Source organism: Armigeres subalbatus, chromosome 1, assembly GCF_024139115.2.
Source record: "Armigeres subalbatus isolate Guangzhou_Male chromosome 1, GZ_Asu_2, whole genome shotgun sequence".
Taxonomy (NCBI): Eukaryota; Metazoa; Arthropoda; class Insecta; order Diptera; family Culicidae; genus Armigeres; species Armigeres subalbatus.
The window spans coordinates 152,773,739-153,062,096 of record NC_085139.1 but is presented as its reverse complement, the minus strand read 5'-3'; the positions used below and the strand labels follow the sequence as shown (position 1 = coordinate 153,062,096).

At 40.8% G+C, this 288,358-nt stretch overlaps 2 protein-coding genes and 1 pseudogene across 2 annotated transcripts in view; 2 read left to right on the top strand and 1 right to left on the bottom strand.

The window, feature by feature from the left end:
- The first annotated feature begins 54,134 nt into the window (after positions 1 to 54,134).
- Positions 54,135 to 182,713, top strand: LOC134205300 (homeobox protein homothorax-like). Its single transcript, XM_062680438.1, has 7 exons — positions 54,135 to 55,839; positions 74,327 to 74,577; positions 95,203 to 95,344; positions 110,332 to 110,382; positions 110,626 to 110,676; positions 117,525 to 117,710; positions 182,528 to 182,713. Exons 1-7 carry the CDS (start codon positions 55,825 to 55,827, stop codon positions 182,696 to 182,698), a joined length of 867 nt encoding a protein of 288 aa, XP_062536422.1. The 5' UTR covers positions 54,135 to 55,824; the 3' UTR covers positions 182,699 to 182,713.
- A 65,006-nt stretch (positions 182,714 to 247,719) lies between these two features.
- LOC134206638 (homeobox protein homothorax-like) overlaps positions 247,720 to 288,358 on the top strand; it is a 240,411-nt gene continuing 199,772 nt past the window's right edge. Inside the window, exons 1-2 of the mRNA XM_062682368.1 lie at positions 247,720 to 247,780; positions 248,622 to 248,690. Coding sequence (XP_062538352.1) covers positions 247,720 to 247,780; positions 248,622 to 248,690 — 130 coding nt within the window. The remainder of the gene's footprint in view (positions 247,781 to 248,621; positions 248,691 to 288,358) is intronic.
- Positions 280,354 to 280,460, bottom strand: LOC134208440 (U4 spliceosomal RNA; annotated as a pseudogene).

Genomic DNA, 288,358 nt, shown 5'->3' with positions numbered 1-288,358 from the left:
TGGGGAGCAAAAAAGTCAAAATTTGAATCACTCTACTGGGCACCCTCCACAGTAATTGTCCCTTACCGCGTCATGCTGGGCTTTGGCGTGGTGGACCTCTTTTCCCGAGCAACTCGTGGGACCAAAATGGAAAAACAAGTCAATTCTTCAATTAGTGGTAGTAGTGTAGGCGACAACCCCTTCGCAAGAGATGGGTTGTTTAGGTCTCCGGCTAGGAGGCCAGAGGCAATAGTTGGCAGCTCAGTGCGCAGCGCGAGCGTGGGTCACTTAACCTTCTCCTCGGCTACGCCGGTAGAGGTTACAAACGGCCCATGGCTTGGGGAGGCGATGAACCGCAAACGCGATGGGCTTTCGAGGGCTTCGAGGGGGCGACGGAACAGCTGGACGTCATCATCGACTTTGCGTCATCGAAGCATAATATCAGTAAGGACTTCAAGAGGAGCTTGCTGAAACTTCGAAAGTCGATGTTGGACGCCAAGCTGGAGAAGGGCGGTCAGGACGGCCAAGTGTAAACCCGTGAAATCGGTGGAGTCGAGGTCTACCCAGACTGAGGCCCAAGGATTCGCGGACTCGGGCAAGGTCGAATCGACCGAGGGCGTGCCAGCGAAGACGGTGGTGCCAAAGTCTACCCAGACTGAGGCTCAAGTATTCGCGGGTACGTTGGGGGTGACTGCTCCAACGGAGCAGACACAAAAACGGGGGAGACAGTCTCCAGGGGATGAGCTCCCTGGGGCCGCTCCAAAACGCGGAGGGTTACTACCCCGAACAAGGGTATTGGGGCTGGGAAGCTGAACCCCGGCCAGGTACCTCTCAAACCGGGAGAGGGAGGACCTGGAAAGGTCCGTCCACCCAGGAAAGACGGTGGAAAGGAGTTACGGCAGGCTGAGAGCTATCAGCCGCCCCAGACCAAGGGAATAGAAGGGGATGACGCCTCCTGGACCCTGGTCAAGAACAAGAGGAAACTGAAGACATCAAGGGCCGAAAAGAAGGCCCAGGCGAATGAGGGTAGCAAGAAGTCTAGAGTAGGCGCCTATCGCTCCAGGGCGATGCCCTAGTCATCAAGACGTACGAGGCTAAGTACTCGGACGTCTTGAAGGCGATGAGGAGTGACGTCAAGCTCGGTGAACTCGGCGCCGACGTACGTCGAATAAGACGTACCCGGATGGGCGAGATGATCCTCGAGCTGAAGCGGGGCGTCTCGCAAAAGGGCGCCGCCTACAAGAAGTTGGCGGAGGAAGTCCTAGGCGAGACGGTCAAGGTGAGAGCACTCACGACGGAGGTGAATCTAAGGGTTAAAGACCTGGACGAGATCACCGAAGTCGAAGAGCTCGTCTCGGCATTACGGCGACAGTGTGAAGTGGTAGGACGCAGTAGTAGTGGACGCAGGTAGCATTGGTTCGGCTATCTGCAGCGGACGCCTCCAAGGTAGTCAAGTTGGGAGGGTCAGTGTGCCCTGTGGGCATATACGAGCAACCTGAAGTTTGCTTTAAGTGCATGGAGGATTGGAGGGACATAAGGCACAATGCTGCATGAACCCTCCCAATTGTTTGATGTGTTCCAGCAAAGCTGTGAACAGCAAGCACCCCATGGGGGGTTCGAAGTGCCCGGCGTTTAAGCGTGCTGCAAAATCACAGTACAGGTAACGCAGCTGGCTTGCTTGGCCTCGCCCGAGTGTTTGGTGTGCGCAGGTTAAGAGGAAACGGCGGAACTCGTGTTGTTCGTGTGCACACATTTTCGCGCAATGCGTGACCACATGCTTGCCACATGTGGTCTGGACACTACCCCGGACAACCTAGTTCGGAGGATGTGTCGTTTTATCGGCTATCGCCCAAATCCTCTCTGAGCTACACAGAAGGTGGCGCGTGGACTCAAGGATGGCTAGTTCAGGCGCAAATAAGAGGTGGTTAAAAAAACACCTGAATAAAGAAATAAAAAAAAATAAAATAATAGATGGTCCAAGGGTTCGGAGTCGGCTTCATGGGTCATACCGGTGGTCATGCCCTGTGGTCGAACTCGATCCTTTTATCGAACAAGTGGCCGCGCGAAGAACAACATGGTATCGTCGCTTTCGCGGCGTCGGTCAACCGGGCGGGTTCTGAACCCGAGGACTGAAAGGGGTCCTCGTCAAAGCTGGGGCAGGCGTAGGCACCGTGTCGGCAAGTCCCTTTGTGTGTTGGCGAATAGACCCTATTGCAGAGTGGTAAATTTGGGGTGCACGCGGCATCATCATTCTTGATACCAGTCGTGCAGAGGGAAGCAGGCGCGATGTCGACCCTTCCCACCTTCCGAGGACATAGGGCATGGTAAGGCCACCTGGAAAACCGGCAATGCGCTGGCACGATACCAAGGTGTTCTTCTAAAAAAGCGACTCACGATGTTCGATGCTGCAAGGACATGCAGCTAACCTCGAGGGTGCGTTGTGCACTGGCCCCCCTTTGAAGCATTACTTTCTGATTGTACCGAAGGGACGATGGGCTTGGCGACAATGGAAACGGTTTAGCGGCTCGGGGATGTAGTCCTGCCTCCCTCGGTTGCTGTTGGAGGTGGTCCCTAGCCCCGCACTTCCTGGACAACCCAGGATGTCTGTTGAGCAGATTCCCCCTCCATTGCTTAGGAAGAAAAAAAAGACATTACCTCAATTCGTCGAACTGAGTCGATCGGTATACAGTACAACGGGTCTTCAAGCCTTCTATAATATGTTTGTTTTTTAGCGAACATATAGCCTTTATGTCGGGCCGGGCCCTCCTTAGCTGTGCGGTAAGACGCGCGGCTACAAAGCAAGACCATGCTGAGGGTGGCTGGGTTCGATTCCCGGTGCCGGTCTAGGCAATTTTCGGATTGGAAATTGTCTCGACTTCCCTGGGCATAAAAGTATCATCGTGCTAGCCTCATGATCTACCGCGCAATCACATTGCTGAACGCCGCCTACAAGGTACTCTCCCAAATTTTATGCCGTCGACTAGCACCAATTGCACGAGAGTTCGTGGGGCAGTACCAGGCGGGTTTTATGGGCGAACGCTCCACCACGGACCAGGTGTTCGCCATTCGCCAAGTACTGCAGAAATGCCGCGAATACAACGTGCCCACACATCATCTATTTATCGACTTCAAAGCCGCATATGATACAATCGATCGGGACCAGCTATGGCAGCTAATGCACGAAAACGGATTTCCGGATAAACTGATACGGTTGATCAAGGCGACGATGGATCGGGTGATGTGCGTAGTTCGAGTTTCAGGGCATTCTCGAGTCCCTTCGAAACCCGTAGAGGGTTACGGCAAGGTGATGGTCTTTCGTGTCTGCTATTCAACATCGCTTTGGAGGGAGTAATACGAAGGGCAGGGATTGACACGAGTGGTACGATTTTCACGAAGTCCGTCCAGTTATTTGGTTTCGCCGACGACATTGATATCATGGCACGTAACTTTGAGAGGATGGAGGAAGCCTACATCAGACTGAAAAGCGAAGCTAAACGGATTGGACTAGTCATCAACACGTCGAAGACGAAGTACATGATAGGAAGAGGCTCAAGAGAGGTCAATGTGAGCCACCCACCACGAGTTTCTATCGGTGGTGACGAAATCGAGGTGGTTGAAGAATTCGTGTACTTGGGCTCACTGGTGACCGCTGATAACGATACCAGCAGAGAAATTCGGAGACGCATAGTGGCTGGAAATCGTACGTACTTTGGACTCCGCAAGACGCTTCGATCGAAGGTGGGCCGGGCACGTAGCCAGAATGTCGGACAGTAACCCGGTGAAAATGGTTCTCGACAACGATCCGACGGGAACAAGAAGGCGAGGTGCACAGTGGGCAAGGTGGGTCGATCAGGCGGTTGGCGTAACCCGGTGAAAATGGTTCTCGACAACGATCCGACGGGAACAAGAAGGCGAGGTGCACAGTGGGCAAGGTGGGTCGATCAGGTGGTTGGCGAAGTGCAGCCATGAACCGAGCTGAATGGAGAAGTCTTTTATGTGCAGCACAGGCCACTCCGGCCTTAGTCTGATGATAAATAAAATAGCCTCATGATATACGAATGCAATAATGGTAACCTGGCTTAGAAACCTCGCAGTTAATAACTGTGGAAGTGCTTAATGAACACTAAGCTGCGAGGCGGCTCTGTCCCAGTGTGGGGATGTAATGCCAATAAGAAGAAGAAGATAGCCTTTATGTATACTTAGTATACGAGGAAGGCAAAAATACAATAAGCCTACTAATATAATTTTGGGCTAATATTCGGCAGATTTCGAGAAGCATTAAGGTTATTTTTCAGACCAGTTCACATCTCCAGTGTTTGGTACTTGACTCGACTCGCACTACAGACTAACTTACTCTTGAGGTCGAAATACGTATCTGTCAAGGTACATTCAAGTGGTGGAATTAAATGGGATGGTACAAACTCGTCTTATGACAAGTGAAGACATTCCACTAAAAAGCTCAAAATAATTTTCTGAGCAAATACATTTTTGCCTTTCTCGTATACTAAGTATACGGAAAGGCTATAGAACTGCTCCAAAACCGAACTTTTTATAGAAGGCTCGGAGACCCATAGTGTTATATACCAATCGACTCAGCTCGACGAATTGAGGTGATGTCTGTATGTGTGTATGTATGTGTGTGTGTGTGTGTGTATGTGTACAAAAATGTGAGACACGTTTTGGGCATTTATCATTATCCGATTTGTTTCGCAACAAGTTGCATTCGACGCGGAATGCAGTCCCATTGGTTCCTATTTAAAATTAGATCGATTGAACTTTGCGTTTCGGAGTTATGGCCAAAAAACTGTTTTTACGTGCAAAAAAAAAGCAAAATGCTCCACTCTGGACTCGAACTCGTGATCTCTTGATCGGGAAGCGGCTACTACACCACAGTACCATCAATACACATAGTATGTGACAAAATACATACAAATATAAATCATCGAATTGGGCATATATTCATTACCTCTATAAGCATGAGAGTTTATCCTGCTAGGGTACCGATTCCTATACTGGAAGTATTAATGGATCGAGAAAAGAAAATATTAGCTTTTACCGTTGGTTTTTAAAATATACAGTTTCAATACATTAACTTAGAGCAAGATTGCCGGTGGTGAGTATAAGCCGTTTGGCAGCGCAGTATCATTACTTGACACTTTTCCGATCGCTACTAAACGCGCTGCTAAAACAGTAGCGCAGCGGACAGGTGATCAAATTTGGTAGCCCGATAGCAGCGCTGCTATTTGATGAACTATTAAACGTCACCTGTACGGAATGCAGCCACCAAAATGATAACCGAAAAAGAGTGACTAAACTAAAATGACAGCGCTGCGAGGATAATCAAAACACTCGCGCCCAGTAATGATGCTGTAATAGATAAACTATTGAAATCGCTTGGATACGCTGTTACTTTAATTGAGATAAAAGTAGATTCACTATTGATTCGAGGATGTTAATGCAAAATTATATTGGTATAATTGCATAATTACATCCAAACTAGTAGACACATATGTGTATAATAATGGGAAGTATCAATAAGAACCCCTCAGGTTACGGGTGCCCTATGTAAATTACTAAATAGTAATTTTGGGTGACCTTTTTTCGATAGGATATCCGTTCAATAAATAAAAATCCTCTTCTCTGCTAAACGTTAGACATAACTTTTCTCATGTCTTATTGCTATCAAGCGCTAAGAAAAGCACAAATACCCTATACAACAGCCTGTAAATACTCCTTAGTCCTCATATAGCAATTTCAAAAAGCATCGTGCTTTGTTTAACACGTTCAACGCTCTCCCGTTCGAATGCGCCTAAAAGAAGGAATGGCAATGTGCCGTCGCGCAGTGGTGGTCCCCCATACAAATGCTCGACTAAACCTACGATTGCGCTTGAAATTTAGCAACAGAAATTTTGTAACGCTGAATTCATTTTGAAATTTAAATAGTTATCCGACATATGCTATGCTATCCAAAGACTTCCGGAAGCCCATGACTTAGGATCACAGCAGCGTCTTAATTCTAACCTTGAAACAGTAAATTTCCCGCTTTGGTGCAACAAGGCGCAATTCGCCAAACTAATCACTGTTAAGTGACAAAATATATATTTCAATGCATCATATCAGTTCTTTCCGAATCTTTCCCGATACAAAATTTAGTCAAATTTAATTTTCCCATACATATATGTTTAGGAGATACTTTACACCATCAACTTGAACCAAGTCACCAAAAATTAAATTTACCAACTACAATTAACAAATTGAGGAATTATCATTGACTAAATGTGCAAAATTAAAATAATATCAGCTTCACGAAAGAACGATTTGTTTTGGGTTTTGTCTGGGTTTCCGCCACTGTGGATCGGTCGGCTTAACCATCGTAGCATCAGCGGCAAGCCGTGTTTCTGTTCTATTTTTACGCATATGCATGCATCATTCTTTGTGGCGCTCAATCAGCATATGGGAGCGCAGCTGGTGTGCGGGAAGACGCGGGACGCATGCGCATTCGGTTCAGTCTCTTGCCGTCGGATGAATATTGCCGAAGAAAGCATCACCAACACACATCGCATTGCGTGCGGCAATGTTCTATTTTTAGCTCAGCTGGGTTGAATGTTGATCCGAGCAAATGAGATTTGGGGAGACTGGTTCATGAGTATGCATTACGGAAAAAAAAAATTTGGATTGCTCCGCGGAAATAACGCGCAGAGGGAAATCCCCGGTCTCAATTCCTTGGATATAGCGCTGGCTGCACCATAAACTCGAAAGTTCTTAATTTTATTAAATAATTATGTCTTTTCTATTCAGTAAAGCATATTTTCTTTTGTGCATTGAAGCAATATAATATAATTTCCTACTTATGTTTACTGTCTACTGAAACTCGGTGGGCAAGTTTGATTACTACCAAGATAAATCAAAAGCTATTTTGTTTCTGCTAACAATCATTAAAGAAAACTGTTGAGTACATATCGATTCTCAACTTATGTATTTATGTTTCATTTCCTACCTCCTTCATCTAAAGTTCAGACCTGAATTCTCGCTTAACTTTTCAAAAGGACCTAAGTAACATTTTTTTCATGAATTAATTTGAATACTGCAATCAATAGCTTTCATGTTGTTCTGTTGATTGCGCTATTCAAATTAATTCATGAAAAAAATGTTACTTAGGTCCTTTTGAAAAGTTAAGCGAGAATTCTTTCAAATATTCCAAATAATCAGATGGATTCAATTATAGAAATGTCATGAATATAAATATAAACAATACACAGCATTACGTTCCATTGATTATTTGCATGGAAAATATTAAATACAATTTTTTTAAAGGGGCTTGAATTTTCTAGTATTCAAAATTTTTCTTGCAATGCGTATTATACCACACACACCTAGAAAATATGAGTTTTGAAAAAAAAAGATAGCTTACACGAGGATCGAACATAAACCCTCTGAATGAGAGCCTATCACGTTACCACTGAGCTATCTTTGCTTCTTGAGATGCTGGTGTTCGAAGAACAAGAGGCTACGCGATTTGCAATAAATAACTATTTCACTACATCAAGACATAGGCTGCCTAGGCTGCTTGTGCATACGTGCGGTAACGCACCGAGGGCTGTGCTTTGGTTCGGTGGCATATAATCTGAACCGATAAAAAGTTTAGTTTAGGGAATATAAGTCATGTTCGGGATTTGAGTCAAAACGGTACGATTGAGTTTACGTCAGGTGCTTTTGTGTCATTTCATTCAAATAAGTCACATGTAATATTCTTATTGTTTTGGTGCGCAGGGAAGCAACTTCATAATCAATTTCAACATTTCATTTTGAATCCTCTGTAAATGCATTCTTCCTGGCGTTGCAGCAAAAAACCCATATTGGCACAGTATATGTAAAACATGGCTGGCCTAACAATTAGTTTGTAAATCAAAAAAATATTTTAAGATTTTGATTTTCTATGAATATTCACTTACTATATTTGTACCTTTTTGCTCGCATACCTTCTGTGTGGTTTTTGATAGTTAATTCATTCATGCTATACATAAGTCCTAAATCTTGGACTTCGCTAGACCAAATAATTGGAACCCCGTTCCTAGTGACAGCATGTCTGTTAGAAGAATTCAAATAAAAAGCACTCAGATTATGTAGGAGAAAATGAGTTTTGGTAGGCTTCGGAGAAAATTTTCTATTTTTGGAAGTCAGTAGAAAAAGTATTCAAACTTTTCTATAATCCAAGTATGTTTTAGATAATTTAATAGTCTTAGTTCGATCATTGACAAACTACAATGACTCATTCCAGAGGTTAAATGTCAAAACGTGTTACAGCAGAGTTCTAGTGCGATTATTTTTCTACAGCTCTGCCTAATAGTTTGTTGTTTTAATTCAACTAATAACAGAGTTAAAGCACTAGTTACTAATATTAAATGATAACAAAATTTCAATCAGTCTGTATAATAAGTTACTGCAACTAGCGCTATAATTCTGTTATTAGTGCAATAGAAACAACAATTAGGCAGAGTTGTAAAAACCTTCACTCTAGAAGTCCCCAACATATCACTTTTGAAATTTAACCTCTGGAATAAGTTATAGACAAACTACTAAATTATCGAAACTATATTACTAAATGATCGAAAACAGCCTTGCTATAATCCATAACAAATTACATGAAGGTAAGCAACGATTTTCGATTTTGCGATATATGTTATCATTACGATATAAAGTATTGCACAATATGAGCAATCAGCTCAAGAATGCTGATTTTGGTAACACTAGCTCTGTCACGCGTTATCCATAAGATTTTGTGCTTGAAGCGTTTACCTGTAAAGAGTGAACTGATAAATAATTTTGGATCAGTTTAGAAATTAAAATATTCAATTTTAACCATACGTTCATACCAATTACTGCGAAATGCTTTCCATATAAAAAAAAGCAACCCCAGTAGAATTCTTTTCAGATTTTTTTAAGTCGGATCAAATTTATAAATCTTGTTGAAAAGTGTTTGAATGATAATGACAAAAATGGAACTGCTCATCAGCAAAAATTTATATTTTTCGTCAAAAATGTTCATTCCCTTAATCGATTCTTTGGCTTACTTAAGGTCAACATTCCCAATTAACCTATATTTTTTTACGCCACTAAATATTTTTTAAATTCAAAACAAAAATCGAAAATGTGCTGTTTTTTAAGATTGACCCGATTTTGAACGAACATCGAGTGAATTTTTGCAGACCGGTTCACACATGCACACATTTTCGGTTTTTGTTTTCGATTTAATAAAAGATATTTTAGTTACTAGATAAAGATTGTCGCTTCGGTTCCCTTTGTTCTGCTGTCCGGAACATGTTGGGTATCAAGCTGTCAAATCGTATGGATTTTCCTTCTTTGACATTTAGCTCCCCTATCACACACTTTTGTTTTCGATATTTTATCAAAATTAAACACTCAATCATGCAGCAATATAACGATGTGGGATGCTTGAGATACCTGCTTGATTATAGGGACTCGAAAAAGAATTTATTTGCGGTAACCGAATATAAAAATGTTCACATTAACGATTGCGCCCTAACACCGGTTCTAAGCTTCGATGCAGAGTACACGAGCTTTGTTCGCCAGTGACAGGCATATGAGGCCCTTGGATTTAATAGTTAGAGGCTTAAAAAAATATGGGTTCTTTGGGAAAGTTGACCTTAAATAAGCCAAAGAATCGACTGAAATAATGAAACGAAATACAATTTTTGACGGGAAGGGTCAACTGAATTTTTATTTATATGAAGAATCATATTATTCAAAACAACAATTTCAAAAAAGCTAACTTATTGATTAGATGATAGAAGTCTAAGCTGGATTCTGGCTTCAAAACGGAAAGCACTCGAAAGTTTGACAAATGGAAACATTTGTTTTTTCTCACCACCGTTTTTTTGCTTTTCTCGTATTCAAAGCAAACGATACGAACTTTTTCAGAAGAAGTATGTGTGTGTGCATGTGTGCAGAAAAATCTAACTCATTTTTCGAAATCTTATCCTGAATCGATTATTTAAACGGCGAATCCTGTCCCATTGTTTCACATTAAAAATCAGCCCAAACTCACTATGGGCTCAAAAGTTATGGCCAAAATATAATTTTTTATACTATGCTTGAAACTCGATGTGTGCAATTGCACAACCTCATCACATTTTCCGGGCACTTAACCTCATCCGATTTGCTTGCAACAAATTGCATCCGGCAGCAATTATAACAAATGTGAATTTTCAATTCAATCTATCTTTATTTACGAGATCTTCGACCCTAGGCCGGTTCATCTGGTATAAATAAATGTGAAAAATAAGTCTTATTCACCAATTGTTATTATAGACTTTTCATATATGTTTATCAACTATTTTGAACGAGCGAGAAAGGCATCATCACCGCTAGGTGGATTAATCAGGGTTTTCGTTTATATAATAGCGTTATATCGTAATATATGTATCTCATCACAGAGGTTTTTTTTATTTCTTTAATAGTTTCCCGATAGAAATTTGGTTGTTTTGTTATAGAATTCAAGTACAAATTTTGAAACTAGTTAAATCACGAAGAAGGGGATTATAATGCAATTTTTAAACTTTAGTCGTTTAGTATTCATATATTGAATGGAAAGCTTTTCAACAATTCAATAAATAAAAATTGGATCGATAATCGTTATTGATTTATTTACAGTCATTATTTACCATTGTCGGTATTGATTTACTGTCTCATTTTAACGAACATTCCGTGTATAAAAGTAAATTATATCGAAACAAAACTACAAACCCCAGTGCACCTATTTCAATGGACGAACGACGAAAGCAAATAGCTATATATTTGCATTTAATAGAAACTGTTCTAATTTTAAAACTTTATTTATCATAACAGAAGGTGAGATCGGATAGTAAGTTCAACTCAATGTTATGCATCCGTTTTGATGAACAGTAATTGTTCTCCGATGGTGCCATACTGAATAAGCGTTCCTTTTATCTTTCAAATTATATTTTTAAGCCATTGGAGTTTAATTTTGATAAGACAAAACAATAATCGTGACTGTATTGCACCAGCCACAGTGCCTCGCGACAGTAAACGTTGCCGGTAAAGATAGTCTGGGAAAAGTTTCCTGTCTGATGATGGCTGTGATGTGGAAAAGCTATTCCGCTGAACCATCCATTGTGGCTTCAGCTAATATTTGATCAAAATAGAAAACGCTGCAGATAAAAAAATCCCTCCAAAGTCAACACACTTTCTGAGTACGAAGCGTGAAATTTTAATTGCTTTTTTGCAAATATATTTACTTGGCGTTTATCTCACGAAGTAATTAGAACAATTATTCTCCTGTGCTCTTCTTTAATCACGAATTAAAAAATTGTAGAAACGCGATAAACGCTGGTAGGTGTGTGTGGTTTTTGTTTGGGAAAAAGGTATCATCCAACGTTGTATCCTCCTCCTCGATCATAATGGAAGAAACCAACCTACCGAACCATCGCACCGAGAGCGAAGTGAGTGAATACTGCGGCCATAAGTGATGGTGGGTAGGTTCGTATGTATACATATAATTATTTCACCACCTCCAACCACTAAACCGCCCACTTTGGCCGGCGCAAACAAGTCTAATTATAATCACATGCTATTAATCAGTTATAAGGCTTAAGGTGTGTTGAACAAAAATTAAACAGAAAACAAACTATCATTAATGGGTATCTCAGTGATACGCTTGACAAATTTTGATCTTTTCTTTATTTCTCTCTTATTGCATGTTGTTGTACGTGAATTGATTTTTCAGAGAGACCTACTGTAGGCTGTAGGCTAAATATTTGCAGGCGATTAGAAATTGAATTCAATCCTTATTTTAACTACATTGAAAACATTTTTTTTACAAAGTGCGCAAATTAGTCTGAATAGTGAACATTTCATTACGGCATTGTTTCTGCCAGTTTTGTCATTGTTTTCATATAAATCAATCGACACAACAGGAAAGCTCTTGGGAAAGATCATCCTGATCAGGTTGTCTCAGTATACAAAACAGATGAAAGCCTTTCAAACTAACGTGCTGGGTTTCGGAAGTGGAAGGTCCTCCAAGTTGATGGTTGGCACTGCGGAGGTAGCTAGTCTAAGTAATTGATAGGGTATCCGCCAGTGCACTGTAGAAATGCTGGATGTGTGTAACTGGATGTTACTGCAGGTCTACCTGGGGCCATGGCCGTGGAATGTTATGTATGATAGCGTACTGAGGCTGTAGTTCCCGCTAAGAGTTAATATAGACGGCTGCGCTGACGACATAACGCTGAGGTTCACAGGGAGGTCATAGAAGAGTTAGTTCGCGCTAAATTAGAACTGAGCGCGAAACACGAATCAGCTGTTGCAGCACAAGACAAACATAATTGTCATCTACAAGCATGAATCTGCGCATGAGGCGACGATCAACGTTGAAAACTGCGAGATCGCTTAGCCAATACGAAATGATCGACGACAAACTCCAGCTTCAGTAGCCACGTGGACTATGCCTGCATGTGAATCTTGACAGCGATTGCATCTGTACCGTAGATTATCTATAGTAGTCCGTGATTACAGGAGATTCGGTTCGGGGAATTCATGGAAACATTTCTTCATAGTAGGGTTGACTGAGGACTAGATCGAGTAGATCGCGACATTCTAAGTACCGGGCTTTGTTCGTCATTTGGTTTTTGAGTGTCATTGAGCCGGACGCTTAGCTAGGAAAAAGTGTTAATTAGCTACCAGAGGAGTGGAAGAAAGGGGTCATATGCCCCAGCTACAAGAAAGGCAACAAGCTGGAGTGTGAGATCTTTCGAGTGATCACCATCCTTAATGCCGCCTACAAAGCGATATCCCAGATCGGGTTAGGGACAAAAGGTCGAAAGGACAAAAAGTCGAAAGACAAAAGGTCGATGGGACAAATGGTCGGAAAGATAAAAGGTCGAAAGGAACAAAAGGTCGAACGGGACAAAAGGTCGAAAGGACAAAAATTCGAAAGGGACAAAAGGTCGAAAGAAACAAAAGATCAATAAGATCAAAATTACACAATTTTCAACAAATAATCTAATAGATAGATGTTTGGGATTTATAAATGTCACATCGATCTGTCCCTTTCGAATTTCGAAAATTTGTCCCTTTCGAATTTTTATCCTTTTCGACCTTTTGTCCCTTTCGACCTTCTTTACCTTTCGACGTTTTATCCCATTCGACCTTTTTATCTTCCCTCCTTTTGTCTTTTCGACCTTTTGTCTTTCGACCTTTTGACCTTTCGACCTTTTGTCATAGAATCACGGCCGCTCGACAACGGACCAGATCTTTACTGTAATGCAAAACCTTCAAAGCTGCCAAGGTCCCAACGCACCATCTATTCATTGATTTCAAGGCGGCATACGACAGTATGGACCGCGTAGAGCTATGGAAAATTATGGACGAGAACAGTTTTCCTGGGAAGCTTACCAGATTGATCAAAGCAACGATGGATGGTGTGCAAACTGTGTGAAAATTTTGGGCAAACAATCCAGTTCGTTCAAATCGCGCCGGGGACTAAGACAAGGTGATGGACTTTCGTGCCTGTTGTTCAACATTACGCTAGAAGGTGTCATGCGGAGAGCCGGGCTCAACAGCCGGGGTACGATTTTTAACAGATCCAGTCAATTTATTTGTTTCGCGGGTGACATGGACATTGTCGGACGAACATTTGCAAAGGTGGCAGAACTGTACACCCGCCTGAAACATGAAGCAACAAAAGTTGGACTGGTGGTGAGCCGGAGACAAAGTACATGCTAGTGGACGGAACCGAGCGCGACATAGCCCGCATGGGAAACAGTGTTAGGATAGACAGGGATACCTTCGAGGTGGTCAATGAATTCGTCTACCTTGGATCCTTGCTAACGGCTGATAATGATTTTAGTCGTGAAATACGAAGGCGCATCATTTGTGAAAGTCGGGCTTACTACTTGGCGAGCGTGGGGCGCATTCGAGGTTGGAGAGATGCACCCTCAAACCGTGTGTTGTGGCGTCAAATTGTCGATTCAGTGTTATCTTTTTAGATGTAAGCTAAATAAATCAAATGAAACGCCCAGGGAACCGATATTGTTTCCCATCCGAAAATATGCTGTGTCGGACCGAAAATGGAACTCGCCGTTTTCGGATTGGCAATCCTACGCCTTTGCTCGCAGGGTTAACTGGTTAAAGTTAACTGTACGAACGATATAATGTTACAATCTGCCGTATGCAGCCGATTCGACAGTAAATTCGGTTTGAGCAGTATGTGGAATTTGAGATCGACAGCGTAATCCGTCCATTTGTGCTTTCTGAGACTTGTGAGCTATATCCTAGTGTCGTCGTAGCTTGGAATCGAGACGTGTGAACAGAATGTGGGCCAGTAGATCTTTATCTTTATCTTTATCTTTATTGGGAGTAGGGAAAAGCCCGTTCGAGTAGTGCTCGTATAGGCTTTTTCTCGAATGGGCGCAAAACCTTCTCATCTTTTCGTATCAACAGAATTTACATTGACTGCAAATGATACATTACAGTTATAAATATACATTTATACACTACTTATAACTAACATATGTACAGAAACAATTTCAAGAAAAACAATATAGAATTAAAACAAACAAAAAACTTACTAACGTGTGGATTTGGTAGTGGTAATAATAAGATGGGTGATTTTTTTTGAGAGTCAATCGTGAAAGATGAAAATCGAATTCCGATGAACAACGGTTGAACGTCCTATACATACCAGTGAGAGGCTCATTATGTCCGTAATTTGTGCGAGCACCATGAAGAAACAGAACATTGTTTGACCGAAGCTGTCTTTCCCTAAATTCAGACTAGATAAAAGACCAGGGCAATCAACTTTGGAGTTCAGAAGATCAGAAACATAGGCCGCATTGGAGACGCCGCGGCGCACACTTAAAGGTTCTAATTCTATAAGCTTACAACGATCATCGTAACTGGGAAGATTGAATCGTTCCATGGTAGGTGGTGCAGAGCAAAATGCAAGAATTTGCGTTGAATGGTTTCAATCAATGAATACTGTTGAGATAGTATGGTGCCCAAACAATGCACGAGTATTCTAAAATCGATCTCACTAGTGAACAATACAGGGATTTGAGACATTGAATGTTTTTGAAATTTATAGCTATCAGGAAGATGAAACCGAGTGTTTTAGAGGCTTTTGAGGTGATGTATCCGATGTGGTCCTTAAAAGTCAGCTTCGAATCTAACAGAACACCTAGATTTTTGATCACTGATTCTCTTTTTAGACTGACAGCGCCAACTTTGTAGTCAAAATCGAGCAAAGAGCGTCAGCAGGAGAATGAAATTATCGAGCATTCACTAGCGTTCAAATCCATGTGGTTAACTGTACACCAATCGGTGAACCGCTCTAGTTGAGATTGTAGGAATAGGGCATCTTGTACAGTATTAGGCCCGATGCCCACGTAGCGTTTTTTCAAGCTGCGTGCACGCCGCGTTCACGCTAGATACCCAGCATCAAATGTAGTCGTGCAGACGTCTACTTGTGCATTACTCCATTTGATGCTGGGTACCTTGCGTGAACGCGGCGTGCACGCAGCGTAAAAAACCCCTACGTGGACATCGGCCCTTAACTAGATGATGATGAGACCATCCGACGATGTGGATGAGCAGATGTGGCTTTACCACCATAAAGGAAGATCCATAAAGTACGTCTCTCAAAAATAGGCGATTTTCAACTACCCCTCCCCCCTTCGTCATACTTTTTGAATAAACACTCAAAAGTTTTTGTTTGACTCGTCACGCTGCTCTGGAACTCCTCCTCCCCCTAGAAGTATAACGTGAATGGCCCCTTACACGGTGCACGTCATTAACGGAATGGAGGTACCAGGTAAGTTACTCAAAAGAAAGATAATGTAGGGGAAGAGGTCCCAAAACACCCCCTCGAGGCAAAAAGACTTTCTGGTATTCACATATAGGTTTACCGTGTTTGAGATTAAGCCTTAACAAAACTAGACGTAGGGGAAGAGGCCCCAAAACACCCCTCCCCCCAGGGCAAAAAGCCTTTTGTGGTTTCCCTTATATTTACCGTCATTAAGATGATTGTAACAAAACTAGATCTAAAATTATGTAGGTTCAGCGAAAAAAGTTTCAAAATAGTGTATGGGAGGGAAGGTCGGAAAAACCGAAAATTTCAACATTTTGAAGAAACATCTAACATTTTGGCGAGGCAAAACGCCCTAGTGACACTAACCTACAATGTACTTGCGTCTCCACGCACTATTCATACCAGAATGCTGATTCGCCGACGCGTGGTGCTGTGTTCTCTAGAAGCTGCCAGCTAATGAAATGTGAATATCATCAATATGATTAACATTTTTGAATGGCATCAACTAGCTATCTTGTTTAACTGTTGCATAATGTAAAAAACCCATGAGTAGCGTTACAAATAAGACAATAAAGCAGTGTTTGCTTAGCTAGGGCATATTGCCCCTTCTTCCCCTAGGTTGAGCGAACAAAGTGTCAAAATACTAGATAGGAATGTAGGCAAAACCGAAATTTTCCACAAATTGGTGAAACATCTAATATTTCGGCGAGGCAAAACGCCCTATTGGAACTAACTTACAATGTACTACGCGTCTCCACGCACTGTCCATGCCAGTATGCTAATTTGCCGACGCGTGGTGTATTGTTCCCTAAGACCTGCCGGCTAAAAGGCGTTTTGACTCATGAGTTTTCACGCAACGAAATATCACCAGTTTTCGAAATGTGAATATTATCAATATGATCAAGATTTTTTTTTCTAATTTTAATAGGGAGAATTACGGGTTTTTTTTATGACTGATTATGCTCAAATTTGGCCTAAACATCCTTTGCATATCAAAGAATTTTTCGGCCGAATTTCATAAAATTCGGTTGACAAAAACCCCTCTGCCAATAACAGAACAAAACCTGCCAAAGCCGTCTTTTCCCCTATGTCATAAACTAGCTATATTGTTTAACTGTCGCATGAGGTAATAACACTCATGAAAATCGTTATAGCTAAGGGATAAAAGCAGTCTATGCTTTGCTAGGGCATATTGCCCCTCCTTCCCTTGTACACGGTTCGGAATTCTTTATTCAACTGACTTAGTAGAAAAGAACAATTAAATTGAGTGAACTTGGCCTTATTTTCAACTTAGTAATCTATTAGCATTTTCTCAGTTATTAATTGAAAGCTTTGCTATGCCCGCCATTGCATGAGTATGTATCTTGTGTGGCTACACTATGCCCAGGGTGTCGAGAAAGATTCCAACCCGAAAACATCCTAGACCAGACCGAGAATCGAACTCGCCATCTCCGGATTGGCAATCCAATTAAATATTTGTAACGGCCTTACTAACTGAGTACAATCAAAGTTAATTGCCTATATTTCGAGTATATTCCACCTGAAGTAGGGAAAGCACCTGTCTAGCGTACTGGTTTCGTGGTTTCAAACCCCACCGAAGGAAGTGGTTACCTTCCAATACATTTATCGAACTTAATATTTCACATGTTGTGCAATAGCATAAATCGAGTTTCAGACATAGTAATTACTAACTGTCAACTGCAATATATAAAATGAAATGGTCTGTGTTCGTATCTGCATAACTAGTAAACGGCTGGATAGTTTTTCTTCATTTCTTCAGCAGATATGTTCGTTAAAGTTCCGACTAGTTTACATCATATTTACTAATATGAAAATCATGAATAAGGTTGAATAAACCGTGAAAAACTCAAATTAATATTCGTATGGAAATTCCGCCCTCCTTAGCCATGCGGTAAGATGCGCGGCTACAAAGCAAGACCATGCTGAGGGTGGCTGGGTTCGATTCCTGGTGCCGGTCTAGACAATTTTCGGATTGAAAATTGTCTCGACTTCCCTGGGCTTTAAAGTATCATCATATTAGCCTCATGATATACGAATGTAAAAATGGTAATTTGGCTTAGAAACCTCGCAGTTAATAACTGTGGAAGTGCTTAATGAACACTGCGAGGCGGCAATGTCCCAGTGGGGTATGTAATGCCAATGAAGAAGAAGAAGATGGAAATTCCGCAAAGGCAGTTCACAACGCGCATATTTGCCTACTGTGCAGGACATCGTCAGCTGGGTTAACTACCCAAGTAACAATTTCCATGCTTCTTGGATTTATCTAATTCTTATTGCGGACTTATGACAGCAATCACGAAACTGATTGCTCAGTTTTATTGGCGCTCTTATTGCTATCAATAAACTTCCCATAAATCTGCTGAAAATGATTCAAACGTCAAATGCCTATTGACCATATGAACAGATCTAATGGTAGTGATGAAGAGCGTAATAAATCCAATTTTCAACGCTCGAATAAAGCTACAATTTTTGGTCATAATATGGTCAAATGAATTACCCCCATAAGAATATTTGTATTGCGAAGAGTTTATGACGGTGTTCTATAAAAGCAAAATTTTTCTGATCGAATTCCATGATGGCCATATTGAAAACGGAAAAGCATTTCGCAGTCAGTGAAATATATCACTGAAATGCATGATTTAACGAAATTTTCACCGCTTATCATACTTTTTCCGATAAATAATTTTATTAATCAATAGTTTGGGCAATAATACTAATCGATTCAGTAGACATTCTAGATGTTGTGGTTATCAATATTTTCGATTTATTTCCCTGAACTACGTTATATGGCCGGCGCGTGGTGTTCAACCTTATTTTTTTCACAACATTTGACCATAAAATCGGAAGCGCACTTCTTTTCAATGGTACTGAATCGAAAAAACAACCTGAAATAAAATAGTATTTTGTTGTCATCATCATAATTTTCATCAACAATCCATTTTGTTATTATTTTTCTGCAAAGATTTGTTTCTCTTTTTTTAATGCAACATTTTGACAGCTACCGCAGCCAAATTCCCTTTTTTGCGGGTGGTTTAACAAGGGTTTCAAAATGCTCTTATAATAGGTTTATAGTGGTTATCTGGAGAGGGCCACTTGGCAATATCTTACTCTTATAGTGGCCATCAGAAGGTTGCCGTGTATTACTCGGTTTTATTGTTAGATCTTATAAATTGATCTTGAAAACCATTCTTAGAGCGGAATAAAACTTGAAATGTTACTTGGGTATAGTGGTATAAATATCATACTAATTACGGTTTGCATCAGTTTGCATCTCCAGTAGAATTCAGACTTGATTCAGTCGTACATAAGTCACGTGTTATCGATCTTCCTAAGTTTTAGCCGTGGTTACAAAGTAAAATTTGTTGTTCTTCTGGGCATAAAATTACTTATAATCATATTAGCTTCATGCTATTTCACAATAAAATGTTCTGTAATATCATAATAAACACTAAGCTGTGAGTCGACTATGTCTTAGAGGGGGATGTAATGTCATCGAAAAAGAAAAACTTAAGTGTATTCGTTAATGTCGGAATGTATGACTTTTTAGCAATGCAAATAGTACAGCCATATAAAGGTCTCACCAAAAGCCTCTATATTTCCATATTACCCCACCATACCTTATTCGAAAATATGCCGTCAGCTGCTGCAGCCTTCATGCAGAGGAGAAAATATCCTACAACTGTTAGATACAATGTCTTTACCCATAGGACCGCCAATGAGCTGAAAAAGTGAAACTGGAAAGCATTTCTTAGAAATAAGGACGAATAGGAAAAGCAAAACAGAAAAAATCAATGTATCAAAATTGTTGGGAAGAAAAGGTCTACACAAAAAAGAAGGATCATCTGAATACTGACTTTTACCCAGCCAGCCAGCAGCGCGCTGGGTGTCGGTGCGCGTTCGACTTCACAGGCTCATTCTATCGTCTAGATCAGAACGCTCAATTTCTCCCATTACACATGGATGGGCTCCCTTCATCTTCTTGCTTCGGAGTCGTGCTTTTTTTTCGGAATCCCCTGGTAAAGTCATCTTTTGTTGGAGGGTCAAATTGACAATCTATTTTTACTTTCTTCTTAAATTTTCGATGCATTTCGTTTCCCTTCGGCATGTTGTGCGCCGAAGACGACGACGGGACATTGATCGTATGATCTATGCCTTTCCACTGATTTATCTAAGGGTGTGACGTTCCGTCAGGTACTCCTTTGTTGCTTTAGAGTTTCGTTCGATAATTTCGATACCCTCATGTTATAAGGATTTTTTCCCACACATTTATCATAAGGATGTGTATCTTTACCGACAGTCAGGACATTATAAGTGCTGGACAGTATTGTGTCATATTTTGCGAGTATGAAATAGATGTTTATTTTTGTTTTATTTTTGTTCTACTGAAGCAGCTTGTTCGAGATAAAAATTTTATTGGATATCTATGCTTCTACTATTGAGTTACATATAATATAAAATAAATAAGATATTGCATGTGAAAAACGTTGTATCTAATATGAAAACGAAAAATCAACTTGTAATTTACAGAGCTCTTGAAATGATAAAATCTGTATTTTTGAAACTAGAATGCTTCTCTAATCTGGGAAAGTGATATTTTCGCAAAATGCAACATACAACATTTTTCCTGATGATGATAAAAACTATTTGGTAACACTAAAATTGGCTTAAATTTCAGCACTATGAGAGAATTATTACTTCTGATTTGGGTTTTTGGATAAAAAAGTAGAAATACATGTGGTGAATTTGAAATTTACGGCGGAATTTATTGTATAATCACTTGAAAGTAAACTTACTGCTGAAAAAAGAAAGGAGTTTGGCTACTCGGTCTGTATTCGTTACAAAATGTCTACATTATCTCTGAATTTCACAATTAACGTAGTGATACCATTAACCATGTGACTATATAACAATAAGCTGAGAGCAGACAATGTTTCTTTTGAGATGTAACAACTCGAATTTAATAAAATTATTTCCTCTAATTAAATAAACTAGACGGTATCTGAATGACCGACAAACTTCAGAGTTTGTCATTCCATAGTTGGGTAGGTAGGGGAGAACGGTCCAAAATACACCCCTGGGGCAAAATGGCCTCATACATAAAATCACTCATATAATCTGTTGTAGTACATTTATGAACGAATATTATCATTACAATTCATAATTAGTTATCCATCATTGAGCTCCATTGGAAAAAAATAGCAAAATCCCTTCATATTCACTCAAATTTATCGATTTGCTATTCTTCCACCACATCCGTAAGATTGTAGATCAATCCATAAAGAAAAAACAAACAACCATGCGTTCACCATCATTTTATATGCAATTGAGTCATTTTAGACCACCATTCGGTCGTTTTACCCCAGGCCTGTTTTAAAACGTTTTTTAAATGCGTTAGAAAGTCATAAAAACCTTATTATTTTGAATAGGAGATCATTGTGAAATGTAGCTGGGTTTGTAAATTTTTGCACCTATACGTTGAAATGGTTGGGTATTTTTGTTTATATGGGCGAAAACATCGAAAAAGCTTAAGGGGTGCATTTTGTACCGTTCTTTCCTATTTACTCCAAAGTTGGCTTCTTTTTTATCAAAATGCCTAGGTCCGAAAGCAATTTTCTCTATCGACTTTCATCAGAGCTGGATTGTATTGGTCAAACTAGATCTAGCAGTGCATTTACGAAAACATCCTTTTTTAGATTTTCTTATGTTTGACAAAACATTAAAAAATCGATAAAATTTCAAAATGATTCTTTTGGCATTTAGCTATCATTACTGCTTGAATCATATGCAAATATAGGTTACATGGGCTTTCTGAAATTACAAAAGAAACATAAATGCTGGTATTTCAGAGCTTTCTCCCCTCGTCACGCTTTTTGTTTTTATTATTGGAATATTTTATTTGATAACGGGCTTGGTGGTCATATGGCTACCGCTTCTGCCTCATACGCAGGAGGTCGTGGGTTTAATTCCAGGTCAGTTCCATTTCTCCTACTTTGTATCTTTCATATATTTCTCATGTTCTAGCAATCGCTAGAAATGGAAATGGGCTCCACCTTCTATCCCTAAATCTAGAACCTGATTAGTTCTAGCAGGCAACTGTTAGAATTCGAAATGATCGAATAGAAAAGCTCGTTTCGACATTCAATTAGAATATACCATCCTTTCATTAATATCACTTTGGCAATCCGTTAGCCAAGACGAACCTCTGCCATAGAACCTAACCCCCAGATTCCAATAAAATTCCGCATGAGCTCGTGGCGAGTGCAGAGGTGTTCTCGGCTTGGAATGGGGGAGTGATTGCATCATCAATTCCTTTCCATCCCCGATAGAGCCAAATTTACTTTAAAATTTTAGATGTACGCATAACGCTTGAGTAGTGCTATATTTTTGTCCAAAGGCTCATTGCTCTAAATATAACATCTGAGACTAGAAAGTGAAATCTCTCCAAAATGTCACGTGTCATTTGACATAATGTCATTTGAATGACATGTTGCCTCCCACGCCCCAGATTACATATTTACAGCAATGTCTTGTTAGACAAAGTTGTAGCCACATTTAAGCGCTATAAGTTCATCATACTTGATAGTTGATAGCTAACTAGGGGCCATCCACAAAGTACGTCACGCTGCTAGGGGGAGGTGGGGTTCCGAGCTAATTAATCCACTTAGCGGTGATGGTGCCTTTCTCGTGCATTATAATTTCTTTTGAGCCTATTGTCCGATTTGGTCAATTTTCAATAGGAAACAATAGGATAGAAGACTGCGTCGAATGCAATTTATTGCGAGCAAATCGGTTGAGGATAAGTGCCCGAAAAATGAGTGACACTTTTTTACGCGATTATTCCGTGAGAAAAAGTATTTTGGCCATTACTTCCGATCCCATTGTACGATCATGCCAATTTTCAATAGGAAACAATGGGACACTTTTCTGAGTCGAATGCAACTTGTTGTGAGTGAATCGGTTGTAGATAAGAGCCCGAAAAATGAGTGACACTTTTTTACCCGATTATTCCGTAAGTGCTCGAAAAATGAATGACGTACGTATGAATTTTGATACGTGGGTGCGCACAGACACACACATACTTAAACACACACATACACACAGACATCACCTCAATTCGTCGAACTGAGTCGATCGGTGTATAACACTATGGGTCTCCGGGTCATCTATAAAAAGTTAGTTTTTGGAGCGATCATATAGCCTTTACGTATACTTAGTATACGAGAAAGGCAAAACTCAAAGGTGCAGCCCATTCAGGTTGTACGTAAAGGTGACGTTGAACTACGTAGCTGTATGTAATGTACAGGTTTTCGACTTTTCTGTGCGATGAGACCAAAGCAAGCCTTTGTCAAACCCATGATGAATCGCTGCTTTCGTTGTTTATTCTGTGCTCCTGAGGTTGAGTGAGCATTACGAACCCTGGTTATGTATATAATTTTTAGACCATCATTTGAAAAGGAAGACTAAAACAAACAAAAAATTGAATTTTCAAATAATCGAGGATGAACAACACTCTCAAGCGTTCACATATCCAAATTATCAATTGATAAAAACTCGCTAGAGAGTAGGAATTTATCGATAATTGTATCTTGATTCAAAATATTGGTAAATGCTACTTTTAAACTTATTTTCCTATAACAATTATATTACCTAAACACAATGCCAAACATCCGATTGAACTTCATTGTTGACATTAAATTGGTATTAGATAGGTTTAGGTTTACATTAAAATGATAATTTCGTGTTTATTACCAATCGATTCCAAAATTTGAAAAATTATCGCCGATGACAACTCGCCTACTTTTCACACCTGAGAAGTTATCAAATAAAAATTCCAATAATTATCGATTGAGAGTGATTCAGCACAACCCTGACTGATAAAGTGTCTCCACTAGACTGGCCAGCTTAGTATGGGGAAAAAAAAATTGTCGAATTCCACGGGGCACCCCCCAGGGTTGTGTCTTAGGTGAGAAAATCAATCTCTCAAAATTTCAGCTCAATCGCTTGTTGCATAAGCTGGCGCAATTGATTTGAAGTTTGTATGGGGATTTCAGTCAAAATGTATAAGGAAATACACCTCCGTCACTTATTCGATCTGGAAATTGGTTCTGATTGCTCGATTGAGCTCAGATTTGCAAAAAGGGCAGTTGGAATGCTACAGAACAATTTAACAGAGCGTTGTACGATGACTAAATGAACTTTTACTTAGCTTTCGGCTAATTTATTAGGAACTGAATTGTGTATTTTTGGATTTATTGATAGAGTCGTATCAGCCGAAAACTATATAAAAGTTAATTTTATCATCATACAATGTTCTGTGAAATCGTTCTGTAGCATACCAACAGCCGTTTTGCAATTCTGAGCTCAATCGAGCAATTAGAACCAATTTCCAGATCGAATGATTGACGGAGGTGTATTTGTCTATACATTTTGACTGAAATCCCCATACAAACTTCAAATCAATTGCGCCAGCTTATGCAGCAAGCGATTGAGCTGAAATTTTGAGAGATTGATTTCCTCACCCCCTGGGGGGCGCCCCGTGGAATTGAACAACTTTTTGTTAATAAATTAACGTCCAAGTCGGGAGGTTTAATCCCCGGAAATAGGCAATAAACTTTGATTGAACTGAACTTTTTGTTTCCTGGGCCAGTCTACTCTCCACGTTAAATCTCGAAAATCCATCTTCCAGTACGAATTTTTCAAAATTTCAAAAACCACTGACACGATTCAATTTAATAACAGTTGATTCTCTACACTTCATTGGATGCTTTGAGCATGTTTTAGCTCTCGTCCAAATTGTTAAAATGGCGACAAATCACATGGACATTAACAACGTTAACTGGAACAGAGACTAAGCGCCTGCCACTAAGTCAGTCTAAAGCCCCGGTGGCTCATTACAGAAAAGTTCATCTTGGAAGCTGGGCTGTCAACGGCGTTTGGTGCTCATCCTATGGAGTAAGTCAGAGCAGACGCAGTAAAGAAGTTATAATTGCTTCACGTGAGTTGCGTCGGACTATGCGTTTACTCCGGTAGACACTTAGGAATCAGCAAAAACGAGCCGAAGTTTCACAGAACGCATCCACTGCAGCAGCGAAGAAGATTCCGAGCCCCTCTACTGGCATCAATAGACGTAAGCGAGAAGTTTCCGTCAAACGCCCCCAAGCTTTCGAGAGAAAACGCGTGTGTAAGTTAGCAGAAACGAACTGCACCAGCTAAAAGCCTTGGAAGTTGCATTAATTTGACGTCTATGCTGGATTGAAGTTTCCTGTTAGCCTTGCGAACAAAGGCGCAGAATCCAGAGATTGCGAGATAGACCCTTGATTTGATCTAGGATGTTTTCGAGTGGGAAACATTCTCAACACTCTGGGGGTAGTGTTTACATTGACTTTGTCACATACTCATGCAAAGCTTTCAATTTATAACTAAAGAAATGCTAATAGATAACTAAGTTGAAAAGCAGGCCAAGTTTCAACTGGAATTTAGTGCTATGGGAGAAAAGCCTGCGAATTGCGATGCACGTACGCCATTCACTGATTCAACGAAACCGAATGCTAAGCTGTTAGCAAGTTTTCAATAGTAAATATTATCATGCATAAATATTGTAACACACTGAAGTCGGTTTTTACGCGGAGGATATGAATCGCGTAAATTAAAACAACGTGAAAAACCGCGAAAATCCCAAAATATGTCTGAATGAACCACGGAAATCCCAAGATTCGAGTGAAAAAAATCGTATAAAAAGCGATTCCAGTAAAAATAACCGCGTAAAAAGCGACTTCAGTGTACACTGGGTATGAAGCGTTGACTCTTCCTCAATCGAATGGTCCAAGAAAATTGAAAATCCACCGAGAAACGGCTGAGATATTAACAGTCAAAGTCTATCATATTTTCGTGACGTTTTTCGATTTTTTGCAATCGTAAAGTGTACCCCAATATAGAAAAGACAGACGTAGTTCTACGTCAAAAAATATTGTGTAGGAAGCATCATTCGCCAGCAGGAAGATCGAGACCGTGAAGAGACGGAGGAACTGTACCGCGCTAATAACGCACGAAAGTTCTATGAGAAGTTGAACCGTTCACGTAAGGGCCACGTGCCACAGCCCGATATGTGTAAGGATATAAACGGGAACCTTCTTACAAACGAGCGTGAGGTGATCCAAAGGTGGCGGCAGCACTACGAAGAGCACCTGAATGGCGATGTTGCAGACAACGGTGGCGGTATGGTAACGGTAACCTAGGAGCACGCGCGCAGGACATGCGACTTCCGGCTCCGAATCTCCAGGAAATCCAGGAGGAGATCGGCCGGCTGAAAAACAACAAAGCCCCTGGAGTTGACCAACTACCAGGAGAGCTGTTTAAACACGGTGGTGAAGCACTGGCTAGAGCGCTGCATTGCGTGATTACCAAGGTTTGGGAGGATGAGGTTCTGCCGCAGGAGTGGATGGAAGGTGTCGTGTGTCCCATCTACAAAAAGGGCGATAAGCTGGATTGTAGCAACTACCGCGCAATCACATTGCTGAACGCCGCCTACAAGGTACTCTCCCAAATTTTATGCCGTCGACTAACACCAATTGCAAGAGAGTTCGTGGGGCAGTACCAGGCGGGATTTATGGGTGAACGCTCTACCACAGACCAGGTGTTCGCCATACGTCAGGTATTCCAGAAATGCCGCGAATACAACGTGCCCACACATCATCTATTTATCGACTTCAAAGCCGCATATGATACAATCGATCGGGACCAGCTATGGCAGCTAATGCACGAAAACGAATTTCCGGATAAACTGATACGGTTGATCAAGGCGACGATGGATCGGGTGATGTGCGTAGTTCGAGTTTCAGGGGCATTCTCGAGTCCTTTCGAAACCCGTAGAGGGTTACGGCAAGGTGATGGTCTTTCGTGTCTGCTATTCAACATCGCTTTGGAGGGAGTAATACGAAGGGCAGGGATTGACACGAGTGGTACGATTTTCACGAAGCCCGTCCAGTTATTTGGTTTCGCCGACGACATTGATATCATGGCACGTAACTTTGAGAGGATGGAGGAAGCCTACATCAGACTGAAAAGCGAAGCTAAACGGATTGGGCTAGTCATCAACACGTCGAAGACGAAGTACATGATAGGAAGGGGCTCAAGAGAGGTCAATGTGAGCCACCCACCACGAGTTTCTATCGGTGGTGACGAAATCGAGGTGGTTGAAGAATTCGTGTACTTGGGCTCACTGGTGACCGCCGATAACGATACCAACAGAGAAATTCGGAGACGCATAGTGGCTGGAAATCGTACGTACTTTGGACTCCGCAAGACGCCCCGATCGAATAGAGTTCGCCGCCGTACCAAACTGACTATCTACAAAACTCTTATAAGAGCGGTAGTTCTCTACGGACACGAGACCTGGACGATGCTCGTGGAGGACCAACGCGCACTGGGAGTTTTCGAAAGGAAAGTGTTGCGTACCATCTATGGTGGGGTGCAGATGGCGGACGGTACGTGGAGGAGGCGAATGAACCACGAGTTGCATCAGCTGTTGGGAGAACCATCCATCGCCCACACCGCGAAAATCGGAAGACTGCGGTGGGCCGGACACGTAGCCAGAATGTCGGACAGTAATCCGGTGAAAATGGATCTCGACAACGATCCGATGGGAGCAAGAAGGCGAGGTGCTCAGCAGGCGAGGTGGATCGATCAGGTGGAGGACGATTTGCGGACCCTCCGCAGACTGCGTGGTTGGCGAAGTGCAGCCATGGACCGAGCTGAATAGAGAAGACTTTTATGTGCAGCACAGGCCACTCCGGCCTTAGTATGTTAATAAATAAATAAGGAAGCATCATTAGATGATTTTTTAAGGTGAAACTGTATCTTTCGCCACGTTGGGGCGGTCCTGAATAGCTGTGGATGAAATGCAACCAAGAGAAAAAGCCACATCTTTTTAATACAAACACCTTTGAGTAGTACAATTGGACCTTTACCTTTTTCTACTGCGCACTTATTACTCCTACGGTGACTTCGGATGTCTTTTAGTGTGTCAACTCACAATTAACTGTACATAATCTTGGATTAGTTAGAGTATTTAATACAGGGCATCATTTTTATTACCTATAGGAGATAATCACTCTCCGACACGTGATATCGTCTCCCACTTTTTGATCGACACTATAGCTATAACTAAATCCTGATGGAGTTTTGATTATCTATTTAAGGACTAAAGTCCTCACTTCGTGATTACAACTTCACTTTTAAAGAACTTTTGGTCGCTTTTTCCAGAAACATCCCCATAGCTTCATGCGAAAACCAGGAGTGGAGGAGCTGTTCAAACGAGGAGATTTTATTTGGTCCATTTGACCATAGTTCAACTACTACCGACGCGATCTTTGGCGGAAGCTAATCGTTTTTCGATTCGTTATCAGAAATTGGACAAGTTTCATCCAATAACTCTTTGAGCCTACCGTTGATAGTCTGTCTCGTTTTCTTCATATTCAACTTTCTGCAATCATTCGTCGCGATCTCACATACATCAGCGCTGAATCTAGTTTTTGACCATAGGTATATTTTTTTACGTTCTCACGTCCACTAGTTCCCGGACAATATTTCTGATATTTATAATTCCCTCGAGTTCACTAGGGTTGTCCGAGTGATACCGAGTTAGTTTGATATAAAACGTTTGATATGATCGTTGGCTTATCATGTATACAGCCATCATTGGATTTTCTGAACTGTTATAGGGCTTTGCCACCGAGCTTATCTGCGTAAGGCCATGAAAGCAAAACCCATGCCGCCTGCTTTTAACAATCGTGATTGGTTGGCATTTAATATTAGACCCCCATTTCCAGAAGGAGTCCAAAACAATTCAGGATGATTAAAATCGCCGAACTGGAAGACAATGTCTTGCGGTTTTAAACCAGACAAAACAGAATTCAAAGACTCGATGTCCTGCCGAATCAGAATCGTTCCTACGGGTGGTGGTCAGGTGGTAGGTACAGCACACCGATGCTGATAGAGTGATGTTGCAATTGGATCTTCAACCATAGCTGTTCTAAATTATTGCTCACTGGAACCGAATCAATATTGCAACTTATAAAAGACGCAACAGTTGAAACAAATATATAGGGTAATTCGCCAAATGTTGAACGGCTTATTTTGTCGCCTATTGTTGAACGCACGTGCATTTCTTATGGGAGTTCAACAATAGGCGACCAAATTAGCCGTTCAACATTTGGCGGTTTCCCCTACTATAGATGAATCAACTGGGTCCGCGACGTTGGGCATAAGTACGTTAAGCATAAGTACGTTAGGCATAACGGACGGTAGGCATAATGTACGTTAGGCACATCTGCCGATCTACATACGTAGATAACACAGATTTATTCCTTTTACGCTGTTAAATTACCGATCCCCTGGTCAAAATTATGGCAATATGCCCCAGCCAAGCAAATACTATTTTAATCTCTTAGGTGGACCGATTTTCATGGGTATATTAACCTCACAGTTTGCCATGCTGATGCCATCTGATATTTAGAAAATCTCGACGATATTGATAATATTCTGTTACCGGAAAACTCATAGAGGCACTACGCCTTTCAGCCGCTAGCTCGTAGGGAACAGCGCACCATGTGTCGGTTAATCAACATTCTGATATAGGCAGAGCGTGGAGGCGCTTGGTACATCGTAGCGTATTGCCACTAGGACGTTTTGCCGGTTTTTCATCCAAATGTGAAAATTCTCTGTTTTTCCTACCTTCTAATTTACTATTTCCACACTTTTCTCATCTAACCTACATAATTTTAGGCTTGCACACAACCGGAGGATGTCTTACAATCTTGTATAAGAACCTGTAAAAATGAGCATATTTTTATAGGTTCTTATACTCAACCGCGGTAAGTATGGGAGAATATTCAAAAAGGGGTTCTGGTCAAGAGAGTTATGGGCCTTATCCCCAAAAATTCTATTCTGGAATACCACCTTATTTTGTTGGGGCGAACTGAAAAATGTAAACATTCTCACGAATATAGATAAACAAGTAGCGGATCTCGAGCGAGCTAAGGACGTTATTGCGTGTATTATCAATCAGATGGCTTCAACTTTCAAATGGTACATTAGTAAGAATAATTTTTAAATCTGCAGCTCTGTCCCGGTCTTATTGTAAAAGTTGTGTCGACCAGATCGAGATCGTTCAATGTATATCTGTTAGCATAGCTGTTCGGAATCTGCGTGGTGTTTTCCGAGTGTTCCGCCAGATGAATATCATTCTTCTTGAATTTGATGCACCGATAAATTGAATATTAGCGTCTCATGTGGCTGGGCTAAATGGGTCGCAGCGCCATAATACAAACTAGAAAAATAAATAGATGGCTTTAAAAATAAATAATAAAATCCAATTAGAGTGGTTTTATAAGCTATGTATAAAAATATTAAATTGAATTTTAAATATTGTCCTGATGCAATCATGCTTGGCAAGCATGCTAAGCACCTTATTGTTTAATTCTGTAATATGTCATTCGACCATGCATACCTGTGCATGATTATAGTTTCAAGTGATATACCAACCCACTTCAAACCTGACCTACACCATGTGATGGTTTCTAATACAAGATGAATCATATCTATATTATGATAGTAATCTTCTGCTATGTGCACAAATAAACGCCAAACTCATTCCAGGGTGGCTGTGATGAGGCGCTTGTTTGGTCACCGATGAATAATGAAGTGAATTCGAGAAAATAGATTTTAGAATCATCTGTTTCGTTTGGCCCAAAGGCGAGACGAACCATAATCAATCATCTTTACTCGCTTGTTCTGCTTCTACCCATGGCAAACAATACGCGAGTACGATTTTATGCAGACGATAGTGCGCAAAAATGCAAAGTTGAGATCCTTTGAGGGGAAGGAATTTATTGATTTTTTTTTTCTGTCGTTGTTGGAATGAAAATTCTCATTATTGGAATGCTTGGATTTTTTGCTGCTCTTTGGCATGAAGTAGAAAAAAAGTCTGAAAACATTCCATATCGTATCTCCGGGATAGCATGCGTTAAATCACAGCCCGATCATCATCCACGACGACCCTCAACTTCTCAACATGACAACCCCCATCGTCTGTGTGGGGAGCAAAAAAATCCCGAGCCGGATGGGAACTGGATGAGATTTCTTAATGCGCACCAGAAAGGTATCAGGGATGTTTAGATATTCAAATGTTAACATCGGTCAATACTTGATTTCATGGCTTCGGGGCATGCATCCACCGGTTGATTAAAAGTGCCTTAATTCAAGGAGTATTTAAGCATGTGCTAATTTGGTGGGAAGGAGGCTTCTCTGCTCAAAGTTAAATTCAACTTATTATGTATGATTAAGGAGCAATTTGCAATAAAGGTGTTTGTTATTTTGTAATCAATAATTTTAATTTGTATTATCCGATGACTTCCCTATATTTACCAGTATTATCTCAAGTACGAAAGATTTCTCGTATATTTAAACAAAAAATACACAAGAGAGAACGATTCTTACAGTTCTGTATAAAGTCTAAAGCTAATTCTAATATCTTCTAATCCCGATAAAAATTAAAAATTTGAGAATCTACAACTCTAACAAGAATCTGCAATTCTAACAAGAATCGACAATTCCAACAGGAATTACAATTCTAATAAGAATCTGCGATTATTATAATAATCTACACTTCTGAAAATAATCTATAATTCTAGTAAGAATATATTATTCTATATTATTCTAAGAAGACTCTGTAATTCTAATAATAATCTATAATTCTAATAAGAATATAATTATAGTAAGAATTTAAAAAATATAATAAGAATTTACTATTCTATTAATAATATGCCATTCTAATAAAAATTTATTATTCCAAGAATGATTCGAACATCCAAGTTTGAGTTTGTAAATCCAATAAGAAATTACAACTCTATTCATGTTTTGTGATTCCAACAAGAATTCACACTTCTAATAAGATCTAAACAGTTTTTTTTAATTCATATTAAAGAATTAATAATTCTTATATGTTTTTAACTATAAAGTGAGGTCTTCTTATTGGAAACTTAGTGATGAGTTCTTAAGTTTTGATAATTTACTTCGGTGATTATGCCTTTGTCGTGCATTAGATTATTTAGAACTTATTTATATGTAAATCGTATTTCGGCCATAGCCTTTGATAGTCCGATCTGGTCAATTTGCAATAGGAAATATTGGGACTCCCCGTCGAGTGCAACTTGATGCAAGCAAATCGGTTCAAGATAAGCTCCTAAAACATGAGTGAGTTTTATTTTGCGCACATACACACTAGGGTGGCTCAAACTAGTATAGGTAAAACTTTTTTCAATTTTTTTTTGATGGGCCGCCCATTTATTCGGTTCTATCTGATGACCTGATGGTCTGGACAAAATTTCAGCCAAATCGGTCAACGTTTGGGCGGTGCTATCTTCTTATCTTCACGTGTTGATGACTAGACCGATCCGCTTGGCTTCCCTCTTCAGTCTGATGTAGGCTTCCTCCATCTTCTTAAAGTTACGTGCCATATCTATGTCGTCGGCGAAGCCAAATAGCTGGACGGACTTATTGAAAATTGTACAACTCGTGTTAATCCCTGCTCTTCGTATTACCCCTTCCAAAGCGATGTTGAATAGCAGACACGAAAGACTATCACCTTGCCGTAACCCTCTGCGGGTTTCGAAGGGACACGAAAATGCTCCTGAAACTCGAACTACGCACATCACCCGATCCATCGTCGCTTTGATCAACCGTGTCAGTTTATCCGGAAATCCGAGTTCATGCATTATCTGCCATAGCTGGTCCCGATCGATTGTATCATATGCGGCTTTGAAGTCAATAAATAGATGATGTGTGGGCACGTTGTATTCGCGGCATTTCTGCAGTACTTGGCGAATGAACGATGTTCATGTTTTTATTTTGAGAAGTTTCATTTTTAATCAACAAGTGTCGTCGTCGGGGTGACAATGGGTCAAATGGGGGTGAGAATGGGTAACTGTTTCAACAACCTAGAATGCTTGTAGATTGGATTGAATGCATCTGAGGGCAAGAATACTAAGATACCTTTTTGAACCATTTTGGTCTACGACCTCCAGACTGCCGGTGAAAGCGATGATCCATTCTCACCCCCAGACCCATTTTCACCCCCGATGGCGGTAGCTTCATGTGACTGTTCATTTCTATAGTTTTTAATTAAGATACCCGAGATACCGATTGATCGAAAGAAAAACTTTTCAAAAATCCACCACTTCTTAACTACTGAGCCTATAACCTACCTGGAAACCTGGTTGGCTACAGCGTCGATAAACCTATGCCTGACGTATTGTAGAGCTCCATATTCGTCGGTCTTGGACGATGTTCCTTCAGTTTCCACAAAGGTTTAAGATCCCCAAAACCGCTTCCACCGCGTGAACCGACCTTTTTTTAACAATAGAGGATGCATTTGCGCACTGGCCCAGCACAATTGCTAGTAATTTCCCATCGGGACTGCTCTTTCAGCTTGGAAACTTTCTTGACTTCCCTGGGTATAAATGTATCATCGTCTTAGCCTCATGATAAACGAATGCAAAAATGGTAGCTCGGGCTAGAAACCTTGCAGTTAACAACTGTTTTTTTTCTTCCTGAACAATGGAGGGGGAATCTGCTCAACAGACATCCTGGGTTGACCAGGAAGTGCTGGGTTAGGGGCCACCTCCAATGAGGGAGGCAGGACTGCATCCCCGAACAGCTAAACCGTCGTCATTGTCGCCAAGCTCATCGTCCCTTCGGTACAACCAGAAAGTAATGCTTCAAAGGGGGGCCAGTGCATGACGCACCCTCGAGGTTAGCTGCGTGTCCTTGCAGCATCGAACATCGTGACTCGCTTTTTTAGAAGAACACCATGGTATCGTGCCAGCGCATTGCCGGCTTTCCAGGTGGCCTTACCACGCCCTATGTCCTCGGAAGGTGGGCAGGGTCGACTTCGCGCCTGCTTCCCTCTGCACGACTGGTATCAAGAATGATGATGCCGCGTGCACCCCAAATTGACCTTTCTGCGATAGGGCCTATTCGCCAGCACACAGAGGGACTTGTCGACGCGGTGCCTACGCCTGCCCCAGCCTTGACGAGGACCCCTTTCCGTCCTCGGGCTCGGAACCCGCCCGGTTGACCGACGCCGCGAAAGCGACGTTTTTTTTTTTTTTGCTCACTTTGACACTCTGCTGCCATGCCTCGAGATGTCAATAGCGGTAAGTACCATCAATAGTACCATCAATACTACCATCAACGATACGACCTTCCTGCCTCGGCATGAACAGTCCATACTGAATCTTACTCACTCTTCTGCCTTGCCTCCAGGAGTCGCCGATCTCTATCCGGTACACCAACACCACCGCCTTCTTAATCGGAATCATTGATCTGAATGCCTTGAGCAGAGGTTGCAAGGCGGAAAAACTAGTATAGTTTACCATTTCCATCCTTTCCTTTTCTTCAGCATGACTCAAATTCTGTTGCTCACAACTTATTTCATCTCGCCTACGAAATTCACTGACCAACTCGTAGAGGCTTTGAGCAAAATGAAGCTCTTTTTCGGTCATCTGAGCACTGACTTCCAGCTCAGCGGCGCAGTGAATCATTGCCTTCAGCAACGGGGAATTTTTCGCGACAATTTTATCGAGGGAAACACCTTTGTTCTCCATTTCGCACAAGATTTTTGTTTTGTTTCGAACACGAAAAATGCGTCCAACACAAGGGGTGGGACGCTGAGCACAATGTGCCAAGCACACATTTTACAGTGTATTGGAACAACGTGGAGCAACCAATTCACAAACTGTGGCACACTGTTGCACACTTTTGACATGCAAACTTCTAGACGTCAAAATTTGGCAACCCGGCCGAATATTGTCATTCAATCCTTATTTCAAACATAATCAACCATTGTTAACCTTTTGTTTTGCACATATGAATTAGCAGATTTATCCGGAAGAAGCATCGGTTATTGCGAAAGGAAATGCAAGTGGTTATTTGTCGAGTCAGAAAACTTCATCCAATTCAAAACTTCAGATATCTATCATAATCATCTCAGATATAAACTATCGACTAGCAACCAGTGGCATTACTTAACATTGGCATGTGGATTCGACGGGTTGAAGAGTGATTTTTTTCTTGCAAAAATGGATGGATCGGCTTCGGGTTGATTAATTGCAAGTAGAAAACGATTTCCACACGGCTGTTTCATGTGGGCGAAAGACGCAAACTTTGACTTTTCTCGCAAATATATCGTTAATAAGGATCGCTCTGAGCTAACTACTACTGGGAACCGGTAGAGCTCCGCGCATTCTAATCGATGGAAGTGAAAAAGAACATGAGCAAGCCAAGGAGCAAGCTCTATTTTTCCGGAATCAGCGGATAAAGTCAATGATTTTGTATGCAACTTTTGCCCTTATGAAACAACAATGTCGACTTACTTATTCTCCTTCTGCCTCTGGAATCTTATCTATTTTCTTCTGTACAGGATTCCTCGCAGAAATCCGAATAACCTGTACCCTCCCCCCGTCGATACCTTTTGAAAATTCAACTCAATAATAAAGAAACTCGATGCTCTTTTAGAGGTCAATTCCTCAAACACTAGATCAGCGTCATTTTGAATCGATGTTTATTTGCCATCGGTTTAGATCATCGGAAATAGTAACCAGCTGAGAGTATCCATAATGTGTGAGGATAAACCCGGTTATTATTTGTGAATTTATATGAATTTGTTCTGCCCAGTTAGGATGATGCGATGTGGCGCGACGCTAGCTCAATCTTCTGTGTTACGGTTCTTCCACCTCCAGTGTTGTAGAAGCTCATCTTTTCAGGAGCATTCAACTTAATGCTGCTTACAAAGATCCTTAGGAAGCGGGCGAAATGAAAATTTGTTCCAGCAAATTTTTCAAGTTTTGACAGGTCACCTGACTGCTCGAACAGAGTTGCCAAATTGTGTCATTTTGTCAAATATAAAATACGGCACATCGTGGCACACTGAAGCACAAATATTAAATTGGGCACGAATTGTATTGTGCTCAGCGACTCTCCCCTTGGTCCAACACCATTTGCAATCGAGAAAACAACAAAGCTGTCACTGATCATTTTACGTCTTCTTTCTCTTCTTCATGCTTTCGCATGCTTTGCTTGTCATTTATTTCGCCGCAGATAGCCACAGTAGATTTGCGCTACTTTTCAACACTGTCGATTGCGCTACTTTGCACCGAGAGAACAGGTATTTTTTTTTTCACTTTTTGAGATGGCGGATTCAACTTCGATTCACAATTTCACTTGGTACAATTTGATACGCACATTCGAATAGCACACATTATTGACGACACAGCAAATGTTCGACCATGGTTGAACATATTAGTAAGCAAAATATCAGGCTTTAGTTCAGAGGACTGACTCTTTCAGATTTGTCTGGATCGCGTTTATATTCCAGAACCAATTTTTCATAGTGTTTCATTTTTCGTCATGGTAAACACTGATGATAGTTTCACAAATTCTTCTTTTTTCTTCGGGACAATCTGGCATGGTTCTTCTTTTCACAGTTCTGGTCGAGGTTCTGGTGATCTTAACACTGCTTTAGGGTTTAGCTGCTTTAGCACAAAACGGATACACGAAAATGACGGAAATTCTACCGACGGCGACGAACAACACACCGACACGACCCGATCCGGTTCGAAGGACCATTTTATGTTTACACACATAAGAGCGTCTCTGGTGGATTGTCGGTGTTTGATTACCACTGGAGTTCCACAAATGATAATTGAATAATGATCGCGATGCTAGTCTGTTTGAACGATTGGTTATTGGGTTATTGGTTAGCGGGTCAGTACTACACGGTTTTACACATAACAGATTGCTTCTATTTCGATTTATGACTAAACACAGCTACTTATCTTAGCACAAGAACATTGACTTGTATTTCATAAATTTGGAAGGTGGACTGTAACACTTGACGGAATTACTGAGACCGGACACTACAGTAACTAACAATGATGACTATCTATTTCGTGCTCTTTCACTATGACTCGTTTATTAAGACGGACTATTTCGACGGACTATTACGACGGACTATTACGACAGACTATTACGACAGACTATTTATTACGGACTATTAACTTTCTTAGTTGCGGACTAGGGTTAAATACCCTTCGAAATGTATGGAATCTAATAGCTTATTGTTTATCTTACAATGTGCTTATTTACATCGGTCATTGATCTTCATTGTCTTAAATATCATTTATCTATATTGGCGGGAAAATACTGGAAGTATTTCTGAGTAATTGCGGTTGCATACTAGTCAGGCAATTGAAATCAAATCTTATCGTTATCAACTGATGCTTTCAATTTTCAATGAGATCAGTAATCTACTTTAGACTGGTGTATTTTCTATAAGGCCTGAACATTGCCCTTCGCTCACTTTTAAATCCACTTGGATATAAAATCTTCATGCCTGCCGTATCCTAATAGGCCCCTTATTCTATCATGGACATGTACGTCTAAGTTTGGAAGATGATATTAGCATTTCCATACGATTGTAAAAAGCGTTTAACGCAGTAGTTATACACTCATCTAATTAATTATAAAATTATCAAAACTTGGCATACGACGAGTTCGAACAATTCCGTTTGTACAGCACTTGATTGTACCTTTCTTATTCTTCTTCTATGGATCTACAATCCAACTGAAATTTGGCCTGCTTTTCAACTTAGTATTATATTAGCATTTCCTCAGTTATTAATTGAAAGCTTTTCTATGCCCGCCATCGCATGAGTATGTATCTTGTGTGGCAAGTACAGTGGATACACTATGCCCAGGGTGTCGAGAATGTTTCCAACCCGAAAACATCCTAGACCGGAACCGAGAATTGGACTCGCCATCTCCGGATTGCCAATCCTACGCCTTTGCTCGCAAGGCTACTGGAGACCCCATTGTACCTTTAACAGATAAGTATTTCGATCTCAACAGTAAGGCCGTCTTCAGTGTCTCGTACTTGACTGGACTTTTCTTATCAATTATCAATATTTTTCACGAAATTAAAGGTGAACAATGCTACTTCAGCGTGGCTATAAAGTTGAACCACGTTGAAAGTAACTGTGTCCGATTCCCGGTCTGGTCTAGACAATTTTTGTTTTGAAAGTTTTTTTTTTCAACTTCACTATGCATACAAGAATCATCGTAACAGCCACATAATGTACGAATGGAAAAATGGTAAATTGACATATAATCCTAGCAGTTGATTGCTGTGGAAGTGCTGAATAAACACTGAGCTGTGAGGCGACATCCCACACTGCAAATAGTTTTGAAAATTCAACGACGTGTAAAATTGTAGCTAATCCCATCAAACGAATCAACATTCGTTAATCGATATTCAATTAAATTTGACTGAATTTTACAAGCAAGCACAGTTGAAATTTATTTTCATTTAAAAGATCCCTAAGATCCATTGAGTAATACGTTTATTTGCGTGCTTCAAATATGTGCAGTGCATGATTTTGACGTAGGACTTACGTCTCTCTTCACTATACCGGGTGTCATTTCAATATTTCTAAATCGACCGCGTTACGCTGTGTTGAAAGATTTTGAATGATAATAGCGTTTGTCCCAGTGAACGGATCTCTTCGGAAAACCCCTTAATCGACAGATCTCAGGTATGCCTTTCATATTCATACTTGATATGACCCGAAAAACTTGTTTCAATAGGCCTAAAACTGTTTTCGGAGCAAAACATTGACTGCACTGAAACCTATAAATATGGGTACCGCTTGTTCCTCGCGTCATTTGTTCGCTTGATTCTGATGGGTGCAGACGCTAGCGGATAAGCTGCAACTGCGCACCAAAATAAGCCATAAAATAGGGTGGCGCGATTCTTCCTTCTCATTCTGTTCAGAACTTTCAACGGGATATTATCATCATCAACGATGAATAAAACCGGGGTGCTACCCAGCACCATGAATCAGTTTTTTGACGAACATCAAGTGGAACACAGCAGCAGAAGAAGCAGCCCAGCGTAGACCACACACCGCAACAGTGCCGAGCAGAGACCCGCAGCAGAAACGAGCCGAGACCAGCCGGCCTCAGTATTGAGCCGAGACCGGCCGGCATCAGTGTTGAGCAGAGAAAGGTGAAGAGAGAAAAAGAGAAAAAGTTACAACGTTCTAGAATGGTTTCCTGCCAGAATCTCCCTTGGTCAACAAGTTTCCTTTGAAAGAGTTAATTTCCGGCCCTTATCAGGGCGAAGAGAGTTAGTGATAATTTTCGCAATAGGTTGGAATTCGTCGCTTTTACGGCGGTGTTCTAGATGAAATCGTTTGTGTGTGTTTTGGTTTCGAGCAAGAAACTCCCACGGTCAACCAGTTGCTTTTGAAAGAGTTAATTTCCGGCCCTTATCAGGGCCAAGAGAGTTGTTTATAATTTTCACTGGTTCGTCGGTCGCTGCATTCAGGCAGTTTGCATCCCGCTGGTTCCATTGGGGAACCAGCACACGTCGCACACCCCAGAGCACCCAGTTTCAGTTTCACAGTCCATTGCAACATGACGCAACAGATGGAGATAGAAAATGTATGCCATCAAAGCAAACGGTTCTTCTGAGAGCCACTGATACTTACTAAAGAGTTTAATATTAAAGCTTTCAATACCTTTCGCTTTAAAAATAGTACTTTTGTGCCAAATTCAATCTTCTAGAGATAAAATGTTATACGCAAGTAGCAGATTTTCAAGATTTTCGTGGCCAATTAACAATATCCCAAAACGGAATGCTATGAATCGATTTTTTATCTATTGGATTTATTTGAATTTTGGATTTATTTGACATTTGATAAAAAAATATGTAGAAAAATGACTCTTTGATACTTTCTAAAAGATTGCTGGAACATTTTTGATTATTATTGTTCGACGTAGTTTTCAGTGTTGGTTGAAGAATAGATGGTGCTACAAATGGTGAAGGAGGAGCCAACAAGCGGTTTACAATAGTCTTATTCATCAAAGGGGTGGACCTTCGGCTAGAGTTGTTCTGATATAATGACAAAATCATGGCTCATGCGAGTGCAGTTCCGGCTTAAATTTTATCTTGACCAGCCGGCAGGGAACCAACATCCAACGACAGCGAGAATAATGGTGGCATCTCTAGAAGTCAAAGACTTATCTTTTTTCATATGTTCATCAATGATAAAAATATTAACATTTAATAAAAAATCGATTGATAACTTTTTGTTTTGAGATATTTTTTCTAAATTGGTCACGAAAATGGTAATAATAATGATATCGCCGTTTTCTTATTCCAATATGTGAGAGATTTTAGCATACTTTTATAAAAATAGCCCTAAAAATATCTCTATGAAATTGATTCCTAAAATTTATATATTGAGTGTAAGTTGTTCGTGAACAATTTGGGAAAATGTTCTCGAAATAGAGAGTTATCATGGGCATTTGGTAATGTTGGTTTCATTATTTACATAACTAAACAGCTAATGTATTTTGCGCTACTTCTAAAAGATTGGTAGAAAGTTGTTGATTATTCTTGTTCTAAGTGATTTACGATATCGGTCGATAAAAAGGTGGTGCCAAAGAACGGCATACAACGCTAACAATACCAAAAAGGCGGAGTTTGAAACTCAAAACATTGATTACATGGGACAAATTATTTCCTCTTGATTGGTCAATTTAAAGGAGGAGCCAATAAGTGGTTTAAAACTGTATTATCCATCGAAAAGGCGGAGCTTCGGCTCCGGCTTCTGAGTTCCTGTGCTATGCTGAAGAAATCATGACAAAATATTTTCATTTCGAATCATTTCGTCTTGTCACTTGAGGAAACGATGGTCCCAATCTTGTAAAGAAAATCTCCGACGGCAAAATTACCAATCCAAACGAGACTTGCATGGTCTCTGCTGCTCTCGACGACACAAGATGATCGCTACCGACACTGCCGCTGCGATTGATGTTCGTCCGCTCAATCGATTTACATTTGATTTACAATGGTACAGATGAATCCAAGTAAAGAAATAAGAACTAGACAACCGACGCTGTTAACTTTGACAGATCCTACAGCACAGCATAGGATAATTTGAACTTTTGAAGTACATATTTGAAGGTTTTTTTTGACGTAGGACTTATGTCTTTCTTTACTATACAGGGTGTCATTTCAATATTTTGGCATCGAGAGCGTTATGCTGGAATAGAAGATTTTGAAGGTGAATAGCGTCCATCTGACTGAACAGATTTATACAACAAACCCCTTAATCAAAAGATTATAAGTACACGTTTCATATTCATCATTGATTAGACACGAAGAGCTTGTTTCAATAGGCCTAAAACTGTTTTCAATGCAAAGTAACCATTACCGCGTTCTGATTGGTGCAGACACCAGCGAATGAGCTGCCGCTGGGTCTGCTGAGAAGGCATAAGTGTTGAGCCGAGACTGGCCGGCATTGGTATCGAGCCGAAACAAGTTGAAGAAAATCAAGAGAAAGAACTGCAATGTTCTTGAAGAAATCGCGCGTGTGTGTGTGTGTTTTGGTTTCGAGTAAAGAAACCCCCTCGGTCAACCAGTTCCCCGAAAGGAGTTAATTTTCGGCCCTTATCAGGGCCAAGAGAGTTAATAATAATTTTCGCAATTGGGTGGCATTCGTCACTAGTTCGTCGCATGCTGCATTAAGGCAATTCGCATCCCGCTGGTTCCATTGAAGAAACAGCACACGTCAAGCATATACGCTGCATGAAGATAGCTTTGGTTTTGCGCTCCACCCAGGAGCACACAGCATCAGCCTTACAGTCCTTACAGTACGCTGCAACATGACGCAACAGATGGACATAGAAAATGTTTATTTTCAAAGCATACGGTTCTTCTGAGAGCCATTGATAGACTTATTAAAGAGTTCTTAAAAATTCTAAAATACTCTAGAGATAAAATGTTATACGCGAATAGCAGATTTGCAAGATTTTTTCATAACCGTTACATAACAAGAACTGTGACATATAATGAAATAAATCATAAAAAAATTCCACTATTAGATGAAAAATCGATTGAGAGCTTTTCTTTTTGAGATATTTTTTCCTATATTGCTCATGAAAATTGTTATAATAATGTTTGGGCTGTTATCGCCGATTTTTTATACAAATTAGATGACGTGAGAGATTTGGATATATTATACATCTTCAAAGGCATGGTCAAGTCAAGTCCTACGTCCACTTCGCGGTTATGTCACAGACATTACCCACTGTTCGTTTTTTTTCTGTGAAGTTGGGGATGTAATGTCAGAAAAGATACAAGAAGCAGTATACGAAAGCTTGCGAAAAAAATATTTTGAATGAATTCATCTCGAAACAATTTCCTTTCTAGATTTTCACTGTGAGGGTCGACTTTTATTCTAATATTTTTATTGGAAAACAAATTTTAAGTTCAAATAACACATCAGAAAATCATAGATGTTGGGCGAGCCGTTCTTCATGATCATAGTTTTTCTATTCGGCATACAAAATACCATGGTGAGCTTAAATGCGTTTCCATGCAATGAAACGTTGAACACCATTGCAGTGAAAATCTAAAAGTACAAACTGTTTGCTGATTAACCCATACGAATCAAATTAATCGTAATGTTTTGTATTTTTCCTATCATTTGCAAAATTGATCTACAAATTAGCGTAAAAAACTGGTGAAATAATAACAAAGAAAATCATCGGTCAAGAAGGCACGTAGACATAATGTTATAAGGCATATCCAATTACAAAACGTCGACTAGGGTAGACTTCTCTTTCTTTCGTATGTACGCCTGTACTGGAGCTACTACCCCCAGAACTAAAATTATTTGTTCCAAAATGTTGATTTCATCTGCTCGGTTTCAATTGTACAAACCGTTGTTAGCGTGTACATGTTTCAAGCTACTTAATCGAAAGTAAATACTTCTTCTTGCAAGTTGATCAAAATGTAATTTTCATTTTTTTGCATGATTATCCGCGCATTGGGCAGGAATGTTTTTGATGCAGTTGTTGAAAAATAACATAAATTAAACTGCGTTTAATATTGAATGCATAAATTTCGAAGCTTTTTTTTGACGATGTGTATGGAAGTATGTGTGAAGATTATGTTACGCGTTGTGTGTGCTGCGCAGTAGGCTGAAAGAAAATGTTCATTTGCAAGATGATCTCCGCGGTAATGGTTAAAATCGTAATTCCGTGCTCCCATGGCCTTCATGGTGCTCATAAGCAAACACATTTATCTTTTTCGACTCATACTTCTTATTTTTAATTTCGGAGCTGACCGCGTACCATGGTGTGCCTCACTTGCACCTTTGATGTCCATCTTGCACCACTGACACTGACTGCGCGCCGTGGACAAAAGAATTCCATGTATAGAAAAGAGGGGAATCCGCTGCGTTTGCTCGCCGGCCACAGCCGTGGACGGTCTTGTCTGTGATGGCGATTCTTCATTGCGTTTAAAGAAACGCTGCGGGTTCGATGAGATGAGTATATAATTTTTCGATTTGCAGACAATAATGAACTTATTATTGACTATAAAAATCTCCTTTTATAAACCATTCCATTTTCATTTGAATATAATTTATTGATCAATGCGATTATCATAAATCCATATATGTAATGCTGTCCGCTTTTTTCCACTTCTCTGCCCATGCGTTTGATCACCTCACGTGTGTGACAGAACCATTTCCAATTTGCAGATATGTAGTTATCAATAAGCAGCATTACCTGATGCTTGGGTGATCTGGCATGTTGCAAAAGCTTCTACCATGACTTTTAAGGTTACTGAGAGTTTGAGGACAAAAATCCGAAATTTATGGCTCCATGGTAAAAATATGCGGCGATGAATCGATGTAGCTCTAATTACAGTAACCCCATAATCAAGTTCAAATTGTACTGGTTAATAATTGTAACCGTTACAATTATCAACCAGTACAATTTGAACTTAAAGTGACTCATAATTTGTGGAGCTAGTAAATTCGATATTTCTTTTTTCTTTGTGGATATATTTGTTAGATGGTCAGTTGATTGCTTATAATTTAATGGTCATTCTCCATATCAACAGCAACGACGGCAGCAACACCAAAATACAGATCAATTTGAGGAATGGGAGAAAAATAACACAATATGATAAAGTTAACACGTTGTAATCGATCGTAGATTCTGATCGAAATGTATATTTAAACCCGTGACTTCAGCATCACTTCCGGTACACGAAAGGCTCGAGTTCTATTCTACTACAGACCCCATTCGATTTTGGAAACATTCGGTTTTGGCAACATTCGATTTTAGCAACAACAATTCTATTTTGGTAACACAAACTTTGTTGTATTTTTTTTATTTTTGGTATTGCTTATAAACCACTTAAATATCGTAATCCTCATAAAAATTTTTGCTAGATCCCTAAACCGAGGTAAAAAAAAATTGTAAAAAAATCGCGTAATTTTTTTTTTAAGATAAACGCATAAATATCGAAATTTCCGTAACAGAAATTGGTTAGACCCCGAAACCGGCGAAAATAAAATAAAAAAAACCGCTTAAATTTTGTTTCAGTGTAAACGTTTAGATTTCAAAATTCGCGTAAAAAAGGGTCACAGTGTGTCTAGCGTTACTAAAAGTGAAGAAATGTTGAAGTATCATGAGAAAACAAAACCATTTGACAACATAAATGTTTCGAACGTGTTGCCAAAATCGAATGGGGTATGTACTACTTAATTTTGACATTCTCCTCAGGGTACATTTGAACGGTTGATGGCTGAAATTCGACTCGACCAATACTCTTTCCTAGTGAACAATCTTGGTCACTTCCAAATTCACTTGATTTGCCCATTTGATCCACGTTCCATCTGCTGATATCGCCCGAAAAAAGTGAATTGCACAACTGAAGTAGACAAACTGTATGAACTATAATAGCGAATGGAAAGACCTTTCAGTGATCGCCGAATGAATGAACTAAACCGTAGCTACTCGATCTTCATATATATTTTTCTTGGGTTTTATTAGTTTCGTGTTGGACAACTATGATTTGGGATTTTTTTATTTGGAAATGGGAATCACTAGAGAGTATGAAAAAAAAAAACCACCAGGCATGCGTTGTGTGGTTTTTTCCCTCGTCGCGAAATGTAAAAGGTACACTGATGGACAGAAGTATTCGTCATGACTTCATACACCCAAAACAAAAAGTTGTGACATTCTTTGCATTAAGCGTTTTGTATCAAATCTCGCATGCAAACCGCTCGGAGAATGTTGTATTTGTTATGCCTGCTCATTGCATTAAGTCGGTTTATTTGGTTTCGATCAACACATCTAAACGACTCGCGTTGGTTCCTCCAGCAACAAGAATATGCATCGTGTACAGGAGTATAACTTCGATTCACACAATCTTCCCGACTCCGTTCAACTTGATGGCGGAGAAGGACACAGATAAGGATTGTGCTAATTCCTCCAACATCATCCCTTGCTATCTTTATTACTATTTTACTTTTTTTTCATTCCTTTCTTTATTTGGTAGGCTCTGTGTTTCTTAACCGCTACTGTGCCGAGATCTACTGTGGTATTCCGCTGTACAGAATCCACACAGAATCTATTTTTAGATTTCCATTACTCATTATTGTTGTCGTTAGACTCTTTTACTTGTGATTATATGATAATTATCACATTCATATAATACAGAATGAGGATTATGATAGTCTCCAATCACTGCTTATTGCGAGCAAAACCTTATTCTCTCAAACCTTGGTAGTTACCCAGTTCAGCGTTTTAGTCAGTGCCTCACCAACGTGTTTGATTAGCTCTCCTGGTAGTTAACCCGATCAAGAATGCATAACAAAATTATAACAAGGGGAGTTATTTATTTCAGAAAAATAATGTAACAAAATGTGTTATAAAATTGGCTGGTTAGTTGTTAAAATAACAAAAAATATATCAAAATTCGCTTTAGCCGTAACATAATTATATCAGAGATTGTTACCTTCATTTCAACATTATAACAACCGTTGATATGATTATGAGGTACAAAAATCTACTTTCATGGTAATTGCCTACATCACGTATAAAAATGTAGGCAATTATTTTGTGTAAATATACATAACTAATGTTGTTATAATTTTGATATGAAATAAACCTGGCCGAAGACACATTTTTATCGAATTATCTAATTATAACACACGTTGTTTTAAATAACAACCATTGATAGAATTGAGTTATAATTTTGTTATGTAGTCCTGATCGGGAACTCCAGGGGCTTCATTGTTTTTCAGCCGGCCAATATCCTCCTGGATTTCCCGGAGATCTGTTGTTGGAACGCGTATGTCCTATGCGTATTCTCTCAGTCAGGTGGCTGAAAAACACCTTTTCATCTTGTTCGACAAGCATGACTACTTTGTGATTCGTTAGTCAGAGCGGAAAGGCTTGCGCGGGGACGTGAATGAGTGGTCTGTCCATGCCGAGGTAAGAGTGTCGCAGCGGATGGCAACTGCAGTCGTCACCTTGAGGCATGGCAGAAGAGTGAGCGCATATGTTTGCTCATGCCGAGGTAGAAGGGTCGTTGGTACCTATCGCTGTTATTGACAACTCCAGGCATGGCAGAGTAAGTAAGCGTCCTAGGAAACCTCACACGGTGTGTCAGAGGTGAGCACTCAAGTAAGCCTCACATGGGTTGTTAGAGTGTGTGAGTCCCACATGGTGTGTCGGACCGAGTGTCAACAGGAGTGACAGGGTGTGTCAAAGCGATCACCAAAATAAGCCTCAAATGGAGAGCGTGAATAGTGGTAGGGCAAGCACCCAAGTAAGCCTCACATGGTGTGTCAGGGAGGAGCACCCGAGTAAGCCTCATATGGTTTGACAGAGCGAGCATTATGGGCGTTGGCAGAGGAGGGCAGGGGCGGGGGTGTCAAAGCGACCGTGTGCCGCTCAAAGCGCACAAGCCCAAGTCCTGGTGTTAGGTGGGAAGCTAAATAGACCTGAAACGACGGCCCTCTGACGAGACAGAGACGCCTTTAAAAGCAAACAATACGAACGACATAGAAGATAATACTATTCGATACAATCGGCAACGATCTAGGCGACAAATAAAGGATCACGATGGAAAGCTTCGAACATGGAAATACACGATTTCAGGTTTTGCAGGTTTCGCACGTTTCGACAGGATAATCTACGATGAATTACATCCCCGCAACTTCGTCGTCGAGGCTCTTCTTCTTCTTCTTCTTATTGGCATTACATCCCCACACTGGGACAGAGCCGTCTCGCAGCTTAGTGTTCATTTAGCACTTACACAGTTATTAACTGCAAGATTTCTAAGCCAAGTTACCATTTTTGCATTCGTATATCATAAGGCTAACACGATGATACTTTTATGCCCAGGGAAGTCGAGACAATTTCTAATCCGAAAATTGCCTAGACCGGCACCGGGAATCAAACCCAGCCACCCTCAGCATGGTCTTGCTTTGTAGCCGCGCGTCTTACCACACGGCTAAGGAGGGCCCCTAATTTGAAGGAGGGGCGCTGCAGGAAATTTGTTAGACAGGACAGAAAGTATGGAAAAGCGGGCATCGAGCCGCTACCTTCTACCAAACCCAACAAACAATTTAAGCTGAATTAGCTAATTTTATAGCAGAAGAAGACTGTTTTTGGATGAATAAGCGCTTTATTAGCTTCCAATGTTTGTTGGGAAGCTCTGGCACAATCAGCAAGCCGAAGCACTTTCATCCCCCGCAAGAATATCCACAATGGAAATCACCTTATCAAGAACCGGAAAACCACATCAATGACATTCTAATCGACGGTAAAATCTTATCCGACATCACGAACGTCCGCACTTACCGCAGTGAGAATATTGAATCCGACCACTACCTCGTTGCAGTATGTCTACGCTCAAAACTCACGACGGTGTACAACACGCGTCGAAGTCGTTCGCCGCGGCTAAACATAGGGCGGCTACAAGACAGTAGCCTCAAGACTACGCGCAGCCGCTGGAAGTAGCACTCCCAATGGAAGGGCAGCTTAGTGGAAGAGAAGAATACAGCATGGGCGTGATTGCTGCAACACTGTTCGAGGGCGAACGAGGCACGATACAAAAGGGCGCGGAACAGACAAAACTCGCTTTTTCGGAGGAAACAGCGCCAGAAGGAAGATCGAGACCGTGAAGAGACGGAGCAATTGTATCACGCAAATAACGCACGAAAGTTCTATGAGAAGTTAAACCATTCACGTGCTACGGACCACGTGCCACAGCCCGATATGTGTAAGGACATAAACGGGAACCTTCTTACAAACGAGCGTGAGGTGATCCAAAGGTGGCGGCAGCATTACGAAGAGCACCTAAATGGCGATGTGGCAGACAACGGGGGCGGTATGGTAATAAACCTGGTAGCACGCTCGCAGGACATACGTCTTCCGGTTCCGGATCACCAGGAAATTCAGGAGGAGGTCGACCGGCGGAGAAACAACTACCAGGAGAGCTGTTTAAACACGGTAGTGAGACACTGGCTAGAGCGATGCACTGGGTAATTACCAAGATTTGGGAGGATGAGGTTCTGCCAAAGGAGTAGATGGAAGGTGTCGTGTGTTCCATCTACAAAAAGGGCGATAAGCTGGTTTGTTGCATCTAACGCACAATCACCATTCTGAACGCCGCCTACATGGTACTCTTCCAAATTTTATGCCGCCGGCTAATACCGATTGCAAGAGAGTTCGTAGGGCAGTACCAGGCGGGATTTATGGGTGAACGCTCTACCATGGACCAGAAATGCCGCTATTTATCGACTTCGAAGCCGCATATGATACAATCGATCGGGACCAGCTATGGCAGCTAATTGATCAAGGCAAGGATCGGGTGATGTGTGTAGTTCGAGTTTCAGGGGGATTCTCGAGTCCCTTCGAAACACGCAGAGGGTTACAGCAAGGTGATGATCTTTTGTGTCTGCTATTCAACATACGACGCAATACGAAGGGCAGTGATAGACACGAGTATTGTAAGGTCAATAAAATCCAAACGGAGTGCTGAATGGCCGATATCACCGCCATCGGTCGCAGGACGGGCAAGAAAATAATCCAACACTAATCCGCAATCAACAGTGATAGTCACTATGGGCATTGACCAGCAAATTATATCAATTCTAAACAACACTCATACCATACCAATCTTTTCATTCAACTGGCCCGATTTCGAAAGTTTCTTCGATTTCAAATTAAGTCTAATCTTATTAAGACATATTAATGTGGAAATAAAGCAATATTCTTTGTTTTTCTCAGATTGCTCAAAATATCTTTGCAACAGACCTTTGGACAGTATTCCCTAACCTCGACTAAACCGCGAGTCTTTCGGTTCCCCAAAACTAACACTATGTATAAGAATCAAGAAATGTATTGTTAAACTTGATTTCGGCTCCGTAACGCTTCACGGCAAATGAGCCTTCCAAATAAACGAAAGATTAAAAAAAAAAGACCTTTGGACTTTATTGTTTTGGAAGGTATTGCGAATACCGTTTGATCGGTCGATTTACATAAACTTGTCAATGTGAATAAATCTAAATAGTCCTGAGAGAAAATTTTCAAGACCACTGACTGTTTTGAATAATTAAGAAGCTGCACAAAAAGCAGCTAATCCACGATAGGGTAGTTGGAGGTAGTGTTAGCCTAGGATGTGACGTTGGCTCATTACGCAATAATATATTGTTTTTAAGTAAGTGAATACATTGTTTTGTAGAGAGATATTTATCACTTCTTAAAAAAAGTATCTCAAGCATATTTTATTTACGTTACACTAGATTATCCTTGCGTGAAAAATTACTTTGACTTGTATTTTTAGCAATCACTTAAGCGCAGGCAGGCTGTTCATGAGTTTTTTTCTTTTGCTCAATAAAGTAGTTTTCTTAATGGGCTATGGCCGTTACAAATATTTAATTTACTTTTTGTCCTACTGGTCTCCGAAAGGTCAAGGGGGGGGATAATAAAAAATAAATAAATTATCCGAATTTTATTTTGTTGCCCCCTCAAAATATCATTTTTTTTGGCAAAAAAAATCCGAGGGGGGGGGACAAAATAGATTTTAAATATTTGTATCGGCCTAATCTATTTTAGCACATTAGATAAACGGATAATATTCAAACTATTTTAGCATTCGTACTAAATTTACAATTTTAATTAGTATAGTCACACAATCAACCAAAACTAATATTGGAGCACAATATTGTCAAAACACGGCTTATGATTTTTATTTGAAACATTATAATTCCCCACCTTACGGCTATTACAAACGACTCATAGTGAATAATGCACCAACCTTTCATTGACTGAAAAACATAACTTCATTTCACTCGAAGCTTTTGACGGGCTAAATAAAAAATTGTGCACAATTATTTTTGTTTTTGACTACCTGAATAACCAAAAGTAAGCAATCCGACTGTTGGCATAATTTTGGTTCGAGTTTCATGACACATGATTTTATTTTTACACTAGTTTTTTCGCTCGTAATTTGGATCGTGTGTCTTCAATTTGCCATCAAAGCCTCCAAAGTCTTTGCAATATATTTAAAAAAATCCTAAATAATTCAAAGAAAAATCAAACATTTAGGATGAGTGCAAAATTGAGAAAATGTAAATTGTGTAAAAACAGAATCCAGTGTATATGAAAATTGACAATGGTAAATGTGCTCAACCATTATAGAATAGGCTAAGGTTTAACCATTTTAGTTTCAAACTTAATTTTTCACCTTTTCACCTCATAAAACAAAGTTGTTTTGCAAGGCTGTAATTTGACTTTAGAAACGAACTTTTAATAGAAGGTTCGGGTACACCAATCGACAAACAGAGCGAATGTTGTGTAGCGATCATCGTGATCGGAATTTTCCTTCTATTTTAAAGAAGAACGTTGTTAAGATCAATTAACTTTAATGAAATGATGTTGGGTTTATTTTCATCTCAAAGCTTCCAAATGTATAAACCTGTCAAAAATAAGGAATAAAAGTCCTACGAGCTTCGGGAGGTCCTTCGTAGCTTAGTAGGGAAAGCACCTGTCTAGCGTACTGGTTTCGTGGGATCAAACCCCACCGAAGGAAGTGGTAAACCTCCAATACATTTTTCAAACTAAATCTTTCACATGTTGTGCAATTGTTTAAATAGAGTTTAAGACATAGTAATGTATAAAAGTAGTCTAGTTCGTTAATTATGTTGTGATTTGTTATCACGCATGTTAGGAAAGAATGATTTCAATTATATCAAAATGAGATGAAAAATTCTCGGCTATGATGCTTTAAAACTCAGAATATTGGCATTGAATTTTAATTTGCGTCACTAAAGCAGTCGCAGCAATTTACTATTACGTCCTTGCAACACAAATAAAATTTATATTTGCGAAAGACTGTCAAATTTTCGAGCTAATATGAATCAGCGCAGCTATAGCTTGGTAAAACTTACCGCATAGGGTAAAATTGAAAAAAAAAAACTATAAACAGAACCGGTATTCGGTCAATGTATATTACATCGCAATGATGTGTTATAAAGTCATGGAGAAATTGGATTTTAATCAGAGCCAGTTCATGGCAGTTATCATGTTCTTGAACAAAGCAGGTGTTTTGCATTTTTTGAAGCGATTAAAATCATATAAAGCTTGAGTCCTTTAATATTTGGACGAACTTTTTTTTCTTATAGCGCGTCTAGTGACCCATTTATGATTGTTTTCACAGCAAATTGTTTGGGAAGTTTTTCTTTTTCAGTAGGGGAAGTGTACCGGTTTTGGCCACCTTAGTGCCTTATTTGGCCAACCCTGAAAAAAGCACATTTTCCAAAAAAATTCCGAAAAATACGAATTTTCACAAAAAAATACTAATGGAGCGGCGATCTTCCCAAATGTTTGCAGTAAAAAAAATCAAAACGAATAACCACAAACTATTTTGTATATCAGCCATCTTGAGTTATACAAAAGAAATACGACTGGAAGATTTGGTGTTTTATTGTGTGGCTTTCTCAGTCTAATTTAGTCAAAACGATTCGTTTTGTTTTGCCCGACGTTTCGGCCTGTATTTTTGCCCTTTTTCAAGGGTGAAACAGTCTACCGTTTTTCGTTATTAAGTTTGCCGTTTTTCACATAGGGAGGGCTTCTCGTAATCAGTTTAAACATTTAGTGTGAGCGTAGGGACTTTGGTAGACACTGCTATTGCACACGACTTGCACTACAATAATGATTGTAGTGCAAGTCGTGTCTGTGCAAAAAAACACCAAAAAATAACTCTAAACACTATGAAAATAAACAGTGAGTTCATCTAATTTAATCTCATCTAATAATATAGTTAACTAATAATAGTTAACTCCTATACTTATGTTGTATAGTTGATTCGCGAATGATAATTTTTAAAACTTTTTGCATTTCTCGTATACTAAGTATACGGAATGGCTATAGAACTGCTCCAAAACCGAACTTTTTATAGAAGGCTCTTTTAAATATGTGTTTTGCACAAACACATTTCATAACATTTGCGCGCCTATTTGAATGCGATGATGATTTGATTTCACACGATGTTTGTATTTTAATCTTGGTGTATAATAATTGCTTCGTAATTGAATCATTCAATCAAAATAATATCAACTTCCATTTGCCGTAGGTACTGTGAAAATTGAAGCAACGCAACGACGGACAAATGAATATACAAAATACTGATTAGAATTATCTTACAATGTTGCATAGTGTACAACTATTTGCAATAAATGATGATTCCGAGTTCCGTGTGGGCGTACTCCTTTCATGATCTTTCAATACAATTTGCCGCTGATCCAACAGTTTTGCAACAGCCAGGTGTCTAATGTTTTGTTGACTGCTTTGGAATTCAATTTTGACGACCGTTTCCTAGCATATTCATGTAAAGTGCTTTCGACAAAAAAGCTTATGACAGCCATACAAAATGTAATTGCATATGAGAACCACACATTCTATTCGATGCAAGATTGCCAATGAAACGATTTCAACAAGCTTTGCCAAATCTCTCACCGCTTCAACTATTAATCTGTTGGAATGCCCTCGTAATGTTTTTGTTCCACCACACGAAACGCTTATCGCATTGTCCCATTATTGAATCTCTCCATTTCAATCAACAGCGGCGGGCTTTCTTTCCATCCTTGACGGGATCCAAGTGCATGTCACTGTTGCAGGTGAAGCTCTTCAGTCATTCACACGAAAAGCCGAACGTATTCTGCCAGTCTTCTTTTCTCAGAATGCGAAGGATGCATCACTATCCTGACAAAGGTGCTATACATATTCACTCTCTCACTCCCATTGGTATCCAAAATAAAATACAAAAATTCTAACAGCTCATAGTGCACTTTTTGCCATATCCAAGTATAAGCGAAGTGACTTGCATTCGCATTGTTGCAACGAACTGGATGGATCTGTTTCGCTTGTCATATATTGATAAGACAGCCTGGAAACAAGTCCTTATTGGTGACGTCGTAGCCGCCCTGAAGCTCATCGGGACTGTTCGACTCGAGAAATTCTTGCAACTCGATTCATGCTCTGTTTGCTGCTGGCTGAGTCTAGCTAAACACGCCGTCGACAGGAAGAAACGAATCTTCTCAAGAGCTGTTAGCCGCAAGCGCGCATCTTTGTGTTCGTACGGTGTTCTCAGTCCGAGCATACCGTAGCATCAGATCCCGGAGAGAACCCGGAGCAGCTCAGAGAGACGTAGATTGCACTCGATGCTCAATGGATGGCAAAATGCATTCAGATGGTACTAATACAGATGGTGACGAGAGTTGTTGATAATCTGTAGTTGTGCAAGAAATCATCGTTCTGGCTTTAATGGATTATGACCGAGACTCGGCGAAAAGAGACGAGTGACGGCAGCAGCAGAACAACGTTCCAAGCGCATTATGTTGAATATATGGTCACATTGGCGTTCAAAATTCAAGTATGCGTTGAGGCCAAGGTGCACCGTGCACGTTGGACACAAAAACTACTGCTGTAAGCGAACGGCAGCAAACGAATACTACAGCAGGGACTGCGGTAGTGTTCGTGACGAGAGAGCGGGAAAGAGCGATAATGAAGTGTTGTGTGTGTATTAAATTTAAAATTTTTATCCTATAAGACATTCTTCATTTCAATCGGCCATATAAATAATTGTATATAGCTATCACATTTTGTACGGGAATAGGCGGAGTTATTGCGTGCGCAAATTTGAGCCCGTATGCTGCCGCGCGCGAGAGAGCAGGCTGGCAGGAGAGAGTTTTACCTCAACGGGAAGGCAAAGCAACCATAAAAAGAGGCGGGCTCATAAATTTTGTCGCTACCTCTTGTGCATCCCCGCCACTGTAGATGAATGTTGATTGACAAGACAGTGTATATTTGCCTTCGAAACGCGTACGACGTGTTTACGAACGTCGCTCTCACTCTTTATATATTCAGCCATAAGAGAAATTATTATAACAATAACAGTATACCAATAATCATTTAAATTCGTCTTCGTTAGTCATTAATTACTGCACTTCGGTAAATTTAGACAAATATATATCGGTTTAAAAAAACAATATCTTTCCGCCGTCGTTCAAAACAACAACAACGTGAGGATTCAACTACCGCGGTTGAAAACAGGCAGTTCGTCACTCCAAGGCGTTCCAATGGATTCGCAAGTGATAAGTAGTGTGTAGCGGCAAAAGTTATTGCCGCAAGGTCTCCGTATAATATATGGATCATACCTTAATTCGATCATAATCGGCAAGAGGAGCACCCAGATGTGTGCAAAATCCCGCCGTCACCACTTGTGCGATAGTGTGCTTGGTTTCGTCTGTCATCCGAATGCAACAAACGGTCACCGGCGTGCTGCACAACATTCATCGACATCGGCGGTCCATCGCCTGCTGTGATTATTACAACCTCGTGTTGTGTTGTTATCCTTTCGGTCAATTCGAGGTACAATCTGATCTATCATTCGCCGCACGAAAACAGAACTAGCCGAGAGATAGAGAGCGAACGAGAGCGAGTGACAAGGAGAGCCTACTATGTTGTAGAATTCGTCCTCGTCGCACCGCGCACACCACCTACCGCACACACACTCTCGCGGTCCAGGGTGAAAAAGCGCGCATCGAAAGTGAAGACTCCAGTGTGAAACCTAGACAGTGTTTCGCGTAAGTGTGATAAATCATTTCTCGCTCATCACACGCGCAGCCGACGACATTGTGCAAAGAGCTCTCCTCGCTCGTTGAACCGAAATGCAAGTAATTAATATTCTTTTTTTCGGCTGCTGAAAATTCATCGTCGCGGTAGACGTCGTGGGATGTTTGTGTACTATTTCTACTATTGATCGAACATTTTTCGCGTGTTTTGTCATAAAAAAGGACAATTATTTCGTTCGTTCGCTCGTGAAAGGAAGATCGTCGCGTGTTTGCGGAAAGAAACAAATCAAGCGTGGGAAAAAAGTTTAACAAAAATCACACAACGCACTGTAAACGAGTTATGATAAAACTGTGATTCTAGTTTATAACTAAGTGAAATTTTATTTAAGATTGCAACAATCACGCAAGAATCAAAGATATACGTAATACGGGAAGATCGTCTGGAACTGTCGGTTCGGTTCGAGTGCGCGCGTGCCAGTGTGAAAGAGAAATTTATCATTAATCAAATCCGCGGTAAAACGGTAAACACATCAAGCATGGAAATAAACCAAGTGTGATTTTGCTTAGGCAAAAGTAAACATATATTAATTTTATGTTACTTCTGATTTCAATTATCGGAATGTTCTTAAACCGTTGCGTTCAACCATGAGATACATCGGCGATCTCTTATGATTTACTGGGAGTGTTATCGGTACTACACGAAGCATAAAAGTAAATAACTTGCAACGCTCCCGGGAACTAGAACAAGTTTCACAGAGACTGTGAAAAAAATCGTGAATTCGGAGAAGAAGTGGCAATAGTGTTGTGTATGTGTTGTTTAAGTGATAAGTGAAATTTTTGGTTATTAAGTTTTTGTTGGTTGGATTCTAAGCGGTGGAACAAGTGAAGCCGCCGCTTACATTGCAGCATTTGATGGCACAGCCTAGGGTAGGTATCGATGATTGTGAAAATATGAATAAAATAGGATAAATTGAAGTTCTAAATTTCGATTCAGTTATAATCTGTTCTTTGCAATTCCGACGGTCTATACTCGAGATGATCAAGTGAGCAAAATCTTGTTATTTATCAGACGACGGCCAAAATTTATGACAGAAGCAAAAAATCTCATCGCTATGTCTCATGAAATGACTTTTTGTTTAAAAAATAATATTGGCGATAGTTGCAACCAAGTTTTTGCACCGAAATCATTCAGTTGCTATCAATAATTTAGAGAATGAAAATTCAGATGAAATATTCTTTTCAATTTGAATATTTTTAAGGTTGCCCGGAATTTGTATTTTAAATGCTAAACTGATTATTGCAAAAATCATTTTCATTTACGGGGATAATAAATTGTTGTGTTATGACCCTGGTATCAGTGTTGTTCATTTGCTAAACAGTAACGATATGTGATTATCACGACGTGAATTCTGTTTTTTCGCATGATAGACTTGATATTTCCCAGCACTGATTGCTACGACTGTCACGATAGTATATTCGTTTTAATATGAAATAATTTTAAATTAGACCATTTAATCAAGTCCTACTTTTGATTAATATGCATAGTCATATATTAAGATATAATACAAAAATTTAAAAAAATACCATTACAAGAAACGTTCTGCTATTTTTTTGGATAAAAAAAAAACAATCTGCCTTGTCCAAAAGATGTTGCAGAAATGAGCAGCCAGCCCAAAGCGGTCAAATGCAAAATGCAATCCTCTTAATTATCATTTTCAATCAGAAAGTCCCAAGCTGTGCGTCGGTCGGACAATGTTGAGGTTCCCGCTTAAACTCCATTATTTAAAAATGCAAATCCAATTTCGGTTTTCGCAAAAAAGAATCAACCGAGGCACACAACAACTGCCCGTGCGTATCAAGAAGACAGGAAAGGCAAGCAGAGGAAAAAAAGCAGATTGAGAAATTCCTGATGCTGTTGGATTTCGCAAAGCATTAAATCCCTTTTCTGCTTTGCTCCTTTTTGGCACCGTTTGCCTTTTGTTTGCAGCAATGGCAGCAGCGGCGGCGGCCAGCAAATGTATGTGTGCACATCGTATGTGTGTACCTAACAAATGAGCAAAAATATAAAAAGATATCTACCTTTTGTTTGGACCTCAACAAAAAGGACTCTGAAATGTTGGAAGAATTAAAAGAAAAAAAAACTTTTTGGTGACTGAGGTACGCACCCACCAAGGTGTTTCGCTCGTATCCGTTTTTTTTCTGCTAAAATGTATGAATCCTGAAACGACTAGGATTTTATCCCATCTTATTTTTTCGGTTGAGACCTCTTGTTCGTCAATGATTGCCTCATCCGTCGTCAATACAGTTCCCATGGCGGCACCCGTACGAACTGTTACATTGTCGACAATCTTCAACAAGATTCAACAGAAAAAAAATATTTTGAGTTGTAGACCTGTATATCGGCGGCACAAAGAGTGCTCGTACAGTATTCATGTTCGATTGCTCTTTATATTTATAGGACAGTTGAGATAACTTTTTTTTTTGTTTCTAAGCTGTATTTTGTGGTTCAAATGTCAAATGTAGTGGATCGCAGCGGTACTTTAGATATGTTTCGATCTCGAAAAGTGTCATCAGCCATGTGTCTTACACTATTTGAGTAGAACTGCTCTTGTAGTCTTTCTTAAATTGGCGCAAAACCTCCTTATATGTTTTAGTAACATCAAAAATACATAGTTTTTAAATGCTTTGTTTCTTACGTATGTCTTATTAATACCCTAAAAATCAGGTTCGTATACACAGAATTCTGTTTTTATACGATTTTTTCTGTTGTATTATTGATCGTATGACTTCAGTTTACTATCAAAATCTGTGGAACGTGTTTTCAATAATCCTGAACAGTTCGAAGGAAGATCAAACAGTAAACGGTAAACATTTTAGAGAAGCGCAAAACTGAGAAAATAAAAATCCTGTAAAAAGATAACTCTGTGTATTTTTGTAATAATCTTTATGTCAGAAACAACTGAATTCAAAAATATAAAATAATCAAACTTTATTATTGATGAGTTTTAATTCGTGGATATTCACTACTTTTTCATACGTATGAGATAATAAAATCGTATGAAATATCAATTTGATTATTTAATACTAGTTTGCCGTAATAGATTTAGCATAGCATATTTTTCATTTGTTTTTGATAACGTTCTCCTTGGTGATAGCTTAAGTGTTACATAATTTAGGACTCGGAACAGCAAAACATATTTTATAATGTCAAATACATTACTCATACTAGAAGCATGAATGGGTGCAAAGGAGATCTTAAAGTTTTTATTCGATTTTGGTGTACACAGTTGGTTGTTTTTCATCCGATCACCCATTCTGATGACAGCACCTTTCAATTTCAGCTTCAGCTTCATAATGGCCCAGCAGTTTTTGGGACAAACTAAATTCCATTTGTTGTCCTTGCGGTTGTAGTGACTACTCGCAAGGTCCAAACATAATGTCAGCGGATCCGTATGTGACTTGAAAAAGGAAAGAATGTTCTCCCGGAGATATTGGGTTTTGAAAACCTCCAAGTTCATCGTTTTCTCTGCAATTTTTCTTTTTTCATTTTGACCACAGCTGCAAGTTACATGTCAGATTATATATTTGCGTGCGAATTTGTCCACAAAAACTCATTTGAATCTGGAAGGGACACGTCTTCCCTTGGCAAAGTTTTGGTCTTGAAAGCTGTCTAAAGTCAACTTCTACGTAGGATTTGATCAGCAGGTTTTCAAGTATGAGCTCCAGCTACAGCATTTTGTTTGAGTGATCGATTTGGATGCCCACTTGCGCGATGCGCCTGTAAGCCTTAGCGGTAGCGAATTCGTTGCAAAGTGATTCGCGGGTCACCAAACGACCTTTCTACAGAGTTGACGGTTGGCATTTCTTCTCCAGCGTTTACTTTGAGGCTTCCAAGTCATCGACAAAGTTTCCCTGTACGTTTTGAGCAAGCGCCATACGCGCCTCCAGTCAGCTGGGATATGGATCACAGAGCATTTTTAAGGCGGCTGTGCACGATTTTCATTCTGCGCTCCTCTTGCATGGCGAAAGCCCTCAAAATAAGAGGATTTTATTATCTAAAAAATACACTGATATCACTTTTGTTATTGTCAACCAATAAACGTCAAAAGTTTCAGAAACCGTCGACTAGGAGCACTGTAATAAGTAGAAAAGTTTGTCCTATTACTAAATAGTTCATGCTTCATGTTCATTTTGGTGTATAGGGCACTGCACGTATAAGCTTTATCAGTTTTATGATTGTTAAGCACTTCTAAGTAATTGAAAAGTTACAATTTGTACATTCATTTATAATATGATTAGCATGGGCGGGAGGTCCGACAACTCACCTCCCGATAATTCTTTCAATCGTAAAGGTTTTAAATTTAACACTTATATAAAAAATAATAATGTTCAAAAGGTTTAAGTACTCAGCTTAAGATGTGGCTAGATGCGCGGATACAAAGCAACAATATGCTGAAGGTGGGTGGGTTCATTTTCCGGTCCATATAATATGTTATGGTTAGAGAAGTGCTTAATCTTCGTATGGTTCTATTGTAAACGTCAAGTATACTTTTTTAATATGTTGTACTTTTGACAACGGTGTGAGTTTCCGAAGTCGGCATTGTTGCAGTGAGTGATGTAATGATAATAAAGAAGAAAAGACTATTAAAGTAAATATGGCTTTGACTGCATCACAGCATAAAGCAGATACTTCTTCGAAAACATCACATTCATACTTTTAAGAATAATCTAAAATATTGTGCAAATTTTTGTGTGAGTTCGGGGTCACATACTGAACTACACCCAGGTTTTTTTTTACACGGTTTGGTTTTGGTCGTTTAAGACCTTCAGCGTCAATGCAGCAATGAGTTAACTCCACGAAAAAATTCACAAAAAATCAAAGAAAATTCAGGGGGTATTTAAAAAACTGTGAAAGTAAAGGTTTACCGAGAAATTAATGAAATCCAACCGTGTAAAAAAAACCTGGGTGTATATGCAGGACCGCGCTCAAGATCAATTTCCATGCAATAGTTTTTTTTTGCTCAACAGCTGACCTCAAGTCCTATTTTAACGTCAAATTCACCAACTTTTTGTGTAATAGATATTGTGAATCCCGAGACGGAACGAATAACGAACAATTTTTACAAATCTGTCTATCCGTTTGCGAATTAAATCGTGACGAGGAAAGATCAACTCATTTCTATTCATATAGATGTATTATCAATAATGTCTTTGTTAACAAAACTTGCAGCCCAATTTGTATAGATTTGTTGTACAATTCAATTCGCTCAGTTCTTCTTATGATTCTGTATAAAAGTTTAAATTATTTCACCTAGTGAAGAATAACCGAAACACATTTTTTTATCATATCCGTCATAACTTACATTTGTGTTCGAATACAATAGCGATCAACTGGTACTTGTTTCCCGTCGATTGCAGCTTGTTACGCGGCTATTGGCCGAGGATTACTATAAAAACAGCTAGTTAATGTTAAAGTGCATACACATACACACATACAGACATTCGCTTAATTCACCGAGTTGAGTCTGAGTTCTCCGAGCCGCCAATATACAAATATTGCTTACTAAGTTTGCAGAATTGTAATATTTTTGACAATTGATTAGATTGAGCATAGATTATACAGCTTTCGTAAAGATTTACAGAAAAACCACTGCTTAGATATATTTTTCCAATCGATGTTCGCTTAAAATTTCAAATTCATTGTGTGTAAGCACTATATGTGGTTCATTATTCAACTCTGAATCACTCTTCCTAACGAGATTGTTTCAACATTCTTTGTTGGTTCGCTTCTCTATGAGTTCCAATTTGCATCATTTACTTCCCCGAGGTTCCGCCGATATTAAAGATTAGTGTAGCATTGATAAACGATATAATTGAAAAATCTGCCATGGTTTATCGATAGCAACAGAAGGCAATTTTCTCCGGTCGCTGCTGGCCGTTCGTTATATGAACCTGAATCTTTAAAATTCATCTGCCCGCCCGTGGATGATGGCAGTAAGAACGTATTTTCGATCCGGTAATAGCCATTATTATTCGTTTTAACTATTACACATGCATTAGACGTCTGTTAGATCGATACAGTTTTTCAATTTCCAAATTCAAACAGTTTATTGATTTTTTTCTTTCATTATTGCCTTAACACGTTCGCTTTTTTTTCTTTCAATAACCCAAAAGTATCTGCTTTTGATGAATCATGCAGAACGAAACTCGCATCTCGGCCGGCCGAATCCAGTCGGCGTACGCTGCTTTGCTGGAGGAATGGATTTTACTGCTCGAGTAACCCCGTCGGGATTGGATCGGGCAGGGCACCTCGGGTGTGAGCAAGCGGAGCGACGCGGACCAAGAAATGAGAAAAATCACTTACACGCGCATGCTACGGCTCTCGGCGGCACTAACGATCGCGTTATTATGGTGCGGCGGGTCCGGCCAATCGCCGGGCGAAATGGGCGGTGGGTGGCGGTGGCGACGGCAGTGGCCGCGTTGGGGCCGTTTTGTTGAAACGCGGCCAGATTATCGACCCGCGGAGTGCTCATCTTTGTCTAGCTGCCACCCTTGTTCTCAGGCATTGAACATGTTAAAAAGCATTCCTAATGTGATATTGAAAACAATGGGTCCAAGATTCGGGGAATTTCGGGTTCCGTGGAGGGCGTGAATTGAATAGTTGGAATTTTTACCACATCAACTGGAGCACTAGGTGCTATTAATTCGTTAATGATTGGTTCATCTGTTTTCGTGGATCAAAATTGCTTGCTATTATGTTTGACATGGAGCAAAGCAGGCTGGGATAGTGAGTCATAATGAATCTTTGGCACAATCTTTTTATTTTTCTGGAAAAATAGCGGTATCTTGCAAAAAAGAATATTTGTATTCTTCAGAAACTACATTGGATCGACCTGAAAGTAAACTGCACGCAATACTAAGAGTCGCCTCTCTTAAATTGGGAATTCGCCATAACTTAAGTTTACTTTTCTTGCACCGGTAGTTAATTTTTTAGTATCACCTTAACTGAGTTGAATCAATTGATAAAACATGAAAAATGTTATATAAATTACTTTTACTGTTACTAGTTTACATGTCATTAAATATTCATTACTTTTTTCCCTGTGTAACGGAAACTATTTAATATTACATTAAGAACATTGTAAAATTCTGGCTTATACAATTTTGTTAAATTCAAATGGAGCCATGGTATAAAAAGCTTTAATTCTGTATTCATTTCATGCACCTAACAAATATAGCTGACTTACACACTCAAAATAAATCGGAGACTTGAAATTTCTGAAACATTAAATAAATAAAAAAACCGAATTGTTGGCGAGGAATTTTACAGATTTTCACTTGAACAATTGAATTGAACTTGAAGAATTGAATATGTCATAATCTGTGAAATAAATTACGAACAATTCCTAACGAATAATTCAACTTGTTAACATGTGTTCTATTGAGAGGAGTTCGTATCAGTCGAACCTTTCATTTGTTAAGGTCAAAAATACTAATTCATAATACGTTAGTACGGACCAGATTTTTGGCCCTAATTGGATAGATAAACTTGTCCTTTTATTCTTTTGAAAACAGGACGAACTGTTACAGTATTCGGTACAGCTAAAAAAATTGGTATGGCTTCAAAGGGTAGTTCCATACCCATTTTGGAAAATCGCGTACTGTCTCGAACAGGCTGATAAGAAATAAAGTTTTTTTCTGGTTTGTGGCATATGAATTGAATCATAACAGAGAAACGTTGCCGTTAATCAATGTAGAAATGATATCAAGATGTAAGGTGTGCTTAGCAATACATTGAATATAAACGAAAAAATCAATTAACACAATGCAGAAGTCAGAGTGAGTTGTAACAATTTTCACAGGATGTTAGAACTCAGAGCACTAGAAAATGTAGCTACAACTTAACAAAATGTTTTATCGCGAATTGTTCCTTGTGTGAGAAATTTGCAAGCCTCGTTGATCAGGGGTCAACTTTTAAATTTTAACATTTTATGTTTGTAACAAGATTATTGAAAATGTTGGTCAGATTTCCAAAAAAAATTGTTTTCGTAATTCTCTTCTTTTTTTCAAGTGAGAGTAATTAATGTTAAACTTAAATATTTAAACGGCTATTGTACTCTTTTTACGTATTAGTTTAACCGTCTAAGACGAGTTAAGTAACCTCCATTTAATTCCACCAATTATTTCGATATCTTTGCAGATACGTATTTTGACCAAAACTGTGTGGTCGTCTTCAGTGTCTCGTACTTGACTCGACGTCGTACTTGACGAAGTCGAGTCAAGTACGAGACACTGAAGACGACCACACAGTTTTGGTCAAAATACGTATCTGCAAAGATATCGAAATAATTGGTGGAATTAAATGGAGGATTACGGTTTAATACATTCCACTAAAAAGAGCTTAAAATATTTTTTCTGACATTAGTTTAGTCAACTAATGTAATTAACAGAAATAAAAATTCTATTCTGGCTGCTAATTTCAAAATGAAAAGCCATTGCAATTAGTGTTGAGAAATGTGACCGAAAAAGCATGGGACTGCTTCTGCCAATTTCCCAATTACTTTCTCAAAAGTTATTTACTATTTCGGATTTTTCTTATACACATAACGGTTAAAGAATCCAATTACTTTGTCTAACAGATAATAGTTTGCAATGCAAAGTTTGGGACATGATAAAATTACAAAAATGCCCCAAAGTGTCATGACACTAAAGTCATTTGACACAAATTTGTCTCTAACACCGCCAATTTTAAATTTAGAATAATGACCTGATAGAAAAAGTTGCAGAATCATTTAAGCGCTATGTTCTGAAAAAATCAAAAATTGTTTAAAAAATATAAAAAAGTTATTAGTCCCATTAGTCCCATGACACCGAAATAACATTTCCCTACACTGCGCCCGTTTGAAAAAAAAAATGGATTTTTATCACACTGTATTGCATCATTACAGTATACAGATAATACAAGAGTTTTAATCAAAACTGGAGTCTACTAAAACAAAACTGTTAAAACACTGTAACTAACTGTGATAATCAATTGTAACGGCCTGTCACAATGCTTTTGGCACTATTTATAACTTTTCAAGTGAACTTTTTTTTTGGTTGAGATATTTGTGATAATGCTGTCTTGGTACAAAGCCAGCCGAAAAAAATATAAACGCCCGACAACAAGTGGAGCTTCAAAAACTTTAAAGCGAAACCCGTCTTCGAAAATCGGCCCATGTAAATATCGATCAGTCAATTGGTGAGCCAGTGAGAAGTCTTCCCCGTTTTCGTGCGTTTCATTCTGCGGAACGGTCTTCGTCGAAAGCGTTCGGTTCCCAAAAATTATGAACCTTGCTCAAACTTCTGGGTGATGAATTTCAAAATGGCCGTATAGTAAAATTGATTAATGATCTTTTCTTGTCTGCTCTCGGCATTCACGTCCTCACGAGGGGTACTAGTCTACTATTTATATGGGTTGCTTTTTTTCCCTACGTTGTGTCTCGTCTGCGCTTCAGCGTTGTTGATGACGATGGGTAGACACACAATTTTTGACAGTATGAAAACACACGCATGCGTTTTATTTTTGCTTCGCTCTAGACTTTTGCTGCACAGAACCCGTCTAGTAGTGGAATTCTCGTGGACTGTCCTGCCCTGTGTAACGACGAAGCGGAATAGGCAGCATGACTCGCGATTGTCGTCATTACTTTGGCTCCACCGCCTACTGCTGCCGCGATATTTGCATCCTTTTTCTGAAGTTAGGATTCGAGTTCCCGCTACGGACATAGCAGCGCGGCTAATTCCGACGGCAATGTCGATGGGTTTTGGTCCCATTGAAATTCAATACACTGAAATGGTTTGCAGAACGGATTCACTGGCGCACCGAAAACGGGTGGTTTCCGATTAGGAACAAAAAGTCGAGCCGTCGTTTTTTTCTCAGTTATAAGCAATAACAGTTCAGGCAAAAACAAAAAATTCAAAAATTTGACCATTGTCAAATTCAGCTTGCTACGTTCAACACGGGCCTACTGCGCTTCCATTGGATATAGCGATTTCTGTACAGACCCTGGCCCTATCAAGCATAGGCTAGCTAAATGGGCATCTCCATCAATAGACAACACTGCGTAAAATAAGCGAGTTTGATCTTGGCGTACAGCAACTAACGTGCGTAAAATGAAGTTTAAGTAAAATCAATAATCTAAATTTTAACCTGTTCGTTCGACTCGCTACACAGAACTGAAGACTCATCGTCGGCAGCTGGCTGGTTGCCTTGGCTTGCACATCCCTTCGCCATTCGATGAAAACGATGATGTAGTGTGAAATGATTTGACAGATTTCGAACATTGTTAAAATCAATTGAAATTTTTCATCTATTTGATCAAACGAAATATACACAGCAGGCTCCCCGCTGGAGTGTGAGTGTGAATTGTGTCGCGCGTACATATATCGACCGCATTGAGGCAAACAAGTAAAGATAGAATGAAAAACTCGTCCAGTCCGGAGTGAGGTTAGATTGGAGAATTGAGTATATGCACAGTTTTGAACAATTGATATGGACGATTGTCTCTCTAAGCATAGTGTGAAACGGATGAATGAGGGAAGGAATCATCATCCGCCGCACCATCATGATCGCGGCTGTTGATTGCCATCGTTAGTGTGCCTGCACGAGATACGTAGCTCCGGGCCAGAGTGTTTGACAGACCGATATGAGACACAACTGTTGATGCAATTTTCAAGGCACACACAGCGGCGGCCACACAGTGTCATTTGAGCAGTATCGTTCACGCCGAAGCGGAGATGTGAACATAATTCAATAAAGCACTCCAAATGGTGGTACATGGGTGGCAGGACAGGGCGGCGACGGCTGCTTGTTGGGTTTAAGTGATTTTTACCAGACTTATCCCGCATAACAGGACCTTCACAAAAACATCCGTGTTAGTGTTAAGTAGAAAATAGCAATACAGTTGAGTATGTTCTTCCTGATATCGCAGAATTAATCGTTCGTTTGAGGCAATCGAAGTAGGCAGAATTCCATCTAGATAAAAATCTACCGAGAAAAGTATCAATGAATAAGGAAAAGTAAACTGTAGAATATTTATTCAATACTCCTCAAATAGTTTAAAATTTAGTTGGCTTTTGATGTGGAACCCGATGTAGATTTGCCGATGAACTGCTGCGCACCCTAAATTAATTCCCTCTATCCAGCCGTTGGTTGGCTGGTGGATCCGTACGCATAGGAGTACACGATGCAAGCGTGGCTAAAAAAAACACACACAAAATGGAAAACTCATGCCATTGTCAGCTCAACAATCTCGTTTTACCTGTGTTTCTCGCATTGTTTGTTGGGTTTTCGTACATAAGAGCGAAGGGTTCTTCAGTTCGTTCTTCCTCATAGAATATATTTTTCTCACTCATTTCACTTGAATCGCTATCTTGCATTTTCCCCACTAATTATACACGAATTCAAGTTTTATTTTATAGTTCCGCTTCGGTTGCGAAGGTTTTTTTTGTGTTGTTGTTGTAGCTCTTGCTTTCCCTCTGAATATAGAGGAAAAGACCTGCGAGACGGTTAGTCGCCATTTTATCCTGAGAATTGGATGAGTGTAGCAGCGTCTAAACATAAAAGCAAAGGAAATGTCTTTGTACTTTATTTGGGGAGCCTAGCAACGTGGTGCCATTCATCGGTCTGCTATAATTATTCATTGCTTTCGAGCGTTCTGATTGAGCATAGCCACCGCCACTGACTGGCAGGCAAAGCGCTTAGACTAGATCAGTCAAGTGTTTTCGAAGCTATCTCGCTGGCTGATCATCATAAATGCATAAATCAGATGTACGACTGTAGCAGGAGAGCGCCAAAACCGGCAGACCGATTACCACGAGACTTCCACCGAAAGAAGCTACCAGGAAGAGGAAAACCCATTGGAAAATCGTTGACTAGAACGAGGCACTGCTGCCGGAGATTTGAATTATATATTACAATTTCTTTCAAATTACTTTTATCTGTTCCATTAGAATTCTGATCTCTATTCATATGGAAAGTGTGACGTGAACTACCACGAAAAACTATTATTCTCTCTCGCTTTCATAACTATTTTGTCTATGGGTTTGAGCCAGGGCACGCGCCTTTTCTTTTGGTGTTATTTACGCTAGTAGGCGCACGGGATATTCAGAAATTTACATTTAGATGTAATTTGTGGAATGCGTGAGCTCATGCTGAAAGGCAGCTCACAATTGTTCGCGCTGAAAAAACTTGAATTTGGCTTAATCAAGTTTAACCCATCTGTAGAATCAAACATGTCAAAACGCTAAAAGTTTTTGTTATCGGCATGACCCTATTAAAAGCGTTTTGGTTATAGCCGCTACACATTACTGTGTTTTCCTGTGACCGATATCTGATTCACGTTGATCTAAATGTTTACGCAAAGGAACTTCAAATGCCAGATTCATATTAGTCAAAATAGAGCATTGTGGCGCAAAATAAAAAGAAATATTTACTTTGTCTATGAGCCATAAATACTAGTTCTATTCGCTAAAATGTGACTATCTTGTCACTTACGCCCCTATGCCGTTAGGCGCCTCAACCATCAATTTGTGGATAGCAGGCTACTTTGTTTCCGCAATATGCACCGCATTTTCCGCCACTAACTATGTAGTTCAATCGCTGCGCATCAACATCACACCATCGTAGAAATGGTCTGTTTATCATGTATCTGGAGTGCTTGCTGCAACTTATTTCAAGCCACATTTTTTCCCTTCATCTCCAGTGCTTCCAAGATGGATAAATTGCTAAATTAATTAAATTAACACACATCAGACACTCCAATGAGCCGGCATCGTGAGCTGATTTGTTTACGCATTACAACGAACCGTTACGCTCTATCTAATTTCACGCTATCGCGCTGCGATCGCCGTTGATGACGCCGCGTACCGCCGCGCCGTTGAAAAGTGCGGTGCGATGCGGTGCATCCGACGTCGACGTTGCGCTGCGCTACGCGCTGTGATCTGGGGTTGGTTCGGATCACGGTTTGCCAAGAAACGATGCATTTCGCTCAACGTTCGTCCCTATTTGAGTGATTAATCATATAGTTTTTTTTTGAACATTGATTTTCGTCAGAAAGTTTGATTATTTGATTCGATATTGTCACTCACTACCTTAGTGAAATCTTGCGGCCTTTTGAATGTGCTTGTTTTATATAGTTTCTTCTTGAATTAGTTTTTTTCAGGATTTCAGGATTTTCAATATAATGTGCTGCTTGTTTAGATAAAGCTTAATTCATTCAATATCTGGACACAAGGAATCAGCTCTACTCGGCATTATTCCGATAAACTACGACGATTCAGTAGTCAAAACGAAGACTTTATTACACTTTCGGGAAAATATATAAACGGTTTTATTTTGTTCTGATGAAATAACGATTTTTTCTAGAAACGCCTCGAGTGATTTTTAGACACCTTATGTGATTTTTTAAACATCTTGCGTGGATTTGTTTTCAACTGGCGACGAGTTTTTTCGACCATTTATTCAATTTACTAACATCTCCAGTAACTGTTCCAGTCTTTTACAGCTTCCGCTCAAGAATTGCCCAATATTTTCCAATTGGGCGTATTCTATGGCAACTAGATGGATTAGGTTCTTTTTTGGTGTAATCCAATCATAATCGTTGCCACTGAGATGACTCTCGACTGAAGTTACTGTTAGCCAAATCAGGTCAAAGCATTACATGCTAATTGCAAGATTTGAGGAATGGGCGATTGGGTTTTTTCAGCTACTTTTCCATGCAGAGCTAGTTCATAGGCTTATTTGTATGTAAAACTTGACATTTTTTGTCTGCAGTTGTATGCTGCATATTTTGTGAAGCAAACTTATCAGCAAAAACAAATTTAAACCTCTCAGGATCATCTCTTTGAGCCATGATTACAACAAACTTTCACAAATTGCTGTTATAAGATCACTATAAGTGCGTTCAGTGAATAAGTAAATCAAAAGCATTTGACTTTAATTTTGTAAATAATATTTTTTTTCATTCGTTTACTTGCATCTGGTTCCGTCAAAAACGTTATTTATACACACTAATTTTCCGAATAATCTGGAATCTTTTGGAAAAGGCTAGATAGATTTTCTCCAGTCCTTCATTTTTTTATTTTAAACTCCGACAGTTTTATAGATCTCATATGATAAACATGAGTAAAATAGTGAAATTCATGTACCTAGTACTTGAATTACAATTTGTATGATGTTTTGAATGGTCAGAGTTTACAAAACTTAATATTCTTGTGACTTATTATGTAGGCGAAAATCAGCCGAGTCAGCTACACTGATAAAACTAGTATACATATAGTAGATATAATATTTGTGTTGCACACTTAAAAAATGAATTCAATTACTGTACTTCGCGGGAGAGTGGTTATGTGTGTAATTAAAGATATCATCAATTAAATTTATAGATTTGTGCCAATGAAAATGTGTAGATTTGGAGAGTGGTGTTTTTATACACAAATATTGTGTATGACCAATAGTGCCACTCATCTCAGCAACTCGGGACTCAACAATGTAGTGGTGTGACTTAGAATGTGTTAACAGATTGATTATATATCAAAAAGTGCTTAAGCGTCCGAGGTGTGATTTGAGTTTCCTTATTAGTAATGAGATTATTACATATCTTTAATGTATCGCAAAAACTGAGTAAAAATCCAAAATTTCATGAATTTTGGTGCATGGCAGCTTTTTTGAATCAATTCCCAAAAACGTTTTAAATTGATTTTAGTATGGACCAAGCTGTCAACCTTTGATATAACTGTCAAACAGTTAAACTCCCAAAAACTTTTAAAATTATTTTTAAACATCAAATTTAGGGTCTACCAGTGTGAAAAATATCTTGAAGCTCATAAAAAGGTGGCTTCCGAATGAATAAAATAAAACCAACATGTTTTCCAAAATAAAAAAAAACATTTTACATGGTATGTAACGATGAAAACATGTTGTAAATATTGCCCAATGATTTATAAATACGGATTGAAAACAGATTACTTTGTGTTTTATATTAGGCAGGGTTATTTTTTGATATTGTTCCAAGGTAGTGTGGTAGTAGCAGACTGTGTTAAAATAATAATTCAATATTAGGAATAGAATGATGAATTATTTGAAAGCGCGGCTACGACATGTGGTAGTTTTACGTACTATGTAGGTTTGTTACTACATCACAGAGTTTATTGATTTTCGTGAAAATGGCAATTTTTGCTTATATGTTGCGATTTTGGTCAGTATCTTGCGGATTTTGCGGAAACATGACTAGTCATGATTTCCTCACGTTTAAAAACCACCGACGTTAGGAATACGATTTCCACGTCTGAATCTTACATATCGTACCCATCAACACTATAGGCCGGAATCTACAGATTTACTTCCTATCTCAGGTGTGATTAGACATATTCTTCTTAGAAAATGCAAACGGCATGGACTGTAACCAAACCCATGCCCTATGGTATGGGGTGAGAGGCACTTACGCTTACCACTCAAATACCGCCACCGTATTTTTTTTGGCTTTTGACATGTTTCAGCCTTCCGAGACTATTGATAGTTCTGAGATTGCTGAGAACATTGAAATTTTTCAAACTTCTGAGAATTCTAGAACTTTTAGAAGAGTTTAAGAAGTATCAATATTCTTAGACTCCTGAGACTTTCAAGGTGTTTGAAGCTTCTGAGACATCTGAGACTTCTGTCTAAAATTTGAGAGAATCTCAAAAAATTTGAGACTTCTGACTCCTGAAGCTAATGGGACATCTGAGACACCTAAGGTTCTTAAATGTCTAATACTTTTGAGACTTCTTAGAATTCTAAAACTTTTAAAACGTTTGGAAGATCTCTGAAGTTTTTTGAGACTTTGAGATTTCTGATACTTCTGAGGCTTATGAATCTTTGGAGCCTCCTTAGATATTGGATATTTTTTTGATTTTTGTCTTTTCTAAGAAGTCTAAGACGTCTAAGATTTTTAAAAGTTTCAAGACTTTTGAGACTTTTTAGCCCTTTGAGGTTTTTTTAGCATTTCGAGGTTTCTGAACCTTCTGGGACGACCAAGACCCACTGTTGGTAGAACCACACACAAATCTGATTAATTGATGTCTCATTGACAAGCTAATGCACCTGCGTTTCTACAGGGAGATTATAGCGTTTAAATATTTCGGGCACAATCACATCCCGAGTAACATTTTTAGTTTTATAACGGTCTTGAAGACCATTATTAACTCTGCAAGAGTGCTTGGAAGCCATTAAAAAAGCAAAATATTACTGGGGATCATTTTGCTTACTCGCCGAAAAATGATTTTGCTTAAAAAGACGTCAAAACCCAATCGAGTTGTATTTGTTTGGTCATGTATGGATTTATTGTCCATTGTTTTAAGAAAATAAACTTATTCTAACGCATTAAAAAATGAAGTACACGTAAAATTCATGCAATGATGCAAATCGCTGATGAACGTTTCTCTTGGCCAAGAGTCTGGTTCTACTTGACTCATGCTTGAGATTTGAGAATTTGAGGTTTTCCCAACAGTGCCTCTAAGGTTCTTAGAATTCATATACTTCTGAATGTTCTGACACCATATTGCGAATAAAATGTATTTAAATAAATTCCTAAGAGATTTCTTAGGCTCCTACATCGTTAGAGAGTTTTGAGACTTCTGAGAATAACGAGATAAATATGATAAATACGAAATATATAAATATAAATATATAAATATGATAAATCTGAGATTTTTAAGACCTTTACGACTTCTGAAATATTTGAGAATTCTGAAACTTCGAAAAAAAATTTAAGACATCTGAGACTTCTCGAAAATTCTATGTTTTCTGAGGCTTGTTTTTTTGTCGTCTTGTCTTCTCAAAATACAAACCTGATTCTCGTGAATTTCAAACAAATAAATCTTTACAATAATGTATGTTCGAGCTATCCTTGATGTTTTAAGGTTGCGTAAAGTATATTTGATCTTAATCGATTATCATACAGAAGATGGCCAGCAAAATGCGTTTTTTAAACAAAACTTTGTTTTTATCGATGGCATAATTGAACCGTTTGTTTGAGAAACTGCATATGTAACATTTTTGGCCAAAATGAGATTTTTATGTATTCTGAATCCTCTTCCAAAAATACGTATTCTGGCAAAAAATACGAAAAAAAAATTTTTGTTCAGGAATGTATGAATTTTTTTTCGTTTGTTTGAGAAACTACATAAGTCCACGCACTTTGAAGAGCAATTATGGAGTACTGTTTACAGTTTTTGCACTGGAAGTGCCTCAGGGTGTTGAGTTTTGCCAAAAACTATTGATCTGTATCGAAGGAATCGAAAGGTTCGGTGCCAATTTGTCCAAAAACAGTTTTTTGTTGTTTTCTCGAAATTGTGTAAAATGGACTTATGCAGTTTCTCAAACAAATGGTTCAATTAAGAACGTAGATTAATCCTCCTATTGAAAAAGCAGTTTTTTTGTGCTTAGCTGAGCTGAGTCGATTGGCTTAGAAAATTAATGGTTTCGTATCAAAGATTCGTTTGGCATTTAATGAACATTCTCGAGGAATTTATTAACCATTTATCATCTTTGAGTTGATGAATTCAATAATGCGCATGAAAGCATTGCGAGAAAACTTTTTAAATTCCAAAACATGTATTTTCATATGAAGTGAATGATGCTGAGTAATACGTATCACCTGTTTCAATCCATCCATTTCAATTATCTTTCCTTGACCTGATCAAAAGTCTTGTACTACCGGGCTATCGTTTTTAATAAAGCACCAATTACCAATTATCAAAGGGGCAGAGGCCAAATCAGTAAAAGTCCTTTTCTATGTTAGTCAATTTCCCAGAATGATGATAATTTGAGTAGTATAAAAACATCCATGAAAAAAGACATAATTTACATAATAAAAAAATATAATACATAAAAAGTGGCTTTTTTGGAGTCAGCCTTTAACGATTTTGCAACAATATTTGGGAAGTTAACAAAGAAAATGATTTTGCACGTTTTACCCAACCGGTGAATTTCAAACCGATTTATTACGATAAAAGAGGACTCTTATGGACCGAATCAGAGCACTATGAGAAACTGTGCCTACCGACAAGCTATGACGAAATAGATCGTTTTCGTTGGGTCTTCTTTTTCTTATATGGCTCTACATTCCAACTGGAACTTGGCCTGCTTATTAACTTAGTATTACCTCAGTTAATAATTGAAAGCTTTCTATGCCCGCCATTGCATGAGTATGTATCTTGTGTGGCAAGTATCATGGGTACACTATGCCCAGGGAGACGAGAATGTTTCCCACCCGGAAACATCCTAGACCGGACCGAGAATTGAACTCACCATCTCCGGATTGGCAATTCTACGCCTTTGCACGCAAGACTTATTGGAGACCCGTTTTCATTGGGTACAAACCTATTTTCACACAGCCATGAAAAACAATGAAATCATATAGACATCCATACTATTCTGGAGAAATTTGATGGAATTAATTTGTGATTTTCTCTTATTTAGCAGTTCATGACATTTTTCATATTTGTCGCACTTAGTTTCAGGGTATTTCCAACTGACTCAGTGTGAGAAAAAAGTTTTTTCTAAGAAACTAATAAAAAATATTGTTTGTGCCCGTACAACAGTTACAACTGCAAAATGCGTATGAAGAGTTAATTGCACACAGTTTAATAAAATTATTGTGTAGTTGAATATGAATTGACGTAATTGCTACGCAATTGTTTGGGTGATTGCAATTATCTCTGCATCTCGGTTTACAAGTTTTATGAAATTCTTCTGATTTTCTTACTACAATTTACAATTTCAAGGCTAGAAGCCAAATTACAATTACAAGCTTTCATTTCGATAATTGTTACTTTTTTGTGCATGTGCACCAACTTTTGTTCAAAAGCGCATTTGAACGTAATCGTTAACAACAACATTTGCGACTTGATGGATTCAATATTAACATAAATCATCGGCAGGGACTATTTCATCTGCTTTCACCACTTAAATTCCGTATCAAATCAATGACCGCAACTCACAAAGTCTTCAAAATTCACGTGGTCCTTGTTAAAAAAACACACCTTGGTATGAAAATTATCTCGCCAACTGTACCGAAAACGGTTAACATTTATTGTCTAGCACCGCACGGAGCATTTGCCATTTGCTATTCTTTACCTAACACCCCGAGACTCAAACTCTATACCTCCAGCACTCTGCGCTCATACATGAAAGTGGCCATAAAGTTTTATGGCAAAAATAATTTAGGTGGGGGCTACCAGATAAGCAGCCCAGGACACGTACACTGTGAAGTTATCATCATTAGCCACATTCGTCGGTTAAGAATGCACTTCTTGGAGGCGCATACCTAGATCTATTGTTTTGTTCGCATGGTGTTTGACCGAGTTTTCTCTCTCTACTTTTCTTTTTTTGCAGTACGACGATGGCCTGCACGGCTACGGAATGGACGGTGGAGCAGCGGCAATGTACGACCCCCACGCAGGCCATAGGCCGCCTGGGTTATCCGGTTTACCTCCCCATCACTCACCTCACATGAACCATGCTGCGGCTGCATCAGTCGGCATGCACGGTTACCATGGAACCTCTAGTCATGTATCACCAGCCACGAGTCACATGGGTGCAGTGCAACCAGATGTGCATAAACGTGATAAAGAAGCTATTTATGGGTAAGTTATCAGTGGATCCTAATCACTCCTCGGTAGTAATTGGAGACGGCCCACCACAAAAAGTGGCACCCGCCCTCTTGCAAAGGGCTTGCGCTGGATCAATTTTGTATTCCGTATGGTGTGCGAGTCGTCTTTCTCGTCTAAGCACTGCTGTCCTCCTCTCTCTGTGCATCGAACGTTGTCAGAACTTGGCTTACTGGCATATTAAAAGGCCATAAATCATTCGTTTATGCATTGGCTCGGAAGAAACAAACATCAGCATTCATAATTATAAGTTCAAAAATTGTGAGAATTTATAAAATTACAACCTTTTTAAGTGTCGAGGATACGCTTAAATTGAATGCTTCCTTTTATGCGAGACAGACCCGAGCACAAACCACGACCGTATACACCCAAAAGATAAAACAGATAATAGCGATTATCCAAAAATACCATAATAACAGATATTAAATTAAGGACATCAGGCAACTGTCGGAGTGAGATGCAGTCAACCCGTCAGTCAGTCAATTGGTCCGCTGTGCCGCAATGACGGGCGGACCCAGGCTCGTAGGTTGTGATCAATCTATTAATCATAATTATAGTTCCTCGCGTTGGAGATTTTGTGTGCAATTTTGAAAGTTGCGTTTGGTTTCGTGATGAACTGTTGTAGCAGGCGGGATGCATAGCAAGATACAGTTTAGAAACTTTACGATCTTCACACACTTTTTTCACATTCGCTTTTTAGGGTTCGTTTCTGTCTATGAAGATCCCTAAAACATCTGTCGTATCCCAGATCCTTTCTGGAATCGTTGATATCGCTTTCGTGTTCACTGCGCGTTCCCGAAACTTGACTGTCGGAGTCATTTCAATATGTTTGGGATGATCGTAATTTTATTTCCCATTAATATCATACAATCATCCTCCCTTTTCAACAGTTTTACAACTGTTAGCTCAATACATGTTACTTGGGGAGGGAGCTGCAGTCATTAGAGCTATTATCGTATTTTATCTTCCTTGTACGTCGTCGTTGTCGTCGCCGTACCTGTGGTTGGGCAGGAACAGATGAAAAAAAAAAAGTTGCGGGAGAATGAGGGCTTTGTGTGACACCTTTCGGAATGAAATTAATAAGAACAAACAAACCTTTATTGCTCGTTGTCGGTTCGATGATTTTCTCCGGCAGTTCTTGCCTCCTAAAACAGAAGCATATTTGAAAGGAGCGAACTGTAAAAGCAAAAACAAATATTAATGAATTTTTCAAGAGGTCGGTATTTGCTTTATAACGCATGTTTTTCTTCTAGCGACTAGAAGGGCACCTCGCTGGCGAGCAAGCACTTTTTCTTTTGCCGTACTGACGACGGCGACGGGGCTTCGTATCTGACTCTCAATGCTCACAAGCAAGGTGACCAATTTATGTCATCAAATATTTGAATTTCAAATTTACACTTTAGACCGATCTTTTTTTGCTGCTTTGTCCATCGATTATGTTGGTCAGATGAAGACGGTTCGACTATGTTTACATTTTGCTCGAGATTGAACAACGATGGCTAACGAGTGGGTCAAGTTTAGTCCAAATAACTAATTAGGTGTAGTGCCATTGTGGACTCTTCGACGACAAAGATGTCTATTAACGGGAAGTGTCTGCAAGAAATTGATGCTGGTGGTTTTCGTTTGAGTGGTTTTTATTTTGAAAATTAGGATTGGGTGATTATATTCTTTTTGTTTCACGTAGCACGTACGAAGGTGGCTGGGCGTAAACTGAAATGGGTAACGCATATCCCAACAAATCGTTTTTTAAAACTATTATCTGGATTATTAGAGCAATGTGTAGTTGTAATGAATAACATCTCGTTTATGTAATCATTCGATTTTGCACTCACAGTATTAACGATAGAAAGCATGATAAACTTCGGATGCAGGGGGATATACTTCTTGATTTCTAATGATACATTTTTACTGATACATTTTTACTGATTTTACCCAGAAAAGCGTGTTCTCAACAGTAAGCTAGTGAACACAAGATGTTTTATGATGGCTTGTTGATGTTATTTCATCGTCTACTATTACTTATTAAGAACCATTTCTGTTCATGGATTTCAAACCGACAAGTGTGAGTAACACACCTTGCCTATCTTCACCGATTGTGGATATTTTTTAACTACCTTAGGTTTTTTTGGAAGCAGTTTTGTTTTTAGAGGATTAAAAAGGAGCAAATTTTGCAATATTACGTAAACAAGTGAAGAAGTATTGGTATATGATTTCATAAACAGTATTTGCTTTAAGCATGATGCCCACATTGCGTCTTTACAACGATGCGGTAAAGCGGTATCCCAGGGTCGCTGTGTCAATGCACACCTGCGTTATTTTAACGCTGCGTGCACGAAGCGTTGGAAATACCCCACGAGGGTTTCGTGCCTTATACTTCTGCTTGAACCATTTTTCTGCTCCTTTCTTATCGCAAAGATATGATACGGACAAACAGACATAGCCCATGGAACCTTTAGCGATCTTATTCATCGTCACAAGAACACTATCGACATCTGTTGTTTACTCTAACGTTAAACAAAATCATTACGATCCCAGGCATGGGAAAATTACTTTAAAAAAACTGTAATTTACTACACATTTACATTTTATCCGGCCGAATTTCATGCCAGAACAATTCAAAATCCTTACAGCTATTCAATGACTAAAACAATTGAGCTATAAATAGTTTAAAACGCTCAGAAGCTTCTTTAGTTCCATGTGATTTATATTCCGTTGATCAATCCACAACAATTAGAATATGTAATAATGCCAATTTTGGCACGATGTTCGAACAAATGACACCCAATTATTTGCGGTTGCTGGGTGTCGATTTTATTGGGGCTTATGTTATTTTATTTTCAAATCCTACTTTTCCTGCCAAAAATGGTCAAAAAGAATTTCATCAAGGATATTTATATGATAGGATTGTTAAGGGGCCTTCCTTAGTCGTGTGGCTAGATGCACAGCTACAAAGCAAGACCTTGCTAAAGATGCCTGGGTTCGATCTCGTTCAGGTCTAGGAAATTTTCGGGTTGGATATTTTCTCGACTGCCCTGGGCATAAAAGTATCATCGTGTTAGCCTCATGATATACGATTGAAAAAATGGTAACTTGGCTTAGAAACATTGCAGTTAAGAAATGTGGAAGTACTTAATGAATACCAAGCTGCGAGGTGGCAATGTTCTAGTAGGGATGTAATACCAATAAGAAAAAGAAGAAGGATTGTTATTTTTTGATTGATTAAGTCTAAAGCCTTGTAAAATACGTATATCGCCTCTACTTTAGCATTTTATGTGTCTTCTTTTAAATCTTCTACGATCTTGTGTTGGCTGAGACGTGAGCATCGGATCAGATCTGTTGAACATGTTATCTTATCAATTCTAAATGTACGCGTTTGCCTCAGTTAACAGTCATCAAAATATTATTCGATCCAGATCGAAAGCCTTAACTTGTTGATCTGTCAGCATAATTTGGTTTAAATTGGAATTTATTATTTGATCACATAAGTCAAACTATGTTGAAACTGTTCTTTAGAAACCCTACGTCTATTGTAAATGATATCCTACGTCAACGTGGACGTATTGACATGCATTTCTACATTTTTCTTACGACTGGTCACACACTGCGTGTAACGCCGCACCATATGCAGACAAGATTTATAGCTCTTCAACCGCATCATTATCGTGAACCTCTCGATCTGTTTGGCTGGCCCGTTTGCAGTCCTTTTAGCGGCATACCGATTGCCAACGAATATTTGCCTTGCCCTTAATCTTCTGTACGCAAGGCCGCCTTCTAGCAGTTATCGTTTAGAACTAACGTGCCTAATAGCAAAAGTGTCAAGTAGCTATCCGAGATTCCTCTAAATGACGGATCTTCAGGCTCGATAAATGAAATATCAAACAGTGCAGTGTTTCAGTACAGCACCAAGCTCGCCGCCCTATTATGGAGCATCTTCGCCCTAGAAAACCAACGCTTTGTTTGGTAGGCGTAATTAACTAACCACAAAATGATTATATGTATTTTATTACACATATTTAGCTCCATCAGGCATTCTTTTGTCACTTGTCGGCACCGGCTAGTCCGGCATGTCGCCGGAACGAGCGCACGAGAAGAGAGGGTGGTTGGTAAGATCCATAATATTCACCGCGCCGCTTCGCCGTGGAGTGTTACTCTTTAAGGCATATAAACTCCTAAAGATGAGACCTCGTAAAAGATGAGAGAAGAAGCACATCACCAACCACTAAGCTGAGAGAAAAAAAAAATAGTAATAAATTTTTTATGACCATTGTTTTAACGCGTGTTTTGCTTCGCTTCTCTATCTCTTTATTTTAATTCATACAAACGAACACAAGATACCTAATACAGTGGGACTTTATCGAGTCGATGTTTCCTAAGTCGGACAACCGTTTTATGAGGTGCTACAGAAGGTCCTCGTGCTCGTAACGTGCGTGGTCACTTATGGAACTCATGTATTAGTGCATTGTCGACACGCGGAGGATGGACTGTATCAATGTACCTTCGAGGTTCGGTTTTGTGCAATGCCCATCTGCATTCGGTTCTACCTAGGCAGAGCGAGGGAACGCAGCCCGGTCAGAACAATGTCGAGTTGAACTGTATCGAATATTTTGGTTGTTAGAGAAACTTTTGCTGGGGACTATCGTCTACCCTTGTCGTGACCTCAGGGTCGTTTTACTGGTAGCTCTCAGGGGAAATTGGAGGGGTACTGGCGGAAAGACTTCCCTAATATAATGCACGAGGTGGAGCAAACTAGTAGAAAAATATAAGGGAAATCATCGATAGTAAATGATGGGCAACTAATAATCATGTAGGTTGGATTTACATATTATATTCTTATTAATAACATTATTTGGTCATGTTCTCATTCTGAGGAGTAAGGTAGGAATTTAATGACATACCATTTCACTTCCCGACGACGGTGATCGACCAGCGGCACTGGCTTTGGCGACTGTTAGGCTTCGACACTCCATTCTCCCGGGCCTTTTCTCGTTGGTCAGAGGGTTGTCAGAATACCGCTGCGGAACGCGTCGATTCCAGAATCCGGGAGATTTGAGGGGCAGTTCTTGACGATGGTAAACGGTCAAAGGTAACCTCCACGATGACACCACACCCGGGGGTGCGAAAACTTCTCGACGGTGAAAAAATGGCACACCGCTCATTTATCCTCCGTAGGTTCACTCAATGACGGACAATACACTTTCCGTGCGCCGGGGTAAAGGCTACTTTTTCCCGAGCCAAGCGATGGCGTTGCTCTTCGGTGACTCCGCGTGTACGCGAATGGCTTCTTCACGCACTGGCTTCCTTTTGGCTGCAGCAACTGGGCCAAAATGGTGGGAAAGGGCTCACCGGGGATTAGTTTTTCGGCCGTCCGCTAAGGAACACTCGACGTCACTTTTCTACTCAAAATTTGAGAAAGTACGAAATTGCACACGCGACTCTTACTTCGGCCACTTAAATGGTCCCTGGGGGACAAAAGGAAAAATATAACTTTTTAATAAAAAGACGCACACGAGGTGGTTGGTTTCGTGGTTCACCTCCAAGAGAGCTGTCGACTCGCTGTCCGGTAGTTTTTACCGTTCGTCCGTGATGGTGGTGGTGGTCGACGATCAGTGATGCATTGGTAGTGAACTGTCGTGTTGACAGTCGATGTCAACGGTGCGTTACGGGAGTGTTTCAGGATGGGTGTAGGGATGTGCAGGATGATTTCCGTATTTCAATATTCGATGTTTTAGTGTTCAGTTTTATTTTAATTCAATTCCGTTACTTTTAAGTTCATTCCTAGTAATATAATTTTAGAGCAATAATAACTAGTAGTTAATGTAAAAAGTAAGTAAGGTTTTATGAATAATTATTTATGTACAGTAAATTTAGGTAAATTTATAATGTAAGCAATTTGGCAGGTTACATTCATCCCCCACCTCGAGTAAAAAAAAATTTTTTTTTTTTTTTTTTTTTTTTTTTAGGGAAGTCAAGGTCAAGGAATCTGTCCTAGTAGCTCTCTTTTCAATTAGAGTTAGATTGATTTGGCGAATTGATTTTTCCGTTCCAATGAGAGGAGCTCTATTTCGCAAAATCACTTAACTCTCATTGATAGAGTCTGGCTATTAGAATAGAATTTACCACGGTAGCTCTCTTTTCACTGAATGGTGAATAGATTTGGCGGAATGATTTGTCCGTTCTTATGAGAGGAACTCTTTTCCGCTAAATCACAAACCATTCAGCAATAGAGTCTGGCCACCTGAATGGAATACGTCGGGATGCGGTAACTCTCTTTTTACCGAAGGGTGAACAGATTTGGCGGAATGATTTGTCCGTTCTTATGAGAGGAACTCTTTTCCGCGAAATTACACACACCATTCCGTAATAGAGTCTGGTTACCTCACTGGAAAAGGATACTGGGTTCTACACAAAGTAGCTCTCTTTTAATTCAGCGGTGGACTGATTTGGCGGAATGATTTGTCCGATCTAACGAGAGGAACTCTTTTCCACCAGATCACACACCGTCCAATTATAGAGTCTAGCTACGGGAATAGGTCTTGGTCAGGAGTTCTCGCTGTTGCAGCTCTCTTTTGGTTACAAGTTGACTAGATCTGATGAAATGATTTGTCCGTTCTTATGAGAGGAACTCTTTTCCACCAGATCACTGAACTCTCAACCATAGAGTCTGGCTGCTCAGCTAGTGAATGAAATGAATCAAAATAATATGCATCACCGGGAATCATGGCCTTCCGGCATAAGGGTTCGTCAGAAAAAAGCAGGTCCAACCTCTCGAAATCAAATCTTTAGAAATATTAAGCTTTTATTTATTTAATTGATACTTTTATTGTAAATTCAACTTAAGCTAAGAAGAGAAAAATAAGTATTCTAGAAACCTCTTCATTTTATTTAATCATCACCGAAGTGAAATTCGGGATTAAAAAAAAACTCATTCACTCTTTCGTTCATTCCCCCCACCTTTCATTCAATTTTCATTCACTCCTTCCATTCACACGGTTGTCTGGTCAAAAAAACATCGTACCAAGAACAACCCACTCACACGCACACACACCAGTTATCGACTATTTTGTTAATTCCAGGGCCCTTATTATAAATTTGAGAAGGTCTAGCGTTCTTGCTAGACCCACTCGATCGTAGGTATCATTCGATCAACGAAATTTACCACCTGGGAGGCGTTACTATTTTAGTAAACAATAGCCTTAAATGTGACACTGGCAACGCCAGCGATTGTCACTAAAAAGAAAACGAGATGAATGAGAGGAAGAGACAACATATGATGTGTATCAGGAGGAAACAACCATTGAAACTCTGACGACGACGAGAACCGAGAAGCATGAATGACGTAAGTTTTTATTTATTTTTTTTTTCTCCGGTGAGAGGCAATTTACCGAATTTTCAATAATCATTCTAGGGGAATTGAGTAAGGAAGAGAAAGCAAAACAGATGTTCAAATCGGCACTACCCTGGCTTCAGGTGAACGGCTGGCCAGATTCCTAGGTTTTTTCCACTTAGGTCCTCCAGCTCATAGGAGGACGAGCCGATTTTAGCCTTCACCCGGCAGGGTAGATATTGCCGGCCTAGTTTGGCATTGTAATTTTCGACGGCCGAAGACTGCTTCATGTTCTTCCGGTAGACTAACTGTCCTACCGCAAAGGACTTGGCGAACGTACGGTTACGCAGATTGTAACGGCTTCGGGACACGTCGTGGGATTTTTCTAGATTTTTACGAACAATTTCATGAATGTTCGTGAACATCTGTTTGCGTCTTTCCGCTTTCTCTTCCGCGGATAATTCGTCTCCGTGACGAGATAGACGGTGGTCGGACCCTGCTCCGATAGCTCTTGTCCGTGGGTAATGAAATACGGAGTGAACCCGGTCGAGGCGTGGATACTGGTGTTGAGCATAAGCTCAATTTCGGGCACTTTCGTATCCCATACACGCTGGTCTTCCTGGACATAAGTGCGTATGGCCGCGTTTATTGTCCGGTTGACGCGCTCGACCGGATTCGATTGTGAATGGTAGCGGGAGTTCAGCCAGTGTGTGATTTTGAAGTGGTCTAATAATTCTTTGAAGTCCTTTGAAGTGAAAGTACTGCCATTGTCGGTGATAATGGTTTCAGGGACAGAATTCCGGTAGAACCACTGATTCTTCAAAATCACACACATGGCTGAACTATCCAGCTTTTTCATCGGGTGAATCATTACCCACTTCGAGAAATAGTCACAAATCACTAAAATGTGCTGATTTCCCTTCCGGCTCCGTGGCAACGGACCAACAAAATCCATCGAAATGATTTGCCACGGCCGGGACGCACAGCGCATTTTTCCCATTTCCGGGGTTGTTTGGACGTAAGACGGCTTGACCTCCTTGCAGGTGGAACAAGCGTGAATATATGCCCTGACGTCCTTGGCCATCTTGGGCCAATAATAGCGCTGTTGGACACGAGCTATCGTTTTGTCAAACCCAGGATGGAAGTGCTCATCGTGAGCTTGTCTCAAAATCTCCGCAACATCATCGGCTGGAACTACTTGCTTCCATTCGAATCGCGAGTCGAAAGGTACATTCCGGGCAGTGACGAACTTGTACAGCCTGCCGTCTTCGACCTTGAAGTCGACGAAGTCGTCAGGGCGGCTGCTGACCTTATCCATCAAGGAGGCGTACCACGGGGAAGTCGGTGAATCTTGGACTAACGCTATGCTTCTCGACAATGCATCCGGGACGACATTTTCCTTGCCTTTCCGGTGCACTACGGTCATGTCGAACTGCTGAAAGTCCAAGCTCCACCGACTACACCGGGACCCAACCTTCCACTTCGTCTTTAGGATGTGGGTCAACGCCGACGAATCCGTCACTAAGGTGAAGTGGTAACCTTCAATGTACCCCCGAAACGCTTCGATGGAGAGCAAGGCGGCTAGAGCTTCCTTCTCGGCAGCGTGGTAGTTCTTTTGAGGAGTGGTGAGCTTCCTAGAAAAATAGGAAATTACCCGCTCACCCTCCTCCTGCTGCTGGGTAAGCACTCCCGCAACAGCGACATCGCTGGCATCCGTCTGGATGACGAACTCCCGAGAGAAGTCGGGACTTCCCAGAATCGGAGCGGCGATCAGCTGCTCTTTCATCTGGCAGAAAGCTCTCTCCGCGGCTGGATTCCAGCCGATGACCTTGGATTTGGACTTGAGGAGGTCCGACAGGGGCCCGCAAGTCTCACTGAAGTTCGGGATGAACCGGCGGTAGTAATTTGCCATTCCTAGGAATCTCCTGAGCTTGGTGATCGTGGTCGGTCTCTCGTACTCGACGATTGGACGGATCTTGTCCGGATTTCCACGCAGACCTTCCGAGCTCAAGAGATATCCTAGGAAGGAAATCTCCGGCACCCCGAACTGAGACTTCTCAAGTTAATCATAAGGTTGGCTCTGTTCAGTCGACGCGCAATTTCACGAAGCAACTGAACGTGATGCTCAAATGTCTCCGTTACCACGACGATATCGTCGAGGTAGACGAAGACATAGGGTTCCAATACACCGTGGCCCAAAACTCGGTCCATCAGTCTTGCCAGCGTAGCAGGACTGTTGACAAGACCAAAGGGCATCCGGGTGTACTGGAACAACCTACCTTGCACACTGAAGGCCGTATACTTCCTCGAGGACTTCTCCAGCGGAACTTGCAGGAAGGCCTCCGACAAGTCTATGGTGGATAGGTATTTCGCCCTCGGAAGTTGGCCTAGGATTCGACAGGGGTGCGGCAAGGGGTAAGCATCACGAACAGTACGTTCGTTAATCTTACGCGCGTCCAAACAGAGCCGAACCTTATGAGGCTTGACGACTGGTACGCAGTTCAGCGACCAATCAGAGTTGCTGGGTTCAATTATGCCAGCGTCCAACAATCTCTGTAGTTCTACAGCCACCAGACCTTGTGTCTTGGGGGACATGACGTATGGGAACTGTCGAACGGGCGGTTTTCTCCGCCACTCTTCACTGAGTTCGATTTTGTGTTCCGCCAACGGAGTGGTTGACAATCGTCCGGGGCGGGCTGCTATAAACAGCGTTTTGATCTGCTCTATGGTCTGCTGCTCGATAGCAGACAGAACAGTCGGAGACGGTGGTGACTCGCGGCTCCTTTCTTCCTCTGAGTTCTCCAGCATGGCGCAATCAGTGATTGTGGGCTGGATACTGAAGGTCTTCCAGAAATCCATGCCACAGATGCAGCTGATGGCCAGGTTAGGAACTACCAGAGTCGGAACAACCTTGACCGTACCGTTCCATGAAAAGGTAAATAAATTCGTCCGCGGACATTGAGCGCTTCTCCGCTTGCTGTGCGTAGGCGGACGGGATCCCGAAGTGGAAATAACCGCTTCGGTTTGAGTGAATTGAAGACGCTATCATTGATCAGGGTAAGATTACTACCGCTGTCAAGAAGAGCGCGAAAGTTTACACCGTAAACTTGTACAGAAGTGTATGGACGATTATCGTTGGGGAATGGATATGAAATGGTGAACGAAGCCGGAGATACCTGGTATAGGTCATCCGAAGCCGGCTCGAAACAAGCGGGAGGTTTTACGCCTAGAAGTTTTGGTTCAGCGGCCGGCGGTTTTGGCTCGCTGCGATGGCGTTTTTTACGCAATACGGACAATTGTTGGACGGATAGCCTCGGAACCCACAGTTCTCGCACAGTACTCCTTTCGGAAGTCGGCATTGATCCATCCGATGCCCAAACTTGCCGCAATTGAAGCAGTGGCGACTGGAGAGAGGCTGATGGGACTCGATCATGTCTTCGAGTGTCGCGTGCGACCGAGTTGCCCCACGGGGACCAGCGGTTCCGCCTTGGGAACCCTTTTGTTGCTGGTTCGATTTCGAAAAGGAGTGGCCGGATTGGGACGCCGGCTGAGACGAGCGTTGCTTGCTCGCTTGCTTCTCCTTTTTCGGTTTAGGGGTCTCAGAATATTCTACCGCATTCACCGACTTCTCCGGTCCAAAGACCTTACTGTACACGGAGAAGTTGACAGCGTCTATCTTCTGACCGGCAGACACCAATGTCTGAAGGTCGGCGATAGGAAGGAAATTCAGCTGTTTTTTATAATCGATCCGGACATTCTGCATCAGAATTTGGACCTTTTCATGTTCCGGAATGGGAACACTCATTGTTCCGAACAGTTCCTCCATACTGTGATAGTACTGGAGAAACGTTTCGTTCCGCAACTGGTGACGCTGATAAACCTTCATTTTTATCATGGTATCTAGATCGGGGTGCATGAATGTCCTCCTGAGCTCTAGAACCAGGTGCTGCCAATTCAACAAGCGACCGGCAGCCCGCATGGTCATATACCACTGCAAGGCCGGTCCCTTGAAAAGGTGAATCGCTGAATCGAATAACTCGACTTCTGAGGCATGCTCAGATACGGCCATGGCATGGACCATTCCAAGGAACTGGTTCAACTTCAACCCTTGATCCTCGCCATCGTATTTGGAAATTGTCCACTTGGACACAGGTAAGCTGTGACGCCCCTGATTACCCGACAGCGTTGCGCTGTAGGGAGTGAGAGAAGGGTTGGCGGAAGGGAATGAAGTTGAGGAAGCAGTTCCCGTCCAAGGATTGGTCGATTGAGTATTTCTCAAAGTCGGATTCTGAGACCACGAAGGGTTCGTACAGGCACTGCTCAGTGTCGGATTTCCGAGCCAGGGATTGAAACTCGGCGTGCTATTCACAGCCGAATGGACGGACCACGGCGTTGAAACCGACGCCGCACCTATGGCTGGATTTCCGAGCCACGAACTAGTAGCGGAGGAGCTACTGAAAGGCTGAATACTCGAAGCCTTCTGAAGGTGGTCCTGCCACGAGGTAGAACACTGAGGCAGTGCTGACGAATAGCTCTGAGGAAGCGAGAATGTGACACTAGTACCCGGTCTTGAGTGAGAAGCCACCGTATGGGCTTGTGAATTCGTGGAATAGGCGGAACTGTAAGCATAATGCTCGGTAGATGGCACCAATTTACCGGAGCGCGAAACGCCGGTATTGTTCAAGTCCTCAGAGACTTGAAGATGAGCTGAATAGGGAGTGAACGGAGGTTTAATCATCGGAATACTAGGTACTCCGGGCTGTACATTCGATATATTCGGCTGGGTTCCTCTCGGAACGCCGGATATATACAATACAGAACTCTCATCCCGTTGCTTATCTCGTCTATCCAGCTCTGCTTCAAGCTCTTTAATCCTCGCCATCAACGAATTCACACATACGGCACCTTCGAGTTGGGAACTCGCAGAATTACTTTCTGCCGGCACGGATCCCTTAGGAATAGCCCCGGTACCAGTCACTGGAGTGGGCAAAACAGGAGGTGCAGCAAAACCCTCTGCCCTAAACAGATCCACCAACGAATGGTCCTCCGGATCCTCTCTGTTTTCCCCTCTTGGTTCCTCAGAACCCCCATAAAAGTTATTCAATAAAAGTTTCACCACGTCTATCAACATTGCTTTTAAAAAGTTTTCCGCTTCTCCCAATTCCCTTGCATTGTTAACTAGAAGGACAATTCGGTGGCCAAAATGCAGCAACCTTGCTTGCCCTCTCACCTTGAGAATCTTATCATTCTCCTTCAGACCTTCTACGATCTCGTCAAAATTCCGTCGGCAAAACTGAATTGTTTCCTCCCAATCCACATCAAGTGCTACCTCGATGGTTTTCTGGGTTTCTTTCTCGTTTTTTAAATGATCTCGAAGGCTTCTCCGCCTTCGAGAATAGGTGGGATCGTCGCGGATCACTATCGATCGGATATTGAGCTCAAATTCGAGCTCATAGGGCATTAAATGGTCCACCCTTAAGGAGTGGTACCATTCTAGAATTTTGTCGACTGCCTGGGAATAATCCATCAGTGCTTCGGCCATTTTCGAAACCGAAAATGCTTTAAAAATATATTAAATGCGTAAAATATATACAATAAATTCTACCAAATAATCTAAACCTACAAAATTTACCCCTAATTAGCGATTATTCTCAAAAAATGTGAGAAAAAGAAGCTAAAATAAAAAAGAAGGCTAAATTCAAGCCTATGCTGTCGCATAAATTATGCGACCAAGGAGAAATTAGCATAAACCTATGCTATTTCCCTAAGCTAAACCCTATACGAAATTATAGAAATAGAAATTTACCAATTTTGAAGCACTGTGTAATGAAAATTAGTAGCTAAGAATCACTTATTATAAGCTTAATTATTTACAATGTATCAATGTATAATAGATTAAATTTCTAAAGTCGATTGAAAGGCGACAATTATAAAGATTTCTCATCATCCGAACCCATACCAGAAAATGAAAAATTGATGAATGCAATTATTATAATGAATACAAACCTTTTCACTTTATAAGAACAATTGGAATAAAGGATTCCAATTCCTCCCGGAGCTTAATTGAAAAGGGTTCCACTTTAGGATTAAAGTGGAAACCTTTTCTTATTATTTTATTTTGCGTTGAGCGCCAATTGTTAGAGAAACTTTTGCTGGGGACTATCGTCTACCCTTGTCGTGACCTCAGGGTCGTTTTACTGGTAGCTCTCAGGGGAAATTGGAGGGGTACTGGCGGAAAGACTTCCCTAATATAATGCACGAGGTGGAGCAAACTAGTAGAAAAATATAAGGGAAATCATCGATAGTAAATGATGGGCAACTAATAATCATGTAGGTTGGATTTACATATTATATTCTTATTAATAACATTATTTGGTCATGTTCTCATTCTGAGGAGTAAGGTAGGAATTTAATGACATACCATTTCACTTCCCGACGACGGTGATCGACCAGCGGCACTGGCTTTGGCGACTGTTAGGCTTCGACACTCCATTCTCTCGGGCCTTTTCTCGTTGGTCAGAGGGTTGTCAGAATACCGCTGCGGAACGCGTCGATTCCAGAATCCGGGAGACTTGATTGGCAGTTCTTGACGATGGTAAACGGTCAAAGGTAACCTCCACGATGACACCACACCCGGGGGTGCGAAAACTTCTCGACGGTGAAAAAAATGGCACACCGCTCATTTATCCTCCGTAGGTTCACTCAATGACGGACAATACACTTTCCGTGCGCCGGGGTAAAGGCTACTTTTTCCCGAGCCAAGCGATGGCGTTGCTCTTCGGTGACTCCGCGTGTACGCGAATGGCTTCTTCACGCACTGGCTTCCTTTTGGCTGCAGCAACTGGGCCAAAATGGTGGGAAAGGGCTCACCGGGGATTAGTTTTTCGGCCGTCCGCTAAGGAACACTCGACGTCACTTTTCTACTCAAAATTTGAGAAAGTACGAAATTGCACACGCGACTCTTACTTCGGCCACTTAAATGGTCCCTGGGGGACAAAAGGAAAAATATAACTTTTTAATAAAAAGACGCACACGAGGTGGTTGGTTTCGTGGTTCACCTCCAAGAGAGCTGTCGACTCGCTGTCCGGTAGTTTTTACCGTTCGTCCGTGATGGTGGTGGTGGTCGACGATCAGTGATGCATTGGTAGTGAACTGTCGTGTTGACAGTCGATGTCAACGGTGCGTTACGGGAGTGTTTCAGGATGGGTGTAGGGATGTGCAGGATGATTTCCGTATTTCAATATTCGATGTTTTAGTGTTCAGTTTTATTTTAATTCAATTCCGTTACTTTTAAGTTCATTCCTAGTAATATAATTTTAGAGCAATAATAACTAGTAGTTAATGTAAAAAGTAAGTAAGGTTTTATGAATAATTATTTATGTACAGTAAATTTAGGTAAATTTATAATGTAAGCAATTTGGCAGGTTACATGGTTACATGGGAATGTATTTTCCTCCGTCTGAGGATTGCTGTGGCCACACGGCTGTTGCTGCTGCTGCGCGCGATGGCATGGCTGCTGCTGCAGCTGCTCTTCGTAGCGGATGTTTTCACCTCTCTAAAATTTACACACTCATCTGGTGGTGCAGACTGTCTGACTCGTGTTAAAATGCTGTAAAAGTAAGAATGAGCAACGAGCGGGACAGATGAGAATGAGAAGGACGGTGCTGATCGTATATTTTTATGGTTTGTTTTAATCACAACAGTAAATGAGATGAGATGATATTTAAATTTTTATGGTATTAATTATACCAAGTTGTTGGTCATGTGTATCGATGGCCTTAGGTAATTGGAAATGTTTCTGGCTAGAACGATCAAGAACAAATAAAGCACCAATCAGTTGTACAGCAGTCCATGAATGGACGATTCCGCTGTTTTCGTTTACAAAATTTGTCCACAGAGTTATTGAACACATAAGTATTTTATAACTTCATATAATGTTGGATTGGTCAGCAATGAAATAAGTTGTGATTGCATTTTTAACCCACAACTGTCGAGTCGAAGATTGATTAATCTCGATTTCGAATGAATTCTAATGCGTTTTTTTAATCAATACAACTTACAATACTTACAATCACATCACAACTATTGGGTAGTTTATCAGAATACATATATCTATTAGGTAATTGGAAATTACATCAGTTAAATCCATACCTCTCATTTACATCCGCTTTCCATCTCAATTACAGTTGTCATTCCATGTTTATTTAGCACTCGGGTCAGGCGGTTGAAAATTTTAATATTCAATCGTCTTGTGACTGCACTTTTCGCTGGTTTCCATTAGCCTTGCTATTGTTGGCAAGTGCCAGCAAGGGCATCCAAGGGAAAAGATGCCTCGTCTCGCTATTTCCCGCGAGCTGCTCTTACTTAAACAACCATCAAAATCATCCAGAAAACTACATAAACAACCCGTAAAAGTATAATATTTAGTGACATTATCAAAATATTTACGTATACCGGCGTCGTCGGCAGTGTCTCACATGGCGTGCACCGCGTTCTTGCATGCAGAACAACACACACTGCTGTCTGGTTGCTGCTCTGGTACAGCGTTATTCATTCAACAAAGAAACCTTCGGAAATCTTTGCTGAAAGGTGAACGCAACCACGATACGATGCGGTTGGTTGTTTATTTCAATTTATATTTCAGCTGGCTTGATAGTAGTGGATTGGATGTCTGCGCGCTACACACGAGTCTACTGTAGCGAAGTAGGCGAACGTCGCTATGGCAACCGAGTCTCCGGGCATGCTTGTAGTAGCTTAATAATTACAAACGGCGCGGCGGCGGCGACGGCGGTTGCTGCGACTCGACCGACTGTAAAGAGGATGATGTACTTTTCGGTTGGGACCGTTTCGGTACAGCGGTTCACAACTGGATCGATATCGACTTTCAAATAATCGATTAGTAAATGGTGAAGTTCCAACTGAATGTATAACGTGACGCTTTTTTAAATGGGTTCTCCTTAAAATGAAAAACCGAGCATATTTATGAAATTCTATATCTACTCGAAAGCACCGTGTATCACGTTCCTCAATCTCTTTTACGTGATTTTACACACTTTTTTAGACTTTTGCCTTTCTTGTAGACCAAAGTGTAACGAAAAGGCAATATGTTACTTCCAACTTTTGATAGAAGGCACGCCGGGCCGAGCTTCACATACCAATGGACTCAACTCTACAAATTGAGATGATATCTGTCTGTGTGCGTGTATATATGTATTATGTATGTATGTATGCTCATAGAAAACTCACTTATTTCCAGGCACTTATCCTTATCCAATTTACTAACAACAGGTTGAATTCAACGATGTTCTGTCCAATTGTTTTCTATTGAACACTAGAAGCTAGATCGGACTATGTGCTCAAAAGTTAAATACTAATTTTGAAAAAATATCATTTTTGAAAAAATATCATTTTTGGCTACTCATCCGATTCGATCGTAACAGGTTGCGTGCGACTGAACATTTTGGATGTGGACGAATGTGGAAAATGGGACATACCGTTTTTAATAAGTGAAGGCATCCCCAAAGACCAGGGTTTGCAGAAATCGCTCTCAATAGATAACGAACAACGACCAGGCCATGAAAACAAAACTATCGCACTTGTATACAAGTTGGATAAAACTGATTCGGATAGGCGGTCCCCACCGAGGGAGTTTGTTCTCGCTCATTTTTTGTTGGGGACCATATTTTTTTCGCACAGGTGTATAAAATAATTTGAAATGCATCACCAGAACCGGTGCCCCCCACAATTGGGGCTTATTAAAAGAAATTTATCATGGGTTGTAGCCCCCCGAATCAGTTCATTATCGTAACAGCTACCGAAAAAAGTCTCTCACGGTGTGTGACCTATCGAGAGTGTGAGATTTTCTCATTCTCCTTTGGATTCAAACCCTGCCAAAGACACATGGTTGGATCTGAAACTTTTCAGGATCTGTGACCTGAAACATTTGTCCACGAGAAAATGGTTCGCTTATAACTTTGTTTTCCCGTGTGCAGGGATTAAATCCATAAGAGAAAGAAAAAGTCTCTCACTTATCTTTTCTATATACATATACGATATGTTGCATAACGTGAGAGACTTTTTTCGCAAGCTGTCATTATAAAGAACTGATTCGTGAGGTTATACCTCATGATAAATTTCTTTTAAGAAGCTCCAAACGCGGGGAGCATTGGTTCTGATGGTGTATTTCAACTTGTTCTACACAGCTGTGCGGTCCCTAACACTAAATGAGCGAGAACAAAACGAGAATCATCACTTCTCTGTGGGGGCTGCCTATCCGATTTGTTTTTTTTTTCGCACTTGTATACAAGTTTGATATATAAGCCATGATTTGTTGTGATTCGGAACAATTTTTCCCTTTCTTTTATCGTTGTTCGTTATCTATTAAGAGCGATTTCTGCAAATCCTGCTTGTATATGAACTTCTTAGTATTTGAAGTCATGTGTGTAATTATTTCCATTTTTACGAGGTGGTATGCCGTTGGCAAACTTCGTTCCGTTTAGGCTAGCGTCTTACAGTTAAAGCTCTTCGACTTTCTTACGTATACAACTTCTGGAGGCCGTTGGTTATTTTCCTACCGCAATTGGTTATCTTCAAGCCGTTGAGTCCTTCAGAACTCGCATCGATCGCAACTACTAGGATAGTTCTCGGCGGTGGATCAAGCCTACTCCGACGTCCGATGCTTGCCCACAACCGATGACCCGGTTCAACGAGTGACTGAAGAGCGCCTGTGGTGGACCTAGACTACACCGATTAATGGATTTCCTATGCCCTAGAGCCTTAGGCTCCCAGCTTGATGGTTGAGCCATTCAGCTCCCGCCTTAATCGGGTACTATTCTCATTATCACCGTCGGCAGTTCTATTCTACCCCGACGAGAAGTACTCGGCGTCAGGGGCTCCCGCGCAACCAGCGACCCTGGTAAAGATAGCTGCCGGTTCAGCGGTGCCTCGACAACCTGTGATCGGTACTTCCACGTGCGTTGAACTGCTCGGACTAGTCCCCGGAGGATGTAGCATACCCATATAACCGATAGCCGACCACGATCGCGATCGCAAACGATTCGGATAGTCCCCGGCGGCGGATTCATCTTACTTCGATGAGAAGTTTCCCAACAGCGAGGCAATGACCCAAGCAGCAAATGTCAGGAGAAAAAGGTTGCAGCAACTTTATAGTGACTAAATCAAGTTACATATGTGTTGTCGTAACCAATGTGGAACACACGTGCTGCTAGGGGATGGTAGTGGTTTTACAAATTAGTGTTATTGATTGATATGAGCTTCTGATCAGAAATCAGTCGTCGACATTTTTTCCTTTGGCTAGTAAACAAGAGACTGTAATAGTGTTTTGCCAGAGGATTTACTAAGTTGACGTGTTGATGTTGAAAACGATGATTTCCGTCACATCACGGTTCGTATTTCGAATAATCTGTAAAAAAATATATCATGAAGCTGTTTAGCACTTAAAAATTTAAAAAATTTCATAATATTCATGCATTTGTACATTAACTTGACTGGCAGGTAGAGTTTCGCCCTTCGATGGAGGTTGTTTTGATGTGGAACGCCATATGCTCCATCCTCAGTGGAAATCAGCCATATAAACGTTGTCATACACCCAAACAGCGGATGGAAGATTTTAATAGTTCAGTTCTGCACTTTACAAAAACTGTATGAAACTTTGGCATACATAATTTTGAAAGTTTCCAATACAACCATTGTATTGACATCTCACAATGTTGTATTATTTTAATATAGTATCAAAAAAAAGCGTATACTTCTTGTTCTAAACCTGCAGAATTGTATATGCCAAGATTTTATACAGATTTTTAGTCAAATTTGTTATCTATGCCTTGATGTTATCAAATTATTTTCCAATCCATTGTATTCAATTTAATAATTTATTTAGACTGTGGTAGTCAGTATTCAGTATTCTGGTAAACCTTGAATCTGCAATGAAGAATAATCAGAGTTAAACATATTATGAACATGCAGAGTACACATTTGTTATAACGTTTGATACTGTCTTTCTTCTTTTTATTTCAATTTTTTCATTATTCAAGAATTCTATTTCTCAACATTCAATCCAAAGGCAACATTCTCCCCAGGGCACTCGATTGATTCCTATTGTTAATTTTTTGTTGATAAAGGGCAGGTTTTCTCCCTATCTATTGGGTCAATCTTTCTTCTAGGAGGAGATACTCTACTCAACCCGAGGATTTCGCTTATGTGTGTGTCTCTGCTTATAGAACTTTGATGAAGAACAAACAAAAATATAAACTAGATCAAATTCTTTGACAGATATGACCAGTGCTATAGGCAGGTACCTTGCTACACCATCATATCTCTTTAATCTCTTTAATAAAGACACAAAAAAAAAAAAAAAAAAAAAAAGACACACCATCATATCTGGGTTTGGAAAAAATAATCTTTCATGTTCTGATTATTTCAAACGACTTTATGCCAAATTTTAATTTCAAATTCAGTTCTATTTGATTATGTGGTTTATAAGGCCAACTGGACTTTCCGGGCGTTTGCCATTAAGACGCTCTTCAGCGATCACTAATCATTAACTCACTCGTACGAAAGCTGACCCGCAGGCATTGCCTCAGTAAAATTAAAGTTGGAAACCACTGGGCGTAGCTAAATCAGAAATTAAACGTGAACCCCAATGTTATGCTTACATCATGCATTCCTTTTATGCTAATTGTGGCGCTTTTGGTGATACCAGCTGAGAAAATGTCACTTAACTTTCCAGCAACAGAACGCACAGCCAACGGCAAATATCATAAAAAATGACGAAGATCGTTGTACAATCGCTTCGAGATTGAACAATAAACATTATTTGTTGATACACTGAGCTTGCTACCGCAGCAGCAACATCAGGGACGGTAGACATTCCACCGTAATAAAAAAGAGCAAGCAAATAGTCACCTTACGCGACACAGAGTGATCTTATCGTCAAAAAAGTGAGCCAACTAGCTGTTATCAACGTTCGTTGACTATGCGTCTACATTGCTCAGTTATAGGAAATAGACACATCACGGATAAATTGACATGACGCATGGCACATAACTTGAGGGCACCATCTTGAGTAAACTAACACCTAGATGGCAGTGCGGTGGTCATCTAATGTCAAATTGAAAGCTACGGCAGTAGTCTATGATCCAGAGAGTGAGGTGCTTGGGTGGGCCGTTTAAACCAGCCACTTACTTAATTTGAGTTTTCGTAGAATTACTATTTTTTTCAATCTGTAATAACAATTTCCCTACATCTTTCTTCCGCAGACACCCGCTATTCCCGCTATTGGCACTGATATTTGAAAAGTGTGAACTAGCGACGTGTACGCCCCGAGAACCAGGTGTGGCGGGTGGTGATGTCTGTTCGTCAGATTCCTTCAGTGAAGATGTGGCAGTATTTAGTAAACAGGTAAGTCATGATCACACTCTCTCGATATTATTGGGAACCGTTCACTTATCTAGCATTTGTTTAGCGTTTGCTTACGGCAAATAACTTATTTTGATTACATATTTTGGTTCGATTCGTGGCACGACAATGTCCCGCTCATAGATAAGGAAACGTTTCGATTGTTTGTCCACAAACTGAGATATGATATGAAACAACCAGAGTGAACTCTTGTACGATTGACTTTTAACTATCCTCGTGATTTCATCTGAAAATCCTATTTTTCCACGCATGTTTTTCAAATTAAATTAGATTTACAAATTTTGTATCATTCGTTAATTCGATCTAAGTCGAATTGACTGTATCAAGTGGAACCGATAAGCTCACAAAATTCGGTAGGGTGAGCGTCACATAGCATTCGAGAGAATTATCATTTGTTCGGTTGGCATTCGACTGTAGGTTTTTCCAGCTGGTAAAATCTATCAGTGCAGACATTCTGTCTAAGGCTAGTCACATATAATCAATTCAGTGGTGCTGGGAATAATTGTTATCGGCTGGCTAAATGGTGATCATCTGCTTCAATTATACTTTTCACTTATAGCACTATATTTAGCTATTTTCTATTTAACTTGGAAGTACACTGAATAAGTGTACGCACCTTCCCATAGCTCGTTTGGCAACACTAGTTTCAACAATAATCTACTTATCTCAGTGTGCTGTTTGAGTTAGATGCTGCCCCATTATTATCTACACAGCCTTATCACCCTATTTTGTTCTGGCTTTCCGGTAGCGCTCGGCCTATATCGATATTACCGTCTGATAAGAAGCAGGAGAGAACGCACCTTTTGCCATTAATCTGCGACTTTGTACTTTACGTCAAATCCCACCGATTAGTATCAATAGATGGTGCTGTTGAGCAGGCTGCTGGACTTTCGGAGGGATTTCGCGTAAGGCCTTGTCTGGTTCCCAAACATATCGAAACGGCTCCGAAGCGTACGATCAATCAAACTCAATAGGACAGATATTGTTTGCCTCGACAGCCCTCGGTTCGAACAATTGTGATTTTGGGGCTGATTGTAGCCTATCGTCGCGGTAGAGAGGTTTATAAGAATAGTCCCGAGCCGTTATCGAAAATATGGTAGCAGAGGCGTGTATAAAAATTACCGATAGCGAAAACATTTCTACGAGCTCGTGCGATAACGGCTCAAATTCTACGTACTCTTGCCGTGCATTCTTATCTGCTTCAGCCGTGAATCAGAAGATATTTGGGAAAATTAAATTCATGTAAGTTTTGGTTAGTTGATTCGTATCATCATTTTTCGACATTTTTGTAAGGTGAGGTGTAGCAATGTTTGTTGGCTGCTACTTTTTCTTGACTCTATGGGAGAACATATGCATGGACGAATGGAATATTGATGAAAGGAAACATTGATGATCTAATTTGGAAATTTGTTGGAACTTTGGGATGACAAATGACAGAGTATATTTTCAAATTGAATTGAAGTAGCTATCTTTCAGAAAAAAGGGATCGTTGAATTTGTGATTCGACTTCTTAGTTAATTGTAAGATTGAATTTGTTCTCCGCCAAGAAAAAAAAATGTTCGTTTAATTTGAAATAAATATTCAAATATATAAACTGTTTTAATCAGGCACGATTATAAAACCAACCCATCTGCCAATTAGTTTTGTTAATCTGGGTTACTCTAATTTAAATAAAACAACAAGCCATTTCAAAGTTGATTTTGAAAACCAATAAACGTTAACCGCACTCATAGTGCATTCTAAAATAGGCTGACGTCATTGAATATTATTCGATGTGGTGGCATTCTCGTTTTCGTCTCCTCTTGATTTTGTCTTTTTTTTCGCTTCATTTTCTTTCTCGAAGCGGCGACATGCTCTTCAAGTAGAAGCAAGCAGTTGAATATTTTCCACTAAAATAGAATCGTGTGGTGAAGATCATTCCGTGTCAGCAACGCAGAAGTTATGCTGCGCACATCATAAACGTAAAACCATTTAAATTGCTGAACACTTTCATGCGAGATCCGATATTGACATCTGGGAGAAATATTCCTAAATTCAGAACAATGCGAATTTTGCCACTTTAGGCTTCTACGACAGCGGCGAGTTGCAAATAGTTGAGTAATTTCAAAATAGTTTCAACAAATATCTGATAGGGGGATCAATCACACTCATCGCCTGGCTTCGGTCGTTGGCTGGTGTGTTGATGTTGCGTATATATTTGGGTTCGCTTTCTCGCGTACGGTAAATGATGTACAGATGAGGCATCATCGCGCTGCGGTGTAAAAAAGGCAAAAGTGAGGGATTCATTATCATCAGGCCAGCATCTTCATCGGGCGGGCGAGATCACCGCAGAACGACTTGGTGCGCGGTTGGAGGATACTAGGGTGGCTCATGGCAGGGAAGAAAGTGTCATTTAAATTCGAGCTTAACTCATGTGTAAGACAATTTCTTCAGTCAAAATGCCTTTTAATCTCCATTATATTAAATTTTGGAGACTGTACCCAGGTGATCATATTGCGATTTCACTTTGTTCTACTTTTCAGCGGCCGGTATTGTAAATGTTCAAAAGTTAGCAGTTTTTCTCAATCGGGGTTGGCACCTTTTACTGAATTTAATCCGATCATCGTGACCACTTTGCTTCTTGTCACATGATAAACCCAATTAGAAGTAAGCACACCAATCGTGCGTTACAGTCCAGTGTCGATTCGACCATATCCCTCCCGTTCTGTGTACTGTGGTGTTACACCGTCCATACTAACGAATGTAAATAATGTCTTCCACTTCTAAATTTAGAATTCTTTTGTCATCATTGTTGTTAATTTAGCAACAAAGATCGCAATGTGTTCCTCGCAATAAAAAAACAATGGTCTTAAATAGTTAATTTTATTACATTTGAAATTGTTGATACTTTTGGACCAATTTTCAATCATATTCGATCCACCCTAATGGAGACACAACGAACGATGAGTGAGTGAAAATAACATTTTCAAGCATGCAAACCAGCAGCAGCAGCAGCCAGCAGACCATCAGCAGCAGCCCAAGCAGACAGGCGACGGCGATCGGCGCGTAAAGTATGTGTTGGAAATTCTAAACCAAACGAACTATAATTTGAAATTGTGACACACCGAGGGGCTACGTCGCTGCGTCACGGTACCGGCAGCAGCTACTCCTTTATTGTATCGCGAAATCGAATGTAACGAGAGTTTTGGCCACCTACTACAGCCCAGTGTGTCGGGATGCGCCAAGCGGTGATCATTGTGATGCTTCGGGTAATCTCTCTTGTGCGAAATGGAAACTCATCCGTGGTGTTTTATTTTATGGTCTGTAACAGTTCATCATTTCATGTACTCGTTATCGTGTTTTCATATTTTGCCTTCTATTTTTGCGTGAGTTTGGATGCTAATTTTAGCACTCAACTTCACGTGTCATTTTTCACCGTAATGGAATACTGAGGTTTCCGAATTCAAATAGATTCTACTATTATTCGTGAACGTGAGCACCTCTGGTGGATTGATTTTATGCACAGCCATTGTCCACGATTGTCTTGAAATACGGCCAAGTATTTTTTTTTTCAATTCTTTGTCCTAAATTTCGATTGTGTCTGATGCACCTCAACTTTCCTCCGGTCTCTATTGCAAATAGAAATGACTCTATTAATTAGGGACGACCGTCTTGATTAAGATCAATTACAGACCTTCTTTAGCCGGCTACAATTCAAGGCCATGCTGATAAACCTCCCTTGTGCATATCGCGTTTGTTCTGAATCTGCTGGGTGCTATTCAAGATATTTCGTAAACTTTAAGAACCCAGTCCATCTTGATCCATGCTGCTATGTCGATTACTAAATACTGAATTTCATATTATTTCATGAACAATGTCTCAATTTGAATCGATTGTCGTAATAACAGCACTTGCACACGCTGTAAATGTCGTATTGATTATTATTGGCAATCATCAGCAGCGATGCAAATATGCCGATTTCCCAAACCATTAAAATAACACAGGATTGATATCCCCCACTCTTTGCGTCCAATATCGCATCCGTCGTCGGCTCATTTTCCCTTCAATCGCTACAACGAGGCACACAATTATCAGCTGGGCGAAAGCGTGCTCGTCAGTGATTCAAAGCTCTTGATTTACGACCGCTCTGCGCCGTGCTCGCCGTATATAGATGTATAACACTTGAAAAAGAGTCACTCCACAAGGTTCCAAATCCCGGGGCTACCTTCCCGACTACTACTTGGCATTTTGTTGCGGGAATGACACTGGCAGCGCTGTTTGTACGATATGTGATTAGAGCTGTAAACTAATAAAAAGAAAACATCAACATCCATATACACATTTTACGAACCCATGATCGATAGAAAATGGTTATAAAAATATACGATACTTTTTCAATATGCGTGATATCTGGTGCACATATTTGGTCTTTCCCATGCAGATACCCGTTTCCGCACCGTATTAATCGCCGTGCGCCTGATTGTCGATTAGCGTTCCGCGTTCCATTCGCTTTTTATTGTGAGAATTCTTTATTGCCGCCACAATATGCACAGCTCGGACTTGTATTTAAAAGGGCAATTAAAAAACACCGGATTTACAACTTACCTCTGCTGATGATCAATACCTCAAGTTTATTCTGTAAAGTTCTTCATGAATGACGAAATGTTTTCTTCAAATACAGCAATTCTCACCAGGAGGCTTTGGATTTGCGTGGACCAATTCGATGGATGACCACAGCATAGCAGGCCGAGACGCCTTCGTATTTTTTTTTTCATTTCGAATTGCCGTTTTTGTTTCGTTTGGAGGTCCATCCATGGCTTGCTACGATCACCATGCTATGGCTACACACGCGCATGCAGAGACAAACTAATTTGTGGGCCCACATGGAACCAAAACGTGGAACGATATTCTTCAACGAAGCCAAATTTAATAATTATACGTTCGATACTGAAATATGACAATGATTACTGTAATTTTAGAATTAAGCTCTGGATTAATTTTCATTTGTAGGAATCTATCAAAACAATGATTTGATGATGTGGTAGACATGCGATGTTTTTTTCACGCAAGTTCAGATCACTACACGTAATTTATGGACGATCTTTTCACGCTCTTTATTTGATCGTAACGCAGCTAATTCGCGCCGCCGCTGGTGAGTGAGGGCAGTGCACCGTCGATAATCTCGGAATTTTCTATCCACACAGAAGTATATTCTGGTGTGCTTGGATTCATATCTTCGGTGATTACTTTAAGCATGCAATTAAATTTTATTTGTTTATTTGCCCCTCCTGAAAAGATGTCTTAAGGAATGGGAGAAAGAGAAACACGCCCGGATGAAAATATATACAAAACATTGCGGTGGCGGAATTTGCCGATGAAGGAATTAGGAAAAAGCACGGTTCGAGAAACGCGTCTCCGAAAATTAGTCTTTTGTTTTGATTAATATTATTGGCCATAACTGACACATCGCTAAGATGTTTATTTCATATCTGGGCGCCAGGGCTAACATTAGTTGACCGGAATGTCACAGCTAGACCGGGTTCGTAAAAATGGGTGATATGTTCTAATTATGACAGGACCTTTGCTTAAATATGCTTTAATTTAAGCAGTAGAATCTCGTTTCATTCTGCCATTGTCCTACTACACTACAGGTCACGAGGTGCTTAATAACTGATTTTTTCGACAACCATTAGTTCTTATATGAGAATTACAGCGTCGTCTTTACGTAGCTGCGCACATGAAATGCCCTGAAGACACCAAACTAATTTTGTATCACTTTGGGTCTGTGGTCATGCACTTCTTCAGAAATTCCGGCCCCTGGCTTACGCTAGTTTACCGACTGTCTCGCTGGTTAACCACTACAACGTTGCCTTGATCCCTCCTTGGCGGTCGTTCAACAATTTTCCTGCCTCGCATCCTTATGTTTCCTCCCGGTGTCGGAGGTGGTCAACCAGTTGAGGTTGACGACCGGTGCCCTACTTTGCCGAAGTGTGTCCTTCTTCCAGTTTGGTTGTTCAAGCGCCGAGATCGGTCCAGCGAAATTGGCGGAATACTTCCGGTTCACCGTCGACTGCTCACTGGGCTAGAAATTCCATTTAATCGGTGCTTATTCGCGGATCATTTCTTCATCTACGCTGCAACTCCGACAGTATTTCTGCTACAGCGCACGGCACAGTGCCTATTTGCTGTGTTCAACCTGCTTAGTATTTAGTAGTCAACATGGGTCATATTTGCCATACATTATCTGCGACCATGTGAATAGCCACGCGTCTCCATAAGTTTGCCTGCGTTATCGCTTCAAGCAGTTTGCCATTAAAGTCCATTCTCTCAAGTGCATAAAAGCAACTAAAGTTTAAACACACCACAGTTTTGTGCAGTAGCATTAGCAATCTATGGATTTCATTTATTTCTTTGCTGAAGGTATCGTCCCCACGAGCTTCTGTACTGCTGCGATGTTTTGTTGGATTCCAGTCCAGCACTTGCTTGCAAATTTCATCTCCACCCTTTAGTAAAGTGTGGTCGACCCACCTTCATTTACGATCTCTGATGGTACCTCCAACTACCTCTGATCATTTCCGTTGAAATCGGTTTTTGATGACACCGTCAATGGGGCTCAGATGAATCCTGTCGTGTGGCCAACAGGTCCGAATTATAAAACGTAGGCCTCGGATGATTCGTGAAATCTGCGAATATACACAAAGTCTCACTGGCGTATAGGAATAAAGATTTCACGTTGGAGTTGTTGGACCACTCCGCTATTATTCAAGAAAATTAGTGCGTAGACTAATCTGATTGAAGCTCCGTATGTTTTGTTTACTCGCCAAAACATTGCTATGCTTTCTCATTTGTGCTGCTATGTCGATTATGATTCCGCGGTTCACCGCTAAGTGATCGCCAATATATTAAATGTTTTCTCTCCACTGCCTCCCGGCTACAGTCAAGTTGAAGGGGTTGTTCCTGTTAACATTCTACGATGTGGTCTTGTTGACATTGGTTGTAAAACACCGTTGAAGGGCATTCGGCCAGGTCGTTCAGCCCACTCTGCATGTCAGAGCACCGTTGCGGTAGTAGAGAAACATTATCAGTTAAATCGAAGTCGTTGAGGTGCTTCATAGTAATAGGCTGCTATTTAATACATGGTCAACCACACCCATCACGATCTGGTCGATTACGAAGAGGAATAAAAGCGGAGATAAACTACATTCTTGCTTCACTCTGGCAACTACCGGGTAAGGTCAGATAAAGTTCCGCTATTCAGGTCTCTGGACGTAAAAGCTTCATACTGCGCTTCGTTGCGGTCGACGATTTTATCCGGAAAACCCTAGCGTCTGAGGGCGCCCCACAGATTTTCGTAGCTCAGACAATCGGAAGTTTTTCGTGGATACCAAATAGGGGGACTCTTGGAATTCATGACATATGAACTTCTGGGGCAGAATCCTGCTTACTTCCATCGGATAGTGGTGTCTATCTTCTTCTGTATTCGATATATGTAAGATAACTTTGCACAGAACTTTGAAAATAATTCAGAGTAGTACGATGGCCCGTCAGTTGTCACATAGTCAGATCTCCTTTTTTCGGAAACTTCGGGATCAGATAATAGAGATTTGACCATGCTCAATTCAGGTGTCGTGAGATATTTTAGAAAAGATGAATACTGCTAGTTGTTGTGGCTTACTCCTTACTTCGTCGCACAGACAGTCCACTCACACTTGCTTGTCCTATCTGTAGCAGCATTTAACTTCATTCTATATTTTTATAGACGGGACTCATCTTTGGCTGGTCTGGTTTTTCCCGCTCTATCTCTAAGCTCCTCAGTCTCACCACTCCAGACTGCATCAATAATCCATTCTTTATGCTGAGTGCGCAAGGATGTTCATAGTATGTTCGATAGACCATTCTTGATGGCCATTTTTCTGCGCTGCCACCCTTCGGAATATCCGCTGCACGATTTAAAAGTTCTTCAACGAACCATCTCTTCTCAGCCGAGTCTTCTAGTCGGCGTGTGTTGAGTCGCTGTTCGCAAGTCTATCCTCCCGCTGCCAAATCCAAGCGAAGTTTACTCGGATCTCGTCAATTAAATGGTGATGATCAGCGATACGTTTATTCCCGACATTAAGCAGGTTTCGTCTCCATTTTCGGCTGATGCAGTTGTGATCGATTAAATTTTCAGTATGTTCGTCATGAAAGACTGACGTGACTTTGTGTAATTGTAGGTCACGCATAAGATTTGCTTATTTAAGTTTTCTCTCAATAATTTTCACCCGTTTAAAAACGTCAGCTGTGATCATTCCTTTTCACAATGATAAGGGATGCCTCATTTCTGGATTCTCTAGCACTGTTTCGACATTGATTTATTGATTGGTTTGTACAAATCTTAAAGCATTAAGCAAAAAGCTAGCATCTAGCAAAAAGAATATTGTTGTTGGTCAAAATTCTCCTGTGAAACAAATTTACCGAAATAAAGGACAAACAAAACAAAAGAGTAAAGATCCAATTTCTAATATACAGATAATGATCTAGAATTAATCACTTACGTTGTAGATGAAAGCAATCCATTCATAGTAAATGATGTTTTATTGCATGAAGAACACTAAACGATCGTTCAGTAGTGTCACGGGTGATCAAGAATTGATTGTAAGAGAATTATAAATATTGGCAACTTTTGGTTAAACGTTGCTCGAAATTAGATCATTCATTATGGTATAAAGTTGCAAACGGATGGACCTCAGAATGAACTTGATTATAAGACAGAAGAAGTAACAGTCAGGACACGAGATCGTCATAGTTTGACAGGATAAACATGAAAGCAAGACGCCAGCAAGCTCACTGAATGAATATTTAGTATAACATCTTATTCTCTAGTACCATCGTTGGGGTGACAATGGATTAAAAGGGTGTGAGAATGGGTCACTGTTTCAAGAATACTTGTAGAATAGATTGATTGTATCTGAGGGCAAGAAAACTAAATTATAAGAGACCTTTTTGAACGATTTTGTTATCCAACCATACTGTCGGTGAAGGCGGTATATTACATTTTAGTGGATAAATGAACTGTGTACGAATTTCAGTACTAAATGTACATTGGAAGCATGTTAATCAATATTTCAAATACATTTCGAAAGGAACATTAATTTGTTATTATTGCAATATTCAGTAACGCTTGCGTATCATTTCAAACATAACACTCCTATTACACACAAAGCTTATTTTGTACATACACCTTTTACAAATCCGACCTGTGTGTGCGCTGCTAACAGCTGACGCATAACGGAGCTGTTTTAGGGTTGATAATAAAATCGGACAGATGCTGGCGAAATGAATTCCACAGTTCTGTCCCCGAGTGTTGCTGTTTGCCGAGGCTAATCCACTATAGCCTCTACCCTCCTAATCCACATCGGAACGATTAACCAAAACTGTGTGACTTCCCCGAAGCCTACCTCGTCGACAGCATTTTCATTCTGCATCGTCGATTTAGTTAGGCCTAACCTGGCACATTGCTGCAGGCTTCAGGCAGGACCCCTAGTTTTTACAATTGGAAAAAAGGGCAGCAAAAGGAAGAGACGTAGACGGAGAGCACGAACACAAAAGTAAAAGGAAATTTTATACTGAGAATTGGTGCAAGGATGCGCAGTTTTTGTTTCGAAGGTCCCAAACTGTGTCCCGGGATGAATTGTAAGAAAAACGAGCTTTTCAATTACAAGAATTGAAATTCTAGACGATTTTGTTTTGCTGCCATTGAAATACGGTTTCTCTTTCAATCGATGTATTTGAAGTTGTGAAACGAATGGCAGTGTCAAAGGTAGCAGGGAACAAATCCAATTTACGGAGAGAATACGAGCGGAACCCGGTATTGTAGTACCTCTGCAGCGTGAAGACTCTGCCACAGAGAACCCTTAAATAGAGACGCATCTTAAAATCCGAAAATTCTTCTATCTGTTGTGTTTTTCGTTTCGCTTATAATTCCTTTAGTTTTTTTTACAACTACGCCTCAGTGCGTACTGCAAGAACGATTTGGATTGCATCTCGAACGTAAATCCCTACGTGTTTGCTGAAAGGCGAAAGGCGCGGTAATGAAATGAGCAACAACCTGCAGGAACCGTTAATCAATTGCAGTATTTGGGAAGATTGATGAAGAAATGTTTTGGTGCGTTTTTGATGGATGAAAAGGTTTAAATGTTTCATGTTTTTACGGCTTCCTATAAATTGTATGTAGATAACGATAGATAACGATAACGATGATTATCACATAGTCCAATTCATAAAACTGACCGCAACCTGAAGGTGTGATTTTGCACAGTTAAGAAAGATACATCTGCTTGTCGCACGTTTTTGGGTTGTCCATTTTTAATGCATGGAAAAACGAAAGTGAACCATAAATTATAACGATTTTTAGCAGATTTTACAATATTTATCAACAACAACCATAAATTATCTCAAGAGAGTTGTTTTCGTTGGCCTTTATGTGATCCCTTCAACGCGTGGCATTCTCTCTTTCTCCTCCCGTCATCAGTCAGTCAGTCAGTTAGCCATTCAGCCCGTCAAAATGAAGCAGCTTTGATTTGGGTGTCTTCCACACATTGAAGAAAAAAAAATTAAGAGAACCGATGGAAGATGAAAACTTTTTTCATAATATGGCTGGGCGCGCATTAGTTTGAGCTTCGAAAATTCCTCAGCTATAATAGGACCCTACGAGTGGCCATAATGACTGATCATCATTCAATCATAACTTCAACGGAGCAACCTTCGGCCCAATCGCGCACATCGCCTGCTTTTATATTTTTATAATGATCGGGAGAATAAAACAAAAGCGAAGCAAGCGATGGCCGCGCAGCAGCGTATGCCATGGAAATATGTTTATTTTGTGTAGATTTGGTAATAACATGGCTATAAACCTCTGGAACGGTTTAATGGTAGGTTATAGCGCTCCGGTATAATTATTCTGCACATGATGATACGGGAAAAAGGGAGATTTTTTGTTTTCTCCCGGCTTTTCGTCAACCCCTGCCCAAGATTTACGATTCTCACAGCTAGCACTCACGGCTCCGTTTGACGAATGTGTTTTAGACAGTTGTCACGTGTTTCCAAAAGCACGCGCGCACAAACACCTCTTTCTTCGTGGCTGTTCCTCTCTGCCTGAATCTTGTCTCCTAGGTAGACGGTTTATGAGCTTTAGGATAATCGAATCACCTCAGCATGTAGCAAGGAGGTTTGGATAATTGTTGCTCGAACAAGGTTAAGATAATAAAACAATTTGCATTTGCCGAAGACTGACTTCGGGGAAGCGTATTGGGAATCTTTCCTTTTTTATGACCCATGCTTAGAGTGTATTGTGAGCTATTAAACTCCTTTATTGGAGTCATAAATTTTGGTTCGGTTCTGGGATGTCCTTTCAAGTCATTTGACATATTGACTCGGCAAATTTGTTTGGTAAACTATTCAAGCATGATGTTCATGAAGTTAACCGACAGAAATTTGTAATGTTTGTGTGTACATCTAACGCATATTTTCTCAAAGACCATCGCTACTACGACTATTGAATTATTTTCCACGAAGGAGTTTTGTTTAATATAAATAAATGATCATAAATATCTTTCACCATACGGATTCCAAAAAGTTCACTTCTAGTGTGCCGCTGTAAGCACGCTCAAAAAATTTTGAAAATATTTTCTATACCAGTCATGTAGAAAGGTGGTTGCTACTACGCTCAAACTAGGTTATGAAATACCTGTTGTGAGCGTAGTTACAGCGGCACACTATTCTCTTACTGCTACGAACAACAAATATTTTTCGATGAAAGTGAATCTGGTCACCATTCAATGTGGAAACAACGCACAACTCAAGAAAAAAAATCCAAAACGATTTATCTGCTTTTGTGAACAAAGATTCAAACGTCGAGTTTACGAATCTGATAGCACTCCGACGCAAACCAACGACATCAACAGGTAGCAGAAACCTTCACCTGTAGTGTTGGTTTGCTATCAGATTCGTCAAATCGACGTTAGAATCTTTGTTAGAAAAGAACAGAAAAGTCGTTTTGAAAATAATAAAAATGATAACCGTGCTTTGCTTCCGTATTGATTGGTGTACCCTTCAAAACGCGGTTTTCGGGAGGCTTGTTCTTTAGTAATTTATTATCCTTGGTTTGTACAGATTGCTTAGATTAAGAAAGTATAGCTTAATGGGCTTGAATTTGCCAGTCACTCTGACTCGAATTGTCAAATCACATTCTGATTATCTGCTAATGCTGGATGTAGCTTTGTTGATTCAACGTGAATCTTCCATCAATCCAGTGCTCCAGCAGCATCAATTTAAAGTCCTTACTCATTGCTTGCAGTATAGCTTCATACTCTGCTCCAGATTCGCTGAGGATGAGCACTAGAGTGATTCAAATTTTGACTTTTTCGCTCCTCTATGCTTAAACGATGACATTTGATGTTTTATTAACCCTTCTAAATTTTTAGCTAATTTGGATGTAACTAGACTGAACACGCGCAGTTTCAAGTTTGTATGAAAATTACTATGAAATCAGTCACTTTTGTCGAAAATCGTTCCGCAACGTTGCTTATTCGGCTCTAGAAATATATAAATACGTTGCCAATATAGAAAATTTTCGATCGTCTTTGTTGCGAAACGATTCTATGTTTGCAAGATAAGTTATTAGAGAAATACTTCAATTACTTCAATACTTCAATTTAACACTTAAAAGAATAACATCAATATCAATAATGAGCATTTTTGTTTCATTGATAACTTTGCTTACAAAAGTCAGATCGCTTTGCAACAACAACTGGCCTCTCGCTTGGGAAGTATTCTATGAAAACATCGTGTCGATTACATTTGAATAGTTAATGGGTCGCAACAAGGAACAGTTTTTCACTTATGTGGCAATTCCTATAGTAATTTCCATACAAACTTCAAACTGCGCGTGCTCAGTCTAGTTACATCCAAATTAGCTAAAAATTTAGGAGGGTTAATAAAACATCAAATGTCGTCGTTTAAGCATAGAGGAGCGAAAAAGTCAAAATTTTAATCACTCTATTGAGCACGTTGTCTACGTACAAAAGAATTAATACTTGCGTGTTACCTCAAGTACGTACGTACAGACCCGCATCGGCACATGATTGGAGAAATGCTTGTTTTTGAAAACTGCTATTGACTGCTGGTTCCACATTCGTCCGTTCAAACCGTGAAAGTTCTTATTTAGATAGCATACTTCACCGGGTTCATCAGTCTCGTATTCCTTTGGCTGGTGTATATACGCAGTTTGAGCTAAACTTCCATATAAATAGGCTGTTTTAATGTCTACAATAGTTTCTTCCAGTTGTTCATGAATATATTCTTGCAGGAACAGGTGCATGAGTTTTCATCGTCTTCAGTCTTTTCGGCACAGTTTATTGATTCAACAGTTTGATTGACTTCTGGCATTATGATCAACGGTTGCAGAATAGTTTCGAATGTCTCTTCCTATAGAATAGGAACGTTATCAAATTAATTGAAAACGCGTTTTAAAATTTAAATTTAAAAAATTTAAATTTTAAAGATTGGGTATGTCGGTGGCGGGTTGGACCAACTCCTCCTCAACGAAGCGAATATCTCGGCAGATTACCAACTTATTTGGGGTCATGTTGATGAACCTGTATGCTTCTCCTGATGCCGGACCCACTCATCTAAGAAACGTTTGTCGGATGGCATATGCGAACTCGCACTGGAATCGATGATCCTTCTTTTGATTATCTGAGCTACTTACAGTATCGTTGTTTGTGACCAAGTTGCTTGCCAAAGTGGTACACAATGCGTTTTCTAAATGACACTTCCAGTCCTGATCCCCGATTGGAATTACGATTCACCACGTTCCTCTCTTGAATCAGGTTCAACGTGGGGTTGTCGTCCGTAAGTGTCTCCAGAGCCGTTTGTCAATGCGTAGATTGATTAATATTTGGTCAGTCCCCGAAGGCTAAAGGGAACCATGGTATCCTCTCCCAAGTCCTTTCCTGCCTTGAACCTTGGTTCGTTTCCTCGATTGTGCAGTTTCGGTATCTCAACAACTGGAGCAGTTTTCAGCCACTGATTTTGATTCACTTGCATTATTATTACTGGTCAATATTCAGGTTTGATATCACTAAAATTTGTACACCTCTCATGATGGTTATGCCATTAAATACTTGAAAAACTATTTTGAACAATTCTCAGCTTGGATTTAATATGAAGAACTTTAGTCATTGGCACAGTTTTTTAATAAAAATTTGTGATACGAAGTAATATTTTGAGAGAAAGAACAGGCCTTCAAAATGATTTTAAGAAAAAAATTAATTCTGATGAAAATATCATGCAAATAAATTACATCGACAGGTGTCCGAGGCTTCCCCTACCTGTCGGTGATGTGGGTTTTCGTAGGCGTGCTATCGGATTTAAACCAACATTTGATCATATACTTACAAAATCAGAATTGTTATTGAATAAATTTTTGTCTTCATTCTCTATACACGGAATGTTTGCTATGAAATATAATTCAAAAGTAGATTTTCGCTCTCGGATTTCAAATCCAACAGCACACAGTTTTATCAATTAGAGAACGCCTCTCTGCTGGTTACCCGCCAATTGTACCCAGCAGCAGAACAAAGGAGATCAACTAGGGACATCCAAATTGAGAGGAATTAACTCCATGCTGTTTGATACGGAATCAAAACGATGTGACGAACGCATGCGCATATTAATCTTTTTCAATCGGACCAACTACGACGCGTCACGTTGTTAAGAATCTTCCCTCAATCGGATGCTTCACTCACCCGGTCAGAGTCAGTCAGTGCCTCTACCGTATCGATTGTGTCGCAGCGGGGTTGGCTTCAACTGAGCTGAGCAGTCAGCGTCAGAAAACGAAAAAAAAAATCCCGAGACTGCACGCCCGTCGTGCAAGAGGATTTGATTACACCTCATAATTATGATTGATTAATGACCATTTTCTTGTTTTTCTCTTTGTTTCGCACCTGCAGATACGGCAAGAAAAACCCTACTATGTGGCGGACCCCGAAGTAGACTCACTTGTAAGTATTGGTCGTATCTTTATTTACACTGTTCAATCTTCTAGTAGCATCGTGGCTCAATAACGTGTCAATTCTTAGTATTAAATTTTGCATTAGAAACTGCTTTAATTTTGTAAATCAATTAACGTAATCAAGAATTGAAATGAAAGTCGCGTGAGTTGTTGGCCCGGCGATATTAGAAGGAACACTATTAGTAAAAAAATATCATCCACTAATATGCAATTTTTGTTCGTATTCTTCCAGATGGTGCAAGCTATTCAAGTGCTACGGTTTCACCTCCTAGAGCTTGAAAAAGTAAGTAGTTAAAGTTTTCACATACCCTCTCGTACGATCGACCACCGACCGACCGACTCCCCAACGACATGGTTCCGATCTTGACCGATCTATGACTGAACGTCCATACCTCAACTGACGCAGTGCAGCCAATAATCGAATTAATTGCCCTTGACAGAGAGAATTTAAATTGCGCTTTTTATGGATTTTTTCTTGGACAACAACAGCACTGTTAGTCCTACACACTGATCTGAAGGATTCCGCTCGTAGCAGCAGTAGCAACGCGATGGCTCGCTACAGAACGCGCGTGGATCGCCAAGTATCATAAAGTTTTACAACTCTTCCCGGCTCTTGCGCCTTTGTTTACAAGCAGCGTTACGTAAAAGTGGGTAACCTGCAGTAGGCAAATATATTCATTTCTCTAATTGAATTAAATATGAAAACTTGTGCCACTTGTTTCGACCTGCTGCGACCGAAGATGAAGATGGGAAATGGCGCAGGAATTTCGTGTAGTTTATATTGATGTCTTCCGGTCAATGGCGATGGGACCTCTCTGGTCGCTGCTACATCTGCTTTATCAATAAAACATTTTTCTTCTGCGAGGTCAACAACAGGTGCCCGGCGTTGCTTGTCTCCCCCTCAACGCAATATAAAAAAAAACATTCCCAACTAAATTGAGCGGAGCGGAAAAGCGAACCTTGGGTTCAATTTCCACCGAAAATTAAAATGTAAATTAATTTTACTATTACAAATTACTCCGCTAATCACTCGCTCGTCTGTGTTTAGGCAGATTGAATGCTCTGCTGCGTAGTGCTTTCTTCCCTGGGATTAAGGTGTCTACAAACGACTGAAGTTTATTCCGATCGTAAATATGCTGCTATTTTATTTGATAATTGCTGTTATGCCAACTATTTTGTTCAATCAGAAAAAAACGTGGTTCAAACCTAATCTACATGATTTTAGCTCTTCACTATGAAATTAAACCAAGAAATTATATACAATTGAAATTGTTTGCTGGAACGCCGAGCTCATTACTTTTATTGAACTGGGTGAAAATAGTCTCAGTTGTTTTGATTGTTGTTGCTGTTACGTCGATAATGGTCGACCAAATTGTTAAACATCCACCATGTTCTCCATTGCAGAGCCCAAAATGCTAGAGTTAGACAACGGTGTAATATTCGAAAAAAGGTGAATCAAACTGGAAAGATCTACAAGATGGCAGGAGGAGGCTCTACTCTGGAAAAGTAGAAATAATATGTGCCCTTTGCATATATTAATTCATCAACGCTGCTGATTTGCATAATTTGTCATGAGTTTCGCCAATAGCGATACGAATGAGTAAAGAATATCATGCCCGAGACGTAAGGCTTCTTCAATAAGCTAGAGAGCCGAAAGCAAGAAAGTATGCAACGTAGAAGAGAGAAAAAGAACACTAAGCAGTTTTTATGTATGAATATATTAAAGAAATGATACGTAAAATGCTTTATCGGTTCGGTGTACCTTCCCGAAAAATTGTTTGGCTGGTAGAAGGAGTGCACGATTTCCGCAACCTGTTTTTGGTGGTTGGTTTTCGTTTTTAGCATTTTTTGATATTCACATTTTTTGTTTCGTTCCTCGGACCGGTTCCCACTAGCACGGATGGCGATGTCGAGTATACAAAAAAAATGACGAGGGATAGAACTTGTGCACTCCACCAATTGACTAAAATGTAGCATTTAACGTTCGCCGAAACCTTGGTCAAATAGGAGATGTGGCACATTTTCTTTTGTGAGGAAGACGGAATAGGCTCTCGGAGGAGAAAAAAGGTGTGTCTTGCCTATTATCGAGGGACGTTCGCTGTGCTCATCGCCAGCTGTTTTATTGGGGGAAACCACCTTTTTCTTTTTAGGCGTCGTCCATTTTCAACGCTAATTCGTCTATTGATTGCTTAAGCCTAATTTACCTCCGGTGAAATAATTATTCCTTTTATCGTATTAATAAAATTTAAATTATCGCCGAATCTCCATCAAACGTGTATTATTCCTTCTACAGTCGTGTTGCGTGCTTTCGGTGCACCACCCTGCAGTTGGTGGTTAGCAGGCAGTGTAGCTATTGTGTAGATGGTCTAGAGATAATTGTTTCACACTATGGTGAGCACTGCAGTGCTAGACTGCAGAGGGGTGTATGCGTCGGGAAATTAGAGCTTTTTAACTATTAAACTGATCGATCAGTTAACGGAGCACTGGGCGCATGCTTTAGAATACGTTTTTGAACAGCTGTAAACAGGGCTTATTATTTTCAAAATAATAAAAACTGTATTCGACGAAACTGTTCCAGTTAATGTCATTGTTACACAACAAAATTGTATTCAAAGGCTACAGTCATCCAAAAAACAATCGAATTGTTAAAGGAACAAATTTCCAATAAAAATATTCATGTATGTTTACATGTTAAACATGTGTACTTTGATAAAGTTCTACTTGTTTCATGGAGCAAGCATTGACGATATTACTAAACACTACACATATTACTAAATCTTTGCATATCAATATAATCAAGCATGTACCATCAAAGGGGCCTACTTTAGTTGTGCGGTAAAAAGCGCGGCTACAAAGCAAAACCATGCTGAAGCTGGCTGGGTTCGATTCCAGGTCCGGTCTAGAAAATTTTCGGGTTGGAAATTATCTCGACTTCCCTGGGCATAAAAGTATCATCATGTGAGCCCCATGATATACGAATGCAAAAATGGTAACTTGGCTTAGAAACTCGCAGTTAACAAATGGAAGTGCTTAATGAATACCAAGATGCGAGGCGGAAATGTCACAGTGGGTGATCAAATGCCAATAAGAAGAAGAAGCGTAGCATCCCTTGAAGATATGCTGGGGTCGTTCTCAAAATTGCTGTAAGCAAGAATGGAACTTAGAAAACGAAAATTAGACTTCCGGTAAAAAATCCCGATTTAGGGCTCGTATGTCGAATGACTGCGCTTTCTCTGCGTGTAATAAGGAAAACAAACGCCCATCCAAAATGCGTTCAATGTTCCAAGCCAACGATGAACGGATTCCTTTTTCACACGATTAACCATAAAACAGCTCAAAACAGATCCGACGAAAACATGAGGCATCACTCATGTTTATCAGATCCTTTGATGCTTCCCTAAACTCGGCATTATTAAAATTAATTGTGAATGTTCGTATAGTTCCCTTGTGTAGTCCAACATTAATTTAAACTAAACGATATAATTCACGTTGGTGGTGGCATATTCGTTTGAATCCCTGCACCTCCGCCTCCGTTGCCTTAGCCGTGATAGATAACTCTTTCGGAAGAAGAAAAGAAGAAGCGAAAGCAGTAAGGGTGGGAAATATCGTAAAGTAGACATTTTTATTGCGTTATAGTTCTTCTTCGACCGCTTCCACCGAGCTCTGAGTCCATCGATATAGGACACATTTACGAGATTTTAATTTTCCGGAGACTTTTTTATAACATAAATTTCCGCGGCTTAATTTCCGTCGCTTTTATTATTTTTTTCTCTCTCTGATTCGCCTACTGCGATCAGTATTCTGCTGCGTTTGTAGTCGTCATTTAGACCGTCGCCGAGGTGATTCATTTGACCAAAGCCTCCTTATCACCTGGCATGGTGCAGTGAGCGTTTCTGACTGCGGTTATGAATAAATCTGAGGCACAGTGGGATAGCTATTGATTTCGTCTCAGATCACTGATTCGTCGTGTTCCTTTTTTGGTTGCGGTGTATAGACCGGGGGAAACTGAGCGATGGTTTTCGAATATTGTGAAAGATCAACTCGTAAATTCCGTCCACATCCAGCCGTGAAACTATTTACTTTTTCTTCCACTTCTTGCTCCCTTCCTATCGCTAGACTTTTCATTATAGAGATCAAAAAACTCTTATGGGAGAGGTAATGACGGGCCTGTGTCTGGTGGATATTGATATTTATGGGAAATTCAAATGATATCTTATATCTGAATGTGTCTCTCTCGCAGCATCTCACCCCGCCGTGTTTGTGCTTCTTAAACTGACGAAGAAAAAAACCTTGGGCCTTTGGGCATGGCGAGATCAAGACCAAAATCGTTTGTAACGAATGAACCGAGAATATGGAGAAACGAAACAAAAATACGATTAAAGTTTTGTTAATTTTATTCCCTTCTCTCGTGGCGCGCACCGTCGTCTGCGAGTGTTGAATAAATTCAAATCAAAAAAGATATTTTCTCTTTCATAAATTCGGTTCTCATCTCCTTAAAAATCCAACATATCCCAGCACGAGTGGAGTCAAGAAACCATAGAAGGGAAAGCAGGAGATCAACGAAGGTAGAAGAAGTAGGGTGAACAAGAAATTCATTTTTAAAAATGTTAGAATCTGTGAAAGATAAAATTAAAACGTCGTATAAGGCGAAACGAAACCTAAGCAAGGTTAATCTTTGACTTATTCTTTCGACAGCACATTCAGACGAGTCCCAAAAATAACAAGAAATCCAAACCGAAAAAAAACCTACACTTGAGCTTTTTCAGACGCTTCATAGTTGTCTCCCACAGCCCAGACAGTCCCAGCTTGCTGCCGGCCGTACAGAGCAGTTTGGGTGTATGACAGAAGCAATCGCGGTCGTCGCGAGGGAGACAAAAATGCCAATGAAGATTCTCGGCTTTCCGCTTGCACTGGCTGCTGGCTGCTCGCTTCTTGCCAGCAGCCCCGTTTTTGGACCAGTTTACTAACTTCCAAAACCGGTTTACCTTTGGGTTCGCGCGCAGGTCCAACCGAGAGGCTATCCGATCCTTTTTTTTTAATGTAACGCAATTTTCTATTAATCGGTAGGTTTTGACCGAAACCGTAAACGCCGATTGCTCAAGCGGTGTAGTACCCCTTCTGGAGAGTTGCCGATGCTACGATTGAGTACAAAAATGTGACCAGTTTAGCCTACAGCAACGTGAATATGCAAATTTCATGTTCAATGCCGGAGCATTAAAAATTCATGGTTGAAAAAAATGAAGCTCACAAGACGAAAACGAAGATGGTATGCATAAATTTCAATGATGGAAGACGCCAAGCGTCAGGCACTTCGATGTGTCAGCTTTTTCATGGCCAACTCTGCTTATTTGGCAGTCACGTGTGATTTGCAAACTGAGCGCTCATTAAGAATTGTAGGTGGATTGCCTTATTCTCAAATAAAAATTTCAAAATTTTCAAAGCCATCTTGGATATTTAATCATTGCTTGATCTAGTAACTGCTTGGGATTGTGCACCATTCAATATGGCTTGACCTTCTTGGAATCAAAATTTGGATCGAATGTAACCCAGACACGGTTAGTGTACCGAAATCCCCTGAATTGTACGAAAGGTAAACAAAAACATTAGGAGAGCATTCATGGAGTACACTGACCAGAAAAAAAGAATTCCTACAAATGAATGCGTTTAATCAAAAGCATCTTGAAGGTGTTAACGAAACACACGGCCGAATGTGTCCAGTCAGACCTAACGTCAGACGGCCGCTGATCTTGACGACGACGGCAGAATCAGCGTGTCGCGTCGCATTCAGCCGAACCGTCCCGTGTGGAATAGTTTTGATTCTTCTTTTGCTTAATCACGATGACGTGTGATGATACATTAGCAGTTTGAGCGCGCGGTGAGCACCAAAACTTTACGCCGAGCACGACTCGCACAAAAAAAAAGAACGAAACTGTGTCGAGGAGATGCCGCGGTCGCGGTGAAATAATTACGGGTCTAAGAGGGCTGGTGCGCAGCAAAGTGCAAATGACAGTTGCAACTCTACAAACTGTCTGTGGTGAAAGAGCGATTTTCTACCAAAGGCAGCCGAACCAGCAAACGGTGAGGTTTGGGTATTTTTGCGTGGTAATCGTTAAAAATGTAGCATGACTTGGAAGTTTTGTTATTATTCCTCCACACGACTTTGTACCGGTGTGGTATGTTGTCATGTTAGTTGCAGTTTGCCGGGCACTTTTGAACCAGTGTGGAAGCATCGAAGTAGGCTTGAAAACTAAACACCGTCGGCAAATAATTTTCTGCCGCCTGCTGGAGCTCTGTGATAACGAGATGCAGCTTGGTATTAGCGCAGTATAGATCTAGTACGGGGCTTACGCTAGTTGGTCTCATTATGGGTTATTAAAAGTTACGCTCAGAGCGTTTCAAGTTAGGATAATAGCAACATGCAAAGCAGTCTTTTCTCTTTCGTTGACCTCCATTGCAACGGATTCTCTTCTGTCAAGGCGCATAGGTTACGTCACGTTTCTGTCAAAACTCGTCGTTCTTACCTCGCATCTCAGGCTGTAAGCATGGTGCAGAGCTGGTTCTGGTTCTCGTATTGTATTGGATATACAATGAGTCTGATTGAATCAAATGTACGAGGGAAGTGAAATTGCATCTTTCCCGGCTTGCGTGGGTCGCTCAAGCATACGAATGAGTTACCTTATTTTCTGTTGGTAATCACAATAAATATGTACTATGTGTGTTTTGATACGAATCCGGACGAGGGACGGAGGCGGTTTGTAAACAAGCACGCCTTCGTGTGGCATAAAACAAAGTATTTGTGCTTGTCGATTTCTTGTGGTAGCGTGGCGAAGTGTTCGGATCTGTAAGTACTGGCCGACGTTTGAACATCCTCACTTTAGAAATGAGATGTTTCCTCTCGGTTTGCTGCATGCCGGACCCGCGCATTGAATTGGTTGTTGATTTTTATTGTTCAGGTTTGCTGCATAGTTGATGACCTATCTTTGTTACTGGACCTATTACGAGACCCTGTTGTTGTATCAATTAGCTTCAATCTGAATGCAAAACCGGACGCATAGAGACACGTCGTGTTGTGAAGAAAAGAAAACGACCCCCGACTGACATCCTATTTCCCATCTCTGTCTTCTCTTTCAGGTGCACGAACTATGCGATAATTTCTGCCATCGATATATTTCATGTTTAAAGGGTAAAATGCCAATAGATTTAGTGATTGACGAACGGGACACCACCAAACCACCAGAGCTAGGCGGTGCCAATGGCGAGGGTAGAAGTAATGCAGATTCGACATCACATACAGATGGAGCTAGCACACCAGACGTTGTGAGTACCCCCTTCGCGGGAGCACATGGTCCTATATTGGCGAGCTACAATGCGGTGGTGCACCCATGTTCGTAGTACGACTATGACCTTCTTGCAAAAACGAAGCGGGTGCTCACAATGCCCTGGGATAACGGCCAGAACTTCGCTTGAGATCGCGCTGAATATGCTTAATTGTACTACTTTAGATACAACAAATTAAAAAAACTAAAATACCAAAAAAAGCATTGATTCAAAATTGTCATCTTTAGAAGAAAGTAATGAAAAAAAAAACGAACAAGCCAAAAGCCATAACAGAAAATACTGTAAACGCCAATGAAAATCTGCATTAACATCTTATGAGCCACCAGCGTAGCTGTGAGATGATTAATGGAGTATGCAGCACGTACAGAAGCTTCAAACCATAAGTCCAGGATGTAACTCCTCGCTCTAAGAAACGAAACGAAATCCATGTGTGAGCAATTTCTAAAACGTCTGGATAGTAAACAGAAATGCAAACTGTGGTAATGAAAACAGAGAGACACATAATGGCAAGTGTGCATGTGCAACATAGAGAAAAACGGCGAGAACACAATACAAGCAATGGAGACAGTGAACAAGCAAGAGCGGTAAACAAGCCAGTGAGTGCAAACAATCACACTCTGACCACCGGCTCAGGTGCAATGCTTCCCTTGTCTGTATGTATAATCTCGTTTTTCATCTAGCATATTACAATGCCTTGAACCATGAATCCTGTTCATAACAGAAAACCCGAATGGAAAACACAGAGTGAGAAGGGACACAAAATGAATAAATCAGACAATTTGAATGAATTGTAGTTTCTGTACGTGCGGCAAACAGTGGACTTTCAAACAGCGTTGCAAGTAGAAGAAGAAAAACAGAAGAGCATTGTTTTGCTACATCTTAATTGAATTGCGAATACTAAACAAGAAAAAGTAAAACGACAAAACGTACGAATCTGATGTATAGATTGTAAAAGCAACTTTATATACGTAATTAAAGTATAAGGATAAAAACAAGAGTAAATCAAAGTAATTTAAAACTTTATTGATCAAAAATCAAGCAGAAAGCCGTCAAGGCAAGCCAGGAAAAGATAAAGAAGAAAAAAGTAGCAAGTATACTTCGTTTTTGCAAGAGGCCCATATAGCTCGCCAATTTACAATACACGGAACAATTTGGCAACAATGTGTGCTTTTGCACGTGCGTGTGTGTGCTCGTGACACAGTAGTCGTCGCCGTGAAATAGATCCAACCAACGCACGTTTTAGCGCCTACTATGGATACATTTCACGGGTTTCGCGCAGATGGTTCGGCCTTGCTTTCCAGTGCGAACGGTGCTCACAAACAGTAAGCCACTGGAAGAAAAACAATGCAAGAAGCCATCCGTTTCACACGACGATTAAAAATTGCTCAATCTAACTTCTTACTGACAACGCACCGGTGCACTGATGGTAGTGAGCTCATTGTTGTCAAATGGTTCCGTGTTTGCATGTATAGATGTATTATTATTTTGATAAAGTATTTTCTTTGCGTATTATTTTCCTCTTAGTTTCTACTACATAGCCAATCTTAAACATATGGCCACACGTTAAATTATTCTTCCGGGGTTTTAGGATTGTGGCAAACATATATCCGTACAACAGTTCGAAGCCATCGAAGTAGGCTTTGTTGACTTTTTTCTTTTGGGCTTACTTTTCCTCGTTACAAATCTGCACTTAGAATCTCCTCAATCGATTTACATGAAAACAAAAACTAAGCGAAAAAACCTACATATTACCCATTCGAATTCTATACCTACAATCAACTGTATAGCTATGTGATGGCTCTGGTTCGATCGAATTTCTTCTGTTTCAATTTCCAAGTAGCATACGTAACGAATTAGTAGTTAAGGCTTAACCGATTGAAACATGAAGCAAATTCTGAACCAACGTTTTATGTTTGCATTGTTTTACCACGTTTTAACCCTTCACTTATCTATTCATTCCTCTTAAATTTGTGTTTGGGGAAAGTGGAGTATAGTGAATTTGAGTGAACGTAATGATACATTCAAGGATAAAACAAACGATATACGTAATTTACATATGACTGAAATTCCTTTTTCTCATATACTAATCCCGCCTTAGCAGTGCGCAAATGGTCGTTGCACGGCTGGAACTATTAACCAATTGAAAACAAAAGAAAAAAAAACAAACAAACGAATAAGTGATGTGAACGACAACAAACAAACTGTATACGATTTTAATTCCTCGTTTCTGTGCGTAAGTGAATATTAACATACAAAATTGCACGACAAACTGCAATTGGTTTAAATGTTTTCAAACAGTACCCACCCGTACGAGTCACCGTTAGAAAGAGAGGTTGCGGTTTTCAGTATTATCCTTTCGCAACTGTTTTAAAAGTATACTTCTCGAGTGGTGGACTCGGTTTTTGTTATTGTGACAACAAACTCAATTTGATATACACGGTATACTACGCAATTGCAATCCGATCGTGATGATTTATGTATACTATATGCGTTTTCCGCATATTTTAACCTACCATTTTCCGCAACAAAAGCGCATTTCCGATCACTTGATTTTCGAAACATGTGCTTGGATGGAGTTTTAATTTGCTCGATTGTAAGGATTTCTAGCTGAATTTTTCACTTCGCAATGCCTAGCTTTCATCCCCATCTCTTTAGAATGCCGACTTTTAGGGAAAGAAAAAATCAAAGCCAAACCAAGAATGGAAGTTTGATGATCGAGTGTAAAAAGAATCAAATTCAATTTAAATTCATACCAATGTCTCTCAAATAAAGTAAATACTTCAATGATTAGTAAGCAAACCACAACCAGCATCCAACCCTATACACAATTTACCTAGATAGATTATAAGTTAAGATTTAAATTTAACACGATGAAATGCGTATACGAACTATATTTAATGAAGCAACAAAACTACAAAACCATGGAAGGAGCAAAAATATTTTATTAATGAAATATTTTTTTTGTAAGTATGTAATAAAAGAAAAAAACCTATATTTAAATTAACTCAATCTATGAAAAAGGCTTGCGAGGAAGGTGGGTAAATTAAATGAAGTAAAAGGAAAACAAAAAGGTACACTTAGCTAAAAACTCGCTTCTAGCGGCGGTCACACAAATTGAACAATGAAACTCTTCTCGAATTAGAATAAAACAGTAAAACACAAAACGATCAAGCTATATGGGCATTTTAGTTAAAAAGTAATACAAAAATATCAGAATTGAGGAAAGGAGTAACCTCCCAAATTGAATACAATAATTAATGAAAAAAGATAAAAAACTGCGAAACAAAGAAAATCATACTCAGTATACAAAAAGTAAAATTTGTGATTTTTATTTATATAATTAAAACTTAGAGAAAGGTCGAATGAAAACGTATAAGCAGCGAATGTTTTTTAGACAATTTCCATTATGTTTGGCATGGCACATGTTCTTTTCTATGCTATGATTTATCGGATTGTAACTCAGCAGGAAGGAACACCAGTAGATCCCCAATGTACATTTTTGGAGTCAGTAGAATGGAGAAAGGAGGCAGGAGCGACTTGGTAGAATGCGACTCTGTTGCGGGTGTGTAGACGGTTTGCGTTAAAAACTTCTTTCTCATTAACTTCGACTATTATCGTTATTGAAATAGTTTGAAATCGTTCGTTTAGACATGGTGTACTTATGATTAATCTAATAGACTTCCACCACTTCAATTGTTTCCGATTTCTCCATGCAATGTTGCATAACTTGTGAACTGTAGAGATGTTTTCATCAGAATTTGATTTACTTCGCGAAATACGGCAGCTTTTAATAACGTTCCAATGAGGATAAACCAGCAAACGGAATCGCATTACACAAATTCGCTCGGCAGGATATGTAACCGATACACTCAGAAAAAAAAGTTATTAGGGCAAAAAACGAAATCGAATTGATGCAAAAAAGAATATAACAAACTAGGTTTTAGTTAGCGCTCGTCTGTTTTTATTATTCATTATTATTATTATTATTGAAGGATTATTGTCTATTGATTATGATAATTTTTATTTTATGTATACAACGCAAAAACTAACTTATCAAAATTGAAGAAAAACACGTGAAAGCAGAAAAAATAGCTGAGGCCGATTTTCACCGAATCAGGTCTAGGTGGTAACATATAAATATTGAACATATATGAATTATTTTTTAACAAAATAAATGTTTTGTTGTTAAAATATATACGCATTGTGTACTTAATTTGTTATACATGAGTCAGGCCTTCAACCACAATAACGTGCGGGGATTCTCGGGAAGAACACTGGAAATCGTAGGTACGTCAAATTGGTGCCACTTTGCAGCTACAAAAGATAATGTTATCGTCCGGAAGTCCATCTACAATCAGCAGGATATGAATGTATACAAAATTATGCTCCATACCATAATCAGCAAATCAGCGATGAGCAACGCAAAGGGCGGCGGTCAAGTCAACACAGATTTCACAACCTGGATGTTTGCTAGAAAGGGCATTGCTGTAAAAAATAGATTGTTTGGGCGATTCAGCGTTAGACCATTTAAATCAGTGGATCAGCGCAGCCAAGTCTTATCCCTAAATAATTCAACTATACCTAACCCCCAATGTAAATCCAGAAATGTCGACTAGCAAGGTTGGTGTGGTACAACGCTAAACCAGTTTTGAAGAGAAATTTATCTTACAGGGAGAGAAATCCAACCCCGCCAGTCGATCTTTTCAGCATTTGAGTTTTAAATTTCGTATTAGTGATTTTCTTAAAAACTGATTTTTGGAGAATTTGTTACATGAGTTTATCCACCTAGATGCAATTTATTGTCATGTTTGGGGCGAAATTCGCCAGTAAAACAAATAATTAGACCAGAACCGTAATATTTAATAACAGTGACGACAATTTACTCTCAAAATAACTGGTTCGAAATGATTCAGATTTAAATTAATTCCTTCGAGGATTGAACATCCATTATGAAGCGATTGGTTAAACTCACAATAACTCTTTTGATCTAATGACTGATACCAAGAAGTGTTGATATGGGTTTGCGTAGATTAGAGATGAATTTGCTCGTTCCACACAGAAAATGTTTTTGGAGCGAATATCTAGCCTTCACGTATACTTTGTATATGAGAAAGGCAAAAACTCCATGTGGTCCGAAAAAGACCATTTATGCCACGTTTGATCAAACGACATTTCCTATTCCAGCCAGGGTTGGGAAAAATCAAATTTTCGAAAAATCGAGAATGATCAAACTCACCGGCGATTTTACTTTTAAATTATCAAGTGATTAAAACTCGCCAGCGATTAAGAATCGTTTGAAAATCGGATCTTGATTTGAAGCATTTACCGTTACATTTTGAACTCTTTTTCCTTACTAGCATGAAGCTATGACGCCAAATAGAAGATAAAACGGGACTGTTGACAATTAGCTATTATTAGTGAAGATTAATGATTGAATGAAAATTCTGTGTTTATTATCGTTTGAGTACAAAATTTGAGAAGTTGTCGCCGGCGACAACTCGCCTACTGTTTTCACGTGAGAAGTTTTCACATGAAAATTGCAATCATGATCGTCTGATAATGATTAAGCACAACACTGATTCCAGCAAACCAGAAACTTGTATGAGTGAACTGGTGAAAAAGAAAACTAAGCTGTTGATTCATTTGATCAGCAGTGATAATTTGAATTTGACTTTTCACTGGGATAAATAGGTAACTAAGTAGGGCATTAATTGATTGGAAAAGATTGTGCTTGTTGATTTTTTTTCTTCTAACCCAACCTTGCTTGGTCCTGAGTTGGATTTTTTTTCTTGCCACTAATTAATTCCCAGTAACATGTGAATTTTATGCTGGTGTTATGGAAGTCATGAAGAGTAAATTATGGTTTTGAAAACCAAAATGAAACCAAAAATGTCAATTGGGCTGTTTTAGATGACGATTCTGACCTTCGACAACATAGTTCGATTTTGTTGACCTAACTATGTACAGAAATGCTTCAAAACCATCGACAAGCCCACTCCGGAGCAGGATTTTCCTTGCCTTGAATAGATCTGTTTAAAATTTTGCTCACCAACAACCGACTTGATCGAACAAAAAGGTTTGTTGGCCCAAATAAATCCTTCAGTTCCTTCAAGTCACAAAGTCACACAAGATCATACCAAATCAGTAAAGATTTGGAATTTTCCTTGTGCGACAAGGTCTAATAGCGATTCTCAACATCTGTCAATCCACTTCCGAACTGGATTTCGTTGACCCAACTTGGTCCAGTGGTGTCTACAAACTATCGAAAGATAATATTTCTTGATTCATATAGGTCCGATGGCGATTCCGGTTATCAACCAACCAACTCCAAGATATGGTATTTCTTGATTCGACTTTGTTCGAAAGCGATTCTGATCATCGGTTCTGACCGTTTTCTTAACCCAACCAGGTCCAGTAGTGGTTCCAAATCATACAAACTTGAGAGTTTGATTTTATTGATCTTAAAAGATCTAGCACATGAGTTCCCAAACTGTGGGACGTGACCACCGAAAGGCAAATCTTGATTCATACTTTGTCACTATTTTGTCCCTCAAATTTATACCAGCTTTTAGATTAGGATCTAAGTAATGATTGAATGATTAAAGGATAACAAACTGTAAGAGGCCAATGGCCTTCTTTTGTTCTACGATATTTGTGCAAATACAAATCTAACCCAAATCCAATCCTAAACTAATCAAAATAAAATCCAAATTCAATTCAAATTCAATCCAAATCTAATCCAAATCCAATTCAAACTCGATAATTCAAATCCAAATCCAATCTAAATCTAATGCAAATTCAATTCAAATCAAAATCTTTTTCAAATCCAATCCAAATCCAATTCAAATCCGAGATAAATCAAATCCTAATCCAATCTAAATCTAATGCAAATTCAATTCAAATCAAAATCTTATTCAAATCCAATCTAAATCAAATTCAAAACCAATACAAATTCAAACCAAATCCAATCTTAATCCAACTCAAATCCAAATTTATTTTTATTATCATATTTAAATCCAATCCTTATCAAATCCAAATCCAATTCAAATTCAATCTTAATCAAATCCAAATCTAATTCAAATCCTATCCAAATCCAGTGCAAATCCAATCTATATCTAATTCATATCTAAATCCAATCCAAATCAAATTGAAATCCAATCTAAATAAAATCCAAATCTAATTCAAATCGAATCCAAATTGAATTCAAATCCAATCTAAATCCAATTCAAATTGCAAATCCAATGCAAATCCAATCTCAATCAAATTCTTATCAAATTCCAATTTAAATCTAATTCATTAGGATCCAATCTGAATCCATTTTAAATCCAATCTAAATAAAATCCAAATCTTATTCATGTCCAAATCCAATCCAAATCTAACTCAAATCCAATCCGAATCCAGTAAAATTTCAGTGCAAATCCAAATCCAATCCTAATCCAATCTAAATTAAATCCATCTCCAATCTAAATCCAGTTCAAATCCAATCCAAACCTAATTCACATCCAAATCCAATCCTAATCAAATCCAATTCATATCCGATCCGAATCAATTTCAAATCTTTTACAAATCAAATCCAAATCTAGTGTAAATCTAATCTGAATCCAATCCAAATCCAACCCAAATCCAATATAAATCCCATGCAAATCCAATTAATATGACCATATCCATTTCAAAGAGAAAAAAATAAGACGAGATTTTGGCAAACACAATGATGGAATATGAAACAATTTATTATGATTTCATCAATTAAACGCGAACTCATTTTAATCCAATTTTTAAAAATCAATGCATTTGGTGAGTGGTGGATCGCAAGCAATGTGGGACTCTGCTAGGTGGGTCGCATTTCCAAAAAAATGGGAACCTCTGATCTAGCACATTCTGAAAAACAAAATCATTTTTTTGCGTAAGTTTTTTCGTTAAAATTTCAAGAGTTTTCTATGAGTTTTAAAAATATTTGACAATTAGGCTTTCTGCTTTAATCATATTTGAAAAGCACTAAGAATTATAATTCATTAGGCAACCATTTAGTGCACCAAGCAAAAAAAAAATGATTTTGAACTTCCCTCCACTCGTCTTCTTTTGTTACACACTTCTTGTCTTTTACCGTCGTATGGGACTTCTTTTGACAAATCAGGGGCTACTTTGGACATTTTAGAACAAGAATTATAACGCAAATTACTATAAAATTGTCATTATCATCAATCGGGTGTCTTGTTGATAGTTGGATGGCAACTTTCTGTTTTAAATTTGGTATTTTTTCCGTTTATTTTTCTCAAAAAATCAAAAATCCAAAGTAGCCCCCGGAGTCAAAAGAAGCCCCGCACGACGGTTTATAATTTTTAATAATTCTCAAACTCCTTTTTCCGTGATGTACTTTAGAGACGACCGTGAAGAATCTCCATCATTTTTTAATGAACCTTCAGCTTGGCTCTGCCAGTTTGCAAATACTCCCAGGTTTTTTTTTACACGGTCCGGTTTTAGTCGTTAAAGACCTTCAGTGTCAATAAAACAATGAGTTAACCCCACGAAAAAAAAAACACAAAAAAAAAACCAAAGAAAATTCAGGGGGTATTTAAAAAGGTGTGAAAGTCCAGGTTAACCGAGAAATTAATGAATTCCAACCGCATAAAAAAACGTGGGTGTAGTCAAAAATAATCTCAAAAGTTCTTATGGGGGTCGTCTCCAATCTACTCCGAGCTACACTCATGTGATACAGAGCATTTAAATTGTTCTGTAAATATAAAATTTCTCAAGTAAGAGAGGGGCGTATGATGAAGGTTCACCAAGGGCGTTGGGTGTCCACCCACGCAATGGTTCAGTATACGGAGTTTGACTAATTGGGGCACAGTCAAATTGGCAACGCATTCCCACATCGACATGGCAACTTATAGTTAAGCAACATAAGCACTCATAGTTTGGGAAAATGCTCCAGGAAGTCACCAGTCTATAGATCTTAAATTATGTCGGTTGATTAAGGTTAGAAAACCTGACAGTATGGTAATGGAATCTAGGATTTGCCACATTTGTATGAAGATTTCAATAACTTTTATAAACTAAACGCCCTCGGGATTCTTTTTAACAACGTACCACGCGTCTCCATGATGCCTTAGAAGCAAGTAATCACACCCAATCTCACGAACAGAGGATATTCACTCACGCAGATTTTTAAAATCAATGACTAATAACAATTTTTCGCACGTTTCTAGTGTCGCGAATAGTTGATTTGCTGGTTTTCTCACTTCTTTAATCTATTTCGTGCCTTTACCAATGTCAACGAGAGTAGCTTTTACGAAAGTTTCATTGCGGGCATACAATTTTTATAATTGCTCGCCGCAAATATTCGCAAAAATGAGTGATACGAATTTCGTTTATCTTACAGCTTCATTCTAAAGAAAAAAGTGGTGTGAATAGTAGTTTTTGCAACTAATTGCGAGAGATGTTTTTTTCAGCAAGAATTGTACGTTTATCCAACGAGGCCCACCGATTTGGACAAATACTATGAGTGCAGAAAAAATCGAGCTTTGCTACGAGTTGCACACGCTTTTTTTTGTATTGACGAAAAAAGGTTTAAATATAATAAATCTGTTCCAAAATAAAACAGTCTAACTTACTTCACATATTTTTTTTATGTCTTTATTAGGGAGACTTTCAGCCCGAGTTACATAATTATTTTTGCTAATTAATCATGTTGCAGCAAAAAACAACCAGATTCCATATGATCGTGCCATATTGCATCGCTCGATAAACCTGCCATTTGAAAATGTTTATATCATGTCCATCAAACTATTTCATTTAATAGGTGCGCAAAGAATACACTGTTTGAACGCTCACCCAAGCTAGCTCCGAAAAATATAGTCATGTTACTACTGTTCTAGCACCCAAATGAGTGTTAGAATGGATTTTATGCAACTCATTTGGTCATTAAAGCACCCATATCATTGGTATGGAAAAGTAGACCGTTTTATCACGCAAACACGAACTGTACAACTAGTATTATGATCCTTGGGATTCTATTTAACAATGTACCACGCGTCTCCATGATGCCTTTGAAACAAGGATCCTTATATGTACTCAAATACAAGGATGCTCACGATGATTTTTGTTGGAAAATCGATGTTCGGGAATAGAAAGAGGTCTGAATGCCAGTGTCGCGAAAAGTTGAATCACTCGTTTTCTCACTTCTGTCATCTATTTCGTGCCTTTATCAATGTCATTGAGAGTAGCCTCTAACAACTAACAACCTGGCCCCCATAAGCAGTCGATGTTGAGATGTGGCTGGAGTGATCTCATTCCAAAGCCATTTTTATTGATATCCTAGGTTCGAATCTCACTGCGGTCATACATTTTTCATTAGTGCCCGCCGAAGATTCTCGCGAAAATGAGTGAGAATGGACACGAATTTCGTAAATCTTCCAGCTTCGATCTAGAGTGGTGGTGGGTGTGGTGAGTGGAAGATGTTTTTCACCACAAATGAAAGATGAAATAGTCTAGACAAGCAATTGAAAAAATACGTAACAGCCAATATTTATTCTTTCCAGTTCTTTGTATATGTATATTGCTATGTATGTAGAAGAGGAAGCAGACAGGATAAATTTTGACTGTTACGCCCTTTTCGAATGTTGGTCTAGAAATATTCTTGTCCGTCCCGAAAATAGCTTGATTTCGTCTCATCGAAACGAAAATACGAACCCTGCTAAGAAGTTTTAGCCAACCGATTTTTTTTCTACTTTTTTTAAGTTTTTGCCAACAGACGAACAGTTTTTTTAAACTTAATTGCTATACTACGTGCAAAATCATGCATCCCGTGATGATTAGGTTCTCTGAATCCAAAATTGTTCCAACGAACTTTTAATCTCAGGAGGTAGCGATCACATCGAGTACATAAAATAATTTCCCTTTAGAATATCGAATGCCGTTTTCATATCAAGCTGAAGAGATAAGTCAAGGGCTGCCCCAAACGGTATTGCTCCAATCGAAGTGTCTCCAACAAACATAGCCGTGGCAGTTTATCGATCACACATTGAACTCATAATCATTTAGTAGTTTGTCAATCATTTATTAAAGAGGGTGAATAATGAATATGAAAACGTGTTGCATGGGGAAATTTTAGTGCGGGTGGGTTTTCTACAACTCTATCTAGCAGTTTGTTGTTTAAATTCCTCTAGTTTTGGGATTAAAATACTAGTTGCAGCAACTAAATAATTGAAATTTTGTTATCATTTGGTATAAGTTTGGAATTTAAATAACGAACTGTTAGGCAGAGTTTAATCAAAAAAATGCACCAAAAGTAGACCACTCAACAAATTTTGAAGTTCAGCCTCTGAAATGAGTTATTGATAAACTACCGAATGATCGAAACCATATTAGTAAATGATCGGGGCCATCCTTGAACCCACCCCCACCTGTAAGTGATGGTATTTTCGCCCGAATAATGCATTTCAACAAACCAATCGATCGTTATATCTTAAAACATTTAAACAAGCAAACATTCGCCAACCCGTCAGTCAGGGAGTCTCGGCCCTCAGAGTTTCCTTCGGATTTGCGTTGTTCTCATGTGCGCCAGCACACGGCGGATGGCTCGATGGGAATTATTTATCCGAACTATGCAGAAAATCAGGCCGCGTGCCGAATGTGTATTTTCATTGTAACCTACACTGACTGTTTGCAACGCCTAGAATATCCCGTTCACCATGGCCGTCGGGCCGGTGGTTCGACGTGCGGGGTGATTATTTTGAAAGTTATTTGCGCTCATGCTCTTAATTCTGGTTCCATCAACAAACAGAGTTCCCATTATAAATTCATCGTTTGCGTTGCACCCTTCGATTGCGGGTGATTTTTTTTCTTCTTCTTTCATCAAATTCTTAACAGCATCAACCCACAATAGTCCGTGTCACGAGCGTGATGTGAGTGTTTGTGATGGCTTTTCGGCTATTGTGTGTACATCACGGCCCAAGTGTGCACGGTCGGGGCGAGCCTTCTTTGTCTACCAGCTACGTCTGCCGCGATTTGTCCTTCCACTTCATCCTGCGGAGACGCACCACACGGAACAACACCAGACCGCAAAACAGTGGCCACAGATTGGAGGGCGATTTCCTTTTATGCGTGAGAATAAAATCATTCCTCCATTGATGGTGATTTTTATTCAAATGTAATGCCCGCTCGGAGTGCTTTTTATGGTGTGTGATTTCCCCGAGAGAGAAATTTCGAGCACCGCCGCCGCCGCGCTCCTTTACACATTGTCTATTCAGTCCTGGTTCTAGGCAATTTGACGGTGTGGTGAGATTGTTCCTTCCGTTACGGCCCCAACGATGATGCCGCGATGCGGCGGGATGAAGATGCTACGAGGGAATCAATGGTTGCAGCAGTACGAAAAGTTTGCTGAGCTCGAGATCTGGCTTCCTATCCCGTCGACTGCGTGGTTGCAGTACGTGACGGGATTTTTTCTCCCAGTAGCCGGCTGTAGGGAACGAATTATTGAAAATTTGCATAATTTTCAATGTGAATCAATTTGTTGGATCAAACTTGAACATAAAGGTCAAAAGTTTGAGAAAAGATGAAGTGCATTAGAATTCGGCTGGGATTATTCATTTTTGTTTTCAATGGTGGTATGCATCTTTACCATTATTGTTTTTATATGCGCTTTTTGTATTACAGCTCAAGGCTTGTATATTCGTTTCTTTGTTTTGTTGCTTAAGCTTTTTCTAGTAACAAAAAGCGATACTTTTCCCGTTTCAATCCCACTGAACATATTTATCTCATCGCGTAAAAATACAGTACAAATCTCGTAGCTTTTTTAGCGTGCTGACTGCAAAAAAATCATTTAAATAAAAGACTCAAATTGATGAGATAACCAAAGGAGCTATCAGATGAAGTCCAGGATACTTCAACTAAAATCGAGTCTGTTGAGGTCGAAATACTTTATTTATTTATTTTTATTTATTAACAATTACCATATAACAACATAAATAATCACATAGTTATTTTCAATGCTTATGCTACTATGCAACGTCTAATACCAATAACTACATACTGAATAAGATATTTAGATTCTGCTTAGAAAAAGAAAATACGTATCCGTCAAAGGTACAATAAAGTGGTGGAATTAAATGGGATAGTACTTACTCGTCTTATGACAAGTGAAGACGCTCCAACAAAAGCTCATAATAATTCTCTTATCAGAAAAATTTTAGTTTTTCTATCACTTGATTGAAACTAGTATACGTCATTCATGAATCTAAAATGAATTTATATTTCAAATTTATTCATTAGTGCTTAGCTTAGCAATTAAAACTACAGCGCAAAATGTCAGTCTTTTTTATTTAAACTTATTAAGATGTATTAAGTTTACAACTGCTGCAAGCTAAAAGTTTCTTTATTCCTTTTGGTAGTTATAAAATGTGTTATATCAAACAGGAACTGCATCAATAGAGAAATACGAGGGATATTCGATTAAAAACATTTTTTCTGATGAGAAAAGGCTTGTTCTAACACAATTTATGAATTAAAAAAAATCATTTTGTCATGCTCTTGTATTCCACGGAATGAATAAAAAATCTCCTTCCAGAAGACATTAAAGATCCCTCTGTTCTTAGTTTCATCTAATAGAAAAGGGAAGAGCATGCCTTGCGCCTACGAATGGTTAACAATTGGGAGCTGACAGTCCTACTCTTCATTCAAAAATCCCTTCAATCCGATATCATGGTGGTTCAAATAGCATCCTGGTACCATGGATCGAGCTCACCAGATTCCCGTTAAGGAAATATTCTCACATGAATAGTAAAATATGCTCCGATTTGAGATTGTTATATTTAAAATAAGCCTGTCCACAGAAATAGACATTGCCGAGTTCAGGCAAACGCTGAAAAATCGATTAAATCGGCATTCCAAAAATGGAGCACTCATGAGTTTGAGCTTCAGGGTATGTTGAATGTGATGGCTTTCAAGGCCACCAATTAGTTGGTTGAGATTTCCAACTCCGTAGCTGCTTCATGTGGGCAATATTCTATCCAGGATTGACGAAGCCATTTGTTTCCGAGGCCTCATTCGCAGGAGTTCTCAAGCGGAGCCATTATTATCTAATGAGACAAAAGCTAGAACGGCTCGGCATAGTCTGAGAGTGCACCGATCTCATAGGAGAACTAGCTATTTTTGCGGAGTGGCATTCTGTTTTGATAGCTTTGGTCATGCGACTGACGCGTCGGACGACGGACGGGTGACATTTCGCAGACGAATCAAATCTTCGGTAATCAATGGCTTAAACCGTTTGTGCATGCTTCTCCCGGGCCACCAACATAATCTGTTCGATGAAGCACAGCCACAAACCGATGTCCACCAGTTTCAAGATGCGCATCGTAATTGATGTTGCAATCGACAACCTCCTGGAACCGTTTCTAGTTTGCACGGTGGTAGTTGCGCCGGAAGATTGATTTGTTGATGGTTGACCGAAGAGCCAATTTCAGTTACCATCGATGATGTGACTAGGTCTTTTTTTCTTCCTAAACAATGGAGGGGGAATCTGCTCAACAGACATCCTGGGGTTGACCAGGAAGTGCTGGGTTTGGGGACACCTCCAATGAGGGAGGCAGGGCTGCATCCCCGACCAGCTAAACCGTTTCCATTGCCGCTAAGCCCATCGTCCCTTCGGTACAACCAGAAAGTAATGCTTCAAAGGGGGCCCAGTGCACGCACCCTCGAGGTTAGCTCCGTGTCCTTGGACCATTGAACATCGTGACTCGCTTTTTAAGAAGAACACCATGGTATCGTGCCAGCGCATTGTCAGCTTTCCAGGTGGCCTTACCACGCCCTATGTCCTCGGAAGGTGGGGCAGGGTCGACTTCGCGCCTGCTTCCTCTGCACGACTGGTATCAAGAATGATGATGCCGCGTGCACCCCAAATTGACCTTTTCTGCGATAGGGCCTATTCGCCAGCACACAGAGGACTTGCCGACGCGAGGCCTACGCCTGCCCCAGCCTTGACGAGGACCCCTTCCGTCCTCGGGCTCGGAACCCGCCTGGTTGACCGACGCCGCGAAAGCGACGATACCATGTTGTTCTTCGCGCGGTCACTTGTTCGATAAAGGATCGAGTTCGACCACAGAGCATGACCACCGGTATGACCCATGAAGCCGACTCCGATCCCTTGACCACCTCTTATTTGCGCCTGAACTAGCCATCCTTGAGTCCACGCGCCACCTTCTGTGTAGCTCCGAGACGATTTGGGCGATAGCCGATAAAACGACGTTCCAGCCAACTTCGTCTTTACACATCCTCCGAACTAGGTTGTCCGGTAGTGTCCAGACCACATGTGGCAAGCATGTGGTCACGCATTGCGCGAAAACGTGAGCACACGAACAACACGTGTTCCGCCGTTTCCTCTAAACCTGCGCACACCAAACACTCGGGCGAAGCCGAGCAAGCCAGCTGCTTTACCTGTACTTTGATTTTGCAGCACGCTTAAACGCCGGGCACATCGAGCCCCCCATGGGGTGCTTGCTGTTCACAGCTTTGCTGGAACAAATCAAACAATTGGGAGGGTTCGTGCAGCATTGTGCCTTATGTCCCTCCAATCCGCAGCGTCGGCAGAGATTGCTTCTGTCAGGGCCATTGCAGTCCCATTGCTTGTGCCCCGGTTCCAGGCACCCCGCTTCAGCTCGAGTATCATCTCGCTCATCCGGGTACGTCTTATTCGACGTACGTCGGCGCCGAGTTCACCGAGCTTGACGTCACTCCTCATCGCCTTCAAAACATCCGAGTACTTAGCCTCGTCCGCCGTGTTGACTAGGGCATCGCCCCTGGAGCGATTTGGAGCCTACTCTAGACTTCTTGCTACCCTCATTCGCCTGGGCCTTCTTTTCGGCCCTTGACGTCTTCGGTTTTCTCTTGTTCTTGACCAGGGTCCAGGAGGCGTCATTCCCCTCTATTTCCCTAGTCTGGTGCGGCTGAGAACTTTCAGCCTGCCGTAACCCCTTACCACCGTCTTGCCTGAGTGGACGGACCTTTCCAGGTCCTTCCTCCCCGGTTTTGGAGGTACCTGACCGGGGTTCAGCTTCCCAGCCCCACTACCCTTGTTCGGGGTAGTAACCCTCCGCGTTTTGGAGCGGCCCCAGGGAGCTCATTCCCTGGAGACTGTCTCCCCGTTTTGTGTCTGCTCCGTTGAGTAGTCACCCCCGACGTACCCGCAAATACTTGAGCCTCAGTCTGGGTAGACTTTGGCACCACCGTCTTAGCTGGCACGCCTTCGGTCGACTCGACCTTGCCCGAGTCCGCGAATCCTTGGGCCTCAGTCTGGGTAGACCTCGACTCCACCGATTTCACGGGTTTACACTTGGCCGTCCCGACCGCCCTCTCCAGCTTGGCGTCCAGAATCGACTTTCGAAGTTTCTGCAAGCTCCTCTTGAGGTCCTTGCTGATATTATGCTTCGATGACGCAAAGTCGATGATGGCGTCCAGCTGTTCCGTCGCCACCTCGAAGGCCGAAAGCCCATCGCGTTTGCGGTTCATCGCCTTCACAAGCCATGGGCCGTCAATAACCCCTTCCGGCGTTTTTATAGCCGAGAGGAAGGTTGAGTGACCCACGCTGGCGCTGCGCACTGAGCTGCCGACTATTGCCTCTGGCCTCCTAGGCGGAGACCTGAACAACCCACCTCTTGCGAAGGGGTTGTCGCCTACACTACCACTACCACTAATTGAAGAATTGACTTGGTTTTCCATTTTGGTCCCACGAGTTGCTCGGGAAAAGAGGTCCACCACGCCAGAGCCCAGCATGACGCGGTAAGGGACAATTACTGTGGAGGGTGCCCAGGTACCCTTACAGGCTCCGTTAAAGGCCTAGCTTATTATTTCACCCCCCTGGCCATGCATCCCTCGGCACGGGTCGCTTGACGCCTTGGGATTAGGGGTTAGGGACGATGGTCTCCCGGTCTAACTCGCAGTGGCCATGGGGAGGGTCGTCAAGCCCTTGGAAAAAGTCCCTGCTGCCCCCTGACTAGGTCTGCAGCCAAGTCAGCTTGACGATGTCCCTTCGAAGAGCTGTTGATGCACCGTCATTGATTTTTGCTTGCAAGAGATAATATGCTACTCCCATGGCGTCCATAATTCCAGCTACAAACTTGGTAGCAGATGACAGTTAACGCTTTTTCGAAAAGCACTAGCCACTCCTCCTTTCCTGGAAGTTGGCCGATCAAGTCTAACCCCTCTTAAGTCCTGATTGTGTACACTTAACTTTGACTAGCAATATGTTTGCGCGATGAACGTTACGTCAACTTTCTTGAAATCCACCTGCTCTTTGTATTTGAGAGAGTATGAGTTTTATCCGGCCAGGCCATCTATAGGCAGCCAAGTATTGTGCATATTAATTTTTGGAATTATTTTTTGGTATTTTACCTTTTATGCAAGGCTAGTTCATAACAATGAATGGTATCAATAACATAATAAGGTATTATTGAGTTAATCTTTCCTGCTCGGGTTTGTACTACTGTTTCGCTATTCGAGATAGATCCGTGTCAAGGTGGACCAGATATAACTGGTCACGGTATTTCCTGGCTTTGTCATGCTGGGCTATCTTGAGTATGTTCACGGATTTAAGTCCGCAGTCCGACAGTATTTCCTTTAGTTCACCAACTTCGAACCCGTGGAGAACCGCTTACAGTGGCTTTGTACCTGGAATGTCATGAGTGCAATACTCATACTTTTGGACGTACAAAAGATTCATTCACATACTTGAAGTGTCATTTTTCTTGAGGGCATCAGCTTCACACCCTCAGTGCCGCGAATATATGGGCAAAAATCTGGCGATTCGACGGTCTCCCATGCTAGAACAGTGAGGAAAAATTGCGATAGCGAGATGGACCATACCGCAACGAAATCGAATAAGCTCGAAAATTTGCGTCAGGCGAATGAAACTATTTGTAACACTATTGGTCTTCCGGCCTCCCGTAAATAATTCGTTTTTAGAGTGATTTCATAGTCTTTACGTTCACGAGTATGCGAGAAAGCCAACAAATACTGAGAATTAGGCCGTCCATTCTTGTTCAGTGTTGTAAAATGTCGTCTGCATGTCATCTGACTAATTTTGCAAAGCTTTTTTAGAAGCTTCATAAGTTTTGATAACCTCATAGCTTAGGTAGTCCTATACTTTATCCATTGCAGTACATCTTTGTTAGCATAAAATCTAAGGCTAGAGAGTGATTTTCTTTTCAAAATGTCATGTCTTAACACAATGTCATTTGAATGAAATTGTATCTCTCACGCCTCAGATTACATATTTACAACAATTTTCTATTAGAAAAAGTTGCATTTAGCTTCTGAGAAAGTTCTTGGAAAATTATACACATTAATGACATTGACATTTAACATCACTGCTCTTGTTCAAGCCAAAAATGTTACAAACGAAAAATATAACGTTTTAGGAACTTAAGGACTATCCGCGTCAATGTTTTTGATGCGATCCTAAACTTCTATTAGCATTCAGCACATGGTTTTAGCAATTTCTTTTAATACAATTCTGACAATATCTTACCTGTGTTTATAAACAAGTGGATGTTATCTGGTGCTATAAAGTATCATCTATGATTTTTGTTAAAACAACAACGTGATTTATAAGCGGAATAACGGAATCAAATACAAGAGGAACGATTCAGCTATTTCTGAGAACACCCTTTGCGCCCCATTCTGCCCTAAATGTACAAACCAGAGCCATTAAAGCAAATATGGCGGGAAAACAATCGAGACGAAATGATCGACAAGTATGGACGGCTGCACTGCCGTCGGTCGCCGTCGTCGTCATAATCGTCACCGTACGCCGTAAACTGAGCAGGCTGTGATGCGTTTCCCATGCACCTATCCCATGCTTTCAACATTTGTGCAGCTTTGTTGCGCCTTGGTAAGGCACAGTTGAAACGTCATCGGCAGTAGCTTTGGACATTTACTACAACTAGAAATACTAGCAGAATTGATTGTAAATAAAGCATTCGAGAAATCAGCGAAAATCTCATAATGATTTTAGTCCTCTGTCTGCTCGTCGAAAAAAAAATTAGGATAGACAGCGACAGTGCACTATGGACTTATGTCACTTATAAAATGCTCGAAGTCACCCCGTTGAAGTATATTCAAGAAACTGACGTAACTAATAGATGTAAATTGTGTATGTAGTACTTATCTACCGAAGGTTCATTTCGAACTGTTGCACATTCTTTTACATTTTAGCCCCGCCCGGGGAGGCGTTGGGCGCTATAGCTAGTGAATTGTGTGAGGCGCCTTTCTGCATTCCCTGCTGAGTGCTGATCAGCTGCCTACCAATATGCAACGATGTTTCGATTTCGCGTCTGCTCGAAGATGGGGCGAATACGATAAATACGAGAAAAATAATAGCTCCATTACTGTAATTACACGGGATAAATTATTTCTTGCTCGTTGTTTCTGATATGTCCAAATGCTTACACATGCCTTTTTGTTTACATTGAAATGCCTAATAACTACCAGGTCCAATATATTTCAAATGTCACGGGAGATATGTCACCATTTCCGGTGCGTGTGTGTATGCCAAAATGCGGAGATCAAATGACGATTATGCATTCATCTTTCGCCATCCTATTGAATTACGCCTAAAAATTCAATCTACCCAAAAAGTGCAGGTCATGCACCGCGTGCCATTAACACACAAAGGCGCAGCCGTTCGTCTTTCCAAAAAAAAGTGGACGTACTTATTACGATGTGCAATATTCCCGAAGGAACTAGCGCAGGGCGAGCCTACCGTTCACGTAACTGCAGAGCTGGACTCACTTTCCGGATCGGGTTACGAAATTCGTACAATGCGTGCCACAAGTCATTGCAAACGTAGCAATCGATGGTGGCAACAATGTTGCCATCCGAACGCAAGCCCCACCAAGCAACAGAGCTGCTGCGCGTTCTTCTGGGGACACACGACGGCGGGCGTCCGGCATGGATCAGCATTGGTTAATGCGAACGCAGAGCTCTCTGCTGAGATCACATCCCAGACACGTGACCGAATCTAACCGTCGAATCCGTCTTAGTTCAAGCCGAGGCAAGGTTCGCAAAGTCAGAGGACCAAGTTTGCACAAACGCACGAGTGCATGAACAAGAACCCTAATATGACACTAGCTGGTAATGAGGGAGATTAAACAGAAAAATGCATTATGTGAAATATGAAACCGTAAACTGAAGTGACAAAAACAGTCAGTGCGTGGCGTGGCCTCAGGGGCTTTATGCGTCGTCGTCATACATCAAGGGGCCGGGTGTAGGTGCGTTACTCCTCTCGTCGGACTTGGTCGCCTGCATTTTGATTGTTAATCTGGATAAAGTCGATTGTGCTTGACATTGGAGTTGATTGTTGCAGCACGTCACACAAAACGCGGGCGGTTGTGGGCAATCCAGAAATGTACTGCGAGCGATGCTCAACGCTAATTATGTAAAATCATGGTCGCCGCCGATGTCAGGTTTGACGACTGATATTTGCTAGATTTTGTTTCTTGCGGTTTTGGAACGATCTCCCCGTTTGGGATGCACTCAGGCATATGATATGGAGTGGTCAACATACGTAAGGTTTCACCGGTGAAATAAACCCCAAGACTTCAAGGTCATTGAAAATTCAGTTGTCGTAACGAAGACATTGAATCACAACGAATTTAATATTCGCTGCTTGAAACGGCAATATTTCAGTTAATGGCAATTATCGCGGAAAGTATGTTTAAATTACCTTAATGTGAAATTAGCTCAAAATCTTATTTCAAATTCATTCTTCCCGTAAGTAGACTCATTCACCCTCCCGGCAAGACCGTTAATGTACACAAGAGGAGTGAAATTACTTGCATGCATCAGCAATTGAACGGAGGGCGGCAGCAGTGGTGACGGAAGCCACGATTGCTTCGATGGTAGAAAGTGGTCGTTTTGCGCCTACTATTCTCGGCTGGCGGTTAAGTCCCTCTGCGGTGCCCGAAATTATGAAATATGATTCCTTTTTCTCACTTTCACATGCAGCCCAGAGCGTCTAGCTCTAGCAGAAGCATTACCAACGTCAACATCAACGGTTGCTGCTCTTAGTTTTATCCAGGGCTGGACGGAGTGCGATTGGCTAGTTAAAAATGCTTTTGATGCTATAAATGATTAAAGGATCAATAATATGTCCCTTAATTCCACTCAGGTAGTCGAATGTCGTATTTGGTTGAATAATGGAAATTTCCGAAAAAAATATTGGAGATGTCACCTGACGTTAATTACATTAATAAGATTTCATTACGTTTATTTCGCACTTGCTGTTTGTCTGTGATGGGCAATATACATTCTGATGTAAACTTCGGTATGGAGAAGCAAAGCTGTTTGGAGCAACTCTAACTGATGTGAAATTTGTTACTGTACCGCTCATAAAAAAATCTACTTCTCCGCTTATTTTTAATCGCAACAAAAAATGAGCGCCAGATAGTCGCCTAAGAAAAACATACTGCCAGAAAAAAAGCTAGATATTTTTGAAAATTTGGTCGCCACGTGATGGATTGTGGCGATGAATGCTTTGATAGCACGTGCTTTTTGTACTGCGGAGAAATTTTTCACATCTATGAGAGCCTTGGAAAATGATAACAAAAGTTGTCATTTTGTTGCAAGGCACAATATTAAATCAGGTCGGGGTTCTGCCAAATCGCACCAAGCGGCTTTTTGATTAACTTGAGATATTTCGTTCGTAAAAGGAAAACGAAAAATATTTCATACTATTTTATACGTACATTTGTTGTAGGATATCCTCAGTTACGGGATTGAGAGATATTTATTTATTTATTGATTACCAGACTAAGGCCGGAGTGACCTGTGCTGCACATAAAAGTCTTCTCTATTCAGCTCGGTCCATGGCTGCACTTCGCCAACCACGCAGTCTGCGGATGGTCCGCAAATCGTCCTCCACCTGATCGATCCACCTTGCCCGATGTGCACCTCGCCTTCTTGTTCCCGTCAGATCGTTGTCGATAACCATTTTTACCGGATTACTGTCCGACATTCTGGCTAGGTGCCCGGCCCACCGCAGTCTTCCGATTTTCGCGTTGTGAACGATGGATGGTTCTCCGAACAGCTGATGCAACTCGTGGTTCATTCGCCTCCTCCCCGTACTGTCCGCCGTCTGCACCCCACCATAGATGGTACGCACCACTTTCCTTTCGAACACTCCCAGTACGCGTTGGCCCCCACGAGAATCGTCCAGGTCTCGTGTCCGTAGAGAACTACCGGTCTAATAAGCGTTTTGTAGATAGTCAGTTTGGTACGGCGGCGAACTCTATTCGATCTTGCGGAATCCAAAGTACGTACGATTTCCAGCCATTATGCGTCTCCAAATTCCTCTGCTGATATCGTTATCGGCGGTCACCAGTGAGCCCAGGTACACGAATTCTTCAACCACCTCGATTTGGTCACCAGAATTTACCGTCGATTAGAACGTGGTCGATTTGGTTTTCCGTTACTTGATTAGGCGATTGCCATGAGGCCTTGTGGATATTCTTGCGGGGGAAGAAAGTGCTTCGGACCACCATTCCGCGGGAGGCTGCAAAGTTTATGCATCGTTGGCCGTTGTCGTTCGATACGGTATGCAGACTATCCGGTCCGATGACTGGTCTATACATTTCCTGCCTTCCTACCTGAGCGTTCATGTCACCGATGACGATTTACACGTCTCGCAGTGGGCATCCATCGTATGACTGCTCCAGCTGTGCGTAGAACGTTTCTTTCTCGTCGTCGGGTCTCCCTTCGTGTGGGCAGTGCATATTGATGATGCTATAGTTGAAGAAACGGCCTTTTATCCTCAGCTTGCACATCCTTGCGTTGATTGGCTGCCACCCAATCACGCGTTGGCGCATCTTTCCCAGCACTATGAAGCCGATTCCCAGCTCGTTGGTGGTGCCACAGGTTTGGTAGAAGGTAGCCGCTCGATGCCCGCTTTTCCACACTTTCTGTCCTGTCCAGCAGATTTCCTTCAGCGCTACAACGTCGAAGTTGCGGGGATGTAATTGGATTGGATTGAGAGATATCCGATACGATTTGCGATCAATTAAATCTGTTAAACCGTTTGAGTTTGGGCAGAAAAACTGGAATTTTTTGTTGGCGCTTGGTGCGATTTGGCACTACCCCGTCCAAATCATTCAAACCCAGCGAAATCTTGCATTAAACATTTATGAAATTAAATTGTGTCATTGCAGTTTACAGAATAATTTGTACTATTTTGAAACGATTGTTGATAATACAAGGAAATATTAAAAATTAATAAATTAATAAATTATGTTTCCAAATCCGGATTGTCGATTAGAAAAGTTGAATTGTACCTTCTGATGATGTATTTATTTATTTATTTATTTATACTGAGTTAAGAATATTATCGGTGAACTATCTCCATACAATCTGAAAAAGTGACATATACGCCCTTTTCCAAAAATGGTGTTATCGGGTAGTACTCAGGGAGCTCAGGGAGAAAAATGGAAATCATGCATGTTGTAATTTGGCGCTTATCTCACTTTCTCAGATTACGACAGCATCAACAAGGCTTAAAATTTAATAATTGGTGTTAAGCTGTTGTCATTTTTTCAAATCGAATCCAGTCACTTTCAGCGTGGACTTGGTTTGTGGCCGCAAATCTCACCGTACGGCTAAAGGAAGTCCTGATTATGAATAAGTTTTACCAGATTTTAATGATGGACAAATGCAGAGCTTGTTTTTAAATTTCGCGCAAAGTGAATGTGAATGTTTTCCATGGAAAAACTGCCAAAACGTATGCAAACGCATCCCTTGTGCGGGGCTCTTTAGAACAGTGACACTGCGTCATTGGACACATAAACAAAGGCCGGCCCTGCACTTGCAGCGCCGGAGCACTCCGGAGGGGTGTTCTCGTGCGACGAGGCGGAGGAAAAACCAGGAGAAAATTCCCATTATCGTCGTCATCGTCATCCCTCATACTAAGCATTTTTCGATGTCAGGCCTTGTACCGGATGGATTGCTGTTGTAAGGATGAATGGTTGGATGGATATGACGCGCTTTTCTAGGAGGGAAAATTCCCTAGATGCTGTTATTATTTTTTCCTGCTTTCCCGCTTCCCAGCGACGACGACGATCCCGGTCTGGTGATCCCGGGCTCTCCGGGTTCAGTTGCTTCTGCTGCTGCCGCCTTGCGCCCGGCTGCTGCCTGCTATCTTTATTATTATTTTTATTTTTGTTTGGTGGAATACGGTGCGAAGAGTAAATTGACGCCAATTACCAGTCAGCCACCCTCTCTAAGCTTCGTTCTCTAGGGGAAAGGAATTTTCGTGTACTTTTCTGCTACGGTGTTCTTCCCCTTCTGTTGGCTGTGCTCTGAGCTCCCAAGTGTTGTGGCAGATTTTCCTACTTATTCGTGAACCGCTTTTCCGTGAAGGGAAAAGGAAGCGACCCATGCCAAGGGGTTCCTGTCACAGCGAGAGAGAAAGAGCGTGCGAGGGGGCTTTCCATTAGAACACCGCATTCCTTCTGTGCTCAGATGGAATTCTTCGAAATTGTAATAGTATACGAATAAATCCAAGATAATAATAACGGCTCCGGTGTGAGCCATTCCGGAGCGGTATGGCTAATACATAAAGGTATGTAAGCCTCATTGCAATCTTGCCGCAGAATGAATTGAAAAGTCTGCTATTGACAACTCGGTATAATTTTAGTCATATTATTTTCAGATCTTCATGGTAGCCTTTGATATGTATAAATCTAAAAACTTGCTAATAATAATGTTCTAAATTAAAGATCTGATTGAACTTTTGCTACTTATTGAAAAAGTAAACGAATTTCGTATCAACCTTACCCTATTGCTCATAGGGTAATCTAACATTCAGTATCAAACATGTAGGACCCACTATAGTCGTCTGATATCTGAGGCTCTTCTAAGCGTTGACGGCATTTATGATTTAATCACCATCTTTTGTGTATTGTGCACCTTACCCTAGATGAAGTAGTGTCTTTAGTAAATGCACCCTATATGCCAATGCAATGTTGAATGATTGAAGTGCGGGGACTAGCATGTGAGCAGAAAATTTCACCACGAGTTTACAGAAGAAATTATTTGTACTGTACAGCAATACAAACAGATCGCTCCAAAAATTAAGTTCCATTTCTACATAATCCAAACAAACTCAAATGTTTCGAATAATCTCAAAGCAATTTCATCTGCCGGAAGTCTTACTATGTAGAATCAGTGTCAAGGACGCCAAAAAATGGTTTTGTTCTGGTAGCAGTTACCAAGAGCACAGGCAAGAATCAACTCGAATGCAGGAAGTCAAAGTTGGCAAGATCGTGAGAAAGGTCCATCGGGAAATGAGTTGGATGAACCGTGAAAAGAAGCTGAATTGGAATAGCGAATTTTGAAGAAAAAGAAGATGGAGATGCATCTATAGTGTAACTGCCGGTGACGTCCACACGTCCCAAACTAGCTCACCTTACCTCAGGGCCGGCTTACCTCCTGCTCAAAGGACACACGACACAAGACGTAGCTGAAGTGGACGGAACAAGGAAGGATCAATTCAATTGCATGCACCAATAGCCTCTCAATCTCATAAAAAAGAATTTAATTTACATTTTAACTATTATTTATTTTTTTATCTTATTATGTTAGGGTTAGTATTTTAGTTAGTAGATTCGTTGCGGCCGATAGATGTCCAGGAAAAACATGAGGAGACCAGGCTTCTAACATACCTTAGGTGATGCGGGGTGGTTGACAAATGTGGGTTCGCCCGCGAGCTCTGAGTGCAATGCACCTACGGTAGCCTACTGCGGTATGGTTCGAGAAGCGGAGCTTTCTCCCGGCTTCAGGTCGGCAACTATTTTCATTGTCTCCAAGAGTTTCGGAATTTGGCATGCTGTGATCGGAAGCCGGTTGGCAGGGAACTTGTCCGCCACTTCCTGATGATGTTTTTCAGACGATGAGTAGCGTTGGCTAGTAGTTCGTTCTTCGCTATGCTGGCGACGCGTCGTTATTGATCAGTTGATGGCCGGAGCAAAGCGCAATAAATGCGCATGGGAAACCGAACACCAAAAATACACGCACTGTACTCGCTTGATTGATGGCTACTCATTAGGATTGAAAACTAACTCAGAGTGAGCAAACCATTGATGCACTTACGGCGATCAAGTCCAATTTATAAACTCACGCCGTTCCTAGATGAGAAGTTTCCAATAATTTTACCGAAGACATACTATGAAAGATTTGGAAACCGTATTCCAAGTTCCACATTCCAAAGCTGAGGAAGACCATTTTGCGGGCGATTAAGAACTGTACCTGGGGCAATGTACTTCTTTGCTGGTCGGAGGTGCCACTTATGGCTCCACTTACTTGCACCGCATCATACCGGGGTTGAGACCATTCAGCGCAATTGGTCTTGGCTACCTACGACGACCGGTAGAAGTGTCTACTGGTAGACGATGCGATAAAGTGGAACTGTTTGTTTACCTCTCGGGCGGTTTGCGCGGACTTCCACAATTGGAAGTCGTTGGTAGCCTCACTACGCAATCGTGCCTGATGATAATTCGTCGATTGGTCTGCGTACGGGGTGGTCCCGAAGAATTGTTTTCCGATAATGGAATAAATTTTGGAGGCGCTTAGAATAAGCTAAAGGAAACAGTGGAGCAAATCAATCACAAGTGTGAAAGAAAGAATTACAACCCCGTTACAATCAACTCAACCATTTACAGAAAAAAATAAAACATACTGGACAAGATAGTTTAGTGGTAAATAGACGCAAAATAGTTATTCGGTTTTAAGAATTTTGAAATAAAATTGTACACCGTGATTAATAAGTACGGATAAACTTTCAGAATACATATAATTCCGCAAAAATACCTCAATACAGTTTATACGTCGCTGTCTTGTGAATATTATTTTAAAACACTGTTTGTGAAAAAAAACTCCCCCTTTTCTCTTTACCAGCTTCAATTGTTTTTTAATCGTAACAACTGGCACTTGCAAATTCTAAGTGCAAGTTATTCCAAGTTAGCTGGATATGGAAATATTACTTTCTTACGACAACTTTCCCAAGTAGATCCTTATATATGCAAGCAAAATAGATCCCAAGCTCACATAGCAAATATTGCTCAGATCTGGTATAGGGACCGCTTGACGAGTTTTCTAAAGGGGGCAGAACGGCCTCCAAACTCTCCTGACCTGGATCTGGTGGATTTTTTTGTTCAATCCAACTTGCTATCAAAAAAAGGACTTAACGATCTAGATTGCGTTACATCTTAAGGCTAATAGCCAGAAATCACGTTATGGAATTAAAAAACATTTGAAGCTGGTAAAATAACTGGACGGGCAGTTATTTTGAATCATTCGCTGTAGTCAATCTACAGAGATGTTGCTACGTTACTATCTGCGTTATTATATTGCATTTTGCAATTGTATCCACACTTATTGATCACGGTGTATAATGCAAAATACGATTCAATAAAAAAAATACGGACGGAAGCAGAGGTCTTCAAGCATAGAAGTAGGAACCAGAGATATATGTGGTCAGTCTGATGAAAAACTGTTAAAACAATCAGTATTATAAAGATTTAAAATACAGAAGACGTTCGATAACTACAATACATCTAATTGCTATCATAGTTATCTTAATGTAAAGCCAATACTAAACTCGATCAACTGGAATATTGTAAAAAATGACTGTGTTTGTGACACTCTTGATTCGAAAGCAATCTTTTGGTATCAGTCAACATGTTAGCTGTTCAGTCCAATTTCAGTAATTAAACTAAACTCATTTCAACCCGAAAACAGAGGGATATGTTTTTTTTCTCGAATAGGCCTGATCGTGGGTGTTCTTACCCGTTTTCGGGCACCTATAGCTCTCAGTTTGTATATCGTCTCTCCATGCGGCGGTGATGGCGCGTTCGATTATCCCGCTAGCGAATGGGACATGAACTTTTTCCTACGACCCACTTGGCCGCAGTTGGAAAAAATCCGTAACGAATCGGTTTGGCTCTGTCGTCTGTTCGTAATCTCCTCCAGTCAAATTCGAAGGTCAGCTAAAATGGACACGAGAAACAGTGCACGAAGATCAAACGTTCCGGAAAAAAGAACATATTTGTACCGGTCTTCGCTTGCTCTGGTAAGCCTACACAAATTTCTTATGGCTGTATGCGAGGAGCGAGTCAAAGAAAGTGACAAATTTGATATCATGCTGTGTTTCTGAGGAGGCCCATCTCGCAGCGACGACTCGCATCAGGGTCAGCCAGTCGATGCTTTATTTTAAACATATTCGGATCCCCCGCTGCGCAAAGTGATGCTTTCTTTGCAGGGTTTTATTTTCACCGTTTGATTTGAATCCATTCGGGTAATGCCACAGAATTCAAATCAAACGTGATTGTGTGGCCGAGTGATGCTTCTCACATCGGTTGAGTGAGTGCACCCAGGTGAGATTTGGGTCCGTAGGAAATCGGACACAAGAACCGTACAGCAAACAAAGCAAGCGGGTGCTTACGTTTTGACCGGAGCAGTATCACACACAACGTTATTATAATCGCGTGATATGAAACTCTGTTGATGTTGTATCCAGTGAAAACTAGATGTACTATCCTTCAATATCTCTAAATGTGTGTTCGCATTTTGAGCTTCCAAAATTATGGAGATTTTTATTTCAGCAGGAGGCCCGCATAATTCAAGCAGATTGGCACCCGAGACTATTCGTGGCTTTAAGATTTGATCAACAAGTAAACAAAAGAAGTCAGAATCGGAATCTAAGAGTGCACAACTTTTCCTCACAAATTTTATTGTCATAATTTCAACCCAAAAGTGAGAATAGTAATTAAAAGGCCGTATTGCACATTCCAGCTTAAGACGCCTGGATTCAGGGTGGGTGCCGGGTATCGCATGTTTGAATGTTCCTGACGTGCCCAAAGTAGAGTGATGTGAAGTTTTATGGCGTTTTTATCGGTTTCCTTCATTGTCTATTTTTATCTGGTATCTCTGACATTCATATATGTCTCACGTCGACAACGACGCACCGGAACGGGATTCAAGTGGCTAGAGACAACACTTCGGCGATGGTGTTTTGTGCAAATGGCGTTACCATAAAGAGGTCGTAAAATTTACACTAATTTCAACTGAACAAAAAAAACCGTCAGATCGTATTGACGGCTGTGTGGGTTTCATATGCCCGGTGATGGCCAGTAACTAAAAAACCATCATCATACAGCATCTTTCATCATGAGCTTTTTCGAGACATTATTTGAGGCGACATTCCTGGGCTTTATAGACTCCCATTTCCTCGATTTTCATTCCTCCCTTACTCTATGGGCGGCGAGAGCTATATGCGCCTTTCGTCCGTAATAGCACCGTAAGTGTGGCCGCGGCGTGAGATAAAAACAGGTGTGTTTAATTTAAACGTTCCATGAAGAAATTAAAACTAATTGTTCTTTATGCTTTCGGATGATGTACGGTTTCATCGTTGAGGGTCCCCTAAGATGAAGAAGGGGGCACCCCACACATACTACCGACGTGGAGAACATGAAATTTGATCACGATGTTACTTCTTACCCATCTGGAAATTAGAGGGAATTTTGAGCATTGTTGAAAATTTGAGTCTGTAACCAAGGTCCGAAGTTTTAAGGAATGGTGTGTTGAATAGGGTGGTACGAAAGTACCAACAGGAATAAAATATCACTTATAGTTGATTAAGGCAGAGAATTGCTGAACCAGGAGGCGTATTCTCTGTATACTTTGTTGAAGAAACATTCAACCAATCTGACAATGCTATCAGAAGTATGAAAGCTTATACTCCAGAAATTGAGGTTAAAATATGTCATGTAATGTAATTGACAGACAAAAAAACACAATTTTAGGCCGAGTTTTAGCATCCATTCCGAATAAAATGTGTTATGTCGAACATCTAGAGTTCAATATTTACTCAATATCTTTCGGATGAGTTATGAAGGTCGAATTATCGGACAAAGAAATGACGATATATGTGCTAAAAATAGTAGTTATATTTTTTATGGGACGACTATAAAATTATGACTGCACTTCTCGTATCAGAGTTTTCAAGTGCGTACTAGCTTAAATATTGATACCAGGATTTCAAAAAGGTGATTCAAATTATCTTACTTACTTAACATACTGTTTGAAATTCGAAAGAAATCAACGCCGATCAAATTTTGGTTTCTGTCAGTATACGACAAACTTTGACGAAGAACACCCGTTCCTATCATCGGTTTAAATCAAATTTTCCTCGAAGTTCGTTAATTCCGTTCGCTTTCCACTTCCGATATGCTATGTGTCTTCCGCGGATCAGTGCGCCGAGGCTCGGAAAAATAAAGAATAATGCCCTTTCCCCTTTCGTACGGTATGTATGCGGTCGGTAAGGGTTTTCATGATGGGTGGTGTACAGGTAATGAATTTCTTCATCTTCTTAGACTTATCAAAGCTGCAGAGATTTTCCCTTACGTAAGAAAACACGGGAAAATTGCGGAAACGGAGGTTTTCTTTCCTCGTTTTTCCTGGCAACGACGGGAAGAAACAGCAGGTCGGGGGTTCCAGAGGTTGCTTCGACCCGTAAGATTGAAGCAGCCTCGACGTCAGCGTCATCGCAGCATACCATGAACCAATTTCGGAAACTTTTCCGCTTCGAAGAACTGCGTGAACGTATTTCCAGTGGATCCCTTTCTCGTATGTGCATTCAATCGTTTATATATAGGTACGTATCTGGTCGCATAGAGAAACCCGGAGGCCGGATTGCTGTGGGAGTGCCAAAGCTAAGGGGGGAAATGAGAGGTTTTTTTTCCTGATATTCCGTTTCCTCCAAGCGTATAAAATAAGTGGGAAAAAATAAAACCAACAAAAATAGGAACCGAAGCAAATAGAATCTTAACATGGTAAACAAAACAAACATATTTAAGTGATTTATTATTTATTTTTGTTTCCAATTTAGGGCCACGTCACTGCCAAAAACATGCACGAGTGAGTGTGCGAGACAACGAGGTTGAGTGTATGTAACGTGGCTCGGCTCCCTGGATGTTTTTGACTATAAGAAACATGCTTTGAGTGGGTGAGACATGGAGAATGAGAAGATGGTAGATTGTGTTATAATTAGCTTTCTGGAGAGATTCGCATGTCCACGCGAGGAAATTTATAAGCCGTAGGTACATGGTGTAACAATACGGAGTCAGCAATTACAGCCGCTGATGATGGTGAGGGAGTAACAACAAAGCTTGATCCAATATTCTGGCATATTAGATCGGTATTTTGATTTCAATCGAAGTGTCAAAAGCGGCTCTATGTGGCCTATAACATATTTCCCGAAAGTTTTTCTCATTTACAAAATGGATCGCAGAAGCATTTTTTAAATATAATGAGCAGTCTCTACAAACTATCTTTGAAGAATGGACTTAAATCCAATAGTGGTTTTCACAGAACTGAGTTGTGATTAATCACGTGGCACTTAATTCCACGGTTCACAGCTTTCGGCAGCTCAACGGCAAACTGTGTGATAAAGCAGATTCATCAAGTTTGTTTTGTAGAACTTGATGCTCTCGTTCGAAATACCTCATATTTGAAGCATGCAGAGACCATTTGTTCCTAGGCTAATTACCAGCGCTGAATTAATTAAAAACGTCTAGTACACGATTTGAAAGTGTCGAACCGTGTTCACGGCGGCGTGCATTGCGACGGCCAATTGATTCTGCCGAACTTTACCCGCCGAGATGAGAAATTCACCGAGCGAAGAAAAGCGCAGTGAAGGGAAGTCAAGCCGCGGATCGTAGGCTGCGCTGCGCGTGGAATGCTTCGCGAAGTGTTTTGTGTTGGCCTTTTCTTGAATTAAATTTAGAACCAACGTGGTTTAAACCTCAATTTGTATGTTGGATAATTTATCTACATACCGAAATGCTCTATTGTGACACTTTTACTTCTTGTCGCACACAATGCCGAATCGCCGTGAACTCTAGGTGCGGTTCACGCTGCATATATGTGAGCATGTGTTTATGCATCTTTGTTCGTATGCCAAGAGCCGAGTTTCACACGTGCATGTGCATTGGCTGCATTGGACGATCAGCTGCTGCTGCTGCAGTTAGTTGTTGTTGTTTTTCCTCATTACTTTTCTTTGACTTTCAATTTGTGTGAATGGAAGTAGAAAACGGAGAGCAAAGAGAGCACATCTTGCTGGTTGCGCAAATATTTTTAGATCGGTATGCAATGATAGCGCCATAGGGAAAAAGACTTGTCGAATACCATTGGCACTCTGACCTACTCCGCGCAGCCGATAATTCGTGAGTGCATGCGAGAGTGATCGTCCGCGGCGCAGTCGGGCACGCTGCAAATTTGATTGTTTATTGGCCTTTGTCAATCAACACCCGAGCAGGAAGCGCACGATCAAGCGAGCCAGGGCAATTTGAATCGATCGCAACGGCTACGGTGGTGCCGAATGCAACGCAGAACGCTCGCACTGCGTGTAGTTGTGCTCGGTTCGTTCAAGTACCGATCTGCTGGCGATCTGTGCCATTGAACCAGGCCACTGGGCTGTCATACGGAGATCTTTGCACGTCAAATAATTTACTCTCGGCCCGGCACCTCGGGCGCCAAACATTGACAGACTACTAATGCGAGTGACGCGCTCGCCGGCAGCACTGACATTTGTTTGTGATTTTTTTTCGGCGCTTCAGGAAGTGCTTGTTGCTACAGTTTGGGACCGAAAACTGTCCACATGAGAGATTTGATAGAGTGTAATATTTTGAGGCAATGCAAATCAGCATTAAGTTTTAGTATTTTTAGTTTTAGTACCAGTACCAGTGATCAACAGTCAGTAATTTAAAGGGTAATGATTTCATTTCAGTCATCTAATATTTTTTGCATTCATATTTGATGTTTAATTGGATAAATATTATCTTTCAAATTGTTCATAAATATTCATTCTTTCGTTGAATACAGTTCTCGGTTATCATAACTTTCTTCTTCTTTTCATTCTCATTTTCTCCGATTCCTTCTTCACACATCTTTTCGCTTTTTTATTTCCCTTTATTTTAAATATCGTTTTGATTCATTCTGGTTGTTCGTTTTATTTTTCATTTCTCGTCATCACTTATTCTTTCCGCTTTCTTTATCATAAGCTTCCTACTTCCAACTCCACACTTTTTATAACTTTTGTTATTGCCCATCAAGACGAGTACGGTCTTTGCGACGTATAGAATATCCATATGCCCCTATGCCAAGCACATAATTCGGAGAGTTCGCCAATTATCTTTCACCTGATCGATTCATCTTGCCGATCTTCAACTGAACGATTACTCTTGCTCGTTGTACATCCACGGACCGTTTGGCCAAAAGCCATTTGGCTGAATGTGCCATTTGGCCGAAAATAACTATTTGAGGTTATGGCTTTCAGTCTTCCTTTACTCAAAAACGGGTTTTACGTTTTTATCCGACGTTTCGGTTACATATATTGTACCTTTATCAAGGAGTAAACTAAGTCCCGTTTTTGTCACAACTTTATGTACAAAAGCACCCTCTATTGCTCAGTAGTGGCTGCGGGATTCGAATCTATCCGGATACCAGGAATTATAGTGCAGTACTTTTTTGGTGCCACTTCTACTCTGTTTGTATGGAACTGTCAGTTCTAGACCAACATTTGAAAAGGGCGTAACAGCCAAAATTTATTCCTTCTAATTCTTCGTCCACATATAGAAATAATGTAAATGAAGAATCAGAATGAATAAATTTTAGCTGTTACGCCCTTTTCAAATGTTGGTCTAGAGTTGATGACAAATGACAGTTCGATAGAAACAAAGTAGAAGTCGCGCCAAAAAAAGTCCTGCACTATAATTCCTGGTATCCGGATAGATTAAAATCTCACAGCCCCTACCGAACAATAGAGGGGGCGTTTGTACATAATGTTGTGACAAAAACGTTCTATGCTAAGAACAAATGTAAACAACGGGACTTAGTTAACTCCTTGATTAAACTCCTACAATAAACCGAAACGACGGATAAAAACGTAAAACCCGTTTTTGAGCATAAAAAGACTGAAAGCCATAACCTCAAATACCATCAACATAGTCGATCTCTCCTAGAAAGCCGAAAATAACATTTGGTCTGAACGAATGTACGGTCGACCGAACTGGAAATCTGGACAAAAAAAATGCCCAGCTGAATGATCGTTTGGCAGTAAGGGCCATTTGTCGAACGGGTCATACGTCCAAAAATGTCGTTAGGTCGAAAATAATAGCTTTGCCAAATAGGCCTTTTGGCCGCAAATGCCGTTTGTCCGAAATGGTCGTTTGGCATAAAGCGCCAATAGGCCGAAAATGCCATTTGGTTGAAATGGACGGTTGGCATAAATAGCCAGTTGGCATAAATAGCACATTGATTCCACGTTGAATGAGTTTGCAACACGGTTTTCGTCTCCGAGTCTATGAAATATCTTCGATCAAATTGAAAATAAGAGCTGCTTTCCCAGCTGACCAATTAATCCTTTCCCGTGATGCTCTCGGAGATGCAGAGGATTCATCGGTCTCATGTAGCAATGAGTGTCGATCTTATTTTCTTCTGCCAAACTTAAATTGACTGTGACGACGTGGCTGGCATCGTTATTGTTCCTGATTTAATGAAACTACAAATCATGCACAGTCATTCTCAAGGTATGCTAAGCAAATGATCTGTTCGACCAAACGGCCGTATGTACCGGTTCGGCCGTGTCGCCTTCGGCCAAATGACTAAATGTTTCGGTCAAACGCTCAATTCAGTCAAATGGAATTCGGCAAGATGACTTTCGGCCTAAGTGGCATTCTGCCAAATGGCTTTCGGTCGACTTACTTTCTGCCGGACGACCGTTCCCCGTTTCTAACTACATGGACGATGGATGGATCTTAACCTTCATGTAACGTTTTTCTACAGCACTCTAGATGCAAACCGATGCAAAATCGTGGTGGGTAGCTAACATTGTCTTCTCTTGAGCCTTTTTTTTTTCCATGTACATCATCTTGGTCAGACCCGGAATTTCGGCAAGAGTAATAAAGTTTGACCACTTTACGAAATATTTGAAACATTCCATTTATCGATAATTCTTCTGATTATTTTAATGATCTCAAGATGCATTCGATTACGAAGGCTCGTTTTCATCTTCCTAACATCTTATTTGAATCAAATATCCATATTGCAGTGATTATAAAACTCGATCCAACAAAAGATCGGGTCAATTGAACTAAAGACAAATCGAATAAGGATGTGGCTACTGCAATAAACTAAATTAATTATAAATGTGAGAGTCAGAATAGTACACAATGGCCCAATAATTACACCCAAAAAATGAATCTTACAATTACTGTACACAACCTTGACATATACAATTCCGCAAGGTTTGAATATAAGAAATGTAAGTTTTTTATACAGATACTGTATACAAATAATACAAAATTGTGAGATTTCAATACAATGGTTGTAAATCTTTTGAAATAGTATATGCCAAAATTTGTTTTTTATGTAGAACTGTATTATAATATGCCATCCGCTGGTTATAGATGAAGTTGAGTGTAAAAGACTATGTGACTTAACAATAACAAGTATTTTGTGTTTTTTCAAAACATTTTTAAACTTCTGCTTCAGATGTGCGAATAGCGGTCTCCGACGGTACCAGCAGTTGCAGTTGAGTGTTAAAAATAACAATTTTCTCCTTAGTGGATGTCCTCTAAATCACAGCAGCGACGGCGTTATTTGGAAGCTTGCCGCCCCCAATGCGTAACATTTCAAAAGATAAAGATTGGCAGTTACAAACAGTTAGTGCCTGTCTGTTGAAGTCTGTTGAATATATGCGACTATTGCCAACCATAAGACATGACGATTCAATAATGCAATTTTTAACTGGATTCTTTCGTTAATTTGTGCATAAGAAACAAATAGTGGACCATACTTGGAGAAAAGTGTAACACGCTGCGAACAAAACTCAAATCAAAAACATGCGTAAGTTGAAAACTCCATTTTAACTTTTTCAACATTGTCTGCATTTTTTCTACAGCGAGCTGACTAACATTATTGAAAATTCAATTTTCAATTTGAAATTTTCCAGCAGCTCGAGTGGGCAAGTCATACTATATCGAACCGCTTCAACCTCTTCGAAGCCTGAATCTGCATAGCTTCAGCCGAGCAAATGACGAAACTTTTCATCTAGTGCGACAATTTTTGCGTTGGTATCTTTTCCAGATCTGCACCATTCGTCTTTTTGCCCCTTAGCTTTCCCGTCCCAACTCGTGCTTGTCAGGGTGAACAGTTTGGAATTTAATTTAACAGTTAATATGAATTATTTATTTTATCTTCGAAGCACAAAATTTTAATCATCTTAAATTTACCACGAGTTGGAAAAGTTTTGGCTCCTCCATGACACCTTCTCTCCGATCCATCTAAAACATCCCGATTCGATGCAGTTTGGTTTGAAAATCATGCCATCGATTTCACATTGAATTAAGCTGAAATCAGTATTGTTTTTTCTACAACAATACTTCGAAGCCCTTATAAGCCGAAATAGTTGCGTAAAGGAATTTCCATTTGCTGGCAGTTTTATTCACCGACCGGATCAGAATCGGGGGATAGGCCTGCGTGCAATCAAATCAGTCCCTCGACATTGCCGCCGTGGAAACAGCATGTTTCATCGCCTGCTGTTCTCCACCCACCGGCCGCTCGCTTGCCGGGATTCAGGAGCCATGCGCGCCTTGTATTATTTTATAATAAATCACAAGGACAAATTTAATTACCAGAACGTCGTCGTAAGACTCGCGATAAGGGAGTGCCAAGATGAACGGCAGCAGGCTCCTGCTGGTGTGGGAGTAGGATAATCGAACGCGCAGGAAAACCCAAATCAACGGCAAAGGAAGCTGTTGGGCTTTGGGTGTCGAGTACAAAAGTGAAGCGAAAACGCGGGGCTGTGCGAAATAATTTTCTCGTTTAAATTTTCAACATGCTCGTTCCGTACGCCACCCAAGACGCTTTCCTCTGGGAAATATAAATGGCGAATATGTATGCGTTGCATAGATTGAATAAGAAGATTTAGATATTTCGAAAGATAAGCTGAAAATGGGAAATTTTGCATGTCTCGGTTTCGCTCAGGGTGTTTTGTATGCTGAAGCGAGGCGCCACATTGTTGTACGCTCCCTGCAAATGGTACCTCCCGAAATCGCCAAAGTGTGAGAAGTTTTTCCAAACTCGAGGGGGGCTTGATACGGGACGTAGAAGACGACGATGGTGAGATGTGATGCTCCATGCTCAGCGGTGCCTCGTCGTGCGAAATTTGGCGAACGAAAGCGAGGAAAATTTGGCATGCCTTTCAAGGGTTACGGAGAAATGGCGGAATTCCGTTATGAATACTTATTATAATATGGGTATTCCGATATCAATTTGTATGTAACTTTTTTATGTGGCGATTGGGTTATGTTGGTTTAAAGTGCTGCTACAAGATTGTATTCCGGAGGAAAATTTGTAATCCGGTTGAACGATGTACTGATGCGTCTTTAATGATCAGTAATGTTGAAGTAAATCTATTTCATCGTTAATACATAGTTTACATATCTCTGTTTGCTACTTAAAACCTTGAAACTACAAATTATTATTTATTATTACATCAACAGACTTGATACAGCCCCAATGATGGTTTAAAATATATATATAAATACAATATCACATCACTACATTAAAAACATTGTCAAGGATTAAAATACAATACAATTACAAATACATTAACTATAGTCTATGTGCGTCAATTGTTCTGGTCGGTAAAAAATGATGTGAAGAACCGGCGGAGGACATCTCGTGTCAAGTGGAAATCAAACACCGACGCCACTCTATTGAAGACACGCTGCAAACCATGGAGAGCACTACGCAGTCCATAGTTTGTGCGACGAAAAGGAAATCTTAGCATTGGGTTACTCCGCAGTTGTCGGGGTTGCGTTGATGTTTATTTGCCGCAGAAGAGTGTCACAATCTATTCTTCCTTGCAAAATATCGGCGACGGTTAATGCTCTGCATACATCCCTTCGGATACACAGAGGTTCTAAGCTGATCAGCTGACAACGGCTCTCGTAGCGAGGAAGTCGTAGCGGATCTCTCCAGGGAAGGTTGCGGAGTGCGTACCGTATAAATCGACGTTGAACGGATTCGATGCGTTCGACACCATTATTATAGTTTGGACTCCAGACCGCAGAGCAGTATTCTAACGTAGATCGCACGAGAGAGCAATACAGTGTTTTCAAACAGTAGATGTCTGTGAAAGTCTTTGTCACTTTGATCACAAATCCAAGAGACCTGGATGCTCTATCAACAACATATGAAATGTGATCCGAGTATGTCAGTTTGGAGTCCAATAGAACACCGAGATCTTTCACACAGTGCACTCTTTCAATAGTCGTTCCGAACAGGCAGTAGTTGAAGGTAATCGGTTGTTTCTTCCGAGAGAAAGTTATGATCGAGCGCGTTTTCGGGTTAACTACAAGTCGATTTAGATCGCACCAATGAGCGACGGCATCGGTCTGGTCTTGGAGGAAGTGACAATCGGCTATTGAGCATATGCGCAAAACATTTTAAGATCATCTGCAAATGATAATCGCGGTCCTTTTAGAACTAGATGCACGTCGTTGAAGTAGAGAAGGAATATCAACGGTCCCAGATGACTACCCTGCGGTATGCCAGACATCGCAAAGAAGCTTTCCGAGCGACAATCGCCTAGAGCAACTGTCAGCTGGCGCTCAGTAAGGTACGAACCAAACCATGCAAGTAGGCTGCCTCCAATTCCCAATCTGTCAAGCTTGGCGATCGCAATGCTGTGGTTCAACTTATCAAATGCTGCAGTTAGATCCGTATAAATTACATCTGTTTGATTACAAGCAAGCATACTGTATGTAACGTATGATGTAAAGACACAGTAGATTCGTACATGTAGAACGTTTTTCCATAAAGCCATGTTGATCGGTACTGATATAATGTTTACAGTGACCATTTAGAGAATCCATGACGACCAGCTCAAACAACTTCGATACAGCGCATAGCGAAGTTATTCCTCGATAATTGTTTATATCGCGCTTGCTTCCCTTTTGTACACAGGAAACATTTCAGCTGTCTTCCAGTAGGACGGAAATACACCATTAGAGAGGGAGAGCTGGAAGATTCGATGAAGTGGGTCCAGAAGGCAGGAAATGTTCGTTTTTAGGAAAACCGACGGAACACCGTCAGGTCCCGATTTGTACGACGTTTTTAGCCGCGTGGCTGCTCTCGCTATGGCATCTGTACTTGCATCGACAGCGTTTAGCGTATGATTCGTTAAGGGTACATTACCCGCTGCGCTGGTTATGGAGTCATTGGAGGCGCTCATTGACAAACACGCTAGCAAACTTGGCCGAGAATAGGTTACAAATCTCTTGTTGAGTTGAAGCCATGTCTCCATTGTAGACCATGGACGATGGGAGACCTACTTCCTTACGCTGCTCGTTTACGTAGTTCCAAAAGGATTTCGGATGGGTTTTAAGCCGTTGCTGTATCCTCCGCTGGTAACGTTTAAAATAGAAACGATTTAACCGTTTGTATTCGTTGTTCAGCCTAGCATAATGGTGCTTCAAGGGAAGGGTGCGGAACCTTGTGAACCTTGTCAGGACGGCCTTTTGTCCTTTTCAACGAGCGAAGGTTGTTTGTCATCCGCGGAGCCTTAGAGTCGGTATGGGCAATCTTCTTTGGAACATGTCTATCAATGACATATGCCAAGACATGAGAAAAAGTTTGTGCAGCGATATTTGCATCGGCCGGGTCGAGGATGCTCCACCAATCCAAGTTAGACAGCACTTCGGCAATACTGCAATAATTCGCCTTACGAAAAACATATGACACAGCCGTTGAAGTACCAACATAGTCACGGACGTAGTTATTCTCAACTCCAATTACTAGAGATGGATGGTGAGGGAAGCCTTGACCAAAGGAACAGGTGCAGTGGAAATAAATGGAGCGGTGTAACGACCGCCGACGAAGCACAGATCCAGCAAGCGATTATTCTCATTCACGATGCAATTAACTTGAGATAACGTTGCAGTACTGTAATTATCCAGCAACCTGAGAGCTCCCGGATGAAACGAGGAATGCTCCTGATCAGGGCGTAGGAAACCGTTGTGAGTTGGAACCCACGCGACTCCTGCAAGGTTGAAGTCGCCCAGAACGATGATTTCATCGTTGGGAGACGCTATTTCCGACGCAAAGAAGACTGATCGGCAGTGCGTGTCAATGAGTTCCAAGTCTCGAGTTCGGTCTGGAGGAATGTACACCGCACAAACAAATAGTTTACGGCCTCCGAGCTGAATAGATACCCAAACCTGCTCCACGGTGTTGAACGAATCGTCTTCGATTACTGATGCCTTCAGCCTAGAACTTACAGCGATTATGATGCCACCTCCTGTCGATTTCCTGCTGTTATTCGAGTTTCGATCACATCGAAAAACCTCGTACCCAGTTCCAAAAATATAGCTTGAAATTGTGCGAGAGTCTAGCCAAGTCTCGGTCAGAACTATGATATTGTAACAATGATCCATGACCGCTAGTCGATAATCTTCCACTAGACCATTCATTCCGCCAACGTTCTGGTAGTACATAGTAACGTGCGATTTCGGACGGGGGGCTGTTGCTCTGGAAATCGGGATAATATCAGGAAGAGAGGCGGTGGTTGATTGATCGTACTTGCCGGTAATAGGAATTCGGAAGACCCCGTCTCCCTTCCCATGCGCAGGACCGGGACGGCTGCTGGACGCTGGCAGGAGGGGCTCGACTGCGATGGGAGGAATAGGGGCTTCCTTAGGACTTGTGACACTGAAGCGTCCCGGTGTTCCGTTGGCAGCAGACTTGGTTCGGCTTGACGAAGTTCCACTGGAAACGATAATCGATTCAGGCAAGGAATTGTTCGTAATAACGACGTACTTGCCTGCAGGAGGAGCTCGGAAGACCCCGTCTCTCAACTCAAACGCAGGACCGGGATGGCTGATGGTCGCTGGCGGGTGGGGCTCGACTGCGATGAGAGAGATAGGGGCTTCCTCGTAGCTAGGGGCAAGAGTGCATCCCGATGTACAGCAGAATAACGGTTGTTGGTTGCTCAGTTGTCCAAGACAACTTCTTTTGTCAGATGACTCCATAGGTTCGCACACAGCAGTGGGTTCGGTCGTAGAGATTTCGCGGTTTACATGATTGCATACGGTGTCCAAAGGATACAGTTGATCCATAGAACTTGTAGTACGCTTGCGTGCAGTTGTCGAAACCGTTAGAATTGAAGGCGGTTGTTCAGTTGATAGTCGACTGGAAACAGGGATTTTTTCAGGAAGCAAAATGTTTTGAATAGGAGCGTACTTGCCTGAAGGACGATTTTGGAGGACCCCCTCTCCGGTCTCAAACACAGGACCGGGACGGCTGCAGGTCGCTGGCAGGAAGGACTTGACTGTGTTGAGGGGATTGGGGTCTTCCATGCAACTAGCAGCAAAAATGCGTCGATTACCACCATTTCTGTTTCCGCCGGAATGTCTAGCGGATCGTTGGTCGCAGGTGGAGGTTTTGGTCGCCAAAAATTTTCTCTGTAGTGGTCATCGCAAAATTCTCGGTAAAGAATTCCTTTAGGCCATGTCGAACTCGAAAGCGCTCTTGATTTCAATTCGGCATTTTTTTTCAATTTTGAATGAGACACAAAAGATAGTGAACTTATGTCTCTCCCCTTAGGCACCAAACGAGCTACTTGAATGTCATTGGTTTCAAGACGCTTTTTTGACAATTCGTCAATTTGATCAGCTGAAACGTCTGGTGCAATCCGCGACAAATAAAGCCAGAATTTAGGCTGGGACTTAGGGACTGTCTTGATTTCTGATGAGGGCGAAAGAGTGCTGCCGGTTCCGAGCAGGAGATTAGGTTTCGTAACTGGGACAGAATCGTTAGTCATACTGAAAAGGCGCCGTTTTTTCGTAAACCGGGGTTCCAGTATAACTCTGTTCGTTGCCTTCGGGTATCTTAATTATACTTAATTATATGGAGAGCAGTTGGCATTATTCCATTTCCAACGTTTTTTTTGCTTTGCTTTTCTTGTCGTATCAGTGATTTAATTGTTGTCGATTTTATTAGATCCGCATCTGGCCCTACCTGTCACCATGCATTTACTATTTTGTCAATTTGTCAAACAAACTAGTTTCGCCAGGTGAAACATAACGCTTATGGTAAACATACTACTGTGTCTTAGAATCTATGGCAATATTTAAAAAGAAAATCCACTTTCATGTGGATGGTTTTACATTCAACAACATACTGTATACGACAATAAATAGTTTGCGCAGTCATTCCACATGGACAATCCGTTTAGGAGCCGTGAAGGAGAACGCGAGTGAGAAACGAAATTAAGGGTTATAAAATCCCACCGTTGCGAATCGTTTGAATTAGCAACGCCTACTGCTTCTTGCAGTTTCGCATAATAACACAGGCGATAACAGCATCGCTGGAAGCAGAAGCATCATTATCATCACTCTGATCATCATAATCATTTTCATAGAAGGCAAAGAGGCGGAGGAGGAAGAACTGAACCAATCGGGTATTTTTATAACCCAAAATAGGCATCTTCCCGATTGGGAAAACTGTGTGCGAACGAGCGAACGGAAGCAATATCCGTCGGAAGCGTATTCATGTTGAGTCAAATTGTCTGCTTTTCCCGGTTTCGCTGCGTGGAGATTTCGAGTGCCCCAACGAATGCGGTGAAGCACCATCATCTCGAGCACAGCATCATTGAACCTCAAGTAGTCACTCGGTAAAACTACTCGCCCTTAAGAGGAGGTAGTTTTGTATGATGTTCTAGTCTAGTAGCCTCTGAAGATATAGATCTTCAATTGCACCTCAAACTAGGTAATTAACCAACTCATGAGTTATTGTGATGAAATGCAGTACGAGACTGTGGCAAACAATGTTTTATCAAATTAATTGCAGTGATTTCGAATGAACGACACCTTATAGTTGAGAATTAAAATAGTCAAACTGAACGCGGTACCAATAAAGTTATCCCGTTTGACTGTGAACAGGCAGCAGCTCTTGATCATCTACCCACAGAGCACGGTCTCCACCATAACGCTCCGCGGGGGAATACCGCCATCCTCCTGAACGCAAATAAAATGCAACATAGCGTGAAGAAATACTTGCGTGCTTAGGCGCACTGACTGTCGATGATGGCTTTCTCCCCGGCAAACGTACCAAACGGTGAACCCGCGAAACGTACCACCAGAATGCTCCCAATTCACCGAGGCTTGAATAATCAAACAAGCGTAATGTGAACAATGACGTAAATAATCCGGAAAATTGAAGATTTATGTCTCGAGTGCGGAAGGTGGATGTGGCCACATTGACGTTGCGATGAAAATTCTAATTATCAATAGACTTGTTGAAGAGTGTTCTTGATTGTTTTCGGTCGCAGTAGGCAACGTGTCGCTTCGTTAAGTAATGCTGTGGTCCCTTGGTAGCGCTTATGCATTAGCAAATTTTGAATGTATTCGCTATTCAAAATTGGTACAACCGATTTTCTTGAATTCGAACCTCTATCCATCCGGAAAGAAGAATGAAATTTCTCCGAACTGACATGCCAAATGGAAATATTTATAAATATATCGATTGTGTGTACCATAATCAACCATAACTCTTACACATCAACGATTGGACCTGCTTACTCCAGTTCTTCTTATTCCAATTTATGTTTGAATTGAATTGGTGAATTAATTCTTCAGTTGCCACCGAGCCATGAAGGATAAAATCTTGTATTGTGCGGTTGGTTTCTTTTTAAAACCGTTCCCCATTATTCGTTTTCTAAACTGTTTGTTTGGCTCATTTTCCTACCGCACACCACAAACGTACAGATTGCTTTTTACTTGCGCGTTGCTGCCTCGTGTGGCTGCAATATGCTTCCGAAAACAAACAAATTAATCCGCATTGTTGACGAATTTCAGTGATTATACGTTCTTCCTCGCTGCTGCTGCTGCTCCTTCCTGCCGATGAAATCCCTCAAATTTGACACGAAACTTTGTTTATCTGGCGGGCGCAGTGGAGAGAGGTGAGCCCGTAGGACCAGTTGAGGAGGGCCGCGGCAGTGTGCATCATCTGCCAGCAGCCAGCCGAAAAGGAAGCATATGTGTCCTGCCACCAATACCGGAGCACAGGAGGCTAAGCCGGGAGGTTGGAAACGACTCTGTGGGAGAAAGTTTTCCGCTGCAGGCCGCAGGAGGCTTTGTCCTTCTGGCGATATTTGGAAAAGGATTATGAATATTTAGTCGTTTTATGTTTTTATACGGGGTTCATGAATTTATTAAGGGGATGAGCGTGATTTGCAGGCACAGTTGAAAATGTGATTTGAGCGAAAAATTAAGGTTTGAACACAACGCATTTTGACAATGAGTTATTATTCATATGATGAAAAAATTAGATATTCATATTTTTGCAATGAGCAACCTTATTATAATATATTTCTAAGAAAACAGTTCTCATGAATGCTATTCCACTGCTGTCTACTTCTATATTTCCGTGGTTCTGTTGATTTCAAAACAATCTTGCGATATTCCCCATTGATTTTGATGATTCTTCTCATTTTTGTTATCTCTTCGGCTTGAATAAATCTTCGGGTTATAAATGTCAGAGACTGTCCATGGGTACACGTCGCCAACCACGCAGACTGAGGAGGGTCTGCAAATCGTCCTCAACTTGATCGATCCACCTTGCTCGCTGTGCAACTCGCCTTCTTTTTCCCGTCGGACCACCGCAGTATTCCGATTTTCGCGGTGTAAACGATGTATGGTTCTCCCAATAGCTGATGCAGCTCGTGGTTCATTCGCCTCCTCCTTCCTTTCGAAAACTCCCAGTGCGCGTTGGTCCTCCACGAGCATCGTCCAGGTCTCGTGTCCCTAGAGAACTACCAGTCTAATAATCGTTTTGCAGATAGTCAGTTTGGTACGGCGGCGAACTCTATTCGATTGGAACCTTTTTTCAGAGTCCAAAGTACGTTCGATCTCCTGCCATTATGCGTTTCCGAATTTCTCTACTGGTATCGTTATCGGACGTCACCAGTGAGCCCAAGTACACGAATTCTTCAACCACCTGGATTTCGTCACTACCGATACAAACTCGTGGTGGGTGACTTACGTTGTTCTCTCTTGAGCCTCTTCCTATCATGTACTTCGTCTTCGACGTGTTGATGACTAGTCCAATCCGTTTAGCTTCGCTTTTCAGTCTGATGTAGGCTTCTTCTAGCCTTTCAAATTTACGTGCCATAATATCAATGTCGGTGGCGAAACCAAGTAACTGGACGGACGTCGTGAAAATCGAACCACTCGTGTCAATCTCTGCCCTTCGTATTACTTCCTCCAAAGCGATGTTGAATAGCAGACACGAAAGACCATCACTTTGACGTAACACTTTGCGCGTTTCGAAGGGACTCGAGAATGCCCATGAAACTCGAACTACGCGCATCATCCGATCCATCTTCGCCTTGATCAACCGTATCAGTGTATCCGGAGATCCGTTTTCGTGCATTATCTGCCATTGCTGGTCCCGATCGATTGTATCATATGCCGCTTTGAAGTCGATAAATAGATAATGTGTGGGCACGTTGTATTCGCGACATTTCTGCAATACCTGCCGTACGCCGAACACCTAGTCAGTGGTAGAGCGTTCACCCATAAATCCCGCCTGATGCCCCTCGAACGAACGCGGCATGAAATTTGGGAGAGTACCTTGTAGGTGCAGTAGTTGCTACTATCCAGCTTAACGCCCTTTTTGTAGATGGGACACACGACACCTTCCATTCACCACTGCGGCAGAGCCTCATCCTCCCAAACCTTGGTAATTACCCAGTGCAGCGCTCTAGCCAGTGCCTCACCATCGTGTTTAAACAGCTTTCCTGGTAGTTGGTCAGCTTCAGGGGCTTTGTTGTTTTTCAGTCGGCCGATCTTCTCCTGGATTTCCTGGAGATTCGGAGCCGGAAGTCGCATGTCCTGCGCGCGTGCTCCTAGGTTCATTTCCATACCGCCACCGTTGTCTGACACATCGCTATTCAGGTGCTCTTTCTTAGTGCTGCCGCTACCTTTGGATCACCTCACGCTCGTTTGTAAAAAGGTTCGCGTTTATGTCCTTATACATATCGGGCTGTGGCACGTGGCTTTTACGTGAACGGTTTCACTTCTCATAGAACTTTCGTGCGTTATTAGCGCGGTACAGTTGCTCCGTCTCTTCACGATCTCGATCTTCCTGCTGGCGCTTTTTCCTCCGAAAAATCGAGTTTTGTCTGTTCCGCGCCCGTTTGTATCGTACCCCGTTCACCCTCGTGCGGTGTTGCAGCAATCTCACCCATGCTGCATTCTTCTCTTCCGCTAACTGCTCACATTCGCCGTCATACCAGTCGTTTCTTTGATCCGGGGGCACCGTGTCTAATGCAGTGGTTGCGGTGCTTCCAATGGCGGATCGAATATCTGTACAATTATCTTCAAGAGACGCTGCGTCTAGCTGCTCTTCCGTTGGGAGTGCCACTTCCAGCTGCTTCGCTTAGTCTTGGGCTAGTCCGTCTTGTAGCCGCCCAATGTTTAGTGGTGTACACCGTCGAGAGTTTTGAGCGCAGACATACTACAACGAGGTAGTGGTCAGATTAAATTTTCGCACTGCGAGAAGTGAGGTCGATGTCGGAGAAGAATTTGCCGTCGATTAGAACGTGGTTGATTTGGTTTTCCGTTTCTTGATTAGTTGATTTCCATGTGGCCATGTGGATATTCTTGCGGGGGAAGATAGTGCTTCGGACCACCATTCCGCCGGAGGCTGCAAAGTTTATGCATCGTTCGCCGTTCGATACGGTATGCAGACTATCCGGTCCGATGACCGGTCTATACATTTCCTCCCATCCTAGCTGAGCGTACATGTCGTCGATGCCGATTTGGACGTCCCGCAGTGAGCATCCATCGTATGTCTGCTCCAGCTGTGCATAGAACGCTTCTTTCTCGTCGTCGCATATTACCCCTACTTCGTTTCACGATAAAACGAAGTAGTAGTCTGTTGTCGTTGAGGGCCGTAATCGAATCCGGCTTTATAACTTTCCACGAACTCATTCACGAATGTTGAGAGATGACGGAAGATTACCTGGGATATCAATGTGTAGGTGGCATTCAGGATGGTGATCGCTCGAAAATTTTAACACTTTAGTATTGGTGCAGAAGAATTCCCGGTCAAGGCCGAAACTAAACGATAGGTTAATAATTTTGTCAAGACAAACCAATATGGAAGCCGTAAGCGCGAACTCTTTATGTTGCGACCGAACCTCATAAAACAACACACCAGAATGGAGTGATGTGGAACTGCAATTATGCTGGCCTGTCCCCGGCTGACGGGATTTTACCAACTGATCAAAAGGTAAACATGTCGGTTACAAGGGAATTAAAGTATGGGTGTCCCTTTGATTGAGAATCTCTATTATTTAATCTAACCTTTTTGTAGCCTGGCTACCTCGATGTTCGGTTCCAGTAGTGGTTGATGGTGGATAGGTGGCCTAGATTGTCGATCCTGCTCGTTGTTGGTCCGACCAAGACTGGTGATTGACCATAAGCTGGATGACGACGATAGGCGTCAGGTGACCAATCGATGCCGTTTGCTAACGCGATCGATGGCTTGAGGGTTGATAATGTTTTGGACAGTGTTCTTTCCTTGCGAGGAAGGGTACACACTTAATTTTTTTACCGGGATCTCAGCAATTTGTTGAATTTTTACCAAGATTCGCACAGCCGAGCAAACATATTTTTTGCCGAGATTTCTCTCAAAGTTGCTGAAATCAGCTAACAAACGACGGCTGTGCGGATTTTTGCCAAGCTGCAGGAATAAAACTGAGTGTGTATGGATAACGACTTACGATACGTGGCCAGCGTCTCCGGTACTAATTTGGCACTTGAAAAGAATTTGCAAACCTTTTTGTGGCCTCTAGATCCCTAGCAATGCAGTCTAAGTCAGACAAATATGGGTGCAGCAACTTTATTGTGACTAAATCTGATCACAAATGAGTTGCCGTAACCTATGTGAAACTTGCGTGCTGCTAGGGTACGTTTTGCGTATTATTTCGCCACCGCACCATTTTGGTGTTCTTCGAAGTGCTGCTTCCACTCTTCGATCTCATCACGTCTCATTTGCTGTTACCTTCCTTATCCTTGCACATCTCGGCTCGCAGCATGAAGGCTTTGCGAAATGTGTTGAGTTACTGATAGAACTTCTAGAAACACATCTGCTGTATCTCCTTGCACTCCGCTTCTTTTTAGCGGCATTTCTCTCCTGAAAGAGGTTGGTCTTCTATCTCAGTTGCCGTTCGCGATCGTTCACGCTGCGTTCCTCTGCTGCAGAATCTGTTGCTCTCCATTTGGGAAATTCTACCATCACACGATAACGGTCAAAGTCGATGTTAGCGCTACGATAGGTCCTGATGTCGATAATGTCGATTTCAAAACGTGATGAATTTGTAATTCCGTCTGCAGCAGTGATCTGATATGGAAGACAATGCTGCGCAGGGCCATATTCTTGTCGTACTCACAATTGAAGAACTGGTTGTTCTGTACCCGATCACGAGCCTTTGTATTTCGCCCATCACTATGAAGACTGTTCCCATCTTCTGTGTGTTGCCGTAGATCTGTAAGATGGTATGGTCACTTCTAAACAGTTGCATCATTGATCCCTTCGAACAAACGTCCTGCAGCACTACAATGCTGAATCTTCGGTCGTTCAGCCCTTCGGCGAGTATGCGTGTGGTCCTGATAAAGCAGAGGTATTTGTGAGTCTTTGCCGATTGTTCCAGTCTATATTCTGTTAATGTTAATGTTAATAGTTTGCTGCTTAGTTTTTTCAAGGATGGCTTGCGGGGTTGAACATCAAATCCCTAAATTTCTGGAGGCCGTATTGCAGTGCACTGAAATAATACTATCGTGAAAACTCCACTCTTAGCTAGTTTCAGTAAGAGTATCATCAGTTATATCAGATAAAAAACTAATCGCTTTTTTCCAGTTTTGGTGCTGGGGTCGAGAATGTACACGATATGCCAAAGTAATATGAGATTCATTTCTATCCACAATAGTAACTGAAAACCTCTTTGAGATAATGGGTGAAAATTTCCAATTCAAAAATTCCTAGACCAGATTGTTTTGTAGTTGTGTATTTTACTTCTAGGCTAAGCAAATTCCAGTGGCAATATTTAGAATTGTGATATGGAACACCTCCAATAATCGGCGAATTTCAAGGAAAACTTTGCAACAATCTGGACAGGCGCTTTTTTAAATACTTGCTAGCGATACATCCGCTTTACTGGTGTCCCTAACGTTTTTAAGGAATGCCAACGAATGAGAACCAGAATTGATGTGTGGGAGTTAGGTTACCGCACTCGGAGGGCCACCGAAAAATACCCCTCTCTGGCTCATCCATTTATAAACGGATAGTGTGGTACACACAAAGAGCACTTGCCGTTTGCCACCCTCATTTACCGCAACATCGTCACTCAGCTTCTTGACTCGGATTCCCAATTCTGCTGCCGCGCGCTCCGGCTGCCATCCTATACGTTCTACTATCGCAGTGGTTCAGCTTCAGCAGCCATCAACAGTATCCTTACGAATCCAACTGCTTCAGGAATACGGTGCGGTACGGGTTCGAACCGAGCGATCCGGATAGGGGTGCAGCCGCCGCAGTCCATAGTGAAGCACAACTCTCAGCTGGTAAAGGCTGACGTGATGATGTTGTATTTGCATTTTAAATATTTGATATAGGTTTTGGCTCCGTGCCGTTGGTTTGTTGTAATACCATGGCCAGGCGGATGGTGGGCGCGCGTAGGGTCAGGCTGGTGGGACGGAAATAATCCTGACTTTTTCGGGTAAAGTAATTTAAAATGTGAAAAGTGAAATCAACCCCTAAACGTGAAATGGAAGGAATGCTGCGCAGTTTGTCTCAGTGTTTCCATGCAACCAACCGTTGTGAAAGTTTTCCTTTAGTTGTTTTGATAATTATATGTAGAAATTGTTTTCAAATGGATTTTATTGTTTTATTTGAGTCATTGATGTCAGTTTCTGTGTAAAATTATTCATTATTCAATCATTTAACAAGTCAACTGATCCATTCCACGCATAACCATGTTTAAAATTTTCAATTAGGCAGATGATTGAATAAATTATTCATTCGCGTATTAGCTAGGGAAAAGGGGGCTGGGGATTCACATACAAAGCATAATTGTAAAAGTGTTTTAACTCCTGATGACGTTAAAAGTAATGCTTTTAATTTTAGAGTAGCAGCTCTATATGGTACTCGGTCCGTTTAGTGTATGAGAAAAGTCAAAAATCATTTACAGACAGTTCATTTCTTTGAATCTTGGCAAGGGTCCGAAATGGTGGTCACACTTATTTTCAGCCGCATACCTTCGTCACCTGATTGTAGACATTTGTGAGCCCATCACATATAAACCTTTGATACTCGAATTCATATGCGTATTACCCAAACGATACTTAGCTACTACAATAAGTGTCAGCAATAAATTTATCGTAGGAACTTAAAGTGTCATTTATACATTTGCCATCTCACCTTATCTTATTATGCATGACCACACAAATTAACATATTTTTTCTCATTTTGACTGATTCGTCAGTGTATTGTAATTGAACAATTTTATTGCATTCTACCACAGCAACGTCATAAAAGTTGCTCGTTTTTGTTTGAGGTCTCGCGTGTTCCCACCACAGAGTTAAAGAGCGATCCCGAGAAGGAGCATGAATCGCGTGGCCGTTTACACCGCAGCAGTGACGCTTTCTTGGCCGCTTTTGGTTGGCCATAGGAAAAGACCAATAAAAATGAATTGCGCGACCACCATCGGGAACAAACCTGGTTACAAGCGAGAAAAATCGCGCGCGATCTACCATCAAACGCAAAAATTTCCTCCGTGGATGGATTAATTCACCTAGCATTTGTTAATTTTGGTTTAGGCGATGTGTCATACTACGATCATAGGAGGCCAGCAAAATTAAATTATATGGACAAGGTTCTTAATGCTGGGTGACATTTTTCTGTGCCCAGTTAAAACATGGAGGTCGGAATTCGTTTTTAACATTTAGAACGCTACGGATTGATGAGAAGCTAGCACTTTTCCCATCCCACCGAATCTGGGAAAATGGCTTAAGATATGCACAAAATAAGAACTGTTCGGGCGTTTGCAACCGCGATGAGCAACGATTGCTTACCCAAGATACATAAATTATGAGTGACGTTTTTACAGCCGAAACTTGACAGGCATTTTAGCTACCGCGTAAGTCGAATTGTGTGACCGCGAGAGAATAACGTCACTCCGCACAGCTATGGTCCCGATTGCGGGAGCGGAGGTACTACCGCCGCCCGCACCACCACCTCGGCAATAACGTGATGTGCTTTTACCTTTTGCCATCGGAGGTACAAAAGCAATCGGCGTCGTCGTGCAGGCAGGCAGAACGCCATCGCCAGTACGGCCACCGTGAAATTTTCCGAAAGTGGCTTACCGAATGGCTACCGGGCAAATTTTCATTTGCATTTACATCGCTGGTAGTAAACTTTGTTCGCACAGTGTCGATGAGATTCCTTGGCAAGATCATTACTGATTATCTTTGAAAAAGTGTGGTTGTTTAGGATTCTCGAATTGTGTTTGGAGTCTAAAAATATTCAAACCTCTCTCACCAAGTCAACGCAGTTTAACTGCGAAATAAGCGATTGTGAATTACTGCTTAAATCAAGCAATAAGATTTTCATAATCAAAAATGGATAGTGAGTTCTCATCTTTGAATTCTTACATCAGCATCAGGGCCTGCTTTTGCTTCGATGTTACCAATCCAACCCAATTTTCGTTACCAAATTGCGTTACCAAGTTGCCATAGACCTCGTCATGATACTTTGGTCAATTTGATATAGCGAGATTTTAGCGTTTTTGGATTTTCATTCCAGAATTGTTTTCAATTCAGGGCAACATGATATAAACAAATTGATCTAATTACATTTAATTTAATCCGAGTCGATCACATGGAAACTATTAGAGCAGATGGCTAACCGCGAAATATCATTCAATTAAAAATGATTCAGCTTTAAAGAGATTGATGATCTACAATTTGCGCAAGTTTTGCTTATTTTAGTTTATTGATATTTAACACCGCACCCGTGTGGTCAAACTGAGGTACCAGAATTGCGCGCCTCCCTCGATTAACCCGGCGATGCGGGAAAGTGTAGGTACCCCACGTAAATGGTGCGGTGTCCTTTCGCGGAGGGCGTCAAAATGACACTTTCAACGTCGACACTTTCACCTGAATCACCTCAACAACGTGCTGTTTTTGGTCGATTTATTTTATAAAAGCCATAAGCCACCATCGCGTCACATCGGGCAGCATCGGCAGTGCGGAGGGCGCATGCATAGGTGTAGCACAGATTAGCAGATGCAACATTTAGAATGATTCACGATCAGAACCATCGTTTTTGTAATTTGTATTGTCAAGTACCTCGACGAATTATTTCCATTGGCCGTTACAAAGGGTACCATTTGAAAATTATTTCCTCCTAACTCCGTTTGTCTGTGGCAGTTATAGGGATGTGCTGGTAGTATTAAAGGGATATAATCCAACCGGGAGTATTTCATTGCAGGTGGGCCACACCCCACAGTTATCCGATCTAAGCCCAAAAGGTCCAAAGCGATGCAAATTTGCAGTGAAACATCAAATCAAACGCTCCGGTAGCCATCGATGACTATTGCTGTTTATTATGAAATTAGACAGGGGCCACGAGACAGATGTGCGTTCCCGTGGAAACATGCGCCCAATCATCATAGGAAGCAGGTACACGAATGTGTACTGTGATTGTTTAACTTTGCTCTACATCACCCACGCGTTGCACACACACACCCCGGTCCGGGACCTGGATGCTTCGAAAATGCATTAACATTCCACCGGGCTGGATGGAGTTCGGCTCGGTGCGTATCGGTAACGTAGCATTCATCCAGCCAAAAGGATAATGCCATTAAATCACACGCCCCATGAGCACGTTCAATTTCCAAACACATGCGCTTACGTTGGGAGGGGTTTTGGGGTGGTACTCGCAGATCGACATAATAGCGACGATGCAGTTTCACCTTCAAATGAGTGATATTCCGGAATCTAATTTGTGTTATGCTGTGTTAATGTTTTGATATTATTGATTAAAACAATTTCCCTTATGCATTGGAATTGCTGGAAAGATTATGATATATTTATTATATTTTATTTTATTTTATTTATTGAACACCGGCTCCTATTTATAAATTGCACAGACTTATTGTTTGACTTAATACTATTTTTTTATACTAATTTGCTAACATTGGAGTCAAGGAAAAAAATGAAATATTTTGGCCGTAATGGGTGCGATGGCAACGGATCCATAACAGTTGTCAATTTCGAAAGGGTGTATGAAATCGAAGATTCTCCGGATGTAACTACAGTCGATGTTGCATGTTATGACGTCGAAAGTAAACATCCTTTGAAGCATCGCTCGACGGTCTATTAACGGTTGCAAGACAAACAATGCACAACGATTTTGGTATGGGCATAGGTTGGCTGGATCATTCCATGTTAGACGGCGCAAAGCGTAGTTGATGAAGCGTTTCTGTATTCTCTCGATGCGGTCAATGTGAGCGGAATGATACGTAGTCCAGATTCGTGTTCCATACTCGAGAATGCTACGAATTAATGCACAATTGATTGAGTATAGGGAAATAAAGGGGAGGAAAACAAAACGGGGAGTTGGATGGAAGACTTGCTAGAGTGTGCAGCAGATCGCGAAGGAAGAAAATTTGAGGGAGAAAGTGAATCCTGTGTACAATCATCAAACCGGAATCCGGTTCAGTGCAACCAAGTAACCAACCCCCTCCCCCTTGGTTGGGGAAATCGATAAGCCTCCGACCTAACCTGGAAGACTACCTTCCAGCCGTCCACAACCACCAAAGGGGGATATTGTGCAAGCCTGGGACCACGTGCCACCTCTGGGTCCTTTTTGAGAACTGTGTCCGTGTGGCTTGCTGTCCAATGAAGCCACATCTAGCTGATTTCCCGACGTGCCATCTTGTCCAAGAGACGGCCAGTTAATAAACGTAAAAGTAAATAAAAGGTGAAACGAGTAAAGGACGATGTCGAACTCCACCGAGACCCTTTTGATATCGGAAGGAGATTCTATCACCATCCAGCGAATTGTAACGACAGCCGTGAACCACGTCTAACTCCATGCCCACCTAAAGATTTGTTCCTGCTGCAGCAGCCAGTACGTCGTTTCTGCGAAAGATAAATCCCCAGGTACTGCCAGTACCTCGGTCCCAGTGTAGGGTCAAGCCCCGGTATATTGTTTCCGGCATGGACACCATCTGCCGATATCTCGTTCCTGGTAGGAGGCCAAGTCAACCTTGGCTCCGACCGCCCCGTTTTAAATTCAAACTCCACACGAAACGGACACCGAAACGGCTATCACCAGACTCCTCGTTCGGCGGATGACTGCTTAGCCGCAAGGTAGGAAAAAGCAACAATCGGCTGCAACGGTACTAACATAAAACTAACCACTAAAATAATTTAAAAAAATGGAACGAACCCATTAAAATAAATTAGTAAAATGTATCTTGTTCTTAAATTAGTTATCCGCTTCCTTGTCATGCCATTGCGTCGATAACTTTGTTGTACTGCCCCTCGCTTCTCCGCGTTTCGTGTCGTTGTGTCCCTAAAGCAGGCCTATATCCGACCCTGAGAAGTAAACCCCGTGGTGTGATAGTTTGGGACGTGCGGATGTCCACTCCACAGACGTATTTTTTTACATTTTTTTACAAGGAGTAATGCTCTATGCACTGACCCAGTACACGAGTTAAGCAGTTGCCAAGCTACCACATGGCATTGTACCAGAGTGTGGGAATTCTCTAGCCGTGACTAGCTCTATTCACTGAACCCTCCTTGAGGTGCAACCCCATAATTCCCCCCGGGACTACCTATCAGTATTACCTCTGGGCGATCGGCAGTACTTAACGTACTTCTCTAAAAATGACATGTTTTTCGGGGCCTCTTTTCGATGTTCAGAGCTCTTTGGCTCCATAGTCCACAAACGTTTGATCATTTGAGGCTAAGGTAGAATATTTGACACTCTTAAAATACTACCTGTGACTCTCCAAAGACAACCCCCTGTCTCGTCACTTATCCGTCGGTGTAGCAATGAACCATTGCATCATGACGTCATTGACAATTTTTTTACCTGTTTTCAAATGGCAAGTGAAGTTTCATGAGGGCAATGTTTACATTTTATTTATATGGAGTTTTTGGCTTGTGCAATCGTCTATGCTTGTTGGTCCTGTACTTCGTGGCCCAAAACTCTGAGCTTTAAAAGACTTCCGTGTTGTCTCTTCTCTCTATATGTCTCCTCACGATGGCGGGATTTATGTTGGCTATGGAAGAGTGCCAGCTCATCACTCCATGCCAGTTGACTTGAGCTACTGGTTGTGGGAGACCGTGCGCAGGACTCGGACACCTTAAGGAGAAGGATCCTATGCGGCAAAAGTAGGCGCCTTGCGGCAAATGGCCGCCTGTACACGGTGGCGAAATAGTCAGATGCTTGCCCCGGCACAGGCGGTAGGACCGGACCTAAAGATATTCTAACGGAACTTTTTTTTATGAATATGCATGTTATGGGTATTTTCTTGGGTAGCAAACCAAGGAGCTATACAAAAATGTTAAAATAATTTTCCAGAGTTGAATGATCGGTCCTGCCCTTTCCTGGAAAACAGTTCAAACATTTTGTTTATGTAGAGCTTAGAACTATCTAAACTCCTTCACCAGACTCTTTACGTAAACCATTACGTAATTAGTACATGACAAATAAGTCGATAATTTTCTTCATTCGGAATTCGCTGTGTCCGACTTGGCAATTATTTCATTATATGAAATTTTGTTTAAAAAACAATCCAAAAACCTCATGATTGAAGCCGAATTATTAATAATGTTATCATGTTCATTATTGCGAAACTTCGATGAAAACGATTCAGTTCAGTAACAGTTTGTTGTTAAATTTTATTTGTGATTTTTTTTAATAATTGAGTCAACTTCAGTGTTCCACGATTGCACCATCGTATAATTGTTCCATTCGCCAGTCGATCAATTGGGGCAGAAATGTGTTTGTTAAACCCCAGATGTAACATAGAACATTGAACGATTTCAATTTCTAAATAGCTTAGCTAAACCCTCGTGTGACTGCGTACTCACATTAAAAATACATTATTCATACATATATAAGTTAATAATCAAATATCTACCCTTTTCGTTGATTAACATATGAATTATGCATAGCCACCATCGATGCAAGTGGCCGAGACTTAGTCGATAAGACAGTTTTGAACCTGCTGGGAAAATGCGTACGTTCCGAATCCTCTTCCTTGTCGTCTTGCCACCATTCCGCCACCAGTTGATAAAAGTTGATGGCCGTCACAGATTGGAACTCCTCTGACGCTGACTGACTGACAAGCGTTCAGAAATCAAATTATCCCAGACTTCGTCTGTTGAGTCTCCTCTCGACTGCCTAATGTTGCAAATGTAGCCGGAAAAAATCTATGTTAATTTTCCCACTTACCGAAATAGAATTTATAACTTCACAATTGTCAGTAATTTCATCTTCAACACCCTTGAAAAAGAGCATCGTTTGACACTTTTCCAGGGCCCGGTCCGGTCCCAAACAGTGCTGCATCACCCGTCCAGTGCCATTCCTTCGCCTCTAATCGATCAAATTCAGTTAGGATAAAATTTCATTAATAATGCATTGTTGTTAATATTCCGTACATGTACGGAATAATAAAATCAATTGGTAGACTACTTTTTATGGGTTACCCTTATTCTTCGCTCCCTGCAGTTCTACCGCGGTGCGATTGCTCATAATGGATCGGTATTGTGTATATTGAGAAATCAAGGGCTGCCAAATGGTCCCTCACATCCAGCCTACTGGGAGACGAATTTGTTCATTTCGTATACGACAAAACAGTAAGCCATGGATGGAGGGGTGCGATCTTGGTGCACGGCAGAATGTTTTGTTTTTCCCACTTTTTATTGAGTTGTGTGAAAACTTTAACTTTCGCATCGCCATTGCCGCACAGTAAGAAAATTGTTTCCCTGCGGAGAGCAGCGGGGCGAGCGGCCCGTGCAACCCATCAGTATAGACGCACTAGGGCGCACACGGGTGAAACGGTGGAGGAAGACGAACACGCACACTCTCGGAGCAATCCACAGGGGAATTCGGGGATCACTTGCTGCTTACTTGCTGCAGTCGATGGGTAGTTCCGGAGGGCGAAAATTGATATTTTCACTTGCAACATTTTCCGAGGCGAGTGTGGTTGGCCGAGTCCACAGCTGCCACCCCGGAATGTATTATTTTGGCGAGCACTTTGCTTGATTAGTCCTCGATAATTGAAGCGTTCCGGCAATGATGACGCGATGATGGGGCAATGGTATGCGGCTGATCGTCACTCATCGCAGCGACTTCTAACAGCTCCTTCATGCATTTGGTTCGTGTCGTTGATTTTTCCCATTTTGGGGAAATCCAACTCGTTAGCACTACGTTGCAACTGGAATCTTGACCTGCTTGAAACTATGCGTTTTTTATTCTAATAAATTCCAATCAATTGGAACGGTGTCATTGGTGTGCTCTCCTCTACTACTACTACTGGTGCATATTGATAAAAAACAGACTCTGCAAACATTCGTATGGGTTGAAGTGAGCTCAAATGCAAAGCTTCTTTGTCGAAAAATGAAATATCAAAGCACGAAATAGGAATCGTTCATAAAAAATGCTACCTGAGATTTCATACAGGCCTACTGTGATAAGAGGAAGATACGCTCGGCACTTAATTGCTGCGCGATGTAGTAAAGTGGATCCACAGACTTGTAGAAGACACCCAAACATAAACCATGACGATTCGAATGCGTGAGATCTAAGATTGGCCCGATCTTTATCAAACCTCACTACAATTGGCGGAATCATACTTTATAATTAGGCGCATTATAAATTATGGGACACCTCAGTCTTTCAACAAAAGAAAGTCACGACAGCACCTATTGTCTATTCATTATACATTCATATGCGTTTTAATTTGCGTTAACGTTTACCGCCAATAAATATAACAGCAACACGCCAGTCTATGTTTCATTTCATTTATTGTAATAAACGATCGCGAAATGCATTTAATTGCTAGCAACACGACGCTTTTTCTAATTAACGCGAATGATAAGTTGATCGTGCGATCGGTATCATTTATCAACAACGCAAACACACACATGGCTGTGCTATTGTTGTTATATTTGCGGGAACAGCCTCTGCAGAAAGCACAAAAGTTTATAATTGAAAAATCTGAATTTTCCCTTAGTCGAGTCGTATTATTTTATCATATCATTTCCAACATCATTTCCATCGTGTGGTACACTCGTCATCACTTCATATGCGAGTTGAAGCGAAACTGGGGTAGGAGGAGGAGCAGGGAGAAAACTATTCGCACGAATAGACGACAGGCGTTCTCTCCATTTCCACCTGTATCTAACCCACAACGACTTCTTAGCCACGGTCTGAAGATTCCAGTAGCGATAAATTAAGTACACCTAAAACTACTCAGTCAGCTTTTTTTTTGATAACTGAATGCATTTGAAAAACATGATCCCTAGCAGTTGAGTGCTGACTGCGGAACGCTGCATAATAGGAAAGATTAGGCAGCTCTAATCTGCTGGAGACGCGGAACAAATTTAATACAAGACAATTAGCTGGCGAGGAATTTTAATAATTCATGTGCAATTTGTACGCACCTGATTCCATGGATTTTGGTCGATAATTTTGAATTCCGGTGGAAGAATGATGGATGATTGTGTTTTATTGTGATAGCTGTCTTGATCGCCTCCCAATTAGAATTAGTTCAAAAATGTAAATCCTGATAATTTTATTAATAACTGGTTTTCCCAAAAAAGATTTATTTGGTAGTATAATCCTGACGATGATAAAATTCAATAAAAAATCGTAGTTATTTTTGAAATGTTTAAATGAGTAATGACTATTAATGCAAGCGTTACTAACACAAAAAATAAATACATTTTTTTAAACAAACAATTTATTGATAGAGCTTTGCGATCGTTGGGTGTTTCCAGCCAAGCGATTATTTATGCACTAGAACCTAAGAAATATTTCTCGTCAGTCTATTGTCAACGTATAAAATAATTAATTATCTAGATGCTTGCAGTGTTATCCAAATACGGAATGTAAATCAATTAAAACAGTCAGATGTTACAGTTCGTCAAAAACAATCACTTTTGATGTGTATCGATTTGAAAACCAAAAAAAAAATCTCATTCCTAAGAGTCTAACAAGCAATGCGACAACATGAGCGACACGCATCGATTGTTCCACGCGGGATTTTCTTTAAAATATTTATTTTTAATGTGAGAAATTGTCAACCCCTAGAATTGGAGAGATGTTGAGAAGAAGAAAGCAACCAGAAAGTTGTCACTGGGCAATTTTTGTGTTTCTGTGTTGTTTCAAGATGTTTTCGAAAGAGGAATGTGGTGTTAAATGATACCTCTGATTTAGTCATTGCAAGCCGATTAGATCTACATGGCAAACTCGTAATGCTCGTAATGCTTCATGTTTTCAAAACTTTCGTTCTACAAAATTCGGTTTATCCTTTCAAGCCCTAAATTTTAGCACCAGTGAAAAAAGCTGTTGCTCGATGTTCAATTTTAAAGTCACGCCTCAAAAATAAATAACTGAAAACAATTCCAATCATGAAAAGGACCATTTTATTGAATCCTTCCAAATTTTCAATCGTCGATTCATCCCGCAGTCCTCCAGGGAAAATGCGTACCCAAGAGGTTGTACGTACGGGAAGGTTGCTTGCTTCATACATAAGAAATGCGTGCGCGTATTTCTTACTGGCTTTCGTTTTGTAACGACATGTGGTTTTTTCTTCATTCCTCCTCTATTTGACGGAGGCAAGGAATCGGAGAAAGCGACTTCGGAGAGGAGGGTGCAGTGCAGATGTGTGTGCCTATGTCACATAAATTATAAAATTTTGGTTCTAAACTGAGCCACCGCTCGATAAGTGATGTTTTGTTTTGAATTATAAATTGTAGAAACTTGAGCGCAGACAACGGTTCGAGGAGGGGCGGCCATAATGTACGTTCGTTCCGAGGGACGAATCCGTCTACCTTGGTATGATCAATTCTCTGTGGTTGAATTAGTGTCAATGTGGAATACAGTAAAAATAATGACAAATTGGACTATGATCAAGAACTGCGGTCTCTCAAGTTATGTGTTTATATCCATAATCAGTAATTTATATATTAACACCTTTTAATTTTCAAATACGTACATCCCAGCCAACACAAAGTCGCATTTGGCAGCGGATAAGTGTATAAGGTGGAGGCAATATCATTTGACTGCATGCAAAGTATACGTATATCTAAGCAATAAATAGATATTGATTCGAAAATTTCTGTAGGTATTCCTTTGGGTTTTTCTCCAGTAATTTCTTCGGAAACTTCTCATGGAATGTACAGCCTTCTAAAGAAATTCTTCCAGAACTTCCAGCAGGAATTCCTTTTAAAATACCTTCATGTATTCTTTCCCATAGTCCTTCTTATTTTTTAATTTATGATCGTCTTCTTTATCCTTCTATAAATCCCATGTAGAACTTCCAAAGGAATTCCCGCAGGTTTTTCAAGGATCTTTATGAAATGCAATTCCATCAGGAACTCCTCCAGGTATTCTTTAGGATTTTTTTTTTCGAATGATTCATTCTTGAATTCCTCCAGATTTTTTTTTAAGGTTCCTCCTGGAATTCTTAGGAAATTCCTCAAATGATGTTTTACAAAACTCCTCCGGAAATAAATCAAAAGAAATTCCAATCAAGAACTAGTTCGGAACTTACGATCACAATTTTCTTCGGAAATTAGTTAAGGAATTCTTGAGAATTTTTTCCTTCAGAATTTTTTATAAGAACTATTTTGGAAATTTGTTCGGAAATTTCTTCATGAATACTTCGCTAATTCCCCAGGAATTCCTTACAAAGGTCTAGGACAAGATTCCAGGAAATTCCTTAAGAATTTCTGAACGAATTTTCAAAGTCAGACATTCTTAGATTTATCTGTGAATTCCGTTAGGCATTTCGTCAAAAATTCGTTCAGATTCTTCCAGGGAACCCTTTAGAAAATCCTCCAGAAATTCATTCGGTAGTAAATCAAGGAAATAAATAAATTTTATAATTCCTTCCGATATTCTTTTAGAACTTCAGAGAAGAAATTCCAAGAATTCCTACATACTTTTCATTAGGAATCCCTTCTGAACTTCCTCAAGGTTTTCCTTAGAAAATTTCTTTAGGATACCTCTGTAAATTCCTTTACGAATTAGTTGAGCAATTTTATCCAAAGTTCTTTTAGTGATTACTTTGTAAATTCTTTTGGATTCCGTGGGAAATTTCTTTGGGCTTTGGAAATTTGTTCACGAATTTCTTCGGAAATTGATTCAAGAATTTCTTCGGATTTTTTTGAATTCCTTTGGATTTTTTTAGAAATCGATTCGGACATTTCTGAGAAATTTTGTGAGAAGTTCTTCAGGAAATTCTTTGACAAATTCTATCAAAAATTCTTCACCCAGTGCCTGTTTTTGTTGTGTTTCTGCTCAGTAAGCAGATAGTTCGCGCGGGCCGATTTTGTTGTTCTGTGCGGACGAAGTGTTTCAATAGTTGCGGTATTTTTAATTCAAGTTCCTATAGTTGCGAATCCCATTGTTTTCATACGTGACTCGCAACTATGGGAACACTACCGCAACTATTGGTGCAAAGCCAAGAAAAAGATAAGGTATTTTAGTGATACTTTACCGATTTTAAGGGAAATCCAAACCTATTTTCTTTTATTTCGTTCGTCTACTGACATGCCAACAAATTGATGGACTACATGGGTTGCTGCGTTTAATACGTCGATTCTGTAAAAACAACACTACCACAACTGTAGGAATACCCACGACTATCGGATCTTTTACCCTACTATTATTGACAAACGCTCTATATTGTTGAATAGAGCTTCCTATTCAACTTCCTTACCAACTAACACAAATTGTCCTTCCCGAAACATCTATGAAGGTAGTAGGGGTTCCCTGCATCTTCACTAGTAGATGTTAAAGTAAAATTCCTTCCCTTGTTTCCGTGATTGTAAGGACGTGGCCCAGTATACAACTGCTACTGTATAGAAAAAGGTACTAATCCCAAGTAGAAAGGAACTCTTAATTAAATTTCCAAAGAAATGCCTTTAAAAATTTCCTCCACAAAACCTAACAGGAATAATTTTGGTGTGTTTAATCAAATTTTGGGAAAAATATTTATTTTGGTGGGCCATTTTCCCCATTGTGACCCAATGTAACTCCGCCAGTGATTTCTAGCTTTGTGTTACATCTCGATATTTATTTATCAGAATACTGAAAACTGCAGAAAATTGTAATATCGAAATGAAATTATTAAGAAGATACAACACATTACACATTACAAATTTATTTGACACATTCCAAATTTATTAACTTTTTTTGCTGTGGTCAAATGTATATTTTTCAAATAAACATGCTCCCCCAAAAGGCAATAGTCAACCGATTATTCAACCACGTTTTTGTGGGCAAAGCCAATAAACCATGGTAAGGTTTATATCTCAAAGTCGACCATTCTAAATTACGATATAGTAAATTGAATAAACTAAAACAGTAACCCGAAGGATTCAAATTTAAAACTAAATTGAAGAAAGTTTTTTAGGGTGGTTCAGAAAAACAGGAGAAGAACTCTCAAATATTCATTTCGGACAATGACCGGACGGTTTTTTAATTTCTTATCTGTCCCTTCTTATTTTATAAGAACTTATTTTGGGAGATGTGCCAGAGCCTTTGTTCTTGTTACTTTCATATAACGGGTGCCTTACTATTTTGTGCAATAAACTCGTAATTCTAGCCATAAACCAGGCAAAAATATTGCCCTTTTACGTTTGGACCACCCTTACACTGGTGGAGGTGCAGAACTTCATCTACCTGATTGAAACATGCCAAGACGGTTTGTGCGGTGGTGACCGAAGACGCACTAGGGTTAGTAATCCAATAAAGCCAGTATCCCACTGGGATGCATAAGACAGACCGAAACAGGTCGGTCGGTCGGTCGAATAGAAAAGTCAGCCAACCGATTCGGTCCCCTTGCACCTTCGAAAGATTTAGTTTTTCGTTAGCAGCATCAGCCGAATGAAATAAAAAAAAAACAGCCTTTTAGATACAGATAAGTGCCGAAGTCTCAGGAGTAGTGAAGCAATGATGACCACTTTACTGCCACGCAATGTACGTCCTCGAGTGAGAATTGAAATTAAAGGGAACTTTTGGATCGGCGTAAAACGCTGTTGTGACAAATGCGAGCTATGATATTGATAATATGTTGATAATGTGCAGATAGCTTAACCAATGTCAATTTTGGATTTTTAAATAGTAAATTAAGTTAATTACAGGAACTTGTGTTTGATATAATATTGGTTTTTATGTGTGTTTTAGTGTAATTATAACATTTGCAAACCCTTCTTCTATTAATGGTAAAAGAAAAACAATGACATTGTATTGATATAGATCTAATTTTTATGGATTATAAATAAAAATAGATCTGCTAGAAACTATTATAATTATCTAAACTAAAACTTTTACCTAACGAATCAGAACTGTATTTAGTTAATCTGTCCTTAACGTTATGTCTATTAAACTGACACCAATAGTAATAAAGATTGTACCTCATAATAGAAGTAGTGCGTACACTTGACAAACGTTTTGTAAAATTTAAAATTAAGTACGTCAAATTATGATCCCATAAAGTCGAAATGTTCCAGACAAAACGTCAGCTGCACGTCCCATGTTGTAAACAATAAAAACTCGAACAAAGCTGCGCGCTCGTCTAATTTTATTAGCGGTTTGTCCGAATGCAAGAACGTCAACGCATTTAGCGCTTGATAACTTATTTCTGAGTAGTTTTATTCGAAATTAGTTCAAGCGAAAATTTTACGAGCACTGACTTCGCATCCGGCTCTTATTGTCTCCCCGATCTGAATCTGCTGATGGAATAGATCCGCGGTGATAGTATTTTAGGTGTAGGTCAATGAGCAATCAAACACGTTTACGAGCCACATGGCTAAGGGTTTTCTACACCAGACAAATAAACTGTGACTCCAGCGGATCCGATACATGATGGTTTGGCCCTAACGGCTGGCTAGCGTTTTCCGTTCGGAAGACATATCAAGCAATATAAAGTAATAAAACTGAAATTAAGCTCGTTTTGATACTCGTCTCATCCACTTGATGACGGATCCACTGACTGCTGGCACCTGACCCTGTCGAAGAAGCGTCAGAGTGTCTGTGGAATGAGTGGTGAAGTTGACACACATGTCAACATCTGGAAAAAAGATAAGTGCAAGAGTGCAGTAGCAAAAAATATTGCAGGAAAATTACGGGAAGTAAAATTAAATCAATCAAGATCAAATTTAAAAACTGAGCTTTGTAATAAATATATTGTTTATATCACGGAGTAGCTATCGACTGAGTTACTGAATCACAGTGAAAATCCCTAAATTGTTTATATTTAGAGAAATTTAAATGTAGGGAAAAAAGCGTCGTCTTCAGTTTTTTTTTCATATATAGTTTGCATGACATCCTTTTCTGTTTGACCATTGCCTAATAGAACATGTTTTGCCTTAATTTAATTTCAGCGGCCGCCAAGTTCATCGATATCGTACAGCGGTGCAGTGAACGACGACGTGCGGTCACCCGGTTCTGGGAGTACGCCAGGACCTCTATCAGCGCAACCTCCTCCCGGCCTTGAAACGCCTGATCCCGGTAAGTGGCCCGTGATACTGTTATTCGTAATTATCAGTTCCTAACTGTCGGTCCTTCTGTCTGTTCGGACCGCACCACAGCCGATCCTAAAACAACAGCCCCCAGTACGGTGCATATATTGATAACCCAGACGGTTTCCGTTTCCTCTTGGACCGTATCAGTACACGCAATTGTCATCCGCACAGGAAAGAAAGTGTCTATTCCGGAGCCTACTAGACACACTGTCTGGCTGTTGTCTGTTTAGTCAGCGAAAAAAATGGCCATGTCGCTCACCACTAATGCACGTTCGCGGAAATCGGATTGTCGATGTGTTACTCTTCTGTGCGATTGCCAACAGCCAGACGTCGCATAATGTGCTCAAAACAAATATGACAAAGTATTAATTAATATTCAAACAATATAGAATCAATAGACATTATTCCATAAATTATGCATATTTAATGCCATGTTAACAGTCGTTTTTACGATTTGCTTATTAGCATTATTTATGATTACGATTTTCATTAATGAAATAATTATTGCACGTATTGAAACAATAATTCATTCAGTGTTCGTCCGCACAGCTTTTTATTGCTGCTGAACGAACGGGCGATGTGTTGTGCATCGAACGAATATGTACCACCACCTGGCAGGGGCTTGCAGTCCGTGCTTCATGAAACACTTCTGGATGTGAGAATGGTTCTGTGCGATGAAGTGTCCATGAGTAGGACAATTTGAAGAGAGAAAGCAGTTGGATCGAACAATATTTTGCAATTGATTTTAATTTGAGGATACAATTCCATGAGGTGCCAAAATCCCTCAACTCCTTCAGAGATGGTTTCTTTGTTTTGCCAAAGGCCAAAGGTACAATTTTAAAATTGGTTATTTTGTTGTTTCGAGTTGCATTTCGTTATTATTTAGTATATTAAGCGATACTAGCAATCTGCCTCTAAGCTTTATAAACGTCTGTGAGTTTTTCCGATTTTTTCGTTTAATATTCTACAGATTTTGAGTAATATTTTCCATTATTTAACTGTCAAAATTCCGAAAACTTAAATGCCATTTACCACATGGTTCCACCGTTGAGATTTGTGGTGAAATTTCACCGAAATCTGCGATTTATTTAAATTGATTTCGAAATGAGTTCAAAATATTGCTCGCCAGGCTTACAGATCGCAAAGTGCAATACAACTGACAACGTTAAGGCTCCCACAAACACACGCGACGCGATTCTATCGCTTGGCGACAGCGATTCTGTCGCCGTTGGTATGGAAGTGTAATTAAAACATTATTGCCTGCTGCGACCCTATGATAGAATCGCTGCTACTAGTTGTCGCCGTCGCGGCGATGAAAGCGCTTAGGTCTGGGGGAGCCTTTATGTTCTTATTGCAGGACTTCTAAGAGAGCAATGCGGTGAAAGTTGTTGTTTTAATTTTTACTGTAGCTGGATGAAAATCGCTGATGCTGTCAGTAGTATAGTGAAAAACATCTAATTCTAGTTGTTACAGTAAGCATTTTCAGGGTTCAGCTGAAAAAGATGTCGTTTTTGATGTCGGTCCCAAAAAAAACTTCTGCAGAATCCAGATAAGTTATTAATAAATAACCCAATCATTACTACCGTATTCACAATTCTGAGGATCGAAAATATGCTCCGCCAGATCATGAGGTTGAAAACCTATGTACACTGCAACATTCAAGACCAAACGAATTTCAAAGTGCATTCCAGATCACATGCAGAAAAAAGAAATGCCTACTTGATTACGGCTGTTTTCAATACTCGTACTCACACGGAGCAAGATGGATTGGCTTAGCCCGCAATGGGCAACTTCGCGGGCACGCGTAATTTATACCGAAAACTTTATTGATCAATAACAATTAAAGCAGACAAATTTTCGAGATCACTCTTCACTGCGGCCAGCAGTCGCTATAGCCGTTGCATTGATTTACGACGTTCTAATTATCAATTTTAATAAATTCAAGAGTGTTTTGTTTATCAGTGAAATTAAAATAAATTCATATTTATGAACGTCATTATCGCCACTTTTTGCTGCGGCTACGGTTTCATTTGGTTTGCAATTAAAAATGAATAAATCGGAAAGAGAACCGAGAATCATTCTGGAAATCCTCTGCCGAGAAGTGCACAGTAGGGCAGCGCTGCCAGTTGTTCCAGAGCCGTCCAGCATAGAGATCAATCGGTGATAGGTGAAAGGTCGCCATCAGTGGTGCTGATAACGGGACGGAGCTTGCTCGAAACCAAAACAACGATCTGTTTTTCAATAATAATGCGGCGTTGTTTCTTTAGTAATGAGAGGTAATGAGTACTCTGTCAGAGAAATATCTAAACACGCTGCCACTGTACGGCAGCATGGTATGGTATACACATGTTTAATGACAGTCGGCGTTTAATCAAAGGGTTGCAATTTCAGTCTTTCGGTGGAATTGAGTTCGATCAAAACTACTTCTTTCGAATAAGTATTCGGCTCTGAAAGTGACTATTACAATCCTTAGCTAAAATTTTGTTTTCTCCCAAATGTCTTCGTTCCTCAGTGCCATTATACCGAAAGTATGTACCATAGCTTCAGTAATGATTATAATGCTGAGCGCACTACAAGAATATCTGACAAGTTGTGCCAAAACATAGCACGTTCATGAAAGAACAATTTGTTCGGTTTGATTTGTTGAGAAACAGTTTTGACATATTTGTCTCGACACGGAAGGGGCATTTCAAAGACGGTGCGCGGTAGCAGTGATGATCTGTTGTACCGATAGCCGTCATTGCTTTCATGTTGATTAGAGGATGACTCGATCCGTGGTTGCCACAGTTTTAATATGACTACTGCTTTGTTATTTAGAGAGATGCTTATTTGGTGGAGCGGTAACTATGAAAATGTTGCTTACTGGTGCTTAAGCGGTGATTTTCAATGTCACGTGAACATCTATCGTTTCGCATAATAATGAGCCATTCCGCCGAATGCTATTTGGCTGAAGGGAACTAGACTAACAGTTGTTTGGACAAAGAAACCATTTGGCCGAACAAACCATTGCATTGGGCCGAAACTCATCTGGCGACAAATCCTTTAGCCGAAAATGTGATTTGACCGAACGGGTCATACGGCCGAAAATGTATTTTGGCCAGTCATTTGACCGAATTGGTCATTTGGCCGAACAGGTCATTTGACCGAAGTGTTCGTTTGGCAGAAAAGACTATTTGACGGAAAAAATATTTGGCCGAACAGGTCATATAGCCGAAAATGTCAATTGGTCAGGGATTGAATCCTAAAGAGAAAGAACAAGTATCTCACTTATCATCTATGTATACATATACGATATGTAGCATACCGCGAGAGACTATTTTCGCAAGCTGTCGTGATAGAGAACTGATTCGGGAGGTTATACCCCATGATAAATTTCTTTTAGAAAGCTCCAAATGCGAGGAGCACTGGCTCTGATGATGCATTTCAACTTGTTCTACACAGCTGTACAGTAACCAACACGAAAGGAGCGAAAACAAAGCGAAACTCACCATTTTTTTGTGGGGGCTCCCTATCCGATTCTGTTTTTTCGCACTTGTATACAAGTTTGATAAGTTTGTCATCATGGCTTGTTATGACTCAGAACAGTTTTTGCTTCTCTTTTATCGTTGTTCGTTATCTATTGAGAGCGATTTCTGCAAACCCTGCAATTGGTCGAACAGGTAATTTGGCTAAAAAAGTAATTTTTCCCCTAGAGGCACTTTCTGCCAAACGACCATTCCGATCAAACTCAAAATCGGCCAAATGTCCTATTTAGTCAAACGATTTTTTTCGGCCAAATGACCTGTTCGCCAAACGACACTCATTTTAGACCATATGATCCGTTTGGCCAAACATTTTCAGCTACATGACCCGTTCGACCAAATGACATTTACGGCCAAATGACTTTTCCTGCCAAACGATCGTTTTGGCCCAACGGTATTTTCAGCCAAATGACCTTTTCGACCAAAGTAGAGAGCAGGAGTGGGCAGGAAAAGAAATCTTCATTCTGTCATTTTAGTTTCGATTGAAATTAAGCACTACACCCACCTCAATTCGCAAAGAAGACATCCTGAAACTACGTGGTCATATATAATGGGAAGGGGTGTTGGCAAATCATCACTCAATTCGCAAAGAAGACATTCAGAAACTACGTGGTCATATATAATAAGAAGGGGTGTTGGCAAATCACCACTGTTTCGGTGCAACGGCCCCCAATACTACGTTGGACCTAGTTTACTATCGCCTTGCTTCGAAATGTCAACACACAGCTCTGTTCATTTACTCTATCGGTTGCATATTACAACGAAGTATGGACGACGCTCATGAACTTATACGAAACTGAAAAATGAGTTTGTTCTTGTATGAGAAGTCATAGAACAGCCTTGTGTTGCACTCGCTTCTGTCAACAGTCTGCGCAAGCTAGTCACTACTTCTGACGAAATAGTGCAACATCTAAATGCCCTGGCGGCAGAGTATAGCACACGCGATCCTTGGTTGATGCATTTGTTGTATGAAATACTTGTGAATAAAACTAGGTTATGGTGGGGGCAAAATCCATCGACGGGGAAGAACCTGTCCTCCGAAGGGTTCTTTAAGTTCTAAGACAAACGATGTCCGACCTCTGTTACTAAGGAAACCGATTTTTGGTTGGACCGTGTGCGGCAATCTATACAGCAGTGAGCAGAGGTATTCAGCTATTTCTCTATTGTAAACCTACATGCAGAGGTGGAAATCAATCGCACATTGCGACAATTCTAGGATAGGAAGGAATTTTCGAAGCCGCCGCAGCAGCTCACTCCTTATCAATCGGCGATTGTTTTCTTTAGATCCGCCACCACTCGTGACAATTCGTGTCGCTTCGTTGTTCGACTGCTTCAGGATGATTCACAACTAGCGTTGGGCGAGTTTTTCATGCCTACCAACAAACGGTTGTGATATAAGGAGTATTCACATGGAGGAAGACCAACGAAGCGAGCTAAAGATGGAAGCAGCCATAAGCTAACGCTGGTGAAGATGGATAATTCTTGGCCGACAATCGAACATCATAAGTTGAAGGAGGTTCTTCTTGACTACTGCAACTTCACCTGCAGAACCTACATGCCAAACCTACAGAGCCTACATGGACCAGAACAACTGACAGCTACCGTAAACCAACAGTATTGGATAGTTGTGCTATAGACAGCAGTACGTAATGTAGTTCAAGAGTGCGGATAATGAGTAAGGTTGAAGAGGCAAACTGTCAATCAGGTTATGGGCAACCTGCCAGTCTCCAGAGTGATTGCTACAAGAGTATCCACACATGTTGGCGTCCGAGGAGTCAAAACATAAACATCCATCGTGTTACTTAACGGTGTTTGTCTGTATATGTTGACCAAGGTGGTCCACTTGGAGATTGTCAGCGACCTTTCGAGCAATGCGTTCATTGCCGCCCTCAAGCGGTTCATTGGACGACGTGGGCACACCAACGAAATCTGGTCAGATAATGGCACCAACTTTGTTGGTACTGATCTTTGGATTCAAGACATTCAACGTTGATTGGTCAACAACAATAAAACTGTTAAACGTTTCCTTATCAATTAAGGCATCCAATGGGTTTTCAACCCTCCATCGGCATTCCATCGTGGGGGAAAATTTGGGGAATTCGTCGTGAAGAGTGCCAAAAAGCATATCACCGCTGTTGCTGCATCTGAAGCTGTCCCCTTCGAAGAGTTTTCTACTATCCTATTCCAGGTACAAGCCTGCCTTAACACCAGGCCGCTATGCACTTCTTCCAGTAACCCGTAGAGTTACGAGGCCTTACCGTCAGATCCTTCTCTGGTAGGGCAACCATTGAATCTTATTCCAGAATCTAGACGGCGGCTCATCCAAACCAACGGTCCAGATAAGCGGCAAGCATTGCAGAAACATAGTGAAAAGATATGCAAGCCATGGTGTGAGAGTATGCGTACTGCGCAAAGGGACTGCGTTTTGCTGTCGGATTCAGAAAAGTGTTTCAAGGTGGAGAAGGATGCTCTGGTGTGTTAACTATGTTTACAGCCGCCTTGCTCCGAAATATCAGCACATAGGACTTTTTGATAATCTGTATAACGAAGACAAACTACATGGGGGAATGGGGGCTTGATGACCGAACCGTGTGGTTTCTGTTGTTTCAATGTTTGATGACACTAAATGTTTTCGCCGAATGATATACTTTAGTTGTGTTTAACCAGGAAATAAATTAATTCAAACCGCCTAAAGAATACCTAACTGTCTTTGGTTGGGTGACTATACAGGTTTTGTCATTTATTTATTTATTAACAGACTAAGGCCGGAGTGGCCTGTGCTGCACATAAAAGTCTTCTCCATTCAGCTCGGTCCATGGCTACACTTCGCCAACCACGCAGTCTGCGGAGGGTCCGCAAATCGACCTCCACCTGATCGATCCACCTTGCCCGCTGTGCACCTCGCCTTCTTGTTCCCATCGGATCGTTGTCGAGAACCATTTTTACCGGATTACTGTCCGACATTCTGGCTACGTGCCCGGCCCACCGCAGTCTTCCGATTTTCGCGGTGTGGACGATGGATGGTTCTCCCAACAGCTGACGCAACTCGTGGTTCATTCGCCTCCTCCATGTACCGTCCGCCATCTGCACCCCACCATAGATGGTACGCAACACTTTCCTTTCGAAAACTCCCAGTGCGCGTTGGTCCTCCACGAGCATCGTCCAGGTCTCGTGTCCGTAGAGAACTACCGGTCTTATAAGCGTTATGCAGATAGTCAGTTTGGTACGGCAGCGAACTCTATTCGATCGGAGCGGAGTCCAAAGTACGTACGATTTCCAGCTACTATGCGTCTCTGAATTTCTCTGCTGGTATCGTTATCGGCGGTCACCAGGGAGCCCAAGTACACGAATTCTTCAACCACCTGGATTTCGTCACCACCGATAGAAACTCGTGGTGGATGGCTTACATTGACCTCTCTTGAGCCTCTTCCTATCATGTACTTCGTCTTCGACGTATTGATGACTAGTCCAATCCGTTTAGCTTCGCTTTTCGGTCTGATGTAGGCTTCCTCCATCCTCTCAAAGTTACGTGCCATGATATCAATGTCGTCGGCGAAACCAAATAACTGGACGGACTTCGTGAAAATCGTACCACTCGTGTCAATCCCTTATTATTATTTATTTATTCAGACTAAGGCCGAAGTGGCCTGTGCGGTATATAAGAGTCTTCTCCATTCGGCTCGGTCCATGGCTACACGTCGCCAGCCACGCAGTCTACGGAGGGTCCGCAAGTCATCTTCCACCTGATCGATCCACCTTGCCCGCTGCGCACCTCGCCTTCTTGTGCCCGTCGGATCGTTGTATCACCGGGTTATTGTCCGACATTCTGGCTACGTGCCCGGCCCACCGCAGTCGTCCGATTTTCGCGGTGTGAACGATGGATGGTTCTCCCAACAGCTGATGCAACTCGTGGTTCATTCGCCTCCTCCATGTACCGTCCGCCATCTGCACCCCACCATAGATGGTACGCAGCACTTTCCTTTCGAAAACTCCGAGTGCGCGTTGGTCCTCCACGAGCATCGTCCAGGTCTCGTGTCCGTAGAGGACTACCGGTCTAATGAGCGTTTTGTAGATGGTCAGTTTGGTACGGCGGCGAACTCTATTCGATCGAAGCGTCTTGCGGAGTCCAAAGTATGCACGATTTCCAGCCACTATACGCCTCCGAATTTCTCTGCTGGTATCATTTTCGGCAGTCACCAGTGAGCCCAAGTACACAAATTCTTCTACCACCTCGATTTCATCACCACCGATGCCAACTCGCGGTGGGTGGCTCACATTGTCTTCTCTTGAACCTCTTCCTATCATGTACTTCGTCTTCGACGTGTTGATGACTAGTCCAATCCGCTTGGCTTCCCTCTTCAGTCTGATGTAGGCTTCCTCCATCTTCTCAAAGTTACGTGCCATAATATCTATGTCGTCGGCGAAGCCAAATAGCTGGACGGACTTATTGAAAATTGTGCCACTCGTGTTAATCCCTGCTCTTCGTATTACCCATAGATGGTACGCAAAGCAATGTTGAATAGCAGACACGAAAGACCATCACCTTGCCGTAACCCTCTGCGGGTTTCGAAGGAACTCGAGAATGCCCCTGAAACTCGAACTACGCACATCACCCGATCCATCGTCGCTTTGATCAACCGTGTCAGTTTATCCGGAAATCCGTTTTCGTGCATTAGCTGCCATAGCTGGTCCCGATCGATTGTATCATATGCGGCTTTGAAGTCGATGAATAGATGATGTGTGGGCACGTTGTATTCGCGGCACTTCTGCAGTACTTGGCGAATGGCGAACACCTGGTCCGTGGTGGAGCGTTCGCCCATAAAACCCGCCTGGTACTGCCCCACGAACATCCCCTTTGCAATTGGTGCTAGTCGACGGCATAAAATTTGAGGGAGTACCTTGTAGGCGGCGTTCAGCAATGTGATTGCGCGGTAGTTGCTACAATCCAGCTTATCACCCTTTTTGTAGATGGGACACACGACACCTTCCATCTACTACTGCGGCAAAACTTCCTCTTCCCAAGTCTTGGTAATGACCCAGTGCAGCGCTCTAACCAGTACCTCACCACCGTGTTTAAATAGCTCTCCTGGTAATTGGTCAACCCCAGGGGCTTTGTTGTTCTTCAGCCGACCAATCTCCTCTTGGATTTCCTGGAGATCCGGAGCCGGTAAAAATATGTCTTTCGCGCGTTCTCCCAGGTCCATCACCATACCGCCATCTTCGTCTGCCACATCGCCATTCAGGTGCTATTCGTAGTGCTGCTGCCACCTTTGGATCACCTCACGCTCGTTCGTAAGAAGGTTCCCGTTTATGTCCTTACACATATCGGGCTGTGGCACGTGGCCCTTACGTGAACGGTTCAACTTCTCATAGAACTTTCGTGTGTTATTAGTGCGGTACAGTTGCTCCGTTTCTTCACGGTCTCGATCTTCCTGCTGACGCTTTTCCTCCGGAAAATCGAGTTTGTCTGTTCCGCGCCTGTTTATATCGTGCCTCATTCGCTCTCTCGTGCGGTGTTGCAGCAATCTCGCCCATGCTGCATTCTTCTCTTCTACTAACTGCTCACATTCGCCGTCATACCAGTCGTTTCTCCGATCCGGGGCACCGTGCCAAGTGCAGCGGTTGCGGTGCTACCAATGGCGGATCGAATATCTCTCAGCCATCTTCAAGAGACGCTGCGCCTAGCTGCTCTTCCGATGGGAGTGCCACCTCCAGCTGCTGCGCGTATCCTTGGGCTGGTCTACCGTCTTGTAGCCGCCCAATATTAAGCCGCGGCGTCCGACTTCGACGCGTGTTGTACACCGTCTGGAGTTTTGAGCGCAGGCAAACTGCAACGAGGTAGTGGTCGGATTCAATATTCGCACTGCGGTAAGTGCGGACGTTCGTGATGTCGGAGAAGAATTTACCGTCGATTAGAACGTGGTCGATTTGGTTTTCCGTTTCTTGGTTAGGTGATCTCCATGTGGCCTTGTGGATATTTTTGCGGGGAAAGAAGGTGCTTCGGACTACCATTCCGCGGGAGGCTGCGAAGTTTATGCATCGTTGGCCGTTGTCATTCGATACGGTGTGCAGACTATCCGGTCCGATGACCGGTCTATACATTTCCTCCCTTCCTACCTGCGCGTTCATGTCACCGATGACGATTTTGACGTCCCGCAGTGGGCATCCATCGTATGTCTGCTCCAGCTGTGCGTAGAACGCTTCTTTCTCGTCGTCGGGTCTCCCTTCGTGTGGGCAGTGCACGTTGATGATGCTATAGTTGAAGAAACGGACTTTAATCCTCAGCTTGCACATCCTTGCGTTGATTGGCTGCCACCCAATCACGCGTTGGCGCATCTTTCCCAGCACTATGAAGCCGGTTCCCAGCTCGTCGGTGGTGCCACAGCTTTGGTAGAAGGTAGCCGCCCGATGCCCGCTTTTCCACACCTTCTGTCCTGTCCAGCAAATCTCCTGCAGCGCCACGACGTCGAAGTTGCGGGGATGTAATTCATCGTAGATCATCCTGTCGCAACCTGCGAAACCTAGCGACTTGCAGTTCCATGTTCCAAGCTTCCAATCGTGATCCTTTATTCGTCGCCTAGGTCTTTGCCGATTATATCGAGTCGCATTATCTCTTATATTGTTCGTAATTATTGGTTTTCCAGGCGGCTTATTGGGCCTGCGCAAACCTCCTGTCTCGCCGGAGGGCCGTCGTGTCAGGGCTGTTTAGCGTCCCACCTAACACCAGGACTTGGGCTTGTGCGCTTTGAGCGGCACACGGTCGCTTTGGCGGAGCCTACTTGCGGATACATGCAGCTTTTTATAGAGGTTTAACAGGGCCCACTGTCAAACCCCACCACATCCTAGGCAGGCGCCACAACTCGCAGATGGCCTGGGGAGGGATCGTCAAGCCCTTGGACAAAGTCCCTGCTGCCCCCGTGTCAATCCCTGCCCTTCGTATTACTCCCTCCAAAGCGATGTTGAATAGCAGACACGAAAAATCATCAACTTGCCGTAACGCTAAATGCGTTTCGAAGGGACTCAGGAATGCCCTGAAACTCGAACTACGCACATCACCCGATCCATCGTCGCCTTGATCAACCGTATCATTTTATCCGGAAATAAGTTTTCGTGCATTAGCTGCCATAGCTGGTCCCGATCGATTGTATCATATGCGGCTTTGAAGTCGATAAATAGATGATGTGTTGGCACGTTGTATTCGCGGTATTTCTGCAATACCTGACGTATGGCGAACACCTGGTCTGTGGTAGAGCGTTCACCCATAAATCTCGCCTGGTATTGCCCCACGAACTCTCTTGCAATTGGTGTTAGTCGGCGGCATAAAATTTGGGAGAGTACCTTGTAGGCGGCGTTCAGCAATGTGATTGCGCGGTAGTTGCTACAATCCAGCTTATCGCCCTTTTTGTAGATGGGACACACGACACCTTCCATCCACTCCTGCGGCAGAACCTCATCCTCCCAAACCTTGGTAATCACCCAGTGCAGCGCTCTAGCCAGTGCCTCACCACCGTGTTTAAACAGCTCTCCCGGTAGTTGGTCAACTCCAGGGGCTTTGTTGTTTTTCAGCCGGCCGATCTCCTCCTGGATTTCCTGGAGATTCGGAGCCGGAAGTCGCATGTCCTGCGCGCGTGCTCCTAGGTTCATTACCATACCACAACCGTTGCAACATCGCCATTCATGTGCTCTTCGTAGTGCTGCCGCCACCTTTGAATCACCTCACGCTCGTTCGTAAGAAGGTTCCCGTTTATGTCCTTACACATATCAGGCTGTGGCACGTGGCCCTTACGTGAACGGTTCAACTTCGCATAGAACTTTCGTGCGTTATTAGCGCGGTACAGTTCCTCCGTCTCTTCACGGTCTCGATCTTCCTGCTGGCGCTTTTTCCTCCGGAAAATCGAGTTTTGTCTGTTCCGCGCCCGTTTGTATCGTGCCTCGTTCGCCCTCGTACGGTGTTGCAGCAATCTCACCCATGCTGCGTTCTTCTCCTCAACTAACTGCTCACATTCGCCGTCATACCAGTTGTTTCTCTGATCCGGAGCCACCGTGCCTAGTGCAGCGGTTGCGGTGCTTCCAATGGCGGATCGACCTAGCTGCTCTTCCGTTGGGAGTGCCACTTCTAGCTGAAATAGGTAGAATACATTGGAATTTGTGAAATAGTTATAGTTCCATATACTTTGAAAACCAATAGAGGTTACTTATGTGGCTATGTAGATTATTAATAAATAAATAAATAAAAATAAAATAATATCCCTCATGCCGCTGCGCTATTGAAACTGTTGGATTATTTTTAAAAACAAAACCTGATTAATCCACCAAACGGTAATGGTGCCTTTCTCAGGCGTTATAAAACAACGTATTTGTCCATAACTTTTGATTCCAATGATCGATCCAATTCAATAGGAGACAATGTTATAGGCTTTTCCGTTGAATATAACTTGACTTATACACATATACACATATTGAGTATTCTCGGGTTGCAGCGATAAAAACGCATTGGTTTGGAAAAGCCTTAAATAGTTCAACGTGCTATAGAAGCAGACTAACAGGGCCACTCGATTTGCGATAGTTCACATATCTCTCCCAAGTATTCTGGTTTTATTGCCATGCATTGCATATGGCAGCAGTACCAGAATTTTGCGTGATTAACCGAAGGGTGCGCACCACCACATCCAAGATTGCCATGAACGTCGTCTCCGCCATCGCAACGAAGTACGATGATGCGAGTAAGACCAATGTCTACTGATCTTTCCCTTGTGTTCACGTTCCTTTCATTTTACGCTTCGACTGAACATTATCATTTCACAATTCGTCGAGCATCCGTATCGTGATGTTTGATGAACCATATCACAATTCATCCGACATTCTCGTTTCCTTGCTGCCGTTCTATAGCGCCACGGCACCGGCTGCGTAACGGTGTTTTCACTCCCATCGCGGCCATCAGGATACTGCCGCCACCGTCACACCGCTGGCATGCAGCCGCAGCACAATATCCACTTTTCTACCCCAGCGCCATCAACTGCACGAGAGTAATGTGTAATTTTCCAAGCGTATACACAATTTCATTATTTTTCCACCTTTTCCCCCCAGACTGAGCTTTCGATAGGGGCCGTACACTAATTACGTAAGTAAATTTCGGGGTTTTTCAACTTCCCCTCCCCCCATTTGAGATTTTTTCCCATACAAATCATTTTTTCATTTATATGGAGCGTAAGAAAACGGAATACCCCCATCCCCCAATAAGTGCTTATGTAATTAGTGTACAGCCCCATACATGAACGATGTCGTCTTGCGAACGAGCACAGGTCACATTAAAGGGGCATCCGTCAAGGACGTCGCGCAAAATTTGGAAATTTTCAACTACCCTTCACTATTTTGTCAATGTTTTTCCTGTTTCAATGTACAGCTTGTTGAAGAAAGGGGAATATTCGATGCCGCAGTGTAGTGACGTACCTAATGGATATCACTCTCGAAAAATGAAAATAAATAATTATTTTATGGTTGGTATTTTTGCATTCAGTAATGTGAAACAAAATAGCCAATCAACGCCATCACTTAGATAGTTTTGTTAATTTTGTTCTATTTGATCATAATATGAATTTGGTGGATTTTTTTTTCAGAAATTGTAGTACATGATTTTTCCGTCCCATTGAAATGCTGCCACACAGGAGAATATTCAACTGCTAGGTAACTTGGCAAAGTCCCTTCGAATTCGAGGTGAAATTTGGGGAATCTTACATCATTGGAATTTCAGTTAAAGCTGAGATGATCAAACGAACGAAACAACGTCGCACCGAGTTGAAAAAAAAGAAAAAATAACAATATTTCATGACGACGTCTACACGGCCGTCGCTCTTTGTGTAAGGTTTTGAATGGTGTGACTGTTTCTAAAAATATCACCTAGTTCCAAGTATTCAATGGTGCCTACACTCACTCCCTCTTGAGAGACCAGGCAGGCCAGGTCGGCTTACTCCTAGATGGAAATAACAGTCGCGCATACCCCGATCGGTCGTACGTAGATGATGATGATGAAAACAACACGGATGGCGCGGACGGAGACGGTAATAAAGGTGGTGGGTGGGTGGCGGTAACTATGACGATGTAAACAACGATGACGAAGACCATGGACGGACCCATCGCGATCAACTGGCACTGGCACCGGAGAGTGCCCATTAAGAGCGAGATTTTCTGTGAAACAAATTATAAGAGGCTTATGATAGAAATATTTATATATACGTCCTACATGCTTCAAATTTGAGTCAAACTATTACGTCATATGTAAAAATTCTGATTTCTGACAGAAAATGCGTTTCAGATTTTTATAGCCAGGCTTATGTTGACTCCGAGGCTTCTTTTGATTTTTTTATTCTCTATGAAAATTAATACCAAATTTCCAACAGAAAATTGCCATCCAACTATCAAAAAGACACCCGAATAGCAATAATAACTATTTGTTAGTAGTTTACGTTATATTTCTTGTTTCAAAATGTCCAAAGTAGCCCCGATTTGTCAAAAGAAGACCTGCACGACGGTAATCAGTTTGATGTCATGTTTTGAAATTTTACCCACATAAAAATTCTATTCATTTATCAAGATTATTATCTGAAAACAGTTTGATTCTAACTTATTATCTCTTATTTTGATATCAAATTTTGCCATGTTTGCCAAATAGTTACGATGGTATTTCCGATATTCGAGCATCACTACTTGTACCGTAATTGTTCCGACCAGTTAGTTTGTCCGTGCTTGTGCGCTGATTTGAAGTTGAATGTTACGGAATTTGTGCAATAAATGGAATATCTGGTCTACCACAAACTGAGCTGCGGCAGTAATAGGCCTTTTGAAACACTCACCCATATATATTTTTTCCTAGCGAACACTTCTTTCGAACAGCACAGTCCACTTTTCTCCTTAACTTCCATTGTAAGCGTAGCGCGCGCCTATTCCACATTTTCGTGCCGACAGATTTTTTTTCGGTTATTACTGTTATTGTTATTACTTTCAAGAATCACTCATCTCAGGGTGCTCGAAAAGCATGGCATGTGTGTATGAGCCTGCCTGCCAGTCTGTACAGCGAATATGCTTGTACCCGCAGAGGAAAACAAAAATATTAAAGTTCCGTCTTGGCTTTGGATGAAACGACCTCCAGCGCACGAGAGAGAGATTGAATGATCGTTTCACTTGAGCGGACAGTGTTAAAGATGAATCATAAGCACCAAATTGCACTATCATTAAAATATTGAAATGATTCATTATTATAAGTCTAGCACACTTCAGTCGATTTCTTTCCTCTTCAATATATGCTTGAATTCCCAATTAACACATTATGAATAGTTACTTATTACAGATACATGAATTATAGATTAAAGCTCTATCGCCCCTAACACACCGTGGAGGGCTAATAGATTTGCTGGACAAATTTGGTCTGGGTTATCGAATATTTTGACCAGGCAATGCAAAAGGAAGGCTCGCGTGTGCTGGCTGGTTTTCTATCCTCGCAGTATAGGAAAATGCAAATCATCTTTCAGTATAAATTAAACAGAAATCCAAGAAACTTTTGTAGTCCCCCTCCTCGGTTTGGACCAGCTGAAAGAACGAATCGGGAAGGTGAAACACAAAAGCAATTTTATACGATGTAAGAGCATATTTACGTATCACCGAAAATAATTGTCTTCTGATTACTGAGAACGAGGTGTCTCCAGAAACGTAATGAAACGAGGAGTAAGCATACGGGAATTTGAGCCAGTCATCCAGCCGGGTGGCGTTTGTTTGAGGACATCGATCGATACAACTCTGGCTGGTGTTGTCGGATCAGACAGAGTTAGTTAGCACGTGCTGAGGTTCTTGATCCTTGTTACTTTTGCAGTGAGTATTTAGCGGCGTATCTCTTAGACAGCACATATTTGGAGCATGCAATTTCTATCAGTTGAGTTTGCTGCTATTTTAAGTCGATAATAATTCAAACTGAATTGAACTAGAATAAGTTTTTGGATAAATTTAGCAATAATTTATTAAATTTCAGTAGTGTTAGCATTTTAGCTTGCATTAAATGCATCCAATGCGGTGTAAAACAGCAGGCCCGTTACGGCTAACAGTTTCGCACTATGATGCAGTCCCCATCCCTTTCAAAAGGACGTTAGAGCGTCAATGAAACTCGAACATATCATCCAATTCATCGTCGTCGTCTTGCCCAGTATTATCCGTTTATTCAGTAATCCTTGCCCGTGCATTAACTGCTATAGCTGATTTCGATTGTGTTATATGCGGCTTTGAAGTCGATGAATAGATGATGTGTCGATGTTTTCGCGATATTCATGCAGTCTATGACGTACAGCAAATACCTGGTTGATAGTAGAGCGTTCACTCATGAATCCAGTCTAAAACTTTAAATTGCTTCATTTACGGAATTCTATCCCGCCCAGAACTGCCCCATAAATTCTTTTGCAATTGGCGTTTGTCGACGGGATACCATTTGAAACTGTACCTTGTTGGCGGCGATTAGCAGTGTGATCGCGCGGTAGTCTTTGAAAATAAACCCCAGAAGCTATGTAGTTTTTCAACAGGCCAATCGTCTCCTGGATTTCTTGGATATCCAAGGCTGGAAAACTTATGTCATGTGTGCGATCTCCCAGGTTCATAACCCTATCGCCCTCGCTGTAGGTCACATCCCCATTCAAGTGCTGTCACTGCCTGTGCATTATTTATTTCGAGGAGGTTAGAAAGGATTTTCAAAAAACGTTATAATATCTTCGTAGTCTCAGTGTTGTTCAGAGGCATGGAATAGTGAAACGCTCATCTGAGCTCATGAGAGCAGACGCAGTATCAATTTAAGGACAATATGACGGATCTCAGACGATTATTGTGATTTTTAAGCGCTCGTCAGAGTCCATGAGAACAGACACAGTATCAATTGGAGTACAATATGGCTGCCTTAAGATGATCATAGGGGGCTGAGCGTAAATATAAGTTTATGAGAGCATTTCTAGGGACAATAGGGATGCTCTAAGGTGATCATAAAAGACGTAATTAGAGTACAATATAAATACTCTAAGGCGTTCATAGTGGATTGAACGCTCTTCTAAGTCCATGAAGGCGGACACAGCATTAATTTGTAGACAATATGGATGCTCTAAGACGTTAATGGTACGTTGGACACTTATCTCAGCTCATGAGGGCGACACAGTATTATTTTGATTATTTATACTTTATTCGCTTGTTTGAAGGAAAAAACCAGAAAAGTATTTTTGTAGAATGTCAAGTCTTAAAAATAAAAACCATTTTGAAGCATCTTCATACACGACTGCGAGGATGTCAACGCAAAGGCCGAGTTGGAGATAGCTCTACAATCTACAGTCAATAAAGCTTAGAGGTTCGCCATTCAAGCTATATTCAAGGAATCCGAATAGATTTAGGGGTGACCATAAATGTGAGGTCAACTGTGATCCATATCAATGACATACATTTTCAATCCTTACCGACCTTTACCGATGGTCGTACAAAAGCAAAACCGAATGTAAAGTCACAACCCAGGTCATTCGTTTTTGGGCCGCCAATCGCCAGTCTCCCAGCATACCGGTCCCCGATTGCACAGAGCCAGCGAGTGCGGGACCTATTCCGAAGCCAATGCCCTCTCCCAGGTTTTCTGCTAAGCATCACTTTGTCTGGTGTTTGTTCCCGCATTCGATAGCCATAGTTTTAGATAGTAGTTTTATAGTCCATGTTTATAGTCCATGTCAAATCAACTATGTGTTCAGAGCTAGTCTTGCCCGTATTTTAAATCTGCGAGACACCAACACAAGATCATTAAATTGCACCTCCCAGAGTAAAGTTGAATAGCAGATTAGAGAGCGGATCGTCTTGCTTTAATCCATCTAATCTCACAAACGAATCGGATGTCTCGCCAGATATTCCGACGCTTGATTTGGACCATACAAAACAGTCGGATAAGCTTTGCCGGAAAGCCATGTTCTAGCATTCCATGCCACAGTTCGCTCCGTTTCACTGAGTCGTAGGCTGCCTTGAAGTCATGACACAGATACTGAACCCGCAAGTTGTATTCCCGGAATTCATCAAGAATTTGTCGCATCTGGTCCGTTGTTGATCGTCCTTCAAGAACACTGCACTGATATTCGTCGACGAAAGTCTTCAAAAATTGGCGCAGTCTGCTAAACATAATCCAAGAGACTACATTGTAGGCGGTGTGGCGGAGTGTTATCCCTCAATAGTTAGCACAATCGAGTCAGTGCCCTTACTTGTTGATAGAACATAACAGGCATCATGCCAGCTCCAAAGCATTTCTTCCTCCTTCAAAATAATTTCAATCATTGGTGGACTTTTCATTCAGCCGGTCACATCAAATTTTTAGGCCAGGATCTCATCATTCCCAGTGGCCTTTCCGTTAGCTTTTGAACAGCCTTTCTCACTTCGTCTAGCGTGGATGGCTTCTCTGCTTGTCCATCATCCTCAATCCTAATTCTGATTGTGTCTTCTCTGTACGATTGTCTATTTAACAAAAGCTCAAAGTACTCCCTCCACCCAACAGCGACTCCTGTTCGGTCAGTCAACAGATCTCCGGAGCTGTTATTGATTATGATTGGTAGCGGCATGCTTTTCTTGCGCATGTTGTTGATCGTTTTGTACGCCGGTGTAGTTTTCTCAGCTTCCCTTACTGCCGCTAATCGATTTTGTAACGGCAGCTTAGTTCTCTATATCGTTCTGTGTTATGGCGTATAGCCGCTACGAGCACTCCACATCAAACCAGCATTTCCGCTGATTTCCTTGTGTGGTACTATGTCCCTCTGTGAATATTGTATCGACCACATCATGGACTTGTTGCTACAATGCGATCATATTCTCTCCAGGTGGGTGTCCTTCGATTCGTTTGTGTAGCGTATGAGCGAATTGCTTCGCAACACCCTGGCTCGACAGTAGCTTTATGTTCAGCCGCATGGTTCTCTCAAGCCATGATGATGCGCAAATCTTACATACCAGCTTATAGTGGTCTGAGTCGATATTTGGGCCTTGGAAAGCCCTCACATCTATGATATCTGGGAAATGCCGAACATCCACCAAAACATGATCAATTTGATAACGCGTATCGCCATTTGGGTTTCTCCAAGTGTGCTTTCGAATATTCTTCATGCAAAATAGGAGCTACAGATAGCCATTACTCTATTCGCAGCGAAATTGACTGAGACCGTTTTAATTGGTAGTTGCATGGAGGCTTTCCTTTCCAATAACTGGGTGAAAAAGCACTTCCTTTCCGATCTGTGCATTTGCGTCCCCGATAATAAGTTTATCGCCAGGAATGTATACAACTTCTTGAGAATTTTCCACCGCATTGGATCAATTCGGACTCAACCAGCCCAACTCAAGCTGGCGCAAACGGTGACAATGCCTATGTTCAAATAGTGACATAGTGTATTCCTCTAGACTAGGTCGCCTTTAGAGAACAACTGCACAGGTGCTGCATGTCGTCTATCTGATTTGTATTCAGGATTAGGCAATACTTTTTTTTTATATAATTTTGTTTATGTGTTTTTTTAGATTAGACAATACGAGAAATCGCAGCGGGTGCGAAACGCGATCCTGAGACTAAGTTTACTGGTTAACTACCTAACTAAAATTCTTCTGATGACGTGAATTACAACTGCCGGCCGATGTCAAAGACGTGACAACAAATCAAATGAGCATGAGTATGATGACCATGCATTTCGTAGTTGCTACTCCGTGATTGACCAGAACAATCGCGATTGCTCAAGGAACCATTGGGTGGAAGCATGGGATTTTGCTCTCCAACCTCAATGTGCACAGCCCGAGAGCTCTAGTATTTTTAAATAGTTGATAACGGCGATGGCCACGTCCTTACGGTCTATTGGGAGCTGGGAAGTGATTGATGATGCAATCACTCGCCCACTGCAAGCCGAGAATACTTCTGCACTCGTCACGACTTCATGCGGAGTTTTATTTGAATATTGAGGTTAGGTAAGGAAATGTTATACTACGACTTCAAAAATGCTGATTACACTAAAATGAATACGTTTCTGTCCAACATTAACTGGCTCGATATCATCAATATGGATCTAGAATCTTCTGTTTCTGCGTTTTCGAATGTTATGTTGTATGCTATCGACCAATTCGTTCCAAAAGGATTCCAAACGTCGCCTCGCAATCCACCATGGAGTAATACCGCTTTGAAGGCTTTAAAAAGCCTGAAACGTTCCGCACTACGCAAGTACACTAAATTCAAAAGCCGCCATTGCAAACTAATGTTCACTAACGTCAACCAGCGCTACAAACGTTTAAACAAGAAGCTGTTTTCTGCATACCAGAGGAAAATTCAACAAAAGCTACGCCATAATCCCAAAGGTTTTTTGGAGTTACGTAAGTAAACAGCGCAATGAATCTGGTCTTCCGACTGTCATGTTTAAGGAAACATCGAATCATCATCTGCTGAAGGTATCAGTGACCTATTTCGCAGTCACTTCTCTAGCGTGTTCACGCAAGAGTCTTTAGACTGTCAACAAGTTTCCAAAGCAGCGTGTAATGTTCCAGTCCATCCCCCTGTTGGTGAACACCCAATCATTACTGAAGACACAATTGTGGAAGCTTGCTCCACCATGAAGGCTTCATACAACTCAGGTCCCGACGGTATACCTGCTACGGTGTTAAAGAAATGCTCACTCAGTTTATCTAAGCCGCTATCCCAACTTTTCAACCTCTCGCTTCAATCTGGAAACTTCCCAGACCACTGGAAAAAATCATATGTCTTCCCAGTGTTCAAAAAAGGAAACAAACGCGAAATTAGCAACTACCGCGGAATAGCTGCTATGTGCGCAGTCTCAAAGTTGTTCGAGAAAGTTATCTACAAGTTTGTATTCCACAATTGTCATCACTTCATCTCGGAGCATCAACATGGTTTCATGCCGAAACGATCAACGAATAGTAATTTGCTGCTGTACTCTTCTTTCATCGCAAAAGCTCTTCAGAAAGGCCAACAAGTCGACTCAATTTACACCGATTTCTCTGCCGCATTTGACAAGATTAATCATCAAATTACTATCGCCAAGTTTGAGCGATTGGGATTTTTCTGGATCATTTCTTCGCTGGTTACAGTCCTACCTGAATGGCCGGAAATGGCCATTAAGATTGAGGATATCATCTCATCCTACTTCCTCGTTACCTCAGGGGTGCCACAAGGTAGTCACTTAGGTCCGCTAATTTTCTTGGTCTACCTGAATGATGTCCATCCACATTTGAAATGCCTCAAGCTTTCATTTGCTGATGATTTCAAACTATATTGGATAGTTAATACTGTACACGGACCACATCGGATACATCACCTCAAAGCCTCTAAATAACTCGGTTTCATCTTCCGAATAGCTAAAATTTCAAAAACATTCAATGTCTCAAATCCCTGTATTTGTTCACTAGTGAGATCGATTTTAGAATACTCGTGCATTGTTTGGGCACCATACTATCTCAACAGTATTCAACGTATTGAAACCATTCAACGCAAATTCTTACATTTTACTCTGCGCCACCTACCATGGAACGATCCCTTCAATCTTCCCAGTTACGATGATCGTTGTAAGCTTATAGAATTAGAACCTTTAAGTGTGCGCCACGACGTCTCCAAGGCGCTTTATGTTTCTGATCTTCTAAACTCCAAAGTTGATTGCCCTGGTCTTTTATCTAGTCTGAATTTAAATATTCCCTATAGACAGCTTCGGTCTAGGGCTTCCATTCCCGGAAACGATTTCCCGGGAAATAAATTTTCCCGGGATTCCCGATTCCCGGGATGCTCACTTTAGTTTCCCGAATTTCCCGGGAATTTATTGTGCTCTCATAATTAAACTTCTATTCAGTAGTATATCTCGCTTTCAAAGTAGATTACTTCCCATATTATAAAAATATAGTTTGAATCTGTAGATGCTACAGTATTGTACGAATGTCTGAATGTCTGAATCTAGATGGGTCTAAGAGCTCCGGACCCGATGGAATACCCCCAGTGTTTATTAAGACTCTAGCAATTAAACTTACTGCTCCATTATTCTGGATTTTCAGCATGTCACTGGAATCAGGATGTTTTCCATTAATATGGAAAAAATCATTTTTAGTTCCAATTTTTAAATCTGGTATAAAATCCAATGTTCGTAACTATCTTATATCTTACATACCGAAATTGTTCGAAGCAATTGTTAATGAAAAATATTTGTTCAAATTAAAATCGAATCACATCTAAGCAACACGGTTTCTTTAAAGGTCCTTCGACAGCCTCAAATCTAACAGAATTCGTTAATTATTCTTTGGATGCAATGGATAGTGGTCACCATGTAGAAGCCTTGTACACAGATTTTAGCAAAGCTTTTGATCGCGTTGATTTACCCATGCTTTTGTTCAAACTGCAGAAGATGGAATTCAACCAAAACTTCTTCATTGGCTTGAATCGTATCTAACAAGTCGTGTTTAAATTGTAAGATACAAGGGAAAATTATCAACCCCAATACAAGCCTCTTCTGGGGTTCCTCAAGGATCTCATTTAGGTCCATTACATTTTATTTTTTTTTAAATGACCTCCCTCTTGTGCTTCATAAATTGAATGTCTTAATTTATGCAGATGACATGAAACTTTTCCTAAAAATCAAAACTGTCGAGGATATCGATACATTCAAAGATGAAATATTGGTATTCCATACATGTTTAAAAAAAGTCTTCTACAGTTGAATATAAAAAAATGCAACTTAATAACCTTCAGCAGAAAACGAAACATGCTCAGCGCAAATATTAGCTTTGATGATCAGAACGTAGTAAGAAGCAATAGAGTAAGAGATTTGGGAGTAATATTGGATTCAAAACTCACTTTCATCGATCATTATAACTTAATTGTAAGTAAATCCAACAACATGTTAGGTTTTATAAAACGATTCTGTTACAATTTTCAGGACCCATACACAATAAAAACACTATATACAACTTATGTAAGGCCAACCTTAGAATATTGCAGCATAGTTTGGTCCCCATTTTCAGCTATTCATGCCAACAGAATTGAGTCAGTTCAAAAACAATTTTTATTATATGCACTACGAAAGTTAGGGTGGACCGAATTTTCAACAACTTTTTAATCATTTTAACACAATATAGCAAGTATCAATCCCCTGAGGTCGAGAGTATATTTTATTATTTCACGTTACGATTTTGAGTTTCGCATAATTGTTTTATTTACCGGGATCCCGGGAAATCCCGGGAAGTTAACATTTTATTTCCCGTTTCCCGGGAAGCTGATTCCCGGGAAAAATGGAACCCCTACTTCGGTCAAACAATTTTCTGTTTCTTCACGGTGCTCGCACAAATTACGGACATAATGAGCCTCTCACTGGTATGTGTAGGATGTTCAACCGTTGTTCATCGGAATTCGATTTTCACCTTTCTCGATTGTCCCTCAAAAAGAAATTCACCCTTCTTATCACTACCACTACTAACTCTACACGTTAGCAAGTTTTTTGTTTGTTTTATTGTATAGTGTTTTTCTTGAAATTGTTTCTGTACATATGTTAGTTATAAGTAGTGTATAATTGTATATTTAAGACCATAATGTATCATTTGGAGTCAATGTAAATTCTGTTGATACGAAAAGATGAGAAGGTTTTGCGCCCATTCGAGAAAGTGCCTATACGAGCACTACTCGAACGGGCTTTTCCCTACTCCCAATAAAGAAGATAAAGAAGATAAAGAAGGTTCTATGGCAGAGGCTCGTCTTGATTAACGGGTTGCCAATGTCATGAAAGGGTGGCGTATATTAAAATTGGGTGCCGAAACGAATTTTTACGTTTAATTTGATACTTGATAGAACTAATCAAACTTGTAGGTATAGGATAGAAGATGGAAATTGTTATGAAAGCCCGCTTATTTACAGTTCTAGCTATTGCTAGAACATGAGACACATATGGAAAGATACAAAGCAGAAATAATGGTACAGCCCTGGGATTGAACCCACGACCTCCTGCGTATGAGCCAGAGATGATAGCAATATGACCACCAAGCCCGTTTTTCCATCGAGACGTTTAATTTACCTAATTTGCCTAATGAATGATCTCTACATGGATTTTTTTTACATTGATTAACCATGTGATTTTTCCTTGTTTTTTTTTTCAATTTCTGGCAATTTAAAGAGCTGACTACTTCTTATTTTCTTGTGGATTTGATGAAATTAGTTTCACTCTTTTGTTTACTGACTGAAGTTTGTTTTTAAATTTTTGCTTCTACATTAAACATTTATTTTGCAATAATTTCATCACAGGCAGATTCGATTTAATTTGAAATCACGGCCGAAATATGTTATAAATGTCGATGCAGCGATGGCAAATGAAAAATAAAATATTCTCAATAAAAAAACAGATTAATCCGAATAGCCGTGATAGTGCTTTTCTCCTGTATTATAAAATGTAATTGGAAAATCACATCAGAGAGATCAAATAACACTTTGGCGAGTTAGATTCTAATTTTTACATAAATTCATATTTATTTGAATTCATTTTAAAGCATTACAGCAAATAAAAAATAACTCGACTATCGGCCAATTGGACCGTCGAAGACAACTTGCTGCGAGCAAATGTTACGTACCAAAAATTATGTCTTATATTTTTTAGCAAACACACACACCTACCGACATAACCCCAATTCGTTGAGCTGATTCAATTGATGCATATAACACTATGGGTCACTTAATATTCCACCAAGAGTACGATACTGGAGATATGCTATACCCTTCACGCACAGACAAACAGACATAACACTTGAGAAAATCGCACATAGATTCACCGGCCAATTTGAATAATCATTAGCTGGCACGCGAATTGGTTTTGCTCGAGTTTGACGTATGCTCACTTCCGCCATCTGGTTCGTGCTTGGTGTATACAACAGATGTCGTTAGTATTTGCATGACTATAAATTTGATGGGTGAATGTTCCATGCGTTATATCTGTTTGTCTGTGTTTCACGTATACTTAATGAATGATAAAGGGATAAAATTGTTTAAAATTAAAAAAAAAATATTTGCTTACCAAAAAGATCAATATTTGAAAACCTGCAAAATAAAATATAATTTTATCGAATAATAATTTAGTACATGTAAATAAATTGTAGTTTTTCGATCCGCTCACAAATCCATAGAGGGCTCGCGATCATTGCTGAAAGAGTCGATCGATAACTCATCTCAGTTTACGACCATGTTGCGCTACTTTATTGCGACAGCTTTTGTTCACTGCACAGCGACAAAACGCGTTGCCAAGTGTCACATATATCATTACAAAACAAGCATATGCGACAAAACCTTGAAAATGAAGGCCAATCTTTTCATATGATGTTGACTTGCAAATCTTACAAACTGTTACTAATTATAATTACTTTAATACTTACTTTAAGACTTACTGAAAGAGTTGAAGAAGGAAGACAATGTTCAGATTTATCTACAAACGATAGCCGACCTCTTTTATTATAATAGAGTTAAAAAAATTGTTTATAATTCTCGCACAACGTCTTTCCTATGTCCCATTGACCACCCTTCTTATATTGATTGGTAACTTTTTTTCCCAATGGTGTCGTAACGTACATTTCGGGTAACAAAAATACGTAACAAGTGGTACCGCAGATATCGCAAGCAGCTACCCTCCTGCTAAGGCCGAATCGCCTGTAATTCTTCCCTATAGTGTGTTGCAAAATGTATATCAATGATCGACATTGTGAGGCAGAAAATTCAAGTAGGCATAAGAGAACATTACTTCAAGTACGTTCGCATTCGCCCTGGAATTCCCCCTTCGATCGATTGTCGTTTTCGCTGGAAGCTCCGACACCACCGTCGCAACCGGAGGAATCACTTATGTTTTGTGGCATCTGAAGGATGCTTCAAAGTGCGCTTCAAGTACTGAAAATAGATCAGTTGCCAGTGAATGCTGAATGAGCGAGTGTCCCGCATCGCATGTCATACATACATTCACATTCACGTTCGCTCGGGTAATGCGGCCTGAAGGATGCCGCGCGTCAAGAGTCGTTCAAACAGCCGTAAGGAAAAGATTTTTATCGACTCTCGAGTCTCGGGGGTCGCCTGCGGCGGCCTCAGTCGAAGTCACAACCAGCAGACGGAAATCGATGTTTCCTAATTACCCAATGCTTTTGCACAGCGTCCTGTTGAAAGATCTGAGGAATTTGTTTGGTAAAATTATACTCACTTCGATCATAAGCTGTGCAATAGAAGAAGAGAATTGCCTATGCCTTATGATTTAGAAACATATCACAAAGTTTGGCAGCACTATGCAATAATTTAACTTTGCCACTCCTATTTTTACACTGATTCCAGAATGATGATTTTCATATTTGCACATTTATTATAATTTTCAATTAAATATTGACTGCTTGAAACACAATTCTTTCTACTATTGTTAACAAAAATAATGCATTTCCAAATGTACTAATTTGTGTTGTTTGATAAAAAATGTATATGTATTTTATTTCCAACTGGACATAACTTGAACTAGCGTACATTCAAATTTTCCCGTTGAGAACGAAGTACAGAACATAGCGGTGGCGTTACGCTTTGAAAGGATGTTTCCATTTCTCAGTTACTCAGCAATGACTTCCAAATGATGATTTTCATTTGTATTCCAACAGGACCCTGATTCAAAAGCATCAATCCAAGCAATTGTGGAATATAATGTTCTGATGAAGGACATTCCAATTAGAACAATTTTGACGCCTGTTGCATACTTTTGGGAGGAAGTTTGGAATGTATGAATGGCAAGATTTTTATTTGAAACTCATGTGAATATTACAAACTTATCTGCTAATTTATTTAAATGACGCAGGTAATTTTGAAATTATTAATAACTTCACTGTTATACGAAACAAACTTTAAACTTGAAAATAAAGCCTATGGAAGCTGCTTGTGCCAATTTTGCTTCTAATGATCGAATCCTATTTGATCCGCAATGAGAACCGAACATGAAGCGCGTGAAGCGTGAAAGAGCCTGAAACTTTCCTTTTCCGTTGCTGCTGCGAAACCCATTTTCCGTATCAAAAGCCGAAACAGACGTTAGGGGAGTGAGGGAAATTGAAATTTAAAGGGTTGATTGACGCGTTATTTCTTACTCGCGATTTGAGATAAATTTCTGCGTACCTAGCAGCAGCCAGCAGCGTTCAGAACTAAATAGCGTCCCCCGTTGGCGCTGGCATTCAGATAACAGTGTTTCACTTAGATGAGTGCGGCACGGAATAGACGTAGGTGTAGTAAGAAAAACCCGTACATAATTTTGAAAGATTTTCCCACTTTGCTTTGATTCAATGAGAAACATTAAAAAAAGACGTATTTTAATTTTGAACTGCATCCTTTTTTTGCGCTTAGGGACCACAAAACGGAATCGAATGAAATCTAATTTCAGTAAAAACGTTATTACGTGCGAAAATCTATTCTCAATCACTAATTATTTTATTCCCAATCCCTGATCCTAGTGATGCCTACGCTCAAGAAGCGCTGTTTGGAGAATAAAACACTTGAGAAAAAGTTTCCCGCCGATAACAGACTCTGGCTTTTGTGTTTGGCTCGTGGTGGCGCTTCAAGGTATTCCGCTTTATTGGCGCCTTTGCAGCTTCCACCCCTTCCCCGGCACAGAAAAGTGTTATCAAAGTTTTATTTCTTTTGTTTTCCCTAGTTTGACTGATAAAATTAAATCTTCTCAATTTAACGGCGCCGAATTTATGGCTTTTCTGGTGTGATGTTTGACTCATTGTTGAAGCCCTTGAACATCAACAGCGAGAAGAAACTCGTCACACCTCACTGGACGGCCGTACAGTCGAACGGCCCAGTTGGCAGATAAAGTTCTGCTCCAGAAGTTAGTGCAAATGTTTTAAATGCGGAAACGGCACCCGAAAGCACGGCCATACTGTTCTAAAACCCTCTTTATGTTCTGTGTTTCTATTGATAATAACAATGAAGGCTTGTAGCACTTCCAGCCACAAATTTGTACCGCATTGGTATTAAAGATTGGACCGATAAGAACACTCTCTCGATGAAGCTCGGTGTTCACCGTTGTGGCACCACGGCGGTGGTGGATATCGGAGTCAACACATCTAATGCTTCGGATCGAATACCTTTTAGGGTTGACATAATGCTTCTTAAATTACACGCACAGAACCCCCGTGTACGGTGCGACTACACGGGAACGGACGAAAGAAGCGCAGTTTCGAGAAATATAAATGTATTAGCAGGTCCCCATACTTGATCGAATTAAAAGATATCGCAGCATGAAATATGATGAAAAATGAATCGTCGTGGTCGTGCGGGGTGCAAGATATGGAAAGAACCGAAAAATCGCAAAAACTGTTTACTTTTGGGCACTCGGCTGAGATTGTGACAGTTTTGACAATTCCAGCGCGAAACACGGCGGAACAAGTAATCCCCTCTCTGCTACGTGGATAGTTATGAGCTAAGTTCATTTCATTACATAAAGCGCAGTGCGTTGTCACACGTGGGGAGAATACAAATTGTAACCAAATTTCGTCGCACGTGGGTGCTATAAAAATACGGCGAGAAGAAAGCATTTACCCACATTTAATTAACATCAAATTAGGAAGTACAGGGGATGCCTGTTTTTACTGTTACTGCCTAACTTGTACAATTAATTCTTAATACATAAAAGCTGCAAATGAATCATTTCGTTGGACGCCAAATGGGGCTTCAGAATTTTGAACGTCAATACTTCTGGTGATCAAGAGTTAAATTAACTTCTAGTGTCTGATTGAAAGTTATCATTTTACGGTAGAAACAAACTTTCCACTTGCTTCAATGCTAATCAGTCAGTATTGAGCTATATTTCTTTTGTTGGAGTATTTTACTATTCGTAGGATTTATTAATAATTATTAGTTAATTATTAAACTTTTGTTTAACGATCAAATTATTGTTTAACAATAATCCTTGATTTATTAGTAAAAATAACGGATAATCAATGTTTTCAATCTTCCAAGTATGACTAACGATGAACGATCGTGATTTTTGATTAATAAACCACTTGGTTTAGTAGTATTTTGGTCACCGTGAATTTTTATATCTTTAGATTGTTGATTTTTTTCGGTGAAATTTAACCGAAAAAAATCAACAATCTAAAGATATAATAAACCACTTGTATGATTTACAATAATTGAATGATTATTATGATTCATTAAATTAAATTGTTTGCATAGTTGACGGATGTATATCAATGGAATAATTTAAAATAAATAAGAGGTCATACAATAGTTACGTAATCATTTTTTCAGGGTTTTTCGACCCCCCTTCTATGAAATATTTTCCCATGCAAATTATTTTTTGTTTATATTGAGCGTAAGAAAATGACAGACACCCGCTCTCTCCATAATTGCTTATGTAATAAGTGTACGGCTCCTACACAAGACTTTCATTTAAATCAATTTTTAAGAATATATTGGAAACAAAACTTAATTTAGTCAAACTACAACACAGTTATTTCGTGGAAGACACAAAGGAGTAATTGCTTCCTCAAGCATTTTTTTAGAAGTAATCATGACCATTGGATTGAAACTTTGGAAAAAGTGAGTTAAAAGACAGTTTACGACAAGCTCACAGAATATAAAACCGTAACCAAATCTACTAATAGTGCATCAACTTGCTACGAAGACACGTCTATTTCACTACGGTTGTAGGACAAAAGGTCGAAGGTCAAAAGGTCGAAGGACAAAAGGTCGAAGGTCAAAAGGTCGAAAGGACAAAAGGTCGAAGGGTCAAAAGGTCGAAGGGACAAAAGGTCGAAACAAAAAATCTGAGTCAAAAGGTCGAAGGGTCAAAAGGTCGAAAGGACAAAAGGTCGAAAGAACAAAAGGTTATTTCATTGGTTTAATCAGAACAAAAGGTTGAAAGGACAAAAGGTCGAAGGGTCAAAAGGTCTAAACCAAAAATCTGAGCCAAAAGGTCGAAGGTCGAAAGGTCGAAATGACAAAAGGACGAAACAAAAAAATTTGAGCCAAAAGCTCGAAGGACAAAAGGTCGAATGTCAAAAGGTCGAAGGTCAAAATGTCGAAGGTCAAAAGGTCGAAGGTCAAAAGGTCTAAGGTCAAAAGGCCAAAAGGTTGAAAGGACAAAAGGTCGAAAGGTCAAAAGGTTGAAAGGTCAAAAGGTCGATAGGTCGAGGTCTAAACAAAAAAATCTAAGCCAAAAGGTCGAGTGTCAAAAGGTCGAAAGAACAAAAGGTCGAAAGGTCAAAAGGTCGAAACAAAAAATCTGAGCCAAAAGGTCGAAGGACAAAAGGTCGAATGTCAAAAGGTCGAAAAGTCAAAAGGTTGAAGTTGAAAGTAAAAACGTCGAAGGACAAAAGGTCGAAAGAAAAAAGATCGAAAGACAAAGGGTCGAAAGTGAAAAGGTCGAAAGACAAAAAGTTGAAAGAACAAAAGATAGTAATTGCGGTTGTTGGACAAAAGGTCGAAGGTCGGAAAAATTAGGCAAAATGTCGAGTGTTGATCAACCATCCCTTCACACATTTATGTTTTACCTGATATTTCATTGATAAATTTTTTATTCTTTTAAACATAGGCCGTTCTTTCGAAATTCACATATTTATATTTATTTGTGTTTCGCCTGATTATATTTTATTGTTGAATTTTTCCTTCTTTTAATCAAAGGCTTGTCATTCGAGTTTCGCACATTAATATTTATTTGTGTTTAACCTTATTTTCATTGATTCTTTTCATTATTTTATTCATAACCTTTTCTTTCGAGTTTCGCATTTTTCTACCGCATATGAAATACCAACACTTGAAAACATTTCATTCTAGAATTTTCCTTTTGTTAAAACATAGGGTATTCTTATTTTTATCAAAGTATTGCTAGGCTTTATTAACTTCAATTGTAATTCATGAAAATAGTTCTTCACTCATTTTCATCGAAATGATAATTCAAAATATATAATTTTAGCTTAACATACCATCTTCTAATGACAGTAATTTTATTTATGCTTAAAATTATATGCTCAAAAGATGATACGTTTTTGTTCACAAAATTTGTTTTTAAGTAACTATGCACGAATGTACAAAATACATTTATTTTTATTATTAGGACCCGTTACGTTATGCTGTAAAGTTGGGAGGGGTATGGATTTGCCAAAATTTGCATTAGAGAAGATCCATTAATTACGTAACGCAAAAATAGGGAATTTTCAACCCTCCCTCCCCCTATGTCTGACTTTTTGTAAGAACATCTGAAAATTTGGTATAGATCATCACACTTCGCTCGACCCCCTTCCCTCACGTGATTTGTGAATGTTTGTGTTTCATTTTGAAGTCAACTAGTAACCCTCTAACGCCCAAGACCACCTTCAGACGGAAAACTTTAATATTTTTTTAACCTGTTTTTCATTCAACCTTCTGTTATTTTTCGACCCTTTTATCCTTTCGGCCTTTTCTCCTTTCGACCTTTTGTCCTTTCGACCTTTTGTCCTTTCGACATTTTGTCCTTTCGACCTTTTGTCCTTTCGACCTTTTGTCCTTTCGACCTTTTGACCTTTCGACTTTTGTGCCTTTGACCTTGTCCTTTCGATCTTTTGTACTTTCGACCTTTTGTCCTTTCGACCTTTTGTCCTTTCGACCTTTTGTCCTTTCGACCTTTTGTCCTTTCGACCTTTTGTCCTCTCGACATTTTGTCCTTTCGACCTTTTGCCCTTTCGACCTTTCGACTTTTTGACCTTTCGACCTTTTGTCCTTTCGACCTTTTGTCCTTCGACCTTAAGACCTTCGACCTTTTGACCTTCGACCTTTTGACACAGATTCCTAAAATTTCTTGCGGGCATCTGAACAACGCAGAGAAAGAGATTTTTAAAGGTGAGGTCCCATCTCCGAGAATTGTGATCGAACATAAGTTCAATACATTCCACCATATGTGATCCATACAATACACAATAACACTCTTCTTCATGTGGGTGTTCCAACAAGCAGAGGTAGAAACTTTTGATTGCGGGTATCCCACCGTACAGAATTGTGATCCATCCGATCCACAATAAAACTATTTCTCTTGTGGGCGTCCCAGCAACGCAGAGGAAGAGACTCTTAAATATGGGTGTACCTCCACGCAGAATTGTTCCGATCCGCAATAACACCATTCTTCTTTTGAGCTTCACACCAACGCAGAAGAATAAACTCTTTAATGCGGGCGTCCCACAAGCTCAGAGGACAAACTCTTAAATGAGGACAAAACTTATGCGCACCACACATAATTGTGATCAATCCGATCTAGAATAACAGCATGGATGCAGGTGTCTCACTTAGCAGAATTGTGATCCATCCGTAGCTACACCAAACTAACTCTCTATATGGAACTATCTCTTCATCGCAAACTGAAACAAGACTTGCAAAGACGTTTCTTCTTTTTGTTTTAACACTTTTTTTTGTCACAGTTGATCATAGATTTTCGACTGTTTCACCTAAGTACCCTGTAGACTCTTCTCAACGTTATAAAAATGTTCCTAATTCGCGATAGTGTAACCTTAGTTCACTTAGCTTCCTAACACTTTGGCCTACTCCGATAACAGATTTTCGATGCCTTTGGTCAATTCAGCTCCCATCTTATTCGTTGAGCCATTTAGCTCCAGCAACGGCCGCGATCGCAAACGACTCGGATAATCCTCGACGGTGGATCTACCCTACTCTGACAATAAATTCCCCAAAAGCGGGAGCTCCCCCGAAACTGGTCGTGGCGGCACGTTCTGCGGCTATGCGCTTTCCGCAAGCTGACAACAGGCGTGATGTTTGTACTGGCGCTGGTGTTCCCATACATATATCTTCTATGGCTGTGTGTACTCATGGTCCGCTATCCGCAATGACAGTCTGCTGCTGTTCCGTACGCCAGCTTCGATGTAGGATGTCTGCGACACTCTTGCGACCGCACTCAACTGTTTTGCATTCTGGCTCATTCTTCTAACGATGATTTCGGTGGTAGTGTCCATTCCTATGCACGTACCACCTGAAGCATCCGTGGTCTGTTGAGAACTGGGTCAAGCCAAAACCTAGGCGATGGGTCCACCTGTCCTTGGTCGTGTTTTCCCACTCCCTCTGCTACCGTTGCTACCTTGATATTTCTTTGGGCATTACTCCTCGTATTCCTTCACCACCAGTTTGATAGGCATCATGGCCGCGAGTGCACATGCCACCTCGTAAGATACGTTGCAATATGCGCTGATGACTCTCACGCACATTAGCCTATGAGTACTTTCAACTTTTGGGCATTTGTAGTTTATGCTCAGCGCCGACACCCAGACTGGCCTGCGCTTGCTGAAGCACAGCCTAGAGCTGTTCGCCATCATCCTTGATAGTACTGCTATCGCCGTCGCCGCGCACTCGAAGACGTAGTCGACATGGCTCAGCTTATCGTCGAGCATCATCCCCAATAGTTTAAGAGATCTCTTGGAGATGATGTCGCAGCCACCGACTCACCTCCTGCACTGATCCCCGGTTGTTGACAACTATCATCTCCTTTTTTATGATGCTCCAACTGTTGCTGCGCACTCATTCTTCAACTAGACTGATCGAATAGACTGCAGTCAGTTCGACCTTTCTCCCAGTCGAACCATTCCTCGAGCATGACGACACGCCACATCGTCACTGACGCCAAATGCCCGGATGAGAAGCTGAAATTTCCTTATCCCAAATCCTAAGCCCCGTCCATCCCTAAACATTGTAACCATGCAGAACACCTGCCTGTCACCAGGGGCGCTGGCTCCTTCCCCTCTCTTATTAACTGTATAATAAAATGATATTGATTGTATATATCACAAAGAACCATGGCTCCGTAAAGTGTTATACACGCCTGAGCCTACCAAATAAACGAACTTGGAAAAAAAAAAGTTCGACCTTACCGATGGACACGGTCATGGTTACGTCACCGGCTTCTCCGGTTAGACCCGGTTAGACCGGCTTCTCCGAAAGCCGAATTCTTCTTCATTTGCATTACATCTCCACTAGGACATTGCCGCCTCGCAGCTTAGTGTTCATTGAATATTTCCACAGTTATCAGCTGCGAGGTTTCTAAGCCAAGTTACCATTTCTGCATTCGTATATTATGAGACTAACACGATGATACTTTCATGCCCAGGGAAGTCAAGATAATTTCCAAACCAAAATTTTCCTTGACTGGCACCGGGAATCGAACCCAGCCACCCTCAGCATGGTCTTGCTTTGTAGCCGAGCATCTTACCACACGGCTAAGGTGGGCCTCTCCTAATCGGACGCTCGATAATCCTCCCGCCTTCTCCATGTACGGCAACAGCCTGTTCAGGATTAATTTCTCCAATAGTACTTCTCCTGGTGGCTTGCCAGATTTCGGTAACAGGACCAAACGCTGTTTCTTCCATAAATCCGGGAATGTCCGCTCGTCTAGGCACCTCTGCATGGCTGTCCTGAACATGTTCGGATTCGTCCTTATGGCTTCCTCCAACGCCATGTTCGGGATCCCATCCGGACCAGGTGCTTTACTCGTCATCAGCTCCTCTACCGTCACCTTTCCCAACACTTTGTCGTCTGCTCCTACCCTCGCTAATTAACTGATATGCTGATATAAGCTCGAAGAACTTCAATAAATCAAAGTTTTGCGATAAAAACTAACTTTTACTTTTTTACATCTTCATTTTTAAACAAATGAATAAATAAAGTAAGCTAGTCAATTTTTGGAAAATATTGTAATTCAACTCCTAAATTTGCTCAAAAAATTTGGTGAAGATCGGTGCAATAGAAAAAAAGTTATCCTTAATATATGGGGTGTACTAAAGACACTATAAACAAAGACGGGAAATGTTCCAGTTGGAATTCCAAATTTACTGTCAGTGGCATTCCAATCGAGCAAGAGACCTGTCATTCCAAAATATCGCGCGCAACATTTGGCAAGGGTTCATTTGAACCAGCACGAATAAATATGTTTGTATTATTATTTGAATATTTTTTCATGGATTTAGGTAAAAAAGTGTTCGTATGTGGTTGAAAATCAATTAAACATGTTTATTGTCAATTGTGACTTTTAATTGGGTGGTTGAACACGATACAAATAAAATATTTTGGAATTATGAAATTCGTATAGACCAGTGATCCCCAAAGTGCGGCCCGCGGGCCGCATGCGGCCCTCGAAGCGTTTTCCTGCGGCCCGCGAAGGGTTTCAGAATTCAGGCCCATTGACAAATATCACATCCAGGAAAAGCTTTCATAGTGTCCAGTTTTTCGTTGTACTCGGGCTGAGCATACACACTTAATTTTTTTTTCCGGGATCTCAGCAATTTGTTCAACTTTTACCGGGATTCACACAGCCGAGCCCCAGCAAACATGTTTTTCGCCGAGAAATCGGTCAAAGTTGCTTTAAATCAGCAAATAATTTGCCGAAACGCAGCTAACAAACCTCATTTTCGACGAGAGATCAGTTTTTTTATTTTGCTGGGCACACGGCTGTGCGGATTTTGCCGAGCTGCGGAAATAAAAACTGAGTGTGTATGTCTTGTTCAAATTATGTTGATGTTCAAGAAACATATAAACCAATAATCTTTTTATCATCAAAATCAAATAAATTTCTCACTTCATACATGATATGTAGGCTAACGGCAACATACTTTGATGGTAGTTTTGGCGCTTTAACCAAGCTGAATATATAACGTTCTTAGGTAAAAATAATGTTGTCATACATTGCACCCTAATATGAATTCTTTCATTCTTTAAAATATATTAAGTTGTGGCAAAATTCGATTGAAAATTTCTTGATTTATAATTCCTGAAAATGCGTTATGTTAACGTACTTCACACTAAGAATAATTGTTCTTATTTTCTGAATTTGTTAGTTTGAGATATTCAAACAGGTTTACATTTGCAGTGTCCGACGTTTCGGCCCGTTATTGAGTCTTTTTCCTGATGACCATTTTCCGTGAAAAAAGATCAAATAAACGAGTCGACACGTCAGGCAATGCAGGTTTAATCCCGTTTGAATATCTCAAATCGAAAAAGTCAGAAAATAAGTACCGCTGGTAAGTTCACCTGGCTTCAAAATCTGAATCGTAGACATGCTGTCGTTATTTGCAACGACTTTCATTGACTAATAATCCCCGAGGATAAAAAAACTCTTAGAATCGGTCGACAGATGTTTATTTGGTAAAATAGTTTTGCCAACTAAGCCGAGTAGATTTTGTTACGAAAGTAAAATTTCACGCAAAGTCCGCTATCGCAGAAGTGTGTAATAATATGAACTAAAACTCAGCTACGCTGTAGTATGTAATGCCCTTACAAGTATGTTTTTAAACAGTTTTTTTGATTACTTTGTATTATACTTCAAAATTCAATTCGAAATGATAAACAATATTGCAAATATACCGCGGCCCGCTTCAACAGTTTAAAACTGCTGTGTGGCCCTCGATAGTAAGCAGGCTGGGGACCACTGGTATAGACCAATGTGGAAAGTATATCCACCATCAGCAGTGTTGCGCACGAAGAGTTGCCTGGTGATTTATTTGTTCAGGGATCAGACTTCCCGTATTTGTATACAGTGTCTTTAGGGTGTACCTATTAATGCATCTACAGAGTCTATTTCATAAAATTGTCACGCTCCTCTTCGCAAGATTAGCGTTCTATTCTTCACTTATGTCAATTTATCAGACGGATGTCAATAAAAACCTAATGAAAAAACATTGAGGATAGGAACGCCGAAATTGCATCAAAAAAGACTAAAAAAAAACATTTTATTTTTAAATTTTTTTATTAGAAATATTTTGACCAAGTTATGCAGTGTAACAAATTTTCATTGGCTTTAACTGCTTTTGATTTTGGGACAAATTTTCGGTTACTAACCAAGTCCATTCTAGGAAGTAAACTTCTTCCAACGCACGACAACCATGACCAGGCTTGTAAAATGTCATCTGCATGTCATTTGACTAATTTATTCCTAACTTTGTTCGGAAGCCAAATTTACTTCAAAATTTTATATGCACGCATAACGCTTGAGTAGTGCTATATTTTTGTCCAAAGGTACATTACTCTAAATATAACATCTGAGGCTAGAGAGTGAAATCTCTCCAAAATGTCACGTGTCATTTGACATAATGTCATTTGAATGACATTTTGCCTCCCACGCCCCAGATTACATATTTACAGCAATTTCTTGTTAGACAAAGTTGTAGTCACATTTTAACGCTATAAGTTCGCCATACTTGACAGTTGATAGCTAACTACTGAAAAAAGTTCTGAGAAAATTATGAAAAAGAATGCAAATGACATTTTACAACACTGGCCATGACAAATCTTTTATTTTTCTAATATAAAATCGACCATTCACTGTACCTAAGGTAATCCATTCGTAATTAAGTTTCTGTGTGGCACAACGCAAACCCTCGCACAATCCGTTGACGGTGGAAAGTCGACGGAACGATAACAGCGAGACATAGAAACACCGAAACATATCCACTCCACACATCTAATGCACACAAAATATGCTTTTACTTATTGGGGGCAGCACCGTTCTAATCGAAGGTGACACGAACATTTTTCATTACTGCAAACAACGTACCACTCACTCGTGTTGGAAGTTTGAGAAAACTTGCGTAGTTTCACGGTGCTTTGAATCAATTATTGGAGTGTCACAATTTGTATTCATGTAATTAGTTGGCAGATTTTTGATGGGTGAAGTTATCAACGTTACAATTGTTCCAAACTATTGATATTTTTTTATTTCTGTGTCAAAACAGATCAGAATCATACATTTTACTGTAAACTCTAGGAACTGCTACTATCAAATTATGATTACAGTCAATGATCAAGTCTACAATTTTATTGCAATCCTTTATTAAATGGAAATCTTGATCAGAGTTGTGATGCAAAATGAAATGCTTTCCAACATAATCGAAAATACTATTCCAAAACGTATGATTTTTGTTCTCCGAATGTAGCATCTTCAATTGCCATTTTTTCCTAGAAACCCAACATATTTTCGTAGCTCCGTCAGTTTTTTTCCCTGTTGATGTTTGTGAGCGGGAAACATCCATCCCATGTTGTTTCCCCGGAACGCTGAAATTGGGTGACTTTTGGCGATTTTCCCCATTGGAACAACATCGGTTTGTTTTATCTGGTACCGTTCAAGAGGCGGCAGAAAATAGAATGCTCTTTTCTGGTGCCGACGATGAGATGCTACGAGGAAAAGAAGTGAAAAACGTTACCGAAAAGACATAAACTGAACGAAAACCATTAAAATGCAATAAAACGTGTCCGTCTTTAGAACACCTTTGACTGGCGTCCTAGCCAAAGAAAATATGCAGTAAAAATATCAAAGGCGTCAAGCAATTCGGAGAAACATTGTATTTTTTAATACAGATACATTTTTTTTCGCGGAGCGCACAAACTCGGCTGACCTGAAGACCATGTTTGCGTATGTTCGCAAGGAATCACGGTCGGCCCTAATCCTACGATAGCTGAAAATCTGCGCTAGGTGATTAGTCCCCAAACATAACAACATCATCAGTGAGAGGGGGAACAGCATAACAATAGGAATATGTCCATGTCCATGTTTTCGGCTTTCATTAGTGACGCCGGTCACGTGATGGTGCCATCTGGGGCTCTACACTAAACAATAATTAATTTAACCTTTACCGCATTTCAGCACGTAAAGGGCCGCCCAGCCACATACGTGTATTCATTTTTCAGCTGGATGGATGCAATGATCTTTCACGACATCGTCCCCGTGTTGATGAGAAAAAAAAAGGTGTCAAATATCCAAGCAATAAGAATGACCTGTGAGTGCATGGACTTTGTCGTCGTCGACGTGGTCGTAAGGATATCCTTAGCTAATAATGCGTCGTGTGGCTTGGAGAAAAGCATAATCATTGGGCAGTGTTTCTCAATCCAATGGTTGAATTCATGTGTCTTTCATCACTGTATTTTGAATTTAATAATCGCAGCATGATGAGCTGTAATAGAATTTTGAAAAGTATATCTTGTTTGTCATATTTGCATCGATTCATTTGTAAATTTGATAACCTGACTACTACTTTAATTTCTTTGAAGTTTCATATGAAGGATTTTTACGCAGCTCTCCTAGGCCGGCATGCCGTATTCGATCACAGGGAGAATGATTTGCTGGTCAGTGGTCAAGCCGTATTTGTCCCATTTCACAGTCATGTGGTTTTGCGTAATTCAGATGGTACATATTTTGGAAATTTGGTGTAGGCAAAAATGGTTAATAATTCTCTGTTAGGGCATCCAAGTCTTGTTGAAGTTTTGCCACTAGAGCTCTGAACACTGTTTGTGGACGATAGTCAGCTGCGAACAGAGCCAAAATATCGCCTTCTGGAGGTTCTGACTTGTCGAAGGTTAACAGGTTTAAAAGCCCGAGGGTGCTACAAGGGACGCTTGTGATGATTTTGTGCGCATCCCGAGCAGCACAAATCAGGCAAAAATGGTTACAGCAACTTTGTTGTGATTGAATCTGTCCATATATCAGTTGCAGAAACCAATGAGGAACATGTGTACTGCTAAGGATTGGAACTTGTTCCGCTGATTGAGACCCGCAATCTCCTGGCGGACAAATAGTTGTGTATGACTTATACCAGGTAGCTGGGAATATTGTAGCATTGTAGTTTTTACACTAGGGTATTATGCTAAACATTGTCAAACGCCTACTCACAACTTGTCAAACTGGTTTTGTTGGTAAAACGAGTTAGTTGGTGCATCGGAAACCAAACAAACGGATCAGTCATGTGTTTGAGCTAGAGGTCCGAAGGTAGAATGAGCCGAGGCTTGGAATACAGAAATTTGAATAATATCCAGAACGGCTTTGCACAGTCTGGGAGAGCGCGGATTTATTGAAGAAATGATTATTTCTGAGGTCCACCATATTTTCATAGATATTTTTTGTCATGCGATTACAACGTGTTTAGAATTCTGTACATGAATCTAATATTGCTTACCTGACAAATCGTTGGAACGTGTTGTTTCCGGTCCATCGAGAGATGGAACTCAGTTCAACATCTTCAGCCGTTTCTGACCGCATATCGTAGTGGACGTTGGAATCAACACACGGTCGAAAGCGCTCTGCTAGTTCACTTGTCGTCGCGACTGTTGCCCCAGGCTCGATGTTTGGCATTCAGGTCACCGGCAATGATGTTCTGACTATGCCGTCGAGTCAGCTCAACGATGCCCCTTCGAAGGACGGCTATTGAACCATCTCTGGCCTTGACTTGAAGTAGGCAGTAAGCTGCGACGAAAATATGATTTCGATACCAATAGCCTCGATGATGCTTAGCTGGAACCTAAGTTGATGTTGTAGCAAAAAACGATAGCCACTCTTACTCCCTTGATTAGCCGGTTGAGTCTTACGATTCGGAAGTTCCAGTTCGGAATATCGACGTTCACTTCCGATTTTAGGTGCGTTTCGGTGATGAACGCCACGTCTTAAGCTCGATTATTTTGTTCTAAAGCAAGTAAGCGTTCCAGTTAACCAGGCCCACCAGGCCCAGACGGCTGGCGAGATGTATGAAGTTCGGAGCCAGTTACTTTCGGTGTAGAGCAGAGCAGATTCGTTGGGGATGGAACAGGTGGTGCTGGAGATTGAACTGACACTACTGCTAGTCGTTTGTACAATGTGCAGATGTGCAAGGACTGGAATTGCTCTACGGAGATTCGTGCTGGTCGGAAAGTTCCCCTCATTAATTGCTGGAAGTCAGTTCTTCTTCGGCAGCTTCCCGGTGGAAGCCCTCTTTTAGATTTCGTTTTGGGCAACCTTTAGTGGTGACCCAATGATTGTCGCTACAGTGGACGCCCTCGGCTACAGCTATCTTGCAGCATTGGTCGGTGGTGTGTGGACTGTGCAGTTTATGGACTGTGCAACGCTCCTAACCAACAACAGGATGATTGATGACATTATAAATGATCCCAATTTTTTTTTGTCCGATCTTGCCATCGTCCGAGCGATTATCTGGTGCTGGCATCACTGTCGCAGGCATCACTCCTCCGGCAGGTCTCCTTATCGAAATACGGTGGGCACAATTCCTTCCACTCTGGTTTAATTTGCGGCAGTTGCAATTGTTGCTTCCTCCACTTGTTCAACGGGTTGCCGATATTATCGACTGGCAACGACGAAAAAATGTTGCTCAGCAGAAGCTGCTGGGAGCTAATACGTTTTAACACCTTGCTGGTGACCGACAAAATAAGTAACTACAAAGTTATAGTCAAGCGGTTAAATCAAATAAAATCGGATGACAAATGAAGACATTACATTCGAAGCTTTAAATAATTTTAAATAATTTTCAATTCAATAAAGAAGAAATTTGGGAACCACTGACCACTCGGAATCTCCCACTGCATCAAAAGTGTGCCCAAAACCGAGTGATGTGTGGCTCCGAGGTAAACTTTGAGGCTTGACAAGAAAGGAACAAAAAACTTGTACTTGTAGCAATTATGTGGTCAGTGAGATATATGGAGAGATTTTTTTCGCTTGTTCAGACGGACGTTAATTCGAGAGTACACACGCATGATAGCTGGGATTCCTCTGATGTCAAGTTGTACTACAAGCTGCATGAATGGCGCAAATCGCACAAACGCACGCGTTTAATTATATTTCCGAGCTACACATTGGTAGTTGTTGCCCCCCCATGCTAGAGAGATGCAGAGGGACATGATGAACAAATTTGAAATATGTGGTGCGAATAGTTTGTGTAGCACTCAGGAATGCCAATCACTCTAATGCACACTAAAGGCGAGAGGATCAACTAACTCTCCAAACTGTGCACCGTCACACTTCTGTGCTGGGATAACGGCGACGACGACGACGACGCCCGTTCGTCCCGGAACAACACGCGGCAGCAGCAGCGAGGGCAGAGTGATGGTATGAGACATTATCGTTTCCTGACAATACCTAAGCACTCCAGCCGTACTCGGCTTAGACCAATAATAATGATAACAACATGACATTAAACAAAGGCAGGGCGCACCATAGCACGATATCTCTGACATCGATTACCATTATACAGAGAAAATGATTTAATTTCTCAAAGTTATTTGTTTTGCTATCATTAAAATCATTATGATAATGATTTTATGTTCCCTTTCTCCGCTTGAAAACGGGCCGTCATAAGCCATCGCCAGGCCATGTCTAAAATATAATCTCGGTTATAGTCCAGCAGACCAGTTGTCTCCGCACTTGTGGACAACAGGCAGCGCCCTCTCTCACTGTCTCCGGTGCGGAATGCGGTTTGCATATGTCGGCTTCGGCCGAACAAACACGTTATGAGCATTAGAGGCGGTTTGTGATTGAGAGTGTGATATAATGTCCTTCGATTTCGATTGGTGTCCTTGTCCGGCCGCCCGGGCCCGAGAAGACTTTCAATAACACATTTTCGTGTCACATTCAGATCCATCCGGGGCTGGCCGATTTTCGGCTTTTGATTAATGGTGGAGCCCTCTTTATCTGCTGGATTCTAACAGAAATGATAACCATGTGACTAGCGAATGCTGTCCAGTGGATGGTATCAATTGGAATGAAGTATGTACTATATTGTTTGAGCAAGGAGCGGAAATTGAAGCTTTCATTTGGCATAAGTACCTGTGCATTTTATAAAACGGAAAAAAATGCGAGGAACGGGATTTTGTATCTAAGACTTCAGTCAGAGGCAGCGGGATATATTTATTCAATTTTCTAACTACAAGTCTGGAGAAAGCATTGAATAACTCAAAAATCAAACTTCAAGTCATTTCGAAAAGCCTTCGGCTAATTTTTAAACCTTACAGTATTTTGAAGATACTCCAAAGCTAGCATTAGTTTTATATCATATTAGGGATTTTCTTAATTTTTTTGGTGAATACACTTTAAACACCATTCCTTATCTTGCTGCACCTATAGGTGACCTGACAATTAAAGAATTATCTGGTGAGTAGGTCAGGTAGATAGACCTTCTGCTTTGTCCTCGCTTTGTTGTAACTTTCTTCAGTCAGTTCTTGTAAAGAATCCTTTAGCGAGCTTTTTCCACAATGTTATGTTTCTAATTCCGGCTTGGTGCCTCTCGCCATCTGCAGGCCGGCACGAACCGATTAACCGAATAACCGATTGATCAACAGAATCCGAACATCTGTCTATTTGCCTTCTAACTACAAGTCTGGAGATCGTGAATTTCGTGGGAGCATCGTGAATTTAAAGATTCGGGCTTTTTTTAATACACCAAAAGTAAAATAAATAATTAAATTTTCGTCTTTTGCATGATTATATCAAAAGCTTCCGAAATTGTATATACTAACAATTTATACAGTTTCTGTGAGGCCCTTATGTCGCCTCTGAATACGCGCAGCATCTCGAGGCAGCGTTGCCGGAAGAGGGTGAGCTCGATGGGGCCCCTTTTGAGGACTGCTGGAGTACAGTTAAAGCATTCATTAACGACGCTGCGGAGGACAACGTCGGGTATATGGGACGAAGTCGACGAAACGATTGGTTCGACGAAGAGTGCAGATAGATTCTGGAGGAAAAGGAAAACGCGGGCGGTAACGCTGCAGCAAGGTACCCGGCAGAACGTGGAACGTTATAGACGGAAACGAAGACAGCAGATCCTCCTTTTTCAGGAGAAAAAAACGCCGTCTGGAAGAAGCGGAGAGCGAGGAGATGGAACAGCTGTACCATTCACAAGAAACACGCAAGTTTTATCCGAAGCTCAACGTATCCCGCAAAGGCTTCGTGCCGCGAGCCGAAATGTGAAGTATAAGGATGAGAGCATCTTGACGGACGAACGTGTGATGATCGGGAGGTGAAAGCAGCACTGCGAGGAACATTTAAAAGACGCTCAGAGTACAGGCAGTAAAAGTCAAAGCAGCGAAGGAGACGACTACGTCGGTTCAGCGGACGATGTAAACCATTCATCCCTAATCTTGAGGGAAATTAAAGATGCCATCCAATAGCTAAAGACCAATAAAGCAGCTGGTAAGGATGGTATCGGAGCTGGGCTCATCAAGATGGGCCCGGAAAAGCTGGCCACTTCCCTGCACAAACTGAATCAGAATCTGGGAAACTGTACAGCTATCGGAGGTGTGGAAGGAAGGGGTTATATGCCCCATTTAAAAGAAAGGTGACAAGCTGCAGTGTGAGAACTTTCGAGCGATCACTATCCTTAATGCCGCCTAGAAAGTGATATCCCAGATCATCTTCCGTCGTCTATCACCATTAGTGAATGAGTTCGTGGGAAGATATCAAGCCGGTTTCGTTGACGGCCGCTCGACAACGGACCAGATCTTTACTGTACGGTAAATCCTTCAAAAAATGCCGTGAATACCAGGTCCCAACGCACCATCTGTTCATTGATTTCAAGGCGGCATACGACAGTATAGACCGCGTAGAGCTATGGAAAATTATGGACAGCTTCCTTGGGAAGTTTACCAAACTGATCAAAGCAACGGTGGATGGTGTGCAAAACTGTGTGAAGATTTCGGGCGAACACTCCAGTTCGTTTGAATCGCACCGGGGACTAAGACAAGGTGATGGACCTTCGTGCCTGTTGTTCAACATTAAGCTAGGAGATGTCGTGTGAAGAGCCAGGTGCAACAGCCGGGGTACGATTTTCAACAGATTCAGTAAATTTATTTGTTTCGCGGATGACATGGACATTGTCGGACGAACATTTGCAGTGGTAGCAGATTTGTACACCAAGGCGCATCATCTGTGGAAGTCGGGCCTACTAAGGGCTGCAGAAGAAAGTGCGGTCAAAAAAGATTCACCACCGAACCAAATGTGGCATGTACAAGACGCTGGTAAGACCGGTAGTCCTCTACGGATATGAAACATGGACAATGCTCGAGGAAGACTTGCAAGCACTCGGAGTTTTCGAGAGACGGGTGCTTAGGACCATCTTTGGCGGTGTGCAAGAAGACGGTGTGTGGTGGCGAAGAATGAACCACGAGCTCGCCCAGCTCTACGGCGAACCCAGTATCCAGAAGGTAGCTAAAGCCGGAAGGTTACGATGGGCAGGGCATGTTGCAAGAGTGCCGGACAGCAACCCTGAAAAGATGGCGTTCGCTTCCGATCCGGCAGGTACGAGACGGCGTGGAGCACAGCGAGCGAGGTGGGCAGACCAGGTGCAAAACGACTTGGCGAGCGTTGGGCGCATTCGAGGATGGAGAGATACGACCTCGAACTGTGTATTGTGGCGTCAAATTAATGATTCAATGTTATCTCTTTAGATGTAAGGGGCCGTACACTAATTACTTAAGCATTTTTTCTGGGGTTTTCAACCCCCTGGGCGGAGAGGTAAGATTTTTCCTATTAGGCTATCCATGAGGACATTCAGTGATGGGACAGACAATCAAAATCAAAACAAAGTGTGTATGCAGTTGAATGGAACTCACGTCTGGTGTAAACCGCGCTTTACACTTTCCTTTGAATTGTTCTGTCAGTCCGGTCAGAATCTGTCAAAAAATCAAGGTAAACAAAAATCGTCAGCTGATCGCAGCTGTCTTATGGATTGCCTTATACGAATCATTTTCTATTTATATCGAGCGTAAGAAAATGGCAAACCCCCCATCCCCCCATAAGTGCTTACGTAAGTAGAATACAACCCCTAAACTAAATAAATGAAATGAATATTTGAACGAGTTGAATTATGACTGGCCAGTTCCGAGGCCCTTGGGGAATCCTCCGGGGATACCAAAATCATATGCAAATATTTCCATTTTGGTTGATGCTTATGAATAAAATAGGTACCTACCTGCTGTGGTTTGCATAAAATGCAATGAAGTTTGTTTTGATTTGTTTTGACGTGCTCGCTCACTACGGTTTCCAATAGAATTGCGTAAAATTAAGGTATATTTAATTGAAATTTCAAGGATTTTATTATTTACATCACAGAAACATAAAATTATGATCTGATACACATTCTGTTACCGAATTTAGTATTTAATCATGAATTCCTTCGTGTCTTATTTTCGTAATATTTTACAGTGTACGTAAGGTGTAGCCGACCCACACAACTTCAGTTACCGAATTTCAGTTGCTATCGGCCTCCGGTGACAATTACGGTGGAGTTCGGTGTTTAAGATCCAATTGCGAGGCCACCAGGAACGAATTATGTACTGTAGGGATCTGTTGAGGAGTAGCCGTAGTCGGTGGGTGTCCTCCACTGATACACACCACGTTTCTTAAGCGTAAGACAGTACAGATTTCACGTTAGAATTCTTTCTTTTTTCAAGTCCTTGCCTTTTAATCCGTGCGTATATGTCGATCTTGGTACCGCCGGAAAATTCAACGATATGTAAAAAAGCAACTGGGAATACACAAAAATAACGATTTGATGGTCAATTGAATGGCATTTTGAACTTATTTAGAATTGAAATAGAAGAAATAGAAGCAAGATCAATTGGGGGCTGCTGCGAGGTGACAATGTCCCAGTGGGGGATGTAATATTAGCAGAAGAAGAAGATCAATTGAAAAATCACGAAATGTTTTTGTCTTAGTATCCTAATTCAGTTGTAACCCAAGTAACATTTTTAGTTTTATAATGGTCTTGAAAACCATTATTTGCCCTTCAAGACTTCCACAAAACCATTGTAAACCGGTGAATGATGGAATATACCCTCAATTACCTGGAAATCATTTCATGGCTCATGAAGATGGTCAGATGCTTAGACTACCTACTTATGTATTTTGCTTTCTGGCAACAGTTTCTCGAAAAGAACTTTTACCGCCAGCTAAGCTAGCTACTTTGATACGTTTTATAAAATAAAAATGGCGCAATCAATGGCCTTCTCCATATCCAGGAAGTGTAGGTTTTCTGTAATATCACATCAGCGTCACGCAACTTTCTTAACAAACAATAAAATATGCAAAACCAATCAAATTTTTCCAATAACAACTCTAATAAACTCCACCATAAAATATACTCTCAAAACGATTGCCCAATATTGTCGGTTCTCTAGTTTGGTTATATTTCACCTCTGCACTTCAATTTAAATAAATTCACGATGTTTGGTTGTATCACGAGCTGAAGAAGATTTATTGAGGGTAATTTTTCAAATATAGCATTCGAATTAGTGGCATGAGAAAAAAAATCTAATAATAAAACAAAAACAATCCATATGCAATGGATGGATGGATGGATGGATGGATGGATCGATGGTCGAATACTACGACCAGCAAGGTGCGCACGATGTTGTGTGAGGATGGAAAAATGAGCGGTTAATCGCGAGCACTTGCAGCATAAGCAACCGGGGTGTGACCAGGGTTGTCAGTTTTTCCATGTGTCGTTGTCGAGCGTAGAAAACTAAAATTTCTCAAAAAAAACAAAAGATTTGCTAAATTTATTACACCATTTAAAGCTGTTTATTGGTTGAATTAAAAAAAAGAAAACTTACCGATCTAATGCAAATATAAATGAAAACGATTTTGACAACTTTTATTGGTCAAATCGAGCCGAAACTCAAATATTTCTTTTCACAGCTCAACTGTTTTCACATTCTTCACTATTATTTCATTTTTACGAACAATGTCGTCTGGTAAAAGCGCAAAAAACATTTTTCAATTCGTTGATCTTCAACTAAGCATTGAGTGATCAATAGCCGATCGACCAGACGTCATTCGGCCCCTTGTTCTGCCCCCCAAAAAGCGGCCCTGAATGCGCGGTCGGCAAGCGCGTTTGTTCTGAGAAAGTTCACAGGCAGCATCCAGTACCGCGCCATGTCTCAACCATATTCTTTAATCTATGTCGGTACACACCGGTACGGTCGAGCCGGGATAACCTCCGCCCTGCCCTGCATACTCTCGCTTCCAAAGACGATCGGAATATCGGTCAGGTCGGTTCGGCAAGCAAAAAAGCATCTGTAATTTATCAATATTCAATTAGGTTCGTTTTCTTCGCTCTTGTGCTGCTCTCGCTGACTATCCACCGTGCCTAGTTTACGATCGCAAATGCTTACCTCGAGTTCTCGGCTTATGGCCCACCGTTCCATGCAGCATTCTAATAATGTTGTAATTGAGTATAAATTATAATGGCGATGATGATAAACAAGATCTTTTCAAATGATTTATAATGATGATGTTAGATTTTTCACATCAAACTCTATCGCTTCGTGAAAATAACAAACACAGATCGCCCGATGGGCGGCTTTCTAAGGTAAATCGGTCGCTCTTTCATTTGCCTTTCAATTACAACTTTTCCGAGAATCGCCAGAGGTGAAATTTGTATTCATACTTCAGTGCAGCATCCGAGGAGCATTGTATGACTGAAGCCTTGTAACAATATCAGCCATAATGAACTCACGGTCTTTGTGATGATTAAGATGAAGCTCACCATTAGCAACTCAATATGAATACGCATGCGTCTTTTCAATTTGAATTTGAAAACTAAGTATATGCTCATTTTGGAGAAAAAAGAACTTTTGAACAAATTTATGGAAATATAAAATCATGTGTTAATTGGCTCTCCAATTCACTACTGACTCTTCTAGGGCCCATACTGTTCAGCAATCGATGTTTATCCATCATATCTTTATTCTATTTTTTGAGTAGTCATAAATTGTTTATTTTGTTTATCTATTTCACATCCGCATGATAAAAATACGAAGAGAATCATCTTTGCAATCGTTACATATCATTAAAGCGTTTGCTATAATCGTTTAATATCCAAAAGCATAGTTAACCTTCCTAAAAAATGCACGCATGTTCGAGAATCCATCCCGATGCCCAGGGTGGCTGGGGTTGACCGTACTAAACGATCCTAACTCACTGAACAATCTAAACCATCAAATACCTAGTTTAAATAGCCCCGAATGTGTCAGGAGACCGTGCATGAGAGATAATAAAACCAATTAGCATCTGGTTTTTATAACGTGCTAACGACTGATATAAAGTTTATGGAAGTCACCATTGAGACGTGTGTGTTTTGATTTATTTGCTTTCTTTTCCCATCGGTACTAAATTAATGTGAGTAAAGTCTCCCCAGCACTACTAGCCGAAGACGTTCGGGCAAATCTTTGCGTCATCGATGGGCGGGTGTTCGAGCTAGCCACGGTGGAGACAACTCGGGTGGAAGCAAAAGAAGAAAGCAATTATTTAATGAAGACAACAAGTACATTACCACCACCGAAAATATATACTTCAGCTGACGATCGTTCTGTTGTTTGTTTATGGGACGGAAGACATTGGAAGGAAAAATTACCAAAGCGAGGGAATGAGTCGAGCGAGCAGTCCAGCCGGCCCGTGGACTGCAATAGAAACCCCACATAGCCCACTATTGGGCGGTGCAAATGGTTGTAGTATTCCAAAGTACCGGGCAAACGACATGAAGAGTCATTTATTTTTATCAGCAATATTCCCAAGGGTGTATTACTGACCCCCTTTTATGCGTCCTTTCCAGCTTGACGACGGTGTTGTGTGTTCATTTATTTTCTCATTCAAGTGCTGCCACCACAGCCGTCCAACTTCCATCTAGTAGGCATTGAAAGTATCTTGTCCTGCACGGCAAGAGAGCCGACCAGAACGGAACGGCCATCCGGTGGTTTCATCTTTGGTGGTGGCCGAACAACGTCTTCTGTTGATATCGGGAACAGCCCCGACCATTTCCTTTCCGTATTCGGCGTTGGAACCACACTGCCCAAACAGTCAGTGGAGGAAAACTTCTAGGAAACGGAATATAAAGTATGCCATTTTGCTTCAGCTCCCCCTATCTTGAAGGATGTAATTTTTTTGCTAATTCAGATGACAAAATGAGAAAGCGAACGGTTGGTTTTCCAATTTTCCGACCGGTACCACGTGCGACCAAGTGAGTTTGTATCTCTGATGATGATGATGAAGAAGCAATCACCGGACGTAATACTGTCGCAGAACAGGGAAAAAGTTCTCATTATTTGGAGATAGGTAATTTCGTAGACTAGACTAGAAGAACATTATTTTCTTATTATTTGTATCTTCGGACTTTCTATAGGAAGGAAGTGAAGTATATTAACCTCTAAATTAGTTGCAATACTTTTTAATTAATGAGTGCTGCAAAGTAATTTGGTTGGTTTGATGGGCGCTACACGTCACCCATGAGATGATACCAGTTTGGTTTTTTTATTCATTACAATTCAATGGAAAAAAAATACTGTAGCTACCTACTTCTTATGAAAAAATCATTTCTTTCAGATAACTATTTTGATCAATATTAGAGAAGACATTCAACAATGTTAAATTTTTACTGTTTCAAGTTTTTTTTTCAATTCGCAATATTGGCAGTGGCAATATTCCAACAGAAAAATGATCCATTAAAAGTAAGAACAATTAAATAATATCGATTTTACGAAACGAACAGAATTATAAATCATTCAATCATTTTAGCGTCTGAAATTTGTAGACTGGGTTTGCCATTGAGCCGTAAAAAGTGACCCAACCCAAGTATTGCACACCGAGCACCAACGTCTTTTTCTGCTAAACGGTTTCATCTCTCAACAATGTTATAAAACCAACCCATAAAAAGACCCAACATAACAGCTTCATTTTATAAGTAATTGGAATATAGGGAAGTTTATGTCGAGGAGCATAAAGATTGAGATTACTATTTTATTATTGATTTTATTTACGATTTTACTGCGTCGCCCCGTACTCCGTCCGTTCGTTGCCTTGTTGTTAGGTCGTATCCCTTGCCAATGTGCCAATTCGATCATATGGCGATGATTCGTCAATCGTAACCTTCGCACGCGGATTTATATGTTTCGGATGTTTTGGCATCATGAGTAGATGAAATCAAAGAATGCAAACATTACGGTCTCTCTGGGCATCGCATCGCAAGAACGGAAACAGTGAGCATTCATGTTGTGCACATCATTATAAAATTGCCGAAATCACTGGCAAATATTTGGAATTTTAACTGTCATGTCAGAATTGTGTGACCCCCTTTGCGAACCGGCGAAGCGAGGAATCTTTAAAAATTATAACAATTCAATTTTGACAAAGAGAATGACGAGAGAGCACCAGCAGCGGCCGCACAAAAACGGTAGAAACCGTTGCCGTCGTCGCATCGAAAAGGAAAACGATCGCTGGCTGGCTGGAATCGGTAGCGCGGTCGCTGGCCCGCTGACCATCAGTGAAACCCGTGTGGTGGTACCTGCATACAAAAATAAAAGTTTTATTAATTTGTCATAATATATTACATTAAAATGTGTTATTGGCGGATATTTTCGCCTTCCCGTCAGCGACTGCAAAGTGGAGAAACGGGTAATTCAGAATGAGCAAAAAATGCTTCTTCACGTTTGATCGTTTCAAACTTGTGGTTCATAAAAAGTGATCGAGTGACGAATTATGGCACTTTCATGATACTTTTCATTTGATGAAAATGCCCTAGCCAGAAATACAACTGGAAAGATCAATCGACGAATATCAAGTTCGTCCATGAATTACGACATGATTTTGATATGAGGGTTCGAATTGCGGTACTTATATTCTGATGTTGATGTAATCAAGAGAAAAGGCATTGTACTCATTTGTGCCGTAAAGAGTATTAAAAATGTTTATCAATTTTCGCTTTGCTCTACGTAGTCTTTTTAATGCGTAAAAATTCTCTTCATTAAGAACAGCCCATAGTTGAAGGTCGCCATTAACGCACGAATTGATTGATTCATATTGTTCGCTGCGACGCTAGCCTTCTTGTTTTCGTCGGATAACTTCCACCGAATTGTTATTCAATATTGTGGATGTATTGCTAGTACAGCGTACTCGTTCCGTCATGGTTCATTTGCCTTGTTTAAGTAGGATGGAAATCTAGAACCAGACTCTGACGGACACATCAGCGAACAGGGAAGCCTAATGCCGACCGGCTAAAACCACCTCACAGGCCCTTCGTCTCCCTTCTATAGTCTTTTGGTATTACTTCGGGAAGACTCCTGCGCGACTATATTAGTTGCCCACTTGTAGTTGCTGCTGCTTTTCAGCGCGCTATACATATGCTTTGTGTCTCTCGGGCAATCCGAGCCGTTACTGACCAAGCTACATTTCATTTGCCAGAATCTAGACACATTTTCTGGATTAGATTGTCTGGGCTAATGTCTTCGACGCATGCTGTTTTTAACATGAATCGTTTCGTCGACTCTAGAACACTCAAGGCATTGCGGGAACAATGCGTGCTTAAACCTATGAACGTATTTTCTGCAGCAGCCGTGTCCTGAAAAGAACTACGTTAAGTGATATGAACTTCTCCGTGTACTCTACTAATCAAATCCGGCCGTTGTACTAGGTATTAGATGGTGCTTTCATTTTCCCTAAGCGGAAGCGTCCTAATCCCATGGCCATCGAAGAATTGATGAGGTTTTCACAGTCGGGTGTCCCTAGAGGCACGCATGTCAAAGCTTTCTTCGTCTTCACGCATTTCTAGTCTTATAGGCATCACTCCCACAATGACGCACTCCGCTCCACTCCACTGCACTGATATGGGCACTCTTCTGGTAGCTTGGGGTCATTCTCCGAATGCAGTTTGTTCGATTAAGTGTGCCAATTAAGTGTGGGAAGACAGAAGTGACAAATGAGCAGTAGTGAGAGCTAAGAAGTGTATGTAGTGGGAAGCAAGAAGTGAAAAGTAACGAAAATAAGAAATGAGTAGTGTGAAGTTCTTAGTAAGAAGTGAGATATGATAGGTGAGAACTGATAAGTGAGATAGCGAATAGCAAGCAATACGAAGCAAGGTCATTTCTGAATGAAGAATAAACAAAGGAAGAAGGAAAAAAAAGGGAGAAGGAAGAAGAGAGAAGATAGAAGGAAGAAAGTGAAAGCTCTTTGTTCTCGGTTCTCAGTTCACTTTTCTCTTCTCACTTTTCACTTCTCACTTCCTAATATGAGGTTAACTTTTTAACTTTGAGCTTGAGCTTGAGCTTGATTGACTGCTCGTAGTTGCTACTCCATTATGACCAGATCAGCTGTTCTTGCACAGGGAACCAACAGATGTTTGCTTGGGACTAGCACACATCTTCAATGTACAAGTACTGGTGATCTCATTTGTTAGGTCATACTGGCGCCTGCCACGTCAGAATGCAAGTCAATGTAGGGAAGGGGGAATGATGATGCAATCACTCGCCCACTGCAAGCGGAATATACCTCTGCACTTGCCACGAGTTCATGCGGAATTTGTTGGAATTTCTGGGTTAGGTTGGAGAGGCAGGGGTCCGTCTTGGTTAACGAGCTGCCAATGTGATAGATAGGAGAAGGTAACTGATGGAATTTCTAATTGGATGTAGGAAACGAGCTCTATAGTTCATTTCCAATTCTAGCAGATTACTGTTAGAATACTCAAGTTGAAGGTATAGGAATAGTAATGGAAACAGTATGGAAGTCCATTTCCAGTTCTAGCGATTGCTAGAACATAAGAAATAAAGAGAAAGATAAAAAGTAGGAGAATGGAACGGACCTGGGATTGAACCCATGACCTCCTGCGTATGAGACATAAGCAGTAGCCATATGACTACCAAGCCCGCCTCTGAACAAGAGAGATCACGCACTGAACACGCACTGATTAATTTTATTGCCGGCCGCGCAACGCAGAACACAATAATTCGGCCGACCGCGCGATCGTTCTGCTGTCCGAAACAAGAGAGATCACGCACTGAACTGATTAATTTTATTACCGGCCGCGCAATGCAGAACATAATTATTCGGCCTACCGCGCGATCGTTCTGCTGTCCGAAACAAGAGAGATCACGCACTGAACTGATTAATTTTATTACCGGCCGCGCGATCGTTCTGCTGTCCGAAACATGAGAAATCACGCACAGAACTGATTAATTTTATTACCGGCCGCGCAATGCAGAACACAATAATTCGGCCGACCGCGCGATCGTTCTGCTGTCCGAAACATGAGAGATCACGCACAGAACTCTATGAGGTTAACTTTTTAACTATTCAGCCAAACGGCATTCGGCCAAATGACCCGCCAAATGTTCGGCCAAGTGGTATTCGGTCAAATGACGTTTGGTAAAATGGCCTGACACCCTGCTGACCTACTTCTGTTTTGTTGTACTCTGTTTTGAAAGTAGCTCAACGATGATCTCAAAAAGATCCGACTGCACTTCGAACATGGAGTAACGAAAACGACATTGCCTCCTAGTTTTGCGTTGTTGAAAGCCATGATGACGGGTAACTCTCTTCTTGCGTTGGATTGCTTCCTCTGTCGTAATTATCACGGCGTCCACAGTAGGCTTTATAGCCGTGCGGTTAGCGGCGTGAATCGTCTGGCCGCACATACGAGCTGTGGAGTGTGGGTACAATGCCCGCCCTAGTATGGAGAAAACTTGTAAAGTGGAAAATTCTTCACTAGTCCATTGGGTGTTGTGTAAATGTTCTGTCCGTTGTTTAATGCTAGGTGACCGAGGCCGGATTAAACGATTGCATCGATTCTCTGTTAATTTCGGATGATCATTGATCATTCAATGTGTTTCGCTGTGACCGAAACCGTATAAACAGCAACAAGACAAGTTTCGGCGGAGTCCTGATAGCAATTAATCATCGTTGTTCCTGTGGGCAAGTCCGTACAAGTTTTGTTGAAAGACTTGAGCAAGTGTTGGCCGATATTGGGTGTCGTCATCTGCTGGTTGGTGCCGTCTTTATTCCGCCTGGTCGTAGCCACAATGTGGAACTCTTTGACGAACATATAGCCTCCGTTCGTGAGCTATGAAACAATGCGTCCTTCGATCACCATGTGTTGATCAGACGGGGATAACCAGCCCCGTCTACTGTGGATTCTGAATGCTGATGATAACGTGCTGATAACTGACACTTTGTCTGTTCCTGCATCAAGTGCTGCACTGCTTGACGGAATGGACTTCATTAATATGACGCAGATTAATTACCATCGTAATCAATCCGACCGTACACTGGACCTTGTGTTCTGTTCCTATAATTATAAACCAAACGTCAACTCTGCTTTGTTGCCTGTGGATACGCATCATCCTCCGTTGGAAATATCTTTCCCGGTGCGACGTGGACTTCCGACTGATTACTCGCATCGTGCAAACGATAAGCCAGGTCTGGATTTTGAGAACGTAGATTATGAGTTGCTCTGCGGCGATCTTCAAAATGTTGATTGGGACTGTTTAAATGCGAGTCAGAATGTTGATGAAATGGCAAGTAAATTCTGTTTCATCGTTCAACAATGGTTGCAAGCAAATGTTGCTGCTCAACGGCGCCCAAAGTCACCTGCTTGGAGTACCTCGTGACTAAGAAAGTTGAAAAAGGATAGAAATTCCAGCCAGCGAAAGCATCGTGCGCAACGGTCTTTTGAGAGCAAACTCCGTTTCCAACGTGCTAGTAATACTTACCGCAGCTTGAATCCGGAATTATACAAGGTCCACGTTATGAGAGTGCAAACCAATCTCAAACGTAATCCCAAAAGCTTTTGGAAGTTCGTTAACAGTAAAAGGACAAACTCATCTATTCCAAAGAATGTGGTGTATGATAACGCTGAAGCGAAAACATCTGTGGAATATTGTGAACTCTTCGCTAGATTTTTTTAGTCCGTATTCAATCGAAGCTCTGCTACCGATGCCGAAGCTGAATACGCCTCGCTAGACGTTCCTTTTGACTTGATTAGCCTAACAACATTCGTGGTCACCCCCGCAATGGTCATCGCAGCCGCCAAGAAGATGAAAAGCTCTTTGTCTCCGGGTCCAGATAGAATTCCATATGTTTTATTCTGTCGCTGTTCCACTGTTTTTGCCGAGCCTCTCGCTTCTATTTTCTCTCTTTACGGAGATTTGGAAGCAATCCTATATGTGCCCGGTCTTCAAAAATGGTGACAGAAGGGAAGTCAGAAACTACAGGGGGATAACTAGGTTATCAGCTGCCTCCAAGCTATTCGAAATAATCGTTAGTGAGGTGATTCTTAGTAAATCAATGAATTACATTTCAACAGATCAGCACGGTTTTATGCTAGGACGGTCGGTCACTACGAACTTGCTAGTCACTACTAACACCTGCGTGAATGCCATGGAAAGCAAGGCTCAAGTAGATGTTATCTACACCGACTTTAAAGCAGCCTTTGATAAAATCGACCACAGCATGCTGCTGATCGAACTTTTTCGTCTCGGTAGCTCCACAAAATTTCCATCATGGTTGAGCTCTTACCTAACTGGAAGGAAACTACGAGTGAAAATTGATTCCTGTGTTTCATCGTCCTTCTGCAGTTCTTCTGGTGTACTCCAGGGAAGCAACTTGGGACCATTATTATTCACGTTATTCTTCAACGATGTCGCTGCAAAACTTGGACTGTATTGCACAATCATTTATGCTGACGATCTAAAAATTTATTAGGTGATTCGATCGGCTAACGATTGTCGTCGATTACAAAGTTTGCTGGATATCTTTGGTGATATGCCTGGTGTCATCGGAACCGACTTATAATCAGTGTTCCGAAATGTTCTGTGATGACGTTCCATCGATTGAAGGAGTCAATATTGTTCGATTACCGGATAGACGGCACGATACTTGAAAGAGTTGATATGGTTTCCGTTCTTGGAGTCAGGCTGGATACAAAGCTGACATTCAACTCTCATTATACTGCGATTATTTCCAAAGCAAATCGTCAGCTGGGCTTTATTGCTAAAATTGCCAAAAAAATTACCGATCCATATTGCTTCAAGTATCTGTATTGTGCGCTTGTACGACCTATCCTTGAGACCGCTTCTATTGTGTGGGCGCCAAATGATGTATCGCGGTCCCTAAGGATTGAACGTGTTCAGCGGAGGTTCATTCGGATGGCATTACGCAGATTGCCTTGCAGCAGGCAACATTCGTTACCAAAGTACTGATCAACGAAATTGATTCTCCGCAGTTGCTTGCGCTACTGGACTTCCGCGCAATTCAACGTCCTCTCCGGCAACAATCATTGCTACAGGACTGATTCCATCGAACAGCATGTATATATTTTTTTTATTCATTAAGACATTGTAGTCAGATGGGTCACTACTAAATAAATAAATTATGTTTCCAGCCTGTGCGGCCACTGACTGGTCTTGGAGAGTCTATATAACTCCTCATGTGCTTTTAGTCTGGTAGAAAGAATACGCTACAGAATTTTCAACGGCAAGTTCAGAAGAATAACCCCCCTATATTTGGCGCACTCTAGTCTAAGCCCCTTGTTATAGATTGAGAACATGTGGCCATCCAACTAGCCAGTAGACAGTTCTTCATCCTCTCATATTTTTTTAATAGTGTGTTGGAGCAATTGATGTATATGCTCACCACCAACCTGGAGAATCTAATATAGATCTCTTCCTTTCCGACAGCATTTCTGAATTTAGTTCACTTAAGGCCTCCAGCGTTGGTGATTCCTCATCTTGACCATCGTCGGCCATGTATGTTCTGTTTTTTAACACACCTCAAGCTCAACACGTGTGGTTTCATTTAAAACTCTCGTTACATAGTCCTTGCTTGGTTACCTACTTCATGTCGGAGGTTCAGCCTTCTCGATGTGTGCACAGTTTTGCTTAAAATTCTTCGGATGTTCTTCTACATTCATAGATCAGATCGGGAATTGAACCCACCCACCTTCAGCTAGGGAAAACCCCTTTAATATTCTCCAACAAATTTAATTTAAAGCATAAAATCGTCGTTTTGAGCATTAATTTATTACTGTTTAAAGAATGGTTAAAGAATGAAGAAATAAAAGTCTGATAGCACTCCATTTCTATCGAGTGATCTAATCGAATAGAGGAAGACGATTTTCGCTATACCAACTGCTATGGCTTGCAAACTAGCAAACTTATGTTGCACATGCCAAAATGAACCCAATTATCACATGCTGAGAGTTTATTTCTGCGCCAGCCACCCAATCATCCAGACGGAGCAGCTAAGAACGTCCGTGAAAAGCGGCAGTCAGTGCCGCAGAGTGGGCATGAAACAGAAGACCTCTGATATAGGAAAACCATATCAAAGCCATATATGTGTCGCCGTGCACAATGATCCGTTGAACGAGCGCGTTCTTCTGGCTGACACTTGGTAATAACTTATGAGCGATATTTGTTGTGCAGAAAGAGCACCACGCAATGTTGCCGGAATGGGGCGAATGCAAGAGCACTTCTACACAAAGAATCCAATGCTGGCGGAGAGACCGCAGCGTCAACTGATCCGCTTCATCTATAACGTTCTTTCGGGTGCAATGAAATACGAGGGTGTACGTACAGTGGAGCAAATTGTTTCAATTGGGCTCAAAATTTTGTCAGCGAATCACACCCCACATGCACAAGAAATGTATACAACGGTGGCATCTTGATACACTTCTTGAATTCATTTTCCACCACATTTCAGAACACGGATTAACGCAATCTGTTCGGAAGTATGCCACACAAACATTGCCAGTGTGTGCTGCTGAAGTCTTGACAAAGATGTCATTGTTGTTGAATGAATTTTATTCAGCTTATTTATTTCTTCATCGGTTAATTACATTTGAGGGAGCGAACAGGGTCCGAGATCGGGCGTAATGTGAAGGAAGATCGCAACAAGCAAACAGTAAGCAATCCGGACGCACAAAAATTCACATTTAAAACATTTAAAAATACATAATCATGGGTTATTTTTAGACTCGTTTATAGAACGCAGATCACGAAAAACAAAGAGCATATACATATGCTTTAATTCGAGAGGATGCAGCAGTGCAGGCAGTCTGTCTGCCTACATCATCAACGGAATTATCACATATCAGAACCATATGTTGAACACTGACTGTTAACGGTGTTAAGGCTTATGATCTTGATTCTGAAACAATCAGTCATGCCTGGCACGGCTTCAAATTTCCATCAGCATATGCAGCGATCCTTCGATCCCACTTGATTTGCCCGTACAGTGTGAGGGATAGAATCACGAAGCGAGAAGATCATTAGCTGCTTGCCGTTGAGACTTAGGGACACATTACTCGTGTTTGCTGGGGCAACTTTTGTTCAGGTCCTAACTCTTGTTGAAGCTCAGCCTTTTCCTAATGTTCGTTGACTCGAATCGATGGTATTCCAGAGTTATGATTAAGTGGATGAAGGTGGCTGCAATGAATATTCTCAAGAAAATCAGCACCAGTTCGATTAGTTTGACTAGACATATGCCGTCAGATAATTGATTCTTGATTCCTTATTACCATAATATTGTCATAGACGACCTGCGGATCTTCTAAAAACGATAAAGTTCTGTTACTACCAGATAAGTCCTGTTGAGCATAGTTTGTCATGCGGGGTATTATTTTGTAAACGTTTCTTAACTGTAGTCAGCAGCAAGACAGCCCTGTTAAAGGATCCTGCTAGTTGTTATTAAAAACCAATGCTTTTATCGTGAAGCTGCAACTTCCTCGAACACGGTTAAAGGATTGTAAATGAAGGCGACATTTACACTTTTATTTCAAAGAATATAAATACATCCCCTCGCGCCTGTAAGGGACTAGCATATTCAAATAAGTCGATAGACAAATCTATTACCGACAATAGACTCTACACCAATCAATGCTACTGAATCATAATAAGTGGTACCATAAAACAATAAACATTAATTTCGATAAATCAAATTAGAGCCCGGAGCAGAAGCTCTACTGGTGCGACCGGTCCGATACTATTGATAGTCCAGACAATAAAGAAATAAATTTAGCACCACCTGATTGTCGTTTACCCTATGCGTTTTCAGTCCCTCCGAGAGAAATTTTACGCCAAAAGATAATCGTCTTAGTGAATTGCTCATCGCTCACTCGCGCTGTGACGTGCGAACGTTGACGAGGAGTGAAAATGAATGGCATGGCGCACTATGCTCGGGCTCTCACCATCGCTAAACGCAGTCAAAATCAGCCCACCTATAGATTTCCCCTTGATATGTGTAAACGGCAGACAGTCCCCACGAAGTGAAAAAAAAACGAGAATAGATGAACGCATAAGGAAAAACCTCGTAACTGCCAATGAAAAAGTTGTTAAAACCTGCTGTCTGAGGAGCTCTGACTTTTGCCCTCCTCGTTCCGCACACACTTTTATTACAATTTGGGTGGTAAAATTGTGTCTCTGTTGGTTGCTTCCACATTTTTATTCCAGTTTTATTTTTATTTCCACGGCTTTTATCTGGTAAAAATTACGCATTTGAATACACTTCACAACCTCTTCGGCGGAAAAGAGTGTGTATCCGTCGAGGAATAGAACCATTCCGGATGGAGATTTTCCCTCGAGAGTAGTCGCATGGCTAGAAACTAGAACCGAGGGGAATCTGCCCCAACCGAAGACCAAGCAGCTACTTGCGATGCTGCTTTTCCCATGATGTGCACTTTATGTGGAGTGTAATCTCTCGGAATGATTTTGATTGTCATATGACGGTTTTGTCGAGTTTTTTTTCTCTCTCTATTTTTTGCATAATTCCGTGCCGGGCTAAACTGTGAATGAGCTGGGAAATTGCGACTTCGGAATAAAGGAAACATCTCACTTCACACCGCAAAAGCCTACTATGTGACGGGAGAATTGCGCTGTGTTTATTAGAATTTTATTATTATTATCTTATCATTGAGATTTTTTTTTTATTATGGAAAAAGAGATCGCTTAATGTCGATGGTTCGTCCGTCCTTTCGGGGGGGTATAACGCCCGTAACTATTTGTTGCTTCCTGCCTTATTTATAACAGATTTGCCCTCAAAACAGAAGCCTTCGTAATTTTTATTACCTTGTGCTCTTTGTTGGCCGGGTGGTACAGATACCAGCAGTATCATCACTTGACGATGCTACACATTGGTCCTCTCCTTCGGATAGGATAACATGGTGGGTGAGTGGGCGTTTCGTGAGCAATGATTGTCCAAAGACGGAGGAAAACTCGTATCCGAGCCGGGTGATATATCTGTTGATGCGGATGTTATTCAGCTATAAAGGAAACTCGTAAACTTGAAGTGTTTAATGTTTACGAGTGGAAGATTGATAAACCGTGGTCTTTTAACGAGAGCCTATAATAATGTTATGATTCCCGAACAGCGAGGGCACAATATGCTCTTCCTGTCTGGATTGAGCTTTTTATGCGACTTTTGACCATATTGTAGTGTGAGAAAAAAAATACATACCTATATCTATTTTTTGTGATAATTTAAATTTGACTTAAGAAAATTATTTTGAGCTTTTTAGTGGAATGTCTTCACTTGTTATAAGACGAGTTTGTACCATCCCATTTAATGCCACCAGTTGATTGTACCTTAATAGATACGTATTTCGACCTCAACAGTAAGGTCGTCTTCATTGTCTCGTACTTGACTCGACTTAGTCAAGGTGGAATTAAATGGGATGGTACAAACACGTCTTATGTCAAATTAAATTTGAGCATTCTGTGTATTTTTGATAAGACTGTTTTTAAGGACAATGTTGGAAGAGTACCGTCTCAATGTCTACTTCATAATTTTGAAGAAAATTCACAATATTTGAGAATAATCTCAGGCGAAACCTCTAGTTCAGAGAACTGGTAATGCAACTCGATACTTTATTAATCACAGCATGACTTAAGCCCATTTTTTAACTGTTAGTTAACTATCTTTATTGTATCATTATTATTTTCATTACTATACACATTACTATACAGAGATTTTAACCCCGAAAACCAGAGAACCACAGAAAAATACAAAATCCTTAAAATTTCTCAGGCTATTTACGTGCCGTGCACTTTTAGGAAATCCAGCATGAAATTTTCTTTAGTTTTATAAAATGTTATACATCCAACACAACCTAACAACCACAACATGCTTTAAAAAGTCCCAAATCTTCAAAAGCTATTAAAAATCCTTGAACCGCTTTGAACAAAGTTGTTTTTTTAAATATCATTAAACCAGCGTTTCAGAGCATCCGACATTATTTTTTTTTTTTAATTTAGGATCTGTCTTCATTCAAGTCTATTTTGCTACTTTCTCATTGCAATAATGCCTCGTTAAGTAGTTCAAGATCAAACCGAAAAAAAACCTCGTGCTGATCAACCTTGTGGTTTGATGTCTATGCTGTATTGAATTCTTTGATTATCGCTTGACGTATAGCCGTCGTGAACCCGCCATTTTGTATCCTTCGTCTAATCGTTGATGCTCGTCCTTCATTTAGCAGTACCAGTTTAAATCTCGCTGGTGACTCTAGCTGGATATGATCACTGGCGTTGGTGAACCGGGAGCTCCAATCCTCTATCTACACATTGAAATCACCCGCGATAACTATCGGTTTAAAGCCGGTCAGTTTTGCTGCTAGTGTGTCAATTACCCTAGTGTACTGCTCTATACTCCATCTCGAAGAACAGTAGCAGCTACAGAAGTAAACTCCGTTTATTTTTACTTTAACAAAAAAGTCATCTTCAGAAGGCTCTAGATGGTCACTATTCCGGACTTATCCGTAATCCAGCTGCGATGCCTAGCAGGGATGCGGTACGGGTCGGACAGCAAAGCAACATCAGACTTATTCTCTTGTGCTGGGTGTTGGACGCAGCTGATAACCTAGTTATCCCCCTGTAGTTTCTGACTTCCCTTCTGTCACCATTTTTGAAGACAGGACACATATAGGATTGCTTCCAAATCTCCGTAAAGATGCCGTCATCGAGTAAGCGGGAGAAAATAGAAGCGAGAGGCTCGGCAAAAACAGTGGAACAGCGACAGAATAAAACAGATGGAATTCCATCTGGACCGCTTTTCATCTTCTTGGCGGCTGCGATGACCATTGCGGGGGTGACCACGAATGTTGTTAGGCTAATCAAGTCAAAAGGAACGTCTAGCGAGGCGTATTCAGCTTCGGCATCGGTAGCAGGGCTACGATTGAATACGGACTCAAAAAATCTAGCGAAGAGTTCACAATATTCCGCAGATGTTTTCGCTTCAGCGTTGTCATACACCACATTCTTTCGAATTGATGAGTTTGTCCTTTTACTGTTAACGAACTTCCAAAAGCTTTTGGGATTACGTTTGAGATTGGTTTGCACTCTCATAACGTGGGCCTTATATAATTCCGGATTCAAGCTGCGGTAAATATTACTAGCACGTTGGAAACGGAGTTTGCTCTCAAAAGACCGTTGCGCACGATGCTTTCGCTGGCTGGAATTTCTATCCTTTTTCAACTTTCTTAGTCACGAGGTACTCCAAGCAGGTGACTTTGGGCGCCGTTGGGCAGCAACATTTGCTTGCAACCATTTTTGTTGAACGATGAAACAGAATTTACTTGCCATTTCATTAACATTCTGACTCGCATTAAAACAGTCCCAATCAACATTTTGAAGATCGCCGCAGAGCAACTCATAATCTACGTTCTCAAAATCCAGACCTGGCTGGAGGATGATGCGTGTCCACAGGCAACAAACCAGAGTTGACGTTTGGTTTATAATTATAGGAACAGAACACAAGGTCCAGTGTACGGTAGAGATAGGAAAAACGGATCACTTTGATGAACGGATTAGATCTGGGTCATTCATTCTAATGATCCGGATCTTTCAACCGGATCGGATCCTTAGAACAAAACGCAAGAAGAATGGAAAATAATGAAACGTTGGTCACTCAGGCTCACACTTCTGAACCGCACTGACAATAACTTCACCCTTTCTTGTTCACAAGCGTATGGATTACAAACTTTTTTTTTATTTTATTATTTCCCTACAAATGGTCTAATAACTTGCTGATCGGGTGAACCGGATCTTTTAAATAATGATCCACGAATCATTCACTCACTTTATCACCCAGCACCTTTTCAGTCAACTTTTTATACGCAGAACTTTTTCTCGCAGCCCTTCTGCGTTCTACGGATGCCGTTGACATCTTTGCCTAGGCCACAGCTGTTCCTCGCCCCACACGGCCTTTAGGCCACCGGCGTAAGCCTTACCGTCAACCTTGGCGATAATCGATTCGCCTCTTTTCTTCCTACCGGGGCCATTGGAAGGTGTACCCTTTACTCTACGGACACTCCCACTCCCCTTTTTAGCAGCCGACACCTTTGCTTCCTTAACTTTTGCGGCTTTCTTGTCTTTCTACGCCGATTCACAGCTCAGGGCAGGTCTTCCTCCCGGCAAACTTCCGTAACCTTGCTTGATGGAGACATAAGTTTCCGCCGATTGGCAACCTGCTCGACGTTCTCCTGACGGATCTCAGTAGCCTTCCTCCGCCTATACGTAAGCACCGACCTTACGAAGTTTTGGAGTTGCTCCACGTATAGAGAGACGATCATTACGGGGAAGGGTCATTTGGCCGAAAGCCATGTGGTTGAATGCTGGAACAGACCATTAGGCCGAAACCTATTTGGTCGAAAAGGATCGTTTGGCCGAAAGGGTCATTTGGCCGAAAGGGTCTTTTGGCCGAAAAGGGCGTTTGGCCAAATGGGTCGTTTGGCCGAAAGGGTCGTTTGGCCGGAAGGGTCGTTTGGCCGAAAGGGTCGTTTGGCCGAAAAGGTCATTTGGCCGAAAGGGTTATTTGGCTGAAAGGGTCTTTTGGCCGAATGGGTCATTTGGCCGAAAAGGTCATTTGGCCGAAAGGGTTATTTGGCTGAAAGGGTCTTTTGGCCGAAAAGGGCGTTTGGCCGAATGGGTCGTTTGGCCGAAAGGGTCGTTTGGCCGGAAGGGTCGTTTGGCCGAAAGGGTCGTTTGGCCGAAATAGTCGTATGGCTGAATGGGTCGTTTTGCCGAAAGGGTCGTTTGGCCGAATGGGTCATTTGGCCGAAAAGGTCATTTGGCCGACAGGGTCATTTGGCTGAAAGGGTCCTTTGGCCAAACGGATCGTTTGGCCGAAAGGGTCCTTTGGCCGAACGGATCGTTTGGCCGAAATGATCGTTTGGCTGAAGGGGTCGTGGGCCGAAAGGGTCGTTTCGCCGAATGGGTCGTTTGGCCGAATGAGTTGTTCTTCTTCTTCTTCTTATTGGCATTACATCCCCACACTGGGACAGAGCCGCCTCGCAGCTTAGTGTTCATTAAGCACTTCCACAGTTATTAACTGCGAGGTTTCTAAGCCAAGTTACCATTTTTGCATTCGTATATCATGAAGCTAACACGATGATACTTTTATGCCCAGGGAAGTCGAGACAATTTCCAATCCGAAAATTGCCTAGACCGGCACCGGGAATCGAACCCAGCCACCCTCAGCATGGTCTTGCTTTGTAGCCGCGCGTCTTAACGCACAGCTATGGAGGGCCCATTTGGCCGAAAAGGGTCATTTGGCCGAAAGGGTCATTTGGCCAAAAGGGTCATTTGGCCAAAAGGGTAGTTGGGCCGAATGGGTCATTTGGCCGAATGGGTAGTTTGGCCGAAAGGATCATTTAAGCGAAAGGATCATTTTTCCGAAAGGTTTGGCCGAAAGGGTCATTTGGCCGAATAGTTCATTTGAAAAGTGAGAAATTAGCAATGAGAAGAGAATCGTCTCACTTCTCACTCTTCATTTATCTCTTCTCACTGTAAAAAGTGAGAAGCGCGAAATGAGTAGTGAGACGTCTCACTACTACCTGCGAACTACTCACTTTTCACAGACGTCTCACTTCTCACTTCTCGATGTAAAAAGTGAGTAGTGGGTAGAGAATCGTCTCACTACCCACTTGGCACTACTCATTTTTCACAGTGACCAAATGACCCATTCGGCCAAACGACCCATACGGGTAACGGAGGCGTCGATGTCGGCGAGGACGAGTAGGAAATAGTTGATGACTAAATAAGTGAAGTTTGATCTGTGTTGCGAAGAACAATCACTAGATTAGATGTCTGCACATTCTTCATTGCACCTTGAATTCTGAAAACTTGGTCTCTAATTTACTGCCAGCGTTTACAAAACATTCATGTATTTCTGGTATGGCAAATTTGTATCGGCTCAATAAAGCTGTACCGAACTTCATCGTTCTTATCAGTAGTTGTTGGTTTTCATCAGCGGATTAATACTTTTCAGAATTACCGGTATTTCCTTTAATTCACTGGATTCTCTTCGTTGGCATTACATCCCCCGCTGGGTCATTGCCGCCTCGCAGCTTAGTGTTCATTAAGCACTTCCACAGTTATTAACTGCGAGGTTTCTAAGCCAAGTCACCATTCCTGCATTCGTATTCGTATACGATGATACTTTATGCCCAGGGAAGTCGAGACAATTTCCAATCTGAAAATTGTCTAGACCGGCACCGGGAATCGAATCCAGCCATCATCAGCATGGTCTTGCTTTGTAGCCACGCATCTTACCGCACGGCTAAGGAGGGATTGGATTGTTGTCACTGGATTGTTGAAAGCATATTTCAGTGGTCTCGCATACATACCTCCTATAACTCAAACAATTTGTTTCTTTTTGACTGGCTCATTGTATAAACTTGCCTGATGATGTTTTGCGAAATTCTTCGTCAATTGGTGATTGACATTTTCCACTAGACTATTGGTTTAGAACCAGCCTACATGAGTGATTCGAAATAAAATGATAATTAATCAAACATTTTGTATACAGTATCAATATATCAATACTAATAATATTATCAATTTTCTATCTTTCCAGACGGTAAGCCCCATCATTCTTTGGAAAAAATACTCCTGGTCACATTGTGTAATTATCAGGCAGCAAACGGTAAGGATCGTGTAGACCTATTAGGCAAAGATTCACTCATCAATTCAGCCCGAACGACTTATCCAAACACTAGATCCATCATTTAGTAGTGAAAAAACCATACCGAATGGGTATTACAGTCGTCGTCGATTTTGAGCGGGAATTATTAATGATTGATGATTTCATTGCTTGATAAGCTCCCAATGACTGATTTTACCATAATTTGAATTATTACTTAGCGCCTTCTGCGGTGGCAATGACAACATAGTAATGTAGTAGCTAGACAAATGTTAAACTTACTCATTTCCCGAGTAGAGCAACGACGTGGTATCAAAAAATGATTCGTCTTTTTTTTTGCATGTCTGCGTCGCCCTGTACGCGTGTCCAGCATTTATCTCTACATAAATATGTGCACTAATGCATACACTCTGATTATTAAGTAAAAATGATTTAGTACGGTCCCATCGACACCTCGCTGGCAGCGGACTGGCGCAGTAGGCCGCGATCGACGTGTGCTAGCGCGCCGCCGCATACTACGCCTCGGAGTCGAAAATTGATTCATGATGTATCGTATCCGACAGGGCAGCATATACGGCCATATAAATGCAACTGATTAAACACACAACAAGTCATTATTGATACATTCCAAGCCCGGGTCTGTCAGAATCTCACTGGACCGTGATAGACAGCTGAAGGAAAGAGTACAACGTGGCTGCTTGCTCGCGAAGATCTCTTAATTATTTTTTGCTCGCCGGACCGTTCGGCGAACACATTTTCTTGATTAAACTTATATGAAGTGGCTACTGCAGGCTATTAGATCGCACTATATCACTCATCATATCGGGCCTGAGAGGGAGAGCGCTAAAAGTTGTTATTTCGTACCCATGCCAAGAGTTCAGTTGACCGGGTTTTTATTCGCTACTCTGGACGTATTTTTGGTTGCACTACGATCCTGATTCCATAACACAATGAACTTTCTGGATACTTCATACAGAAGCTGTTCTTTCGAATTTTGTCTTTTCTCCAGGGTCGAATAAGAACCAGTTTACACTTAAGCCGAAAATCAAAATACTTGAAGCTTATCATAACTGTAAAGTTAACGTTAATTATTCTTAGCAAATGAAATCAGTTGCATTTATTCGGTTCAAAGTGCAAATCAAAGTTGAACTTGAATTTTTCCTAAACTATTGTAGAAACAAAATTTTAGTCGAGTACTATAATTGGAATTCAAACCTTAATGAGTTTCTTTCCTACTATAACTAGTCGGATCCGACCCTGACCTTCAATAGCGTTCATTGACTTGAACTGCAGCGAGGAGCTTCTGGAAGGCTTCTGTGTTACTATCGAAGGCAATTCCCAATTAAAGGGGCGAGGCTGTAAAAAGCGGCTCACATACCGAGTTTATATTTTCGGCAAAAGGTTCGCTCCTTCGCACCCTTCTTGGCCACTCTCTGATGATATCTTGGTCAAATCACTCAACTATAAAATATGAAAATTTATATCAAAAATGATTTTCTTTCCGTACGTCCTCCTTTTGGTACTCTTCCTCTTCCTTCTGCGCTTGGGATGATATTTACTCGCTTTTTTATGTGCTCCATTCTTCGAATACGAGTATGCTGTGAATTGGAAACAATTTCTCGGGAGATGGACGATAAGAGTTATAATAAAATGAATAATGCATTTTTAATTCCTTATATTTGTACTCCTGCTCTGTCGCTGAACTCATCATCAGGAAGCTTATCATATTGATTATTAAATAATTCATAACGCGTGTCCGCTGAAAGGAATAACTTTCATACTATTTACGATGCCGCGAGCACATTTTGTTCAGATTGGTTCTGTAGTAATTTTGGAGAAAAATACTGAAAAAAAACTTATAACTTGGGGCTATTAGTACAAAATGTATAAATATTTGAATTTGAGAGAAGTACCTAAAATGAAATGCAATAATATGCTTTTAAAGATTTTTATTCATTTCTCATTATATAGACTTCCTCACTATTTTTTTATATTTAATTCGCTGCACGATTTCAGCTGGGTCACTTCGTCTGTATCCACCTGTATCTAACAAACAAATATGACACAAATTATTGAAATTCAACTGGAATATCACATTCTATAGTTTTTCTGCCCCTTTTGCATGAAGCAAAACAATCATTAATCTCAATACTGCAACTCATGACGATATGTAATGGCACAAATCACTTAGCACAGTCAAAGTGAAACGAGCAAATGCTCCCCTCTTTCCAGAGATCAAATTTGTGTCTACTCATGAGTAATCCTATTTGTTTGATACCCTCTGCCGCAAACTATTCTTATGCATATTCAGAATGACGAATGCACAATTTTATGGGTTTGTTTATCAAATTTGTTTGAAAAGGAAGTGCATTTTCCTGAAGACTTTTAGTTAACATTACTGCAATCATCTTCTTTTTTTTATTGGCATTACATCCCCCACTGGGACATTGCCGCCTCGCAGCTTAGTATTCATTAAGCACTTCCACATTCATTAACTGCGTGGTTTCTAAGCCTACACTCTTAAAAAAACGCGACGCGAGACAAGACATAACATCTATGTTATGTCTTGTCTCGCGTCGCGTTTCTTATGAGTGTCGTGTCGTTCTTACGTTAGGCACAAACCATAAAAATTGTTGTTTCTAAGCCTAGTTATCATTTTTGCATTCGTATATCTTTAGGCTAATACGATGATGCTTTTATACCCAGGGAAGTCAAACAAAAATTCCAAGCGGAAATTTCCTAGACCGGACCAGGAATCGAACTCAGCCACCGTCACCTTGACCTTGCTTTGTAGCCGCGCATATTACCGCACGGCTAAGGAAGGCCCCTTACTGGAATCAAGAATTATCAAAAATTAAGGATTAGATGTCTTAGAGTCGAATTCATTGGCATTTATATAGGATTGGTTTTAAATCTAATGAAGAAATATAAGGGAATATAATTTTAACATGATTTATTTTATATGATTTCAAAATTAATACTGAGTTATAATTTTGAATTAAGTGTTAAGCAACTGAGCTAGTAAATTTACATCGAGATAGAGAACATCAAGTAATGGGAGTTCACTGTGAACATGAAACAACAGACAGATGATCATATTATAATGGCAAACTGTTGTGGCTAATAGTAGATTCTCTTCTATCAGCTAATCAAATCAGTTGATAATGCCATTGTCGTTTGAAATTTCAAGTTCAAACTAAGTTTTATCTATTTGGAAATAATTCACAGAACTGTACAGTGAAGACCAAGATGTATGCACCTTGGTGAAGACCGCATTGACGTCTGTGATTGCTTGGATAATAATTCATTTAAAGTTGCTGCAAATGATCACAAACATCATCCGGTTACTGTGATTGAAAACGACAGGAATAAAATCGCTACCATGACATTAGCAATTGGTCATCAATTCTTTTCCTGCACTAAATGCAGCATTTCTGAGCATTCTACACCAGAAATTGAGTGTTCCTTCCAGCGAGTCCTTCTTACGTCGCGCTAGTAGGAAACGCTGCTTGTCAATGAGATGCTCAATTACTCCCTACAAAGCTTCTGTGGAGGATGGAATGATTTCAGGGGTTGGCCCTGTTTGTACCTTCCGCCCGACTGCGCTAGTGCAGGGGAGTATCCGCTTTTCACGCAACTTTTTTAATATCATTCAATACGGTAGCAATGTCATTTTCGTTTTACTCTCTTAAAAGGAAAAATAAAGGAATAACAGATGCGTAAAACATAATCTTTTTTTCCTTTATGTGGTTTGCCATTATGCTCCAATCTACGGAAGACGCGACCGGAGTGGAGGATGATGGCTTACCGAGAAGATTATGTGAAAAAATGTGCAATGTTTTCCTTATTGTATTGTTGAAAAAAAATATAAAGAGGAAAATCAAGATCGTAAAAAACGGTGGACGAAAAGGAAAACATAGAAAATCATCTCACCGTTGTTGTCGTCGCGCGGGCACCAGGAACCGACGATGGAGCGCTACTCGTTGGTCGTACGACCTTTACACAGCCTCCTACGATTGTCGGTGTCGGTATTACAAGAGAAGCAACATCGATAAACGAGCAGGGCGTACCCATTTTGATGTCAATAAGAAAAATCAATTTCGTCTTGCCATTTCACAGAAATTAGAATGGAAAGGATGTTCTCTTGGAGCACACTCCGGCTTCCTTGTCGCTTTCTGATTGTTTTTACCCCCGCTGCTTGTCGTCTCTATGAATTACGTCGTCGGCTGACAGAACTAGGGAATCAAATTTACATATATGGGCAATAAAAAGTTAAATCATGCCGCCAACTTTTCGGTACAAATTTTGGAGTACACGCGTGCGGTGAATCGCGAGCCGCCGCAGCCATTTAACGGTAGTCATCATAGACGCTGGAGACGACGACGACGCACGGTGTGAAACTGTTTGTTTGGAGCGCTTGCTCAGTAAACGTATTTTAGTCACGTTTTCTGAAGGTCGCCCAATGCTGTCGTTAAATCTAATGCCGTTCGTTGCTACAGTCTTTCACTTTCAAATTAGCAAGTTCTTGAGTTTGTTTTACAATCAATTTGGGTGATAGGTGGCATGGAAGTGTAAGGATAACATTTAAAAAAAGTTGATTAATTCGAATTATTATAAGATAGCTGTATCCTAATCTACCTCTGATGCTAGCATTTGGCGATTTTTTTCTAACTCGCTGAATGTTTGGTTTTAATGAGCCCAATATAAATATTTTAGAACAATTATGGCTCCTTCCTCGGATTTTTTTTCAAAAATAATATTTTGAGGGGGAACACAAAAATTAATAATTTTGAGGATTTAAAAAAAATTTCTTTGACAAATCCGAAGAGTTTTTTAATTTTTTTTTCATTTTGATATTTCTTTTTCATTATCCCCCCCTTCGGAGACCAGTAGGACATAATGTGATACAATTCATCTTAAATTTTACACCGAATGTTAGTGCAGACACAATTCTTTGAATTGCATATTCAGTTCAAGTTTATATTGATTTGACAAGCAATATAAAACATCCGCATATCCCTACGATTAATATTTTCTTTCGAATAGGCTACAATCATGATTAGATTCTGTTGGACTTACACCTCTCTCTGGCATAAATTCGCAGCAGCATCCAACATTGGATATTTATCGAAATTTGATTGAAATATTTGAAGACTAATGTTTATCAAACCTCGTGCAAAATTTAATTCCATAACATATGACGTTTTATCGCGTATATGTGACGTATTATAGTACAAAATACAAATAAAAGTCACGACTAGGTGTCATTTGGAATGCTCTTCAGAGTTATTTTTTCGCTCATATGCCACTGGGCGAGCGCTTATTGAATATGAAATCAAAATGCACCATGCATACAAACGTTGATCACGTTGAAGCCGGTGGCAAAACGAATTCCGTCAGCCGCGAGTGTGTGGATAAATGGTGGCCCAAATTGCAATTAGCATATAGATTGTTTTTAGATTTTTTTTCCTCCTCATCGTTATCATCCTTATTTTTGTTTTCTGCTGCGCTCTTGACTATATTTTATAAGAAAACGTCCTTTAAACTTTTGTTAACCGTGCGTCGGGTCCAGTAGTGCAGTTCTGAATCGGAGAAGAACGCAAATGAGAAAATGCACATTCACAAAGTGCAGCAGTCAGGGTGATTCCGTCTGACTGGTTGCCTTTGCCGATGTCGGTGGTTCATTGCAATTCAAACGGCGACATGCCGTTCCTTTGGTTGGGCGGTTGGTTGGTTGGTTCACCACGAGTACGAGAAACAGAACGAATAAACGAACGGTAATTGACTTCGGTGTACCTGTGGTGAAAACAGTTCTCAGACTATTTTTGCTATCAGTGTTTTATACTCAACCGACTCATAAGTTTTACTCTTTATTGATATTAAATTATCATTAGAGTCATGTCTTGATCTTCCCATTTTGTTTGCTTTGGATTGGTTAGCGTACTTCATGGAATAAGTAGCTAGAAAGGAAACCACAAATATTCTTTTTTTTGCAAATCTATGTATACGGAGTTTTTGTTTTTCGTTCTACTACTGGTATTGTATTAGATCAGAAAATTATGTAATTTCCAATAATATGTTTTCAAACGGAATACTTTTTCATTTCCTGCTGGAATTCCGCAGCTTACAAACGTCATTTTTGTTCAAATCTCGGTTTATCGTTTGGCCTTGGACATGGATGTACGTATATAGCCGAAGCTCAAGACAAATTTGAGATTGTTTGAAAAACTGTATGTACATCAAATATTTATGCCAATAACGACCACAAGAGGGTTTAAAACCCCCATTACCAATGAAAGAATTAAACCTACTAGAGCTAACCTTTCCCCTCATACAATCTTTTTATTAAGATTGTGCTGATTTCGATTCCTTCAATCCCTCCGAACATGGACCAAAAATTTATCAGCGTCCGGTGACGCTTTCGAGCGGAAGTAATTGATTTATTCCGGTTTGCATTCCACAGCACTTTTGCTTTCCTTTTCCTCTTCGGTGCTTGCTGGTGAAACTTGTGGATTGACCTTTTGTGAGCAAATTGTACAAGTGCAATATTATTTTCTTTTTCCAGAAATCATCAGAATTCCATCCACAGTTTGGATCTCTGAGGCCCCGCACGGTCTGTCCGTCGGGAGCGAATGAAAGCAATAATGTATCCGTAGCAGAAAACTTCGGCAATAAGTTGGGAAAACCGTTGCCGGAGAAAATGTTGGAACGTTAAGGGTATGCGGCAATTGAGATGATAGAGGTCGAGAAAATAAATAGCATTGCCAAAACTAACAACGCGAATGCCACCGGTTGCTGCCAATTAAATCGCATTACTTATTTGTCGAATTTAATTTTCAGTTAATTCAGTTTATTCATTTTAGAGTTTTATTAAAACATAACTAGGGTCGTTAAAACATAACAAGGACGGTCTTCGCCGTTTAACTTTCTTATGATCTGAAATTTCAATTTCATAACTAGCTGATAATTTGAAACTTAACGTACTTGAATGCCCTGATTGTCTTTGGTAACCTGTATCTAGTTGCCGAACCCAAATACTTACAAAATTATGAAAACTTAAGTTCAGGTGTGGCCTACGTATCATTTTGACGCATCCTCGTCATCATTCCCGTAATTTATAAATATATTTGGAAAAATAAATTCTAAATTCATTCAAGATCAGATATTTTTGAAACTCGCAGGGAATAAATAAACACATATTAGCTCTGTTTTAGCAAGGTTGGTTTATTTTACCTTCTCTTCTAGGCTAAATACTCGCACCTTGAACTTAACGCTACTCATCAAATCCTGAGCAACACTTGCGCCCTTTTTTACACACATTTTCATCCAATCTTTCTTCAAAACATTGTCCTTTTTGAAGACCTTTTCTATTTTTCGGAGTTTTCCCTTTTTAATCGCCAGGGTTTTTCTACTGGGTGAAGTTTTAACGAGTTTGACGGATATGCCTCCTTCGGCACAAACACAACGTCATTGTACCGGATTCGCCGAATGGCAGCGGGCGCTTCTGAAGACATTCTTCTTTACATATTTGGCCGTTATATAGCTTCCACGTTGATTACCAGCGAATATGCACCTTGCTGCACCAACCATTCACGGAATAGCTTCCTGGCACGGAATGTGGTCTCTTTATTCTGTATCGGTTCGGTTAAGTGCCTTCGGTACCTTGAAGACATGAAGTTTGGTCCGCTTCATTGTCTGCTGGATGAACCAGACGGAAAATCAAATGATTGAAGCAATCCCTCAACTTCATCTTCCTTACGTTAACGGGGTCTGTCGTCTTTGCTTTTCTTCCGCGAATTTATCACGCGGGATACGGTCGAATAGTCGATTCACAACTATTTTGCGATCCTCCTGTGGGCTCTGGCAGATTGTGACGAAATTATAAACAACACACTTTAAACTAGTTTCACTCGCAATTTTATCAATTTTTACCCATGACATAAAAAACACACAAAGGAAGGTGTTGCATTTTTTTTCGAGTCATAGATCCCGAAGGGTTGCAGCTCTATCTATTTGTAAGATTTTCAAAATTTTGCCTTGTAAAATAAGTTAGAAAACATAAACGACATTTTCCCCAACATGGAGAAAAATTACATAGGTTTGTTATGCGACTATGGGCAGTGCAACGCAACTGCACGGACATTTTATTTTGAGCATTTCATTTTTATGCTTAAACTTTAACTTATACCTCCATAAAAAAATAGGGTATCACAGCTCTTTTTTTCTAAAAATATGTTTTGTTCTTACCAGTCGCAGTCTGCTCCAAATTATCTGAACCTAATACAAGTCATATTCTATGCCCATGGTCGATTTCTTCATCTAGTGAATGGACTTCATGAAGAAGGCCACTCACTAATTTGCGCATTACTTGACCTTATCTTCCCACCACGTTCTGAAACAGTTAAAACATCATTGTGGTTTACAAAAATCGAGCACCTTGAAGTTCCATGGCTTGATATTGAAGATTACTCTACTAATGAAGATATCGAAATATGGAAAAAGAAGCAGAATGAAGGAAAAATATGTTATTTACATTATAGATAAATAATACCAAATAACATTCCAACACGAAGTGATTAAATTTACATTTTCGTTCGATAAAACTATGTTGTTGAAAAACGCAATGATTCGCAGCCAGATACAAAAATAATACAGTCGCATACCCTTACTTCCTATCCGTCGTCTGACGGAGGGCTGATTTGTGTGCGTTCATGTGTGTCTGTGTATGTGCGCGCTACTTCCTGGTGGAATGTTGCTCCGGATTCGGGGGATCCAGAACTGGAAGGAACAAAATCCCACCGGATCGTAGTTTGCTATTCAGAGCATGTCGACCAGCACAGGGTGCATTATTTATATCCTCGTCGATTATCTAAATGATATCTAGAGATTATATTCTCATATTTTATTCAAAAAATAATATCGCATCAAACGCATGCTGGGCATTTGCTAAGTAGAAATTTGCTTCTGCCCCAGCAGAGTGGATTTGGAACGGAATAATTTGTCGAACAAAAATTTATTCAGTTCAACTTTGCCTCAGTTGGTCACGCAGTAAGTGAAAACTTTGCCGACGGCCGGCATGCGATGATAGTGAAAGTAGAATTCTTCCTCTCGCCGAAGAACCTGACACACGTAACATGCTTTGTGAAAAATTACACCACAAGAAAAACGGCCAGACGGGACAATTAATTATTACAGAAATGTAACAATAAATTCTGCCCTAAAATCACAACAAAAGAGACAAGAGAAAAATGAGGCACACAATTGCACAGGGAAGTCGGCAGATAGACGGCGGCTACTGGGAGTGGTGGAAAATATTAAGCACTACCAGAAAACAAAAATACAAGCAGGAACTTAAAGTCTTGCTCATAAATTTCAGACACAAACACACGCTCGCATAACTACTACTGGGTCCGGACTATACCATTCGAGCCCAGGCTGGTATCGACCGAGTGCAAAGCAAAACCTAAACCTAGGTCAAGTTCGTAATTTATCACTTTTAATCTTCGACCATTACTCTTACTCTGCAGCATGACTTTAAAGTTTGCATTTTTTGCGTGTGATCATCGGGCCCAGTTCTCGGTTGCTCGTACACACATAATATTTAAGGTAACGACTACCAGCATAACATGGCTCTGTTACAACCGAATTCATTGATCTGCTGCTGCTGCTGCTGCTTCTGCCTTTGGGTACTTAGTCATGAAATAGACATTGGTTGGCAAATGAAAGGCGATCATCAATTGAACTTGCGCGCATTCGGGCGACAGAGTTTAACAAATGGGGGCACAAGCAACGGGATCTCTGACGGTTTCTAACAGCTGAATTTATGCACAAAATCATATGAAATGTAGAACTTTATTTTAATGCACCTCGTTGAAAATCTCGTTTTTTAGCATTCGTAGTATTTATCCAACACGTGCTGAAGAAATTATTCGTTTTTGTAATCAGTTGTACAAACTACTAATCGAATTCTTATCGGAATTAAAGATTCATATTAAAAATTTGACTACAATACCAAATTTTTATCTAACGATATTTTTGTAAAAGGTTTGTAAATTGTAATAGAATTATAAAATTGTTAGAAAGAGTCCAAATTCCTATTATAATAAAAGATTATTGAACAATTGACCTTTCCCAGCAAAAAATGTACCTCGTTTTATTGTATCAATCGATTCTTTGGCTTCTTAGCTTTGCTGCGTCGCAGCATGCGTAAAATAATAAAAATGACAGTTGTGCGGTGCTTCCGTATCGAGTGGTGTGCCCCCGAAAACGCGAGCACTTTTAAACTTGGATTCCGTCAGGAGTGACCTTAAGGCCAACTTACCCAAAGAACCCATATTTTCTGAAGCCTATTTTAAAAATCAAAAACAAAACCTGTAAAAATACTGCGAGTGTAAACCGGTCTGAAAAATTCACCCTATGTTCGTTTAAAATCGGGCAAATGGTAGCCCAAACTTGAAAGGCGTCAAAAATAAGAGTTCTTTGGGAAAGTTGATCTTAAATAAATTAAATAATCGATTGGGCGAATAAAATAAAAATAAAATGATTCATAAATTCTTATTATGTAGAATGATAAATTCTTATTTTACAAATTAATTCATCATATTTTTATTACTTCTTATTCCAATTTGAATTCTAGTTTCAATTTCTTATCATTTTTCTTATTCACATTCTTATTACAATTTTACACTTGGTTTGGAATTCCTATTTACTTAAAATTATTGTTATCTAATTCTTATCAGAAATAATAATTCCTATCAAAATTGTTTAGATGGTTGATCCGGCGTCAAAACATTAATAAGTTGTTCAAAGTGTTCGAACATCCTTGGTCTACTCAGGCATCCTTAGATATCGAATATCGCCAGTTGTTGTGGCTCGCTCCCCTTGTTTGATCAAGGAATCTACTCACGCTCGCTTGTCCTCTCTGCTAGCGCCGTATACCGTGGACAGCATTCGTAATTTGACTGCTCTGGTTCTTGCACGTTCTATCATGGCTTTTGCGTCTCTACACTTCTCAAATTGTTGCCAGGTTTAATCAATAATCCACTCTTCCGTCGAATGCGCAGCTCACCTAGGTTGTTTTCGCATATTTCGATAAAGGAATTCTTGATGTCCACTGCTGTTCTACGCTGCCTAGTTCTTCAACGAACGTTCTCTTCACAGCTGGGTTTTCTAGGCGGCATGTGTCACTCTTCAAAATTTTATCCACGATGGTATTGAGTTTACTGTAACAATTATTGTCCCATAACTCGACAGCATTGGTCGGCGTCAGGGATTGAATCTAAAAGAGAATGAAAAAGTCTCTCACTTATCATCTCATACACATACGATATGTAGCATACCGTAAAGACTTTTACCTCATGATAAATTTCTTTTAAAAAGCTCAAAAAAGGGGAACACTGACTCTGGTGATGCCTTTTAACTTGTTCTACACAGCTGTGCGATCCTCAACACAAAATGAGCGAGAACAAAGCGAGAATCATCACTTCTCTGTGGGGGCTGCCTATCCGATTCTGTATTTTCTCACTTGTATACAAGGTTGATAAATTTGTTATTATGGTTTGTTATGATTCGGATCAGTTTTGCCTTTCTTTTATCGTTATTCGTTATCTATTGAGAACGATTTTTGCAAACCCTGGTCGGCATATAAAATTGAATTATCGTGAAGTAGGTGAAATATAATTATGTCCCAACGATAGTTTTGCTGAGCTAATAGTAACACATTCCGCATTCCAATTCGTTTCCTATGTTTCACACCAAACGCCGTTGCCATTAGATCAGTTCTCGATCTTGCTTTGTTGTTTTCTCGAACGGTCACTACCGATGACAGTACTTGAAAACTTTTTCGGAGTTCCGCGATGTCGTATCCCGCACAAATCGCATCAGCCGAATACTAAAAATTTGAAGCAAACGACCGGTGTAGGAAGCTTCGTGTTGTCGTCACAAAAGTCGTTAGCAAACTGAATTCCAAACATCGAACTCCTTTCCATAGCAACGATTCACTCTCGCAACCCGTTGCTGTGTCAGACTATAGGGTGCCTACATTTTTAGGCAAAATATATCGTTCTCGTTCATATTTGTTCTCGTTCAAATAGAGTAGCATATTGAATATTTTACTTTCAAAACTATATTAAAATTATACATATTCGTTTATTAAACAATTTATCAATATCTACCATAATCACTACATCCTTTCTCTTCTCTACTCTTTATTAGAATATCTGCTATCATAAAACTATGAATACCTTGTTTAATATTCATATAATATATAGATTAGCTTGCATCGCACAGAGTTTTTGAAAAATACAACAGGAAAAATAATGTTGCAGTTAAATTTCCGACTGTTGCAAACTAATAACAACAACAGTATACAACTTGAATCATCTAAATTTGTTATTCGTTAACAACATTGATGAACTTCACTAATGTTTATCACGCTAAATTCTCAAATTAAGTTTTTTTAATCTATCCTTCAAAACGTATCCATTTATCCAATCGGATTACATCATCTTGTATCCAAATTTTAGAACCACATTGATTCACTTCAGATCCAACACCCATATACAATTTCCCAACGGAGTTACCAAATTCAATCCTAGAGGAACTGATATTCTATTTAATATTTCATCCAAGATTAATCTTCAAAACAAATTTCACAGCTCCGAATCAAATCTCCTAATAAGATCGCCAAATCCAAATCGTATAACTAAATCACCCCGAACCCGATTTCCGACTTGAAATCTGATCTGATCAAATCGGCTAAATAAACTCACTTTTTTTCGAATCCAGTCTCTAAATAAAATATCATAAACGACATATATAATCTATATAAATATTTTTCTCAGTGTATTTTAATTTCATGTTGCTTTTCTATTTCCGCATTCGCAAAGTGTACTCCTGTAAAGAATACACAGACGGTATCCTACGTCAAAATGGAAGTCCCACTCTCGCAGAGATAAACAAAAAATACATCAGAGTCCTGCTTACTCCGGAATGAACAAAAAAATGCCACGGAGACCTGCTCGCTCCGGAAAACACAAACAAAAAATGCCTCGGAGACCTGATCGCTCCGGTAACTTTTTTTCTATCCTCGGGAGACCTGCTCGCTCCGGGATTAATTTTTTGTTTAAGCACTCGAAGACCTGCTCGCTTCGGTAACATTTTTCTATCCTCGGGAGACCTGCTCGCTCCGGGATTATCTTTTTTTACACTCGAAGACCTGCTCGCTTCGGTATTATTTTTGTTTGATTTTGGAGACCTGCTCGCTCCGCAATGCATTACTTTTTTCAACATAAATCCACAAAATTAAATGTGAGCATACTTACCAAATAACTAGCACATTAATGGATGTGGCAAGCACCATTTTCATGTGCCAGTTATAAAACAAAAGTTCTACCGACTGCGTCATGTCGTATCCCGCACAAATCGCATCAGCCGAATACTAAAAATTTGAAGCAAACGACCGGTGTAGGAAGCTTCGTGTTGTCGTCACAAAAGTCGTTAGCAAACTGAATTCCAAACATCGAACTCCTTTCCATAGCAACGATTCACTCTCGCAACTCGTTGCTGTGTCAGACTATAGGGTGCCTACATTTTTAGGCAAAATATATCGTTCTCGTTCATATTTGTTCTCGTTCAAATAGAGTAGCATATTGAATATTTTACTTTCAAAACTATAATATATATAATAGCCCTGTTTGTCTGTCCGGTGACTAGCCAACCAGACGCAGCATGCGGAGAAATTCTCAAAAAAAATTAAAATATTTGACACTTCAATTCTTTTTTACTATCAGATGCTTGAAAACAAAACCAGTGACAACCTTAGACAACCAGACACAGCATTTGATGAAAAAATCACAGACAATAGACGTTGAAAATTTTGATTAAAAAAAACACTTGCCACGGGCGCTACAGCGTCCACAAATTAACTAGTATTAAAATTATACATATTCGTTTATTAAACAATTTATCAATATCTACCATAATCACTACACGCGAGAGTTGTTCCGAGTTCCAACAGAGTATTAGACTATATAATCTTGTAATCTATGAAGCCGAGGAAATACGTCGACGGTTGCAGGTCACAATCGCAGGTGACGGAATCAATTCCCAGTGTAGCAATCTCGTCGGATGAAACCCAGGTTAATGCTTTGCTTGGCTTTGTTTAATATCCATGTAAATACAACGATCAATGAATAATTATGGACAAGCTTCACTTTTACTCTCCTCTCGAACTTAGCCAGTGTCATCTCCACACTACAGAGCCAGTAGCCTAAGCACTTCTGTATCCAGAGAATCCCCGCTAATAAGCGCAGGAACATGTCGTTTGCCTGGATCCCAGGGCACTGTGGAGTCCTGGCTACACTACTGCTGACTGCCTGACTGCCCCTCTGGCGGACACAACAACCTGGATCGGGAAGATCATCATCTGGAAAATTTGGAACATAGTTGGATGATAACCAGTGCCGTGAAATCTCGATGTCAACTGTGCACTTTGACTTGAATGTGAGTTTAGCTTACATAGATCTCGATTGGGGCTTCCCTTAGCCGTGCGATAATATGTGCGGCTACAAAGCGAAACCATGCTGGAGGAGGCTAAGTTCGATTCCCGGTTCAGTCTAGGAGATTTTCGAGTTGGAAAAAAGTGTCATCAGCCTCACGATAAACGAATGCAAAAATGGTAACTTGGCATAGAAACCTTGCAGTTAATAACTGTGGAAGCACTGAATGAAAGCTAAGGTTTGAGACCGCAATCCCCTAGCGGCATGGAACGATCTACCAATCCGCATAACCTGAAGCAGAGAGGGGCTATTTCTCGTCTGCGTAGCGGCCTCGACTCTCACACAGTTTTGGTAGGAACATTTTCCGAAAAAACCTGCGAGATTTGCGGGGTCCTCAATACTGCCAAACATTAGCTATTCTTCTGCCTCAATGACCATGCTATCCGGCCCCTCAACCAGTGTCATAAGACCAATGTATCTCCGGATCTGCGTATTTCATCTGCTATTTATATGTTGTTGTTGTTGTTGTTGTAGTCCCAAGAGTCTTTGAAATTTTGCAGGGTAATCTTTATAGTTATGAAAAGTGCCTTATAGAAAAGATAAAGCCCATAATATAGTTCAGGTGAACTGGAATAAATTAGCTGGAAATAAAAGTAATGAGCTCCAACGTAATCGTCGGATTTATCAACAGTTTACCATCAATAAAGTTTCAAGGGTTGTGAAATTAGATTCAAGCCATATATACATTTGTTTAGATTTTATTTTATTGAAGGTGCACAAGACTTGATAGTATACTATCATAGTCTTGTGCACCTTAAAAAAAATCTAAAGAAGTGTATTCAACGCGTCTAACCGATTGGATGAACGTACGCATGTCATCTTTTTCGTGCCCAAAGTCATAGTTTCGATTTCACTGGCAAAAAACGAGGATAAAGTACACAAATTGGCACGGCTAGTCAGTCTACCAACTGTTTACAGCCGTCGCAACTTTATCCCGACATTATATGCTGTTCAAGTAGCTGTTGAAGTGCACGGAGCTACATCTTACGCCAATAAACGGTATGTTTGGTGATTTCATCCTAAGCAATCAAACTACTCAAATTAAAAATATGCCAAGCGCTATCAAAACTATCAGCGCTTGTCAATATCGAGCTACAATTAGTCGAAGAAGATGATAATTTTGCACTCTGTCAAGTAGCCCCTCTTCGCTGAGGTCCAGTTCAAACGAAGAGGCTGCACTCAGTCGAAACTGCAGGGAGCGTTTTGTTTTTATTTTGCATGTCATATCCGCATACTTGTTATTCATTTAAATTGAGAGTTTAAATAAAATGTGCGAAACTCGTTTCGCCGTAATGATTCTAAATTTAATATTTATAGTGACTGCTTCTCTTCAGCCACAATGAAACCTTTTGCGAAGTATACTAACAGCCGCGTTGTTGCACTGACGGTTCATGAGTTTTCGTTTGCTTTCAATTCTCAGGCGCGGTGAATGTTTTATTCTGTTATGTTTTATTCCAATATTCCGAGCCACGGCCACAGTGGAAGAAACTTCATGTGTCGAGTGGCATCAGCGCTGTGAATTCATTGTGACTAATGAAAAATGATGGTTGAATGCAAGATTACAGGACGGCCACACAGGGCTTGAAATGTTGAGAACGTATATAAACGTTCACCTGAAGAGATCCTACCCCCAAGATTACGTTGCCCCGCAACGTAGTGCAGCAGGTGAGACCCGACACATACCTACTTGCAAACACTCAATGAACATCGAGACCAAATTTGAAATAAATAGTCACAGTCAGTCAAATATGCAATTGATCCAAGGCACGGCAGTCATTCAAGTAGTTCAGTTGACGGACAAAACAATCAAGACATCAAGGAAGAAGTAATGTCGGATCGGTGGACAAGGTCAGGGCTTAATCTTACAAATTCACGCCGATTGCTTATGTCATGATGACTATCCATGGTAAAATCTGACTAAAAGATAATACTGACGGTGACGGGCACGACGACGGTCCGTATATTTATGCATTTAATCGATTTTGCTCGTCTGCGAAAGAAACAATAAAACATTTAAAATTTAAATTCATCCTGGTTCTGTCTCACTTTCTGGTGGTTGCTGGCTGCGTTGCGTTGTAGGTATGCATAACGTAAAACTTCGGAATCACAACACTCATTCTCCTCAACCGTCTGCGGCGAACGTTTTGCGTTACCCATATAAATCGAAACATTTTCATCCATCTCTGAAATCCATGATTTCAAATTCAAACGAAATGTGACATTGTGATACTTTCAAGGCCATCATTTGACTACTGCTGAACGTAATATGATGAATTTGAGACAGAGGCCAAACTAAGACAGATATGTCGAATATTATTTTTATTTTTATTTAATTTTAAAGCTGCATGCTGCATAAACTTAGTTGCAAACCATGTCATAGAAGGAAGTTGTTTATAAAAGAGCCAAGCAGTCGTATGAGTCGTAAGACAGATGGTTTATAAAAAATATTCATCGTATTCAAGGATAAAATACCTTTTTGGTTCGAAAACCTATTACAAATTATATCGTCATTGCCCCAGCGCATACACAAAAAAATGGTAGGCTCTTTCCATGATATTGACGATCAGCTGTTTCCCCGTAGACTGTATAAAAAGAGTAGCGACAAGCCCCTGATGGTGAGACATCAAAAATATTCTTCCTCATCTTTCTACGCTCAGTACCTACTTTTTATGTCCCGGTTTCCCCCCGAAAGCGTTGCTGCCATGAACGGATCTTGGCCCGAGGAATAGTGAGTGATGACGTAGCGCAGTGTATTAAACTGTCAAAAACAGAAAATCATTTCTCTCATCATGACCATCAGCGTCACCTGCACCTTATACACACATACACAAGTGCAAATTCGAGCTAAAGCATAGGACAGGTCGCGCTTTTGCGATGTCTCTCCTTTGCGCTGGGTGATGGTCCCAGCCCCACCGTAGGGCTGAGCGAGAATGCGGCAATGTGGTAGGCTCCCTTCCGATACTTTCAAATAGGATCGTCATGATTTCACGCTTTGGATGGCAGTGTCATACGTATAGTATACTGATGGTTTTTTATTGTATGTGTCTAGGTCTATATCATTTCCATTTTATTGATTCGGACTTTGTAAGCCGCAGCCAGTGCCGCCGCCGCCGCAATGATTGAGCAAATTTTCCCGTCCATTGACAAAATCATAATGCAAAGTTCTGACGCCTGGCACTGTCCCATTTTGAGCAATCGATGAGCGAGACATTTTATCATTTTATATATAGATAGTTGATCCTTTTTATCTGATTCAACTATTGGAATTGGTTATGAACATTGCAATACCAAATTTTCAAAACGACTTATCTGCTTTTGAAAACAAAGATTCAAACGCCGATTTGACGAATCTGAAAGCACTCCCACGGAACTAACACCATTAACAGGTTTGCATTTGAGTGCTTTCAGATTCGTCTAACCGACGTTTGAATCTTTCTTTACAAAAGCAGATAAGTCGTTTTGAAAATTTGGTATTGATCGTACATATACCGCAAGAATCTGTTGATAAGTGTTTGTAGCTTCTAAACGTTCATTACTGATACATACCATGTCTCACTAATGACAACTTCAAAAAAAAAATTAATCGTTTTTTACTGAAAGTATTCGTAATAATGATTTTCAACGCCGATCTACTCATTCAAGAGCCATTAAACGAAATGTCCTTTCATGAGACTTTTCGAAATTATGCTGGTATAAAACAGCACGCCGGCAATGACGGAACAGAACCTCTCCTCATCCGGATAGTGAGCCGAACCATTAGTAAAGAGAGTGCAAGTGTTGGATCAGATAATGGCAACGATCAAACATCACACCTGCCGGAATGGAACCGGTAGGTCGGTCGGTTCTTCCATTCTTACCAAGTGAGCCAGTAAAATGATATTTGTTAACTCACACTGCCCGTTACCTATTCTCACTCACTAAAAATCAACGTATCGGGCGATGCCAACGAGTGCCTATTTCTTCTGCTGACAGTATGAAGCCGTCCTGTGGAGGACCACTCTGCTCGGAGCGGTGCCAAAACATGAGCCGAAACCAGGCATTAGTGATACCGACTGCATTCCAGGTTTGAATTTGTTCCTATACATGCGGGATACACTGATGAAGGTAAGCACATCTTCCTCCTTCACAATTACTACCACCACGCTCTGACTGCTGTTAGATGAACAAACTTTCAAAAGGCAAATACCAACAGTCATTGGGTTCAATGTGGAGCAAAATTTTGCGTCACCGATATTTAGTGTGATTTCGGGCCCTGTGGCACTCCTACAGCATCACCGGATCAGAAAATAGGTGCTGCACAAACAAAATAATGTATCTTGTGTGTGTTGTTCTCCCGAAGTGTTGTGACCTATGTTTTCGTTTCACTCGTTTGAACAACCCTTCTCCCAAAACCTCGGTCAACAGATGAAAGTGAAATTTTAATGGCTTATCTGAGCTAGGCCGGTAGCTATAGACGCTTCATTCTGGACCGGCACTTATCCTTTTGGGTTTCAATATAAATAGTACCTATATTCGTGTGAAGTTGTGTTTTGTTTAGTTTTTTTTTCTTTTTTGATTTGTGCGTACAAGATCACTAGGCGTTGGTCGACAGTCATAAAGAGAACGACTGCCGACAAGCAGCTTTCAACGGTAAATGATTCCTTAATCCACTGCAACTGCCATACCAGAAAGGGTCAAGAGATAACAATCGACGAAAGAACCGGAAAAATGAATTCAGTTATAGCGTGCCAAAAATTGCTTTGTGGCACCATATGGTTGCACCTCTTAACCTCAGCTCCAAACCAAGATGCCAATTAAAGGTTGCATTATAAGGGAACAATCCTGAGTCACATCTTGACGATAGAGATAGACAAAAAAAAAGGGTTTCGAATAACAAATAAATGGTTTAAAAAATCTGAGCGATTGAATCGTGCAAAAACAGACGAACCACATGACAACAACAGCGTGGCAATTACTGCAAATAATGCGGTTTCTTAGCTGCGGTCCGAGAAGGCCTTGGCTGGTTAAACTTTATTTCGATTCAAACATGTGCAGTACGGGGCTCAAACTGACACATGACACATGGCATACCTGGTCTGTCGGAGGGAATTTGTTAGGAAGCAACAACAGTTATGGTTCCGAAACGGACAGTTGATATTGTGGCCATTTAACTGCTCCAGTGGGTCATTGATTGTTTTCAAATTATTCTCATAAATAATAACTCGATCGAACTACCTATGCCAATTAATTATCAAATTTGCGGTACAGGCAGTTCTGGAATTCTTAATTGTGTAGATTGAGCGGCGTAATCCTATAATTAAATAAAAAAATACTTTTATAAACCATTTTCCACCGCAACGCCAAATATTGAACGCAGTATTTCGAAAGTCTGCATTTATGAACAATTCGATAGTCTGCACCTATGAACGTTTATGATTCATGGCCGCATAGGGCGTTTGGACGCATCAACAATGTGCTCAGAGTTGGTTTTGTCCGTGTCTGTAAGCTGTGAGACTTTAGCTGGCCACACTATCCTTAGAAAGTGCTACTTTCAGTAGTGACACGCCTTTTTACCACGTGGTCTACATCCTTATCACATGTAAGGAAGTATATGAATTCGTCAACAACCTCAAATCGCATTCCATCCATTTCCACTTCAGGACCACACCATTTGGACTGCCCCGTTCTCTGCTAGCCACAAGTTACTTAGATTTGATAGAGCTTATGATCAGCCCTGTTGTTTTAATCTCCCGTTTAAAAGGCACATTGCCTTGTCTCTAGCACTGCTCTGCGATCTACATCAATAATGTATGAACATGTATGACTTATTGATGACAATTCCGTTTCTCTAGTTATTATTGTTCTTTTTTTGGTTTTGGTTAGTGGTTATTGTTTTTTTTATTCGTATATTTATTTGGTATTATTTGGTAACCGCTACTGTGCCGTGATCTACTGTGGTATTCTGCTATACAGAATCCTCACATAATCTATTTTTTAGATTATTTATAATTCGTTATTGTAGTTGTTGCCAGTCCATCTGATCATGCCTCCGAGAATAGATTTGTCAGTCGTCTTCAGGCAACCGTGTCGGTGAGGCGCGTTTCCCAAAACGCCACCGTACGGACTACGCTTCCATCGACTGACTTATCGTCCTGCTCCGATCCATCTAACGTCACAAATGAATAGGATGTCCTGGTCCTCAGATATTTTAATATGCTTGTCCTGAATTCCATTTCATAGCATCAGATGCCACAGTCCGTTGCGTTTTACTTAGTCGTACTGGGACTGGGCTACGAAATGGTGAGTTGACATCCGGGAAGGAGCACCTAACGTAGCTCTTGTCCTCACAAGTTTCAATTCTCACGCTTCCACGGGTCTTCTGAAGACAATTGCATTATGTTACTGTGTACCTTTCTCAGAGTTCTATGCAAAGTTATCCTAGCCCAGATTCAGGAAAAGATCAATGCGACTCTCCGGCGGCACCAGGCCGGATTCCGTGCCGGCAGAACCTACGTGGACCATACTGTCTCGCTCCGTATCATTCTGGAGCAGGTCAGTAAATTCCAAGAGTTCCCTATTTGGTGTTCATTGACTGCGAAAAAGCTTTCGACCATCTCAATCACGATGTATGTGGGGCGCCCTGAAACGCACCAAAATCCGAATGTTTAATTCTAACGTGAAATTTGTGCTGTGATACGTTAGCGAAACATGGTGTGTATTAGTGGAGAACACCCAACTGCTGCAGGTGTTTATCAACACCTGCCTGCGTGGCTGGAGGCAGGCAATTCGTGCCTGGTGGCATCACAAATGGATCTCAAACAACGAGCTCCATTGTCATTGTCATCAGCAGCCAAACTGGCAACTGAAATTCGGGATCGGAAGTGGAGCTGGTCGGCCACACCTTACGTGGGCGGAAACAAAATCTGTAAACAAGCATTAGACTGGAACTCAGCGGGACATCGCAGCAGAGGTAGATCCTGAAGCTCTTGGCGGTGCAGCCTCAATAAAGTCGACCTAAATCTAAAGCGATAGCTGGACGTCGCTCAGGTTGGAGATGATGATGAGTTTCTAAGTTGTATTCCTGGACATGATCAAGTGTTTTTCGCACAGTAAACATCTGGTTCTTTGTTGATCGTTCTACTCGAAAACCGCTTTGGTTTTCTACGATGAAGTTCCCCACAAACGGGGGCAGTCTATTGAACAGAATTCCAGAAAGCACAATCGAGTCTGTTCTGTTGTAGTTAGGACATTTTCGTTCAGCCAGTCCCTTCTAATTTTCAGAAGCTCGGCCGTGATTCCGCCCTTCCCAGCGGTCTTACGGTTCGTTAACTCTCGGGAAGTTTTTCTTACTTCGTATAGCGTTTTTATGCCTGAGAGGCTAATGTAGACACCGGATCCGGTTGGCTTAGGACATCTCAACGAAGAAAATTTGGTCGAATGACTTTTGATCGATTGCTGTTCCGTCGAAAGGACGATTAGGTGGGCAACGAATAATTTGTCGGAAGTTCATTGTAGTGAAGTTTTTCTTGTTATTTTCATGGATACTCCTTCTTTCACTTAATATGCACTCTATATAATTGATTATTCTTTATTTATACTCGGACGTTTCGTTTTATATGTGACTAGTCTTCTAGGCTCGACCATTCTCACTTTCAACAAAACGTCCCAAAAAAATTAAATGTCCATTCGACTAAATGTTACTTTGGCGATGTCGGTCTGTGTGTGTATGTATGTGGGTAGACAACTCACGTATTTTTAAGGATCTTATCTTTATCCATAGCGTTACGGAGTTATCAATAAATTATTGTTTTTTATGCTAAAAATCTCACTTGAAGATACATTTTAAAATCATGTTTTTTGAATTGTTCAGCCAATAAAGCAATCTTTTAAAATGAAAGCAAATAAAATTTTGTTTGTTTGTTTTGTTTATTGTCCAGTAGCGTAAGATACAAATCTTTTAAATTATTACCTCCTTTTCAAATCACGATATCAAATCTGCCTAATGTGTTATTCTAATGTCTTATTCTAATTTTTATTCTATTCTTTTCTAACGTAATTATTTAACGTTGTATATGATTCCAAAATTCGATGCAGCCTCTCTTGAAAATTGCTGCCGATGAAGAACGTTTTAAAGCAGTTGGTAATGAGTTGTGTTATCATTGAATTCCTCAAGAAGACACATGAACGATGTGCGTAGAAATATTCCAACGGACATCCGATAAGCTGTTGTTGCAAGTGTCTCACATGATCATAACGGGTCAAATTGAATACATATCGTACACAGCAGCTCAGTAATACACGGAGGCGATTAAGGGAACTAGCACTAGGACGGATGTGTAGAACGTCACCAAATAAAAAATGTAGAAGGATAAGCGATTTGAAAAGCATCTGCTTAGTGATAGTTGTTACGGCTGGAGCACAGCATTATAACGTACGAAGACTTGCGTAAATCTTCCCACATTGTTGTGCTATAAAGTCCTCCCACTGTAGGTCGTTCTGGAAGATAAATCCGAGGTTACTCGCACTTTCGCAGAACTCGATGTTCTGACCATCCATAACAAGATTTGGTATAGATTCAGAGCCTCTACGACGCCGACTTGTGATGATCAAAACCTTGGTTTTTGATGCGTTCACGTGTAGATCGTTGCGCCTTGACCAGTCCGCAACTAGCTCGAGATCAACATTCACCATCCTGACTAATTCACGAACACAGGGGCCATGTCGTCCAATGTAAAGTTGCACATCATCAGCGTAGATTTGGATAGAACAATGCTTCAAAACCGTCGGTAGGTTCGAAGAGCGGGAAATGTTTGACAGCCAAGTTATTGCAAAATAATTTTGTTTATGGGAGTGATTTCAAATTATCCCTCTACTAGCTTGAGCGCAGAAAAGCGGCTCTATCCGCAGCACCCAGGGACAAACCAGGGAAACTGACTGGACCTTGATATAATGATTACAATTAATTGCATATTATTCGGCAATTCGGCCGTACGAAAATCATTTTTTGTTAAATATCTTGGCTGTGCATATGCACAGCACATGGTTCGGAATGGACAAATTGATATGAAATTTGCGAAAAGGAATCCACGTGTCTTGGAGGGACTCGAACCCTCAACCCCCTATTCTCTAGATAGGCGTGATAACCTCTACACAAGAAGACCACTTAAAGGTCACGTTTGCGGAAAGCCATTCTGATGGGGTACGAGTACCAACCTCCACCACGATTAGCTCTTTTTGCAAATTGTATAGGGTAAATGATGTATTTTGGACATTTGAATATATTTTGGACTTTTGGTTATATTTTCCGTGTTTTTCGACTAAGCTTTCTTTAAATAAATAGGAATCATGTGTCTCTTTGGCCTCTTTCATAATCACATTTATAACCACATTTATGTAACAAAATAAACAAAATATATAGTCAAAAGTCCAAAATATATTCAGATGTCCAAAATACCATCGTTACCCTATCTTTCGGATGCTTGATTTGTCTAATCACCACATGTGCTTTACTGTTGTATATCTACAGTAAAGCTTGATTGTTATCCAAGAATATCATGCCCCTCCAAGACACGTGGATTCTTTTTCGCAAATTTCATATCAATTTGTCCATTTTGAAACATGTGCTGTGCATGTGCACAGCCAAGATATTTATTTTAAAAACATGTTTTTTAAATTGTTCAGCCAATAATGCAATGTTTTGGAAAGAATGCAAATAAATGTAAATTGATGGAAATGCTAATAATAAATCCATCTTCCTGAAATGCTCTCTAATGTGTTTTTCTCATTACATTTATTTGATAATGCTCAAGAAAGGCACCACCATCGCAAGATGGATTAAATAATATGTTTTTTTATTCAGAGAAACTACGATCCCAAATTTCTCTCATCATTGATCATCATATTTAATCAGCTCTTTTTGTTGCCATGCGTGTTAACTGTTGTAAAAGCATAACAAAAAAAAAGCTCACATGATTTTCATTCCATAGGATATCTAATGAAGTTGAAAATCAAAACAAAAACAAACAAGGAATTTGAGAAACAAACCAGGAAAAGTGAAAACATCTTTTATTTAAGACTAATTGATTTAAAAATGCCAAATTCAATTGAGTATTCGTAAATACAGCAATTATGAAGTTATCCTCAGTGGTTAACAATAAGCGAGTTGTGATTCATTGAGATAGCTTAATAACTCCAAAGATTTTGTTGTTTTAGTTTTCCAAAAAAACTGCGAGTTTTGAGCGATTCTTAAAACTTTTGTTTATCAAATTCACATAACTCTCGAGATTTAATGTCCTCGGATTTCAGCTTCCACTGGTGTCGGATTCGGTAGAATGGGATGAAAGCACTCAACCCATTCGACCGATCCCTTGTACAAGCTCGTGTCTCGGGTAGTGTTGCGAGCAGCAAAAAGTAGAACGAGACGGGGTTGAACACTGACTGCTACATTTTCCATTAACACAGTAAATTTATCTAATGCAATTTATTTTCATTACGTGACTACAAGTAAAACGCATCAAACCGATTTATAGAAATGTGTTTGTCTCGTCATTGTTTCCTGAGTCTCGGGCTCTGCTGGATGGAGCATCCTAGTGGTGCGGACCACAGAAAGCACCGAATCCACCCCTCCATTGTCCATCAACTTCTGCCAAGCCGACCGACAGTGTGCAGATAGTCCGGAAGCCTTGAAAGTCATCGCTAATCGGGTGATATACGGGAAGTTAGGCTACATTAAAGTACTAACCTTCGCAACATTGAAGTATGAGGGATGAGAAACACAGGTTTCCGCTTTCTCCCAGTCGTAATCCCTGCAATCTACTACCAACAACGTAGAACCGCACTATGTTTGATGATTTTGCATTTTCATTCAATATTGCTGAACAACACGTTTATGGACCGCGCGCCACCCTTGCATTAGCACTAGCGTTCTGAGTAACAACCGACGCGACCGGCTGCGAAGCGGTCAAGCCCTAATAGACATGGCAGCGAACTTTCTCCAGTATTGGTGTGTCACAAACCACGCGCGTTCCGATGATGGTGTATGTTGTAACCAAAAAATACATGACCATGGAAATTTGGAGGAAAATCGATATTTGCCATTTGTTTACTCACGATATTAAAAGCGTCCAATCTAGAGCACCTCCAGCGTATGCCAAACCGGAGCCCTTTTGGGGGAACATGTTCACGGTGTGGGGAAATACGAGTTACAGCAAGTTAAATCGCCGATTAAGTGCTACACGCTAGTAATTCCTACTCAGAGCCTCACGTTTATCCACCAAACCACGTATAGTTCACGTCTTGTGGCACAGGTTGAACCGAACAGTAATGTACCGTAAAAGAAAATTGGTGAGATAATTATTAAATGATACCCACAACGGGTTGGGTCAAGTACAAAGGTAACGTCAATTATAGAGCTCGCCAGTCTCTGTCGTTGTTGTTGTTGTTGTTTTGGTCACTTCTGCCGACTGCTTGAACTGGTTACTGGCTGTTGGCCATGTGATGGTATCCGGCAATCGCATAGAAGGTTAGAACGAGTGAACACACACTCGGATTGCCGGGTTTGAGGCTAAATAGCAAATTGCTATAACGAACGGGGGGTGATACCGCCAATCGCCGGCAACTTTTCCTAATGAAAAAATCATGTGAAAAAGGAAATGAATATTTTATATTCGTGGAAATGAAAATTGTAAAACGATTAGCAGTAGATTGTTGCCAACCTTCATCTACTAAGCATTGGGTTGGTTGCAACGTGACTGGTACGATGGTATACGTTTGAGCCAGGTATAGCCAACTTCATCAAACCTACGTTCGGTTCCTAGGGGATTGAATGGAAAGCGGTCTCAGCCTGATCCTATTTGGTTACAAAAATAAGGAAATGGGAAAATTCAACCTGAATAAAACATCGGTCTAGTAATTGATTGAATCTTATCAATGATTTATTGGCTGAATTCTAACGCAAGTGATAAAATTTGATCGGGTGTTCTTGTTTTATATCAGCACTATAAGTGAACTATTCTGAGTAAATAAAAAAGGGATTTTTTTCTTTCTCAACCAACATAAAACGAAAAAGGCATAAATGTGCTAGTAAAGTATTAGATTTTTTAATTGTTTGATTTTTTAAACTATTCTGGTCACCCTATTCGCTAATACATCCAAACAAGTTAAAATAATGTCCTAAAAGTAACATGCTTTGTTCCGTATTTGGGATCAATGTCATTGGCTACGGAGGTCTTACAAATCAGAGCATTATCTCGGTTTATTCTATAACATTGTATATGGAGCATCAAGAGTAGTGATTCATCCCGAATTTAATGATGTTGATGTGTTTAATGATGATTAACATTTTGTGGCTCTAAATGTGCACTTCAAATAGATTCGTATGACTCTAAAGCATGCTATAGAAAGCAGGATTTTTCAAATACACAGGAATGTAGTTTTAGTGATATACTTTAGGACTTGCACGACACATAGTCAAAGCTAACACCAGTAAATAAGCTCAATGCCATCCAGCCATCAAATTTTCCGAAAGCTAATATACAGCTAGCATTCAAGAGTTCAGCTTTAATTTGTTTAGATTACGAGCTTTATCATTTGATATAATATTAAATAAAAACAAGATGTGTGGAATTTAACATAAAGATACTCTTTGTCGAGTGATGAAGCTTGTAGTCTCAACTGACTATCAGGTTTTCCACAGAAATGACAGTCTGGAACATCACCGTTTTCCGATTACTGTTGCATGCAATCTGCGTGCTATTTCGGAATGTGAACTTTCTTTGCAAATTATGACGACAGCAGTCGAATACAGCTACGTGCACACATCGCAGAGATTCGTGATCCACTCCGCAGTGAGGAATTTAGGTTTATGTCAAATGAAATTTCATCCCACATGTCTTACGCTTTATGAAATTGTTTTCTTTTTGTCCGTTTGACTTTTAATTTGGTTTGCTGCTATGGTGCGAATTTTTTTTTCGTTGTTTCACATACTTCAACTTATCTCAGCAGGCTGGGGAGACGGGGAAACGATGTGTGAGTTCCTTGCCTTCGCCCTGTTCACTGCAATTAAATCAAGCATGCTATATATCATTTTAATTTTCAAGTACTCTTGAATAAGTGTACTCGTCTTTAAAATAACCTTCGTGACAACTACTTCTACGACGGAACATGAATGAATACACCTAGTTTGTGAGAGACATCAGAAGTTTTTATTTGGTTTTTCATGTTTAAAGGTAAAATTCTTTCAAAGCTCAAAACAAGTCCATGTTATAATTAAACGCAATGTCGGAAATATCATTATTAGGGTGCAGGATAATTCCACATACAGTGACTTCTATTCGTTAAAAATCAAAAACGACGAACTTGCCATGATAGTTGATCATCACAAACGTACTTGTTGGGTTAAACTACCGTTAGTCGCAGCAAGCCATGAAACTTTGGAATAAAAACAACTTGATCGTCGTTTTGGAAACAGTTTAAAGGAAAATCATCAGGCGACGAATGTTTGCGACGCCCTGCTCATTCCCACAAAAAGCTATATTTCATTTACCAGATGCAATGGTCAACCGTGTGACTAATGGAGCCTCAAAGTCTGCGTCGAAATCAATATTTAGAATTTTTTCACTCTCAGCCCTGATGTATTTTTTCCCGAAACACGACTAAAAATAACCGAAGCGACAGATTCCTGTTCTAGTCATTTTTCTGCAGCATCTTCTTGACAGACAGAAGAGCATTGGTGATTCCACGAAAACGGCAGCCACATGCAAGAAGAAGCACCACGACGACGAATGAATGAAAATATTTTGCTCCATTTCCGTTCCCATTCGCTTGTGTTTTCGTGTCCTCTGGATGTGATGCATTCCGCACAATCGGCCTTTATAACCCAGCTGCTGAGCCCTTTTCTGTTCCACTTCACCGACCGCTGCAAGAATAGCAACGCTTGATTCTGCAATAAAAACAATTATTTTGATTAAGTTTTTGAATATCATCCAAAAAATCCCAAGAGGCTGCAGTAGCGGTTCCATTGAGGGCTGTACACGCTCAGAACTTGTAACACACGTTGATCTGAAATCCACCAAAAACAAGCAACTAATATTTTTAACACTGATTTACTGTCGATGTCAAAATGTTCAATGATGGGATTCGATCTACGATCCACTGCGTCTAAGGCACACGGGTGTACACTTCACACCTGTACCCAGTATTTTTACTAGACAAGGGGGTATACATGTAGGTCAGTGTTCTACCCGTCCACACTGATTCACAATCAAATGATCTGATACTTGATTGATATTAAATAGCCACCAAACGATACGACTTCGCTCGTAAAAGTCGACAAAGGCGCTATAAATTTTTACAATAATAATCATTTTGTAGCACTTAAAATGCTTTTCCCTTCCTTGCTGTGCAATTGCGACGGGGACGTGTGATGGGTGCCGCCGCCGATGATGCGTATCTCGGATCTACGAGAGTGTCACATCATCTCTCCAAAAAGTAATTCCGATATAAAAAATTTTATGTCGGGAACCTTGAAATAGACCTGAACTCTTGTCGTCTCCCGATGCGTCAACGTTGACAACCGTCAAGTTTGTAAGCGCGATTACGGGAAAGAGAGGGAACAAATCTTCCCGCTTCACACATCAAACTCGGGGTGGTAGAGTGGAGTGCGCGTAAGTATATTTTCCTCATCTTGTCAGTCTGGGTCGATCCTGTCCCGTCCACCCAGCGTGCGGCTCTGTTGCGGCAATAACTTTACGACAGTCGTAAATTTTTGGTACGACATTTGGCTGTCTTGTACTGCCTGTCTAGGCTTAAGATATCGTCAATGTATTAGGAGGGGCCACGGAAGAGCAGTAATTTAAAAATTGATATCCTTCCAGCACCATCTTGGCCCATCATCAGTGTTGTACAACCGAATTTAACACCTGTTGTTGGCACGTTGGAAGGGCCTACCTGCGATGGTTTTGCCGGTAAAGGTGCAGTTGGGTTACACAATTACGCCGCAAGGTGGCCAGGCGTGAACTTCATTTAGCTGACAAAATCGTTATAACTTTAATCGAAGATGCTCCAGGGTAGATATGATTCTATGAGTCGATTAAATATTTAGTTTAATACGATACTGAATATTCATACTGGGAGAGCATGATCGAATTAAGAAAAACCGTTTAGAAATTATAACCAATGAGAAAAGGAAAAAAATCAGAATCTACAAATAATCTAAAATATAGAAAAGGCCGATACAAATATTAAAAAAAAACAATTATGTAAACCATTCCCCCACGATTTTTTTTGCCCAAAAATAGTATTTTGAGGGGTAACAAAAAAAATGGGATAGGAGCAGTTGTAGGGAAAATGAATGTTTCAGATTCATATTTAATCTGACAGCCCCGAACAATTTGAATCACTGCTGATTTTATTCTTAACTAGCGAAAAATACCCAGATTTTGCCTGTGTGTTTGTGTTGCAAATGTCATATACTGAACTATTTGCAGCACCGCACTCTAGATCAATTTCCATGCGTTTGCTATGTTTTCCTCAACAGCTGACCTAAAATAGTATTATAATTTTTTTTTTACATTTCCCCGTTAAATTCACAAACTTTTTGTATATACAAACCTTGCGGATCCCAAAATGAATCGATTAGGGAAAAAATCTTGCAAATCGGTCAACCCGTTCGCGAGTTAAATCGTCAGGAAGGAAATCTCAGCTCATTTTTATTATATACAGAAGAAGATGGTCATATCCAAATTATGTCACTCTAAAATTGAGAAAGTAATATGTTTGTAGTGAGAAACTACAAAATTTTGTACAATTATTCTTCCCGGCAAAAGTTCGTATCATTAATTTATTAAAGGTCTACTTTTCAAAAGAACTCGTATTTTTGTCGCCTCTATCTGTTTTTTAACAAACAATCAAAAAATCAAATTCTGGCCAATCATCCGTTTCTTCCGCTTCATTTTCCTCGATGTTTAAAATAGTTAGAGGCATAAAAAACATGTAATCATGAATAGACTTGAATTATAAAACAAGATGAATTTTTCACGAGAAAGGTCAATTTAGTACAGTTTTTCAGATTCGGGTATGGAGAAATCATTGCACTTTATACGATGAAAAATGATTATTGATTAAGGTGGGACTGATAAGTTATTTGGAAAAGTAGGTTGTAAAAGCAAATGTAATTTTCAAATAGAAAATGCCCTGATTAAAACATTATTTTCCCGAACAAAGTTTGAGAGCAAATTGATAACTTGTTTTAATGTTGAGAAATCGCCGATTGTGATTACTTAATTTGATATCTTTTTGATCGTTAACGGTTAAAATATCAAAACGTATAGCAGAAAAATCTTACTGTGACGTCAAATCGAAAACTATTCTTTCTATCGATTAAAGCAAATCAAAAACTAATTTTGGTATTGGTTTCCGATAACAAATTAAGTACACAGTTTAATGTCAGATCATACTATTTAAAAATCTACAGCAAAATGAGATCAAAATATGTAATCAATCATGATGATTCATATTTGAAAACAAATTATGATTTCAATTTGATGACAAAAAAAAATGTTTTCTGTATGCTCTCATTATGTTTTCAGACTTTGCTCGGGTACAATGTATGAAAACTTGATTCGAAGGTCAGCATGTTGTCACCGAATCTGATTGTATCTGAATGCATGAAGAATGAACATGTAGATAGGATTGAATCTTTTCAACTGGTACTTTGATATTTTTTTTTCAAAGGATTACGTCTGTGTTTTCTATACCGGGGTACACTTTGCAATCGAAATCGAAAAGCGCAACGAAAATACGAAAGACTTTAATAGTTAATTGAATTTTACCATCGAAAATTGTTATAAAGTTTAGCAGCAGTCGCTGCTAACATCGATGGTGGTCGTCGGAGTGGTTCAATGGTGGCCTCGACTATGGCGTCTACTACAGTTTAATAGGAGAACATCCTGGGATCAGCCTGCATCAGCACTCAAGTGATATTTCTCACAAGTTTCGGACTAATGGTTGGCTGCTGTGAATTTAGTAATTAGAAAGATTAGAAACACGCACGATTAAAAGGTAATTGGTTCTAAATCGAACAGATAATTTTTTTTGAAGAATAACAATCAGAGGGGACGCAATGAAGGCGCCTTTTGTTATAGTTTTTATTTATTACAGTGCTTTTTTAGTTAACAGCTAGCAATAATCGCACCTCGGTTGTACCTCATTGGTTACGATATAGCCACTGCGCAAAGCTACAGTGCTTTTTAATGATAATTAGGTTCAACACTACATTGTTACAAATCGTTGAGTAGTGGTTTTGGCAGCAGCACCCTAGTGAAATTGTCTCGCATGTTGTTAGTAATTGCAAAGGCGCATTATTAAAATAAATTGATCATTTTCAGGACCACCATTTGACACAGCCGAAGATTTGATTTGCCATATTTGTATTCGACGATCAAAAGATTTTTTCTCGAAAAACTCTTACTCGTTTTGCTGTTCTTCTTCTTGTTCTTCTTCTCCTTCTTCTTCTTATATGGCTCTACATTACAACTGGAATTTGGCCTGCTTTTCGACTTAGTTTTCTATTAATATTTTCTCAGTTATAAATTGGAAGCTTTTCTATGCTTTTGCTCACAAGGCTACTTGAGACCTGCTGCTGCTGTGAGTGACTGAAAAAAAAAACAATTATTGGAAATTATTCGATCTCTTCCAGTACAAAAGAAAGTTTAATTGATAAAAAAAATTGCCCAACAGCACAAACCACAATCGACTGGGGATTCCAGAAAACTCGATTGTGTCGGTATCGGTCCCAATCGGTGGATGGATTTTCTGCCAAGGTTCCAATTTTGGTTTTGTTGATGTTAGTATTGGTTTTGTATCCGATAAAGAAAGCCCATTAGTCCCGCCATTTTGTTAATCGTTGTGGGTGCAAATATTACGTGTTAGAGGCTAGACCTCAAGGATTCCAACTGCTTCTATGGGTACAGCCCATCCAAACACGCCAAGGGATATCTTACTGCTGGTATGCAGTTCATGGTAAATTTTGTTCATCAACAACCAGTGCTATTCTGGCGGGAATGTTGAACTTTTTACGTGGACGTATCGATTGGAAGCGTGATGGCTGGCTTTTAGGCACCCGAGCGTGGTACTGGTCGGTAGCAGCTTGGACTTAATCGTTGCAGTCGTCGATTCTGGAATCATCGCCAGCGTGGTTGCAGCCAAACAAATATTTTCGCCGATGGCGTGAGTAGCGCTCCTACCGGGACGATTGCTGCAACGAATTTAACCCCAACATGGGCGTATGTTGCGGTTTTCATGTGAATCAGTATCAGCAGCACCCAAGTAAACCATCGATTGGCTATTTTCGGCAGCAAGTGAAATATGTTTGCAAGATTGGGACAATCGTTTGGTTGCTGTTGATGAGCGCATCAATAAGCATAAATCGGTTCTTTTCAGGAGCAACATTTTGAGCGGCTGAGAGTGGATTTGAGATGAATTTTCTTCAAAGTGACAGAAAATTTAATAGCAATGGTGACATTGGTAGCGAAAATTTACTCGTCGCGGTAGCGCCTGTAGCCATTTAGCGGTAGAAAGTGGAATATTCTCGCTAGATTAAGACATTTTATTGTTGTTAATTATTATTTTTTTTAAACTACTAAACTTACGAAAGACACTATAGAACTAACATTGAAGTCAAAATCATCATAACATAAATTGAAAAGCCTAAACATGGCTATAACGGGCTCGTGTTGCTCGTAATCAGTTCAATGCTACTGTAGTCCAAGGAAGCTTCGTTGTCTGAGATGTCGAAGGATGATGTTCAGATTAATTTGCGCCAGATTCCAGAGAGCATCAATCTCAGAACGAAGAATTTTAGCAACAAATATGGTCCTCATGTTGTTTTATCGCTTCTGGAAAGTGTCCATTTCTAATAATTGGCATCGGCTTTCGTAGGATGGCGTAGCGTTTGGGTTACGCCATGGCAGTGATCACAGAGCGTATCTTATAAATTTGAATTGAATTCTTTCAATCCTGTTGATTAAAACTTGATAGCAAGGCCTCCAAACTATGGCAGCTGTTTCTAAAACCAACCGAACTCGACTGAGGTGCAATGATCGTAAGTAGTGTACAGGTCACGAAATTCGGAAAATAAATCCAAGATATCTCTTTGCCTTACTAATTACGTAATTAAAATGTTCACGGAAGTTCAGTTCTGAGTCGAACATAACACTAAGGTCTTTACGAAGTTCGTCCTCTACACCCAGGTTTTTTTTTACACGGTTTGGTTTTAGTCGTTTAAGACCTTCAGCGTCAATGAAACAATAAGTTGACCCCACCAAAAAATTCACAAAAAATCAAAGAAAATTCAAGGGGGATTTAAAAAGTTGTGAAAGTTCGGGTTTACCGAGAAATTGATGAATTCCAACCGTGTAAAAAAAAACCTGGGTGTACAGTAGTTCGATCCCATTGTGATAGTTCTAGATAATTGACTATCTTTTCCTGGTGAACGAGAAGACTGTGCATTTCTTCACGCTCAATGTCAGACTGTTGCGATCTTCGAATTCGGCGTTACTTCCTGGCGAATAGAATTTTTATAAGTAGGTTTGCCATCGTAGGTTTGAAATGACGAAGAGGGTGTTATGTTTGCGGTTGTAGGTTACAAGCTCTGCGATTTATGGAAAGGGGATTTCGTCCACGTCACCCGAAAAGTATGTCGAAGCCTTCAAGATCTCCATGCTTCCTCTGGTGGAGGTTCATTCTGACCACTACAATGCTCTTCTTTATGAGTTCTTTAATTGGAAAATGTTTTATGTCTATTCTTTAGTGAACCTCCAACAGAGCACATCCGTGGCGCTTCGAGAATAGTGAGGGTTTACTTGTAGGATTTTTGTCACCATATTGCAAGGTCCGGCCTTTTCCTAGCCTAGGTCCGGCCTTTGACTAGGACCCATTTTTTTGTACCACTAGAGCAGGGGCCCTCCTTAGCCGTGCGGTAAGACGCGTGGCTACAAACAAGACCATGTTGAGGGTGGCTGGGTTCAATTCCCGGTGCCGCTCTAGGCAATTTTCGGATTGGAAATTGTTTCGACTTCCCTGGGCATAAAAGTATCATCGTGCTAGCCTCATGATATACGAATGCAAAAATGGTGGCTTAGAAACCTCGCAGTTGATAATTGTGGAAGTGCTTAATGAACACTAAGCTGCGAGGCGGATCTGTCCCAGTGTGGGGATGTAATGCCAATAAGAAAAAGAAGAAGAAGAAGAGAAGGTACTCCCCTTGCCTATGGATTGGACAGGTCAGCCTTTATTGAGTGAAAATTATTGCCAGAGACCAGAGACTTCCTCAGATGCCTGCTTGGTCAGCCTTCCAGTTGGATTGACGTTGGAGTCAGTACGCTTTGATTGTTCTGGATTTCATCAAATCAGTAGTTGAGAGTGAACTTGGCCTTCTGCATCTTTTCCATCCACGCACTTTTTTGTGATTACACATTCGACATAAATATCGATCATAATAGATCGTTTCATGAATGAGGTAATACATGGTAATACTCTATTTCCCTTTGTTATTAAGTCGTTTCTTGATTATTACGGAAGAGAACCGTGTAGCCGAATTTGAAAATGAGGTTGATGAATTTGGGTTTTAATGGTTCGTTTCGTTGTTTATTTATTTATTTATTTTATTGTTACCTCCATCTGACTTCTAGTCTCTATGAAGTTTACTAATAGCTATTGATACATGTCTACAAAATAGACACAGAAATTTAGAAAACAGTCAATTACTTAAAAAAAACTACATTTACATTCTACAGCATCTATTGTTTTCCGCGCGACTTCATATTCTCAGCCTTAACTGGTTAGCAAATATAGAAGCTCCCTCATCAGACTCGAAAAACCTAAATGCATCGTTCAAGCGCGAAGCCATAAACCTTATTGGATCATGCTGACCATAACGGCTATTACGTTGAAGAACTCTTTATTATTAATTGTTTATTCGTCTTCGATTGGATCGTACAGACTACTCTTATTCTAAGTTCCTTATTCTAGATTTGAAACAATACTTGGACACATTAAAATCAAACAAATTACAAACATTATTAAAAGCTCTAAGGCAGGAGCTAAAGGGATTATTGTATCCGTACGTTGTTCGGTGGGTTGGGACAGCGAGTAAATCAGCGTGACGCAGGCTATGGCTAGGTATGCTCAACTGTACATCCACGAGCAAGTCCGGACAGTCTATGTTACTACTGATGATGTCATACACTACAAGTCTTCTGAAGGTGAGTCGTCTTGTTGAGAGTAGTTCCAGGTTAATTAGCTGACATCGGGCTCTATAGTCAGGTAAGTGCATTGGATCGTTCCACGGTAGGTGCCGAAGTGCAAAACGGATGAACTGCTTTTGAACTCGTTCAATGCGAATCACTTGGGTCGTATGGTACGGCGTCCAAATAGGGGCAGCATATTCCAAAATACTCCTCACAAGTGCACAGTACAGAGCTTTCAAGGTGTAAACACGAATAAATCCAAAAACTGCGAATGCCTTCGCCGTTATTGCAGAAATATGTTCGTTGAACCGCAATTTCGAGTCCATTGTAACGCCCAAGTCACGAATCGACGAAACACGCTCTAGTGCAGCATCGGCAAAAGTATAGCTGTACATTATTGGGGATATGATTCGGCAGAAGGTGATGACTTTACATTTCGCCACATTCACGCTCATTCCGTTTTCATCGCACCAACGGCGGAGTACGTCAATATCAGTTTGAAGAGCAACACAATCCAGCAAAGAGTATATTACTCTGAAAATTTTGAGGTCGTCAGCGTACAGAAGCTTTGCAGAGAGGTAAGGCAGTTGGTCAAGTCATTGATATACAGGATAAACAGTAAAGGTCCCAGCACGCTGCCCCTGTGGCACACCGAGGTAATGCTGAAAGTCCTGAACCGTGAGGCATCAACACGAACGAAAGCCTTTCTGCCAGTCAGGTATGACATTATCCAATCTGCTATCCATTCAGGGAAACCCAAGTGGCGTAACTTTGCAACGGCATGTTGGTGAGGTACGGTGTCGAAAGCTTTCGAAAAATCTACGTATACGGAGTCCACCTGATTGCGCTTCTCGACTTCACGGAAGAGCGCATTAGAATAGCATAGCAGATTCGTTGTACTAGAGCGTTGAGGAAGAAAACCGTGCTGATGAATTGAAATGAATGGTTTAACAGCAGATAACAAAACTTTATGAACTAATGATTCAAGAAGTTTTCCAACACAACAAAGAATGGAAACTCCACGGTAGTTATTAACTTTGCGCAAATTTCCAGATTTGTGAATTGAATTTGTGTTGCTGTTTTCCATAGTCCAGGGAACGTTTTTTCACTCAACGATCTGTTGAAAAGTAGCGTTAGTGGAGCCGCTAGTGATTCAGCACAGGCAAGGTGTTAGGCCATCCACTCCGGCACCTTTTGAAGCATCTAAATCGCGAAGAGCTTTCAACACTTCTAGGTCGGAGAACAGAAAGGGCGCGAGGTCAATATCGTGCGGTAGAACATTCGAAAAACTACCTGGGTGAGTTTGCGGAAGGGTTCGTAATGAATACACTTTGAAAAAAGTTGGCAAAGAGGTTCGCAGCTTCATCAGATTTGGTAGCTGTAGTGTCGCCATAAACAACATTGTTCGGAACTTGATTAGCCGTCTTTTGCGATTTGATAAATCTCCAAAACCTGGACGGATTATTTTAAGATTTGATTGAGGTCGTCCATATATCTTCGGTAACTGGCATCGAGGAGGTCGTTGTAAGAGGTTTCTACCTGTTGGAGAAACTCTGTTTCCGTCAGTTTTGTTAGCGATGTACTGTTTGCGTAGCTTCCTCAATCTGTTTCGCAGGTTTCTGAGTTGAGCATTCCACCAAGGCTTGTTATTAACACCTCGATTAATGCGACGACGGCGAGGAGCTATAAGGTGCAATATTTCGTACAGCTTGTCGTAAAACAGCAGTACGTTAGCATCTACTGAGTGCCCATGGAAATGATGACTCCAATCAACCGCAGAAAGCTCTGTATTAAGTGAAGTAAAATCGCACCGCCGAAAGTCGTAATCCATGGGATCCGGTTCCTGGTCAGAATAACTCTGATCAGCAATGCTACTTGAAGAAGGTCCAACTGAGCTGTGGGGAGTTGGACAGTGAGAAAGTCTTTGAATGTTATATCAACCCTCGCGCGTTTCTGCTTAGTACGCACATAATTCGCAAAGAGTACGCACGCATGGTCCACCAACAAACGCCAGGTGTGAGATAAAATCTGTTTTGAATAGCCTAGGTTGCCCGCGTGTTCGAGAAACAAGGCAAGATCCAAGCTGCCAGTGATCACATTCTCTTGAAAACACGTACCGATGGGTGTCGTGTCCAACAAAAGCTATGGGATCCCAAAGGGCATTTAATGTTTAAGAAAAATGAACCATTTTCACTAAGATTCCAGAAAAAAACAAACACAGCAAATTAAATTAATCTTCACTTGAAAAAAGTAAAGAAATGAAAAATTAGCGGTAAAATATGGGTACCAGTCCGGACTATAAATTAAGAAACACAGATTTTTGGCCAAATATGATATTGACAAAATTTTCCCAATATTTTGTTTATTCTGCAAGAATTCTCCGAACTCCAATTTCAGTAAATCATAACATAAATTTTCTTCGTAGTCTATTGATTGATAATAACATTAAATCCTGCACCAAATCATTTGAAACTTCGATACCCATTAGACATCTCCAGTATCATGGTTGCGCCTCCAAGTTTTTGAATAACGATAACGCCAACTTAATCGGAATGTTAATGGTGATCTGACAGATAAGAGGAAAAGTAATACAATATCTTGGAATGCATTTTTAATGCATAAATGTTTCATTCCAAAACAAACTTTTCTAATAATATAAGCTACAATATAGCCAGCGACGCAAGGAATGGGAAAATGAATTCCAGGAAATTGCGAAGAAAAAAGCGCTGCATAATAACATCGCCGAAGGTATAAGCTTTAAACTATCCTTATATTTATATGAAACCTATATTACAAGACATAGAGCTGATAGAGGAAAATCCATCGTCTTTGCGTGGCGGTCTAGAGGAGCGAAAAAGATGGCTCTACAGCCCTCTCAGCGTTGTGGCAAGATGATAGAACGAGCATACCATGATGACGACGACGCCGAGAACAGCACTGACTAAGTAGAAGGAAAAGCATGAAAAACGAGAAAAACATCCCCAAGCACAAGGGGGTAGGAAGCTTTTCCGATCTCAACGCTAGAGAGCAGACGACCGGCAGCCACCGACCGGGAGGGGTAGAGCTATGCGATTTTTTGTGCGGCATGCTCTCAGTGCTTCTTTTGCTTTTGATGGGTATGTGCCAACAAGAAGTGAGAGGAAGCATGCCATATAGCGAAATCATCTTTCGAGTCTGGGATTCGTGATACTGAGAGTCTGCGCTATGTAAAAACCAATCGCATAAAACCACCCTTTTATATCCATCTCGCTCGGTGTACGTGTGTGTGTATGTACAGCACAAGCAGTGGTAAACTTATTTCCTCGTACTGAAAATTTGTCTTATTTATACATCTACGACGTTCCCTGCACGGAGTGGTATATTTTTCCTTCTATTTATTTCTCTCTCCATAGAGGTGGCTGCTTCTGGGATCTACTTCTACGGATCCAAGCCACCCAAAAACCAGCCACGTCTAGCTTCCGTTGATTCGACTACGACTCTCACATACGACTCAACCAACCGCCCACCCACCTTCGAGATATAGTTTGAACGTTACCAACCGAGCACTAGCTCCTGCAAACAACGGTTCGTCCGGCTCGGTCCTCGGCCTGGAAGCGGGATCCATCGAGGACGACGACGACGACGACGGTGACGACGAATGAATGCTTCTACTCATGCCTTTTCCCAGCAGAACTTCAATCTCTATACTTCACGTTCTTATTTTTTGGACGGGCTTCATGAGTATATTAAAAGCAACAGCAATTCTCTACGCTAGCAGAAAAAAAACCAACAGGCACCACATTTCTCTACTTACAAACATAGCCCTCTGGAGCTGGTGGAGCTATTTTGTATTTTTTCACCTTTGGAATTCTATAAGCATACATAGCTTATAGCCGTTCTGCTATCTTGA

Excerpts from the sequence above, each read along its gene's own strand:
- LOC134205300 (XM_062680438.1), top strand. Across the intron at positions 110,383-110,625 it reads ACCCCGAAGTAGACTCACTT|ATGGTGCAAGCTATTCAAGT; the intron begins GTAAGTATTGGT and ends GTATTCTTCCAG. Across the intron at positions 110,677-117,524 it reads ACCTCCTAGAGCTTGAAAAA|GTGCACGAACTATGCGATAA; the intron begins GTAAGTAGTTAA and ends CTTCTCTTTCAG.